Source organism: Streptopelia decaocto (genome assembly GCF_964273445.1).
Source record: "Streptopelia decaocto genome assembly, chromosome: 1".
Taxonomy (NCBI): Eukaryota; Metazoa; Chordata; class Aves; order Columbiformes; family Columbidae; genus Streptopelia; species Streptopelia decaocto.
This window is the reverse complement of record NC_138663.1, coordinates 143,768,733-144,010,940: the sequence shown is the minus strand read 5'-3', so window position 1 is coordinate 144,010,940 and position 242,208 is coordinate 143,768,733. Positions and strand designations below refer to the sequence as shown.

Sequence of the window (242,208 nt, the reverse complement as noted above, 5' to 3'; positions counted from 1 at the left end):
TAGTAAGCTCCTATGATGTGGTCCTCTACAAATACCACACAAGGCAAGCATGGTCTTCCCTCTCCAGCCTTTTCATTGCCAGAATGTTTTCTGTTTTATAATGAGACTATAAATCAGTAGCTAAGACCATGGCTTTCTTTTGCAGATCTCATGAATATGTGGTATCTGTACATATGTCCAGCTAAGCTTTTAGTGACGTCCCAGTTGGTGCTGCACTGCAATTTTTACCTATAAGCCCTTTATTTCTGAATAGTTCCTTTCACTGCCAGTAGGAACACCAGGTGTGAAGAGGAATGGGCGTTGATGAGCAGGGAAAAAATTACTAGAGAAATCTGATAGTTCTGCAATTTACTGACTCCAGGCCATATTCTGTGCTGCCACTCACACTTAGTATGTCAGGTCATCACCTGGGTTGTGCAGCCGGGACAGTCCCTCTTGGCACAATAAGTGGAGATGACCTTAAGCCACCTTCCCTACCAGAGTCTGTCATTCAGCCCTGCAGTATGGCTGTCAGTCCCAGCCAAGGGCTGGATTCACCCCCACTGACTGCTCTCGCTAGCTAAAGGCAGGTCACTTCAGCAATGCAAGTTCCTCCTGAATGCTGGTCGACCAGCCATCTTGTAAAGGTTACAGTGTGGAAGGGACATAGTAACACCTCACAGCCATTTGCAGGCCTCACTTGTTAAATATTTGCAGGTAAGGGTCTCCTCTGGTCAGCACAATTTAATTAGCAAAGGAGGTGAGTATTCATAAAAGGAGAGACTGCTTAGGGCTTCCTAATCTGCTTAGAGCCTCCTTATTTGAAGAATTTCAGTGGCCACTGTTAGTTACCACATCATGGTGCTTATTTGGTGGTTTCATGAAGAATGAGTTGTATAACCCAGCAGTATATCAACTCAGTAACAGCCTCACTTGGGTGGAGGTCATATCAGCAGAGGTTGTCCCTCTGCTGCTCTGTGTTCTCTCTCATAGCAATAAACCACTGCTGTTTGGACCTGATCAAACTTGCATTCCAGTTATTCTATGACAGAATTTGGTGCTGTGACTTGGATTCATACGCGCTGCTTCACCTGGGAGGATCACAGACTGATCCCTGCCAAAACCCCCTTAGTGCAGCTCAGAAAGGTGAGGGACCTTTTGAAATCCCTGCTGGAGCTTCAGCTGAGGGTTGTCTGTGTGGACAACAAGGACACTGGAAATCAGAATGACCTTAGCAACCCAATCTAAGTCTTTTAAGTCCAGCAGGACTCAGTCACCCTAACTTTCTACCCAACTCTTCCTTCATGCCACAGCCTCAGAAATGTGATTATGACAACCCAAAGGACATAAACATCGTTGCTACTTTACCTGCTTTGGGCCGGACTGGTCTTTATTTATCTTGCCTAATTATATACCTGCCTAATTGATACTGGTGTTTCTCAATCCACTTTATGTGCCTCTGATTTTCCTGCAGTTCCCTCATCTTCAGAAGTAGTAAACACTGTTGGTATTTCAGGACAACCCTTATGTTATCTGGTAACAAGCCCTTTGAAACCATCCGCCTCATTTCTGGATACCATGCTTTAAGTCCTACCACCCCATTTAACCACCTAGGAAAAGACGCCTATGTAAAGTGGGTTCTACTATTTATTGCGCCATGAATGGAATTTACCTTGATGTGCTCACACCTCGGACAGGGTGAATTTATGCCTTTTTTGCTAGATGAACCTCCCACTTCGTATTTAACTAACACTACTATTCAAGGGCAGTTTGGTGGAGAAAGAGTGTATAACATAAAGGTATATAAACTCTGTAACTACCTCATTTGGGCAGAGTTCACATCAGCCAAGTCTGTCACTGCTGCTCTGGGTTCTCTCCTACAGCTATAGCAATAAACTGCATCTGTTTCAACCTGATCAAAATTGCATTCTGCTTATTTGGCAACAACAGCACAATACATCTTGAGCCTTTCTTTCATGATGTTACTTTATACTGAGCTATTATTTTTATTTCACATGAAAACTGTCATTTTCAGTTCACTATTGCCTTTCAGTAGCAATTTTTTTCCTAGGTGGTAACATAAGGAACCCTTTGCTCCTCAATCTGTATTTGCAAGTTATTTTCTAATGTAGTATTCCCACTTTTAGGTTAGACAGCAGTAACTATGGCAGCAGGGACTCCCAGCTTTGTGCCAGGCAGTGCAGGTACAAAGAAGGCACATGCAGCTTCTGTCCCACTTAGCCTTTCTTGCCCTCATCACATAAACCCCCACACTGAACTTCCTAACCCTCCCTTGCTTTTGCATATGCATAGACAAAAGCCCTAAACCAGGCTGGAACTTGCTGCAGAATGCATTTAATCAAACTATCATTTTAATTGTATTTTATTATTTTAGCTGTATTATTTTGTTTGAATAACCTATTTTAGCATCAATAGCCAAACTTGTGAACTTATCTTAACTTTGTTGCTTGGTTATGGGGGCCTTGAAGACCAGTACCACAAGATAGAGAGGAAACTGTCAGCAGAGGCTGCAAAAAATTCAGATGAGAACAGTTAAAAAGTTGCCTGAAGGACAGAGAAAGAGAATCCAAAAAGAAACAAAGAAGCCGCAGACCCAGAATTACCATTGGAGCAAAAGGCATGCGGACAGTGTGTGAAGTACGCATGAAGACCAGGTGCATAGATTGTGAGGGTTTAAAAGCCCAAGCCTCTTTTGTCTCAGGGTCCCTCCCCTCAAGAGGCACTCAGTCTGGACAGTTTCTTTGCTGTACCTTTCAATTTATTTTTTATTTTACCATTTATTTTTTTTTTTCTTTTAACCACAGACATCTGAGAGTATGCTACTGGAAACCTAGGGTCAGCTGCTACACTGACGCACTACACAGCGGTGAGCTTAGCTTACTACCATGCTTGTAGGGAGGTAGAGGGTCACCAGCAGCACCCAAGAAAGGACTTTCTACCAGAAACCAGGGTCACATCCCTCTCCACACAGCTTAGGGGCTGAGACGTGGACTTTGAGCCACCGTTCGCAAAGAGCGGGAGGCAGGCTGGGGGATCCAGCACAGCAGCAGAGCAGCAGCTGTCCCTCTACCCCAGCCCATCTGTGTCAGCCTTTTGTACTTCCTCTGCCACAGCACCAGTTCTGGATGCCTCCACCAGTTTCCCTGATTTAAGCAGCAGTGTTGTCTGTCATCATGGAGCCATACAGGGCTGCAGGCTATTTAAGGGGCTTACATCCTGCAGTTTGGGAACCTCAGGTACAGGCAGTGTGAAAATTAATTGCTAGTACGTAATGTTAAGCAAAACAACAAGACTAAACAGCTCTAATGACTAATAAGAGAAAAGCTCAGCTTGTAGAAATTCATGTTTTAATTTTGTTTTCAATAAATTAAAAAGCAGCAGAAGTTTAACTTACACTTTCAAAATGCAAGTCACATTAACCTTGTCATATTCTCACACAGCAGATTCCACCTGCTGTGCATCTCATCATCTTGTGGACACACTCTTAGTAATGTTGTCGCTAGTGTAGTGATTTCATTTGGGCAAAACTTACTGCCAGTAAAGCTGTTCACCAGTTCACTGCACAGTGCTGGTGGCAGCCACTGCTCTGGCAGATCAATGTTACAGACTTCAATCCTTCCGTGCTTTACATCCAGATCTACTTTAACATCAATAACAGAATCTTTATAGACCATGTTCAAACAAGTGCTAACGCTGAACTTGGGTGTCTTTCCATACACCCATTCCCAGGCTTGTAGTTCTTTAGTTTTATTACTAATTCCAGGAAGCACAGTCTCATCAGCTGGATTTACTAAGGTGATATGATGATCTATTTGGTGTTGTGTGGCATATTCTTCAGCAATGGCATCCAGGAGCATCTCAGAAGTTAAACTAGAATCCTCTTCAAAGAGATTTTTCACTGAGGCAGGCACACTAGGAGTGGCATTGCTTTTTATCCCTTTATAAGGACTTTTTAGCACAGAAGATAAAACAAACTTATCTGCATTACAGAGTAAAGTACAGTGGTGATAAGCAGTCGTCCTTCCCAGCTTTGCAGCAGTACCCGAGATTTTGTATTGCCCGTCTAGCAAGATGTCATATCTGTCAGTGACATGTACGTCTAACTGGGGGCTCAAGGCTTTCAGTGCCTTCACAATTAGTTTCAGGTTTTCCATTCGTTCGTATTTTTTTCTCACTGTAAAGAAAGTCAAATTGATATTGCCTAAGTCATGGTAAACCGTTCCTCCTCCACTTCTCCTTCTGGCCAGTTTTATATTTTTTTGCCTCATTAGCCTGAGGTTGCATTCCTGCCAGGGATTCTGATGTCTCCCTATTACCACAGCAGGGGAATTTCTCCAAAGGAAAAGGACCTGTCGGTTCTCTAAATTCATGTGGTCATGGATCCAGTCTTCCACAGCTAGATTTTGGTAAATATCATTAGATGTAGACTGGATAATGAGGCCTCCACTCGTTGTGCTTCTGAAACCAGCTTTTGGAGTCTTGAGGAGGCAGGATAGCTGAAGGCAGCTCTTTAGTGATGACCGGAGTACCATGTTTTTAATAAATGGACAGCAGATGGAAGGAATACTTGGTCTGGTAAAGCTGAATGTGGCAAGTGCACAACCTGCTGTTGTGACAGAAATGAAATGCTAGCGGCTGTCATGATGCAGTCCCACTGTTCCCAAAGCAGCAACGCTCCCCAGCTGATGTGAGTTACAAGGCATATTTCTCCTCTTGAAGCTTGTGATGCTGTTCCAACCCCGACGTGTGTTTAACGTAAAAGCTGGGGTTGTCAGAGCACCCTGGTGCCTGAAAGAACAAAGGAAGAAATGGAATCAAACAGTGTGTTTTCCCCTCACTCAACACAGTCTTGCTAATACAATTTTACTTTGTGTATTTTACTAAAGTTACCTTTAGCAGTCCAGGTTTGGGTTGTTTTTTTTTTTTTTGGTTGGTTGGTTGGGGTTTATTGGGTTTTCTGTTTGGTTTTGTTTTTTTCTTTCATTGATCTGATCAGAAAAAACAGGTGCAACAAGTTCACGAGCTTGTGGGGTCAGTGCCGAGCCAGCCAGGCCAAGGCTTCATAGAATCACAGAATGTTAGGGATTGGAAGGGACCTCGAAAGATCATCTAGTCCAATTCCCCTGCCAGAGCAGGAACACCCAGATGAGGTTACACAGGAATGTGTCCAGGTGGGTTTTGAATGTCTCCAGAACAGGAGACTCCACAACCTCCCTGGGCAGCCTGTTCCAGTGCTCTGTTACCCTCACTGTGAAGTTTCTTCTCAAATTTAAGTGGAACCTCCTGTGTTCCAGTTTGTATCCATTGCCCCATGTCCTATCATTGGTTGTCACCGAGAAGAGCCTGGCTCCATCCTTGCGACACTCACCCTTTATATATTTATAAACATTAAAGAGGCAGTAGTAGTATATATACGGCTTCTTGCCCTGGAGCCAGCAGCGCCCAACTGAAAGTCGAGACGAGCCCCGCGGAGTTACCGGAGCCGCTACCACCCGCTGCCGTCCCGGACGCCGCTTTGCTCTTGGCGCGGGTGTCCCGCTACCCACGGCGGCTCCTCCCGAGAACCAAGGCCACCCCTGGGCGGCAGCGGGTCCCCCTGCGGGGCTGCACGGAGGCAACGCACCCCCTGCCCCCGCTCCGCTCCCTTCAACGGCCGGCCCTGCGCGGGGTCGCCGGGCGCTACTCACGGCGCGGGCAGACTCGTCGGCGGCCCCTCAGCGCGCTGCCTAACATCTTCCGCTTCCCGGGGTTAGAGGTGCCGGGGGCGGGCATCCGGCCCGGCGGTTCGTGATTCTGCCGCCCGGGTGAAGGCGGAGAGGGAGAGAGGAGCGAGGGACTCCGGCGTCCCGCTGTTGGTGCAGGGGCCGTCAGCTGCTCGGGGGGAACTGAAGGCAGCTGGTGGCACCGCGGCGAGCGGCGCCTGCGGGTGCCGCTTCTCCCAGCGCCTGCGGGTGCCGCTTCTCCCAGGGCAGCCGGGCCGGGGTACGGCTGGGGGACGTGAGAAGGGGTGAGAATGGTCAGCTGCTCTGCTACGTGCTGCTGACTTAAAGCTCTTCAGCCTGGTAAAAACAAAACAAAAAACACACCTCCTGTGGTAAGAAATTGTAAAATAGTAAGTGATATTAAAGAAAAACCTTTGCGACCTCTCCCAACACTGTAACTGCAGAGCATCGCAAAGAGACAGATGCACAATGGATAAAATGGATGACTCTTTGTGCAGGACCCAGGTGTGCAGTTCCTCTCTACAAGATGTTCTGGGTGCTGGAAGCTTTCATGAGTTCAAAGGGAGACTGAACAAGTTAACACAAATGCACAGAGGGTTGTCAAATACATAGAAACTCTCCGCAGCATTTGTGAACATACAGAAACTAAATGTTGATAGCATAATTCATTAACAAGCTGGAAATGGACAGACTAGATAATTAAAGATGCACTGCATACAGCAGATTGTCTTCAGATTTGCATTGATTTAAGCCATTCTTAAAGTCATCCAGACCTTAGCTGTAACTCTTCTTCAATAACTGTTGTCTGTATTTACATTGTGGGCTAACACATAGCACTACTAGTTGAAATTTTTATGCACAGTAGTATCTATATGGGCAAATATGTGCTATATACCTCTTGCTGGTGTGCATGCATTCATAAGTGATACATTGCATGCCTTTATTTCTCATTCCTCCTCAGTATTGGAGTCCAAAGATGTGAAAGAATTGCAGAGAGAAAGGGTAGGACAGTGCGTTGTGATAGTTCACATAGACTATTGCTCTTGATCAGGAACAGTTACAGGTGATTTTTCTTCCTTCCAGTTCTAGGTAGCTTAGGAAGAAATACCAAGTCAATATTCTTATTTGGATGAAACAGTGAAATTAGTTGAGGAGTGATTTGGCTTAGGGTATGAGGTGTTCATATGCTTGCTTTACCAATAAAGAACACTGTTTATGATGAGACCTGAATTGCCTTTACCTTCTGATTGAAGAAACGGTACTAGAACAGCTATATTCCTTGAAAGGTGAAGGAGAAAAGAAGGTGGATAAAGGGTAAAAGGCTCCAGAGATTAAAGATGTGAGCTTGGGGTTGTTTCCTACTGAAGAACTGGATTATTAAGAGCAGGACAGTTCCTTACCCAACTCTTAAAAGAAATGTGTGGGTGTAGTAACAAATATGTCACCATGCCCCTGCACTTGGCAGGTTGTATTATCACACTAAAAAAAAAAGAAAAAAAGTTGGTAATTACTTTAAGCAGTTTGAAATGGGCATAGCTTGTTGCTAAACTAGACTGGTGATAGCTTTTCACTGGGCTGAACTACTCTGTAATGCATAGGGTAAAAACCATATAGAATTTGTCCATAAAAATGTGTTGAGGTAGCGTTCCAAATATTGGAAGATCAGCTTTTGAGGCAGTTGGCAGAATGCAAAAGTGAACCTGGGCACTGTAGCACTGGTCAGCAAAAGTGAAATGCATCTTGTGGCCCTTCTGAAGTTAATAAAAAGCAAACAAAACACGGGACCATTTGTTTCTGTTTTGGCAGTCTTGGAGCTTTGTAGAATGTTGTTCCTCCATTTTTGCCACAGGGTGTCACTAAAACATACTGTGTGCTGTTACACTATTTTCCAAATTGAAAACTGTGGGCCTAACCAAGGCAATTCTGTTCTTTTAAATTAGAACTAGAATTTGCTAAAAATGTAAAGTGTACAGAATACTAGGTGGACAGGTAAAATTGTCATGGGTCTGTTTCTGTTGCACTGAAGGATAAAATAGACATGCAACAGCAAATACCTCTCTTGAAAAATGGCTATTGTTGAAGATAAACTCAGCAAGATAATTAGAAATATTCTGGCCGTAAGCAAGAAGCATGAATTTATAAAGAGGATTGTATTACATTATAAGCCAGCAGGAGATCCTGAGAGATACACATAAAATCTCAGAATATAGAGTTATCCCATGGTACAATTCAGCAAAATCTACATTAATGACACTGTCACTGTTTGATTGCAGGGCAACAATAAACCGTGGCAGATGCTCTCTGTCAACCCATTCACCTTTCCCTCCCCCCAGCCCCCCCTCCTCACTAAGGAAAGGCAACAGGGCAAAGAGGCAAAGAGAGAGAGGAATTGCAAGTTGGAACAAGTTAAAAATGTTTTACTAATGCTACTAATAAAATAGAGAAAATAATACAAAATATACAAAACCAAACTTGAATTTCCTGGCACAGCTCAGCACTGCTCCAGCAGCTGCAGGGCAGGCACCTGAAAGTCCTGGGTTGGACTCTGCGGCAAACCGGAACCGGATTCAGGGATGCAGGATCTGTCACTAGGCCTCAGATTGCAGGTACGGCAGGCAGGGTCCTCCCCAGATGCTGGCCATAGTTGAAGAGAGTGAGACCCTCGTGATCTCCTGCCTTTATATGATGTGTGACGTGGATGTGATGGAACACTTAGTTTTAGTCACCTGTTCAGTTCGCTCCTCCTTGCAAATGCACCCCTCTCACTTATGGGACGTGCATTCTTATTAGCGACCTTGCATACCATTGCTATGTCTGGAAAAACATGTATCCAACTTCAGAAAAGTGCAGTTACTTGAAGAACTTAGCTGAAAGGGAAATTCACTAAAAGAGAAACTGGTCTTGTTTTTAACAAAACCAGGACAGACACTTATTCTGGTATTTCAGGAATGCAACTCTGGGTTCAGTCTCTGTGTGCAGGAATTCCAAAGCCATTGGGCTGCTCTCCTGTGGTGGAAGTCTGAGGCAAACGTCCATCTGCATAGCTGATGTTAACTTTCACAGAGTCTCGGGCAGCAGCCTACAGAAGATTTATTACTTTCATCATTTGCTCCAGCAGAAGCTGAATTATGCATGAAAATGTGAGTGGGGCAAGAGGAGGGAAGAAGGCTTGTCTTAGCAGAAGAGAGGTTGACCAAGTCTTAACAAAGCTGCCATCATCTTCCTACCTTTCTAGACTTGACTTCAAATATCCAGCTTGCCAACTGGACTTCTGCAGTAAGAGGTACTCTGCCACCTTAGCTCTGCTGTTCTCATCATAAATCTCAAATTTTTAAACATTTTTTTAGAAACATAACATTCTCCCAACTAATTTTAGAGAGATTTTCCCCATTTTCTGTCAGTCCTTAAAACCACCTTAGAACACAGACCTCCCTGTAACCATTGGAGGACTTTGTTCTTCAGGGGCCAGTAAATAAGCTGGACTTATACTGTTGCTTTGGTTCAAGTCTCATGACCCAGCTACCCGATAAGCAATTCTGCATTCGTGTTCTACTGCATTCACATCACTGGCAATGCAAACTGCTTGAACGTCCCACCACCCATCTCAGTTACTACTCTAATAACAAGTTGTTTGGGGTTTTTGTTTGTTTGTTTGTTTTTCACTGCTGGAAACACAAGAAAGGGGCAAGCCTATCAAATTAACATCAACACAAGAAAACATCTCTACCGTGTTATATTGGCTAACAGGACTAGTGTCCTTCTGACTCCTTACACAGGCTGCGCATTCTGTTACAGAAACACATCCTTGACGCCCACCCTACCCCCAACAATCAAGGTAATTTGGAACAAACTATGATGTTTCAATATCTGGCCTAATTTGTCCCAGATTTCCGGATGTAGTATCTGATATGTTCCCAATGTGTACACACCATGATTTATTTATCTCTTCACTCAGTCTAGTGAGGACTGCATTATGTAGAAACCTGTGAGTTTTGGAGGGTGAGGTTAATGTAACAGAGGTAGTGCAAAGCTGTACTAAAGCCATCTTCTCTGTGGACCTAAATAAAAACCTTTCTGTACTGGACTTTTAAAATTTCTTACATCTTAACCACAACCCTATAAATCACACACCTGCAAAATACAGCAATTATTAGGTTTGCTTTTGAAAACAATTCTGTATATGAGTTTCATTCGTTCTTTGATCAACAAATTTTTGTTTGGTACACAAAAAGCAAAGCAACTGTTCTGCAAAACATTAACCAGCATTAACACATAAGAGAGAACTCACCATACATCACTTAGAGAAAACCACAGACATACCAGAACAATGCCAACTAAAAATATATACATTTACTCCTAAAATGAATATTCATGAAGAATAATTTTGATAAAGTTATGAAAACCTGAAATGTTATATTTTCAAATATCTTTTTGAGGCAAACATGATAATGCAGAATCTTCTGTGATTATTTCCACCATATCAAATGCAGGGTGAGGAGAGGAAAAGAAAATGACTGTTTCTCCTCCCCTTTTTCTGGGAGTTAAAAATCTTCCAGTTTCTTGTCTGTCTTTGGGTGGGAATCACATTTCAGTGGTATTATTCCTAATTTCCAAAAAGGTGACCACGATCCATGAATACTTAATAGTGGCAGCTTGCCAAAAAGCCCTTGTCATTTACTCAGCACTGTCTCCAGAATATAAAATCTGTGTTAATGCCTCACAGGGAAGAGAGTAAGTACATTTTCTCTGGTGTGTCAGCTTCACTTTGGGAGTACCTAAAGCAGCCTCTTTCAAGGACTGTTTATATCCATGCCAGACATGAGCAGGCAATAAGAGTCACAGGATTCATGCAGCTTCCTTACCCTTTTCACGTCGCTTTCTTCAAAGGCACAAGTCTTATCCCTGTCTGTGCTATTCCAAGAAGAGATGTGCAGCTAGAGGTGCTGTAAATAAGAACTCCTCTCTTAGGGTGTAAGAAAACATAACAAGTAATTTATTTCATATGATTTTGTTACTGGGATGAAGAAAAGCGTAATTATCCTTGTAATACCTTGACATTTTAACTTTACAATGTTTGTAAACAAGTTAATATCAGTCCTAGGCTTAAAAAGTGGGAATGAGTTCAGACTGGGGTTTATTATATGTGTGAAGCTAATGCTTGATACTGTCAAGAAACAAGTGTGATGTTAAAGGTAATATTTATTCTGGACAATACAACTGACACATATTTCTTACAAATACATATGTAAATTAGATGGGGTTTGGGTAGAAGGTAAGGTTTAATTAAAGGAAGGGAATTTTCACAAGATTAAGTCTTTCTTACCTAACACTTGTTTTGTTCTTGTCAAGCCAGTACAGGAATTGCTGGAGTTTTCATCTGTAGAAGTGTCTCCGTGGATATTAGTTTCTGAAAGAGATGAACCTCATTAAAGTAGAGGTGTTCAGCTGAGCTCCCTGATCTCACTGTCTGTCCTGGCTGACGAGCTGTGGCAATTTTAGAAAGTCTCTCTTCTCTCCTGGGGCTGGAGTGACAAGGTGTGGCTGCTTGGCTTTGTGAAATCTCACCTGGAAGCATTGCTTGTGTTGCCTTTCTCTGAGGCTTTCAGATTAATCAGGGGTGAGGCCTATGCTTCATGTGTGCAGATGGGCCCAGGGAGGTTTGAATTGAAGGTGTTTAAGGGTGCTTTAAAACCAAACTCCTCTCAAACCAACAATAGGAGGTATTATTGCATATGTCAGACTATGCCAATCTGTGATATTCACCCATATTCCTGTTTTCATCCCCAAGTAACTATGAAGAATTGTTATTTGAGGAAGTCATCTTTTTATCTGTCAATGTCTGGAGAGAACATTATGTCACTTGAGGAGAGGCTTGGCTTAGCTCCCCCCACCCAATAAAAAAGCCATTCAAAAAGATATAGCAGCAACCAGTCACGCAATATCCATTTGTATTTATAACCAAAAAGAAATATGAGCACCTTTTCTTGACTTTAGTAACATTTACTGAGGAGCTATGCTATAAGTCATAAACCTGATATCTGAAAGTTTAATTTTCATAGGTAAGAGTTACTCAAAAACCTCCCAAGATGAAACCAAGTAGAGAAATAATGAAAATTTCTATGAAGGCAGTGCTCATAAGTATTTATATCTAAATTAAGGGAAAAAGTGTTTTACTGATAATTTTGTACAAGATTTTACAGTTCATCCATTTTTAAATGATTTTTTTGGATTATTTCTAACATTTCATTTGGTTTTGCCTCTAGCATTTCAGTCATACACACCTGTAAGGACAACAGGTATTATGATCATCGTTGAAAGCAAGATTAAAGAGAATAAAAGCACAGAGACTGCATGCTCACTACACAGAGCTACTTAGCTAGGCTGTTGTGCTGGTACTGAGCCAGAAGCTGGTACATCCATCACAGCTGCTTGGCTTCTTTCCTGCAGGGCCCTCAGCCCAAGGAAGTGGAACAGCCTCATGGGGAAGGGTAGTATTGTGAGAATGTAGTGGTTATGGATAGCTTTTCCTTAGGGTACAGAGCTGGAGTCCAGGTTTCTCACAACTATCCAGATTAGCCAAGGCTTTCACTCAGCTACCTGGAAGAATCAGAGAATTTCAGGTTGGAAGAGACCACAGGGATCATCTGGTCAAACCTTTCTTCGCAAAAGCACAGTCTAGACAAGATGGCCCAGCACACTGTCCGGCTGAATCTTTAAAGCGTCCAACATTGAGGAATCCACCAGTTCCCTGGGGGAATTATTCCAGTGAATGATTGTTCTCATAGTGAAAAATTTCCCTCTTGTTTTCATCAGGGTACACTTGATTCCATCATCCGGATCACTTATGAAGATTTAAACAGGATTGGGCCCAATATTGAGTCCTGGGGGACTCTGCTCGTGACAGGTTGCCCCTCATTTCACTCTTTCCCATGACTTTAGGATTATTTCTCCTAGTACTAGATTAATAATCCATTTTATTTACTGGAAAATCCTCCAATAATCTCTCTGGATTAGGCTTTTTTTCCCCACTGTAACTCAGCATCTATGTCCAGAAACTTACTTTTCTTTTTCAATGTAGATTCAAGAATAATTAAGGTTCAAAACAGTTCTTTGGTTCAGCTTAACTCCTGACACGTAACTCTTCTATTTTGAAGACCTGCACTTCTAAATCATCCCCCATCTGTTGCTGTTCAGAATGTCTTCAGCCTCTTAAATAACTTTGGACCTGTTAACTAGAAAGAAACACAATAGTTGTATTCAAAGCACTCATCTGAAATGAGTGGCAACCCAGTTTGAAAATAAGCCGTTTGCCACCCCCCTCTGCATGCGGCCTGTCAGCCAGTTCCCCACCCACCGCAGAGACCGCTTGTCTAGCCCCTAATGCCTCAGTTTCCTCAGGAGCCCGTGGGACACCGCATCCAAAATTTCGGAGAAGGCGAACCGCCTCCCGCCTTTGGAAAGCTCGGCCCCACCGCGGGGCCGCTGCTGGCGCAGAGCCCGGCGGGCTGTTCCCAGAGCTGACGAGACGTGTGGGCGAATGCCCGCGCTAGGCTGCCCCTTCCCGCCGTCCCGGCCGGCTGACAGCGGCGGTTGGAGCGGGCCGTTGCCGGGGAGCGCGGAGGGAGGCAGCGGTTGGGGCGGGGAGCGGGCGCGGCGGAGGGTGAGTGCGCGGGGCAGCGGCGGGGGCCTCACTTGGCCCGGGCACCGGCCATGAGCGCCCGGCGCTCCCCAGGGCGCCGCGGGGGGAGAGCGGAGAGTCGCCCCAAGGTAGAGACCGGCGGGGATTTGCCTCGGCGCCCCGACCGGCTGCCCCGGGGGGCGCGGCGCGGAGGGGTGTGGGCCGAGCGGTGCGGAGGGCGGCGGTGCAGGTTTCAGGTGCGCTGTGGAGAGTAAGGAGGAAAGGAGCACCTGAAATGTTTGATCACTGAAGTACTTGGAACTCAAAAGCACTGTTGGGGACTTAATCAGTCTAAAAAGTTTCCTAACTCCAGGTTCTTTCAGTCGTGCAAGGGTCTTCAGTGCTGCGTGAAACTTAGAGTGGGCTTAGTGTGAAGTTTTGTCACAGTTGCAAAGGGGTTTGCATTATCGCAGTTTGGAGGATGATGGTGAAATGTGCCAACAGCTGTAGTTAAATCTCACCACTTCACGGCAAGCATAAATAATAGTTATTTTAGGAAATATTATCACATCTTTCAAAAAGTTCTCTTCCACAAATTGAGTAAAAGTAGTATTGGGAGTGAGCAAATATTGTGTATTCTGTCTGTAAATTTGAGTCCCCAATGCTCAGCGAGGTACTGAATATTAGGATGGGATTCACCTCATCTGTCAATGGTGATGATGACTGTAATAGACATTTAGGCTGTCATTATTGTCAGAGATACTCCCAGGGCATGATTAATTTAGGAAATGCCTAAAATTGATCGTGGGAATCACGTTCTAGAAATTCATCTTTATAGGTAGCCCAAATTAAGTCAGCTTACTCTAAACAAAACTATCACTTATGTTGGTGCTTAAAAACACCTGGAAACTGATGATCATACTAATACTTGGTGACCAGAGATTCGATTCAGATTAAGGTGAATGTGGTGGGGAATCATAGAACAGAATCATAGAATCATTTCGGTTGGAAGAGAACCTGAGGATCATTGAGTCAAACTATAACCTAACCTAACTCTAGCACTAAACCATGTCCCTAAGAACTTCGTCTAAATGCCTTTTAAACACCTCTAGGGATAGTGACTCCACCACTTCCCTGGGCAGCCTGTTCCAATGCCCAACAACCCTTTCTGTGAATAATTTTTTCCTAATACCCAATCTGAACTTGGCGTGACATGATGCCTATATATAGAGAGAGCAGAGTTCTGTGGTAGTGATGAAAAGCCTCCACCACCTTGGTTTTGTTCCATTGGGCAGTTAAGCAGATGATGAAAGGAGATACATACACAACTTTATGGTTGTGAATATATAACTCATTGAACCAGCTGCCCTAAATTTCCTTGAGACTCTTGAATCTGAGCATGGGGAGAAACTGTTGTGGTTATGCTGGTGGTAATAACTTCCTGCTGGTGGGTAACTGAATGTTCATATTCTGTTGTTAGACCTGTGGGCTACTTCCCATATGACAAGAGCAGACTCTGCACTGTGAGGCACTGGTCTACTTGACACTCGCCCTGCCTTACTGTGTCTCATTCATCTTTCACTGAGGGACTCATTCTGGCGACCCTCCTTTATCATAGTTATTCTGAAGAAAGCTGCCAGAGAGCACTCCATCTTTTCCTTCCTATCTTATATTTCAAAGTGTTTGTGGCTTTGTAAGGAAACATAAGCAGCAGTGCTGTGAGTTGATGATAACTAGCTCCATATCCTTATGTTCAGCTCAGCTGAACAGAATTTGAACATTTAAAATATTTCTGGTCTTGCTCTGAGAAGGTGCTAATTGATAGAGAAGATCCGTAAGTTATAATATGTCCATGTTTCTTATTATCATGTATTTCATTATATAGCTGAAATACAAAAAGATGGTTTTCTGCATCCTGTTGTGCCTAGGTAGTTAAATGGTAGCATTCTCCTCCCCTGTTAATATTGCTGGAACAAGCTGTCACGAGCTAGAGCAGAATGCAGTAACATGACAGGAGTGAAAGTTTGTTGTACTTCATGATTTTTTAAAGTATTTTTTGGTAGTGGGGTATTGGGTTTTGAGTCTACGAAGCCTTAAGTGATCAGTAATTTTGTCTGCTTACTGACCACTTTCATTGTATTGCATTGTTAGCACAATTGTAATTAGTTACGGTGCTCTAATTATATTTCCCGTTGGTATAAAGTGGCGTAAATTGCTAAAATGGTATCTTCTATGAAGAATGCTTAATTTTGTAATCTTAAGATGATATCTCTAAGTGCTTGCCAGAACTTTCTTGGTTATCCAAAAGAAGATGAGGTGGGAAAATCATAGACTCATAGAATCATTTAGCTTGGAAAAGACCCTTAAGATATGATACAGGTTGGCTGTGTGAAGCAAGAAAACCACTTTGGGCATAGTCAGTTACTTGAGGCATGAGGGTGTAGATGTGACTTGGACTCGACAATTTTGTCATTCTAAGTGTTTGTACATTCAGATACACAGTAGGATTTAGCCTCCCTGCCCTTCATTAGCACTCTTCTTCCTACCATGTAAAGCAGGCATCATTGTGAACTTCCTCCAGTAACAGCAGAGCTGTATTTTTCATGTATTTTATAGCTTGATGTACAGATGCTGTCTCTGCTTACCTTTGTGGATACTTTCTGTGGTGTGCTTTTGTTGTTGCCGTCATCGTTGTTGGAGGTTGGTTGATTGGTTGGTTGGTTTTGGGTGTGTTTTTTGGTTATTTTATTTTGTTTTAAATTTTCGCTCAACCAATCCACAATTATCATGTTTTCAGGTTTATAACTGTGCCTTGTTATTAACTCAGTAGCATTAGCTGTGCCAGGCTTGATCAAAACATAAAAATAAAAAAGCAATGAAAATAACTTCATTATTTTTTCACTGACTCTCCTAATATATTTGTATACCTATTGAACAGAAAAAAAGTGGCAAAATTCACTACTACAGAATGTCACAGGACAGAGGCCACCCAGAAAGCCCTATTTTACAAAGCATCTTTCAGGTCTTTCTAAATAATTCAAGATGCACTGCTAGGAGTGCCTGAAGAAAACTCTCTGACTATTAGAATGAAGTGAATCTCGTAGAATTCAGTATTCAGTGATACTGATTTCTCATGCATTACAGGATCAGCCTCTGCAAGCAATGGAGTTTCTGCATTGTACTGTATTCATACAGTGATTATGCTGGGATTTTAGAAATCTGAGGTCTCAGAAAATGGAAAAGCTGTAGGAGGCTGTAATGCTCTTATGGACTAAGACATTACAATATGTTGATAGTACCAAAATAGTTAGCAACTTCTGGTTTCTTACAAGAAGGCTGTATAATATTTTTTTGAAGTCAACATTGTTTCATGGAAATTACTAATATTTTATTAATTGATGAATTAGTATTAATAAATTATCCGTTACATTTCTGCTGGCCTCTGTGATGTGTGTGAATGATACAGGCCCAACTCAAAGAGGATGATTGAAGGGCATTCCTGAGGTCTAACAGAACCACAGTGAGTGAGTTAAGGGTGTTGGAAACTTGAGACTAGGCCTGGAGAGACATTTCCTCTCACAGTACTATTGGAGAATAACTGTAGCGGCAGCCCAGCTAGAGATAGTTTTTAGCACAAACAATAAGGATCGGATTCTGTTGTCCAGAACCCTTCAAAATTAATCTGTTCAAAATGGTGCTAGTAGTGTTCATATTCTTCGTTTGTGAATAACGTATACTGATTTTTGTTTTGTTAAGTATAAATTCCTTCTTCTTATTAAATACTTCCTGCAAATCCTTGAGGAGAACATAAAATACTTTCTTCTGTGTTGTCCTCACAGATTGAAGACCTGAAGAACATAAACTATGAGCTAAGGCAACATGTCATGCAACTGCTTGCTAAGAAGCAAGTGGTGGAAAGTCAAGTGGATAGGTTGACTTGTGAAAATGATCATCTGTGTAAAGAACTGGCTGTAATTGGCGAACTATCTGAGCAGCTGGAAAAAGAATTGCTCTTGAATACTGCTGATAAGGACCTTGAGGAAGCAAAGGTATCTACTTACTAGAATTAATATTTTAATGTTGATTGCTAATATTATGGGGACCTTTTGTTGTTGTTGTTTGTTTTTACATTTTGGGCTGAATTTGTAGTTTTCATCTCTATTTTGAAGAATATTTGGTGGGATGAAGGAGTAGGTTCAGGCCAGGGTGGTAATTTTAAAGTGTAGAATGATTCAAGGATTAAAATCATACTTGCAGTTGGAAATAATGTAATTCAGTGAAAACTGTTTTTCATTTCACAGGATAATGGAAAATTGCATTCTGTGCTATGCAATTACATTATTTAGTAGTAGTCAGATGGGAGAAAGCATATTCTTTGTTTGCCATTAGTGTAACTGCATATTTATCTCATAGTTATAGTCAAACTATCCCTGTTTTCAAAAGTTCCTTGGTAAGACAGTTCTGGGAAAAGGTATCCCATGCTTCCTTTTTAATTCACTCACCTGAGAGTAACTCAACTGTTACTGTTTTTTCTAATCCTGGACTGCATCTGAAATAAAACTTTTAACTGATTCTCTTCTAAATTAAGTTTATTGTTACTAAATAGTATGTTTTCAGCCAAGTCAAATTAGAAAACATACAATATTCTCCTTTGGACTAGAACAGTTGAGCTAAAATGCTGGATTTGCAGTCATTATTATACAAAATTAATGCATCTCTTGCTCTCATTTTTTTTTGTGGTAGATTCAAATTCGACACCAGCAGAAAGAGATAAAGAAGCTGGAACACACGGTGAAAACACTGAAGTCTGTGAGTTATACATGCATCCTTAATATATATGCAGTTATGAAAACAGACCATTTCCACATGAAATTAATACTTGTACAAGTGAATTTCGTATGCTTTATTTTCACTGATAACAGACAAGATATAGAATGGATAAACATATCTTTTTTCATTTGTAGTTCTTTGTCTCTAGATGGATGGGAATTTGTTTCTGTTTTGCAACTAACCTGTAATGATTTTGGTTTGAGAATCATCTTTTTTTTTTTTTTCCTACAAAATTGCATGCGACTGTTTTGAATACATTATAAGTCACTTGCAAACCAGAAAGAAGTAACAATGTTTCTTTAAAAATTATATCTTAATATTCTGTTTTCCTTAAGGTGTAATGATACTGTTGGAATATTTTGAAATGTATACAATGATGTAATTGTAGAAATACTTGCCAGTGGTAAATTTAACTTAAATTAACATTTGAATTTATTAAGTGGACTCATTCACCTGCTTCCAGTATAAATTGATAGGGAATTGTTAATGTGTTCAAGATAATAATTTCTTCCTGTAATTTAAAGATTTGCCTCTAATTTCAAGGGGGTGGGAGGGGTTGTATTTTTCTTTCCTGCATATTATAAAATGTTTGAACTTATGCCACAATCCTGCAAAGAACCCTCTCTGGTAAAAAAAACACTGACCATTTAGAGCTTATTGCTTAATTACCCTGGAAACACTTTGATCCTTCAGCCAGAAAGTCTGGGATTTGAGAGCTAGATTCACTTAGAAATTTAGGTGATTAATTTATAATTTTTCAGGAATCTAAAGACCTACTTCTGTGTGCATCCCAACAAAAATAATAAATTTACAGAGTTTAGTATTCCCTAGGTGCTTAAACTTTCAGGAGTCCAGATACTATCTATCCAGATAGATAGTAATGGAGAGGGATTTCATGTGCAGTTTTGAACTTTGGAATTGGCCCCTACGTAACTTCCTGGATTTCAGCTATATTTACTTGCACATTATTTCGATTTCAAAAATTCACCTTTCATGGATTTTAAGCAAACCTATTGGCCTGATTTCTTTCTTATTTAAAAATTAATTAGATATACCAATACAAACCTACTTTTTGAACAGATATATTTCAAGATAATTAACATTTAGCTTTTATGTCATTTTCTGTCCTGTTAGATGCATTTTAGAAAGATGTTCAAACATATTCTGCAATATAACAAAAAAGAGAAAATATAGACAATCAGAAGTTACTTTAAAGCATTACATGAATATGTATTTTGATTAGATATCTGCTTCATCTTCATTTTGAAGAGTATGTTTATCCATTTTCAACTGAAGTCTCTTTCATTACGAAAGTTCTATTTTAGTGAATGAATTATCTCATTTTTGCAAATGCAGGTTATTATACAAACAGAAGCTGAAATAAATGAAGGGAAGTCACCGTCGAGGCTTGATGCCTTTATTAAGACATTGGAAGAGGACAGAGACTACTATAAGTGTCACACTGAGAATTTGCTGAAGGTACTTAGAAAAACATTTTCAAATCCTGAGCAAACGTCTGCTTGTGGCAGCATGTCACAAAAACTTTCATCCATCCAGGTGAGCTTGTGAAACCATTTTGGAAGAGGAGAAATGCATTTTTTTAAATGTTGGTTTATATTATGCTGAACTACCAAAGCCATAATTACCAGGAAGAACAATAAATTTATTGTAAACAGAAGGATGCATGTGATGGGAATGGGTCAATAATGTGAACTTAACTGCCCCGTTACACTGTGTGTTTGTATATCACTGTAAATGGTTACTGACAAGTGCCTAAATTTTAAGTAATTATTAACGACTGTCAGTACCATTTGTAATAGACATTTGCTGCTCAAAGTAATGTATTTTAGCGTATTCAGTGTATTTTAGAAAATGGTATGTATATCTGGTCTCTACTACTAAGAAATATATATGTACAGTCTTGACTATCTAGAAGTTGCTAGGTCGAAGGCTTATTAAATCTTCTATAGAAATTTCCAAACCAGATATAATGAGAAAGCATATCAAGCTTTGTTTCTCTACTTTAACCTTATATCACCTTATTCTTTAAGAGAGTGTGTTCTGATGCAGAAGTTTTGAAAATATTGAGAGAACGTGAAGAGCTGAAGTCGACGCTGAAAAAATATGAGCGCCATGTGGCAGAAATTCAGGGTAACATCAAAGTTTTAACAGCTGAGAGAGACAAGATTGTCAATCTTTATGAACGGGTAATTTTATTTATGTTTGTATGGTTAATTAAAATAACTTAAGGTCTTGTGCAAGAAAGAAATCCTGGTTTTGCGTAAAACAGAAAAAATGCAAAGCATTGATTTAAAAAATAGAAAAAAGTCTTGGAAATTCAGGATTTGAATCTGTTAGTGAAATACAAACTTGTAAGTGCTGTCCTGAGTTAAGAATGTTTTCCTGAATCAAAGAGTATATGCACAAATCATTACTTCGTCTTTAATACTGCAGTTTTTGGGATGCTCTGCATTACCAGCTATATGACACAGTAATATATTACATAATCTATTCCATCTTTTTGTTATACTGCTGTTTTTAAAAACAGGCACAGGAAGAGATTTCCCGACTTCGTCAGGAAGTGATCAAATGCCCTAGGAGTCCTAAAAGCACCATGACAGCTCAAGCTATGTTAAGACATGTGGAGTTAGAAAGAGATATAGCACTGTCAGATTTCCAAAGGATGACTACAGAACGTGACAGCCTCAGGGAGCAGTTAAAGGTTTGATTTTTCCCTCCACCCTGCCAAGGTTATTTTAACATGAAAACTATTTAGTATTGTAATTAAAGTTGCTAAAGATTTCTACTCTAATCCTGAGAATTAATCGAATTGCACGTCTGTGGTGAGGCTGGACTTGTTCTATCTGTGGTTTTGTTGTTGTTATTCGATACAGATTTCTCAAGAGACTGCATTTAATGAAAAGGCTCATTTGGAACAGAGGATTGAAGAACTAGAAACTACTATTAAAAATGTAAGGGTAAATAAATATTTGTGGAACTGTAAATGTAATACAGGTGATGTTCATGGTTAATACTACAGGACCAACCTGTCTGCTTTCTATTGTGGAACAACAGGCTGAGAGCATTTACCAAGACTGTAGCAAGGTTTTTGGCACTGTTACCCACAGTGTTCTTGTATCCAGGTTCAGATGTTATGGTCCGGATGGGTGGGCAGCTGGATGGGGAACAATGTGATTGGATGGTCAGTCTTATCAGGTAGTAATTAATGGGTTGTATGTGGTCTGGAAAGTGTTAACATGGAGCACAAAAAGATTTGTTCTGAGGCCCGTCCTCTTTCACATCTTTATTAATTACCTGAAGGAGGAAACAGAATGTGTGCTCATAAAGTTTGCAGATTACACCAAATTAGAGAAAACTGTTGATATACTCAAGAGCAGGGCTGTCAGCCACAGTGACCAAGACAGGTAGGAAGAATGGACAATGGGAACCTTATGAAGTCCAACAAGGATGAATATCAAGGTCTGAATTTAGGATTGATTACGTCTGATTTTAGGCACCAATACAAGTTGGGGACCAATGGCTTTGGGAGCAGCTCTGCTGAAAAGGCCCTGGAGGTCCCTGCTGTACAGCAAGCTGTACATAAGCCGTGGTTGCAAAGAAGGCCAAGAGTGTAATAGGTTGTGTGAACAGGACACAGGCAGTAGCTCAAGGGAAGTGATTGTCTCCTTCACTGAGTGCTTCTTAGACCACATCTGGAATTCCACATCCAGTTTTGCCACCATGGTAGAAGAAAGACATTGCCAAACTGGAGCAAGTTTAATGGAGGGCTCCAAGGATACTTGGGGCTGGAACATTTTCTGTATGAGAGGAGGCTGGTGTAATTGGGCTTGTTTCACCTGGAGCAGAGGTGGCTTAAGGGGGACCTAAGTCCTACATGCCAGTAGTCGTCAAGAAGTCATAAACAGGCTTTTCACCACAGCGCATGGTGGAAGGATGAACAACAATGGACATCAGTTGAAATGAGAAGGGTTCAAGCTGAATATAAGGAAATACTTATGTCCCATGAGGACAGTCAAGCAGTCTTCAGCTTTGGAGATTTTCAAGACTGGACTGGACAAAGTCCTGAGGAAATTGACCTCAGAGCTGGCCCTGCTTTGAGCAGGAGTTTAGACTAGAGACTTGGAATCCTTTCCAATGTGAATTATCTTATGATTGCTTATTGTTAAAACCTGATGCTCCAAAACCAAATGTAATTGTCCTGTTTTGGCAGTTCTTATTTAATATGGTTTAAGTTACTTGTGTGTGCAGTTGTTTGTGAACATGTGACCCTAAAATAGAAAATGAAAACATTAATAAAATGAATATAAATTTTAAATATATTTACAGTCCTGGTAGAACTTGATTTTTAAATAGATTAACATTGATTTCTGTAGTGTATCTTTCTTCTAGATCTTGTGTTTATAAATTCTGGTTCATTTTCTTTCTCCTCCAGCCTTTTAAATCCTACCATGCTTAAAAGCATAGTTCCAAGTATTAGAATATTAAACTGACTGCGTCTGTGGTGAAGAATAACACTGTAGGCTCAAATAGCACAGAGCACTCTGAGCAGTAAATTAGCTTTTATCATGCACTTGACATGTGATGTGTAGTGAATACTGGGAACAGTCCTCATTTAGGTACATCATCTTATTTCTTCAGTTCATTTCATAGCCTTAGAGGGCTATACATCAATATTCAATTTATGGCACTGGTATTGAAAAAGCTAATGCATACCAAAGGCTTACTGACTTGCTCTTCAGCAGTCTGATCTTGATTATAGTAGCACATGAATTAGTACTGAAAGAGCTGGTAAAGGAGGAGAGGGATGAAGTGAGAATTTTTTACCTTAAAACAGCTGTTTCAAACAATATAGAAAGGACAGTTCTTTACATGTTAAGTGTAAAGATTTTAATAATGAAAGGCAGCTTTCTTTAACTGGATATTTCAAACTAACTGTGCAAGAGTTTCTGGACCTGTTGTTTGTTCTAGGTCCTGACCTAAAGGTCTCATTGTGGTAACTTTGTCATATAGTGCTTTATGCAAATGCTTTACAGTGAATTCTCTAGGCAGTTGTTGGCATAGCTATAAAACTTAGTAGAGGCCTAAATCCATCATTGGTAGTGTTGTATCCCGAACTGTGATTTCTCCCTTCCTAGACTCATAATAATGTTTTCAGTTATGTTACTGTGCAGTGAAAACTGTTAATGCTGATCAATGCTGAACATTTTTGCCCTTGGGCATAATTACCAGCCTAAAATTTACATTAATAAATTAAAATATTCTCAGAGATCTGAAACACAGGAAACTGATTGTCACAGAATCAAAGAATGTTAGGGATTGGAAGGGACCTCAAAAGATCATCTAGTCCAATCCCGCACCGGAACAGGAACACCTAGATGACGTTACACAGGAATGCATCCAGGATGACCTTCAACAGAAGTAAAAATCACATTTCAGCTCTTTGACAACTACCTTCAGTAGACTTGCAGTCAGGCCCCGTGCAAATGAAATACTTGGATATTTATCTTCAGTAAAATATTCATACTAAGCCCAGAGTAGAACTTGAATTAATAGGAGAAATTCTATGTGTAAATAAGGTGCTTTTTGGCATTTAATGTTTAATTATATTTATAGTTAGATAGTGAACAGTTGGAACAGATGTCCAAAGTCATGCTAATGAAAGACACCATTAATTCTCTGGAAGCTGAGATAAAAAGATTGGCAAGAAGAGCACTGGACTCTGAAACTGAGCTGAACCGACGGGAAGCTGAATATGTTTCACTTAGGTAAGTAAAGGTATATAATTGCATTAGTTTGACAAGTAACATCAGCCTATGTTCATTTATTTTCATAACTGTTATATAGCTCAAAGGGAAAGGAATTTATGATAGTTGTTCTTATGAACCACTCTTCTTTTTGGAATTATATTGTTTTCCTCATTGCTTATTTATATGTAAATGTTCTTGGCTGTTGATATTATGATATGCTGAAAACTATCTTTAGTGAAAAAGTAAAATTCACTCAGAGTTAGGGGCTTTCTATTAGAAACAGCAGGGATTTATGTTGTTAGGGTGAATTGTGTATGAATTAATTTTTTTTTTTCATTTTTTATTGTTGTTTTTATAGAGACAAGCAAATGCATAAACTGATGAGTGTCACATGTAGTTAGTTTCAAACATCCTTTTCTTACTCTTGGAGCCTTTTCATGAGAAGAAATAAAACCGAAGCCTTGCATAGGGTTTATGGCCTGCTGCTCAACTGGAGTTCCTAACTATATTCAGAAGCATGTAGTGGGACTAGACTCAATTGGAGCTTTTAGGGAAGAAAGCGTAGATCAATGAGTGCAAGATAAAAAAGGATAATTTACTGACTAGAGGGAATGATCAGGCATGCGTGAAGTTTGTGCAGAGAGATAAGACAGACTAGATCGCAGACTGAACTAGGCTACAGATTGAACAGACTACAAGAGAAGATACTATGGCTTTTTCCTCTTGTATTTCCTTAGGCAAATATTCTCCTAAACCTATTCTCCTAAACCTATGTGTCCTTACAAGTGACTGGTGTAGTCAATGCATGGGTTTTGTAGGTTTATTTGTTAGATTTTGACAGGTGGGAGTGCTAGGTGCTAGCGTGCAATATTGGGCTGGCCCACAATACCTTTCTAAGGACATTGTAGTTTCTAAAGTAACATAAACTCCTCTGCAAATCCAGTCCCAAATTATTGCTGCTCTATAATAAGTTGTCAGATTTATGAATGCTGTAAAAAATAAGTTGTTGAAGATTAGTTGCTGCTACTAAAATACCTTTTTCTTCCTGCCTCCTCTCAGCCAGGCTGATAGTTCTCTTCAGTTTCAGTTTGAGACTCATTAATATTGCTACATTATTTGAATGTATGACTTTGATATAATTTGAAACAGGTCAACCATTCCAATGTATGCCCTAAGTGGTTATTTTTATTTTAATAATTTTTGATAAGTTCTTACGTTCTTTACATTGTAAAGAATTCTTCTTACTTTTCTGTGATTCTTTGTAGGAGTATTCAGACTTTAAAATCTAGAGATTAAGATTAAGATTAATAAAATATCCCAAATAATCTAAAATATACAGAAGAATAATGCTTTTTTTGTAACTTCTGCAATTTTAGTGGCATTTCAAAAAGGAAAAAAAATACATGTAAACTTCTGAATTCTCTTGTTAATGCTTTTGCTTTTCCAGTTTATTGAATGAAAAGACAGAACAAAGTCTTTCAGAGACTCAGCGAAACCTTATTAAGACAGAATATGAAATGCAACTTACCCAAGAGAAAGTTATGCTTTTAGAAGAAAAAAATGGTGAGTGAACATACAGATTTGTAATAAAATTCAATAGATTAATTGTTATATTACCACTTTTTTCTTTTTTTTTTCCTTATGGATTGAAAGAAAAAAATGTTGAATGCAAATAAATACACTGTTGGCAGTTTTAACATTTCAAGTGCAAAACATCTGTTTTCTTTCGTTATTAGAAGGTTTTTGCATTTTAGAATTATGCAATAAAGCTCTTGAAATGAAGTTTTAGTGATATTGCATAGTGTCAACTGAACAATGTGTGTTGGTAGCAATGTAGAGTATCCGAGTATATCAGTTATATTTATGATCCACTAAGGCAGTGGTAGCACCTCTCTGCATCATAAGATGATGATGATGATGGAGTCAGGAAAACATCCTTTTTAATATATATGCTATATTGTAGGTTGCACCTTTTTAATATTATGGGAGTAAAGGAGGTGGATACAGGAATTATTATTCCTGTAGTGCCAAGGGATATGTTCTTACTTCCAAAATTACAACTGTATTGTGTTACAAGTCATATTTTCTGTAGATGCAGTTGATGTAATCTGTTCTCAAATGCAGTGCTGAATTTGTGAAGGGAAAATAAAGCTAAGCTATAGCTAATGGCATCTAATGCTAGAGCTGCCTTATGCTGCTGAAGTCCTTGTGTTTTGTTTTGAAAGTTCTATACCCCAGTACAGTAAAGCAAGGACTTAATGTTTGATAGGCATGTCAGTCTGTGTGTTGTTGCATGCTTTTGATGATTTCCAGGCAATGTGTCCAAATTAGGCATATTTAAGTCTCAAAAAAAAAAAAAAAAATTCATTACAGCTGAATAGACACTTCTCAGAATTTGGCATCTGAGGTCTCATATCATCTGACTGAAGCAAGTTCCAATCTAGATTCATTAGGATTTTTCATTACTGTAAGGCAAATCCAGTTAAATAATCTTGAAATTAATGAAGACTGTCTGTATTGTGCTACTATCTTGTCACCACAGGGATAACAGTGGAAAATGCCAAAGGAAAGGAACTACATTGCAGGTGTGGGGAGAAAATGTTCTGAGAGAACAAAGTTGAGAGGTTTTAACTGCAGCATCAATAAGGAAAGGATACTGAGATCACAGTTTGGATGAGGCACCATAATCCTAGTGAAATAGGTAGAAGTGAAGTTAATAAAGAGCCAGGAGAGAAGTGAATGGTAGGGATATTGGCTGGATGAGAATTTGCAATGAAGAGGATTGTTGTCAGAGGAGACTGTAAGTGTGAAACAGTGAGACTGGGAGTCAGTGAATGAAAAAACTGTGTGGATGTGGCAGCAGGGAAAGCTGGGGCAACACAAGAAATCAGAGACACAAAATTAATAAAGTTAGGGGAGGGAGTGAAGAAGGATCAGAGACATCCAGTGAGGATAGCTCATATAAAGTGGTTAAAAAGACTGGAAAGATTCTTAAAACTGGATAAAACTAGTTCAGAGATTGTGGGTAGGACTTGGAGCTATTGGGCATGCAGAATGTCTAGAACCTATGAGCAGCTACACACAGAATATTTAGGACTTGGACAATGAAGCTGAAAGCAGGAGAAAGATTGGAAGCAAAAGGAGATTGAGGTGGAAAATGTAGATTTAGGAATTTGGGAAACTGTAAGACTTGGGACTGACCAAGGTGAAGAGAAAGGAAGAGCAGCTAATGATATCTTTCTTCTTGGAGACGTAGAACTGCAGAAGATAGAAAGTGTGTGTGCCCACTAGAGAACCTTTTCACTTTTGGAGTCTGGAATGGAACTTGAGATTTCAAAGTCTTGAATTACCTTCTTTTGTCAGCAAAATAATGTAAACTTGGCAAAGTGTCTCTTTCCAGTGCTCGTCTGCAGAGAGAACAGCTGTTTAATGCCCCAATGGTTTGTCTTCTATGTCATGTGACACATGATGGGAATCTAAATTGTGCTTTTTGTTTTTCACAAAAGTAACTTATTTCAGAGACAGACACTAAGAAGCTGGGAATGCCAGTGTTAAGGTGTCTGTACTACTTAATGAATAAACCCCAGTGTTGGGGTTTTTTTAACTTATGGGATTGTTTTTAATTACACTATCATGTGGTGTTTTTCTGTAGGATCCTTGCTGCAACTTTTGCACAGTATTGTAGGGAGTAAATCACTGTTGTCTAGTGAAGCAACTTGTCTGTCACATCTTCTCCTTAGCCGAAAATACAGTGAATAAAGCAGGTAATTGCAGAAAGAGAAATAATGCACTATTTAAACTGTTGAATATTATTATGCAGTATTTTATACTGTTGCTGTCTGCACATTAGAACTTTGGGGTGGTGCACAACCAAACTTTTCAGAATTGCTCACTATTTTATCTGTTTACAGAGTGCCTGATTTGAGACTTTAGTTATTAATTTTCAGAAATGTTGAGCACTCACAGCTGTGGCAGCACTCCATCATTGTTTTTTTGTCATTTAATACTTTCTATCTGGAAAATTTGGGTCACAGTTTGTACATTCAATATAATCAGATAGCATTTTCAATTGATCTTTGTGCTTCCACTCCTCCTCTGCAAAATGGTAAAAACACACCCTTGCTTAGAATCGCAGAATAGTTGAGGTTGGAAGGCATCTCTGAAGGCCATCTTGTCCAACCTCCCTTCTGAAGCAGTGCCACCTGTAGCCGGTTGCCTGTGACAGTGTCTAGATGGCTTTTGAATATCTTCAACGAAGGAGACTCCACAACCTCCCTGGGCAACCTGTGCCAGTGCTGGGTCACCCTCACAGTAAAAAAAAAAGTGCTTCCTAAACTTCAAGGAAACCTTCTGTGCTTTAGTTTGTGCCCATTGTCTCTGGTCCTGTCACTGGGTACTACTGGAATGAGCCTGGCTCTGTGCTTTTTGCACCCTCCCTTCAGGTATTTATATACAATTACAAACCCCTCTGAGCCTTCTCACAGCTGAACAATCCCAGCTCTCAGCTTTTCCTGATAGGAGAGGTGCTCCAGTCCCTCAGTCATCTTCATGGACCTTTGCTGGACTCTCTCCAGTATGTCAGTGTCTCTTGTACTGAGGAGCCCAGAACTGGGCCCAGCACTCCAGGTGTGTCTCACCAGAGCTCAGTACAAGGGAAGGATCACCTCCCTTGACCAGCTGTTAATACTTTCCTTAATGCAGCCCAGTGTTCTACACAGCAAGGGCACATTAGTGGCTCATGTTCAATGTGATGTCCACCAGAACCTCAGCTTTCCTGTCAAGCTGCTTTCCAGCTTGTGTAATGGTGCCTGGAATTGTTTGTCCCCGGGTGCAGGACTTTGCGCTTCCCTTTGTTGAACTTTGTGAGGTTCCAGTCTGCCCCTTTCTCCAGCCTGTCAGGGTCCCTCTGGATGGCAGCACAGCCCTCTGGTGTATCAGCTACTCTTCGCAGGTTTGCATTATCAGGAAAATTCATGGCGGTACAGTCTGCCCCATCATCCAGATCATCAATGAAGCCATAAACCAGGACTGGACTTTGTATTAACCCCTGGGGCACACCACTAGTTACCAGCCTCCACCTAGACTTTGTTCCATTGATCACCACTTTCTGAGCCTGGCTGGTCAGCCATTTTTCAATCCACCTCGCTGCTCATCCAGCCCTTATGTCAACAGTTCATCTGTGAGTATCTTATGGGAGTGTCAAAGGCCTTATTGAACTCAAGATAGACAACATCCACTGCTCTTCCCTCATCTGCCAGGCCACTCATTTCATCATAGAAGTTTGTCACATTGGTCAAGCATGACTTCCCCTGGGTAAAGCCATGCTGACTGCTGCTGATTACTTTTTTGTCTTTAATGTCCCTGGCAATGGTTTAGAGGATTAGTTGCTCCATCAGAGTTTTCTTTAGAGCCAGGTTTGAACACTGCCTTAGCAGGTTCCATAATCATGCATGCAAAAATATGGAGTGGAAATTTAAGTGCCTTTCATCTTGTGATTTGAAATAGAGAGAAGTTCTGTGGAAAAAAAAGAATGTGAATGTATGCTATGATGTCCCTGAAAGACTGAGCTGCAGACTATTTTACTTTGGATGTTTTATCTCCTGGAAGTGGTTAATAAATATCATTCAATTATCCCAATTACACTGATATTTAAGGAGTAATTTGCAGCCTGCATGGTTTTTATGAGATCTAAGGTTCACTGTGACAAGGGTTTCTGTGTTTCTCCTCTCTGAATTCAATGTAGGCAGATCATAAAAGGATTAATTCTCTGACCATTTAAAGGTAAACGTAGTATATAACACTTTGCTAGCTAAATGAAGATAGGGAGAGACATATTTTAGAATTTCATTTTGTAGTGAGCAGATTTGTTTTTTTAATTATTACCTTTGTAATTTTTAAGTGGTGTTGAATTTTATAAACGCATTAGTCTTACTTTTGCATAAAGTTCATTTAAATAGATTTTAAAAGGATTTCAGAAAAACTGGCTAATACCAGGATATCCATCTTTTATTTCATCAGTCATTACCCACTGTAGTCTACATATTACTTCTGTGCATTGCACTTCTGCTTAAGCCTTTATTGTTGTAATACCTGAGAAAGTTATTTTTTAATGATCTAAACATTTGCTGTTTAAAGATAGATTTGGTTTGAGCCAAGTAATTTAATACCTCGATCTAAGGAAGAATGCAGTTCTATAAGTATTAGTTGGATTACTTATATGTCTTGAAAAGGTACATGCTTCAGTGTTGTCTTGAAGGGAAGCTTTTGTCGTGTTCTTTTATGCTTTAGAGGCGTATCAAAATAATTTTTATTTCAGATAGGTTGAATTAATAAAAATGAGACCTTTCTGCTTGTGTCCAGATAACTTTTCAAGACAAAATCTTCTACAAAAAGAGGAGATCTGTGCTTTGAAAGAAACAATTGCACAACTTGATAAAGAGAAGGCAACTTTGCAAGACTGTGTGGAAGAAGGAAGAGAGAAGATTGCTACTTTTGAGGAAAGCCTGGCAATTAAAGTATGTTTTAACATGTAAATAGTCACAAAAGATAAACAGGGAAAGGATCTCTTGGGTCATCACATTTATCGTATATGGTATCTGCAACAGTGCTCAGTGCTGACCTAGTTCTGCTTCAGTTTCAAGCAGACAATAAAACTCATGTTGACTTCAACAGCAGCAGGTTTGAGCAGTGTTGAGCATCTCATGTTTGATGTTTTGTATGGTTTATACTTATCAAGAGAGGAGACTTTAAGTACTTTATTGATGCAGAGAAAAGTAAATTAGCCAATAAAATATTTTGTTTATAGTAAAATTTTCCTAAATTCTTCCTTGGGGTCCCCTGATGTTAGACATGCAGGGTGCCAAAAATATTACCTTTGTTGTCATTGAAGAAGCATCTGAAATATATTCTTTTCACCGTAAGGTACTACTTTACTTATGAAAATGTCATCAGTTTATTGCACAGTATGATTTCAAACTACATAATGAAGCTGCTCAGTTCTTAGTTCTGAACCATTGTTTTTCACTTCAGCTTAAGTCATCTGGATATTGATTTAGGATAAACCGAAGAAGTTACTTTTAAAATGTTGTGATTGCTGTCCCAAGAAGTTGAACTCATTTTAACAAAATCTTAAAGAAAAGATGTTGCAGGACTGGCTATAATTAATCATCTTGCCATAAGCACTGACTTTGCATTTTAAAAACTGTAAACTGTAAAATGGTATCCAGTTTAGAGTCTCCAGTGGAACACATTCCCTTAGCCTATCTTTTCTTCATTTAATGTCTGGATCCAAAGACAAGGAAGTGAAGTAATATACTTTGCACTACCTTCTTTTTGAATTGTAGTGATGGAATTCTTGTTTTATCAATTACAAACTACCAGGCTCTGGCACTTCATTCATTGTAGAAAAGCTGTGATAACTTATCTAATAGATAGAAGATATCATTTAGTTTTGGGAATGTGAGCCAAATGCTACCTTTAGAACCACAAAGGATTACAAAGGTTAATTAAAGCTATTATATTCTGCAGAAGATATCAATATTTGTTCCTTTATTTGCCAAATTAGATTATCAGAATTTTCAGCTTTGAACAGTACATGATGAAACTTGGAAAATCACAATCCATTTTTCATTAAATATTTAAATTAAGCAGCTAGCTGAATAAAAGGATTTTTTTTTCCATTTGTACTGAGGAATGGTGAGAAGTTTCTTTTAATTTTCTGTTTTTTTCAAGGAGAAAATAATTTCAGATTTGAAGATTCTGATTACTGAGTTGGAGCATTCTACAAAGTAAGGATAAGATGTTAAGATAATTATTCAGGTTTGATTAATTTATAACATTAACTCAAAAATTGAATCATAGGATATGCTACTGTATAATTTTTTTAAAACCTCTATTAAATATTGAAATATTACAGATTTGTTTCATGACTTGCAAACTTAACCACTAGAAAAGCTATAATTTGTCTTAGGTTGAGCGGTATTTTCATACCTGAAGTATTTATTGTTTGCTGCGTAGAAAATCTGCTGAAGCACTCTGTATCTGTGAGAAAGATATCACCAGTTTGCATCAACAGCTACAAGAAACCAACAAAGAACTTGCACAGACTAACAAGAACAGAGAATCATTAGCTCAGGAGAATGACAGGTTACAAGAGCATCTTTGTAATATTAAGCAAGAAAATCAGGTATATTTGTACAGAGAACCTTTGAATAAAAAGGAAAATTGTGTATTTTTCAAGTAGTGCATAGAATTGTTTGGTCCTCATCTGAAGTAAATCTGCAAACTAGTTTTTAAGCTCATTTTTCAAACTCTGATTTCTTCCTTATTGCTGAGCTCGCATTTATAAAAAGGACCAGCTATTCATATGTAATGCTTTGTGTGTTTATCTTGAAGAAGAGCTAATTAATGTTTTCTCTTTTTTTTCTGATATTCATGTAAAAACACTGTAGCAGTTATAAGTATTGCTTATATAGAAAAGCGCTATAAAGGAGGCAGTGAGTATTTCTTACATTGTGCTGTGACTGGCCCAGAGCACTTAGAAGCTTATGAATTTGACTTGCTAATAATTTAACACAGTACACATTTTAATAAGGTTCAAAACTTTATTAATAGTATTGTATGTATTTACATTCCTTTAAAGTGTCTTTTGGATAAAAATGCTGGCAATATTTGGTTATAATACAGGATTACATAACCTACTGTGTTATTTCTGTGTGCAGTTTCTAATGAAAGTAGCTAAATACTTAAAACTTAAGTCTTGTCTTATGCATACATGATGTTCATGCATCAAAGTATTTTCTAAGCAGTTAGAAATTAAGCTTAATATCTGTAGTAGTTCACCACTGTGTAATGTTCTGATTTTCTTTTGTTTTGTTCAACTTCTTGCCACAGTTTAGAATTCTGATACTTGCTCTTTCTTCTCTGCACTTATTCTACTGCTTAGGATATCTTTGTCTTTGAAAATACTTGCTGCTCACCTCACTTTCTTTTTCTCTGAAAGTGCTACCCAGTTTTGAAGGAGATTAACTTCACCTGATTTTAGCTATATAAAAGTTTTAAGTTAGTAAAGCTCATTTTTAAGTGAAGAAAAGCCCTTCAGAACAAGATTCATCCCATCTCAGTTTTTAAAGTGATTCATCTTACATGTCTCTCTCTTCATTATAAAGTATAGCTAACTAGTTCAGATCAGATGCCTAATTCTGTGCTGCAAAAATTAGGTGAGACAACTCCCATGCTAAATTACTCTTCTCTTGAACACATTAATCTTTAGCACCTTCCTTGAGCATGCTAGAAAAGTTGAGGTCTTGGTAGCTTTAACCACCAAAGGTAGGCAGTGAGTGTCACTAGAAACATGGATTGCTCAAAGAGATTATTCCAGGTAATCTCTGCTCTTCATCTTCTCTCAGAATCACAGTTGATACAGATGTGGTCAGCTGGGGCAAGGCAGCCTCCTGTTGCTTCTGGCTACCTTGGAAAGCTTCATGGTTTCCTTTGCAAAGCCTGGATACTTGTAGAACCAGTTAGAAACAAAAGGTCTTAGCCTCACAGGATCAACTACTTTTTAATGGGCTTGCCTCTGTAATACATAATGTTTCCTCTAGGTTCTTCCATTAATTTAGGTGATATCCAAAGTATTTAAAGTAGCATTGCTTTTTATTCGGTTCAGCCTATTGAAAAAGTTCAGACTCTGCTTTTGCCAAGAAAGGTTGGACCACATGATCGAAGTGGTCCCTTCTAACCTGGTTTTCTGTAATTCTATGATTGAACCTTTCTCAGCACTTCACAGCCTTTTCGCCATATGAGTTCCTCCATAGCCTACTTCCCTCCCACCCCCCACTCACCACCCTGTTTCTTCCCCCCCGCCCCTCATGTACTGGTTCTTGCAGCTGAGTGTTCTCACAGTAATTTTGTAAGAAAGGAGGAGTTTCTGAAGAGGGCAGTTCAAGACAGCCATTCTGCAGGGTTTTTTCTTCACTCTGTTCTGTTTCTCAAGCAATACTTGTCAGAACTGTGTGCATTCTCCTAATACTTGTGGCTTTATTTCTTCTGATGAGGAGATAACCACTTAATTAGTTAATTCTATTTTTATCTGTCTTCTTTTTCAAATGTGAGCTTTTAAGAGACTGTGACATGCAAAAAAGAGGGAACTGACTCTCAGCTCTGCTTCTTAAATGGGGCAGGCTATTTTGTTATGGCCACCTAACTGCGATATAAAGTCTGCTAAAAGTCTTTTTCTTCTTAACTGCTATGTTCTTTTATTAACACTTTTCTTAGTTTTTAGAAGATTTAGCATTATTTGTAAATCAAAGAATGTAAATATTTTTGACATATGCAAAATTTCATTTATAGAAATATATATGGTTTAGACTTAAATAATTACTTAATAGAGCCATAGATGCTAGATACACACTAATTCTATTTTTTTGGTAAAGGTACAAACAGTATACTTTAACCTCATGGAACAAATATTTCTTCATAGGTACTATATAAAAAACTAGCAAAGTACCAGAATGAGCTTGATGATGTGAAGTTGAAAGCCCAGGATTCAAACACAGATGTTGTCAGGCTGAAGGGTATACTGAAGTCTAAAGTGAGTATATGGATTAAACGTGTTTTAAAAAAAGCTGTTGTTTTAATAAAAAATGAAATTTCAACTACGTTTCCATGGAAGAATTTGCCTTCTGGCTAAAACTTGTGTTCTACTAATATGTTTTTAATAGTTTGAACACATTTTCTTAACTGTTTTTGCAGTACACAGGTAAGGAAGTATATTACACTGTGTGTTTATTAAACTTAAGAATTCAGACAGTGAATAGTACAGAGACTTGGGACTCTTTTGACTTTATTACCATACAGGATTAATAGTAAAAAAAATATTTCTGCGATATATTGCTATACCTAATATCTGAAATGTTAAGTTAGCCATTTTTAACAGATGTCTCGTGAGCATTAAAATGTGCCCATCTTGAAGAAAACACTGGTTCCTGAGAAGTCTCTCAATAGTTTGGCTAAATGGCAGTTTTCAATGGAAAGAGAACATCCACTGCCATGTCATACGTGTAGATGTATAGATATCCCTATTTTGTGAAGCTTACTGTAAGTTATTAAACAAACAAGCTTTATGTCTTAGGAGAGAGAGAACTGCGAGCTTTTGGAGAACTATCATAAAGCCTGTGAACAAGGAGAAAGTTGGGAAGAAAAATGGCATAAAGCAGAAGCAGATTGTAGCTCTGTTAGAATGGCACTGATCAGTGCGGAGTCTGAGAAGCAATGGTTGAAAGAGAAAATAGAGACTCTTGAAACCGAGATGGAGCAAGTAAGTTGAAATCGTTCTTTCCATAGTTCACCCTTGAAATAGTCTGGTAGTATTATCATAGAATCATAGAATCAAGAGACCCTCAGGATCATTGAGTCCAGGCATAACCTAACTCTAGCACTAAACCATGTCCCTAAAAACCTCATATAAACGCCTTTTAAACACCTTCAGTGATGGTGACTCCACCACTTCCCTGGGCAGCCTGTTCCAATGCCTGACAACCCTTTCCGTGAATAATTTTTTCCTAATATCCAATCTAAGCCTCCCCTGGCGCAACTTGAGGCCATTTCCTCTTGTCTTATCACTTGCTACTTGGGAGAAGAAACCAAGCCTGCAGCTGATTAAAATTATGCTTAATGCCACTTCTGATATTTTAGAGGTACTTGCTACAATGAACGGTATGGAGTTTGAGTTTATTTAATAACATTACTAGAATTCCATTGGTCACACTTGGAAAAAATATTTTAAAATAATAGCATATTTCAAGGAAAAAAAGTTACAAAATGCTCTCATGTTTGGAATGACTGAAGTCATAATGTCACGTGCAACTCCACAGCATACCTGAAGCATACCTAGAGCTTTGTCACCTGTTATATTCCTGTCTCTGCTTTTCTTGCTTCCAGCTTTACAACCTTTTTTCCACTGCTTTAGGTGTCCCAAAGATCTTCCCACTTCAAAATCTGAGGAACTTGAAGTGAAATGCACAGCATGGCTTTGGAAATATGTTGTGAACATATAAATTATCTTCTGTTTTGGGGTTGTTATTATATTTGTTGTAGATCATCTCTGCTTCCCAAATATCACATAGGCTACTGAGGGCTACCTGTGCATGTTACATACTCAAAAGGAACTGGGCTGCTGCTGTTCAGAAAGTGGGGGAGAACTTAACAGTGGCAAAACAGCACAGGAAGATTGTGTGCTCCTTTAAGTAAACTAAGTGTAATCTCACACTGCTGGAGGTGCAGATATTGGTTTGTTATAGCAGGTGTCATTTCCTGCATGTAAATGATTAATCAGTAGTTTCTTGCCTCAACAAAATGTAGACCTTCCCTCCTTTAATGATTCTGTCTACAGTCTGTATCCATTGATCCGTGTATTTAAAAGAATCTTGTTGTTTTTATCAAGTACATTTATATGCTGATATATAGATTGGGTGAATTTATAAATCTGACACAAGATTTTGACTTAGGGCAAATATAACACTAATCATCCATTTTAGAGTGAGAGAGAATTTTGGTCATTAATCCCAGACCCTTTTTTAAAAAAGAGGTTGCCATAATAGATAGATAAAACTAAAATCTTTTTTTAGCTGCAGAGCAAGTGTGTGTCATCCCATTGTGAAATAGAGCTGCTGAGAAAACAAATGGGAAATGAAAGAGCAACTTTGAAACACCTGGAATCTTTGGTTGTGTCCAGTCATGATAAAGAATTTCAGGCACAAAGAGCAAAGCAAGAAAAAGACACTGAAATTCAGCTTCTCAAGGAACAGCTTTCTTTAGCAGAACATAAACTGTGAGTAAATGGCCAGGAAAATATTGCAGGTTTTTTCATTCTTCCCAAGTGTTTATACATACAGATGGTTTTATATCTAACTGCATTTTCAAATGGCTGAAGTACCTTGGTTGCTTTAACAGCAGAAGATACTAAAACTTGCTTCTGATTCCTCAGCTATACCCTAATAGACTTTTCTGTGTAGTGTTATATTTTACTCCAAAAAAAATGTTCTTAATCTCAATTGCATGGTATAGCTGCCCTTTTAATTTTGGATAATTGTATTTTGTAACATACTCAGAGGATTATAGTTTCTGTCTCACAGAATCACAGAATGTTAGGGATTGGAAGGGACCTTGAAAGATCATCTAGTCCAATCCCCCTGCCAGAGCAGGAACACCTAGATGAAGTTACACAGGAAGGTGTCCAGGCGTGTTTTGAATGTCTCCAGAGTAGGAGACTCCAAAACCTCCCTGGGCAGCCTGTTCCAGTGTTCTGTTACCCTCACTGAGAAGAAGCTTCTTCTCAAATTTAAGTGGAACCTTTTGTGTTCCAATTTGAACCCATTACCCCTTGTCCTATCATTGGTTGTCACTGAGAAGAGCCTGGCTCCATCCTAGTGACACTCACCCTTTATATATGAACATTTTATAAACATTAATGAGGTCACCCCTCAGTCTCCTCCAAGCTAAAGAGACCCAGCTGCATCAGCCTTTCCTCATAAGGGAGATGCTTCACTTCCTTAATTATCTAATTAAAGTGTATGGAACTTTACAGTGCTGTGCAGAGTCAAGAATTTACTCAGCTCAGAAATAGAGCAGCTCAGCTAGAGTCAGAACTGGCTATCACCAAAAGACAGCTGGAGACTGAGCGCTTTGAAAGGGAAGTACATGTTTTTGTATTGTGCTTCCTGCATCTAGTTGGTGTGAATGCAAAATAGTACCAAGACTTAGACTCATTAGTAGGATAAACAGCAAAGTTTTGGTTTGCGCCACTCTACATCTCCTGTGTGTTCAGGGGCTATTCATGTCACTGAATTCAGTCTGTGTAGCTGTTACACATGCTAAGTTAGCTGTCTAGATTCCCTTTATACCACTTGGAACAATACAGTGAGATAAACTGCTCTCTGGAGTTGCCTGTTCTAGGATGAGATGGATCACTTTCCTGAAGATGCTTGTCCGTCTTAGCTTATTTATAGGGATACCTGTTTTGATGTATAGTGAGAATCCAGGTGACTAGCTGGCTAGACAAGTGATCTATAGACTGCTAAGTTCTGTGATATGAAAGGCCACCTTTTGGTTACCCCAGTACTAGTGAACTAAAGCAGGTCAGAGCACTGACTTGAGGGGTGCACACACCTGTGTACTTGTCTGTACAGTTGTACACACTCTGGAATTATTTTAGCCCGTACCAACCTGTCTTCTCCCAGGTACTGCTTGAGGCACAGAAGGTGCTAGGGATGGCTCCCAAATGGCAGTGTGGCCAAAGTAATTTTTTTTTTCTGTGTGTGTGTGTGTGTGTGTGGGAAGAGAGTTAAACAATATGTACAAACTGTTTCATATGATTTGGCCACAGTACCAGAGAGCGGCTTCTGGCCTGTTTCCTGAGTTACTTTACATAGTCTCAGTGTTTTGAATGGCTTTCTTGTCTGTGAAACAATGGTACTTCTCTATTTCGTGGATGTACTAAGGATAAAACATTACTATGCTGGACATTATTTTGGGTATGTAAAAGAGATGGCGAGAAGAAGCAGAGCGATGCAACTATAGCACAGGTTTAAGAATCAGATGTCTTGTTTAATTGTACCAAATTACTTTGATACTCTGTGCTCTCATAAGTTTTGGAGGGGGCATCTTTATACCTGGTGTTAGGTGTTTTAAAGATGGATTTCTTGAATGTCTCAGTGTATGTTACATTTCAAATTGGATTATCCTTTACTCTTAAGTCATGGCAAAAACCGCTAAACTTTTGTGTTAGGTACACAAATTCATTTAAAAGGTGGCATCATTTGTGCTTCTTCGGCTGCATAGAAAGAGCCAGACTGCATGCTAATATGGGATTACCTTTATTTTAAAAGAAACTCTCTCTTCTTTAGACTGTTGTTTCTCTACTCCCACTATGAGAATGCATCCATTTCATGGTCTATGGGTGCTCCCTGGTAGGGACTGCAAGTGTTCTTGAAGTGTTCATTGGCAGAAGGTTGAATCAGCCTCCTTACTTAATCTCTTCTCCTAGTTAAGGATAATTTGTTACTCATGTGGTTGTTTATAATTGCAACAATATCAACACTTAGTTTACAGTTGGTTAGCAAAACACATATTAGAGTGAGCCTATGCTGAGGCAAAGATTGCCAGTTTTCATTCTTGAGGAGAATTTATCTTCTGCTTCAAGAGAATTACAAACATAATTATCTAAATTGTTTTGGAAAGCAGCATGCAGTCTGTAAGTCAGTTGCAAAAACAATATGCAGAAATATTAGATAGCAAAAACTGAAATGTTCTTATAAAAATCTGAGGCTGATATTAGATTTAGCTGTCTGAAAGGCTAGAGCTTTTTTCTTTTTTTTTTGGCTTTTTAATAAAGTCAAAACAGTGTCCCTTCAATGTCCAACAAAGGTTACAAGAATTTACTTTTCTGTTTTTACTCAGAAATTCCTGCTTTACAAGAGCAGACGTCTGTCTTCCTTGCAGGGAAAGGGATTCAAGCTCCAGGTTGGCTTCTTACAGCCAATCTATTTTTCTGGTGCTGGCAAGTGAAAACCAGAAAATCAGCCAGAGAAGAAAAATACTATAATTAAAGTCAGTATCGAGATAGTATATAATGGAAGTAGCAGATCTCAATACTGGCCGGTTTTTGTTGTTGTCGATTTAAACAAGTGGGTAGATGATATCCTTGTAACACTGACTTAGCTAGTCATATTGATTTACTGCCTTGGTGCAGAATGAAATAATGCCTGAAATTAGGAGGTGGAAGTGCTAACACTGTCAGGCCTTGAATAAGCACCAACACAGTGATATCAGGAGGCTTGATTCATCTGTCTGGGTTTTTCTTTACCAGTCAGGAAAAGCACCTCCCCATGGCTTCCATCCTCCTGACTGCAAAAGCAGTTTGGGCTCCTCTGGAACAACAGGTTTGATATACTGCCCTATTGTGGCTCCAGTGACCAAGCACAGGAACTGACTGTCAGATACCCCTGGACAACCCCAAGCCCATGACTTGCATATCTTTTTATTGCTTTTTGTTTCTTGACCCTCCTTTTTGCTGCCCTTGTACCTCTCCCTGCCCCAGTTTCCTCCCAAATAAAAAACTTGCCCACGGCTGCTTTTCCCCACTGGTCACAGTTTTGCTACATTTGTACCCAAACTCAGTATTATACAGCAGGATATTACCTGTGAGAGCTGCAAGCATCTGCGCTCTGACTTCCCACCATTGTCAGCACCATCTTGACCATTAAAGCCAGTATGGCATAGAATCATAGAACCACAGAGTAGTTTGGGTTGGAAGGGACCTTCAAAGGTCATCTAGTCCAAGCCCCTGCAATGAGCAGGGACATCTGCAACTAGATCAGGTTGCTCAGAGCCCTGTCCAGCCTGGCCTGGAATGTCTCCAGGGATGGGGCATCTCCCACCTCTCTGGGCAACCTGGGCCAGTGTTTCACCACCCTCATTGTAAAAAATTTATTCCTCATGTCTGACCTGAATCTCCCCTCCTTTAGTTTAAAACCATTACCCGTTGTCCTGTTGTAACAGGCCCTGCTCAAAAGTCTGTTCCCAGGATGTGCATAGTAAAGCCCTTAAAAACAATAATGCTAGTAAGACTGGCAGTCCATGTAGACAAGTCTGGTTCCATAGTCTTTACAGAGCATCTGATGCCTCCCCAGGCACAAGACTGTGAGATGTTGGTAGCTGGGTGGAAGACTCTTCCTGTCTCACAGGGCTCCTGCTGCTAGAGTGAGCCCTTTTCTTGCCTGTAGATTCAGCTCCATGAGCTGGTGCTGGATCTGATCCCTCTCCTGCAAGTTTGGGTGGTCTGCTCCAGGGGGCCGCTCCATAGGGAAGTCTGTGGTAACGGCAAAGCCACACTGGAGTCAGTTCCAGTTCAATACCATAGGGGCAGTCCTGGTTATACCTTTATTTGCAAGGTTTTGGACAACATGGAGTCCCTTCTTCCAGCCTGGGTCAATGCTATCCTCCCAATATACCCATTCATTTATAAAGAACCATTGTCCAGGTTTTACTGGGGTTCTACACTGAAACGCAGGGGTTGTTGTAGCCACTCTTCCTAGTAGTTTCCCAGTCCAATCCAGACTAGATTCTCCTTATGTAAATGATTAGCAGCCTGAAACCAGGATCCCACATGAGTACGTACCTCCAAAATATTCCAGTGTATTATCCAGTCTCATGTATTCCTCCCTGTACACCCAGATGCAGGGGTCACAGATTGATCTGGTATCCAGCCCCCACCTCCTGCAGTCAAAATGACTAAACTACCGTTTTTTTTACAACTTTCCTACTGGGGTGTCCTGCATCTCTTGAATATCCACCAGCTCCAGAGCACTTTAGGTAGACTCTAGCAGCACAAGAATACTGCAAGCAACACTGTTCTTACGTTAATATCATTGCTGATTTTAGTGACTGTCCTTATGTTGCAGACTTATGAATAACCTTAAAATTAGGCTCTTGCTGGAGTTTTCATAATTTTTAGAGCTTAACCAGCAGCAACCACGACTAGCTTCTGTCTTGTAGGGAAAAGAGAGACAATGAATATGTAGAACTAAACCTGAGTAAGGGAGTAATACAGAGAGAGTCACAAATCTCTTTCAGAGAGTATATGATGAACACATCTCATTTTAAAGTGAAATAAAATTTAAAACCTGACAATCTCAAATAGAAAAAAAGTTATGACTGTGAGATAATGTTGATGATTTTTGAAAAGTTATTTATCTCACTGTAAAATAATGTTTATTTAGGGAACGTGCCATACAGGAGCTTCGACGCCAGAATCATGCAGTGTCATATCAGTTAGGCTCTACATTAAGAACATCATCACCTGACCATTCCCATTATCGACCTCTGGATTGGTCTCTGGACTTGTCCCAGGAAGGGTAAGTGCTTCAACAACACTTAAGTTCCAAACACTGAAGAGGGGTAATAAAAAAATACTGAATTCTGATATTTCTTGTTGAAATATTTACTGAATTTTATGGAATTACATTGCTCCAAGAAAAGTTACAAGAAGATTCAGGACAACAATCTTTTGATGATACTCCTTTTATTTTTTTTTTTATTGAGCTGCAGCAAAACTATGTGGTTAAGAGCAACTACTTGCACCAGGATGCTATAGTCATAAATTCTTAAAACAGTAATAGAAATAATGCTACAGAAAATCTCTACTTGACTTGCCACCATTTTGTGCAGGTGTAGATGTAAATATTCTTTTCTACATAAAAGCTCTTAACTATTCAGCCTTTCTTCTTCTAGTAGTTTTCAGAATAGCTTTTACTCTCTCTATGTGCATTTTTTACAAGATACAAATGCATTCTACAAGTCTTCAAATACTTGTAACCCTGAGGAGGGACAAGCCCAGCTTTCCTTTTAACCATCAGTGAAATGGAGCCTCCATAATACGCAGCTGCTCCCCTGTCAGTTTGGTCTCAGATTAGGTTCGTGTTTCATGGCTGTATGCTTTTGCACCACATTTTTTTGGTAGATTGATGGCAACATGCATTTAAAAAACTTGCCAGTTGAGGAGGAAAAGTTTTAATTCATGACTTGCAGGAAATAATTTCTGCTTTTGAGATGGTTATGTTAATACTTCGTTAACTGAGATTATTACCTTTGGCAGTTGATTAATCTTTGTTATCCAAGGCTCCTATAAATACACAGGTCCCAAGAATACTGGACAAGTTTCCTTGTGTTAGTGAGCTGGTTCTGGTACCCTTAGTAGGAAAACACAGCTGTGCAAGACTGATTTTGTAGCTATTGCCTGTCCTTGATAGCAACTACAGAGAATCTTAATTCCTCTCACAGAACCACATCTACTCCTCCTTAGTCTGAGAACAGCATAGCTCTTAACATTTTTTCAAATAAGCATTGTATCATTTTGCATGGTATAATTTACTTTTAATTACCATAACACATTCTTCTATTTTTGATACCATATAAAAAGCGGTATCAATCCATGTAGTCGCTGCACTGATACTAATGATCATGGTGCTTTTTCTAGTTGTATTACTCCCTTTTCAAGGCTATAGAATTCCTTTCTAATTAGTAAACGTCTGACTAAATACCAAATCAAGACTAATCTTCTACAAACTAGATTATGAGTTCAACTCTGTTCTTGTTTGCCTTTTTTTGTTTGTTTTTGTTTTGTCCTGACTGGCCTGATGTGGCATAATCTGCTTTTGCACATTACTAGGGAACAATGAGTTCAAGGAACTAAAAATGAAATGTGTGAGCCAGGTATAAATGCTTCACTTAAAATCATCAGCTGGTTTAAACTAAATCTTTCTAAATTAAATCAATGTAGCTTTTGTGTGCAAATGAACTCAGGTTTTTTTCTGCTTAATTATTTTCTGGTTTTGACTGCTCAAGATACTAATATAATTCCTAACTTTTTTCCTCATCCAGCTCTTTGTTATACTTTTTTGGCTAAGTGGTAAAGAACTAGGGTTGCTTCAGACTTACTTACTGACTTATTTAAACTACACGATTTGGAATTGTTTTCATTAAAAAGCCTGTGCAATAAAAACTGAAACTTTGGCAGTCTGTGCTATGTTTTAAAAGCTTAGCTGGAAAGAATTTATCATCTTTGTGTAGTTTAGTGATACAGTGTTGAACACCGTAGCCTGTTTGATAAGGCTCTCCTGAGATAGAGCAGAGATCTGAATCTGGGTCTGTCTGCTTTGTGTGATTTGCGTTTGATTTACCTATGTCTGGGTAAGTGCTGCAAGGTCCAGAATACTAAAGTTCTTGATATATTTTATATCAAGAACTCTGAGTCTGTATCAAGAAAAAGACAGAATAGTAAAAATGTCTGAAATATTTATGAATGATTAAATCATTTCTCAACCCGCTAACTCTAGAAAGATTCAGAAAAATTCATTGAGACCAGAACAAAAGAAAAAACAATGTAAAATATGGCCTGAGAGTAAAAGCAAGAATATTAAGGCACATATTTGAGTGTAATCATCAGCAGAATCACAGAACTGAGGCTTTAAATATATATATATGGGGAATTGATGAAACATGATCTACTTGTATGTTCCTGATGGATTTCAAGCAGAATACCAGCAGAAATACTCCTCCAGGAGGTGACATTTCATTTTTCAATTGCTTGCAGACAGGTTACAAGGGACTGAAAAATATAGTGTAGAAGCAACAACTCATTGTTAGAGAGGCTTCTGGCACAGCTGATGTCCGACTCTGCAGTATGTGAAGCGTTAATGAGAGAACAGGGCTGGAACCACTATGAACAGCCTTCTTGCTCCCCAGTGTCTTGGTGCTATTTTAGCTGACAGACGGTGGTGGGAGATGAGGCAGACAGCCACCTTCTTATTTTATTGAGAACGTGATATCAGAAGGAAATTGGACAGCAACTTTTTCTTATTCTTCCATCTTTCTCTCCATCTTTATTGCACCAGACTCCTTGTTTCAGTGAAAAGCATGTGCCTTGTACTTTGTCTTGCAGACTTAGTGGGAAGGACCTTTTCTGTCTGATTTTCTTAACTGATAGGAGTCCAAAGCTTGCTTTTCATTTCGAGGAGCATTACAACACTTTCGAACAACAAAATCTAATGATACGATTGACTGGTGAAGAGACTAAGGAAGCCTGCTCAAAGTGCTTTCAGAATCAAAACCTAAAAGTCTTGCACATGGAAACATCAGAATGTACTTCTGTATTCACTGAACATGAAACCAATTAGATTTATTTTTCTTTCTAGGAATTTCAAGGACAATGGGCTGTGAAGACTCAGCACAACATCTGGAGAGTTAAAGTTTAATGCCTATTTAATTATCATTTTTCCCTGCTGAATGCTAGATTTCATTAAATCTATTTCACAAATGCTTGCACAGGTTTTTCCTCACTCTTAATGTTGTTCCGTGGGAAGAATTCAGTTTAGATCGCTTCCTCTCTCAGCCCTCTCCTAGCTCTTGTATTGTTGTGTGAGATGGCTCATCTCAGTAAACAGGAAAAAAACCCAAAAGAACCAAATGCAAGTTCCATCAACTTTACTGACAGTGTGCTTTTATTTTAAAAGTGTGCATAATTTAAGAAGTTTTTTTTATATAACTGAAAAAAGGGAAAGAAAAATGTGAAACTTTATTAGGGGGAAACGTATCTATATATTCAGGTGTTCTGATTTCGATGTATTTTTGCTGAACTATGTGAGTATTATACTTCAGAGAATGCTATGCCATCTCAAGACAGGAAGAGTTTGGGATTTTTTCATTCCCTTCAAACCTGAATGACTTATTAATTTGGATAAGTAAGATAGTAATGCCAGCAGATACCAGTGTTTTGACATCCATCTATGAAGATGTGTATTTTTATGTGTCTCCATACATACTGGAGATGACTCAGAAATTCTGCACCTTATGTCACAGAATCACAGAATGTTACGGATTGGAAGGGACGTCCAAAGATCATCTAGTCCAATCCCCCTGCTGAAGCAGGAACACCTGGATGGGGTTACACAGGAATGTGTCTGGGCAGGTTTTGAATGTCTCCAGAGTAGGAGACTCCACAACCTCCCTGGGCAGCCTGTTCCAGTGCTCTGTCAATCTCACTGTGAAGAGGTTTCTTCTCATATTTAAGTGGAACTTCCTGTGTGTTCCAGTTTGTACCATTGCCCTTGTCCTATCATTGGTTGTCACCTAGAAGAGCCTGGCTCCATCCTCCTGACACTCACCCTTTACATATTTATAAACATTAATAAGGTCACCCCTTAGTCTCCTCTTCTCCAAGCTAAAGAGATGCAGCTCCCTCAGCCTTTCCTCATAAGGAAGATGCTCCACTCCCTTAATCATCTTTGTTGCCCTGCGCTGGACTCTTTCCAGCAGTTCCCTGTGCTTCTTGAACTGAGGGGCCCAGAACTGGACACAATATTCCAGATGTGGTCTCACCAGGGCAGAGTAGAGGGGAAGGAGAACCTCTCTGGACCTACTAACCAGCCCCCTTCTAATACACCCCAGGATGCCATTGGCCTTCCTGGCCACAAGGGCACAGTGCTAGCTTGTGGTCATCCTGCTGTCCACCAGGACCCCCAGGTCCCTTTCCCCTACACTGCTCTCTAACAGGTCGTTCCCCAACTTATACTGGAACATGGGGTTGTTCCTGCCCAGATGCAGGACTCTACACTTGCCCTTGTTATATTTCATTAGGTTTTTCCCCATCCAACTCTCCAGCCTGTCCAGGTCTCGCTGGATGGCAGCACAGCCTTCTGGCGTGTCAGCCCCTCCTCCCAGCTTGGTGTCATCAGCAAACTTGCTGACAATGCACTCTGTTCCCTCATCCAAGTCATTGACGAATATATTGAATAGTACCGGTCCCAGTACCGGCTCTTGAGGCACTCCACTAGATACAGGCCTCCAACTAGACTCTGTTCCATTGACCATGACTCTCTGGCTTCTTTCCTTTATCCAGTTCACAGTCCACATCACTACCTGATCGTCCAGACCACACTCCCTCAGTTTAGCTGCAAGGATACTGTGGGAGACGGTGTCAAATGCTTTACTGAAATTAAGATAGACCACATCCACTGCTTTGCCATTATCTAGCCACCTGGTTATGTCCTCATAAAAGGCTGAGGTTGGTCAAGCACCACTTCCCCTTGGTGAAGCCATGTTGACTGCCCCTAATGACCCTCTTATCTTTGATATGCCTTGAGATGGCACCAAGGATAAGTTGTTCCATCACCTTTCCAGGGATGGACGTGAGGCTGACCGATTTATAGTTACCTGGGTCCTCCTTCTTGCCCTTTTTGAAGACTGGAGTGACGTTTGCTTTCCTCCAGTCCTCAGGCACCTCTCCGGTTTCCCAAGACTTTGCAAAGATGATGGAGAGTAGCCTAGCAATGACTTCAGGCAGCTCCCTCAGCACCCAAGGTTGAATCCCATCAGGACCCATGGATTTATGGATGTCCAGATTGCTTAACTGGTCGTTAACCCAGTCCTCATCAACCAAGGCAGACTCTTCCATTGTCCTGACTTCCTCTGGGGTCTCAGGGGTACGGGGCTCCTCAGGACAGCCTCTGACAGAGTAGACAAAGAAGGCATTCAGTAACTCTGCCTTCTCTGTATCTTCTGTCACTGGGGCACCCACCTCATTCATCAGGGGGCCTACATTGCCTCTGTGTTAGTTTCATCTGCCATGTATCTGAAGAAGCTCTTTCTGTTGTCCTTGACCCCTCTCACAAGGTAATTCTAAGGAGGCCTTAGCTTTCCTAGTTGCCTCCCTACACCCTCTGACAGCAGCCTTATATTCTCCCCAAGTGGCCAGTCCCTCCTTTCATGATCTGTAAACTCTCCTCTTCTGCTTGAGTTTGCCCAGCAGTTCCCTGTTTAACCGTGTAGGTCTCCTGCCTCTTTTCCTTGACTTCCTACCTGTTGGGATGTTCTGATCTTGGAAGAAGCAGTTCCTGAATGCTAACTAACTGTATTGGGCCCCTTTACCTTCAAGTACCCTTTTCCACGAGACTTCCCCTAGCAATTGCTTGAAAAGGCCAAAGTTGGCCCTACTGAAGTCCAGGGTTGCAATTCTGCTTGCTACTCTGTTCCTGTTACATGAGATCCTGAACTCCACCATTTCATAGTTGCTGCCGCCAAGGCAGCCCTCAACTTTTACCGCTTCAACCAGACCCTCCTTGTTAGTGAGGATGAGATCCAGCAGCATTCCTCTCTTAGTTGGCTCATCCACCATTTGCATCAGGAAGTTATCATCAATGCACTGGAGGAACCTCCTGGACTGAGATGGCTGGCTGAGTTCCAGCAAACATCAGGGTAGTTAAAATCCCCCATGACAACCAGGGCCTGTAATCCTTAATGTAAAACAAAGTCTCTTCAAACTAATCCTGGAATGCAAACTGATTGCTCTATTTTCAAAAAAGTTAATCTAGAGGGAAGGGCAGCCAGAGAGCCAAGAATCCATATTTTACATAGATTGATAAGGGGAAGGGTTTTGTTTGAATGAGATGAAAGAATCATGTAAACTGAGGCAGGTGTCAGGCAGTCTGTAAACCCTGCGGTACCCAAGCAATGGGGAACAGGGGAGGGAATCTGCGGCTAGAGTAATATAAGCAGGGGATTTTTGCCCTATTGCGTGTGCTGATCATTAGGTAGGACACCCAGTTTTGCAAAATCGTTAATAAAATATGCTTTACTGAAAGATCCTACCTGAGCCTGTTATATTAGCTAAGTAATTGTTTCCTACATGTATGTATTTTGGCGGGGGGGGCAGGTGGGGTTGTAGCGGGGGTGGAGGTGCTGTGCAGACGGGGAGGAAGGGAGGAATAAAGGGGACGAGAGGCTGTTGTTTGTGTGTGGGAGGAGCATTTGGGGCTGTGAGGCGGGCGGTGTCGGCGTGGCGTGCTGGTGGGAGGCAGCGAGTCGGTGGGTGCCCCCCAGAGGCGGGTGGGCGGGCGCGCAAAGCGGTGTGAGGCCCGTAGGGGGCGCCGTGCGTTCTCCGGCCGCGGGATCTCGCTGGGGGAGCGGCCAGGTCGCCGGACCCGAGGTGCGTAGGCTGCCCGGTTCGATCCCCGGTTTTCCCACCGCCCGCCCGCCGGCCCCGCGCACCTGCCTCGCTCTCTCGCTCTCGCCTCAGCCCGACCTGGCCCAGCACCGCACGCCCAAAGCCCTTTGCCTTTCCTCCTTGGGGCTCAGGAGCCCGCACTGGCTGCCGCCCGCTTGGCCATCTTGCCCTTTCCTCCCCGGCCCCCGGCAGACACGCAGCCAGGGACACCCAGGCAGCACAGCAGGAGGAGAGCCTGCCTGCTGCCCGCCCGCCCACCCCAAATCGTGCATGCGCTAGGAAATCTGACCTGGATCTGGAAGGCAGCAGCAAGGAAGAGCAGGGCTCTGGGCACATGCGGAATCCCACAGCATCTTCACCCCTGAAGTTGCCTGCCCGAGGTGGGGGCTGGAAGAAGGTCTCATTTCCGAACTGCATGTATTACCTCGCCCACGTGAGCCCTGAAGCCGCAGGCACCCACCGAAGTGGATGCACATCCTGAACTTTTTTTTTTTTTTACGTGTTAAAGCAGCAGCTCCTCCTGGTCCGCAGCCCAGACGCGCGATTCCGGTTGCCGAGCGACATCGGCCGGGGCTCCTCCCCCTGCAGCCACGCGGCGCCGCGGCCTCTCCCGTCAGCCCCACGGGCTCCGGCCGCTGCCTTTCAGTGGCTGCTCCCTTCAAAATGGCGGCGGCGGGAAATCCGAGCGTTGTTTGTGGCTGCCTGGTCTGAGAGCGGGGCCGAGGCGCCATGGATGCCTCGGGCTGTATGAAGTCCCTGCTCCTGGCAGCCACGCAGTACCGGACGGCCAAGACCCCGCCTAATGCGGCGCTGCTGCAGCGCGGCCTGGAGGTGAGAGCGGCGCCAGGTCGGGGCTCCCGCGCGGGAGTGGGCGGGGCGGCCGGGCCTGTTTGTGTGGCCGTGGTGTCCCTTCGGGCCTGTGGGCACGGGTGGCTTCTTTTCCGGCGTCCCCGCCCTGGGCGACCGCAGCGCGGGCTCTGGAGCCGCCGGGGTCCCGGCCCACTCTGCCCCTCCGCTGGCTGCAGGCGCCCGGGGCTGCGGGCCCGGCGTGGCCCGCGGGCTCCCCTGGAGCTCAGCGCCTGGAGATGGGGACACTCGCCCGCCGCCCGGCTGGCAGGGGAGCTGGTGGCCGTTTCAGTGTTCAGCCACATCTCCGGACTACGACTGTGTACTCCGTTATAGCGGTTTACGCTGTTTGTGTGTGCTCACGGAAACGTGCAACATGTTTACATGGACGCAGGTGAAGCACGTAGTGTGCCCTTTGGGGGACTTTTTTTCATATTCCTGGTAATTCTGAGCCTCATTATCGTTTACTTCCACAACTTTAAAAACGCAGTTTGATGGATGAGCTTGTCTTGTATCAGGTGTTTGCCAATTTCATGCAACACATAATGAAAGGGATTTGCTGCTGAGGGGCTCTGGGCTCCAGGTAGAGCCTTGTGTACAACCTTGGCCTGGGGACCATGGTGTGGTGAGAGATGGACACGTTGACTGAATTGCTTAATCTGCCAGGTACCTAGCTCAAATACAGATTTACTTGTTAATTGCTCAAATAAAAAAAGTTAGTGTTCAGTTGAACTTTCTCCTGTATCTATTGCAAAGAGATATACAGGGATATGCAAAACCGACATTATGTTCCTCTATTATTCAAGTGTAACTTGTGCCTGCCTGTACTGATGGGCAGATGCATCATTTTCAGCACCTTTTTATAGAGGCTTCCTTGAACTCAGGTTCTATTTTCATGTCTCAAGCACAGAGTACTCTGAAAGCTCCTGTTACAGCCTGTCCTTCATGCACCTTTGGGTTCCTGTCTGTGTCTGTGGAAAGCAGTCTGCTGGGCTGAGCTGAAGGCTGATTATTAAATGTTTGTGTTGAGAAATCTGTTTGGTGGTTCTTTCAAAATAAACCCTATCATTTATCTATGCTAAATGTAGGAAGAGTAACCTGATATTAATTCTGTTCAGTATGTGAAGAAATACAAACTGTTCCTCTGCTAGAGCTATGAGATTAAGAAGAATGCTGTTACTATGGATGCTGTCAGCATGCAAGCAAAGGCAGCTCCAATATGTTATAAATGATCACAATGTAAACTTGGTACTCTCCAAGAGAAAGAGAAATGCATCCATGGGAATGAAAACCAGATTTTTTTCAATTTTTTCCAGTGAATGTCCTTTTAGAGTGGTGTTTAACATCCTCAATTTGTCAAATAGGGCAAAACCTGTGCTTTGATGTTTTTTGTTAAATGCTTTGCTGCAGTTGAGTAATTAAGGTTATTTTTCTCCCTTCATCTCCAGGTTATCTCTGGACTGAAGCTTACACGACTATTTGCTTCAAACCAGATTCTACCAAGTGAATGTCTCAGTTGCCTGGTAGAACTCCTTGATGATGCCAATACAAATCCATCTCTCACCTTGTCTGTGGTTACTTTCCTATCACAGCTGGGTAAGGTTTGCATCTGAACTTTTTATCTTTGGTCTGGGAAGGGGAAGGTGAGACAGATGTTGATTCTGTGGCATGGGTGATGAACCTCTTGGAAAAAGCACAAGGTGAGACAGAGGCAGTGTTTGTAGTGGAGTGCTTGTTCTGAGCCAACTGGCACTATGTACAAGGCCAGATAAGATTTTGAGTCATTGTGAGAAGCAGATTTTAAGTCATATCTGTGAAATGGCGATGATCAAGCTTTTCAGAATTTGCTTCCTTGATTTTTGGAGCTTGAAGAGACTACCTTTTTTAATGAAATGGATAAACCTGCCTAGGGGATGCAAAGAGAGGGAGAAGCCATGTTACATCAACAACTGTCATCACCTCAGTTACCTCTCCCATTGGAGTGTTTGCTGGGCAGCAGTTTGGGCTCTCCAGTGGCCTGGTCCTGCGTGCATCAAATTTCCAAACTACAAAATATGTTCTATGGCTTCTAACTTGTTTCTTGAGGTGCATTATTTCTGCATTTCACAGGATTGCGACTTCATTGTCCAGGGAGCTCTGTGCTCACCATAACCTATGCATGTAGGCTACCTATACAAGGAAAAAACTTATCCCTTCCCTACTTAGTTTCTCATCACATAGGAGTAATTATTCAAGATTTGAGTCCTTCGTGATGATCTCTTGTTTATCTCTTCTGGTTCCTGGAGTTTTTAGCCTCTTTAACCTTCCTTGTAGGTTTTTGAAACAGTTACTGTAAAATTATATTGGTTGCTGGGGTTTGAAACTACCTTTTCCAACCTGTTGGGTCTGGAAAATGTTAAGAATTAGTCCCTCTCCAACTGATCTGTTGCTTTACCTGTCATCCTTGTTTGCTACATCTTTTCCAGGACTGCCTAAGCAGAACTGGCTTTTTAATTTAACTCTTGCTAAATAACCCTCTCAAGGTATCAGTTTTAGTCCACTTGCCCACCACAGTGTGAAGCAAGAAATGGAGAGAATTTATTTCAAGCTTTTAAAGCTTAAATATACATGAAAAACTGCTCAAAGACTTTGGCTTCTGCTTAGATTGGTCGCTATTAGACAGGGTTATTTTGTTAATAATTCTTAAATACCAGCTTTAGACAATGAGACTAGAGAAGCTCTTCAGGATACCTACAATCTGACCAGTGTGCTGGCAGGCGTGGTTCATCGAAGCTCTACGAATCCCAGTGACCCAGTTGTATTACAGGTAAGAGGAACTAACGCTTAATTAAATTTGTCTACTCTTATATAGTATCTATTATACCACATGCATATAATAATTCTTTTGAAGCTCGATCTGAAATAGGGTGTTGGTCTTAGCTGTGTATCTTGTTTGCTGTATGACGCTTGTATGACAGGACTTTAACCTGCATAGAGCTCTTTGTATTCTCTCTTTAATCTTGCTTGTGCTTCTTGCCTACTCTAATTGAAACAAAGCAAAAAACTGAACATAACAAAAGCAAACCAACAAAGCTAACCCAACATAAGAAAACCAATCAAACAAAACCCCCTCTTTTTGAAGTTATTTCAAGAAATCACTGCTTTAGAGCTTGGGAAGTTATTTTCCAGCTGCGGTATTTTGTTATTTCTCCTACTGTTCATAACAAAAGCTTGGAGATGCTTTTGTCTAATCAGTTCTTTGACAGGCAGTTGTGAAGGAGTGAAATGAGAGCCGTGGCTGCCAGTCCTCATGGAAGGTCTGTAGGGCCCATGTGCCTCCTGCTCTCTGTTCAGTGCTGTCTGCCAGTGAGTACAAGGGGCTGTGCCAGTGGAAGCTGACTTGTAGGAGCCCAGTGCAGGCATTATTTTTGTGCATTTAAATTATTTTTTGTGAACACTTAATATCTCACAGCCTGACTTTACCAATGTTAAGATGTCCTTTCTGTGCATTACACACAGAATCACAGAACGTTAGGGATTGGAAGGGACCTGAAAAGATCATCTAGTTCAATCCCCCTGCCAGAGCAGGAACACCTAGATGAGGTTACACAGGAAGGTGTCCACGCGGGTTTTGAATGTCTCCAGAGTAAGGTTGGGCAAAACTTTTTTTTTTTTTTTTTTTAATATGCACAGGTTTTCTCATATGAGGTTCTGAGCTTTCAGAAAGTACTTGCTGGCTATTCTCTCTTTTCTGAGAGGGAAAATGGAAAATTACTTGGCCAACAGTTCTGTTGCCCTTGATCTGTGGAAAATGAGTCAAGAATCCAGTAAAGGACACTTTTCTCACAGTTTGTCTGTTTGTCAAAGCACTTGGAGTAGGAGAAGATAAAGGGATCAAGGTGACTTGCCAGTCAGTGGGAGAGATTTTTGTAGTCACCAAGTAGATCCAGTGATAAGACCTGTAAGATATATGATGAGATTTTGTTTCAGCTGCTATCCTATGCTGTGATTTTTGTCATATTTGTGTACATCAACTTCATATTAATTCAGTTATGTTATGTACTGAAAGAATGCTGTATGAAGGACTTAACTACAATTAGATCTTCTGGCAGTCTTCACAGCAAACTTGTTTTCATCTAAGCCAGGGGTGCGAGGGCAAAAAATCGACTCCACAGAATCCAATGTGAATTTAAGTGAAGCTGTTTATTACTTGTTACAACTCTCCTTAAGTATCTTTTGACCTGTCCATGCATCAGAAGGCTGCTCGTAATTGGTCAATAGCTACTGTTCACGTGCCGCAAACTAACAGGTGATTGGATTATACATTTCTGCACAAGCTCTTATATTAAGCAAAATGCATCTATATTATAGCTGACTTGCTGACTCCTTTCTTCACTAGACAGTCTTTTTTTTGTTTTACTCAAGGTTATACAAAGTCACATAAGACATGTAGGCTGCTCGACTCTTGCTCTCTTGCTGGACACATAGTCCTCAGAGGCCTGTTCAGTTCCATACAATGTCCATTAACTTCAAGAAAATCCCTCAAATCTCTCACAATTCCCCCTTTTTGTTTTTGAACCAATCATAGACCTTTCATGGATTTTTCTACTGTACGTTGTACACGTTGTAAGATACAAGGAATAAGCATTACACACACACACACAGAATGTCAGGGACTGGAAAGGACCTCAAAAGATCATCTAGTCCAATCCCCTTAACATTACTAAAACAACCATCAATATAATTAGACCATTTTTCAATAAATCCTTATTCCATCCTGTAATACCCCAAACATTCAACCACTTGTCTAAAACCCAATCTTCATAGGTTAACTTCTTGGTCATGCCATCTAACCTTCTAATTGCTTTGTGAATTGATTCAGAATGATCAGACAAATTCACTCGGCACATTCCATCAAAACTTTCACGACCATGCCCTTGTGCTAACAACAAAAAATCTATGGCAGCACGATTTTGAGGCATAGCATGCCTAATTGAATCTGTATCTGCTGGAAGTCCAGACAATGCTAAATAAGTAGCGTTAGTCTGTTTTGCTAACCAGCATCCTAATTTGTTAAGCATAGTCAAAGCCTGTGCTGCTGCAACTCCAGGTGCAAAAATAGAAGATGCTATAGTTTCACCTTTTCCCCAAAATTGTATATTATCCTTACAATCTTTGTTATAGGCATGGATGCTTCTTTTTCTTCTCTTATGCATTAAAATGGTTGATGTATTTGGAGTCAATCTCCCTAAAGAACATGGTCTTCCTTTTATGTAGGAAGGAATTCCTTGCCAAGCTCTATCTCCACAAATTACAAAAATTCCTGGGGGTAATTTCAAAGGAGTGTTGGTAGCCCTAGATACATTTGGACTGGTATAATTACAACAAAAACTCTGATTGGGATATACAGATGATGAAGTGTTTACCACTTGCATGAGATAGAAGTTTTTTCCTGAATAATTGAAATATAGACAGAAATCCATTTTTACTGATCCTAGTAACTCAATTTCTTGAGGTTCTAAACCTCCTTGTGGTAGGTCTACAACCTAGCTGTCCCAATTATCTGTCACATTTTTACCACCAACCAATTGTTTCTTGTTTCCAGGTATAGGCCAGGTATCTAGTGGAACACCAACCAAACATGTTGAAATAGGATTGCTCGGAGATGCAGTAGCTAAACAGATTGAGTCTTGACCCGTCATGTTGGCTAAAGTTATCCAAATGTTAGTCTTTGGCTGAGAAGGAAGCCAAAAAGCATTGCTTATGTTTAGCACTATTAGAGTAATGCCTACTATGCATTGCAAAATCCATAACGTCATTGAACTCTGTATGAATAATCAAAGCAGTAATATTATCCCAATAGATTAGAACTAGTCAGTCTTGATTTTCCCCCTCTATGTTATTAACTGTATGTTAGGTATCTAATCAGTTTCACCACTAGATGACTCTGCTTCTGCTTCTCGCTTCTCGTTGCTGTTTCTAACTTCTGTGCTCGGAGCAGTGTTTTCTAGCCAGGGTTTGATCCACTTTGCTGGAATCCAGCTCAATCCTGATCCTGAAACAACACAGGCATATCTCCGTCCCCATGTTACCAAGTTCCATGGACCTTCCCATTGTCCTGTAACTCCATTTTTTACCCAAACTTTTGCTTGTCCCTTTTTGACTTGCTCTAAACCTCCTGTTAAACCTGCACCATGAGTTACCATGGGTTACCTTTTCTCCCCTGCGTAGCCTAAGATAGTTCATAACATATATTGTTTGTTGTAATCACTCTTGAGGTGCTAGGCCAGCCTCCCCCTTTTTTTGTTTTTGCAACAGCTGTTGTAAGGTGTGATGTGTACGTTCCACAATAGCTTGCCCCGTTGGTTGATGCAGTGTCCCTGTCGTATGAGTAACACCCCATAAGGATAAAAATTGATTAGCAGCCCGAGCAATATAGCCAGGACCATTATCTGTTTTAATTTATTTTGGGATAACAAGAGCTGCAAAAGCTGCCCTTAAGTGTTTTTGAACGTATTTGCTAGACTCTCCTGCCTGAGCAGTAGCCCAGATAACATGAGAGAAGGCATCAACTGAAACATGAACATACTTGAGACATCTGAATTCTGCAAAATGTGTGACATCCATTTACTGTACTTCTGAAGGCCCAAGGCCCCATGGGTTAACACCTCCTGAAAATCCACCAGAGCAATTTTGACAATCAGCACAGGACAAAACAATGTTTCCTGCATCAATCTCATTGATATGAAATTGTTTCTGTAAAATGCTAGCTGACTGATGGAAAAAATCATGTGAGGGACAAGTTTGAGCAAACCTGTCTATAGAAGGACCTGTCCAAACAGGTGCAACTAATTTATCTGTGTGCTGATTACTTTCAGCTAAGCTACGAGCAATTCCTGTATGACTTCTGATATGAGTGATAAAATAACAATATGTTTATAGTCTGTACTGTAGTAAAGTGTCAACATGCTTCAAAACTGCTCTTTCTAACTGCAATACAACCCCTACAACATACAGTGAATCACATACTACATTTACAGGTTGTTTGTCCCACATCTTAAAGACTTGAATTACTGCTTGTAGTTCTAAGAGTTGAACTGAACCCTCTAGATCAGTTAGCACAAGATCCTTCCATTCTCCCTTTTTCTGTCATGTTATTGCAGCTTTCTGTGAATGACCTCCTGCATCTGTAAAAACAATGATACCTCTTACTGGATTCATAGACAAAAGAGGCATCTGTTGTATTTGAAATGTCGGTAACCGCCCCATAAACTTATGTGGAGGGTAATGCACTCAAATTGGTCCGGAGTAATCTAACACTGCAGACTGTAGAGCTATAGAATTCTGTAATGCCCATTGGATATATTCAGCTGACAAAGGTATGACTACATAATCTGGTTCTTTTCTGCTTATTTCCACTATACAGGAGTGACCTTTTATTATCAATTGCACAAATGTTTCTATTCTGGTAACTACTGATCATTTGGGTTGAATTGAGAGAAACAGCCATTCCAAAATTCTGAGTGGGTCAGATTCTTTTGTCCACTGCATGATCAAAGCAAAAGGATGTGCAGAGTTATTAATAATCATTAATCCTATTTCTTGTTCTGGATCCCATCTGTATGTATAATGATTGGAAATGTTTTGCATAGTGTTCACTAATGCTTGCTGTACTTCAGCATTTGCTGAACGTGGAGCATTGACCCCACCTCCTCCCTGCAGTAATTTAGCAATTGGCAGTAAATCATCATTTGTAATACCATAACAGGTACGAATCCAATTCAAATCACACGTTGTTTTTTGAACATCATTTAGGGTCTGAATGTCAGTCCTGATAGTAAATTTTTGCGGATGAAACGTAGCCTTAGTGATTTCCCAACCTAAGTATTTTCAAGGCTATGTGTGTTGAATTTTTTCTGGTGCAATTTTTATACCTCTGGTCCCTAACTCTTTTTCTAGTTCTGCAACTATCAGTTCAATTTGTAGCGACTTTCCAGCAATCAAAATATCATCCATGTAATGATATATGATCAAGTCTCTGTATCTGTCACATAGAGGCACCAACGCCCAAGCAACATATGATTGGCACATAGTAGGTGAATTTTTCATGCCCTAGGGTAAAACAATTCAATGATATCTTTTCATAGGTTCTTGATTATTGACTGATTGAACTGAAAAAGCAAATTTTTCATAATCATCCTCATGTAACGAAATTGTAAAGAAACAGTCTTTCAGATCTATTACTAACACATCCCACTCCTGTGGAATCATGTTAGGGGATGGTAAGCCAGGCTGTAGTGTTTCCATGTTCTTTTACCGATTTCCTCACCTCCTTAACTATTTCCCAGGGAAAAGAAGCCCAGTAATTAGGTTTCTGTTTCCTGTCATTCCCTGTACCCCCCAGTATTACTGGATATGCAGACAGTAAAACTTCCCCCTCAAGCAATGCATTTTTTATAACACCTTGCCACCTCATGGTAGGATTGCCACCCACAGCAGCTCCCGCAGCTCCTGTACCTCCTATACCTCCCACTGCCCCACCAGAATGCTTATCAGAAATGTTCTGTTCCAATCTATGTATTATCATGTCCTCTCTGTTCATTTGATCTTCTAAATAAGCTTGTTGAATCTGTTGTTGTCTCTCCAAACCTTCCAGTTTCCGAATAAGCTCTTGGGCCCATTTAGGCTTATCAGGAAACCCGGGATGAACCGGAGGTTCAGGAGTAGGTGGTGTAGGCAGCGGCAAAGGAGGATAAAATAGTTTCTTCTTCATCAAGTCGGTCGGTGCATTTTGATCAATTTCCATGTCCTCGGTACACTGGCTCTGTTTTTTCGATGATTCTTCTTCCAGGGGAGGTGCAGACTGTTTCTCTATTGGCACTTCCTCTGGGAGTGAATACTTTGTTGGATCACGAACAAAAACTTGCAACTTAATTGGTATTTGAGCTGGAAATACCTGTTTTGAGTCACTAAGGCTCATAACAGTCTTTTCTTCTTTTGTAGGACTTAATGCCACGAATGTGCCTTGTGTAACAGTCTTTTTGGCTTTTAACTGCTTCAATGTAGTAATTATCAGTTGCCAGGCGGTTACAAGACCAAGAATATATTTTTCACTGCGACTGATTGCCTCCCACAATGCAGATCCCACTTTTTCCCAAGTCTCTATTTGAAAAGCTCCTGACGGATCGGCAGGAAATCCATTGTCCCTGCACCAAATGAATAGTCTTTTGAGGTTGCTCTCCTCATCTTTCAATCTTCTCCTAGAGAGGATATGCAAGAGGAGCCGCGGTATTGCTGCTTCTTCTTTAGATATATTCTGCCCCTTCTCCTCTTGCCCCCGGCTGCTCACCTCTTTGGGTGTCTGTTGCAACGATGTTGGATCCTCTATTCCTCCTCTGTCGCTTCTGCAGCAACCATTTGGGAGGCACGCAGCCCACAGACCATGTCCCAGTCACGGTCCAGCCATGCCAACTCCAGCCAGGGCTCGTTCCTAGCAGCAGTTGTCCCCTCGCTGTAAATTCTCTCACATTGGGGTCACCACTTGCGAAGGTGAAAAGTCATGGACTCCACACAATCCAATGTGAATTTAAGCAAAGCCCTTTATTGCTTGTTACAACTCTCCTTAAGTATCTTTTGACCTGTCCACGCGCTGTCCATGCATCAGAAGGCTGCTTGTAATTGGCCAATAGCTACTGTTCATGCACCGCAAACTAATAGGTGATTGGATTATATGTTTCTGCACAAGCTCTAATATTAAGCAAGATGTATCTATGTTATAGCTGACTTGCTGACTCCTTTCTTCACTAGACAGTCTTTCTTTTGTTTTACTCAAGGTTGTACAAAGTCACGTAAGACATGTAGGCTGCTCAACTCTTGTTCTCTTGCTGGACATGTAGGCCTCAGACGCCTGTTCAGTTCCATACAATGTCCATTAATTTCAAGAAAATCCCTCAAATTCTCCCACACCAGGGGTGTCAAACTCATTTTCACTGTCGACCACGTCAGCCTTATGGTTGTCTTCAAAGGACCAACTGTAATTTTAGGACTGTGTAAATGCAGGAGTAGTCAAACTTATCCAGTCCTAAAATTACATTTGGCCCTTTGAAGGCAACTCTGAGGCTGATGTGACCCCTGGTGAAAATGGGTTTGATACCCCTGCTCTAAGCATAATTTCTGCAAGAGGTTGCAAAGCGCTTTTTGCATTTTAGTGAAACTTGTAGATCTTTCAGTAGGACAAAGCCCCTTCCTCATTGACAGAATGGAGAAATTGCTGACGAGGCAAAGGGTAGAATTGGCTGGGCTAAAAAGGTAATGCCTCTGTCAAAATAAAACCTTATTCATCTGTTTGGGCTTTTAATAAGTACATCAGTGTGGCAGGACATCACTTAATGTGCTCACAGCAGCTTGTGTAATTGTTATGTTAACATCACAGGGTCTGAAAATTAATACAGTTGTGGTGTCTTGTTATTTGTCCTGTCAGTTCCAGCTTTTGTAATTTGTAACATTCTTCAGTGAGATGCTGTAGGAAAGACACATATAAACAACTTTTTATTTCCTCAGAGTATTCAGCTGCTGCAGAGGCTAACCTACAATGTTCCCGTCTTTTGTGCTGGTTCAAACATCGATGAATTAATTTCATTTCTAATGCATCATGTGTAAGTGTGTACTCAGTTGTCTTGTCTTATGGGAAATACCTGGCTAAGTTTCTAAACTTTCTGAAGGCCATTTGCATATTGCACTAACCTGGTCTCCAGAGTGAGCTGTGGCATTTTTGCTCTGAAGTAAACAGAGATTTTTCTTCTTTGCAAACCATGTTACAGCCTGTCAAATGCAGGGGTTGTGGAACTTTCAGTGACTGGATATTAATTGCCTCTTAGCCCATCCCCATACCCCAGGGAGCTGTCAAAGAGAAGAATCAGGGAAAAATTCATGTTTATCATTAGGAACAGACTTACATTAGATTTAAATGAGTTTTGTGCAAGTGTCCTTTTAAGAGATCTAGTGACTATTAAAAGCACTTGCAATAAAGGACCTTTGATAGTACTGGTTTCTGATACTCTTTTTTTTACAGATGTCCTCAGTTAAAAACTGCCCACACTATGGGGATTGCAATCTGAATTTTGCTTGGCTTGGCAGAATGGTGTCTAGTTAAAAAAACAAAACCGAACCCCCGCACACTGAAACAAAATAGAGAGCCCCCAAAACACCCCACCTCCAGCCCCCAAATACTTGTAACTAATTTCTGGATGCTTTAATAAAAAGTCTTTATTTGAATTTCTGGACTTTTCTTTTAAGTCAATCCACAGAAGATGAGATAACGATACCGTGTTTAGGACTCCTGGCAAATCTCTGTCGTCACAACTTACCTGTTCAAACTAAGATAAAATCTTTGGTAAGAGTTTTGTTTTTGTGGCATGATTCTCTAGCTTGAGGACAAAAGAGAGTTACTGTGCTCTAGGGAATCACATTTGTATTTCTTATGGTCTTTTTTGCGGGGCAAATAACTAAACAGATCCAAATAGATATCCTAGAGAACAGCTATAATTCAAATATATTTCTAATATTGTTATTCATGAGTTGTATGGCTTATTTATACATATGTAAAAACTGTAAGGTTTGTGTTTTTATAGAACAGAATAAAATTTGTAATGCTTATGTTTCTCCTTTTTGCTTTAGAATAATGTGAAGAGTTTCTATCGCACCTTAATAAGTTTCCTGGCCCATAGTAGTTTGACTATGGTCGTGTTTGCACTTTCAGTTTTATCAAGCCTTACTTTAAATGAAGAAGTAGGAGAAAAAGTAAGTGATATTTTGAAGTCTGTTCTATTCTTAAGTTGTAGATAAAACTGATAGTCACACTGGCAAAATAAAATTCTGATGCCAGGTAGTTTTAATAAGCAAGAGACCCAGCAAAGTAAGTATGTGCCTGTATGTAACTTTCTTCTTTCTTTCAGCTCTTTCATGCTCGAAATATCCATCAGACATTTCAGTTAATATTCAATATTGTTGTAAATGGAGATGGTACTTTAACAAGAAAATACTCTGTTGATCTACTCATGGATCTTCTGAAGAACCCCAAAGTTGCAGATTATCTTACCAGGTATGGCTTTACTTCCTAAAAGTGCAGGGTATTTTTCCTAGGCTCTCGTTAAGTTCCTTTGCTGTATGCTGTTTGCATTCTGAACCAAACATTGGAAAAAATTCCCTAGATGCTTTTTGAATGTAACTAGTTGATTACAACTGCTGTACCTAAAACTAAAGGATTCTTGCGTTACTAGTGTCACACAGAAGTGTGGATCAAAATCTGTTTTTTCATTGTCACTCAAGCAATATTGAATAGTTATGTTCAGTAATTCTTTGTCTGGACAAGTATCAGTGGTCAGAAAACGTGAGCAATAGCTATCATGCCTTTTACAGGCCTGTATGTTCTTCTAGTGGAATAGTATGGTTGAAGTTGTAGTAATTTCACTGGAGGCCATTACAGAGTAGTTCTGTGGAGGGCTTGACTAGTCATTCTGCAAATTCAGTGTGCAGAATTAAGTTGCAGAATTTGAATCTCAATCTGGCAGTAAAACCAGCTGGTAAATCTTGGCTTATGTTAAGGAATTTACTTTAATTCTTAGAACATTTTTTAAGTTTAGTCTGTGTTAAATAGAAATGACATCAAAGCTATCACTATACTTGAAGTGTTTGGGGGTAAGGAGGAGAATAGGACACTTGCATTCATCATTCCATATAAATATTTGAGTGTTGAAATTCCCTTTTTTCATGTTGTGTTTTTGGTTTGGTTTTTTTTTTTTTCCTCTTCTATGTATGCTACAGATATGAACACTTTACCTCATGCCTTGGCCAGGTGTTAGATCTTCTTCATGGAAGGGATCCTGATTCGTCATCAAAGGTATTTATACTTTTTCAGTTTAAGCATAAGAGCATAAAACTACTAATCTAGTTCTACTTCTGTAGGTTCCTTGTGTATGAGGGTTAATAATTAAATACATACTTCATGACTTTTAAATGACCTATGGTATTCACCAAGTTTTTATTTTCTAGTTCTTCAAATGGCTGATAGGTTGAATTTGTAATAGCTGGTGTGTTGTTTTGGTGGAGTTTTTTTGGGCCAGATTATGTGTATCTGCTTTCAGGCAACACGACATAAAGGCAAAAAGCCAACATAAACACTTTTTGTGCTTTAGCTAATAAGAAATTCGGGGATCTACTGAAATGCAGTGTATGCTCCACTTCACTGGCTAAAACTTGAATTAATACTCAGACTTTGAAATGATGATCAGGGAATGATGATGCTAATTTCAAAGATTTAGGAATAAGTTCTTTATATTAGTCGAACAACTAATGCCATGTTGAGTTAAGCAGTTAACTGTCACATTCAGCTTTGTCTCACTGCCACCTTAAATAAATGTTGCTAGAGGCTAAAATATGAAATGTGAAAATATTTGGGCTAAATACATATGTGAAAAGAATCTTAAGCTTTTTTTATGGATGCATTTCACATAATAGTAAATGATAAATGCTGACGTTTCAGTGTATGTGATTTTGTTGTTGTTGTTTATTGGTTTTAATTAGAAATACATATCGACGAGGAGCTTTCCAGGGTGCTTTCCTTTGTCTCAGAGTTTGCATATGTGCATCCATTGGTGTGTCAGAATATTTTCCCTTCTAAAGCTTTTTTCATTCTGAGTGCATGTGCATTTCTACTGCTTATTAGATCTGTAGCCAGCAGTCATGTGTGGGGTTTTTTTGTTGTTGTTGTTTTGGTTTTGTTCTTGGTTTTTTTGTTTTAAATGAAGGAGACCAATACACAGAATGCTGGCTGTCCCAAGCCTTCATCACTCTAATGAACTGTATTTCTGCTGCTGACTTGGCTTTATGGAGAGAAAACAATTCTTCAGAAACCTTTAAAGTGCTAAAAGGAGTTGCATAGAACTTACGTATCTTTTTAGACTTGTACTATGAGAGTTGAAATTTCTGTATGAGTACTTGATTTAAAAGCATTTGAACTCTCATTCACTTCACACAGATCTTAGAACTGCTGCTTGCCTTCTGTTCTGTGATAGAACTGCGTCATACCCTGCGGCAGGCAATACTGGAACCATCTGGCTTGCCGGTCTCTGGAAATACCAGATTTACGACTCGCTCAAAGACTTTTGAGCCATCTGTTGCATTGGTGCACTTGTCAAACCAACCATTGGAAGGCTCTGAAGACTGTTCAGTTCTAGCATTGCAATTATTCAAAGAGATTTTTGAGGTACCAAGACTGATAATTGAATTTAAAGAGCTTCTTAGCAGATAGATTTTTTTTTTTTGAATTGATTTTCAATTAACTGTTAGCATTTGCCTTGAAAAGTTAATGTAGAAATATACCAGAAATAAAATTCTCCCTGTTCTAGAATTCCATACTTTGTAAACGCACATTTCTTTTAAAGTCACGCTGCATTTTAGAAACAAGTCTGCCTTGAAAGTTAAGTGGAAGATATGGCAGTTCATGAAGTCATGAGGCAGATACAAAGCTATCAAATAATTGCTTTCTAGGACTTGTAGAAATGAGGAAGTTTCTGCTGTTTCTGTACTCTTTGTTAAACTTCCTCCTCCAGTATGATACTTACCAGCAGTCTTAAACCTGAAACAGCAAGAGGCTGGGAAAGCTAGAAGACAGGCTGGTGGAGGAAGGGGTAGAATAGGCTTGGCTTCTTGGTTCTTTAGTTTTAAATATTGACACAAATGAAAATGTGTTTATTACAGGATGTTATTAATACTGGGAACAGCACCTCAGCTGAACACTTTGTGGATCTTCTGCTGCCTGTTCTAATTGATCATCTTCAGATGCCGGAACAGATTGTGGATGAGCTTTTAGTGAAGAAAAAGTGTGAAAGAATGGTCAAGGCTATTAATGTCCTGACAAATATCCTTTTTGTTTGCCTATTGGCAATTTATTATTCCTCCAACATGATCTGCTGTAAGATGTTAAAAGAAATATCCATCTTGGGTCACTTTGGTAGTTTTAATGACAGTAGCTGCCGTTATTTTACTTAGGACTGTCATCTTCAAAGACTTTAAGTAGCTTTCTAATTGCTTTGAAATTATTGTGTAATACAGTGGTGCAGGATAAAATGTGGTGGCTATTCAACAGTATAGAAGCACTTTGCAGATCAAAGATGAAGATGAGTGTTTTCAGTTGTAATTGCAAGGGGAGTTTGGGTGGCCATCTTCTTGATCAGTATAATATTTTCATATAGTGAAGTCAGATGCAGCTCCCAGCCAAATATGTAAACTTACATCAGTGAAACATGGAAAAATAATGTGAAATGATACAGTTTTTCACTCCTTTTGGATTCTTGTTGTCCACAGTGTCATGTAGTAAGAAGGACATGACTGCAGGACATAGTCCTGCATCTAAGCTGATTTCTGTTGAAAAAGTCTCTTTACTAATTCACTTCTAGAGAACTAGTTCTTGTATAAGGAACTGATTGCTCATGGCCCTTTGTTCATCATCTTTCTTTATGCCACTCATTTTATTGTGGTTTCCCTTAGCTCTTGGTTTCTGCCTAAGTGTGAATTTTAATTGAAAAGTGAGGGTTACTTGGCTTGTGAGTTAAGCATGACTTCAGTAGTTGTGTTTTAATAGCACTTTTGGAGGCTCTTGTCCTTTGGTACAGTAACTTTTGTGTCTTTTAGTATTAGCAGATGTTGCCTTTTGGTGCCAGTACCTAAATATAGGTATATTAAGTTTATTCTTAACTCAGTCTACTGCTCTGTAGAGATGACATACTGAAAATGCGTGCCTCGAAGGTCCTGACTGCCAGTCAATGCGTGTCTCTAATAGAACACCAATTTACCTATAGTGGGATTGATACTGGTTTTGGGACAAAAGTAGTGGACTCTAAAATGTGGTAAGCACACAAATTTATCTAAAATCCAATTTTGTGAGACCTGTATGACCGTTGTGATATTGTTCCAATGGAAAGTAAATTGTAGTTGGAAGTACCATTTAAATCAAACTTAGTAAGTAAAACCTAGCTTAAACATTTGATACTGGTTTTGGTATAAGCTGGAAATCCACTTATGTGGAACAACGAACTTAAAGCTCATGCCGTAGCTCAAGTTTATCCAAGTTGAAGCTTCCCAGAACTTCTCACGGCACCTAATTTTTCATTTTGATTTTATGCAACCAGAGTTCAAAAATATCACATATTGGGAGGGGGAAGGAATTATTGCACTACAAATGGAGTACACATTCTTTCAGCTCACTGTCATTAACTTGAATGTTGATATAACTAAGGGTTATATGGCCAGAACCCAGTGAAATATAATTTGACCTGTGATTAAACCCTCCTCACTTTCAACTTGAAAGTGCCTCTTTTTTCAGTCTTCACTGTTTCCATCTTGGGCATGCTGGAGAAACTCATCAGCATGTCAAGCAAATTGGTGATCTCTCTGTGTTGGCACTGTTGCCTTGCTAGACATATTTAACTTCTTTGTGAAGGTATTTTTTAATTTTTTAAAATGGATTGAATTTATTTATCAGTGCTGATCTGACAAATCTTGTTCTGCCTTTTTTGTCTTCCACTTTGATTTTTTTATTTGTATGTTTAAAAGCAAACTTGCTGCTGATATTATTTTGAAAACACTTGATCTGATGAGCAGACTGAAGCAGGATGTACCTGGTATGGAGGTCAGCTTCTACAAAATTTTACAGGTATGATTTTTAAAAAATCTTATGAAGCATATCTGTGAGGAAGGTGTCATTGCACTACAGTAATTTTAGTTCTGAATGTTTTGTGTGCTTATTTCTGAAGTGGTAAAACTTCTATGACAATATAGTCCCCTGGGCACACTTCTTGGAGGTTACTTCATTGTTAATTCTAAAATAAAAGCAGGTTGCTTTTAGTCCATTTATTTCAGTAATGCATGTGAAATCGTATTTCAGCTGCCTGGTAAGAATTGTCCTTTTAAGACTCTATTAGGACTGCAGTCTAAATGTAGCAAAATAGAAAAAGTTGGCACAAGCATATAATTATTTGTGGAGTTGGTTACTATTAAATATATACATCTAATTTGTGACTTTGTGTAATTGGTCAGTTGGTACCTTAACAATTTACTTTGTAGGTGGAAAATTAATCCAGATAGTCAAACGCTTCATGGTCTTTTGAAAGGTTTTCTTTCAAGAATGGGAATTGTGTAATTTAGTGGGTAGCAATGAGAGTTTAGTGCTCCTCAGAAAATCATTGTAAGACTTAAGCTTCTGACTCTTGATAATGGAAATCAAGCAATTGAAAACTTGAAGGAATTAAAGTAGTTGTTTTTAGCTGTTGCATTTGGCTTTAATGGGAGAACACATTTCTAAATACTCTGAAGTGTAAACTATTTTTAACATCACTTCTCTTCCATTGACTTCAGGCTGAGAAACTTAGAAGGGTGAATTTAAGAAGGTAGCTTAAGTTTTGAATAAATCACTTCTGTGCTCATAGACTTTGATATTGTGATATCTGTGTGGGATTTTTATTGTTGACTGTTATATCTTTTTTTGACCAAAGTAGTTTCTCTTTTAGGATCAACGCTTGATCACACCTTTGGCATTTGCTTTAACATCAGACCATAGAGAGCAAGTCCAAGTGGGACTTGGAATACTGTTTGAGGCTGCACCCTTACCAGATTTTCCTGCCACAGTGTAAGTTTATTTTTGTGGTAGTCTGGTAGGATTTGACATTTTTATGGACTTAATGATATTGATGTTTCTTGACATATGCCTTTCAGTTCATCAGAGACAGAAGCTTCAGAAAAATTGTCGTCTTCTTCTTTATCTGCAGTTAACAGACAGTAGCGATTTGGTCACCAGAGGAAGTAGTTCAAATGCTGATGATATTCAATTAATATTGGATCCCAGAGAACATAGTGGTGATTGACTTATGTCCCTCAGCGTTCATTTGTCTGAAGTCTGTTCTTGAAACTTCCTACGTGGAGTATGTCTAATACTGTCAGATTTCTCTCTACTGAATTTTGTCACACATGTCACTCTTCAGTTCTTAAAGTCTTTCTTATGCTTTTGCAGTAACTTCCAAGAATAGGATAAGACACAAGCAGATGACAATTCAGGTAGTATATTTAAGGTGGTCTAAGTGCAGGAAAAATATTGAGATACTCTGTTTGATGGGGTCCTTATGCTGTAGATGTAATAGAACATGCAAGACAGTCTTAAGTTGTATTACAGTCTTTGCAACCTAGAAAACTGATCTGAAACTTCTTCCCATTTTGTTAGCAGAGCTTTTTAAAAACAAAAATGGAAATTGTTTAAAAGGACTTCCAGATTGGATGTCTTTTTGGCATTCGAGCTGCTTTTCTCAAGTGAAAGGTTTGTGACATAACTAGCTTATCTGGGAACAGTAACGGAATTACTAATTATATGGGAGGAAAAAGTAAAGGAAGATGACCTTAACCAAATCATGGTAATTTGCCTCATTGTGGTTCTTTGGTTGTTGAACATATTTGCACATATAAGAACTTTAAAAAACAAAAACCTCTCTACACCTTAGGGAATCATACTCCTTTCAATCATAACCCAAAACCAGGCCAGTGCTAAGAACACAGTCATAAGTCTTAAACTGTGTTCATCCTAGAAACATCAATGCTGGATTTAGGATTACCAAGTAGTACTATGTATCAACAATATCAGCATAACTAGTTAGCTGTAAACTTAAGGAAAGAAATATGGGGGCAGGGCAGGGGAGCATGTTGCTTAAGTAGAGGAATGTCTGTAAAACTACCAAAACAGGTACAAAATAAATCTTGCAAGTTGAAGCGCTAACCCAAATAGAGTTTCAGAAGAGGTATGCAGCTCCAGAAGTCTTGGGCTGCAGGGACTGTTTAGAAATTCTTATTAGGACTGGGGCAGTAGGAGATGGTCTTCTAGTCTGCAGGAGGTGTACAATTGCTGAGGATCTGTGGTGTCAAGTGAAGGAGCTGCAGGAGGTCAGCAGCTTGTGAGTGTTGGAGATGATGAGGAAGAGTTTAACTACATCCTTCTTCAAGACCTTGCAGTTTCAAGTGCCTGAGACCCCAGACATACCAAAGACAGGGCAGTAAGAGTTCATGCCTCTTGGGCTGGGAAACGGAGACTCATGATAGTGGTGGCTGGAAGTCATAGGGGTACAGGTGATGTTGCCTGTGATTCTGCCAGGAAGGGGGCAAGGCTTTGAGGAGGAGTGGACAGATTCTGTAGGCCAACAATTGGTTGTGCAACAAGTGTCAGAAACAGCTTTTGTTTGGTTTCTGTGACCATGAGACTGAGGATCAAGGACTGGCCAACCTGATGAGAAGATGTTTAAACTAAAGGCGACAAGGGAGGGGAAAAGATGACCAACAATCAAGTGAGAAGGTAGTAAACTGGGTTGGAAAACAAAGGGTTTGGGTTTATGTGAACAGGAGGAATGTTGCAATCATCACGGTAGGGCTAAAACTGGGTCACTCCAATGTGCACATAAATATGAGATTGCCTACAGGACAATATTATGGGGGAAAAGCCCTCATACTCTTCCTGGAAATCACTGAGGTGGTGTGCCCCTCTGAAATGCCTACAAAATAATACACACAGCATTGGGAAGAAGCAGGAGAAACTGGAAGTAAGTCTGCATGCTGTTATAGGGCTATTGAATCACAGACTTGTGGTAGGATGGCTCACGTGACTGGAGCACTATAATGGATGGATACGGGATCTTTAGGAAGGATGGGCCAGAAAGGCGAGTTGCCCTTTTTATGAGAGAGCAGAGGGAATGCATGGAACTCTGCCTTGGGATAGATAAGCCAGCTGAGAGTTTGAGTTAGGACTGGGGGCAGACCAAAACGGGTTATGTTGTAGTGGGTTTCTGCTGCAGATTGTGAGATCAGAAAGAAGTTGTAGATGAAGCCTTTTGGACAACTGAAAGAAGCCTCATGTTCACAGGCTCTGGTCTTTGTGGGAGACTTTAACAACCTTGATTGATATCTGCTGGAGAGGTAGCAGTAGGGCACAAGCAGTTCCTGAGGTTTCTGGAGCACACCATTGACCAGTTCCTAACATAGAGAATTGAGGAGCTGATGATAGGAGGCATTCTACTGGACCTGATTTCTCACAAACAAGGAAGGACTGTTTGGGGTTGTGAAGGTCACTGACATCCTTGGTTGCAGTGACCATGAGATGGTGATGCTGAAGTTACTGAGAGAAGGGAACAGGGGAAAAAAGTAGAATTAGAACCCTGTACTTCAGGATAGTAGATCTTGACCTCTTTTTCATGGTTGGCTTGGAAGAACCCTATGGTGTATGGCCCTGGGGAGAAAATGAGTCAAGGAGGGCTGTTTGGGTGGGGTTTTTTTTGTTTCCCCCTGCCCCTCCCTCCCACTTCTGCCCCATCCCTTTCACCCCTCCTTTCCAAAGGATCATTTTCTTCAAAGCCTTAATTGTCCATCCCATTCCAATGAGCAGAAAATCCATCAAATGTGGCAGGAGACCTGGAAGGAGCTCCTGATAAAATTCAGATATAAAAAGGAAGCATGCAAGAGGCAGAAGCAGAGACAGATTAGCTGGAAGAAATAGAGAGTGTCCAAGTGCACAGGCATGAGGTTAGAAAAGCCATAGCTCACTTGGAGTTGAACCTGGTGGCATGTGTGAAGGTCAAAAAGAAAGACTCCTACGAGTACATCAGCAGCAAAAAATAGACTATGAAAACTGTGTGCATCTCTGCTGAATGGGACAGAGGACCTGATGACAAAGGACATGGAAAAGCTTGGTGTACTCAATGCCTTTTTCACCTTGGCCTTCACTGGTATGATTTGCCATTTGGGAATCGTAGGTCCCTGAGAGCAATGGGGAAATCTAGAGGAAGGAAGGGTAGCAGAGGATCAGGGTATGGAACACTTAAACAAACTGAACACATACAAAAGTCCATGAGATCTGACAGATGCATCCATGAGTGTTTAGGGAGTTTGATGTCGTTGCAAGGCCACCCCAGATTATCTTTGACAATAATGCTGACTGGGATGGGTTCCTGTGGGCTAGAAGAAAGCAAATATAACTTTTATTCTCAAGAATGGTGAAGATGATAAATAGCACCCTGGAATGCATTAGGAAGAGTATTGCTGGCAGGTTGAAGGAGGTGACCATTCCCCTCTGCTCAGCCTTGGTGAGACCACATCTGGAGTGGTGTGTATAGGTTTGGGCTCCCCAACACAAGAGATGCAGACGTACTAGAGGGAGTCTAGTGAAGGGGCATTGAGATGTTTGAGGGACAAGCATGTGTCATACAAGGTAAGATTGAGAGAGCTGGGTTTGTGTAGTGTTGAGAAGACTTGAGAGGGATCTTATTAATCTGTATAAATGTGTGATGGAAAGTAACAAAGAAGATGGAGCCAGAATCTTCTCAGTGGTATCCATTGACAGGACAAGAGGTAGGCACAAACTTGAACTATAAGAAAAATACCTTTTAAACTTTTATATATATATATATATATACATAAATAAATAGAAACCTTTTACTGTAAGGGAAGTCAAATGCTGGAAAAGGCTGCCCAGGGAAGCTGTGGAATCTTCATTCTTTGAGACAGTCAAAACTACTGCATGTAGTGCTGGGCAACATGCTTAGAGCTGGAGAGTTGAATGAGATTATGTTTAGAGGCTTCTTTCAACCTCAACTATTCTATGATCACATCATTTTGTGGATATAGGAAATGCATTTATAATGGCCGGTAACAAATACTCTGGCTGGAAGAATAAAGGATCCGTACAATCTAGTATGTCTGGAATTGTGCAATGTAATAGCCAAATAACATGTCTATAAATGCAAGTTAAAAATACTCTGTTCACTTAGGAAGCAATTGAGACAGCACTTCAGTGAAATGATTGGGATAACTTAGTAATTAAGGAATTTATTGAGGGGAAATGATTTTTTGGCTGGCGCCTCAGAAATCAGCTCTTGCCCTCATTCTCTCTGATTTGGAACATGTCATTAGTAGCCGACTTGAAAATACCAGCCACAATTTACATACAGACACTGGAATATAGGTGCTGTACTTACTTATGTCTAAGCTTTTGTGTTCTCTATACAAATTTTAACCAATTGCACTTTTATCTACATACTTAGAATTCAGTTAAAACTTACCAAGTTAAATGTGCTGTACTCAATACAGTATTGTAAAACAGCCTCGTGGACAAGGAAAACAAAGGTCTGTTGGTAGCACTCTGCCTTTTCATGATTCAATCTTATTTTTATGCCTAATTATAATCCTTTTTAAATACCCTCTCTGTGTTCCTACTTATAAACAGTGGCCTAGTTAAACTGAATAACAACAAATGAAATAGCCTGTTTCTCCAGCTAACAAGAGACAGATGATGATGTGATCAGTTCTGCTCAAGAAGAGCTGAACACCATGCCCTTTCTGATGAGGTACAGCATTTGTTTCTCTAGGCTAGCCATGGCAGCCATCACAGCCTTTCATTTTTTTCTGCTTCCTGTATCTCTGGACAGTTTGTGCACATCTGATACTATGTCTTAACGTTATGTGATAATGCAAATGTGACCGTTCCCAGTAGTCTGTTTTCAACAAAAGAGAAATTAATGTTATGAAATTATTCTCATCCTCAGTCCTTGCAAGAATATTTGTAGCAGATGGTTTCCTTAACAGCCTTTATGTTTTATACAGGCTTGGTGAAAGCATTGCAGCAAATAATGCTTATAGACAACAAGAAACGGAGCATGCATCAAAAAGAATCCAAATGCAGTCAACTGTGACCAATGTTACTTCAGTGAGATGCTCTTCATCCTGTCCTTCAAGTGATGCATTCACAACCTCGAATATTCAGGAATTAATACAAAAACTTCACTCTGGACTAGAGGTTAGTAGAATTTATATACTGTTACTAAATATTTGACACTTTGTTACTGGGGGGCGTGGAAATTAAAATCCAAGTGTCAAGCTATAGCACATGTATCAGTTGAATTCAGTTTACATTCCTGCCTGTTTAGAATGTGCTCCTTTTACTAAGCTCCTAAGCAGAATTCAGTTAGAGTTACATCAGAAGCCGGGCTGTTCCTTATTGAGATCCCTTTCCCAGTGGGGTTGCTCACACTCTTCTAGCTGTCAGATGCGGAGGCAGGTGTCAGATGTAGTTGCAACTGCCTAGGTTTACTGGGACACATACAAGGAACCTCCTTCCCCGCTTCCTAAGAAATAGCCTGTGATAAAACAGAGGTCATAAGGTGCTTTATGAGAGCATGGTGCATCTCTTTTATGCCTAAACGGGCATACGAACATTTTCCTTTTCTTGACTCTTTAGCATTTGCAGTTCAGTCTTTGTGGCCTTCTTGGAAAGGTGCTATTATTACTTCAGAAGGAAGTTTTTACGGCAGCGTGCTTTGTGAATGAGACACCCAAACAGGCACCACATACAATGTGCTGCTTTGTGGGCCATACTGTTAGATACTGAATATATTTCCTTTTTCTCTGTTCAAAGCAAGTTAGATGCTTTGTAGCTGCTTTAGACTGAGTATCACAGTATGTTTGGGATTGGAAGGGACCTCAGAAGATCATCTAGTCCAATCCCCCTGCTGGAGCAGGAACACCTAGGTGAGGTCACACAGGAACATGGCCAGGCGGGTTTTGAATTTCTCCAGAGAAGGAGACTCCGCAACCCCCCTGGGCAGCCTGTTCCAGTGCTCTGTCACCCTCACTGAGAAGTTTTTTCTCAAATTTAAGTGGAACCTCTTGTGTTCCAGCTTGATCCCATTACCCCATGTCCTATCATTGTTTGCCACCGAGAAGAGCCTGGCTCCATCCTCGTTGCACTCACTCTTTATATATTTGTAAGCATTAATAAGGTCACCCCTCAGTCTTCTCTTCTCCAAACTAAAGAGACGCAGTTCCCTCAGCCTTTCCTCATAAGGGAGATGCTCCACTGCCTTAATCATCTTTGTTGCCCTATGCTGGACCTCCAGCAGTTCCCTGTCCTTCTTGAACTGAGGGGCCCAGAACTGGACACAATATTTCAGGTGTGGTCTCACCAGGGCGGAGGAGAGGGGAAGGAGGACCTCTCTCGATCTACTAACCATCTCCCTTCTAATACACCCCAGGATGCCATTGGCCTTCCTGGCCACAAGGGCACAGTGCTGGCTCATGGTCATCCTGTTGTCCGCCAGGACCCACAGGTCCCTTTCCCCTACACTGCTCTCTAATATGTAATTTCCCAACCTATACTGGAACCTGGGGTTGTTCCTGCCCAGATGCAGGACTCTACACTTGCCCTTGTTAAATTTCATTAGGTTATTCCCCGCCCAACTCTCCAGCCTGTCCAGGTCCCGCTGGATGGCAGCACAGCCCTCCGGCTTGTCAGCCACTCCTCCCAGCTTAGTGTCATCAGCAAACTTGCTGATAGTACACTCTATTCCCTCATCTAAATTGTTAATGAATATATTGAATAATATTGGCCCCAGTACTGACCCCTGAGGCACTCCACTAGATACTGGTCTCCAACTGGACTCTGCACCATTGACTACCACTCTCTGGCTTCTCTCCTTAAGCCAGTTTGCAACCCACCTCACTACTCTATTGTCTAGACCACACCTCCTCAACTTAGCTGTGAGGATGCTGTGGGAGACTGTGTCAAAGGCTTTACTGAAGTCAAGGTAGACCACATCCACCGCTCTGCCATTATCCATCCACCTTGTTACATTCTCATAAAAGGCTATGAGGTTGGTCAAGCATGACTTACTCTTGGTAAAGCCATGCTGACTGCCCCTAATAACCCTCTTGTCCTTGATATGCCTTGAGATGACACCAAGGATAAGCTGTTCCATTACTTTCCCAGGGACAGAGGTGAGGCTGACCGGTCTATAATTACCCAGGTCTTCCTTCTTGCCCTTTTTGAAGACTGGAGTGACATTTGCTTTCCTCCAATCCTCGGGCACCTCTCCTGTTTCCCAAGACTTGGCAAAGATGATGGAGAGCGGTCTAGCAATGTTTTCAGCCAGCTCCCTCAGCACCTGCGGATGCATCCCATCTGGACCCATGGATTTATGGATGTCCAGACTATTTAATTGCTCCCTAATCCAGTCCTCCATTGACCTGGCTTCATCCGGGGTTTCAGGGGTACAGGGCTCCCCAGGACAGCCTCCGGCAGAGTAGACAGAGACATTCAGAAGGCATTCAGTAATTCTGCCTTCTCTGTATCTTCTGCCACCAGGGCACCCACCCTGTTCATCAGTGGGCCTACGTTGCCTCTGGTATTGGTTTTATTTGCTATGTATTTGAAAAAGTTCTTTTTGCTGTCCTTGACCCCTCTTGCCAGCTGTAATTCTAAGGAGGCCTTGGCTATTCTAGCTGCCTTCCTACATCCTCTAACAGCAGCCTTATATTCCTCCCAAGTGGCCAGCCCCTGCTTCCATGACCTGTAAACTCTCCTCTTCTGCTTGAGCATACCCAACAGATCCCTATTCAACCACGCAGGCCTTCTGGCTCCCTTCCTTGACTTCCTGTGTGTGGGGATGCTCTGATCCTGAGCATGGAAGAAGCAATCTCTGAATGCAATCCAGCTATCTTGGGCCCCTTTTCGTTCAAGCAGTCTTGCCCATGGGATTTCCCCCAGCAATAGCTTGAAAAGGCCAAAGTTAGCCCTGCTAAAGTCCAGGGTTGCAATTCTACTTGCTATTCTGTTCCTGCCACACAAGATGCTGAACTCCAGCACTTGCTGAACACTGCAACCCAGGCAGCCCTCAACCTTTACTGCTTCGACCAGACCCTCCTTGTTAATGAGGATGAGATCCAGCAGTGCACCTCTCCTAGTCGGCTCCTCCACCATCTGCATGAGGAAGTTATCATCAATGTGATGGATTGTTGCTTCTATTTTCTTTTGGCTGGACAGTATGCAAATTGGGAAAATCAAGCCTGATAATGGCTTGATATCTGTGTGAGTGGCATTGCCTTCAATCTTATCTTTGCAACCCTCCTCTCTTGGTTGTAAATTATAAGACTGAGTCTTGGTAAGCTACCAGTTCCAGTCAGCTGCTAGAATAATACTGAAGAAAGGTCTTGTCTTACTTTGTGCTCTGCTACGGTATGCCCCCACTAATCATCTTTTTCAGGACTGAATGTGAGAGTCTGTGGGTACACTGCTGTGCATGTATTAATGTAGGCAGGTGCCTAACAGCACTGGTGCAGCACCTTCCAGTAATGTGACAGATTGTAAAGCTGCTTTGATTATTAAGGGGAGAAAGTTGTTGATAAATTGTTGACTGAATCTTTTCTTAGACCTTCTAATTAGTAGAACTTTCCATTAAAAATCAATATTCACATTCACTTAAAGTTCAGTACTTCATCTCTATGTGTGTTCCTTATGTTGTGTGAAGCTCAAATGTGTGTAAAAATGCAATTGAGAAAATGCTTCTAGCAGTATTACTGTGCAGAGAGTGTGAAGGAAAGTTGTAGAAGTTTTTCCTGTAGTACTAATATCTAAAAAGAATGTAGAGTTGAAGTGTTTGCAGACAATAAAATAAACTGGAGCTATGTGGAGGCTACTGTTAATATGCAAAAAAAAAACCCAGAACTTACATAATGGTTCAAAATGTTGCAGAGATGGTAGCTTTTCAGTAGGTGTTCATTGTATGAACAGCTGGGATAGCAATTACTTGGTTGCACATCAGTATATATGAACAGATGTTCAAAACAGGTGTTACAGTAACATTGCCTAAGAAAAAATATCCTGAAATCAACAAGTAGCTCTGTCACTTGACTAGGGCATACTTTTTAATCATAGAATCATACAATAGTTTGGGTTGGAAGAGATCTTTAAAGGTCATCTAGTCTGACCCCCCTGCAATGAGCAGGGACATCTGCAACTAGATCAGGTTGCTCAGAGCCCTGTCCAGCCTGGCCTGGAATGTCTCCAGGGATGGGGCATCTACCACCTCTCTGGGCAACCTGGGCCAGTGTTTCACCACCACTATAAGAAGTTTCTTCCTTACAGCTGGTCTGTATCTCCCCTCTTTTAGGTTAAAACTATTACGCCTTGTCCTATCATAACAGGCCCTGCTAAAATGTCTGTCTCCATCTTTCTTAGAAGCCTCCTTCACTTATTGAAAGGTTGCAATAAGGTCTCCCTGGAGCCTTCTCTTCTCCAGGCTGAACAACCCCAACTCTCTCAGCCTGTCCTCACAGCAGAGCTGTTCCAGCCCTCTGATCATTTTTGTGGCCTCCTCTGGCCCCTCTCCAACAGGTCCATGTCTTTCCTGTGCTGAGGGCTCCAGAGCTGGACACAGGACTCCAGGTGGGGTCTCACCAGAGCAGCGCAGCGGGGCAGAATCACCTCCCTCGACCTGCTGGCCACGTTCCTTTTGATGCAGCCCAGGATACAGTTGGTTTTCTGGGCTGCAAGCGCACATTGCTGGCTCATGACCAGCTTTTCATCCACCAGCACCCCCAAGTCCTTCTCTGCAGGGCTGCTCTCAATCCCTTCATCCCCCAGCCGTATTGATATTGGGGGTTGCCCTAGTCCAGATGCAGGACCTTGCACTTAGCTTTGAACCTCATGAGGTTTGCATGGGCCTGCTTCTTGAGCTTGTCCAGGCCCCTCTGGATGGCATCCTGTCCCTCAGGTGTGTCAGCTGCACCACTCAGCTTGGTGTCATCTGCAAATAAACACCTAGGACTTGTGCCATATATGGTAAATAAATTTCCTCTGCTAAGTCAATGGCTTAACATAACAAGTTCTGTTCTGGATAGTATCCTTTCAGAACAACTTTCCTGGGGCTTTTCTGATAATCTGTGTGTCCTGAGAAGGCCACAGAGTATGAAGAAGAATTTTTAGCTATGTGTGTTTCATGCTGTTAATATTAGGGCAAATTACTTTAGGTGTCCTATGAGGGGATTGCTAATTCTCCAGCAAAGATGAGACCAAAGGGAACCACTTTAGAGTGGTGATGTTATCTTTTCATAGTGCTGGACTGATAGTCTTGTGCAGTTGAATCCTATTCAGCCTAAATAGTTCAATTTTTCACAGATTTTCTGCAAGAGTCAGGTGGATGCCTTTGAGCAGATAATCTCAGATATAAAAATAAGAACTTGAAAAGCTAGTAGACAGGTGGAGCTCACAAAACTACTGAGCTCTTTAGGCACATGTTACCTGTCTAAGTAAATACCAATTTACAGTGCTGGTAATTGGAAAATATTTCCACAGATGAAGGAGCCAATCACTGATATGAGGATATCTGACATAATGGATGTCTATGAGCAGAAACTGTCAGCATTAGCAGTGAGTATGACCAATGTGAATGGGTACATTGCTGCCTATACATTCAGAAAATGTTAATGAAAAATGTTCTTATGTACAGTCTAAAGAAACCAGACTGCAAGACCTTTTGGAAGCAAAGGCGCTGGCTCTTGCCCAGGCTGACAGGCTGATGGCTCAGTACCGATGTCAGAGAGCCCAGGCTGAATCTGAGGTAAGTAGCAGAAGCTTCATTCTGGGACTCTGGGGTAGGGCTGAGTAAAAAATTGGCTGGGGAGATTCAGCTGTGATTGCATGTGTAGAAACTGCATACCGCTTAGCTGTATGCTATGCTTGCACTTTAGAGCAGTCTTGATTTTCACCGTAAACATCCTATTTTCCTTTGCATTCTAAGGTTATAATAAAGATTGGGCTACAGATTACTAAATCCGTAGCTAAAATGTATTATCTTTCACTTTTTTCTTCCTTTTACCCTCACACTGTCTATAAAGGCAGCTAAAGGAATTTAGAGTAAACAAATTAACTTGTAGTTAATATTAGGTGAGAGAAATCAATTTCTTAATGTAGCTGATGGCATTTTACTCTTAGATCTATGGCTTCAAATATGCATATTACAAAGTGACTTGCGAAACAGAATTGCCTGTAATTGTAAATTGTTTTTTTTGATGGGGCGTATCTTTCCACTCAAAGGCAAGAACTCTTGCTGCAATGTTGAAGGATGCAGAACGAAAAAATGAAGAACTTAATGATTTGCTGAAAGCTCAGCAGGTAGAATCTGAAAGAGCACAGACTGATATTGAACAGCTCTTTCAACACAACAGGAGACTGCAAACAGTTGCTGAAGAACATGAAATACTGAAAAAATCCTCTGTCGATCTTCTTCAGAGGTAAGATCTCTAAGCAAATACTTCATATTCAAAGCGTGATAAAGCTCTTTCCTGGGCTCAACACATTATAAGGGCAACATTACATTCTACTTCATGTTTTTAAGTTGGTTTTTTTTTTTTTTTTTCAGTATGCTTGTCAGTGAGATTAACTTAAGCCATTCTAGAAGTTAATATGTTAAATGGAGTGAGAACTATAAACTTGTAGATGTTGAAGGTCCAGTTCAGGAAATAGCATGAACTTTGTAGGAAAGGGAACATTGTTCTCTAAGAAATGGAAATAACAACACTTATTTTCTATTAGTATTATACCATACTCTTGGCTTTTTTTCTTTGATCTTATATGTTGTCTTGACAACATGCTATAAATAGTCTGGAGAAACAGTCAGTACAGTATGTCTGTATAAGGCAGGAGCTTGCATCTTTGGTAACTTCTGTAGGAGATTTGACTGCAACTAAGTAAAAGTAAGGTAAGAAGGAAGGAAGCACTGTGTGTATCCTGAATTATTTATAAGCATTCTTTCTTTGGCATCTCAAGCTGAAAAAGGACATGTGAGACCTAAAAAGTACATAAGGATTGGAACTATGAAAATATGCTTTGGAAGAATAAAGGCTTAAAAGGGCTTTGGCTTTTCCACTGCCATGGATTGGTCTCGTCACTAGGTGTCAGCAAGGCAAAGCAACTGGTAAAACTTTAGAGCAGGTTTCTTGCTTAATAATGGGAGCAGACATATTAGACAATTGTTAAGGCATACTGCTGCCAATAAGGGATTTATTGAGAGGAAAAACGTTTAAGACTTTTGTCCATTATCAGATTTCTTGAGTAAGTAGTTAGTATGGTCACTGTGGGAGTGCCTCCTTTTTTGCTTGAACTGTATGCAGCCATACGCTCTGAACATGTATTTGACTAATTTACGTGAAACAAATCAGCTTCAATCTAGTATATAACAGCTGTAAATTCTCCAAAGTAGGAATAAAATATCTGTCTGATTCTTTATAAAGCAAAAACTTGCTTTCTAAACAATGTGCACGTTTTAAATATGGGGTTTCTTAAAAAAAAAAAAAAAAATCATAAAATCGACAGCAGGGCAGAGAATTTTCCTTTTGGTAGGAAAACATTTGCTTAGAGCATGAGACCTACCTCATAAACTTGTATTAATTGCACATTGCATTGTCTTCAGTCTGTTCAGTTTTTAGTATCACCAGACAACTGGAGATCATAGACTGACTCAAAGGGTCCCTAAAAGATGACTGCAAATAGCTAATTTATAACAGTTTGTATATGTCAAATTTCTAAAGGCATCTGTATGTTTTAGCAGTTCCTAAGAAATTTCTAGTGGAGGAAGGTTGCTTCTGGTTGTTAATAAATAAGGATATGTAAGGGAGCCACCAAAGCTTGGTTTGATTTTGGTTTTGTATTGGTGTTCTCCCTCCACCCCAAGTATGTTCATTTAAAACAAAGTACCCAAACAAACTGCCACCAGAAGTCCTCGACCAGCTCCCTCTGTCTTCCCCTCCAAAGCACCTTTTAGCTTGAGTGGGATGATTGCACAGATAATGCCAAGTATGTTTACTTGACAAACTATTAAAGTAAAAGCTTTTCAAAAGCACTTATGTTTCATCCATAATCCCCCAATTCATTTGTAGGTATGAAACAACTGAAAGACAATATAAAGACCTACAGATTACATACAATTCACTAAATAAACAAATGGAAGCAATGAAGAAACTAAATGAATCACTCAAGCAGCAGAATGACAGGTAAGCTCAATTCAGTCTTTTTTAAAGCAAATTGAAGATGAACAGTAAGCCTAAATAGCACTTCAGTCTCAAATTTTCAATTGTGCTTTAAGTAACATCTAAGAAATGGAATTAGAGGAAGCGAAAGATGCTTCAGGTTGCTTTATATGTGTATGTTAGACTAAAATTTGTGGTAGTGACTTCAGTGGTTTGCTCCTGTATTGCTTGGTGGTGGTGGGGAATACCCACAGACTTCAATGACAGTAGGAATTAAAGTCATGAAGGTGACCCAATTCTTGGGTGCATGTGGGGGAGGAGGTAGGTGCGTCTTACATTGTTGAATTCTTAAATGCTGTTTTCACCCAAATATTTTCACATATTTCCTTTTAACCTGCAAGGTTTCTTTGTAAAGTTGTCAGATCAGAAAAAAATAAAAAGAAAAACAAAACAAACAAACAAAAACAAAAACAAAATAAAAAACCCAAAAACAACAACAAAAAACCACAACAAAAACAATGGCACTCTATTAATACATTTAAAAATTATATTAGAAATAGTGATAGTTGCTATTCAGTCTGTGGTATAAAATGTCATTCCTCAACCATAAAACTAGCATTACTTATGTCTTCTTGAGGACCAACTATATTTTTTTCCTTCTGGATGGATTAAAATAGAGGTCTGATGTACTTTTCACCAACGTAAGTAAGGGAATAGGGTTCCTATTTGAAAAATGTTATTTAATACCTAATTTTGCAGAAGAGATCTTTAAAATATGCTCATAACCAGCCCTTGTATTCAGTTTAGAAATAAAATGTTATTCTTGGTTTTACTTGCAAAGTTCACTTCATCCTTCCAGGCTCTTGCTTTGTCAGAGCAATCCAAGTCACTGCCTTGAGTTTTGATTCAACTGGAAAAAATTTTCTTACCAATACATTAGTTTGCTACTGAATAAATTCAGATACTTGCTTTCACTGGTGCAATATGCAGCTCAGTGTAATTGGGGAGGTATTCTGATGAAAGCTGCCCCTTTTTAAAGGCAGGTCAGGGGAGCAGTTATTATATAGGTATCCTTGAATTGCCACGAATAAAATGGAGACCATGCAAATATACTCCCCTCATCTCTTGCTAGAGGCTGCAGCTTAGAAACTGGTAGATAGTAAGTGGACAAATAAGTAAACAAGAGTGACAGTAGATGCCACTACTCAAGGCAAGTGGCAGAGAGAATATGCCTTAGAAATTAGGCTAACTAGTAGAAGAAAAAGTAAATAAGCTTCACAGAGTATGAAGTGCTCTGGTTACAGCTGTAATACTGGTAGATGACAGTACCTATATACTAAATGATGCTGGAAAGTAAATATTATCCTAATTAGGGAGGATTGCGGCAGACCTATTGTGAGCTATGGCAATATCTTATAAACTGTGGTGGTGGTTGGTTGGTTGATGGGTTTGTTTTGTTTTTTTCCTCTGAGTGTTGTGTGACAATCTGGAAGATGTTCAGAATGGTATTGGAAAACCTTTATGCATAGATGTGCTTACATGGATGATGACCTAAACAGATTTTCCTAATGGTATTGTCACTTCAGGAGTGTACTAAAAGCTAAAACCTCAGCCTCCCCAGTCACTAATGACAGTTAATTTTGACTTGGGTTGAATGACAATTTCAAGTTCTATCATGGTATTCTGAATGCTTTGTGGCTGTAATCAAAAGCAACACTTTCTGGTGTTTAATCTCCACGTATGAACCTTTTTACTGTATGTCTGTGATCAGAGAATGGACATTACTGATTCATGGTGGGGGGAAAATGAAAAAAAAAAAAAAAAAAATCTGTCTCTACTCAGAGCCCACAAATTCATAAGTTTGATATGAAGCTCCTGACAGCAATTGGAAATGATACAAAAATCATGCTAGTTTCTTAGGACAAAAAAACGGTGGCATATCTCACTTTGATCATTAAAATTTATTCCTCTGCAATTTTAGGACTGCTGCGCAGTTGATAGAAACTGAAGGTCACATAAAAGAATTACAGCAACAGCTACAGGAGAGAGATGACAAAATAGCAAGTAAGTCACTCACCTAAAGGTCACTGAACCTACAGAACTAACTGGATCAACTAGATGATGTTGTTATGTGCTCTGGATAAGCGGCTATATCTTACTAAGTAACTTGTAAATCTTAAAGTTAGCCAGGGATACGTAATAGCTGAACGAAGAAATATCGATTTTTATTTTCTTGAAAGGATACATAAACGTGATTTCCCAGACTATATGGATTTAACTTAATCTCTGCACAGCATCATGTGTCAGTCAGCATGTCCATTAGAACTATTTTCTGTAGGAACTGCAAATTAAAAGAACTTAACTCTTCTGCAAATTACTGTATGCAACCACTGAAACTTATCACTAGGTGGCACTACTCAGTAATTCAGTTATGAGCAGCCATGCAGAGTCTAAAAAAACTGCTTGTTTCTTAGGCAATGCAGTATCTCTTTTCTAAGTTTGGCAACCCATCTTTTGATGTATTTGTTTTCTTAAGCCTTGCAACAGAAAATAAAAGTTCTGGAAGAAAAACTGAAAACTCAGCAGAAAGAAAAAACAGATATGGAACAAACAATAGATATTCTGAGAAAGGAATTAAGTAAAACGGAACAAGGAAGGAAAGAACTGAGTATCAAGGTAAGAAATTATTTGCAGCTGCATTCTAGAGACCAGAATTGTAGATAGCTATAGAACTGCTCAAGCTGGTAAATCAAAATTTCAGTAATAAAGTGGCTAAAGAAACTAGAGCAGTCTATGCAGTAGACAAGAAAAAATTCTCTCAGCTTTAATTGTATACCTTTTGAGTAGCTGAGCTTACATTTTGGAGAAAAGAAGTCAGAGTCAGGCTCTGAGGCATAGTGTGTGAGTATGTAATGTTTGGGGGAAAAACAACAACAAGCCAGAACACAATTGTAGTGCAATATTAAATAAGAGACCCCTTTTCATTAGCTTTGACTGCTGTAAAATGTGGATTGGCTTGCTTTCTGCCCTTTCTTGCGTCCTCAATTAAGGTGTCAATGCTACATATGTACATACCAAAATGCACCTGATTTTCTTTTTGATCTTTGAAATTCTAATAAAATATCGATTTCTATCTCTAAGAAAAACAGCGTCTTTTTTCAAAACAGAGTTAACGAGGCAATGTCTTAAAAAAAAAAAAAAAAAAAAAAAAAAAGGAACCAAAACAAAATCCTCAAAACTTTAGTACAGCCTGTATGTCCTTGCTGGTAAAGTCCTAAGGCAGAGATTCGTTGTACATGCAAACTGATCAGCAGTCACAAAATGTGCAGACCGGCAAAGCACTTCCTGTATTTCCATTCCCTGGAAGCAAAGGCTAATCTCTCCAGGCAATATTATCTGCTGTATAGCAAATATTTCCCTTGTTCTTGGTAAATATTTACCGGTGTGGGGCTTGAAATGAAACGTGGATGGCTTAACTGTGAACACTTCTGTTTAAACAGGACAATGATAATGTGGGAGTTGGTGCTTTCCCATGGTATCTAATGTTTTGAAATGTGGCAGTAGCTTTAATCATTCATTTGCACCAAATGTATAGCTGAGAAAGATATTTCTGAAACAAGCTTTTAATTTTAAAACTGTGCTGTTTAATTACTTCCTTAAATTCACCAGCAGGCCACTTAGCTTTCACTGTATTGTGTATGTTTTTCAGTTGCTAATGAAATAAATGATAACATTTTGTTTGTTTCTGCAGGCATCTTCTCTGGAAGTTCAAAAATCCCAGTTGGAAGGACGCTTGGAAGAAAAAGAAGCGCTTGTAAAACTACAGAAGGAAGAACTGAACAGACACGCCAATATGATTGCAATGATTCACAGTCTAAGTGCTGGGAAGTTAAGTACAGAAACAGTGAACCTCTCTTTATAGGGTTCTGTTGTTGAGGTTTTAGTATTTTGTAGATGTGTATGAATATATTTAAAGATTTTTAAACTTGAAGCTAGCATACTATCTGGCTTAAAAAAAAAAAGAAAAAGTCGCTTAGCTATCAATTGAGAAGAAAAAGTAGTAATTGTGGAAGATCTGGTCTGAAAAAAAATGAGCTACTGTATAGCAAAGAGATCTTCTGTGGTCTTGGTAGAACTATTATAATCTGTATTGGGAGCTAAATGCAACTTTTTTTGGTGGCTAAACTTTCTAAGTGTACATATAGGGAAACATAAAGCAAAATAGCGCTGTCACCTTTTCTGTCTGTGTATTCTTCTATTGACTGTCAGGCAAACCGTGTGCTTAATAGGTAACTTTTATAGTTTAATCTTGTTAATTTTGACTCTTCTGCATACCCTTATTATTTGTGTAGTCTTACTTCCTGATGTCTAAGGTACAAACATCAAAATAAAATGTTTTAGATCAATTAGAACATGTTACATTGAAAGCCGTGTTTATCTGTGTGTTGGTGCAAGCACTTCATGTAGCAAATATGTGGAGGTATTTCTAATTATGAGAATATCTGAATCTGAGCAAGAAGAGCACCACAGCTGAATGACTTCTTAGGAAATAGCATCAATTAGGGAAAGCGTGCTAAAATTAAATACATGAATGTACAATTATTTCTTAAAAACTAGATAATACTTTCCTAATCCTACAACACTTCCTTTCATTCTTTGAAAAAGATCTGCACTTTTTTTGACGGTCCTGTCTGGTGCATGCTAGCTCTTGTCAGCATTGTCATTTTCTGCTGTACATGAACAGGATAACAAATACCATTCATAGTATAAATACTTTGGTATTTTTTTTAAATGTACTTTCATTTAAAGATTATTACTAGGATTTGATGCGTGTTTTTGAGTGGCAGAGCACTGTCCTTAGTTTACAGGGGACATAAATAACATGTCTTCTAGCATTTGGCAGAATTATTTCATTATTACCTGTATTTTGATAGGACTACTAGAGTTCTGGGTGATCTAATATATCTTTTTCTGTAGCGTTACTGCCTTCATTTGTATATAATTCATAATGGCTAGATTTTAAATACTGAGATTCTTTGGTTTTCAGTTGTGTAATAGATGCTTCTTACCAAATCTATTCAACTCATGTCTAAGTACAGCCTTGTACATTCTATTGCAATTATACAACATCAGATGAATTGTATCTATTTTAACCTGTTCCTGAAATATATTTTTTTATAAGTTAACCATAGGTAAGATTTATAGACATTGTTCTTGTCTCTGAAGATGCGGGCAATAAAAAAAACGCACAACATAGTAATTGCTCTGTTTCTGGTGGTTTATGTATTCTCTCAGGTGAGGTAAATTATAGGGATGACTGCCAACTTTGCACAAAATACATGTGGTTTGGTTGTCTTTTGGCATAAAATACAGTCACTGTTTAGGAGGGTAAAAAGTTTTATCGGAAGTGCCAAGGTGAGGGGATTTGTTAGTGTTTTGCAACTCAGTTGGGAAAGAAAGCTTCATTAACCATAGACTTTTTTTACTTCAGTCTAAGGGGTTAAGAAATTTTAGTGTCGAAGTAAATTTGCAGATGTGGGTTGATTTCTGTTCAAGTCTCCTGGTCATGAGGAAAGGGTAAGTAAATGTGATTTACTCCCTTTCTGCCAGAAACTGCTCATGTAAAGAAATCCAAGTAGGAAATGTCCTGCATGTTGCTAATTAAACTGTTAACTGCTGGTCTGACTTTGTTTCCAAATGGTGAAATGAGGGTAAAAACATCAAGTTGCTCACCAGAGTAAGGTTATACAGTAATAAGGTTCGTGTTCCCAGAAAACAGTAATCAAATATTTGGAGTTTATGTGAGAAAATCCACAGTAATGAGCATGGTGTATAAATATTGATTGTTTGTTTTGGTTTTTTTTCTCCTGGAAAAATGTGCTGCTTCAGTATGGTGTTCTAAGCCAAGAGCTGCTGAACTCTGCTGGGTTGCACAGCAAATGAATGCATGGACACATCAAGCTACTTCGACAGCATTTCTGCGTGCTTTCCTGGCAGTGCTTTTTCAATTGGTAATGAATGGCAGCTAATGGAACTAGCAAATAAATTGATGTCTGTTTAAATTTTGTTCAAAACATATAGCTCTTTTCACTGTGGAAACCCTGTGGACTTCTACACTTATTTCATGCAGAGAAATAACTGTATTCTGGGGTTTTGCTTTTAGGTGCCTTGATGTTATCAGTGTTGAAAATAGTTCTGTAAAAAGGTTCCCTGTGCAGTTTTAATATTCTTGCTGCACACTGTATCCAGTATGATATTGGACTTTTTCTTTCCCTACAGGCTCCCTCATTTAGTGCAGAGAGTAGCTGGCGCCAGCGCAACCAATTGTTCTTCAATAGAGTCAATTTTTAATTATCTGTGTATTAAGTCAGTTTGTTAATGGCCTGTTTTACAATTGCAGATCCTCTTGAGCTGTCAGTTCTAAGCAACCTTGTGTCTTGATATTGAGTATTCCAGTACTTCTTATCTGAAAGTAGCTGCATTTTATTCTGCATAATCTGGAGGAAGCTTTCCATTCAGTGTGTGGCTCTATATAGCTTTGTACGTTGTTTAAATCATGCTGTAAAAACAGTATTTCTCTTTCTGTAGTGTGTGTTTTCTGTGCTCTCCAGTTAATTTTTGTGTATTTTTGGGGCAATAATGAGATGGTAAACAGTTTGGAGTTAATACTCTTCAATTGATCGTCTGTTGTATATTGTCTTCATCTTACCACTCCCTGTCTCTTTGGTCTCCATTCTGTATTCTTTGATTATTATTTTTTTTTTTTACCACTTGCCTGCTAGTGGTTTATTTTAGGCTTTCATTTTCCCCTACTTCTGCATCTCTCCACCTCTCTCACTACTGATTCCAAGTGACAGTGCCTACTGCTTGTTCTTGCCTGGTGGAGTCTCTGTCAAAGTCAAATTAGGAAGCTTTTTTTGTGTGCTCTTTGGGTCTAGCAGTGGAGTCTTTCCCACCTCTGGGATAAAACAGTCTCTGGAACTGAACTCTAACTTTTGAATTATGTGCAATTTATCATCCTTGCCTGCACAGAAGATGGAAAATGAAGCTTTTCCTGAACCAATTCCCATGCTGTCATTGTCCTCCCGCTATGCTTATCCCTGTTATAAACAAGACACAACTACTTTCATTTTTTTTTACTGTTGTGGCTAAAATATCTACGCTGTGTTATTTGTGCTAGCACGTGCAATTTAATGTAGGCAAAAATCCCTTTCCTCCCAGGCTTGTGGAACTTTGGCTGGAATTTTCTTAACTTCAGGATGAATTTAACAATCTGCACAAGTGCTAGGACTTCCAAGCTTTGCAAGCTCAAAGTGTGGCCCTGCTGTAGAAAGTGATGCTAAATGTAAGTGCTGGTAAGTAAGCCTGTTTCAAACAGGCAATATAGTGAACAGCTGATACGATTGTTGATAGATTTTTCAGGAAGCATTTAGTACTGATTGTGCGAAATAGGATTTATTTAGAGATGGCATAAACAAAATATAAATTTGAGTAAATAAGTCTAAAAACCACTTATGCTACAGATTCTGTAGTGCCAAAAGTGTTAACTGCTTGCAAGGATTTATGTCCTATTTATGCTTACAAATTTCTTAATTCAGAGGTATCTAGTTCTTCAGGAATGCTCTAGCAGTGCAGTTTTCTGGAGTAAGGGCAGGTCAAAAATGGGACTAACTCCACTGAAACTGTGACACCCAACCTTGTAGGTTCAGTTTAAGTGTTCTTGTGAAGACGTGAGAAATTATCTGCTGCTTTTTTTTTAGTTTATTGTTAGCAGCCAGAGATCGAGTATTTTTAAGCAAGTACTTATTTCACAAAAAATGCTTTCAACCTTGCAAAGTTGGTTTATATATAAATAAACTCCTCCATGCATTCCCATCTGGTTACTTTTGAAATCTTCAGATTTGTTCACCATCTGAAACAGGCCTCCTTCCCAGCTCCTTCTCACCAATTTCCCTTCTGCAGCGTGATAGAATTGGGAACAGCCTGCTAGCATTATATCCCCAGTGACACACTCATATCTCTCTACCCCAGCCCAATCTAAATTGGCTGCTTTCCTAGGAGTACATAGAAATGAGAACTAGTTAAGGCTGAATTATACCACAATGAAAATCGTACAGCTGTTGATGTAAACATCCTGGGAGTCCCAGACTGCGCCTGACAACCAGGGCGAGGTGCTTCCCCACCTCTTGAATGGCAGTCTGGATTGTTCTTGTCACTGCTGGAAAAATTAGGTACCTCTGTCAAAGCACCACTTCAGAACAGAAATAACAAGGTAGTATGATCCTCGTTTTTATGTCCAGCTTCTGTTTGAATCTGCTATGCCTGAGGTTCTCATAGCTGCAACGTGTTAAACTCTTCCTCAGGAACAACCTTGTGTCCCTTCTGACGTGTTGCCCTTCAACCTGGTGTTAAGTGATGGTCTTGGCTGAAGAGCCACTGGTCAGCTGGAATATCTTGTCTTACGATGATGATTCTTGTAGAGGGGAAGCAGGAGGAGCAGCCAGCTGGAGCCATGCTTGTGTTACACACTCAGCATTAGTGTCATGTGCACAGGATTAGAAACTGTCCATGTCTCCTTCTATGCCTGTGTGGCTTTCCACCTGAACTGTCAATGCACATTTGAGTCTAGAAAGTGGGGTTTGGGTTGGGTTGGATTATATTTTTTGGTTGGGATTTTTTAGTGGTTTTTAGCTTTTGTCTGAAAATGGAAGATGGGAAATTATGGGAGCCCTTATATGATATGTTTACAGTCTGTCTTCCTAACCCAACGTAGCCCAACAATAATGAGTTTTGAGCAAACACTGTAGCCGTTTTGCTCATAACAAACGGAAATACACGACTCTACTGGAGTATCTCTATTAAATCTTCTGTGGTGTTTGCCCTGCTACCCCATCTTTCCAGGAGGAATGTGTAAGGGCATCACTGCATGCTGCATTTTCCTTCTGTGAGCATCTTCCCTTCTAAACAGAAGGCTTGGAAAAAAACACCAAAAAGGGAAAACAATGTCACAAAGCTGGTGGGGCAGCAACTTTCTCCTTTAGCCTTATGTATTCTTAATGTTGACTGGGCAAACAAACAAAGAAGATAGTGTTCGGGGGTAAGGCACCCGGCTGGGATGAATGAAATCTGAGTTCACCTGCCACAGAACTTCTATCTTGCAGTGCAGGCTCTGGCCCTGCTTGAAAGATGGACTGCATGGGCAAAATTTACCACAGGCTAGGCAAGGAGTTTTAATGGCAATAGGAAGCCTTCAACTTGGTTGTATCAAACATATATGGTGTTACATTTGTAAAACTGAATATGAAATTGTTACACTGATAGCTGAGCCTTTGCCCAACCTTGAGGAAAGCAGGTGATGGAAAACCTTTAGTATATTGGGCTCAGGAAGGAAGATGCACAAAAGACCTTGAAGCATATAAGAAGTCATGTCCTTCTAAAGCTCTGCATCAGAAATGCACTCTTCAGTGTCTGAAAAGTGTGATGAGGGTGACTTACACATTCCTTATTCCAACATGGGGAGCGGGAAGTTCCAAGCACTCCTTATGCTCTGGGATAAGGAAAGGAGAATGCGGGGAAAGGAGAGGATTGTGTCACCAGATCCTAAAGAAGTCGGTAGGAGTGGAAAAATCCCAGATTTCCTTGGCTAAGCTGCTGCAGTATAATAGCTAACTGTGGTATTCTTTTAATGTGACTGGCTTGAGATACAGAGTCTGTTCTAACTCCAGTCTGTGGGTTGTCACTTACTAGGCACTGATTAAATCCTGTAGGATCCTGTTCCTTTAGGTTAAAGTACATCTTTGAAAAGGTTATCTCTGCATGGAGAACAAGCGCCTCATTCTGCTGGGATCTCCCACACAGCAGAGACAGCTAGTCCTTGATTTACCCATACATAGCTAAGCCTATACATGAGAGAGCAAATACTCTAATAGTTAAGTAACTGAGCTATCAATGTGTTTTAGGGTTTTGCACTGTATTAAGTTATTAAAAATTAATTTTCTAAGCAAGCAGCTGTCGTTTTGGCTCAGTTTTACTCCAGAATAAACTATCTGGGTATATTATTTGCTTATATTGATACTCAAGTGTCGCATTTCAGTTTGTTTTTTCAGTACTGCCAGAAAGTCCTATAACCTTTGAAGAAAATATAAGGCTATTGTAATTTAAAAATCCAGAGGCTTATAATAAGCCTCAGGGGAAAAAAAAATCCAGTGCTGCTCAGTTACAATATATTTTGTTTAATCTTTGTTGGAGGGTGGGAGCCATGTTCAGGAGCCATTTCTGTTTGCTTATGTGTCATATCAAGTACCTTAATTGTTTCTCTTTTTATCTCTTAGGGTAAAGCTTATACAAATGTCTTTGGGTTATTTTTATCATGTATCTAGCAATTGCAAGTGAATCTAGGTTTTAAAAGAAGCCTTTAATTTTCTTTCTTATATTCAGGAAGAGGTGAATCAATACAACTTCTTTTGTTGTGGCTTTCTAAGGCAGAGGGAAATCTTGGAGAGCTATTGTGTTCATTTCAGTATCAGTTTTATGGTTTGCTTCAACACAGAAAATCTCTTTAGATTATGCTTCAAGGTATTGTGCTGTTGCCTTGCTTGTGTTCTGCAAAAAAACGAGTAAATACCTTTATTGCCTTCCACTGGCAAGAGCAGAAGTCATTTTTATTGGGGGCATGGGGGTGTTAATATGCTGGGCAACAGCACCATTGTGTCTGTGTGAGGCTGTTGTCACTCCTTTACCTATTTACTGTGCTGTGTATTTTCAGGCACGGTGCTGTTACAGAGCACAGTCTTTGGGCTGGCTGTGGCAGCCCCCCGCAAGGTGGCTGTTTTTTCCTCTGAGAGGGAACAGGCTACTCAGCTCTGTGGGTGCCAGGACACAGGTTGCTCCTGCTTCTCCCTGCCTGAGCAGAACATGGCTGCAGCTCATGACTGCTCAAACACATATTGCTGTTCCTCAGTGCTCGAACACTTCTGTACATGTGAGGCACCTTTGCCAATATGTAGGTATGAAACAGATGAAGGTAAAGTATCTAACATTTAGGCCCTTTCTCACCCATTCACTTCCGTGCTGTACTTATCGTTATGGTATCTACATACAATTACCATGCACATTCAAATTCTACAGTATTTATTATTCCAATAATAATAGATTTGATATTAGAAAAAACTTCATGGAAAGGGTTGTCAGGCATTGGAACAGGCTGCCCAGGGAACTGGTGGAATCACCATCCCTGGAGGTGTTTAAAAGATACAGATGAGGTTCTTAGGGACATGGTTTAGGGGTGGACTTGGCAATGTTACGTTAACGGTTGGACTCAATGATCTTAGAATCCTTTTGGTTAGAAAAGACCTTTATGTTACCAAAAGAGCATTTCTGTGCAAATCAGAGGATTTCAACCCAGTTGCACAGAAAACAAACAAACAAACAAAAAACTATAGTTGTTTCCAGTCTAAAGGTTGGTGTAAATGGCTTGGTTACCATTTACTTTGCGTACCAGGTACTTTGTGATGAAGCTTCCTGGCATACTAATGCAGCAAGCAATTACTCAAATCTTAAAATCATCTCTTTTTTTCCCAGTTCTGACTCACAGAAGGCAGTTTCTGCAACAGAGTGAAAAGGGACACGCAGATAGCAGTGTCTTCTTCACCACCTGACTTTGCCTTCCCCCCACGCAGGCCTATCTCATACGCAGAATGAGGCAGAGCCCCCAGGGATAAAATAGCATCTAATCACATCACTGGAAGCAGAGCACTTAGGCACACAGGTGCTGGAGCGAGGTTGCACAGCCTCCAATTTTACTTCTATTTCCGGAGCCTGTAGTACTCAAGTGACACTTTTTGCTTTCCCCTTTTCCTCCAGCTCCCCAGCCGTGTTTATTATCAATCTAACTACTCAAGGCCTGATGATAAACTGTCATGTTTATTCATGAGCTGGTGAGAAGAAAGGAGAGAAGCTAGACCTAAACTGCAGATACAATTTTATTAGCTTACCACATCTGCACACAAGGAGGATTGCAAACAACCACTGCTGGATGATGAAAAGCCTTTTGGCTGATGCCAAGCGTGTGCAAGTTCTGAGGTACGGAGGTTCTCCAGGAGATGAATTCACCGTTTGATAGGAGGGTGATACCTGTTAAGCCTCCTCTATCCTTTCTTTATATCCTGTTGAGATAAAACTGACGTTTTATGTCAATAAGTCTCAGGTTAGAAGGGAAAGGGTTTAAAATATAAGTGTTTAAATTCAGTAAGAATGTTACCATCATGTGTGATATGTGCAATTTAAAAAAACTATTACACTACAGGCAAGGATAGGCAGGACACAGTAGTGTCTTTTGCCCCACATGCTAGTAAGCGTGGGATGGCATGTGTTACAGAAACTGGAGTGTCCCCTCCAACATCACCTCCCCAAAATTCTTCAGTTTCTCAGAACTTAAGGTAGAAAGTGACTAGAGGAGAGACAGGAGGAGTGGTGATAATCTTTGAGAAGTATTTTCCATTCACTGCAGTGTCGAAGTGTGATAAAAATTTTAAATCAGGTAGCTGAGGTCTGGCATTAGTTTCTGTCTGTTGTCCAGTGATAACATTTTCCTGGATTTCTCCCAGACTCATTAAACATGGTCAGTCCCAGGCAAATCTAACAAGGAAGTGTGTTTGGATGACAACTTTGTTGGACTGAAATATTAAACCTTGTCCATTCATGCTACTGATAAAAACTGGTATTTTTTTTGTTATATAGTTACAATGATGCCTCACAATTTAGGCATAAGGTAAGGGATTCAGTGGGTTTACATGATGCCAGCTGGGCTCTGGTAACTTTTGCACTTGTGCATAGCCCAAGGTAAAGTTAAGCTCAGCAATTTAGGTCAAACCTGTTTTACTGCTGCCTAAAATAAGTTGCTTTCCACAGTTCATGCACATGGCTAGCTTCCCTTTCACTCAGTAAGGCACTGTGTACCAGTAGAAGAGAAAAATCACAGTAGCTTTGTGCTTTTTCTTAGTCTCTACATATTCTTCTATGCCAAGGTCTCTGTAATCTCCTTTCTGGGGAAGGAGATAGGATGGTTCCTTCTTCCAGGCACAGGTCTGTAGTCCAAGCTACCATCTGAATCATTCATTTTATATATAAACACCACTATTTACTATAAACAGCTCAACAACTAAAGTAGTACTTGCTGCATGTCCTTTTGGGGTCATCTTTGCTGCTTGGCTCACTTCTTCACAGTACACATGTACTTCCTTCTTTGCAATGTTTTTGTCTCCATAAAGGGTAAGAAAGATGTGTTTATTTTTACCCAGCTAGAAAGGGATAAAGCTTAAATCAGATCTAGGACTTGTGTTGAGCACTCAGGTAGCAGCACTTAAAAAGCCTGATCTAGGCAGTGAAATTGGATTTTGTTATCTTGTGTTAAAGGCTCTGACATGTTTGTATCTTTAGAACATCAAAAGCTGAATGTCCTCACATTCAAGCTCCTTTAGGCAGGCAAAATGCTAATGTGAATGCTAGCTACAAACCCGTTTTGCTGTGAAACTCCACAAACTCATTGAAAATGGTTTTCCAGCACCCTAAAACTATTAATACCTTGGCTGCTAAATTTATTTGGAGATATTACTGCATGCAATGTTGCATTTTTAATAACTCTGTTTAGCAAAGAGAATATTGGCTGATTTATATAGACTCAAGTGGGTCGATAAGTGGGTAACAGACACATGTGACATGCTGGAAAACCACTGACAGAACAATAACCAAGGTCACTCCATGTCATTTCTGCGGTGTGTCGCAGAACTGCGGAGCCAGGTCTCCCTCACTCTTCCAACCAGGAGAAATGTAAATGCCTCTTCCCAGATCCATGCATAAATAAATTTACTCCAGAAAAGAAGGAAGACTCAGTGGCAGAAGCTGGTTACTATGGCTATATGCATGACTCACTCTAAAGGGAAAAATCAAGCCAACGATCACTGTATACATTAACTGTATTTGTATATGAAGGAAGCTCATTGCCAGCAGCTGTGTGAAGGTGTTGTGCTGAAAATCCAACTTTGTTCATGCCAGTCAAAGACTTGGTGAGTTTCATATATTTAAAGCAGTGCACACTGAAAGCAGCAAAGCTTGTGCACTGTGGGATCGGGTCTTTCGTCCCGCTTAAGCCCTTGCTTTGTTTATGCAAAAGTGCCCTCAGTTTCTTCGCCTCTGTGCCTCTACTGATGGTAGAATGGCCCAGGTTGGAAGGGACCTTGAAAGATCACCCGGTCCAACATTTTGTGGGTGAGGGAGCCTAGATGAGACTATCTAGCATCCTGTCCAATCGCATTTTTAAAATGTGCACTGATGGGGGCTCCACCCTGTCCCTGGGGAGGTTGTTTCATTGCGGTGGAACCAGCACATCGTGATGCTGCCTCAGAAATTATGGAGGTGCTTGTTTGCCCTGGGTCTGGTGTACAGAATATGAGAAAAGCAACTTCTGCCCATGCTGGTGTCAGAGTCCAGCTTCTAGCCAGACACTGACTTGTAGGACCGTCACCAGAGTCACTTTCCCCCTACCAAAAGTCATTGGAATTGATGGGTGAGGATAGAAGTAGCTGTAGGTGGGGAGAGATCTATAGCAAAACCACAAGCCTTGTTTTCATTGCTCACAGTCTTAAAGTAAAATATTTTATTTTCCTTTTTTTAAAGTCATCTACCGAAGCTGGCATTTCTCTGGGGTACCCAGCAAATACAGTTTGCCTTACTTTGTTGCAGGGTGGCTGTCAGAGCTGGGTGTTGGTTTCCCCCCTTACACAGCGCTGATAAAACAGGTAAACATGTGGCAGGTGACAGGGATTGTGCCAAGGCTGTTCGTTACCACCAAAGGCTCCAGCTGAAGTTCTTGTTCCTGTCTTCAGGGCCTGGATTTTCATGCAAGTCAGAGCACTGGACTTGGGTGTTCTCAACAGACTGTTTGTAGCTTAGAGCCCAAACTGACAGAGAACTTCTTTTACCTGCTGTCAGCTGTAATTCTGCTGTTCAGGCTGAGGAGGTTTTTGCTCTTAAAATAGGACCAAATCTTTCTCCTGAATGGAAAATGGAGCATATTTGCTGCAGAAGTAAAGGCTTGCTTTTTGTGAAAATGGACTAGATTGTTGCAATCTGCAGATCTTTTAATTAGCCCGAGTTCAAAGTAATTAAAAGCTGTCATTTAAATAATTAAGCTTTTGTGGGTTTTACTGAGTTCTGAACGATCTTAATGGAATAAAACAGACCCTTGGAACTTTCCATATAATTAAAAATAATGGAAATCTTCTGTCTGCCTGCATACGAAGAAATCAGCTGATAATTAAGCCAAGTTGTTAGCAATGACTGTATTTAATTTTACACACAGAACACAGCCAGGCTAAAAATTCTTAAATAAGTCCACCATGATATCAGAGATAATGCAACTTATTACCAGCCTTCTGCTGTGGCTGAAATGCCAATCTTACGGAGGAGACAGGCCACACATAGACTTTCATTGGTGGATTAACTGTGTCACTTAGCTCTAGTCTTTAAAGTTTAAACGGCTTAGTGGTTGAGTGGATTGCATGTTTCTGCTTGAAGTGTCCGTCGTAACACTGAAACCTTGCCGGCTGGTGGGGCTGAGGCAGAACCACAGAGATCACCAGAAGTCTGGAGCTGGCAGGATTCAGAAAGTAAGATCTTCACACCATTCCTTTGGATGTTTAAAAATAAATAAAGCCCTAATACAGCTTTTCTACAGCAAATTAAAGGCAAACCTGTGAGTGGAACGGGCTGCTTTGTGAGGCTGCAGTCACGCAAAATAGGTGCAAGCCCCTGGAGGACTGGCAACTACTGCTTGTCTTGTGCTTCTCCGGTAGCTCTGCCCTTCAACTGGTGCTCTGCTGTTTAGCACCTTGCTCCTACAGAAGGCCAGAAATCTTGTGCAGGAGCCCCAGCTGGTGCTTCTCCCTCGGTCTCCATGTAGTAATTTGGAAATGAGAACTTCCTGAAGGCGAGAAAATTAAAAAAAAAAAAGCTTGTTAAAATGAATGGATGCTGGTGATGACTCATTCAATGACTTCAGAAAGGTGGAATCAGCTTTAAAAAAGCTTGTAGGAATACAAACACTCAGATGCCTTAGTCACAGTCTGTCCTCATTATACAGCAACATGAAGACCTTTTGAACTCCTTAACTGAATGTTTCGTATTTCAATTTAGTTGATTTTCTTTTTATATAATCTCTTACTCTCCTGGATCAGTGATATTTGGTTTGAGGCTAATGGCACCCTTATCATATTCCTAACTGTAATTCTGTCCTTAGTAAATATTTTTCTTCAAGTTGCACATGTAAATACAGGGCTGGATTTACTTAGACTGGCTGATGGGAAATGCCATTGGTGCAGCAGGATAGTATATCCTCTGTGTATTTACTTTTTTAATACTAATGATCTGTTCCTCTCATAAGTTCACGCAGAATTTTCACCTTTGCTTTTGTTTGAGGGCCCTAATCCTTTATGGCTAGAAAGATACTCTCTTAGCAAGTGCTAGATTCCATTTTTTGGCATTTCAGGTGTCTAAAGAAGTTCTGATAGATGTGACAAGTGCTGGATCTTGAGAATGATGAGTTGGGTGTCAGTGCTTAATATGTTTTGTCAGGTTGTTAAAATATCCAAGGTGATGTGTCCATCTTGTTGTTTCAAGGGGGGGTTTATTTCGGGGGAGGAAGGAGGTGTCTTTGAAGACAGCAATGAATAAAGGAGGAGTAAGACTGAAACAACATTGACTAATTATTCTTTCTTGCCCATACATGGTTGTGTTTTGTTTTGCAAATGCACAGCCACGTGTGACGAGCTTTCCTGGTGCTCTCCTTCTGCTGTGCGCTTCCCCCAAGTCCAAAAAAAGAATGGTGTGGTGCGAGATTACGGGCTGGCTCCTAGATCATCTTGTCCTTATTTGAGGGTGGGGACAGAAAGGAGGTGATGCTAAGGAAAACTACATGGTATCAATATGTTAAGGAATGGTTGAATGTCTGTTATTCGGCTTACTTTTTGACAGCAGACCCTTATGAGCAGCTTCTGTGTCCTCGCTAAGCCTGTGGCTGCTGAGCTGGACAGTAGAAGTCGGATGCGAACCCTGTCCAGTCAAAGAGCCATGTGCAAAAATATCTTTCCTTTGCTTGGTACCTTTTAGCTTCTGGTTCTGATAACGGTGGTGCAAGACACTTAATGGAGATAGCTGGATTATGGCAGGCATTGCTGACTCCCAGAGCCTGGCTGTGGTGAAGGGACTTGGACGGCCCTTTTTTCCATGTTATGGCTTTATCAGTGATTTAGTGCCAGAGGTCTGGAGCTCAGCAGAGCCCCGTGTGACATGTCACACGTTGTTACTGCTAATAAACAGGCTGTGGTACAGGGAATAGGAAAAGAATGGAAGATTTCATTTCAGTCCTTTTGCAACCTCCTTTCCATAAGCTGTACAAAAGTGCTCATTCATACTTGGTTTTTTTCAATGCTTGCTAAAACTGATCTTGAAGCCGTAGTCTTGAAAGTCTATGTCTTTTCTGGTTAAGAGGGAGTATTTGGGTTGGTTTGGTTAGTTGGTTGTTTTTTTCCTTTGACCTTTATGCATATACTGTGATCAAATCAGTAAGACCTGTCTGCATTGCATGGGTATGGGACAGAATTGGTGACCACTGTTGGATTCAGTCTTAAACAGTGTTTGGTTTATGATTTCTGGGGAATGGATCTGTATGTCTGGTTTCTGATTCTTTCATTGAGATAAATTCTACTGATTGGTCTCATACTCCAGTTAACATGCTCTTTTTTCATGCCAAAGCACAGGCATGCCGTGCGGCAACAGAAAACTGAAAGTAGTTCAGGTATATTCAGGATAGTTTTCTGATTGCTGCAAAGAGCTAAAATGTCCAATGAAGAGCAAGCCAAATTTCCCTGAGATGTAACTTGAAACATAATGCGCATTGCTATTATCTCTGAATGTATTTACCTGTTGTGTTTTGACCAATAGTACCTCTTTGTGCTATTGCTCCTTATACTTTCAGTATTTAAATCTGCCCCTCTTGTTCTTGATTCAGAAACTGGTCAGGCAAAAACAACTTGCCACTAGTTTTCACACAGGTAAGCTTCCTATTTTTTAAACCAAGTAAATGTGAAAGAGACGACTCATCTGGTGAGAAGCCCCTCTCCCCATGGAGAAAAACATCAGTGATGATTTTAAAAAATATTATATATATATCTTTCTGTAGCTGTGTAAATAAAAATGTTATTTTGTAGCCCTGCAGGAGTTATTGTTAGGATTCCATTCTCTCCCCTCGCAGTGGCAAGGCAGAGGCACCAGACCTGCAGAACAGCGTCTAGAGAGGTGAGACAAATAACCACCTGCATGCACAGGGCAGCACAGCAACAGCTCTTCAATCAAGACCATTCCAAAATGTTCTTTTGGTGAATAGGTTTGAATAAATTGAGCTGCGGGTGAGAAGTTTCACAGAATCACACAGAATGTGAGGGACTGGAAGGGACCTCAAAAGATCATCTAGTCCAATCCCCCTGCTGGAGCAGGAACATCCAGATGAGGTTACACAGGAATGTGTTCAGGGGGGGTTTGAATGTCTCCAGAGAAGGAGACTCCACAACCTCCCTGGGCAGCCTGTTCCAGTGCTCTGTTACCCTCACTGAGAAGCAGTTTCTTCTCAAATTTAGGTGGAACTTTTTGTGTTCCAGTTTGAACCCATTGCCCCATGTCCTATCATTGGTTGTCACTGAGAAGAGCCTGGCTCCCTCCTCCTGACACTCACCCTTTGTATATCTGTAAACATTAATAAGGTCACCCCTCAGTCTCCTCTTCTCCAAACTAAAGAGACCCAGCTCCCTCAGCCCTTTAGTTTCTATGGGCAAGGCTGGATAGATCAAAACCTGAGGTTTTCTGTTGAGTGAGTTTTGATGAAAATTTAACAAGTTACTCAACTGGGCCAGTGGTCCTGTCAAATGAATTATTTGTTGTTTCCATGCTGTTGAGCTACCAGTATTTAAAGTAAAGCTTCAGAGGCCCCCACTAAGGCAGGGTATACTTCCCATTCTTGTTCAGTGTTTCTGCAGCAACATAGCTTTGCAACATCATACCAGATATGTTATTTCATTTCCTTTTTCCATTTTCTTTTCTAGATTATTGTGTGAGACCAAAGTGCCTAAAACTGTGTATGTGGCAGATACTTTGGCTTTGTGCAATAAGCTTCAGGCATATAATCTTTTTTTTTCCCCCCCTGTAAAGACAATAGGTATTTCAATTACCAAAAAAAAAAATTAAAATAATTTTTTTTACAACAGCATTAGCTGCTGCTGAGGAGTTAGTGTGACTCTAAAGGGAGCTGTGCCTGTAACCTCACTGGAAATCTCAGCTGCTGCTGGCTGTTGGGCCAAAGGCGTCCTCCTCTGCAAAGGCAATGCCTGGCCAGTCTTGGTGATGTTCTCTCTGTGGGTTTTGGTTGAGACACATAGCACAGCCTTTCTTCAAAGTGTGAAGTTTCTTCTGTGAGTTTCTCCAGTTGGTCTACCATGGCTTTTACTCACCATGGTCCCCCCAGCCCTCTCTCCCATACCTCTCCCCAAACAGTGCTGAAGCAGAGAGACTCTGCAGCAGCCTGGCTTGCTGCAGCTCACCCCTTTCTAATATCACCCTGCCGTGCCTTGTCAGAAATTAATCTGGGGTTAGATGTGATGAGCTCATCCTGCAAAACTGAAACACCCTGTGCAGAAAATAAGCTGATCCTGAAGTGCTGCAGGGATGTTGCTGGTGGCAGGATTTCGGCTGCCAAAATGTGAGGCTGCCATCAGCCTCTGTGTCTCACTGCTGCTGAGCCTGGGGAGGAGGAGCTGGGTGTAGGGAAGGGGGGGAGTGCAGCAGTGGTGGTGGAGTCCACCACGGTTTGGCTGCAGTACAGAGCCTGTTCGCACAATCACTTCAACAGGTCTCCAAGGGAAAAAGTATATTTTACCTAGTATGAAGCTGTAAGCACAGAGGATCACAGCTGGGAGGGGAGAGGTTAGAAAATAAACTTGTTTTCACATATATAAATCTATATACTTGTATGTATCTATATCTGTATAGATGTACACTCAGACATGTAAATATGTATGTGTGTTTATATATATACATACATATATATATATATATACACTTAAATGCACACACCAGCCAGTTGCTCCAGAACACTTCTGCTAGAGAGAAGGATGTCATGTCCATTTTTGGAGACGTCTAAATTTGACTGGCCAGCGTCAAATCAGAACATGTGAGAAACAATAAGCTTTTTCAGGCTCACAGTAGAAAGTAATACCTCTGGAAACAGATTTTAAAAACAAGAGCAAACCGAAATCAAAACAAACAACCCAAACAAAACAAAAAGCCCCCTGGGATTATTTTTTCAAGGAGCTTTGCTGACTGAGTCTCCTGGCAGAGGTGACCAGATCATAGTAGCTGTGCTTGCAAAGAAAGTGTCTTGGTTTTGCCTACAGAACATAAATGCTGAAAAACTCACAGTTTGGCTCCTGCAGTGCCTTCTTGCTATTTAACATCATACCAATCACACTGGGTTTATTCTGTTGGTGCTTGCAATGTTAATATAGTATCCCCATGTGGAAATTATCTCACCAATTAAACTGTCACTGCATTTTTAGCATAGTTCGCATTTGGCATAAGGTAAACACAAGACAGCAAACAATCCTTGACAGAAAGTTGAGTTATGACTTAGAGAGTTACAGAAGCAAAAACTTGAAAAATTTATTGGTTTAAAAAGGCATCAATATTTTCCTTCCCCCTGCCCCATTTCTTCGGAAAAAGAAACCGCTACAGCAGTAAATCCAGGTGATCAGCGTGGGCTGTACCCAGCTCTGCCCACACCTGAAAGGTGGGCTCTGAATCCTCAAAGCTGAAATGCAAAAGATGCAAAGAAAGGCAAATTATCTTGCACTGGGAGCTAGAATATGTTGTGTCTGGAGGCCGAGGAGTATTTTAGGGCAATGCCGCCTATTGAAATGGAAATGTGGTTTTCAGGCTGCTTGAGCAGAGGGAGTGCATTACAGCCACAGACTGAAGTAGGGGTAATGAAGTACCCTGTCTTTGAAGCCAGATTGCGTAATAGGAACCCTAGAGAGATGTTTATGGCTTTTCCTTTTCTGCATTGATCAAGGCTAAAATACTTCTGATGATTAGCTTCAGAAGGGCATAATCGAATTGGTGAATGGGCTATGTAGTTCTGATGACGTGCCGTGCAAATAAATGCTTAGTTGATGAATAGTGAAAAGATTAACCTGAACTACTTACATGCATTATTGGGGCTTTTAACTCCCTGCCTTCGCCCAGTGCTTATGGATAATGCAGAGCAGCTTAGTGGCGGGGTGGGAGGGGAACCCAAAACTTGCAATGGCAATGAGGATGTGCAGTAATTTTGGAAACGGGCCATTACGTACCCTCTGACCTGACGGGCAGGGTGGGATGCTCAAGATTATTGGAGACTGAAAACTTTTCACAGAGGGGATGGGGGAATGTCAGTGTTTGGAGAGAAAAGAGAGACAAGAGTGAGAAGGCACATGACAAAAACCTTCTTTCCCTTCTCCGGTACATCTACAAAGCCAAAGAGCTGAGACCATTTATTTAATTAGGCTCTCACTTTTTACCGCTTTCACCGTCCTATTTTGCTGAGGGCTGTGAGTCAGTTTGCGATTGATTTATCAGTGCTGTTAATCTCCTCTCAAAGCGCTGTCAGTCTTCGCTCCCAGAAGCCGAGCCCTCCCATTAAAACCCCGACCTATTCGAGCGTTCTTAAGATACCGTAATGATCGAATGTCAGCAAGGGAGAGGCAGCAGTGACAGCTCTGAAATGTTCATTATCCCAGCCCGGGTGAGGAGGGGAGGGTGCTGGTGCCTCATCACACAGGACTCGTCTCCTCCTGCGGTTTCCTGCCTTAATTCTCCGCGGTCACTGGCGATTTCAAGCTGTTCGAAGTGGGAAGAGATGTTCTGTTTAGAGGGTCTGCATACTGGCGGCAATAGATCATGGATTTCGGTGGCTTAAAAGGCACTTGAAACATTTTTGGCGGCTTAGAAATTATTTCCCCTGGCATGTTTGCATGAAAGCAGATGCTTTCCATAGAGAAATTTAAATTTCCTCCATGTTATCACACCACGCAGTAGCTATCAGCGAAGACTTAAGTGGAAGAAACTGTTTTAAATTACGATTCTGAAAGGAGCACGAACAGAAGCTCCTGATACCTCCTCAGGTCGCAGACACTCATGTCCACCATGTGAACTGCAGCAAGAGGGGTGTGAAGGCTTGCAGAAACCTGAAAGTCCCTAGTTCTAATAATGCAAATCAGCTGTCATAAACACATTTTAAATGTACCATTCAGTGCAGATTTTCTTATCTTTTAGAGATGTAGCACAGTGCTACTATTTTTAAAGCTGAGCTTCTCTCCTCCTCCAATTTCTCTTTGGGGCATCAGCAACTTGAAGAATTAAACCTTAATTCCTCACAAGAGAAAATACATCCACTGGTAAAGAATGGTCCAGGATTTGCTGCTGGGTACAACATCCACATTTTTCTCCTCCTCAAACTATTTCCATGTGGGTGACCTTTTTATTTCAAAGACCATCCAACTAGATTATTTTGGCTCTTTCCCATTTGTCCTTTAAACGGAGACTGCAAGAGCAGCAGGGGCCAGTGACCAAAGAAACCCCGAGGTAAATAACTGGTTCTCAGTCTCTTTAGATAGTCACTTATATGCATCTGGCAGAAGGATAGTCCTTCTTCTTGCTTATGGAGCAGTTCAGAGGATCCCTACTCAGAAGATGCTTGCTACAAGCATCTATATCTTGAACTAGCGTCCTATCTCATTGATCTTACTTTTCAGGAGTGCCAGGTTATTACAGTGCACATTTTATTAAGTTTAAAGGCCAGCTTTCATCAAAACACAGATGCCTGACCTTTTTTCTAAGAAAATAGAGAGGGTTCATAACAGGGCTTTTACATATCCCAGATGCCAACTTTTCTATATAAGACTACAATATTGACACTATCTGTGTCTAGAACTGATAAATGTTATTGCATTCCTTTCCAAAGTGTAATGTTGTTAAAAATAGCTTAGTCACAAGGGCTTCTTATCAAAGTCCCTTGTTTCCCTAGAAACAGTGACCAGCATTAACCTTTCTAAAAGTAGCCCCTGCAAGAGACAAATGTCTTTGGTTGTCACTGTTACAAATTTAATCTGGGGGAAATGTGCTGCAAACCTAGTTCATATCAAGACTAAGCAAATAAACTCTAGAAAGGCAAGAATAACATGTGCAATGCCAATTCACATCAGGCTAGCAAGGAAAAAAAAAAATTATAATGTTTGAACCAGTGCTGGCCGTGTCCCTTTCTAAGGGACACAAGCAGTGAAATTGTATTGGTATCAGCTGTGGCAATGGTTGTTTACAGCCCCCCAAAAATAAAAGGGAGGTGTGGGAGTGAGATTGTGGTGTTCCTGCAGGACTGATGAAAGTTGAATATTTGCAGAGCAGAAGAAGAAATGTAAGTGAAAACAGAATATTTGTAAAAAGATGCTTTCTAAGCAAAGTAGGTGGTAATAGAAATATTGCGTTTAGAAGTAAAGCTACTGGCAATGTAGGCAAAGAGCAGGAGGGAGAGAGTGTCAGTGCATTATACCCTCATGGGATTAAATAATCACATTCCCAGTCTTCACAGCAGATTAACAAGCATCCATAAATCTGGGTGATGGATGTAATTCACCTTCTTTCAAATTATGTGATCAGCAGCATCAGCTTGAGCTTTACACACTCACTCACTGTTCACTCAAGCAGCTGGATCACTAGCTCTATTTTCTTTTTTGTCAGATGGAAAGTTAGATGAGACACCAACATACATCCATGCTGTGGGGCACTGAGCACCTCCAAAGCAGCAGGCTGGGGTGGGTGGGAAGCAATTCTGGTTTAAGGAAATGAGTGAGAAGAACAAGAGAGTCAGCTGAGCACTGGAGCATGACACACACCACTGGTGTTCAGCTGGAGATCCAGTTCCTTTCAGAGATGTATCCAGACCAGGACCGAAAACCTCACCCCTAGATTTAGCAGAGGGCCCTCTCCTCAACTTAAGGCTGTCTGAAGGTGGGCATATCTCTTAGCAAAGCAGCAGTGATTCTCTGTCTCTTGGTTGCATTCCCCAAAAGCTAAAAATACCAGGTCGCTAAAGCACTTGGATTGTCAGATCCGCCACATCAATCTCCCGTCTTTAAGCCTATCACTTCCATAAAGCCCCCTGTTTCTTAAAAACCTACTTTGTCTGTGCAACCTGTCACTGTCCAGTCATCAGCACAACAGCTTTAAAAATAGCAGATGCAGTATATATTTTTCTTTTTGCCTGGTCATAAACCAAACCACTTGCTCCTGCGGCTATCTAAGAATTTGATGAAGCTGTGGATAAGCTCCCTTCTGGCTCCCACTTGTTTCCTTGGAACTGAGTTCTCTAAAGCCCTAATATATTGTCTTCCCTTGTGGCCAACAGGCATTATCCACAATATTTATTTTCCTTTGTGCTTTTATATTCAGTTTGTGCTAAAACCAAAGGGAACTTATATATATCAACCCATGCTGGTAAAAGCAAATCAATCTGGATGTGTCAGTTTTTTTGCTATTTATGGGCTGAAATGAAATGAGACCTGAGTTACTTATGGAGCTTGTTTTATAGGAAAAATTAGTTTACAATAAGAAGGCCAGGCATTGCCTAAACTCGGTCTTATAAATGAGTTTCCTGAAGCAAAATACTCACTAGAATTGATGCCTACTTTGTTCGTTATCTGTGATTCACTTTTCAGACAGAGTCAATATATTCTTAAGTTTCTTTACTGTCTTGCCTTGCTTGTAAACCGGGGAACACCTGCGTATCCCAAACCTAAGCCTATAGCTTGGCTTTTATACTCTGTGTCCCAAGAAAGGGATTTAAGGTACTTGACTGGGATGTGAGAACTCTCATCCTTGCTTTGTTCCTTGAAGACTGTTTGGTTCACATAACCAAATTTCCTTTAAAATCACATGCACCTTGTGCAATAAATTTGATTTTTATTTTCTGGAGGTGTTACATCTCAATAGACTTAATTTTCACCACTCCCCTCGCCCCAACCCCCCCCCCCCCCCCCCCGCCCCTAAAGGCCATGGTAATTAAGTTCTGAGGCACTTGGAAAAGCAATACTTGCCCCTGTAAAAACACAGAGGCAGGAAAAGCTTCTTCCATTAAGTCATGGAGCAAGAATGGTGTGGTGAGGGGTGGCGGGAGAGGAGTGCACCGCTCCCCGCTGACATTCCTGCCCCCCCTTCGCTGGGGCGCAGCCATATGTGTCCCCTCCTTGGCCATTGTCTCCTCACCCCGGATCTGGCAGACAAATATAGGCATGGAGGAAAACTGCCCATGCCTTTGAACACTTATCACCAGTGACCTTGAGACAGGGACATATAAAGTGTGGACCAGACGGTGTCGTGACACTTTCTGTGTGCTCTCCAGGGTGAGTACCAACCTCTCTCACTTCTAACTGCGGGTAGCCAGCTGTGCTCTAACACCGTGCCGTGGTTTTTGGTGTGACTAAGGTTTTCATGTAGCTTAAGGTTTTAGTAGTAATGTCACTAAACATATAGCACTATGTTAGTCATCCTAGGATGCTGCTTGAATGCTCGGATGGCAAACACACATTTCTTCTTTAACACCAGCGCATTCCTTTAGCCAGCTAGAATAACTGCTTAGGAAAGTCTCAGATCACTTGTAATTATGCATCTGGGTGGACTGATTAGCCAGTACCTGCAAGTCATATTTTCTGTCTTCTCTAACATCTGAAAGAGGTTATGGTTTATGCAGCTTGCAATTTTAAGCAGCTTGTTGGTCCAAGGAGCTCTTAATCCAACCTGAGACACAACCCTTGGAGAATTACTGGGTTGGCTTTCAAAGACAGGTGATGCCGGCTCTCATTGCTATTGCAGATGAACCATTAGTACTACTGTAGCTCTTCCAACAGCCCCAGCTAAGAAAGACCAGGTCCCTCCTTCTCAAGTCTGAATGCACCACCAAATTGTTGGTGGCCCCAAGCATGCCACTTAAGTTTGTCTAACAGTATTGTCTTTCTACAGGGAGTAGGGGTTTTCAGGGATCTTCCAAAGTTCATATACAAGAACTGGCTCTTTTTGTTGTTAGCTAGCACAGACTGAAAGGAAAGCAAACTTCTTTAGCTCTGCCTTGCCTTTCCTGGCTATACTACCTTTTAAAAATAATCCTATGACCATAGACTAAACATAATTTCCAGCTTCTCATATCTGGCAATGGATTTGGGCTCACTGAGCTCACCCGCAAGGTGTGCACTGCCTGGGCTCTGGCCCCTGTCATAACTCCAAGCACATGAGACTGATGAAGAAAAGGGGATTATCTCCCAGCTGCTGTCATGCTGCTTTACACCATAACGTGCTTGCTATAGTGGTTCGCTCTGAATATATATGAAAAAAAAAACCAAACAACGAGATAAGGAGGTGATAGCTGAGTAGCTGTCCTTAAGAGGTCTGCAAATGGATCTAGGTTGAACAGAAGTGGTTTAGAGTACTTGAGTGTGTAGTAGGGCTTGTGAGAATCTTTTCTGAGTCCTAAAGTTTAACACTGGAGTGGCTTCTCTGGCATTCGCACGTTTAATGTGTAATGGCACTTACATGCTCTAATGCTGTTCTATTTAAATGCATGAACTGATGTAATTTCATTGCTCCGCCAGAGACAAAATGCACTTCCTGAGGGAGAGAGACTTTGGCTTGCTAGTTTTGAGCTGTGTCTCCAGCTGGGAATTTTGACCAGCTCGGATGATGTTAAAATAATTGACAATAGTTGAGCTTATGTAGGACCTTAATCTTTAAAAAGGAAAAAAGTAAGGGCTAGTTCTGAGGAGGAAAGTTTTTGCTCTACAACAACAGGACAGAAAGTCTCAAGCTTGTACAGCGGCAGCGGGCTGAGTGTAAAATGTTTGGCAGCTCTGCTGTCTTAGGGCTTCACATTCCTCAGGAGGAATGTGTTGAAAAAAACTGCCTGGGTTGATGAAGAGATTTATCCCTACCAGGATTTTGTTAGAAAGAAATTGAATTACATTTTGAAGGACTACAGCGTCTGTCTTGATAGGGCTCTTGAAAATTTGTCCAACTGCTCTGGATATTGCACAGTAAATAAAACAAGGGAAGAGGGTCACTTGTACAGATTCGAATAGTAATCAAATGGTGCCTAGACTTTAAAGCAAAAAAAAAATCTAGAATTCTTAAATCGTGTGCATATGTGCATCACCTTTTAGCAGTGGAACTTCTTTTAGACATTCTCTGAACAGCCCCCTGTGTGTTTTACCCATGCTTGTGTGTGTGAGTATTTATTTGTGGGTGGTTTTTTTTTTAAAAAAAACAAACACAAAAATAAAAAGAGCAAAAAACCCCCCATATCCATACAATCACTTTAGAGAGTACATAACTACAAAATTAATTGCTTGGCAGTACAAACCCAGCAGATTAGTCTCACACCCATACCCCCTGCCCTCTCTTTCATTATAAAAGGGTCTTAAACACCGTGGCCATGTCATTTGAGAAAACAAATGTAAGTATTAAGCTGGACTAATAAACTCTCATCAGTCTAAAAAGCTAGGAAGCCCTTGCACCAATACTGCAGATACACTTGCCCTCTGCCGTGCCTTGCTGCAGAGAGATACCCAAGCTGGAGAATTTTGAGGTACCAGCAACCTGGGAAACTGCGCTAGCACAGGACCTCCCTGAGCCGTGTTGGTCCTGGTTTTTCTAACGTGCTGATTTGTGCGATCAGAGGAGTGTGCTGCAGGCAGCAGAGCTGTTTCCAGCTTCAGTGCTGGCTTTCTCCAGCCTGAGCGTGGGCATTTGTCCCTGGAGCCCCACCAAAGTTGTAACGCACACCTGTGCAGCAGTTCTCGGTTTGCAGCACTGAAGATTTTCTCCCTGATTCACAGAAAACGCCTGTCTGAGATGATGCTTGGAGTGGCTAAGTGGCATGGCCCCATGGAGATGTGCTGGAGACCATACGCCTGCTCCACGCAAATTTGAAAGGGGCCAGAACAGGCCCTACTAAGTGTTTTTTTAAAATCACAGCTTCAAGTGGCTCATTTTATCATCTGCTCTTAAGCACCATTCATGCCACAAAGAACAGATTAAATTCTTCAGTGGAGATAACTGTGACCCATGTTGAGGTTTTGAATCACACAGGACCTGGCTGACTTTAATTAAGCTGAGCCAGGGAAGGTTGTAACTAAGGGTGCAGTATAGCCCCAAATCTGTGTCAGGTATTTGTGTTTCAAATTAATTATGACACTGATCAGCCACTTGCTGCATTGTGCTGAGTGTTTTGTATCACCTCAGATTGCCCAAGAAATAAATTCCCTCCCCCTCTTTCTTTAGTAGACCAGGTCCCTTTCTTTTTCCTCTGTGAGCTGTGCCACCTTGAACGCTTGCCAAGATGATGGACATGTCGGAATTCGGGGAGGCTGCTCCCTTCCTCCGAAAGAGCGAGAAGGAGCTGATGATGGCACAGACCGTCGCCTTCGATGGTGAGTTCTGGTAACTTTATGCTGCTGGTGGCTGGTTAAGCGCTTGAGGGTTACATCCAAGTGTAGTTGTGAGAACGCAGAGCAAAGCAGGATACAAAAGCTTATTCAACCAAGTTTTGGTTTCTTTTTTCTGTGAAATTATAGAGTCCCCAGGTAAGACTAAATAGAAATAATCTATCAATTTATGGTAGGTAGGTAATTAACTAGATATAGAAGCAAGGCATATTAGAACTGCTTTGCTAAAGGGGGGATCACTCCTTTGTCCATTTGAAAGAGAAACACCATGCATTGATGTTCCTGTAATGACAGAGATTCTGCGAACCGACAAGATGTCTCTTTATGTTGTACCTGTACGTTTGTTTGATTTGCAGGCTGTATGACAACCTGATGTTAGCTTTTAGTTTCCCATAATTTATTTTTTCAGGAAATGGATTTATATGACACCTGAGGTATAGTAGTATGGATAAATACCCCAATAACCACACCAATGTTCTATTCAGAATAGTTGCTGTAACTAGAGTGTAGGGTAGCTATGCCAAACTTCTAAAAACCCACAGAGGTAACTCAATGAGAGTCATTAATATTGCTCTTTTTCAAGACAGACGTCAGAAGAATGTGCAGGAATAAGGTTAGATCTGATAGCTGTCAGGCAGATGATGTGGGCTGAGTTCTTCACTCAGATGGCAATTTTCTCTGTGACTTTTTAGCAAACGCCTTAATTTGGGCTTGGATCTCAGTTCCTCCATCTGCACCCTGGTGATGATGATTATGGATTTCCCGTGGAGGCTGAGGCTTAGCCAGCATTTGTGAAATATTTTGACACCTTGTGCTGGAAGGATCTAGAGGAAGCCAAGTAGTAGTTTCAAAGAAGAGACATTTGGGAGCCCTATGGCTTCTGCTTTGGCAGGCGGCTCCCCAGCACTGCCCATCTGCTGCAGCCCCAGAGGTTTTGTGTCACTTGTACAGAAGAAGTAACCCAGCAATATCACTTAGCTAGGCATGGTGTTACTGTTTGGCACAAGGTTGTGAATCCTCAGTCTCTTTTAATTTCACAGGGAAGAAGAAGTGTTGGGTTCCAGATGATAAGAAAGCTTACGTTGAAGCTGAAATTACAGAAACCAGCGGTGGTAAAGTGACCGTGGAGACAACAGATGGAAGGGTATGAAAACGGTTTTTGGCTGACCTGTGACTAATGAGGCCGGAGCAGCAAGCTCCAGAAAGTGTCTGGCTTGGTTTAAACTCAATTGCTGGGTCCATGAAACGAGCTGTGAATGGGAAGCCCCAATAAAAGCCACCCAGGGAAAATGGGCAATGTGGTGGTGTGTAAGAGAGCATCAGACACTGCACAGCAGTCGGTTCTGGTTCGGAGCCCAGAGGTAAAACCCCACCCTGGACCTAAATCCCATGGCTTCTTTTGCGACCACACCACTCTACTCTTTACCTCTGTCATCTCAGCCTTCCCCCATTCTTCTGATATCTGTGAAAATAAACAGTATTACATACATAGGCTCGGTTGAAGCTGAAGGACTTCCCTCTACAGGGGAGACAAATATTTTAGAAAAGTTTTCCTATAAGGTGTGTGAAGCAATAGAAAATCCCGGTGTTTTCCAGTGGTGCTGTACTTATCTGTCTTTGCAGACCATGACTATAAAAGAAGATGATGTGCAGTCAATGAACCCTCCCAAATTTGACATGATTGAGGACATGGCTATGCTGACCCATCTGAACGAGGCGTCTGTGTTGTACAATCTGAGAAAGCGCTACAGCAACTGGATGATCTATGTAAGGGTCATTACTCTGTGTATTTAGAAATCTTGATTCCCAGTGCTGTGATGTCTGAGTATGTTGTGTTCTTTATGTTCTGTTTGAAACTTTGATGTGTCTCAAAACTGAAGGTCTTGCTCAGCTTTTCAGGAAAGAAGTTGCTTCTGTCTGAATACAGGCAGAAAAAAATGAATGAAGAAGATAGCATCTAGTTCTTTGGTTTTGCTTGCTTGCCTAAGAAAGGGGTGTCATGGGACATATTCTCAGCAGTCAAGGCTTTGGGGAGACCTAGTTTATTTTTCCTGTCCTAATATTAATCCCTGTCAACACTAAACATGAAGTTTTCCTTGTTAAGAAACAATGCCTCAAGCTTAAAGCACACATAAAACTTCTTTTCAGTATGAGCCTTTCTATCTTTAGTACAGTAATTTTATTCCCTTTGTTTTCAGTGCTGACATCTGTCTTGTTTCATTCTGGCCTTTTCCCTTGCTCTGTATTGGTTGTATGACATCATTAACATAATTTCTGTCAGCACTACAACAAGCTTCAGTAGCATCTAATTTCATAAGGCCAAAATTTTGTTCTCAGTTTGCTGCAATCAATTGTGTCAGAAATAGTCAGGGGAATCTATAGATTTTCCAGTCAATCCCTGTTCTGGTTTTTGGTATTCATCAGAGGAGTGAATCCAACTTTTTCCCATTTAAATTCTGATTGTTAAATATTTCCTGCATTTCTCTAATAACCACATGGACAGGGATGGCATAAAGCATAAGTTTGCTTACAGATCAGTATAGGTAGAAAATTAAATTTGTCATCTTAATTAATGTACTGGTTGGGTTGTTTTTTACTTTCATGTCAAGGCCACTCTGAACAGGTCCTAATGCTGTTTTTAGGGGAAGGCACCTGGATTTCACCTGAAACTTTTACAATGTAATTAAGCTCATTAACCTATGTGTGCATAGTGCTTGTGCCCATATAATAGCTGGGTTTATTTGGGCATTCCTGCTTCAACCCGGACCAAATACCTGAAAAATTATCAGCTAATACAGATTCTTCACGGTTACAATTGAAAACTCATTCTTCCTCCGAACCACCAGCCCCAGTCAACTGATGTACATCATAGAATCACAGAATGGTTTGGGTTGGAAAGTACCTTGAAGATGATCTAGTTCCAAGGTCCCTGCCATGGTCAGGGACACCTTCCACTAGACCAGGTTGCTCAGAAGCCACACCAAACCTGGCCTTGAACAGTTCCAGGGATGGGGCATCCACAAAGATAACCCAAAGAGCAACTACGAAGATGGAGTTTTACCAACTTTACCAATTTCTCCAAAAGCTGGAAAAAGCTCCGCAGCTTTGGGGAATAACACTATGAAGTTGGTTTTTTTTGAACACCCACCAGAAATTGCTCCAAGGTGCTCACATCAAATAAATAATATGAGATTGTTTCTCCCAGGTTTCTCTTCTTAGTAATGGGATTTGAACAAGCAAACTGTAATTTTTCTTTCCTTCGTAATGATTGTTTTCAAGAAGAAACAACTCTCATTGAGTAGCAAGGCAGATTGTATGTAGGTCTGTTGGCTGCTCCTTTGTTCTGCTGAAGGGCTTGTTTCTGTTTTGGTTGTCACCTAGAAAATACATTTTCCCCTTTGGAAAACTGTTTAATATCTGTAGTTTTGATATCAGTTGCCAATAAGAAGTTGCTTAGCAGATCAGTAGCTTTAGAAATTCAAATAAAAGGCTGAAATTCAGGAATTCAAACTCAAATCAGATGCTGGCAACACCAGTTCCTGCTTGGTTAACTTTTTTTTTTTTTTTAATTCTTTGAGCTGTTTTTTTCACTCTTGTTTTGTGTTCTGCTCTAGACCTATTCAGGCTTATTCTGTGTGACTATAAATCCCTACAAGTGGTTGCCTGTCTACAAGTCAGAGGTGGTTGCTGCATACAAAGGCAAGAGGCGCTCAGAGGCTCCTCCCCACATCTTCTCCATTGCTGACAATGCGTACCACGACATGCTGCGGAGTAAGTGGCACTGTTTACTTTCAAATTTGGTTTTGCTTTATTTAGTGGACATGATTGGTACCCGGCGGAAGTTTGTGAGAGCTTTTGCAGTGTGCAATAAATGTGCAAACAATCTACAAGCAATGGGGGCTTGACAATCTGTGTCAATTTTAAAATCTATTTTTAAAATATTTAACTTTTTAAAAATTCCCCTGACTGTCCCTGTGGTACTTCTGGTAAGAATAAGCTCTGTATATGGATTTTCTGTAAGGTGCACAAATTTAGCTGTCTGAACTGGGTGAATCCATCACTTTATAACAGAAATGAAGCCATGCCCCAAGGTCTGTAAGCATTTTCCCAACCTCAGAAATAAACTTGTTGTCAGTCTATGGTCGGTATTCTGACACTTACAAGATGTATGCATTCAAAGGGTAGTGAAGGCCAGCTGTCGAAGGTGCTGCATGCACATCACTCCCATGAACCTGCCGTGGGTCAGTGCTGCACTGATGGCCTTGAGTCTGGGCACCAGCCTTGCGGCAATGAACTCCAGTTATTCCTGTGAAATTTTCTCACCCTGATCCTTAAGTTACTGGAGAAAAAAAGAAGAGTTTATCAGCAGAGGGCAGCAGTGGTGTGCTCACACCGGGTCCTGATTGGTAAATCCCTAAGAGACACATATTGCTGTCACCTGGTTTTGATAAGATGGAAAATGCCACAGCTGTGAGGGGACAGAAAGCGCTGGGCAAAGGGGATGTGTGTATGGCTGCAAAGAATCGCTCTTTTATCAGATAACAGTGAAATCTGGCAAAGCTGCCTAATACATAACCTGTTCACGATGACTGAAATTAAAAAAGAGGAATTTAGGTTCAATGGCTTAGGAAGCCAATACGATTTAGCAATTGCTTAATTTGGTTAATAATATATTAAGGTTGCAAAGTATTCTATTAAATGCTTATTTCTGGTCAGGCCGTTAACAGCAGGGACACTATGAGACTTCATTCCAGCAGTATGGCCAACTGAAGAAACATATGTACACGTAACAAGGAATGGCTTGTGAACAAACAGCAAAATCACTTGGGTTGGTCTAGTATTGCAAGAGCAGAAAGGTCAAATGTGAGAAAAGATGTACTCAGGAGTAAGAAAAGAAGCATTCTGATGACAGGAAATTACTTTCTTTATTATAGTTTCCCAGACACAGGGGGAACACGCATGAATGGCAGATCTTTAATACCGACTTCAACAAAGCACAAGAGGAGGATTCAGGCCAGGGCTAGAAACGGCATTGCTGGAGGTCATACTAGATGATACTAGTTTTTATCTTTCCATCTCTGCTTCATGTGATTATCTCCTGTCCTTGCAGGACTGATTCTGGAATAGTTGGTACTCATTTGCAATTTTAATAAGTGATTTGTACAGCCTACTAAGTTTATCTATTTTCTTTTCCTCCACAGATCGTGAGAATCAGTCTATGCTGATCACGTAAGTGCTTTTTTTTTTTTTGACTGATATGAGACTTTGTTGCTGTGAAAAACTTAGAAGAAAAAAAATACTACTGAAATGCAAGTTGACCTTTGAAAGCTCTGCTAAATTGCCTGGAATGTGATTCAAACCAGCAATTTGGCCATCTGATGGTTGCCTTGAGCCCCATGAAAAAGGAGTAGCTAAGGGTTTGATGGAGGCTGGCCCATTTCTAATCTCCATCTGTTGTTCATTCCAAGTAGGCATGAAAACAACTCAGCAGGCAGTTAAAGAAGCTTCCTCCAGGGTTAGCTTTGCTGTGGCTGCTCTCTTTGGACATAGAAGACTCCTTCTTTTCAATGTGATTGCTCTTGCTGCAAATCACATTTAAGAGTGTTGTGTAGACACATCTAAAAGGAGAGAGATGACCCAGGCAGAAGAGGCACATCATTTACTAGCAAGCATGAAAGATGGAGAGCTGAATATCTCTCTGCACAGTTCTTGTGTGCTTCTGGATAATGCTGGTAAATTACTGCAGATTTTCTGTATGTTTTCTAACTCCTTAGCTGTGTATAGGTATACCTCAGATCCTCAGTCTGGATGTTTGTAATAAAAATTCATTCACTTAAAGGAAGCTCAGTGTAGCATGGGTTTGTACTAGATTTCTGAGCCCAGTCACAGAAAAAACTAGGTGCTGCTATTGTAGGCATTCACCTCTTTATTCAATCAATTTAATGTGATTTCCACTGGAACGGCCAAACAACAGGGTGCAGAAATCAGAGTCGGTGATTCTGCAAACAGCCTGTGTGCAGGGAGGAGCTGGCAGGGCAGGAAGGTGAAAGGATGAGTTACAGCCATTTGAGCAACACCCATTGTTATCTTCCTCCTTCCCATGTTATCTTCTTCCTTCCTTTAGCGGAGAATCCGGTGCTGGCAAGACTGTCAACACGAAACGTGTCATCCAGTACTTTGCCACGGTGGCAGCCCTGGGTGAACCTGGTAAAAAGAACGTAAGTCTGCTGGCGGCTGTTTCATTTCGCACTCCTGAGGCTTTTCTGTTGTGTACATCCAGCCTCACAGGCCTGCATCTTGAACGCAGAACCATGTGCTAGACCTCCACAGGCAGGGTTAAGAAAATAAAATGTTGGGAAAAGATACCGATGCTTCTACACAGCCCTACTGAGAACATGCTGTTCTGATGGGAGAAAGGCAAATCTCACCTGAACTTGCCATGCTTCAGACAGGGCAGCAAAACCACTCCTGGTTCTGAACAGATGCTTAGTGCTGCTGTTTTTTTCTAAGAGTTTTAGTTTTCCTATGTGTTAAATATGTTTCTGATTGTGTTACAGCTGGTCAAAAGATGGGGAGACTGTGAAGATTAAGAAATTTGATTTTTTTTTACATGAAAAATAGTCTTAAAAAGGACTAGGATTCAATTTCTCGTGAAAACGTCCATTTTGTTGAAAGATTTTTTTGTCCATAAAAAAGGAATGTTTTGACAAAAGATTTTTTCAATCAGCTTTTCTGTATTTCTCTCTGGATAAGTGCTGTTCTGCTTATAAGTGCTCTCTAAGACTATAGTTAATGCTATATTCATGCTGCTTTTTACCTTGTGTGGCTATAAGCTTGTTCACTATGAGTTTCATTGCACTTGAAGGCTCAACTCTCATTCGTGGTGATTTAACTAATTCCTATGAACTGTATTTACAAGGCCAAAATTTCAGCCAGGCTTGGATTCTGTACACATAACTCACATTGCCAAAATCTAATATACATTCATCTCGGGCCTGCAAGGCTCTCTTAATGAATGATTGACTGGTGCAGAGCCAGCTTGCTCTGTGCAGTGGGGTTGGTGCTCATAATGGTGTCTGAAACCTGGTGTGCTCGTGGAACAGTTGCGCAAATAACAAATATTGCTGCTGGAAGATATTCTGTGTAATTTATCAGCCCAGGTGGCATTTTTCTTTCACTATCATCACTGCTTTTTTTTTTTTTTCCAAATAATCCAAGAGTTCAAGGGCAGCTTGACTTAATCATCTAAAACTTGTCTGTTTGCTTTTACCTCCTTTTATTCATACCACCAACCTCTTTTCTCTGTCCAGTTAATTAGCTTTTTGGTTCATTGTGGTACATCTCCAGAGCAAAACCGGGTAGATGTTTGGAGCAGGGGTTAAAGTAACAAGCTGGGCAGAAGCACAGTTGGCTATTTTGTGATGTATGGTGAATGCAAAGCAATAGTTGCACATGCTTTTTGAAGGACAGCTTCAAAAAGTCCTGATGGTGTGTTTGTGCCCACTAGACATCTAACCTTGCTAATCTTTATGTTTTGTGATGTCCTTCATGTTAGTCCTCACATTTCTCTCTTTCTTTTTTTTCCCCCCTCCATTGTGTTTCTCTTTTGACAGCAACCAGCTACCAAAACTGGGGTAAGTCATCAGCTTTGCTGTTTTATCTCTTCCACGTGAAAATGGTACTGGGCTCTGTCAGTCTGTGTCATGAACCTCAGCATTTCACTTTGTGTGGTTTCCCCAGTGAAGGATCCCTGAAGCCCAGGCAGTTAAAGTAGATTGCTTCAGCAAACTGAAGTTTGTGCAAGTGACAGTTAATGCTGTTCTCATCTTGAAAATCCTGAATATTAGAAGCTCTGAGTGCTTTCAGATCTAATGCATTCCAGTGCTTGTCACTGTCTTCAATAGCCCATCTCCTACACTCAATCACTTGGATGTCCCCACACGCTTCACAGTGCATGGGAGGATATGGTTATTTCTTTCGTATACAGACGGCATAAAATATAGAAACTACAAAGCAAAGCAGTAGAGAGCAGCAGAATGTTTGAGACCTTTTAAGGACTCAGAATTGACTGATGATCTTGCTGTTATGCCATTCACACTGTGCCACCCCCAGGGTGGGTCTAAATCACTTTGCTATGGAGACTTCTCTCTAAATGTGAATGCATGACCGAGTTATAGTTGACAGCTGAGTTTGTGGCCTGTAGGTTTCTCAATAATATTCAACCTTTTTTCCTAGGGAACCTTGGAGGATCAAATAATTCAAGCAAACCCAGCCCTAGAAGCTTTTGGAAATGCCAAAACCCTTAGAAATGACAACTCCTCACGTTTTGTAAGTCTGTAATGTAATGTAACGTAACGATGTCCTCTTCAACAATGGCCAGTTCATAAGATCTCTGTGATAATTCCTTCATAAATTGCTTCTCATTTTGTCCACTGAAATGGTTGTATTTCCACACAGTGGAAGAATAACTAAGTAGGATCTAACCAGGAAAAACTACTGAAAATATTAAAGATAAAAATAAACTAAGAAGATCCACACTGAATAGTTGTTTAAACTGCACATGATCATGAGACAAGCAAAGCTTAGCTTTATAAAGCCCTTTGAACAGCAATGGCAGATTTTTCCCAGGACGACGTCTGCTGCATAGCCTTGTTTTCCTACCATGTTTTCTGCTAGCCTAAGTCATTCCCTCTCCCTATAATGGCTCTGTTTTGTCACTAAGCCAGCAATACACCACAGTCCCTGCTCCCTCCCACATCTTCCCCCTCTGCAGACCCACACACGCAGCAGGACTCCTTCCTTTGGTCCACACCATCTACCTTTTTGGCTGAGTAAGCTGCCCCTGCTTGTCCCTCAGTGCTACCATGACCTTGGGCCTCTCCTCGTTTCCATCAGGCTTGCAGGAGAGGAATTGCCTCAGGAGCTCTGCCTCTGCCACATCTGGTTAGTGTTGGCTCAGAAGTCCAAAAGGAGTGGCATGAAGATGGCAGCCTGAGTTTGTAGCCCATGCTTCCCTAACATATCCAGATAAAATCGACATTGGAAGGGGTGGAGAGGGTGAGGGGTTGTAAGCATCTGTGAAAAGCTACACCATTGTTTAAGGAGTTTGTCAGCTGGGACGGAAATGAATTGCTTAAAAAGGCTGATGTGTTTGAATCTGACAAATGAAATGAAAACTACTCATTTTTTTATGAAATTCAGGGGATGAATATGCAAGTTTAATGGGTAAAGCAGTGTAAAATCACAGCACCCTTCTGATGTAAGTAGTTGCATGTAAGTCAGGACTGCAGATGAGGAGGAGTCAAAAAAGCAGCCTGTCTGTCTCATGCCCAGGCTGATTGCTCTGAGTCCTGCATTACAGTAAACCCGCATCATGAAGCTGGAAGCTACGTGTGTTGCTGTATCTTAGCCTGGCAGATAAGTACATGGTTATCCTTTTCCCACAAGCTGATTACACAGCTGTATGTATGGATTTAGGCTTGGAAAAGTGTAATATCATTGTTCGATATTTCTCATTGAAAATCTGCCCATGCAAATTCAAGGAGTTAACATAAACTGATTCTTTGGCTCAAATGATTGCCTTCAAGCAGCATCCTTTGTTTCCTTCTGTGTATACTAAATGCACTAATTAGAATATTCTTCTGTGTGAATTAGGGTAAATTTATCCGAATCCATTTTGGAACCACAGGCAAGCTGTCATCTGCTGATATTGAGATTTGTAAGCAGCAAACTCTCTCCTTTTTTAAAAAAACATACAATTGCTCATCTGAAAGCTTGGAGAGCCTTTCTCACTGAATTTTTCTTTGTGCAACTAGATTTATTGGAGAAATCCCGAGTGATTTTCCAGCAACCAGGTGAAAGAGACTATCACATCTTCTACCAAATCCTGTCAGGAAAGAAACCAGAGTTACTGGGTAAGCATTATGTGGATGCACAGCTTTTAAGAACCAACCTTCAACTGAATAGACAGTGGCTGAGGATGGGGCAAGGGGCAACCCTGTGTTCAGAAAGGCCCTAACACTTCCACTGGAGAACACTGAACTTCCACTGTCAAATACACTATTTGAAAGATGCTATTCCAATATTAGCAACAGCGACCCTTTTTTTTCCTGTGCTGTGCTGATGAAGGTACCCTATAAAATGAAGTTGTATTTCAGATTAGACTAAAGGAATGAGACTCAGTCAGGGCTTTTGAAACGTAGCGTTATAAAGGCAAGAAACGTCACTCTGAATTTGTGTAATCCAAGGTCTCAAAACATCTGGAAAACGCTACGCCTCCAAAAGCGTTTCTGGTGATAAAAATTTAATGGTCCAGATTTTCACATATGAGGAGATTTGCTTATAGGTCCATGTAAAAAAGCTACTTCCCTTTTTCCACCCCAAGTGCCAAACCTGGCAGCCTAGTACGTTCTGTAGCAAAATGCAGAGCTGCCTGCTGCTGATCGTGTGGCCACTACCCCTTTCAAGTTTTCTCTGGCTCAATGCGGTCCTGTAGACCAGCTAGAGAAGTGCAGAGAACGGATGAAGTCACTCTGCTCCCATCTCCGAATGCTTTGAATAAAACTTCCACTGGTTATTTAAATTATGAGGTTTGCTGAATTTAATTTGTGCTCTGAAGAAACATATTTTAGAAAACACATTGAAGAGTCACTTCATTGCTGCATTAAACTGCTACTAAGCCATAGCAAGCATAATCTGTTTTGAAGACTTATTATCCTGACAGTGCGTGGTCAAATCCCTAACCCTCTTAGCTTTTACGTGGCCTAATTAATGACAATTACGGGAAAGATTTCAAGGAAGGATTGCACTGAGATTCCTGTGTGAATTCCTTTGCCGGGAAAACATGCTCTTTCTCATAGACTATCTGCACGCTCTCCAACAGCACACACCTTTTTGGCCAGCAAGAGCATGTCTGCAGGCTCTTGAAGAGGCTGAAACCAATGGGGACTTCTGTTTTATAGACAAGAAGTTTATGTCTTTGTATATAAAGACATACATATCTAAATATAGATGAGTATAAATATAGAAAAACAGAAGTGCAGATAAGCGAATGCATAACATAGTGACTTCGTAGCAAATTAAAACAAATAGAGAATATGGTTTTTATATACACATATATTGATAGATACATGCATAATTACATACATGCACATTATAGACATGTAGATATGTGTATATGTATATAAAGGTTGAAATCTAGACCAAACCTTGGTCTGCTGAATGTGGAAGGAAGGACTCTTCCTGTAGTTTTGGAGCCTGCTAGCTTTCTAGAAAACAACTCTGTATCTTGGGGTTTTGATGTGAAGGAAAAGGAAAGAGGAGAGAAAAAGAGAGCCATATTCAGACTTTTTTTCATCAAGAAACAAGTGTCTTCTGCAAAGAGTCCTGGAAGTTGCGGTTTTGTGAGACTGTTATAAAAGAGGGGAACCATGCCCACTGTCCCTGTCTTGGATCATACTTTTTCTCCTCTGTATTTAGATGGGATTTTTACCCCTACAGGCACACAAGGCAGAAAGTAGGGCTATACAGGAAAAGATGAACTCTGTATACTGCAAAACACGCTTAATAGATGCATATGCAGTATTCCCATATTCTTTTTATTCACACTTTCTCTAAATGTTTGTTTTCAGACTGAACTAGTAGAACAAGAGAGTTGGTTGCTGCCCTGCATTTGTAAAACAAAACAAAAGAAAACCCCCAAACAAACAAAAAACTTTATAAACTGTTGTGCAGAGACATATGTATGTCAGAGTTGATCTTTTGACCTCCATTTTTTCGGGATATCTGGAATGGATGGCCATCTTGACGTTGACAGTTCTTTTACAGATATGCTGCTGGTATCTACCAACCCGTATGACTACCACTTTTGCTCACAAGGAGTAGTTACAGTGGACAATTTGGATGATGGAGAAGAATTGCTGGCAACAGATGTAAGCCTGTATTGATTTGACTTTGTGCTTCATAGATTAGGTGCATGTGTGGAGGAAAAGTGATGGCAGGAGCCAAACTTCCATCACTTAAGCTATTGGACTAAAGCAAAAGCAGAAATGGGTCTTCATTGCTTTCATGCTATGAAGCAGGAGGCCTGATAAACTATTACACTTTTGAATCTGGCCTTGCTTCACGTAATGCCCATGGGCACAATGTTCTTATAATTTTGGTACAAAAAATGCTAGATAAAGCTCTCCTCCTGCTCCACAGCCACTGCTGGGTCTTCAGGGTGGTCCAGTGGCTGCTTTGTGAGATAACACCCCTTGGCAGTTTAGTAATATCTGCCATGAAAAGGTGGATTGCAGGGTGGCAAAATGTTATGAATAGGGAAGTGACAAAATACCTGTTTCCTCTTCACAGCAAGCCATGGACATCTTGGGATTTGTGCCAGATGAGAAGTCTGGTTCCTACAAGCTCACAGGTGCCATCATGCACTTTGGGAACATGAAATTCAAACAAAGACCCAGAGAAGAGCAGGCAGAGGCTGATGGCACTGAAAGTAAGAATAACACCTAAAAGTACTCCTTACCTTCAAAAGTCTGGCAGGTCTTGTGCACTGTGTTGGGGAAGAAGCAGCCTGTTTGCTTTCATCTCGCACAATGTAGCCAAGAGTGCTGTGCTTTATTTGTATTGCAAGTGGCAATGAGCAGGCTTGTTCAGTGGTGGGTAACCTCACCTAGTAGAAGGTGAATAGACACCACGAACTATGAACAATGAAACAATCCAATGAAATTCCACTTTCGTGATCGTTTGAAGAAAATGGCTGTAAAAAGTTGGTGCCTTAGCTTTCTCTTTCACGTCTCCAGGTCTTGCTCCTTTACTTCCTCTTGCACCCAGAACTGTCTACGAGTGTAGAGATACATTCTTTTCCCTGCATATGAAGAGTTTCTCAAGTGTGATTCTTGTAGCTATTGGGATCTAAGGTAGCTAGATGACCTTCTCTACCACAAGGGAGGGTACAGACACACTTAACACAAAACAACTCATTACAAGAGCAAGGATTTTATCCAGTTTTTCTTTGGAAGTGGACATACTTTAAATTTCTTTCTTGGCTAGGTATGTTTCCATGTAGAAGCTCAAAGCCAGTTTAAACCTTGTTTCTCTTGATCAGGTGCTGACAAAGCTGCCTACCTGATGGGAATCAACTCCTCCGATTTGATTAAGGGTTTATTGCACCCTAGAGTGAAAGTTGGGAATGAGTATGTGACCAAAGGTCAAAGCGTTGAGCAGGTAAGGAGAACCTTTCAGGGTATTTGGGAACCTGTCCCACAAGCCTTGAGGATTCATCTGTAACATCTCAGAGAGATAGACAGCTGCTAGAAATATTAACATGTACCTTTAGTACCTGTTCTTATTTTGTGTTCCCATGCTTGGGGGAACAGACTGAAAGTGCGTGAAACTGGTAAAGAGACTGACAAAGGAATAGTGGCTGGCACTCCCTTTGACAGGATTGTTTTTCTGATCTCTTAGTAGCAGCCACTCAAGGAAATTAGGTGCAGTAAAACCACATGGGAGTTGATATTTAATTCTGGATGAGAATAGTCACCTAGAAGAGTTGAGCTGTGGATTATTTATTCACTCATCACTCATTCATTATTAATGTAATTTTAAGCTCTGTGTGACCTCAATCAGCTAAAGGCAATATCCACTTAAAGGTATCTCTTAAGTTAGGAAACAGAAGTCCTTGGGTTAGCACTGCTGCAGCTGTAGCAGTATTGTAGAAGATGCTGCAGCATTTTGGCTACAGTGAAAAGTGTTGTTTGAAGACAGGCTGTGATAAAGGCTCAGAAACTGGAAAACTGCTGTAGACAGGTCTGTCCTATTGGTGTAGTCACATATAGGCTAAAGAAGAGACTTTTGACAGACTTTTCCTATCACTTGCTTATGCTGTAATGTCCCTCAAAAATTAGAAGTAAATGGTAATGAGCAAGTTGAACACAAACCTTCCTCATTCTGGCAGTAGCTCTGGGCATCATGGCTGGCATCTGGCCCCTAATCTTTCTGGTACCTGACTTCCACAGCAATGTATGAGAGTAAAACATTTGCAGCTTGCTATCCACCTGTTTCCCAGGAAGTACCTTACTAACATTTAATGTACATGTTAGTATACATACATACAAATTTATAACATTATACATACACATGTACATGTACATGTGCATATACATACACATATACATTACGGTTGGACTCAATGATCCTGAGGGTCTCTTCCAGCAGAAATGATTCTATGATTCTATGACAACAATTTGAAGAAAAGTCAGCATAGATAATGGGAGAAGCTGTGTGTTGTATTAAGTATGCCTTGGTGATTATAAGAACCATCATGAAATTTCATTTAAATTCTAAGCAAGGATTGAAATGGGCTACTGCACTGGAATCCTTGTGTTCCACAGTGAGTTCTGTTTCACACAGTGGTATTTTTAAACATGTATTTTAGGTTTTGTATGCTGTTGGAGCCTTATCTAAGGCAGTGTACGATCGGATGTTCAAATGGCTGGTGGTTCGTATCAACAAGACCTTGGACACTAAGCTGCCAAGACAGTTCTTCATTGGAGTCCTGGATATCGCTGGGTTTGAAATCTTTGATGTGAGTATTAATGTGTGAGGACTTGGCGGAAGGACATAAAAGATACTAAGTGATAGCTCTCAGATGGGTATTTCTTTTTCTAAATGAACAGAAGGAAAAGTGCTGAGAAAGCTGTAAAACAAATAGTGTATATGATTTTACAAGGCTTTTCCATTACTAGATGTAGAAACACTCAGCATTTAGCACAGGTGGACATGCTGATGTTTCCTGGGGAGAAAGAGTGGCAACCTTTAGCAAAGACAACACATCGCATGTTTTGGGCTGTGTTTCAGGAAAATGTATTGCTTCCACTCTTTCTCTTTGAGACAAAGCATCTTCTACAGGGTATGATAGTTCTTCCTTTTTCTATATCGATATCAGATATATATTTTTATCTCAATACAAGAAAGAATTTTTTTACGGTAAGAACGATCATTCACTGGAACAACCTTCCCAGGGATTTGGTAGAGTCCCCATCACTGGAGATTTTCAAGATGGGATTGGACAGGGTGCTAGACAATCTCATCTAGGCTCCCTCTCCCATGCAAGGCTGGACCACAAGTTCTTTCCAAACTGGGCTGTTTTTTGATTTTATCATCATTGTAAACAAGCGTATGTGAGAAAAGCACATCACAACTTTTGTGTCTCAAAACCCATTCCTGCAGATAAGTGCTTAATGCTGTTGCTACTACATGCTGCTCTCCATATGCAGCAGAGCAAAGAGTGCATTGGCTCTGCTTGACAGGACTAGTGTGGCATGCTGCTGATGGAAAGGCACATGTATCCTGAAAGACCTGGACAAATCCAGGCAGCCTCATGCTCTGGAGGGCAGTACATGAGGCAGCCAGTCACCTGCTACTGAGCTAGCTCCTCCTTCGCCTTCGGTGTTGTGCTCAGTAGTTTCTCAACCAGTTACTGCTTAGAAGGCTTTAGATGTAAAGAGTTTCCTTCTTGCTGTTCCACCAAGCCCTTACCATAGTTAACTGCAGTCCAAATTCTTCTTTTTTGTCTCCTGCAGTTTAACAGCTTTGAGCAACTCTGCATCAATTACACTAATGAGAAACTGCAACAGTTTTTCAATCATCACATGTTTGTCCTGGAGCAAGAAGAGTATAAGAAGGAAGGCATTGATTGGGTATTCATTGATTTTGGCATGGACCTGCAGGCCTGCATTGATCTAATTGAGAAGGTACGTACAGGAGTGCAAAGGTGTATTTCCTGAATTGGTTTTGTTCATGATGCTCTCTTGGAGATGTCCTCAAGTCCCAGTGCAGAGAGTAGGAAAAACAGCAGGACAAGTTTCTCACCTTTCTACATGCAATGCAGAATCAAAGGAAAACCGGCATTTGCGGCTACTTGGCTTGACCTCTGTAAGTTTCCTTACAGAGCCAACAGTAACCACAAACTGTAACTGTTAATTTGTGTGGCTGTAAAATCCTCCTTGGTTTTTACTTTTGTCTTTCTCTGTCCCTACTGTTCTTCCATTTACTTTGTTCTGCATATGCTTAACATCAAAATTACTTGTTAGCTTTTCAGGGCAAATGCTATATTTCAGTCACATGCCCTGTACTTCTCCCTGTGAGGTTCCTATTTCTTACATTACATGTTGATGTGTAAAGTTCTTCATGCTCTTCCTAGCCTGAAACTATTGCTTCCCCCTCATCGCTTCCCTAGCATAGGATATGCCTTTCTTTTCTCTTCTTTGTGAGTATAATGTGGTTCTGGTGGGGACAGCTGTCCTTTGGTGTATCTCTCTCTCTGCCATCTCTTATGGCATGGCATCTAACCCTGCTGATCTGGGAGGAAAAATGAAAGTTTGAATCTTGTATTAGCAGAATGTTTGGAACAGCTGGAGTAGAAAGGCTGATTATTAAGTGCTCTTCTACTTGATGGCTTTCTTCTCCAGGGGTACGATATCTGCATATGATCCTAGTGCCTCAAACAATCTGTCCAGTGCTAGGAGGTTAGTTCTTCTTTTCCTGAGATGTGAATAATAAAATGCTAGCTGGCTCAAATGCCTTGAAAGGTAAATCAAACCCTTTTTGGAAGTCATCATAAAGCCTCCTAAGGCAGAACTGACACGCTGAATAGTCAAAGGTGTGGTTACTATTTTAACAGAGTTGTCAGAGGCTTCCTCCTCGGGATAAGAGGAAATTTTGCAGGCTTAAAATTCCATCAGATCAAACCTAAAGGCTGCACTGCTACTGAAAGCAGGCAGCCTAAGCATTTTCCAACAAAGATGTTCTTAAATCCACAGCCACTGGGAATCCTGTCTATCCTCGAAGAGGAATGTATGTTCCCAAAAGCTACAGATATGACATTCAAAGCCAAACTCTATGACAATCATCTTGGCAAGTCGCCTAATCTACAGAAGCCCAGGCCTGATAAGAAAAGGAAATACGAAGCTCACTTTGAACTTCTTCATTATGCTGGTGCAGTAAGTTTCTCAGCTGGCAGGTAGACTTTGTATTAGAGGTCTTCCAGGTGGGGTTTGGGGTTTGGCCCACAGTGTACAACAGGGGAGGTAGGAAGGATGAGAGTGGGATAAAGGAACACTGAGGAGTAAAAGCAGATGTCTATTCTCTCTGTGTAAGTATTGAAACACAGTAAGGTGCCACCAGCCTCCAGGATGTCCTTGGATACACAAATATAACAAACTGAGGAAGGTTAATAGTGCTTTTGCTGAAAATATGCCTTGCCTTTATCACTTTTCCTATAATCAGATTCAGACCAGTGACTGAACAGCTATAGCATCTAACTTGTCATCTTGGTTCCCTGTACAAATGAACTGAGTAACTTCTGCTTAACTTCAGGGATGTTTGGTTTTTTTTTTTAATTATATATATTTGACATAACCTTTTACTCATGTTAGGAGCAGTGTATCAAAGCAGCCAACAGAAATGTGGTTAATTCTGCTGTGAAGGTTTAGTTAACAGGTTCGCTGATGATGGGACAAAAGGGAGTATAATCTAGTACTGCGATCCTTGAGCCAAAACTTGCCCAGTTTCAAAGCTGTGTTTTCACACCAGATGGGCAGAAATAATTTGAGAGAAAATTTTTTGTTGTAAAAGAGTTGATATGAAATCTCAGCACAGCAGAGCTGGAACCTACCTTATGCTGTTAATTTTAAATGATAATTGAACATTTAACAAATTTTGTATTTATTAAGACAAATAATGTTCATCTTGCTCTTTATCTGTAATTGTTAATGTATTCAGCAAAGAAAATTAAAACTTCTATCCTCTTATGGTACTAATAATAGAACATATTTTCCGACTAAACAGAGCTGTGGCAAAGTCCAGGAGTTAGATTATCAATTTCTGTCAGAAAATCTTGATTATTCTGGTGCAGCATGCTGTTGTGAAATGAAATTATTACTTGTGCATTTTATAGTTCAGCACCTATTAGTAGGGTTCCTGGAACACTGATGATGCGGTACCTCTACAGCCAGCTCCATGGAGTCCATGAGAAGATGTAGGGACCAGATAGTTTGGAAGGGGTGTACAGGATTCAGACAGTAATTATTAGGAAGAGAGGTTTGGGAATTAGGAAGCAGAGAATTGGAGGGGAACTGATGAAAAAGTGGGTGGCTGGTACTGCTCTGAGGGCAGCACTTCACAAAAGGTCATTGGCTTCAAGCCAAACCAGAAAGAACTCCTGGTTGCTCTGAAGGGGAATATTTGCAACCTCTGATTTGTTTTCGATGCCTTGCTGTAGGTTCCCTATAACATCATCGGGTGGCTTGAGAAGAACAAAGACCCGCTTAATGAAACCGTAGTAGGTATTTTCCAAAAATCATCCAACAAACTCCTGGCAAGCTTGTTTGAAAGCTACGTTGGCGCTGACAGCGGTAAGCAGAATCAGCTCACATGGGTTTTCTTTCATTTCGGAAATGTGCACTTGGGAATGAATTTCAGAAAAAAACCAATTCTCTCAACTGCAATTGACTTAATGTTAAATGAGGCAGTGACTAATTATTTAGATGCACACAGCATCTGTAGGCGTTTGCCAGTTATACCAAGGAGGCCATTAACCCAGCTGGTCTGAATGTGTAATACCTCTGAGCAATTTTGGCAAGGAGATCTGTATGTTATGAACACTCCAGTGGGATTTTGAACATTCAAGTGTTCAGATATGCAGGCAAGAGTTGCACAAAAATAATTGTACATAAATGCCCATGAACAAGAACAGCTCTTGTTTCTCATTCTGTAGTCCTCCTTGCTAGCCACTATGAATTAAATAGGAAATGCAAAGTTTAAGAGAGTGTTTTGGACACTGAAGGTACCTCAACACCATTCCACAATGGCCAAAGTAGAAGATTTTGCCAATACATCCTCCTTTTTGGTTGCTGGGGGTTTTTTTTGTTTTTGGTTGGTTGGTTGGTTTTTTGTCTGTTTGTTTTGATTGGTTGGTTGTTTTTGTTTGTGTTTTGTTTGGTTTTTTTGTTTGTTTGTTTGACAAGACTAATGTATGTCCGAGAACGTATTTAAGCTGTATGCATTACACAGAACTGTTTTATTTGTGAGAAGACAAGTAGCAAGCATCCAGAAAATTGATCTTAAGTAAATAAGACTGACATTCATTACAAAGATGTAGCTCTTATGTCCTGAAGTTGCAATCACTTACAGCCTATTTATTAGTAACCTCATTTCTATAGATATTGTTGTCATGAATCATAAAACACTTTCTGAGGAAGCAAGCAGGCTGAAGACTTCATAATGTGAATAAGAGATGGAGCTGAATGTAAATAACAAAAATCCTGCCACTAGCAAATTCTTGCAAGTTACTAACTGCCTGTTTGCCTGTGGATGTTCCTGTCTGTCTGAACACTACCTTGCTTTTCCTCAGTGTCAGGAGAAAAGAACAGCCTGTCCAGATTAGCCTCTTCCAGTCTTAGCTGTGTCACTTTCAAAAGGGGGAAAGGTCTTGGGTAATTGCATCAAACACATTGCACTCCTCACTTCTCCTTTTATGCTGACTGTTGTTGACAGGTGTCAGAATGCCAGACCTCCTGGGAATGATCTAATGGTCCAGTGTTTAGAAAGCTGCAGCTGCAGCTGCAGCAATTGCTGTACATTTTTGGGTCATGTTTGTCTCTTGTGAGACTTCGTAAAGGTCATGTTGGACACTAGTGTTCCTTTGGAGGATCTGAGTGATTTTGACTCGGAAGCTTTAAGCAAAATTCAGGGGATGCAAAGTTACTATATCTAAAATTACAAAAATAAATTTTCATTTCCCTCTATTCTGAACAAATGTTACTTGTACAAGTTCAGTCTCTGCATAGCAGACACGTGAGAATCGGTGTCTATAGAGCACAATGTGAAGTATAAATTTTCCCTAAGCATTACTTTTCTGTATCATCTTACCCTATGGGTTTTTTAACAAACCACAACTGACTCTATTTTGTGAAAAGTTATTTTTGTGCCTTAGCCATATTTATGGACTTTCTGCAAAACAAGTGATGCTGTGTGATGCTGAAATGCAAGTGCAGTCCAGAAAGCTTACAGTGGTCTTTGACAAAAGCCTAAGTATGGCCAGAGAGCTGCAAACTTCTGATATATCACACTTGATGTTCAGAACATTTTGTATAGTATTTGAGCAGTCAGAGCCTTCCAGTCATTAGCTATGTCTTTCATTCACAGGGAGTTGCACTATTAGAATGGTTTGTCTGTCTCCCATGCCCTGCCTGCACCACTTACTGATATACGGATTGTGATTTTTATTTATTTCATTTTTCTCTTAGCTGACCAGGGCGGAGAAAAGAAACGCAAGAAAGGTGCTTCTTTTCAAACCGTGTCCTCATTGCACAAGGTTTGTTTACGGCTCTGCACTTGATGTTTTGAGTTAAAACAATACACTGAAGTGGAACGTTAAGGATTGTAATGGACAAAAAAATTGAAATCCAACATTGGAATCTGTTTCAGGGCCTGAGTTATTGACCTTGGCTAAGTGAATACACTTATTAAAACTACATGTGAGAGGGGCTGCTCCATTTTATCTTGTTTGAGAATTCTGGAGATTAAGTGGTTTTTTATTCTATTTGAGAAAGTATCACAAAATGTTGTGAACAACCTTTGTAATTCATTTTGTGGCTTATAGCTTCATGCTTGTCTTTGGAAGAGGAACTGTTTACAAGTACTTTGTAATCAGATAGGTTGCAATTGGATATTGGGTTGGATATTAGTAAAAGGTTCTTCCCCCAGAGGGTGGTGGAGCACTGGAACAGGCTCCCCAGGGAGGTGTCACGGCCCCAAGCCTGACAGTGTTCAAGCAGAGACTGGACAACGCCCTTAATGGTTGGCTTCTTCCAAGCTAGATTTCTGCCTGTGTGGGAGATGTTTGATTATGAACAACAAAGGGAAAATGTTTGGCTAGGAGGACAAAAGCCTGAGATTTTTATGAGGAACAGATTGCAAAGGTGACCTACGCTCACCAAGTGGGGAAGTAGCCAGGCAAAAACGCAGCTGGCTTTATAGAAATGCTCTGCAAGATGATACTGCATCTTGCTTGCTGCTCATCTTATTTCTGACATTTCTGGGTTTGTAAGTAAAACACGTGTCTTCTTACGACTTTGCTAAAACTGATGTGGATTCCTATAATAAAGTTAATTCATACTTTGGTTAATTTGAACACATTTCTCTGTAATAATTTTGGTAAGCTTGTAATTCTGTTGGAAACTGTTTAGAGAGATGACCTTAATAAACTTAACAACCAGCAAACCAAAGAAATAAGTGATTGGAATTCCACTAAACCGCTAAAGCTAATTGTGTTTTTAATATGTCTGTTTTAGGAAAATTTAAACAAGCTGATGACTAACCTAAAATCTACAGCGCCTCACTTTGTACGGTGCATCATCCCCAATGAATCAAAAACTCCAGGTATGGAAAAAACAACAGCCTTAAAATGTCAGTGTATTTGAACTATGTCATTCCAATACTTACTTCCAGGTCACCAGACTGTACTTAAATACTGTGTTTTTTACCATATCCAATGCTGTCACTCTTTCAGGAGATGACACCTTACATTTTCCAGTCCCCTTGGTGAAATGAAGATCAAGCCCTATGGAGAAGCTCCATTTAATTTAGCCTTGTTTTTCCCCTGTAGGTGAAATGGATGCTTTCCTTGTCTTGCATCAGCTCCGCTGCAATGGTGTCCTGGAAGGCATCCGCATTTGCCGTAAGGGTTTCCCAAACAGGGTGCTTTATGCTGACTTTAAACAAAGGTAATGTAGAACTGTATTGTCTCCGGTCAAAATAAGCAAAGCACGTCTTCTCACTTTTACTTGAGGTATTTTATTCAATTTAAATTTATTTTCCATTGTTTGCCTGAACACAGCAGGCAGAATTCTGCTCTACTGCTCTTGCTTATGTCTCTGTAGATGCAAAGTAGGAAATTACCTTAGGTGATTTTTGGTTTTTTTTAAGTTTCGGGAGAAGAGGAGGGGGGAAAAAAAAAGAAAAAGCAGAATCTAGGCCAATTTTACTCATTGCTCATCTGTTATTAAAAGGTACCGCATTCTGAATCCAGGCGCAATCCCAGAGGATAAGTTTGTGGACAGCAGAAAAGCTTCTGAAAAACTGCTGGCATCTTTAGATGTTGACCATAACCAATATCGTTTTGGACACACTAAGGTAACCAGAAAAAAGCATCAGTGCTTATGTAAAGTGATGGATTGAATATCTAATTTGCAGAATAGGACATTATGCAATTTCTGGTGGTGGAGATTAATGAAGAGTGAGTAACAGAAGGAACCAGCAATATAGCATTTATGTGATACTAATTTTTATGTTGTGCTAGAGGAATTTTATTTCTGTGGCTCAAGTTCCCACAAAGCTTTTATTACAGCAACACTACAAGTGGACACAGCAAGCAGCTGATGCTCCATGCCCCCCAGTAAAACAATAGCTTATTTAATATAATATAGGTACTCTTAAACATATATGGACCACAAGATCAGCTGCAGCTTTTGAAATGAGGCCAATGTGCAATTATGCTGTGATCCCATTAGCAGAGATCTGGGAGTTGGGAGCTGTGGTTCAGCTGACCTGCTTTGAACCCTGCCACAGCTGAAAAGTACTTTTGTGATAAAAATGTGGCAATAAAATTGTTTGGTCTGTTCAAAACGGAGGAGATGAGGCCTGGTTTTAAAACAACTTTGGAACTGTACAGTCCAGTCCCTGATTCAAGTAGTATTTGGCCCTCTATACTCTTTTACTTTATATACTTTATATACTTTATATACTTTATATACTTTATATACTTTATATACCTTATATACTTTATATACTTTATATACTCTTCTACTTTATAATTTGTCAATAAAAATAACATTCTTCTGAACTATTTCAATAAGATCTGTGTAGCTCTGGAATAAAATAATTTGTTATGGGGAAATGACATCTGTGCCTGTACCAGGTGTTCTTCAAGGCTGGTCTCTTGGGCCATCTAGAAGAAATGAGGGATGAGAGACTTGCAAAAATCTTAACGATGATCCAGGCAAGAGCACGTGGCAGGCTGATGCGGATTGAGTTTCAGAAGATAGTGGAGCGCAGGTATGAAGGCACCCTCTTAAATCTCAGCAGATAACAGTAATTAGCATTTAATTATATGTTGAATAGAGACATTATTACAGTCCCTAAGGCTATAGCTAACCCTAAATTAAAGGTTTAAAGTGGAGGTAAGATAAAAATAATAACAACTGTATGCTAGCTGCCTGCAGCTCTGGTGAAAATCAGATTTGCAAATTTTTTATGTCCCAGAAAATCAAGAGATATGGGGAAAGTTCCTTGTATATCTTGGAACCTCATACAAGTTCCTAATATTACTGAGAACAAAGCTATAAAACTGACTGAGAATGAAAAAAAAAAAATCCAACTTTCTCAGTTCAGGCTAAGCTTTAGGGAATTTTATTTGTTTTCTTCTTAAACTAGGGATGCGCTTCTTGTAATTCAGTGGAATATCCGTGCTTTTATGGCTGTGAAGAACTGGCCTTGGATGAAGCTTTTCTTTAAGATCAAACCCCTTCTGAAGTCTGCAGAAACTGAAAAGGAGATGGCCAATATGAAGGAGGAGTTCTTGAAACTGAAGGAGGCCCTGGAAAAATCTGAAGCCAGGAGAAAGGAACTTGAAGAAAAGCAAGTCTCTTTAGTTCAGGAAAAAAATGATTTGCTTCTCCAGCTGCAAGCTGTGAGTAGATACATGTATTCATGTATTTATTAGATGTTCTTTGAAACTCAGAGGCTTACAGACCAGAGTGTTAGTGCAATTCAATTAGAATAAGCTGTTAGTCTTGTCAGTCTTGCAAAAAATTAGAGCAGATAGAAATGTTCATGTTCTAGCATATAACCAAATGGGCTGGCAACGCAAATCTTAACAGGTTCTGTCCAAGGCAATGTCTGTGGCAACAAGATATGAAAGTAGTCTTATACATGACTAGTCATGCTCATCACTGTCTCAGCTTGCTCTGTTAATTAATTGTCAGTCTTGCCTTCTGAAATCAGGAGTAGGAAATGCTCTGTAGCATAAGATCAGGCTCTCTGACCATTTAGAGGAGAGGGGACAAATGAGGAAGAAAAAAGGCCAAGCAGTCACTGCTGTCCTCTTCCTTGTGCCACACCAGGAGCAAGACACTCTGGCAGATGCCGAGGAACGATGCGACTTGTTGATTAAATCCAAGATTCAGCTGGAGGCCAAAGTCAAAGAACTGACAGAGCGGGTTGAGGATGAGGAAGAGATGAATTCTGAGCTGACATCTAAGAAGAGAAAATTGGAAGATGAGTGCTCTGAGCTCAAGAAGGATATTGATGATCTTGAAATAACACTTGCAAAAGTAGAGAAAGAGAAGCATGCTACTGAAAACAAGGTACCTCTAGAACTTTAGAGCTGGGCACAGATAGGTTGGACATGGATTACCTTTATGACAAAAGCTACTGGTCTTTGATGGTTTTACACTGTCTATTAAACAGGCCACACTGAAGGATCAATATATACAGAGTTATTTGACCTTATGAAGGAAAAAGTGTTAACTCTGAGCCTAAGTTTCCCTTTTTCTGAAGTCAGTTTTGCTGACAATCATATAATTATGTCTAGTTTGGGCATTTTTAAGTAAATAATTTTCTGCTGTAACCATGAGTTTTCCCAGCTCTTCTTAGAGCCTGTAAATGTAGAGGTCATCTCCTACTTCTCCCAGAGAGAATCAGAAGCTGATGTCCACCAAAATGGGAATGACACTGAAAATAATTTAGCACATTTGATAGACTGTACTAAACCCACAACAAGAACTAGCACGCATTGGCTCCCTTGATGGCAATTCCCCTCAAAAAGCTGAAAGGGACTGGGAGGGGAGAGGTGCTTTCTTTCAATTGTCTTCCTGCATAAAAGTTCAATATAGAGTCATTTGAGCCAGGTTATGACAATCCCTTGCTTCAAAGTCTTACAAATACGTCCTCCTTTCTCACACAGGTCAAAAATCTGACAGAAGAAATGGCGACTCTTGATGAGAACATCAGCAAGCTTACTAAGGAGAAAAAGTCCTTGCAGGAAGCTCATCAGCAAGCTCTGGATGACCTGCAAGCAGAGGAGGACAAGGTCAACACACTGAGCAAAGCTAAAGTGAAACTGGAACAGCAAGTGGATGATGTAAGCTGGCTCTGCCTTCATGTTTCCCCAGGCTTGTTTGTCCACCACTGAACAATTTTCATGAGTCTGATATGTTGCAAAGCTTTGAAGTGTATTCCTGTCCTTTCAGAAATGATCAAGGATTTAGAAATGCAGTCCTTGTACTGTCTGTAAAAGGTATAATTACAAGAATGCTACAAAAACTTGTCTATCTGGTTCAGCATTTGAAAGGAGTGTGATAACAAAGGAAAATCCATTCAGTTTGCATTGGCAGTGTAACTGGCATGAAGTCAAACAGAACTTTGTTACTAAGAGAACTGTAATGCACAAATGTAAAGCGTGGACTAACACTTATGTTATATTTTTTTTAGTCCATATGCCCACTGGCTGCTAGAAAACAAAAAATGTAAAATAGGATGCTTGTACTTAAGTTGTTCTGCTTCACAGCTTGCTAGAGCTCAGCACAAAACTGGGCTCAGCAAATGTCTGACTGTTGTAAACCATCTGTGTTCAAGATATTTAACGAGTGACTTTGTTCCTAAAGCTTGAGGGTTCACTTGAACAAGAGAAGAAAGTGAGGATGGACCTAGAAAGGGCAAAACGCAAACTGGAAGGGGATTTGAAGCTGACCCAAGAGAGTGTCATGGACTTGGAGAATGATAAGCTGCAGATGGAAGAAAAGCTAAAAAAGTAAGAGGCTGATTCTGTTGTACAAAATAAGGCAGCACAGTTACCAATGTCGTTTCAGAGCCTTCAGATGTGTTATCCTGTTCTGATGGTGGCTAAAAGGAAATTCCATGAGGAGAGAGTGTGCAGCTAAGAAGGGAGGGGAAAATCACTCTTACTTGTGCACAATACACCTGAAACATTGGAAGTCATTACACTTCCCAGCATTAAAAAAAAAAAAAAAAAAAGTTAAAAGTTATTGAAGTTTTTCATTGCTTGGAGAATAAAGATGAAGGAAGTCTCTAGAAAGTTGTCCATCCTCACTAGCTATGACAGTATTATTGAAAGACCTGACTCTGTTAAATATATTTTTCCATTGAGTCTGAAAATAATGCTACTTTTTTATGACACAAAGAACCACAAATATAATTGCACAAATGCATGCAGAGTCTTGCCTTGGACTTGCCTTGCCACTGCTCAGGAGAAGATGTGTTTTCATGCAAATAGCAATACATGAGGATTACAGCAACAATATATGAGGGATTGCTTTTACTTTTAGATACATTGGAAGTTTTATTGAACAACTCTTTGAAAATTGCAAAATACTAACTTGAAACTACAGGGAAAATTGTCACAATAGGACTTTCCTTTCTGTGGCAGGAAAGAATTTGAAATGAGCCAGCTGAATTCTAAGATAGAAGATGAACAAGCCATAGTGATGCAGCTGCAGAAGAAGATCAAGGAGCTTCAGGTCAGCTCGTGTCTTTCTTATGTATCTTAGGATGAGTTTCTCTCTGTGCCTCACTGAAGGGTTCTGCAGAAACTTTTTATGGCTCACTGCAGCTCAGCTTTGAGGCCCAAAGTGGTGCAATTCCATAGCTTCCCAGACTGATCCTTCTTTCTCTCAGGATGCTCACTCCGTAGTGGATCATTTCCAGTAGCAGGACACATGACCACAGAATGCTAGTGGTTTCAGGCAAGGCAGAAAGGCTCTGTCATTTTAAGCAAGTAATATTGTTCCAAACCATGGAGCATGAGCTCCATCCCAGTAGATGCTGAGAAGGAGTTCAGCAGTGATAAGCATGGATTTGAACTTTAGGGGAAGTGTTCAAATGCACAGGGAATTTTAAACTGAAATAAAAAGGCCAAACAAAATCAACAGTCAGCACAGTCCAAACAAAATGTCTTACCCCAAAATATCAGCTCTGCTTTTTTGTAAAAAAAGAACATTTGCATAAGTTGGACATGAAGTATAAATTGGTCAAAATAACTCTTTCGTAAAAAAAAGACTGGTCCCAATGAATATTCATTATTCATGCAATTCTTCACACTGCTGAATTTGAAATCCTGTCTTAACATTCCTAGACAGAAGTCACTTCAGTCACAGAGCTCTTAAAATGCAAAGAGTCCCTCCCCTTCAATGACAATTTGTTGCTGTTACTTTCACTGTCAAGTGACTTCTCTCATGTACTTCAACTGAATGTTGAGTACATGAGTGTAAGGTCAATGCACTTGGCCTAAATGCCTTGAACCAGAGCTTGGAGACCAACCTACTGTGAGAAAGATGTGACTCATCATTATCATTCTAGCTCAAGATCTGATCTATTGGCACAAATGGGCAAGTCCTTTAATCACTGTGCTTACACCTGTATTGTAGAGTGTGGGCTGGCAGAGGGTTTAACAATTTGTAAGGTGATTCAAGGTATTCCAATGGGAATCATCATGAAGGTGACCCAAAGGTGCTCTTGTCTCTTTGGTAGGCTCGTATTGAAGAACTAGAAGAGGAGCTGGAAGCAGAAAGAGCTGCTCGAGCCAAGGTGGAAAAGCAGAGATCGGATTTGGCCCGAGAGCTGGAGGAATTAAGTGAGCGACTTGAGGAGGCTGGGGGAGCCACAGCTGCCCAGCTGGAGATGAACAAGAAACGCGAGGCAGAGTTCCTGAAGCTGCGGCGGGACCTGGAGGAGGCCACGCTGCACTATGAAGCCACAGCTGCCACCCTGAGGAAGAAGCATGCAGACAGTGTGGCTGAGATGGGGGAGCAACTGGACAACCTGCAGCGGGTCAAGCAGAAACTGGAAAAGGAGAAGAGCGAGCTGAAGATGGAAGTGGATGATCTGTCATCCAACATGGAGCAGATGGTCAAGGGAAAAGTAAGGGTCCTGCGACTTCCTAAACCCCTAAAGGCCATGTGTAGTTAAGGCTGGTCTGAAGGTTTCCCAGAACACTTGGGCTGAAGTGTTTAAGAAGGTGGTATCTTGCAATCTGGGGGTGCTTATGTGCACAATGTCCCCCTTTCCCCAGCTGGTGGTACAACCCTTCTTACCTGGAGATGGGACCACAATTAAGATGGCCTGTCTAAAACACAGTGCATCCCCAGTCGCAGGCATATAGTTTATCCATATATCTCAAAGCACTTAAATTGTGCTCCCAGAGGCTGGTGATGACAGGGGTGATGCCATCCAAGGCTGGATATCTCCCATCCTAAACAGAGTCCTCTCAGATCCTGCCCTTGGCTCACAGTTTTCACCCATGTTACCAAGGAGTGCAAAGCAAAGGCTTGCATGACAACCATGTGTATTTTTACTTCCTATGGCTGAATTGTGGATTTTGTTTCCTGAGTAGATAATCATCTTGATATCTTTCAGAGCACTCTAAAGAGCTCTTTCAGTGCAAGTGAAGAAAATAAATTTCAGTATTTTGAGAGTTAGAAAGCTGTCATCAAACTCAATTTATGATAAATGGCAATTAAAGCAGAATCAGTGAAGCAATTTTCATTGGAGGTGATTTTCCCATCTAGAAATTACGAGGAGGTTTATGCCTCAACTACATAGGCATGTGATTGCTTTTGAAGTCATTGTGGAGACTTTTTACACTGGTGCTTCAGTTCAGAATGCAGTTCAGGGAAAACAAATGGGGAAGGTGGTCTGATGGGGAGACCCCTGGCCTAGGACTGCCATCACAGCCTCTACTGCTGTGGTATCTGTGTCTTTGCTATCTGCCATTTCTCTGAAAGGCAAACAAAAAAAGCATATGTTTGGAAGGCTACTGCTTCCGAGTGGCTGCCTGGAGGCTACAGCTTTGATTGTCTTTTCTCCTGATGCCTGTTAGGCAAACGCAGAGAAACTTTGTCGCACTTACGAAGACCATCTGAATGAGACAAAAACGAAACTAGAGGAGATGACTCGCCTCATGAATGACCTCACTACTCAGAAGGCAAAACTCCAGAGTGAGAATGGTATGTGCATGTTCAGCCCAGATAGACTATTTCCCAGTCACTCAACAGGTGTCTCAGCACTGCATCGGTGAGATGTATTGTGCAACGGCACCTCTGAAGGTGGCTGGATTAGTATTGCTGAATGGAGCGGTAGCTTTGTGTCTTTTGACATTTCTATGCTCAGTATTTTTATAACCTTGGTGGGGAGACCTCGCCTCAGACTGGCTTTTGAAACAAACCTATAACCATATTTACCAGCATATTGTGATACCATCTCAAGAGCTGAAGTGGATGTGCTGGCTGGGTACCCTGTTTCGGAAAAAAAGGACATGTACATCCATCTTGCAGTGCTAGAGGATGAAGGAGTTGGCATATCGCTGCTGTCTGTGTGAATACCATCTTCCTCACAGTGACCTTGGGCATTGCGCTCTAGAAGTTGCTCACATCTGATAAAAAATACTATATCCTCTAAGTGCTTGCTACCTTCTTAGGCAGAGTAGCGCTATTTAATCCTGGTATCTGATAAGGGTGACCTGTTTTTCATTTCCCGAGTTTTTTTCTTGTTAGTTCCATGTACTCATATCAGGCTGCAGTTTCCATCCTGCTGTGATGCCCTTCTTGTGACAAAAGAAATTTTTCTTGTGTATCCCTCTGTTCTGTACACTGGTCATTCTGAGGTTCTCAGGGTGCTTTGCAGCCCTCTGAGAAGTCATCTGTGGAAAAGTAATGTAAAGTAGTGACGAGAAGTATGAACAAAACCAGATACAACCACAAGTCAAAGTAAGCATTAGTCTAGTCTAATCCATGAGCCAAATGAAAACTAACAAATCAAGGTATTGGCAGTTCAAAAACAAAAGCCCAAAATTAAACAAGAAAAAAGCAAACAAACAAAAACAAAAATAACAACCCTAAAGAAAACTATCCTGGTGAAGTGTCTGAAGGTTAAAACTTGAAAGAAGCTTCACAAAAGATCAGCCACAATCACTGTCAGTTCCTTTCCTCAGTAGAACTGGATAAGTGGGACTTTGATTTTGGCTGGGACTTTGTCATTTCATCATCTTACCTTTTTTTGGTTAAATGTTGTGGCAGGTGAATTTATAAGACAACTTGAAGAGAAGGAGTCACTGATAAGTCAGCTGTCCCGGGGGAAAACATCATTTACACAACAGATTGAAGAACTCAGGAGACAGCTAGAAGAGGAAACCAAGGTAATGCTTTGATTGTGTCACGTTAATTGACATGGAATGGAGAAAACTGGTCATGTTCATTTGTAGTCTGGATGAAAGCTGAAATGAGACACAGGAGTGAGAATCCTTCCTGGTAATTGTACTGATATAAGTTCCTGCTGCTGACTGAGGGAAGACACAGGAGAAGAGTTTGGGAAAATAATCAGCATCCTTAATTGTTAAATAAAACCCAGTAGGATAGCCAAAATCTCAGATCGTACACCTTAAAATTTTGGATGCTTCTCCAAAGGTGTCAGGTTATCTTTGGTCTTGATAGTTACTCAGAATGGCAACAGTTAGAGATGACTTCAGACACTTCTTACCTCACTTAACCTGGACTGTCAAGGCCAGAGGCAAAAAGAAAAAAAGGCTCAAGCCTCCATTTGAATTTTTATGGGGTGTTTGTTTGAGTTTTGCTGTAGGTGACCCTGCAATGCTGTGACCTTTCTGTCCCTGCAGTCCAAAAATGCCCTGGCTCATGCTCTGCAAGCGGCCAGGCATGACTGTGATCTCTTGCGGGAGCAATATGAGGAGGAGCAAGAAGCCAAGGCAGAGCTGCAGCGGGCTCTCTCCAAGGGAAATGCAGAAGTGGCACAGTGGAGAACAAAGTATGAGACTGATGCCATTCAGAGAACTGAGGAGCTGGAAGATGCCAAGTAAGTGGGTTACGTGGACTTCATCATACTCTTGTCTGGGAGGACTGTGCTCCTTGGGACTTGTTATAGTGCTAAGGAAACAGGGCAGTCTGGTTGGAAAAATCCCGCTGGCTTATTGCCGTAATTTGTGGCTGTCCTTCTTCTGTTTCTTTCATTGCTTGAGCTGGTCAGTGTGTCTGTTGAGTCCTTGTCCACGGGGCAGTGGATGAGGGTGCTGGGGTTTATTTAAGAACTAACAAGATCAGATTACCCTCCTTGGTTATCTCACACACTCACTTGCTTTGCCCCAGCGCAGTGCTACGTTACCTCGGTCTTGATTTCCCTTCCCAGCAGGGAGATGATGGCTGCTCTGGGAAGAGCAGAAAGTTGTGCTGGGTCATGCGGTGCAGTTGCTCACAGTGACCAGTCTCAGATGTTACTGAGCAAGGACTATGAGCATCTTCAGCATCTGCTTCCACACATCTCTGATTTGCAGGAACTTCCCTCACTTCCAGTGTATCTACTCCATCTAGCATTGTCACACTCTTCTTTTGGGATCCTCCTTTCTTGCTGGGACTCCCAGCCACTTGTTTTCCCAATCTAAATAGTCTATGGACAAAAGCCCAAGGCATGACCAGCCTCTTAATTAGTGGTTCTGTCTCATATCTCCTAATTGGAGGAATGTGACACTTTCATTTAGACCAGGCCTTTTCAAAATCTACAATCAGCCCATACTGGTTACAGCTAGCAAGTAGCAAGCTGCTGCTTGAGAGTTCAAAAGTTCAATTTCAACCATTCATATGCACACATGCACAAAATTATCTGCCACATGTCACCACTCATAATTTAAGATTTTTTTTTTTCCTATCATAGTCCCTTGTCTCTATAGGCTTGATTTTCCCCTCCGTTCTCCTTGTCCCTGCAATTTTCTCTTTCAAAACTGATTTATTGAGATATACTGCTCAGGTGTAAATTTTTCTGAATAACATGGCAGTGGTGGCACTCGATCATCTAACTGCGTCTTCCCACCTGGTAGGAAGAAGCTTGCTGCTCGCTTGCAAGAAGCTGAGGAAGCAATTGAGGCAGCCAATGCCAAGTGCTCTTCTCTGGAAAAGACAAAGCACAGGCTGCAGAATGAGCTGGAAGACATGATGATTGACTTGGAGAAGGCCAACTCAGCAGCTGCCTCCCTGGACAAGAAGCAGCGTGGGTTTGACAAGATCATTAATGACTGGAAGCAGAAGTACGAAGAGTCACAGGCTGAGCTGGAGGCTTCCCAGAAGGAGGCCCGTGGCCTCAGCACCGAGCTCTTCAAGCTGAAGAATGCCTACGAGGAGACGCTGGACCATCTGGAGACATTGAAAAGGGAAAACAAAAACCTTCAAGGTAGGCTTCATTCAGGCCTCATGTCCAGTGTGAGAGCCACACCAGTGGACAGCTGGAGGGATGCAGGTGCCCCACAACAACTGTAGGGGAAGGTGTTTATCTCATCCTTGAGGCTAGCTTTCTGATGGAGACACCCACGGATGTGGGCAATGAGGGTTTTAAACATAGAAATCGGTATGGCCTGAGGAGGGCAGGCTTCCCTTTGCTCACCTGCCAATGGAGCTCACTGGCAGAGGTGCCAGTTTCAGGGAAGGAACAAGAAAGATGACAGAGGTGCAGCGGATGAAGCTTTGACGGCTCCAAAAGCAGAGCACAGGGTTGCTAGCCTGCAGATGACAGATAAAAACGAAACCACTATAACCACTTCAAACAGTGTTTACAAGAAAGTCTGTGCCTTCTAGTTCGTCAGGCAAAAAAAGCTGTTGTAATTGAAAGTAAGGCAGTGCTTGCGTACAGACGAACCCTGGAGATAGTTGTTTGAGGCATGGGTCCTGTATTCATGCTCTGTGAATTGCGGTACATTTGGGACACTCTGATTGCTAATCCCTTTTTGTTTCAGAGGAGATTTCTGATTTGACCAATCAGATTAGTGAAGGAAACAAGAACCTCCACGAAATAGAGAAAATCAAGAAACAGGTTGAACAAGAGAAGTCAGAAGTTCAGCTGGCTCTGGAAGAAGCAGAGGTAAGGAAAGAAACCTCAAAGAAAGAGGAAAGTGTGTCTTTATCACAATTTTCTTCCCTTTTTCAACCCCTCAGCCAATGTGTCAATTGTTAGCAAGCATAACCTCTCTGCACCCAGCTCCTCTGGCCTTGCTAGCCGGTGTTTTTGAGAGTGACTAGTGACTTTTGGACATGTCAGCTCTAAGATCATCCATTGAAGCCCTTTCAAAGGAGGTGCCTTGTAGGGTTGTTTGTTTGGTTTTGTGGTTTTGTTTGTTTTGTTGTTTTTTTTTTTTTTTTGTTATTGTAGGATTTTTCCTGCCTTTCAAGAAGCTCAGAAATCTTCTGAGCACCTCCTGAAAATCCAGTTCTCACTCACTTTGGCATAGACTACTTCAGTCTTTCAGAAAACAGGAACTACTGAGAATTGTGGTCTATTTTATCAGTTATCCGTTATTTCTAGTGTCTAGTTTCGAACAGCAAATTCACCATTTCCTGTTTTTGAGAATAAGAAAACAAACCTCCTGATAACTTTACATTTTATAAGGTCTCAGCTATTGTGTTGGATACTGCAGCCTGCTTAAAAAAGGTAGCAGTTTCAGAAACCAAATGAAAACATGCCATTTAGAAAATCATTGACTCCCAGTAGGAATTTGGTAAAGATGTTTAGCATCACTGCATTAATTTGTACAGTGACAAGTATGTACATATCCAAGAGAGATGCCTCATCCCAGTTTCCAGAAGGAGACCAACAATAGGGAACAAGACAACTAGAAACCCTGGTTATTCACTGAAAGTGCTCAGTTGTCAGGTTTTTTGAAAGTTTGGTGCATTGCAAAGCTAAGAAGTGATAAAGGTGTTGCTGCCAATAAGCAATACAGCATGTAGCAAAGGATTTTTAATGAAGGCTGTATTTCTTTTGAATTGTACTCTAAATAATATCTACTAAAACAAACTTCACCCAGTGACAGGTATCCATTTATACCTTAAATGCTGTGCAACTCTTTTGTCTATTACAGGATGCTTTATACATTGCAGGGATTTCACAGCCAAACCAACAGGTGTCATGATGAGAGCTGAGGAAAGAGCATGCCTTTCTTTCACAGCTCTGAGATGTGGAGAGTGATTATAGGCTCTGCCAGTAAACTTTTCTTGCTAGAAAGAATACATCAGTTTGTGAGGGATCTAAGAGGCACACTTTACTTTCCTGAACTGTGTGGAATGGCTTACTAAAGACCAGTGATATTAGAAACTAGCAGAAGTAAAGGGGTGATGTATCTTACTTTAATTGTGAAAGAAGTGGTTTAACACAGATTTTCTCCCTTCCTTGTGGATTTGGGTCTCTGGCAGTCACCACTGGTGACACAGTCCTTCTGCATGCTGCTCCCACTAATACGCTGTGGCTCCTTGGCACGAAGTGTGCATTCGACTGACCTGTAGCTGCTGCATGGTGGCTGGAGATTAGCAAGGATTTTGTACAGCTTTGTCTTCAGAACCTCCATTCTGCTTCCATTATCTCTCAAGGAACACATAGCTAAGCCTGTGCAATTCTACCCTTCAGAGAGCACTTCCAAAATATATGATGTCCAGTTCTGTGCTTTCCTTCCCTGTTTGATATGAGCGGCAAGGAGGAAGAAGGCCACTTGAACCTGGTTTATGTAAGACCTGGAAGACAAAGGCCCTGTTATTTCACTATGGGGTGTTGTCATCTTAGTTCTTGACTTTGACATGTGAGAGAAGTGTGAGAATAAAGACATAGGAGCAAACTTCCCTTCTTTCATAGACTTCATGTTAAGTGTGAAGAATAGACAGAATAGTTTTGCATTTTGTCATATAAAGCTGATGTCTGTTATTTCTTTCCTTGAGGTCATACAGCCAAAAAAGATTGTGTAATTGCAAGGCTTTCAACACTTCATGATTTGGAGAGATCTTTGTGAGCGGTGGTCTGTGTGAACCCCTTCACCCTCCCAACAACGATCTTGTTTTAGCTTTTGCCTATCCCTTACAAGCCTGTGAATTTCTGGAGAGTGTCTGTACAGGAATGTGGAGTGGGGAATGCCTATTGATATCAAAACCATGCAGGCAAAGCCTAAGGTATTTGTATTTTGCGGCTGTTTGACAATTTGTCCTCTGAGGAGCTTGCTGCTCAGTCTTCCAACTGACAAGTTGCACTAGAAGGCAAATAAACACATTATGCTGTGTAAACACATTTTGCTGTGTAAGCCACTCACATCCTTGCCTAGAAAGGGAGGCAAGGAGGAAACAGTGCTATTGGAAACAGGAAGAAAAGTGTAAAGAGGCTGTCTTTGTGCTGAAGTTTGTGATTTGAAATTAGAAAAGCAACTCCTGGCCTGCAAGCTCTTGGTGTTTTCTATTTCAGGGAGCTTTGGAGCATGAAGAAAGTAAGACTCTTCGTTTTCAGCTTGAACTTTCTCAGCTTAAAGCAGACTTTGAAAGGAAACTGGCAGAAAAGGATGAAGAAATGGAAAATATAAGGTACTGTGCAAGAAGCAGCAGGTTTTTTAAGGGGAAAGTCTCAAAAGACTGGAAACATTCTCAAGACCTAAGCTAGTCAAATGCACCACAGGTAGTTACGCCAGCACAAGCAGATGCTGTCTGTACCAGAAACCAAAACAGCTCTATTTGCCAAAGGGTAGTCCTGCCACATTACTGTTTCTTAATTCAAATATTCCTGTCAGTTCAGTCTCTGCCAGAGCACACGTAAGACCATCATATCTATCACATAGCAGCTATAACACAACTGACTGGCACAACCAGAGTAACAGCAGACCAAGGACCACTAAGTCTATATGTTTACAGTATGGAGACAAGTAGGCCTAGAGACCTGCCTTCTCCTAATCCTCTGGGATGGCTGCCTCCCAAAGGGAACCACAGGCAAATCAGCCATACTACCCCAGTGGTGCTCAAACCTGTTATTTGAAGGCATTTAGTTAATTTATGCAGTTATAGCTACACTGATTGTGGGAGAATGTGAGGAGCTTGCCATTATGTGTACACCATGTGGGTAAGCAGTGAGAATTGCAAACGTACAGGAAGCATGAATATAAAAGAAGAGCTTGTAGGTGAAAGGGGTAATCAGGGAAAATGGAAAGCAACTAGATGAGAGAAGGATGATGTCTTTTGTCTCTCCTATCCAGCACAAATGCTAGACTGAAGAATTACACTCTTAAAATGATGCCATGCTGGGCCAGGTTTTCAGCAATGGGTGTGTGCAGGCCTTCAGGAAACTCTGGCTTTGAATTAGTCCATGTTACAATGCTGTTAATCCAAGAATCGTGTCATTGTTGGTAGGCTAAAGGATAGGGAAGGAGAAGTCCAAGGCACACCTTGGCCAGCAGAGATACAAGGATTGATATGTTAATTGTTTCAAAACCAAGAATGTTCTGGCCCTTTCAGATACCACCTTCTGATGTCCTGCAGATGTCTGGATGACAGAGTTTTCAGGACAAGCTATCCTAATCAGTTCTTTCTGCCTCAGCTTCATTATGAGTGTTTTGCTGCTAAGTTGTTCAGCAGACAAGCTGTGTTGTTCCCTGGGAGTCTAGGGCAGAGTTCAGTATCTTGCTGAAGCAATAAGGCCCTCAAGGCTTCCTTTGTTGACTTGGTGATTTCCCAGAAATCACGCTCCTACGCTTTCAGCAAAACTTGGCCAGCAGTGAGATAAATGTTTCCCTATGTGAGTCATAATTCATGCTATGAGTTATCTTCTGGTTGTAAGAGAACAAAACTTTAATCATAGTACTTGACTGTTAGAGAGTCAAGAAAATTAAGCACCTGTCTGTATCTGTTTTGCTATCTTTACATTGAAACTAAGCTGCTTTTCACAGGGGGACCAGGCTTCTAATTGGGTGGGCTTAATCTTTTCTAACTTTAGATGTTCATAACACCGATTTCTATTCCTGAATTATTCCTCTTATAATTAGCACAAGAAATGTTTTTGAACATCTACCTTAAGACAATAAATTGTAGCTTACACATGCTATTTACTATAACGAGCACCTAGAGTAATTATATTAGAATGTAGCTGCCTACCTTCAGTTTGATTAACCTCCTCCACTAATGCCTTCATAAAAAGACTTAGATGCAAAACATCACAGTAAATGATTCAGTAAATATCTTGGTGACTGCTAGACTTGAAGTGCTTCTTGTTAGGTTCAAACCTGTACTTGCTTGAATTTACAAGAGATCTGAGAGAAATGCTTGCTCCAGTATTGCCATGAGAATCACAAGAGAAGGATGCTACAAGTGCTTATGGATCAAGAGTCAGCTGAGAGTGTGAAACACACCAGTCAGTTAGACAGCAGTGAGGCACTAGAGACCTGTGCTATGTATGTCATTCAGAAATATACTATTCCTGGAAATGAGACACTTTCAGAAAGTGAAGTACTGTTGCATGTAGTTCTGCATTCCTGTGCAGAAAGGAAGATCACTCCATTCATTCTTCATGTCCTTTTCAGGAGAAATCAGCAACGTGCCATAGATTCACTCCAGTCCACCCTTGATTCTGAAGCCCGGAGCAGAAATGAGGCCATCCGGCTCAAGAAGAAGATGGAAGGGGACCTCAATGAGATGGAAATCCAGCTCAGCCATGCCAATAGGCATGCTGCAGAAGCAACAAAGTCAGCACGTGTCCTGCAGACACAAATAAAGGTACCCTGAGAACTGCCAGTCCCAAGCACCCAGTAGTAGGTGTGGGCTGGGTTTCATTAGCACAAAGCAGAACAGCAATGGTGATGGTAATTAAGAGAGAAGGTACCCCCAAGGATGTGCAGGGAAAGTCCTCAGTGATCATGTCTGGCATAAGAGAATACTGAAATATGGATTTCTTTCAAGACTTGTGTACAAGCTGGATGAGATCCAGTCATAAAACCCTCACTGGCTACAGCCTCCTGCAGGGGCAGAAAGCTACTGCATGAGGAACTGAAAATCTGTGATTTCCTTTTGAGATTGCAAGTCCTTTAAATGTGAAGAGCAAGTCAGGCTGGAGTACAGTAGTGTGTGTATATTCAGCTTTGTTGTTTGTTTCAATAGTTGTAATATGTTAAAAAAAAAGTGCTTTACTAAGACAAATCACCTCTTCCATGCCTAAGCAGCTAGTTCTGCCTCAGGCAGAACTGCAAGCTCTGACAGATTTGAACACGCAGGCTTTTTTCCCCCTTACACAACATAACGCAAAACCTATTCAGATGACGGTGTGGAGGAAGCCCTTCTACAATAACAAAGCACTGAAATTCTTCAGGTGGACCCCATGCAACCTCTGGGGTCCTCTTACATAAGCATATCAGCTTGAAATGGAGTTGCACTGGTAAAAAAACCCAAACATCTGTTTTGTTAAAGGAGCTTCAGGTGCAGCTGGATGACTCTGGACATGTGAATGAAGATCTGAAGGAGCAGCTGGCGGTGTCTGACAGGAGGAACAATCTTCTCCAGTCGGAGCTGGACGAGCTGAGGGCTTTGCTGGACCAGACTGAACGGGCGAGGAAACTGGCAGAGCATGAACTGCTGGAAGCCACCGAACGTGTGAACCTGCTTCACACTCAGGTTGGCTTTTTCTCTGCTCTCTCTCTCACTGGGTCAAGCTGAGCCTGGTCTTTTAAGCACTGACACTGTTTGCCCATGGCCATCATAAGCCAGACATGCCTCCCTCTCCTTCAAGGGAGAAAACAAGGACAGGAATTTAGTCACTCTGTAGATAAGCCACCTCCCTCCCTTTGAGTTAGCTGGAACTGATGAATCAGCCAACTGCTTCAAACAGTTTGCAGAGAAAGCAATGATCAAGATAACAAGAGTAAACCTGATTTCTTTCCTTCTTCCACGCTGTAAAGCCAGTTTCCCGCTTTTGTTGAGCCATGGCTGGGGAGGCGAGGCATTCCTTTGGAGAAGTGACGCAGGTGCTGTTCTTGTGCAGGAAGCTGGTGTTACACAGCAGTGGAAACTGCAGGGGCCAGGTTCTAACACGAGGTGTATTGTGCAGGGCACAAAACTACTCTGCAACAAAGTACTCTCATTAAGACAGGCCTTTGGACTTTGTCCCTCTATAACGAAGTACACTGCAGTTTTTACAGGGTCATGCAGGGGCATGCCCTGATGCGCCAGCATTTTTGCACAAAACTAAAGCTTCCCTTCACCAAATAATGGTCAGAGAGAGAGGAAAATGTGCTACAGGCTGGTGGTGTTTTGCAACATTTACTCCAGCCCATTGGTGACTCGGGGGTTCTGTTTTAATCACCTCATTGACTAACGGATCAGTAGTTTTCCGGGATGAAGTGCCTTATTCATTCTTCTATTTCAGCCTCTGGCTTATTATTTTATCTGAATCAAAACCTAAATGTTTACAGCTTTGAGAGTATTTTCAATATTTCCTCAGTCTGAAGCTAAGTTACATAGTAACCCACATATCTGGCTCCCTTCCCAAATGCTGCTGTAACCCAAAGCACGCAAAAATCAGTAAGTCCTGGTGTGCTGTGGTATTCAGAGAAGTTATATTTCTAATCATCACTTTTCTTCCTTTTCCACTGTTCCTTTGTGGAATTCTTAATAAAAGAACACAAGCCTGATCAATCAAAAGAAGAAGCTGGAGGGTGACATTTCCCAGATGCAGAATGAAGTGGAGGAATCAATCCAGGAGTGCCGGAATGCAGAGGAAAAAGCCAAGAAAGCAATCACAGATGTAAGTGGGCTGGTTGCCTCCTCACTTCAGTACTGCAATGTCGTAGTACAACTAAGAAAGTATTTTCCAAGTCACCATTTCTGTGCTTGTTACAAAGCTCATACCTACAAATAACCCCACAGTTATCTGGAGGTAACTGATGAAACTTCGGAATTAAAAAGGCTAGAGGTAAAAAGAGAGGAAGGACTTCTTCCTGATGTTTGGGCTTTGGTTGCTTTTTTGGGGTTTTATTGCCCTAAGAATGCAGTATCCACCGATCCTCAAAGTTTCCGGTCATGTCACCTTTGGATCAGGTAAATCATACATGTGGGTAGGCTAGACCATTTCAGGCTGAACTAGCGCTAACTGCTCTCCTGGTATAGATAGAATCTGATGAGACAAACAAATTACTGAATACCAAACGAGGTACCCTAGACTTAGGTGTCTACTGGAAAAACATGAGGCCTAAGATCCCAGGAGGAGAAATGGAGTGCATTCTTCCTCTAGAGAAGACATAATTTGGGCAGGTATAGTTTCATTTCCCACAGACCTGGAGAAATCCACATCTTCAGAGTTCAGCTGATGTATCACATGATACCAACAGATAACAGGAAAGCTAGAACTGGAGGTTTCTGTGAGTTACATGTCTGGAGTGCCTGGACAAAGCTATTCCTGTACCATGTTCTTTACTACTTCTCAGCTGACAGCACTATTGCTGCCTGCCAGAGAGAAGACACTGATTGTCCTTGATTCAGCTCCAGGCTGGATTGCAATGACTGCTGCCTTCTGATGACTACTCAGTGTGGGTAAAAAAATCTGTAAATGGTTCTTGGTGGCAGGCACAAATGTCAAAGCAGGAATGAGCTAATTGGCACCCTTGTTACCTGTCTTACAGAATGGATAGGGACTATGTAAGATGTTAAAAATGAGCTTCCTATTGCAGCACAGACAGTAGAAACTGCTCTGCTGTTACACTTGCTCAGGCAGCTCTCATCTGTGGCTGCGCAGCGAAATTTGTCTGCAATTTGCTTTAATCTACTACCTTTCAAGAGCTCCAAACACCAAGATTAAATTTTGAATAAGTTCTAGATAAAACTCCTGTAGTGAGTGCCATAGGCTTACTTGTAAGCATTATAAACAAGGATATTATTTAGCACAGATACTAAAAGAAAAAAAAAATGTGGGGAGCAACTCTTAAATCACAACATTAGAATGTGGAGGGAAAAAAAGGCCTCCAAGGCTATACTTCCTTTGCATTTTCTCTGTCCAGGGAAGATATGCACACACAAGATATCCTCTGGAGCTTTGGGTACAGGGAATGATCCAAGCAGTGGATAATCCAAGATCAATCTTCCGTCATTTTTTCTGAGATAGAATTCAATAGCATAAGAGAGCTGCTGTAAAATGTGGTTGTTTTCAGGCAGCAATGATGGCTGAGGAGCTTAAAAAGGAGCAGGATACTAGTGCCCACTTGGAAAGAATGAAGAAGAACATGGAGCAAACCATCAAAGACCTCCAGAAGCGGCTGGATGAAGCAGAACAAATAGCCCTGAAAGGTGGCAAGAAGCAGATCCAGAAACTGGAATCCAGGGTAAGTTTGTGATCCCACTTTTGACCACTGTCTCCCGGTGGACCAGGCAGGTGTGTTAAGGGTTGCCTTTTAAGTTCATAGTGGTCAATAAGGGATACTACGAATGCTTCCTTCTATTTCACAAAATGCAGATGAGCAGTGTTGGAGGTATGCTTCCCTTTCATCATCCAGCTAGAATGAGCTGTTGTGGCACAGCAGATGATCAAGCCCTTGATTAAAAAAAAATTATTTAAAACCTTCACATTTAAAACCAGGAAAAGCCCTTGCAATGCTTACTTCAATTAAACTTTTCTGGCCTTTGCATGTGTCTGCACTGTTGCTGGTGCAGTTTAAATACTTTTATGAAAAAGCAGAATGGAAAGGTGACATCTTGATCTGTTCCTGAAATTTGTCTCTGTGGAGATGCTGAGAAAATGAGCATTTCTTGACCTGGGAACTAAATTATCTGCTGCTTTATATATGTAGCATAATGACAAGGGTTTTTCCTTTTTTGCAGGTTCGTGAGCTGGAGAATGAGCTCGAGACTGAACTCCGTCGCAATTCAGATGCCCAAAAAGGAGCCCGCAAATTTGAGAGGCGCATAAAAGAGCTGACTTACCAGGTATGCTGAGGACAGTAGTAACCACTAGGTCCCTGGAACTAAATGTGTTCTTCCAGTGTCACAAGTTGCCTCAGTGCTTCAGAGAAAGATGAAGGACGAAGAACTGCATTACCCAGAGCTTTATGAGTGTAGGAAGCTTTAGGGATAGGAGGACCACCTCTCTAGGGCTACCATCATCTTGCTTGACTCATTGTGACTCATGTTAGAAAGCCTCTATTGCTGGGATTTGGACAGTTTTAGCACAGCATTAATATGGAGCAGGCTTAGATGACTATTCACACTGCAAGAGAAGAAAGAGCCCAGCTGTCTCTCAGCTGTGCCAATGCTAAGAAAAAGAGCCAGAAGGATTCAGTTGACTCTAATGCATCCCTCAGTGTAGGGTTGCCCAGTCCCAGGGCTCTGTCACCTATTGCTGAGCAGCAATGTCTCGTTGTGAGCCTCCCACAGGTTTGCTCACAGCTGCTGTTGTTTCTTGCCTTTTGAAAAGGGTCTTCAGCACAGAGCACTTATCCTTTTGATTTCAAGAACACTCTTAAGCATATAATTCCATCCATCTGCTTCAGGAGATTATTTAGCCTCCTAGCTGTTGTTTTACTCTGACTTTTATATACAGAGGCTGAAGGTGGTTTTCTTAAAATACAGTGCTCTGGCACAGGCAGAATTATCTGGTCCTTCTGCTTACGGACTGTGACAGCTTAAACCTGGCTCCTTTTACCAGAAATGCCTCCAAAACAGATTTTAAAATATGAAAATGACATATATTTGAGGCACACTCATAGGTCTGTTTCACTAAATAATGACACACTCTATAATGACAAGAGCGCTTCTCATCCCTGAGCAAGGAACTCTCTGTGTGTTTATGAGTATACTTCTGAAAGTGTGTGCACATATATATGTATGTGTATACATATTTACGTATAGATATATATAAATGGGGATGGTACTCTCTTAGTCTTCAGCCTCTAGGCTTACATACATCTTTAATCAACCTATACACAGGGTGATCAAAATATGGCTTGTTTGTATTTTGAACTATAAGTTTCTAAAATCACATATATGGCAGCCATACTTATTTCATTGTGGGGGACGCTTTAGGCCTTTTTCCACTGTCAACCTAATTAATGGTGTTTTGATGCAGTCAGAGGAAGATAAGAAGAATCTGGCCAGGATGCAGGATCTGATTGACAAGCTACAATTGAAAGTGAAGAGTTACAAGCACCAAGCAGAGGAAGCTGTGAGTAATTATCTAGGCTTTTTTACCTTTGAGAAATGTATTGTCCTAAATCCACAATCTTTAATTCATAGAAGCTTTTAGTAGAAATGCACATTTTGTGTATTACTATTTGTATTTATATTCATATAAACCCTGTATGTATAAATATACTTATAATATATATTAAGCAAAATATGTAGCATTTGTGTTGATTATATTTAAGAAAAGGTATTCAATTTTATCTTAAGATTGCAGTATCATTTGCAAGGGAAGGGGGAAAGGAAGGAACAGGGAAGACTTTTCCTCCTAGTCCCTCAGGAGGCATGTTAAGAACCTCCCAGTTCACTTAACATGGAGAGCGCCACTGGAAACATCAACTCTGTAAAACAACAGTCTCAGTTCTCCAAGAGGCGACTGGTTCCCCTGCAGCTGTTACCCGGGCCTGCTGAGCTCTTTACGTCCTGCTTGAACTGGAAAGCTTAGTTTCATAGGGACCGGAGGAAATCAGCTGCACTGTTTTCTCTCACCAGGAAGCCCAAGCCAATCTGTACCTTTCGAAGTACAGAAAACAGCAACATGACCTGGATGATGCTGAAGAACGGGCTGAAATAGCTGAATCTCAAGTCAATAAGCTGAGGAGCAAGTCAAGAGATATTGGCATGAAAAAGGTATGCTTATACCATATGGAGTAAATGCAACTGTTTAATACGCAGTAGTGGATGCTATAAAGGCAGGAAGATCTGTTACATCTTTAAGTAGCGTGGACTAGAAAAAATTCTTGTTTACTACATTTTTTAAATGTCAGTCTACCATTTATTTTAATATTAAGGTTAGCCTTTAGGACAGCAATCTGATGCTTAGGCAAAATGAATGTTCCGTCCTCTTCATGTTGTCATTTAACCTCTGTGCTCAGCACTCGGAAGTTTCCAAAACTGGTACTTTTTTTTCTTTAATGGGATATTAAAAAGCTCCATCTTTTTCTCCTTCTGATGATGTAGATTTCTATGTATGTAATACAGCCTGGGAATCATTGCACTAGCAGATTGACAGATATTTTAACATTGTTCTTTCAACGAACTTGTATTGATTTGAAGAGCTAGATGAAAAGAAAGTATTAGTGATTAGTCACTTGGGTGCTGGGAAGTCATTAGTAATTAGAAATATATTTGTGGTGATTTGCACTTGCGCAGAATGGAACAGAATAATATTGATGATACTAAAAGGTGCCTGAGAACCTGGTCTAGAACTGAAAGCAAACATTTGCTTCTCTATGCCTTGTGACAACAAGGGCAAGGACGAATGAGAGATAGAGGAGCTGGGTCGTTGCTTTATCTGTTTCATTTGCCAGTGAAACAAAAACTGCCGTGGTTAGTGTCATACAAGTTTTGTGGGGGTGACAGCTCTTGAGTCAAGAAAGAGGAAAAAAAAAACAACAAAAAAATCATATAATTTTGGTATTTTTATCACACTTGATCCCCACACCTTCCTTCTCTCTTCCACATCCACCATTCTGTGGGAAGAAACACTCCAATTTCTGCTTTTATATTGGAGTAAAAAACCACCTTCGACTGAAATAAATGACTGTAGCTCCACCATCTAGAGCAGAGCTGCATTAAAACTGCAGGAAAATCTGGTCTCTTACACATTTACATATTATGGAAGCAGCACTGTGTAACTGAAGCTCAAATGAGTTTTGCAGCTTTTAAGAGTAAAAAATTTCCACATATTTTCCTTTAAATTATTCCAGCCCTAGAAAAAAAATGAAAACTCATACAAGTTCACAAAGCCATGGAATCTCACACACACTGAAATAGTTGAACAAACCATGAGAGTAATTAATTTTTTTTAATACTGTTAAGAATTATGTGTATTTCCTGTATCTTACTAGTACCCTCTTTCTGCCTCAAATATGCAAAAATAATAGAAAAGTGGATGCCTTTTTTTATTAGTTAGATGCTGGTTTGCCAACACCAATTCCAGCTCTGGCTTATAGCGGAGTATTGCGCTGTCAAAAGATGAGCCAGGAACCATGTTCAGGCAGCGAGTGCTGTCCCAAAAGTCATGACACATCTCCTTTGGGGAGAGAAAGGCACTGGAGAGACTACTTCCATTGTGTAGCATTAGAAATATGTTGTCTACTTCGACTAGTACCCATGTTCCTGGCCACTCTGAGAAGTGTGTGTGATTCAGAATGAATACCACCACCTATTGAAACAGGGCTGTATAAAAGCCATCTGCTGTCAAAGGGAGATGAAGTCTAGCATGAGGACAATAAACCTGTATTGTTAGCTGAAATAAGACAGCAAAGGTTGGCTAGATAGGTGCTGGTCTCTTTCAGATAAAAACTGGTAATACCAGGGAGCAGAAGCATTAGTGAAGATAAGCTTTTGTCATTTACTTGTGAACTTACTGTAAAAACCCCTCAACGCTTCAATTTTTAACACTTGCAAACTATCTCAATTGCATTTCAGGTTCATGAAGAGGAATAAGTACAGTTCAAGCTGACAAATATGAGAAGATGCTTGATATAATCAGGCACAACTGAAAGCAGATGTAGAAAAAAATAAGCACTTACAGAAATAAACATCAAGCTTATCAAATTCAGAAAGACTGTACAGTGTATTCCATTCATTTATTTGTGTTTCTATTTTGCCAAGCTCCAGGGATCAATAAAAGCTTACATCTTGCCAATAGCCCACTTCATTATGTTGGAACAAATCCTAATTGGCAGATCTCTGAGAGAATCAAAACCAAGGGCAAATCCAGTTACACTACACAGCCACATGCATTTCATGTGCAGACTGCTAAAGCAGCACAGATTGAACCCGTGCAGGGGGACAGCCCTTAAAGCTGGGCTAACCCTGGTTCCATCTGTCCTGCCAGTTGGAGGCTATACAAGTTTTGTAGGAGAGCAGGACATCAAGTTTTCCATATGAACAGTCAGTTTAGAAGCTTCCACTACCACCAGCCATAGGACTTTTGTTCACCAGCTGCAGTAGAGACATAGAAGACGCTGTAGAGGGACATGTCCCATCAGGTGTGTTCTCTTAGATGTTTTCCACTTTTAAACAGGGAGGTCGTCTTTGCTTGAAATTAAAATACTAAATGAAGTGCAAAACAGTAAGCCCTCTCTTTCTTCCATACTGAAAAAAAAAAAAAAAATCCCTCAAAACTGAAATTTCCTCTGTAGAAACTTTTTCATTGTCCCTTTAAGATCTTCAAGTTCCAATTTTTCATGCCAGCTCTTTACACACAAGTGTCAATTGACTTACTTTTTTTTTTTCCCCCATCATTTCAGTTGTTTGTTACTGTTGCTTAACCACATTTCCATGTGGCTTTAAATGTAACTCAATAAGGAAGGTGAAGGAACTCTTTGTTCTTTTAAGCAGCAATCTTAGTAGTATCTGTGTGTGTGTAGTGATTTTCCTCCGTTATGTCAAGGTGCTTATATGATTCCTCCTCTTCTGTGTTTCTAGTCAAAACAAAAATGTTTGTCAGAACTACTGATGTGTAAAATTAATCCTCTAGTGGGAACAGAACAAGACACACTCACTATAAATATAAACCAGTACTTTACAATTTAACATTAGCCAAGTAAAATAAATATCCACATAGCAGTGCAGAAAAAATCCTGTTTCTTCTATCCAGTCCTCCATCAATGTAGCCAGACCTGAGTTAAGATGTAAACTGTTCCGGTTCCTCTGATTATATGTTAAAGGTCTCAGCAGATCCCAAGATAAATCAGTCTTGCCTAAATTATTTAAATTAAGCAGCTGCATCTCAATAGTATGTTATTATCTCTAATGCATGTTAACATTAAAACTGACTAATAAGAAAAATGCAAGTGAATCTCTAAGTGAGAGAAAAGAGAAAAAAGACTGAGACTCAGTCATTTTAAAGTTGTCCTTCTGGTATGTTCTTGTTGAACCTCTCAGTAACCATTGTAAAATGTCTCCTGAACCTTATCAAATTCAGACTGTGACAAAATCCAAGGCCTAGCAAGTTTGAGGGTATAGGTCTCCCTGAAGGACTAAGAGCTAACGTTCGTTTTTAAAGGATAATCACCTCAAAAGCAGAGGAAGGAGACAGAATACTATAAGAAGGAGCCAGCCTACTTCAAAAGCACAAGAATAAAATGCATCCACTTGAAGATGCTGTACACTAGTAAATAGGAGAGATATGCTGAGAGATGAGATCAGGGATTGTATGGTTATAACAGTCTCCTAAGCAAAACAAGTATTATAAATTTTCACACCGAAGTTTTGGTGAGGTTAGACGTTGGCTATAGTTGAAATAGTAATTTGAGCCCTAATGAAGACTAAGTATGTGTATTGTTTGAGATTTTTCATGTTTTGGTTTGGGGTTTTTTTGTGTTTTAAACACAAGATAAAATTAACTAGTTTGATTAATTTTAAAGCAAGTTATCTGAAAGTATCCATGAAGGGCAACCAACTTTTTCACCTTTTTTATAAAACACAGGAGAGCATGTGGTCAAGGGAAGATCATGTTAATATTGTTACAACCAAAATACTATTGCATAGAAGTACCAATGAGGGCTTTTTGGACTTAGAAAATAGTAAGAATAAAGACAATTTATTTATGCTGAGACTTATCATCCTACATTTTCAGTCTTTTGTATGCCTTAACTCATGAAAATAAAATTTATGTTTTAACATGAAAGTTATGTTTTAACATAAAAGTAACAATCAAGGTCTGGATTTAAGCTTAATAGTACCTTTAAAAATAACTCCCCTAATGATTGCACATACCTTGAACCAGATCGAGACTACTGATACCAGTACCACTGCTGCGATCGCTCCAGTCACTCCTAGCACAATGTTCTTGGTGTTACCTGAATATTCTTTAAAAATACAAATTCCAAAAAGTTTAACAGAAGTGCTAATTAATGTTCACTATTGTTCAATAAGTATACCAAAGCCAAGGATTTTTTCGTATTTATAGTCTAAAAGCTATGGTTTAGGGAGAATGTCTCAGTTTCTTTTAATGTTACTAATGTTCAAGTTACTTGACCCACAGTACAAGACTTTTAATGACACTGTAATGACTTAAGTGTGAATAGCTGAAAGCATATTATTTTACTTAATTGTGCTGATACAAAATTCCATGTGTGCTCATGTAATACAATTTGATGACTTCTTAATACAAGTCCCATTTAAAAACAATCAACTGCCCAGTATGCCAAACAACTGCTTCCAAGGCTCAGTGCCATTAACGGTACTGCTGATTTCCAGTGGAACAACTCGGTAAGCGTTATCCAGCCTGGACCACAGATTTCATGATTTCTGTTATGAAATCTTTGCAACTTTCATCCAAAATGTTTCCCAACTTCATGATGCAACCATGCCATCCAGGTGGGTGCAAGAAGCAACAGATGGGTGGTAACGATGGATTCCACAGGAAATAAGAGCCCATCTAGCAGAGGTTGGTCCAGCACAGCACCAAGTGTCTCATTACACCAGCAAACTTCAACAATGTGAGAACACTTGGAAACAGAGGACTCATTCCTTTAAGTGTGGTTCTTCTACTTCAGCCTTCCTTTCTGCTGATGCATCTCATTCAAAGAATCTGAAAAATTCTGTACTCCTCTGGAAACTCCCTATGGATGTCTAGCAAACAATTCGAAAATGAGAACCGCCAAAACAGTGCATTTAATCTGGCCATTGCCTTCAGATTGGCTCTGTCCCCCCATGCAGACCTGTATTTACAACTTGTCCATTCCTTTGGTAGAGCAGCTTGAAGCTGTGACCTTTCTTTACACAGGAGAAGGCCTCCAAAATGATTGTAAGTTCATCTCACTTTTCCCCTTAGAAGTCGCCTTTCCAGTGGCACTTGGAAATCTTTCTCATGGTTGAGCAGCTGCTGTGGTATGACCACTACCCAACACACTGATCTAGGTCATTTCCTCCTGCCTTACTGTCTCTATCTCCTTTTCTGCTTTCAATCTGTGCTGCCAGAGAGATGCTAACCTCTCTGGGAAGTGTCTTCTCTGTTCTCTATAACGTATCTCTGGTCCACAGTAGGAAAATTCTGTGAGAGGCACAGTAATTTAGCCACTAAAAAGAGGATTTGTGTCACCTGTGGCTACTATGAGATCCATCCGCAGAGAGCAGGTAGAGAAAGGCATTTGTATAGGAAGATCCAGATCATATTTGGACTGGACAGGTGCATGTGTCTGTCTCCAGTAAATGCACAGGGAGACTGATAGACTCAAGCACGTAATTTAGGAGCATCAGTTAAGTGTGTAATTCCTTGGAGGTTTTCAATGCCATCTACTTCAGAGGCACAATATTAGGTTTACAGGATAAGGAAGATCATGCTGGAATTTGAGCTTCAAGGAAGTGTGTTTGTCCAACTTAAAAACTTTCTTTAATCTAACTCCCCTCCTTCAGATTGCATATAGCCGCTGCCATTTAAAACACACCCTATGTCATGTTTTCAGACTGAAAGCAAGCTATCATGGGAGAGGGGGCAGAAGGGAAAACCAAAAAAAATGCAGTTATTATCAGTTATTCTAGCTCCTTTTCTGCTACATTGCCTCTATTTTTCATATCCTACTGGCTTGTTTCAAGTTCTCACTTAAAACAAACAAACAGACAACAAATGAGGTACCTAAGATTAATTCTCAGACTTTTAAGTGATTGTATTTAACTGTGTAAAACACTTATGTGCTACTGTTTGAATGCTAGCGTTTTTTCCCCCCTTTGGACTGAGATTTAAGGAGGCTGCATCCCAAACAGCATAGTATTTTTGAACACATATATAATTTGTTTGCACTATAATTTTAGAAAGCTGGAGTAAATTTTTTAACCTTCAGTAAGAGTTTTCAATAGTCACAAAAGTTAATCAGTAAGTCTTCTTGAAACTGGAGACTGTGATAACTCTAACTAGGACTTCACAGCTGGAAGTTTACTACAGTTCATAAAAACTCAGGCATGCATATAAACATATATTTCCCCAGATCTAAAAAAGGCCTGCTGTGTAGAATTAAAGCTTTGAAAACAACAACTGTGCACTCTCCTCAACACAGTTTCTTCTGCAGCCACATTTATACTGTGTCTTTGGGCTTCCTTCCGTCTCCTTGTTACCCTTTAGAAATCACAGTGCAGTAGGTTATGAGAACAAGTGCTGCTTTAGAAGCTGTATTTTCTATTAGCGGAGCAGTTAGGACATGAGTGTAAGAGTTCCTCTGTGCCCTCAGCTCTGAGGGGAGCTGGTGGCAACTGCAGGCAGCCACCAATTTTGAGACCTTTGCTGCAACGAGCTGGTAATTGCAAAAAAAGAAACTTTAAGTCTTTAAATAAATCTATTTCAGGGAACTTTTTTTCCCCCCTGGGACAACAATAATAAAGTATCTCTTCTACACACTTGTACTTATTACACAAGATGATTTTTCTCAATGTTTTGCAGACTTCTGATTGACCCTTTCACTCTGCATTCCCCTCACTGGTCCCCATCGTCTGAAATAAAAGAGCAGCAACTTACCGACTTGCAAAGTTCTCACAGTAAGTTTTGTGTAATGGGGTGTTGAAATGTTACACAGGTATTCTCCACTGTCATCTGCAGTAAGATCATGCAACATCAGTGAAAAGTCATTTTGGTTAATCTGGACTCCAGGTTGGTAAGAGTGAGATGAACCATTGAAGGAGGCCAGGACTGAGATCACTGCATTTCTGTTTAATGTCCAGACAACACTGAAACCTTCAGTGTTTGTAGAGTTATCGCTGTATTCACAAGGAATCACAATGCTACTTCCTTCCATGTTAGACAGTTCGTCTGAAACAGATAATTGAAGAACCCTCAACCTGGGCACTTAAGAATGCACTTGAAAAGAAGTACAATGAAAGCATCAAACAATACTAAAAAAACTCTCACAAAAGGTGGGGAATGGACTGAGTAAGGAGCATATGCATCTAGAGCAGCAGGCAAACCTTCCTCTCCCTCATATAGCCCACAGGTTCACTAAGGTTTCAATGTATTTTGTCTGAATTCATTCTTTTCTTGATAGAGTATAAAATTTGATTATTATGCATTTATTGAAACATGAAACAAAAACGTTCAGAGTAAAACTAACTTACAGAAGTGAGAGCTCCCTCCTCTTACCCTTACTTCTTGGGCATATGCTGCCTTGTAATTCTAACAGACGAGTTTCAAAGAGGAAGGCACATTGTTTTGCACCATCCCATATACGTGTTGTCCCACTGCAGAAATACTGTATTTAATAATCTGAAACCAGCTGTGACATTCAGTAACGATGCAGGAAGAGACTTTATTCCTACCTTGCATTTTCCATTCAGCAGCCCACTCTTCATAAGGTAGATGAATATGACACTGATAAGGATCAGCTGTGTTTACAATGTTCTGGTCACTTCTAAGAGAATACAGAACTCCATCCCTGGTTTCTTGCCGATCTGTTTCTTGGATGGATGTATTGCCTTGTACCCAAGATATATGTGGTGCTGGATAAGTGAGAAAGGCATAGCACTTCAGTATTCTTCCTGTGTCTGTCTTTTGGTATTCCAGTGCATAAGAAGAGGGAACTGTAGATTAAATAAATAAATAAATAAGTAAAACTCCTACTACTTTCAATACCCTCTTTACCTTGAAGCAATCAGTCTTCTGAAAAAAACATTGGGGAGAATAAATGTTGAGGACAAAATTTAAACTGTGTTTGATTTCAGAAGAAAGCATAGCATTATTTGGTTTCAATGCCAGGGTCTGTACTGTTCTGAGGAGCCACATGATGTTTAAAAACTCAAGCATACTACCTAGTTACCCTTTAGAAATCACAGTGCAGTAGGTTATGAGAACAGGTGCTGCACTTAAAATTTTCAGCTCATATTACAACATTTCACCAGAGAAAATGAACTGTCTGATAATACTATCACGCCCAAAAGGCGCTCTGTTTGGTTGAGGGATTTTGATTCCATGTGATAAATAACACGAGAAAATCTGTTGGTGTAATCTCATTTCCACTGGTACAATTCAAGCACTTTTGATGTCTTACTGACCTCTTACATGCAGCATGACTTCCACTTCCGTTCTACCTTGTTGTGTTCCCACATAGCAGTTATAAGAGCCCTCATCAGTCACAGTCAAGCTACTGAGTTTCAAGGAAGCATTCCCACTAGGAATGTTCTGGTGGAAAAGCTGTGTTCTATGTCTGTAATCCGGGTGTTGTCTTTCCAGCTGATCTCTCTGGTAGTAGTAGCTGTGCACATTTCTGTCCCCTTTCCTCCAGTAAATTACTTCATCATCACCAGGTGGGAAAGAACAAGGGAGGATGCAATCCTTGGAAAACAGCCCTGTTACTGTGCTCTGTTCTGCAAAACCTAAATCCCATAAACACAAATGAATAAGATAAATTAAATCCAGTCTACAAGTATATTCCTGCCCCTCCTTATCCCTGGCAAAAAAAATGCTCTGGCAGGCAGCACATTCTTACCAAGCATGTCTCTGGGACAGGAAGGATCTTCAATTGGTTTAATCAATATTGTAATACAGAGCTCTGGTCTTTCAATTTACAATAATTTAAAGTAGATATCCTGAGTGAGCACATACATAATCATATTGGCACACCACCACCCCAGTTCAATTGCGTTTCCAAAAGCACCACCTTCAACCTCAAAATGTTTTGAGTTGCAGCTTGCTACTCACTCAAACGTTCATAGTGCCATGTTGCAATGACCTGAGTTAATGACAACCTTGCATAGTGTCAAGCAGTTGTACAGTCACAGGAAAAAAAAAGGATGTGATGGTGGAACCAACAGAAAGCCCAGAACTTCTTGAAACAGCTTTTCCACCACAAATAGTGTCAGGGAGCTCTATCCCAGCTCCTGGAGGTAATTAAAGGAGGTAAATAAAACTTTGATTCCTCAAAGTTAATTCACACAAGTAGTATCATCTGATCGCTGTTAACATTTAATTTAGGCCTTGCTGGCATAAAAGAACAATTTTAAACCAATCTTTTAAAAAACAGGTTGCATCGTCATATGGACCTTCTTGGCCAAGGTCAGACAACCTGTCAGGCTGCTGGCGAGTGTCCCGCTGCAGCTGTCTTCTCAGAAATTCTGATGCCCTCTCCAGCTCAGCTGGCAGGGCACTACACATGACTTTTCCTCGGCCATTCCAGTGCAGATTCAACCAATACACTTCAAAGCATTTTCAGTACAAACTGACAACTACTGCCTGCTGAGCAGTCACACAATGCACTCCAACAGCCAGGCCATGGGGCAGAAATGTGAGCAGGTAACAGTTTGGGCGCTCGACGCTGTTGATGGCCATGGCCATCTGTGAAGCCATCTTCCAAACAGTTGTCTTTTGCTTTGGGAGTGTCTCACATTACCCCAAATCAATTATTTACTATTAATAAACAGCGTTTGAATTAATTAATTACTCCTATTAAGAATGATAAATAATTGTCTTATTATTTTTCATTAACAACAGAGCAAAAACCTACCCCAAAGCGTAGCAGCTATTTGAAATAAATAGATGAGAAGAGATGGAATTTTCTGTCCTTTCATGTCTTCTCTGGTTCATAGTAGACTCAGGTCAAATCAACAACATAAAAGGAGGGGAGAAAACCTGTTTAAGTGCAGGTAAAATACATACCCAAATTATAACATTATAACATTATAACTTAAATGCTAATTACATACTTCTGTTGTCAAGAAACACCCCCCAAGGAAGAAGGATCCCACATTCTAAACATTCAAAATTGGACATAGGAAGTAAACCCAAACTAACTAGGTTTTACCTGAATATAAACATATAGTCTCCGCCTCCACCATTTTGTACACCTAAACCACCATAGAGCTGTTAGAAGAATGTTAGGGGTTTTTTTTACCTCTTCTGATGTCACAAGTAGCCAAAAAATTCAGGGACTTGTTGTTTCAGGTGTTTCACGCAGGCAGAGTTTATACGTATATATAAAAATAAATAAAACCCACAAACGTACAGCTCTCCCAAAGCCGCAGCAGTTCACGTCTCCCCTGCTCCTTTCACAGCCACACCTACACATACCAGAGCTCAAGTAGTTAACACACAAGTTCATTGCTGCCCCACAAATGAAAGCAGTTTGTTTTTTTTTTTTTCTGTAGGCTGAATCAGCTTCTATATGTGTGAATCTTTCGCAGTTTTTGCATTTGTTTCTCCCTCTTCAGGCTTAAAAAGCTTCTTCTCGTAAGTGCTTATTTTGCCTGGCTTTATTGAATGCATTTCTAACAATAACTCCTGCAAACTGTAACTGAGTAACAGAAGACACCAGGTACTGTCAGCAATGTGATTTCTACAGCAGTCATGCTGCTTTGGGATTCTTCTTGGGCATTAGAAGAGCATGAGCACCATGGCCACAGCAGAGACCAGCAATCCTCTCACTAAGGCAGAGCATAGGAATCTGATGCAGGGAGAGAGGCATGTTCTTTATGGGCACAGGACAAAGAGAATGTAAAATACAAATCATCATGACACTCTTCTCAGAAAGCTGCTAATCTGAAACAAGGACAGTAGAAGCCTTGGGCTGTCTGCAGGGTTAGGTAGTCTATTTTCACTTTAATGGTATTTCACTAGGGCTTTGTTTTCTCTGAACAACTCAAGCTTCCTGTGTGCTACCCAGTGGGAGAAACTGACAGAATGACTCAAGCATTTTGGGGAAGAGGGCTTCCAAAAAACACCCCAAGCAAAATGCAGGAAGAAGTGAAAGGAAGCGGTGTCTGACCTAGAAGATCCCAGGTAGTGTCAGCTGTACACACACGACCTGTGTCTCCTGCTTTTGGAGGAGAACCAGCTTTCCCACCCACTGTCTTCCCCACCATCCTGCAGCAGCTCCAGCTGATCTCCAGTTACAACTCCTCGCAGGTCTTACTTTTTCATATATCCAGCTGTAAACTACCGCACCTCAGGCCAGGAGCTGTGCTATCAGCTATCCATAGGTACAGCTGCCGCCACCTCTCAGCCTGTCGACATGTTCATAGCTTAGTCTTAAACTGGGTAAATGTTTAACACAAATGCCCCATGCAAAGCTTTTAGAAACATACCCCTGCATGTTGAAGAGCAATTGTGGGCTGGGCCCCGCACAGTGAGGCTTTATCTGCTGTGAACAGTGTGTGGAAGGAGTCAACCAGATACCACACAAGTCACAACAGCTGATACCTTATTGGGTGAAAACATTCTTCACCGTAATCATCATGTCTGTGGCATTAAGAGTTTTGTTTTCACATCAGGCTAAAACCCAACCTTTTGATTTTTATTTTTTTTCTACCCAAGGACTTCACAGTAACAGCCTTAACACAAAAGAAATGGATACTCCTTGTCCCTACTGCTGCTCTGTTGTTTTTGTTTGTTTGTTTTTCCTGAGATATTGTTAGACAATGTGAAAGTCTAAAAAAAGATACATAAACCAATAGAAAGGTATAAGCCAACAGAAAGGTATGAGGTACTTATACCTACCAAAAAGAGGACACGAAAGTAATTTAAAAGTAGAATATCTATCCTTGTTTCTTGAATGAAATTCATGCCTTTGGGATAATAGAATAAGGTGGGTTTGAATAATTACACACGTGCACACACACATTTTAAAATACATTTAAAATACAGCTGATATATAACTATATGTATGGGTCACCATCCCTGGAGGTATTTAAAAAACACACAGATGTGGTGCTTAGGGACATGGTTTAGAGGTGGGCTTGGCAGTGTTAACAGTTGGACTCGATGATCTTCAAAAACTTTTCTAACTTAAATGATTCTATGACCCCGCCCATCTCCACTCGGCACTTAGACCAAAACAAAGGCACCATCTACCACCCCCACCCCCCGCCTTCTTCATGGTTACTGAACGGAAGTGACGAAGCCCGCTGCTTTATAATCCCGCCCCCTCGCTGGCGGCGTCTGGTACGGAGAGCCGCGGTGAGGCGGTCGCCCTGGGCGTCCGGCTGCTGTGGAGCGGCGACTGGGTGTTGACCCTGTTGTCAAGAAACACCCCCAAAGGAAGAAGGATCCCACATTCTAAACACACAAAATTGGACACAGGAAGTAAACCAAAACTACTAGGTTTTACCTGAATATACACATATAGTCTCCGCCTCCACCATTTTGTACACCTAAACCACCACAGAACTGTTAGAAGAATGATAGGGTTTTGGTTTTTTTTTACCTCTTCTGACTTCACAAGTAGCCAAAAAAATTCAAGGACATTTTGTTTCAGGTGGCCTGGTCGCTGTTATGGTTCGCGTCAGACAGGCGCGCCTTCACGGCGCCGCGGGCGCCTGTGATTACGTCAGGAGGCGGGCTTCGAGGCCGAGGCTGGCGGGGATTGGTAGGACTGGTTGCCTCGGTTACGGGCGGCGGCGGCGGCGGCATCCGAAGATGGCGGAGGAGGCCGTGGGCGGCGGCGGGAGCCGGCGCGGGGCGGGGGAGCGGGAGCGGGATCGGGACGAGGAGGGGGCGGTGGCGGAGCGGGGCCCGGGCGCGGCCTATCACATGTTCGTGCTGATGGAGGAGCTGCTGGACAAGCTGAAGCTGCTGAGCTACGAGGAGGAGGCGCTGCGGCGACACAACATGCGGCCGCTCTCCAGGTGCCCCTCGCCCGCCCCGCTGAGCAGCTGGCGGTGGCGCCTGGGGGCGCGGAAAGGCCCCGGGGAGGGCAACAGCGGCCTCGCCCGGGAGGCGTTCCGTGTCGGTGTGCGGGGGGCCGGCCGGGGCAGGGGGGTCGCGCCGTGTGGAACGGGGCTCCACGCGTGAGCGGCCGCAGCCGCCACGGCTGCAGCCAGAGGCGTCAGGCCATGTACCGTGGGTGTGCGCCCACGGGTGCAAACCCCGAGTGTTGGGAGGAGGAAACCCCCTGTGGTCAGGGACGAGGGAAGGAAGGCAGGCTTCCAGGCGACAGGATGCCTGGGTCAAGTGAAAAAACAGTCAACTTCACCAGTACCCATGTGGTTTTGAAGCTTTCAAAACGAGAAGTCCCTCTAAAGGCTGAGATGTGAGAAATAAATAGGCATTTCACCGTCAGTGCCCCCACTACATAACTTGAGCTTAATTATTGGCATGCCAGTTTATCTGCTAAAAATATTTCTGCCTTAAATTAATTTTTTGTATACAGGGTAACTATTTGTGGGGTGTGTGTGCATAAGGGGGCTTGGACCCATTGTTTTAAGTCTGTTTTTTCTTATCTAATACGTATTTGTCTTATATGTAATGATAATGAGGATAAACTTCTTCACAGTGAGGGTGCCAGAGCACTGGAACAGGCTGCCCAGAGAGGTTGTGGAGTCTCCTCTGGAAACATTCAAAATCCACCTGGACACATTCCTGTGCGATCTGCCCTAGGTGAACCTGCCTTAGCAAGTGGGTTGGACTAGATGATCTCCAGAGGTCACTTCCAATCCTAGCCATTCTGTCATTTATTTTATTTTGTAATTACTGTGGAAGACAGGAAACCTGGGAAATGGGACCAGTGTGCTCTCAGCATCCATCCGCCCAATTAACTTTCAAATTCATCAGTTTCAACCAGGTTGCACAGCAGCATGTCACACAGTTAAGCTTTCTATAAACAAGTTTCATAGGGGAAGAAAAAACATAGTCCAAATCATCCCCTTGTTGGGAAGGAGGCTCAGGTATGAGCTCAGTGGCTGTATGCTGTTTTTCGCCAGCTGTCTGAACATCAGTATATTTGGAACAAGAAAGAAAACCTTTGTCCACCTTAGCGAGTAGCTTTGGTAAGAGGTAAAAGTTTGATTCCAAGTATCCAGTCTGCACATTATTTATATTTTATATTAACTGTGGTCTGATTTTTATGGACTGAATTCTTGTTAGGACCACATTGTTCAATTTAGTGTGATCCAAAATAGATCCAGTTTGTGTACCTTGCTCTTTAAAGTGACCCAAGGCACAGCAGGTGCGGATGGGTGGAAGAACCGCTTCAAAAACAAGTGCCTGATCTGAGCTTATGCGCTGATTTAGGTACGCCAACCTCTTGCCCCTCTTGAGGAATATGGGAAGGCAAAGAGGTTTGGGGAACTTTGAAGGAAAAGGAACTGGATGTATTGCTGTTGTCAGGAAGAGGATGTTAAGAGAGGAACAGGAGGTGAGGTTACTGTGGTGTAATGGCATGGATGAGGACAATATACAGAAAGAAGGCACATCTCTAGGCAATGAGGCTTTTGTAAGTTTGTTCTCCCCTCCTCAAGGAAGTGCCATTAAAGTTTTCATGCAGTCACTTGATGCAAAAATTATTTATTTTTGAAGAGGCATAATAATATATCCATATACAGATACCTTTCTTTGTGCTGTTTGCCTAAACTCCCTTTAATGGAAAGCAATTTTCAAAGTGTTGTAAAGTAGATAAAAGATGAGACAAATCCACCCTGGCTTCCAACGTCATGGGTAAAGGTAGAAAGCTTTAGCAATGGATCATTTTTATTTTCTTTTTGAAGTAAGCTGTTTGCTGTGTGATGTTGACAGTAGTTATCAGCCACTTCTGCTAATCTATTCAGAGGATGTTTTTCAAATTTAAATTTGGTCTTGCACTGTAATTCACTTGTCCTGTGAAAAATGCCTGAGATTTGGCAAAATCTTAGCTCATTCCTGGTCTACAAGTTATTGGCAATTGCACATGTTTGACTTCTGATTCTTATAAGCCTGTAAGTTTGCATTGTTATGCAAGGGACATCTGAATGGATCCATTGCATAGACTCTTAATTAGTCAGTGGTGGTATTTTATGAAGTGGTGGGCTGGATTCTGCATCCCTACAATTAACTGGGAGCAGGATTGAGCTCATAATGATTTGAGACTGCTCAAGTAAATAAGAGGAATAACTTGGGTTTATGTGGAAATGTTAATTTGGTGGTGCTTAACTGAAGCTGTATAATCCTGCTGTCAGGAGGGAGGAATACCCAGTTTCCATTTGATTCCTTGGAAGTCTAATGTTGATTAATAGCTTAATGAAAGCAGGAAACATGAGCAACATGTAAAAAACAGTCTACTGTGGTTATGTGTGAAATGAGACATCTGTAATTTAGTTCAGCTGGATCACTCATTGAAAGAATCAGTTAAAGAATCTGCTTTCTAGCCTGTGCTGGCCTATAATGCTTTAAGAGCTTCAGGAGCTCAAAATATTTACCATTTTTTCCCTTTCTTAAACAGGCACTACTTTGCACTACCCACTAATCCTGGTGAGCAATTCTTTATGTTTTGCACACTTGCTGCCTGGCTGATCACTAAAGCGGGACATCCCTTCGAACAGCCACAAGAATACGATGACCCCAATGCAACAATATCCAATATACTCTCAGAATTGCGATCATTTGTAAGTGTTTAACATTCTGCTTTCCAAAGTGTATTTCAAGCATGTGCATCATCTTCAGAAATAACAGTAATGACACACTGTCTTTGCTGTCTGGTTATGTTCCCAAGGAGTGGACAGACTTTTCCTATCTATGAGTTTGTATTATGTTAATTAGGTAATTGGAAGTTTATACTTTGTGTAGCTACTTCTTAACTTTTTGGCACTACGAAATGGTCTTACAATATTATATATGATTCCAATTAGTTTTGTTCCACAATCTGTAAACAGTAAATCTCTTTTTATTTTAGGGAAGGTCTGTGGATTTCCCTCCCTCAAAATTAAAGGCAGGTTACGGAGAGCAAGCATGCTACGTTCTTGATTGTTTAGCTGAAGAAGCCTTGAAATACTCTGGCTTTAGCTGGAAAAGGTATAGTACACTTTTATGTATCCTCCCTTATGCATGGTTTTCCAGCAAACAAATGTAAGTTGTACATGTAAAGACAAAACATAATAATTACCAAAAATGTTTTACTCGGTGTTTCATGAGATGCAAAATTCGACTAGGCTTGAAGCAGTGGGACAAGTTAATTCCTAATGTAATTTCACACAATTTAGTCTGTTACCAGCAAGGATGAGTTTGGGCCATTAATAGATGGAGCTAATGAACAAATATTTGACTGATGACCTTTTTCTGGCCATTTTCCTATGCATAACTCCTTGTTAGTCTGACAACTGAGTTGAAACATCAATATTATTGTAGGTCCTATCTGTCAATCTTGACCTCTTCAGTTGGAGGTGTGCACAGTATGTGATCATGTTACAAGTTGGCTACAGTAACTTTGAGTATTTAATCCACAGGAAACCTTAGGAGGAATTGGATGACAGATAATTTCAAGTATATGGAAATTTGTTTAAAAAAATTGTTTAAAACTGGTCTTTATTTCATTCCTTCCCTCTGATGGGTTTTGAAATGGATATAGCAAAGTAATTTCTGCCTATCGTACTGTTACCTCTATTTTGTACATAAATTCCGCTGTAAATTGAAAATGAGTCTACGGTGACTTGCACTTAAATTTTAAGAGGTTAAACCAAAAGAGAAAACTATTCAAAATTTACTCCCCGTATGTCTTTGCAGTATGAATGTACTGTACTGCTTGGTGTAATAACTAAGCCTCACATTTAAGACAATCTGAGATAAACAAAGACTTTTAAGACTGAGTTTTAATTTTATTTGTTTAAGCGTGTGAGACACTATCTAGTCATATTCCACATAATCTGTACTTCTCATGAAATGTTTTATTTGCTTAGGAGCAATTTACAAAGGTATTTCCAATTCAGTGTATTTAAAAGCTTTGCTGTTCTTTGAACAAATTTCAGGCCAGCATATCCAACAGAAGAGCTAGAAGAAGAAGAAATAACAGAAGATGATGCAGAATTAATGTTTAATAAACTGGAAGAGAGTGCTGTGGTAGGTTTACCTAATGGTTTTGATTATATCAGTATTGGTCAGCTCTGAGGTTCATTTTATTTGGCTTTGTTTAAGATGTCGTTTGTACTAGCTGTTGCCCTTTTCCCTGCATCTCTTTCCTGCATCGTCAGCTTCTCTGTAGAGATTTTTGTTTCCTTTCGGATAAGGTTGTTAGCTTTTTGGGACAGAGCTTATGTGCATTTATAGACAATTTAAAATGGATTGGAATCTAACTATATGTTAAACTTGCATAGATTCAGAATTGCTTATTTTCTGCTGAGACAGGCTGTTGATGTTCAATGAAATTTCAATCCCCATTTAGAGAACTGGCTAATATTTGGTCAAAATTCGCCCAGTGCTTAATTAACAGAGTGCTCACTATTGTAACTCAGATTTCACTGCAAATAGGAAACAGTAACTTGGGTACTTAGTTGATCTTAAGATTTGTGAACAAAGTAGATGGAAAAGAACAACTGGAAACTGAGCATTTGTTCTACACCACAAGCAAAGACCTAAATAAAGGCTGCAGAATTGTTTCTGTAGAGAAAGGTCATGGCAGCTCATCGCTATATATTCCACAAATGAAATGGTAACATCCAATCAACCATTATGGCTACAGAATAACTCTTTCTGCTCTGAAATACCTTTTACCAACAAGATGGCAATGTTTGAGGGTAACCTGTTTTATTTCTTCCTCCTTTTAAATATAATGATTACAGTGAAGTTGAAACAACCTATGAAATACATCTGTAAGTTCAAATATGCCTTTAGGACTTACTGATGGATGGATGTTGAAGAGAAGTTGTTTCTTGCTGATTGACTTTCTCAGAAGATTATTTTTATGAGAGTTGGAGTCTCACTGTTCTCTGGTAGCATAATGCTATCACAAGACGTTGTCATTTTCACAGGTCTCCTCGAAGCCTCTTTTTACTGCTGACTTAAACAAGATTCTTCTGGAGAGGGAAGTTAGCTGAAGACAAAGTGAAAATAACAAAAATAAGTTAGTTTCATAACTGATTTTTTTCCAAAAGCTGATGATTCTCTGCAAAATGCCTGTAGATTAAAACCAAAATATCGAGAGCTGTGAGCCTGGAAGTGTTCACTTGCTAGGTCAGTAAATTATTTGAGGAAAAAACAGTTTTCTGGAGTGTTAAGGTCCAGCAATACTCGAGAGAAAATGCCACAACTGTGCCAATTTTGTGTTCACATTTTTCAAGTGCTTGGGAAAAATGAAATATAAAAGTTAGAAAGAGAGTGCCAGTAATGTTATCATATGGTTCTGATCATAGTGCCAACTTATATACCACCATAATCTACAAGAATGTAGAAGTGGAAGAGTTTCCTTCTCTTCTTTCTCTTCTCACAATTTTCTTGAGTGTTGCGTTAGTTTTATCATTTTTATTAGCCAAGAAAAATTCCAATTTTTTATTCTTAAGTTTCATACAATATGCAAATATTGTGACGTGGGTTGCATTTTTACCAGCTTTGAAATCTCCACAGAAAAAGTCTTGAATAATTCTGAGAACAATAAAAGACATTCTGTATTGCATGTTTGACTAGCCTCAGAAATGTAGGGTGCTGGCTAGAAGCTTTAAATATGAAAACAATCAGCTGTCTGCTCTTTTCTGTGTCTTGTTAAGGTCTAAGATGTTAAATTGGGAAGTGGGGAGGAAACATTTAACTAAAGCACAGTTGAAACCCTTCAAAGAACCTCTGGATTTGCTGTCAGGTGGTGTCAGAGGCCATGATTTTCAAAACTAACATGGGGTTTTTTTAGCTCCTCTGAGTTTGTGTGTTAATAAAGCCATTTAGCTAGGTTTGTACCAAGTGGAAAACCCCTTTTTTAGAGTCCCTAATTGTTTTACAGGGATTAATTATGTGCTGATGCAATTGATGGTGTTTTGTTTTGTTTTTTTCCTCAGTCCATTGTTACTGCCAATATATTGATATGTCCTGGTTGTATTAGCTGTATCCATAATTTAATTTAGCAGTATTTCCAGTAGTTAAATGCTAATGATGAGGTTCACTGATTGTTCTTCTGGTTTTGATTCTTCTGAATAGGATTGATGAAGCTGACAGAGACAAGCCTATTTCTGTAAATCTTGAGGAATTAGGTGAACAGTAGGCAGTGAGGCTGGTTGTGCAAGGAAATCTGCACAGTTTGGTTCCTCAGCTCTGGTAGCTAGTCTTGTTGTCATGGTAGTGTTGTGATATGTTGTTCTAAGTGCTGAACACATATATATTGTCCATTTATCAAAAGAGCATCATTCTGCAGCTCCACATCTGTAGTACAGACAACATCTTGAAAATGGTTCAGGTCTGGCTGTGGTTTGTTTTTTGTGATGGTTTGTTTTGGTTTTATTTTTAATGCAAAGCTTTAGGAAACACATGAGAAATAACAGTTACCATACAACTATTGATAATGGCCCATTTGATGTGAGAGGGCTTAGGTTTCCAGTTTTTTGTTGGTTGGTTGGTTGGTTTAGTTTTTAAATACTGTAGCACCCTGAGGGAAATGCTGGGTAGCTTTCATCTTTCAGCTTGTCCCAGATATTGTGTTTCCTCATAAGATTTTAAGTAAATACAAGCTCCATTATCATAAACTATCTGTGTCAGAAATTTGGAATTTAATACTCCTTGTCCTGTGCTCCTGCAAAATAATGGAGAAAAATTGTGCAATACTTACTGAAGCCTTACCTTGCAACTTTGCTTCAGGAAGAAGAGTCGGACAACGAAGAAAATGTTATTGACCTGAATGTTCTAAAGGCACAAACATACAGATCGGTAAGTTGTTACTCATCAGTCCTCTCTTAAGAGATTTTCACATCTGTAGCAGCAATTTATTTCTGTTGTGTGAAAGTCCTTATAAAGTCTAAACTTGAAAAAAACATTCCAAATGAAATGAAACGGCTTATTTAAAAAAAAAATGTACATCCAGTTTCTACACCATCATCACTGCAAGGTTGCTAGAAACATTTGCAAGAAATTTTTGCAGAGACTCTTAGGGAAACATGGGTTTAATTTCTTGAATTTATTTTAATTTTTCCCTCTTTGCTATTTTTGGAATGTATTATAATTTTGTGTTATATGCATTTTATTCTTTTCAATTCCAAATATCCTGAGAAGATATATTTATTGTAATTCTTAGTCTTTATGAATTCGAAGAAAGCCAGTAAAGAAATCTTTTATATCTGTAGTCTAGATCATTCTGGATGTAATTTTTTTTCTGACTATGAACACTGTAAGCCATTATAACATGATTTCTAACAGTTCTCACTGTTAGATGATGATATTTTGTATATAAACGTTCTGATTTTTACACAGGACATGAATGATTCTGCAAAGCATGAAGAGATTTTACAGTCCACGACAGATGCAGCAGAGTGGAATCTGGAAGTGGAACGTGTGCTTCCACAGCTGAAAGTTACAGTCAGGACTGACAATAAGGTCTGTGGGAATGGATTTGCATGTGTACACATGGTAATTAAAGTGTGGTTTTAGTCGGTGTTGTTCACTTTCCATCTACACCTTTTATCATGCCAAGAATTGTGAATAATGGGATCTCCAATGCTATCTTGTCTGAATCTGTCACTTTGACAAAAGCAACAATTTTCAGTAGTTTTTTTTTCCCCAATATTATATAAGAATATTTCTCTGCTACTTACAGGGCACCTTATTTCCATACACTTATTTCCATATATTTATTCAGTGAAAACTTCTTAAATCATTAAACATCTCCAATGTATTTGTACTTCTGAAAAATTATACCCCCAGTTTAGCAGCTATTAAAACATCTTCCTGGAAGAGAACTGAGGAACTTCTTATCCTTCAGCTGTTTGTCAACCCCATGAAAGGTTGACTGCATGGAATTAATCTTGCTGAACTTTAAATGGCAATAAAGTAGGTCTGTACCTCTGATCTAGTCATCACAGGCTCTGTTTACATTTAGCAAAAAGATGCGAGTACTTTTTAGACTGATTTTACTTACCTATCCAGATAACTACCTCAAGATGAAATTAATAATTTTGTAGAAATTAGTATTTCTCTCCATAATCTACTCCAAGGAGTCTAGAATGAGCAACTTAGAAGTAGACATCTATCTTGGCAAGTCAAAGTCCGAACCTAGGACCTATCCCTGGCATTGCCATAAACATTCTTTCTAGGATCTTGTATAGCACATGCAGATCAATACAGTATTGAAATTGCTAGTTTGTTTTGATGCAGCTGGTTGGGGTGTTGGAACAATCTGTAGCAGTGATATAGAATTCAATGAGAGATAATTATCTTGCCAAAAATAAGCTAAGCTCTCGAATATCTGTTAAATTGCTTACCTGCCTTATACTATACTGCATTTTTCTAGGTGAAGGAATTGCCTGGGGTGAGCCACCTTTCTCTGATCCTTGGCAACCCCCTCTGTTACAGGGAACATCATGCTTGATTCTCACACTAAGAAATTAAAGCTTAATAAAGACATACATGAAACTTTACAGCCACTGTAAGAACTAAGGTTTGCTAGTTTTCAGTTTAATGCACCATCTATTGACTTTAAGGAATATGTCAAAATGAACATGGAAGAGGATTCTTCTTTTTCTAGCTTCTGTGCTATACGCCTTTCAGAAATAGCTGGAGAGAAGTGTTTGGCATTTTTTCATTCTAGAAGAAAAGCAGCATATTTTGTTTCCTACATGGTGAGGGCTACCAGAAGAGGGCTAATGGTTTAATCAAAGGCATTAGAAAGTAGAACTTTTTCTGAAGTCCTGGGCAGGGGTGTGTGGGGTGTTTGTTAGTTTTATTTAAACTCCAGAGTTTGATAAATTGTGAGCAACTGTCACCAGACCAACAAAGGTTCTTGATTCTGCTTCATCTTAAAACTCAACATACAACATAAGCACTTTTTATTTACTAGCCTTTATTTCATTCTGGAATAGGGGGCAGCAGCTCAACTGTAGACAGCCAGTGAACCTTGTGGGCTGAGCAGCTGTTGGAGATGCTGGGCTGTGCTCTGCTGAGGTGGTGAGATAGGAGCACCAGTTCTTTAGTAGCTGTGTGCATGTGCTGTGCAGTGGGGTGGCCTCACTTCAAACCTGTGGAATTGCCTGCGAGTGAAGGATGGCACATGTTTGAGTGTGCAGCTGTTTTAAGCTAGGATTTGTTTTGTACCTGCTATGAGATGTTATAAGTGGAGTGTCCTCCAGGAGCCCCTGGGTTGGGAATTCTTGCTCAGGTGCTGCAGCCAAGCCCTGTGTGCCTGGGTGCTTGTGGGTCACTATCCCACACTGTTGGATGCAGCTGCTGCTTCTTTCTTGTTTGCAGCTTCAGAAGCATGTATCACACAGAGGACCCTGACATGGCCAGCTACACAAACTGCCATAAGCAAGGCCCTGTCTTCAACAGCACTTGTAAGACTCCCATAAATTATAAGTATAGGGCCCCTTCCTCCTCTTCAGCTAATTCAGATTGAAGTTTAGTAGTGAAAGCACACACTGCCTTCTCTCTAGGTTCACAAACACAACACATTCATGGATCCCTCAACTATGAGCATGGTCTGTCTGTCTGTCTGATCCTCCTGCCTGGATCCTGGACCCTCTTAACTGTTTCACTGCTCTTCTACTTGCTGGCTAGTCCAGCTTGACATTTGCCAGCAAACAGATGCACACACTCGTGCTTGTCTTAAGGGCACTCTACATTTGTGGGTCCCCCTGAACACCAGCATGTACCTTCTGTCTGCCTCATACCCAGGTCTGGATTCAAGGTCTGCTCCTTGATGACTGGTTCGGTTTTCATTCTGCTATTGAATTTTATGTGTGCATAGCAGGTTTGGAGAAGATGCAAACATTTGCATGTTCCCACCCCAGCAGCTGGCACCAGCAGCACAGGCTTGTGACCCACAGTCTTGCTCCAGCTGCTGGCAATGAGCCCATCACTTGCTTTACTCAACACTGGTCCTCCCAGTAGCTGGATTTTGGGATACATGCCAGTCCTGTCTTGGTGGCTGAGACCCTCACCTACTCTTGTGGCTGGCACTAAGACCCCTACCCTCTCCAGCTGCAGACAGCACAGGCCTAGGACACCTGCAGTCCTGGTCTGATCCCAGTTGCTGGCCTCATATCCCCTGTCACCAGCAGCTGACACTTAGTCCTTGCAGCACTCATATGTGTATGGGCATAGAGCATGAGATTGCACAGAAAGCTAATTTAAAATCTTTTAATAAGAAGATAGGACAAACTGCAGTGATCAGGCACAGGACTCAGGTGGACAAGTGGACTGCCTGGCAACAGTTTACACATGACCAGCCCCTCTTATGCCCCTCACTGTTTCCCACTTTCTTTTTCACCAGTCTCCTTCCCCTGCACATTGCTTCATCTGTTTACACAGTTGCACCAAACCTCATCCTGAATATCCAGAACCCCCAGGTTTGCATTCTTATCAGTTGCAAGGACCAGGTTCACCATCTTTGAAGTGATACTTGCAGTTTCTTGATAGCCCATCAGTTAGTGTGACTGATGAGCTTTGTTTCTTGTCCTTGTCTCCCTTAGTGTTTATCAGACAGGTCTGCATCTCTGTAGGTTTTTACTTTTTCCCTCCTCATTTTCCTTATCATCCAATTTTGACAAGGTCCTTGATCACATAATCTCACAGAAGCAAACACTGTCACAGTACCTACTTTACAAAAAAGTCTCCTAAGGTTTGATTTCAAATGATAAAGATTTATTAACATCACTTAAAAAACCAAAAGCAACAAAACAAAAAAAAAACAAACCCAAAACATGTAGACCAGTACAGTGCCAAAAGCTTAAAAATCTCTAACATTTTTTAGCATGTTCAGGAACAAAATACTGAAATAATAATTCTGCAGTGCTGCTATTCTGCTTCATTTTGAACTCACAGTCTGTCTGCAGCTGTGCTTTGGGTCTAGGGGATGTAAAAAATTTGCACTGATAAAAAAAAAATTGTGATAAAGCTTGGGAACTAGAACTGGTAGGTGTTGGGCATTTGAAGCACTCATTTTGTCTACAAATAAACTGAGCTAGTGCAGCTATAATCAATAGTTTCAGTAATTGTGCCCAGAGTGATTTCTAATGAGGAGGGTATTGGTCTCTTCTCCCAAGTAGCAAGCAACAGGAAACGAGGAAATGGCCTCAAGTTGCACCAGGGGAGGTTTAGATTGGATATTAGGGAAAAAATCTTCGTGTAAAGGGTTGTCAGGCATTGGAACAGGCTGCCCAGAGAAGTGGTAGAGTCACCATCCCTGGAGGTGTTAAAAAACGTGTGGATTAGGTTCTTGGGGACATGGTTTAGGGGTGGACTTGGCAGTGCCAGGTTAATGGTTGGACTCAATGATCATACCAAAATGATTCTATGATAAGATCAAACAGACTCTGAAAAGCATAGCTACTATGGTATCAGTGAGGATGTCAGTGTTTGTTTATGCATCTGAGCGTCACATGTGAGATTTAGGAGATTTATAAATTGTGTCACATTAAGCAAGTGCCTCTGAATACAAACATGGCAGTGGCAGAATGATGCATGGTAATAGTATAAAAGAGAACTGACCCTGCCTTGCATGCCAGCCTTTGTTTAGTAACTGGGGAAATACGAAAGTTTTACTTACCTATGTTTTACTTTGTGGAATCTTTTTTAGGACTGGAGGATTCATCTAGATCAAATGCATCAGCATAAGGATGGAATTGAATCTTCTTTGAAAGAAACTAGGGTACGTTTTGCATGTGCAGAATACTTCACTGATCTGTCAGCATTTTTATTTTCTCTTTTATCTGATATACGTTAAGGACTATTTTTCTTAATTTTATTTGTGCTATTGCTGTAAAACTAAAAAGGGAAACATAGAATAATGATGATTAGGGAGAGTGGAACTGGCAAAATATCTTGTGAAACAGAGTTGTATATGTGAGGATTAACAGGGATATTAAGAGTTCTCTAAGATATGCATTACCATAAGTACATCCTGACTACAGAGGGCAAAATAAAGAAATACAATAATACTGTCTGAAAACAAGTGCTGATGAAAAAGCCCAAAATACTGTCAATACTGTTGTTAGAGGAACTTACCGACATTGATATTTGTAATTAATCAAGGGAGGAGAGTCATGGAAACAGTAAAACCTGAAATATGTGTTTTGGAGATGGGCAAACCAGAACACGTTAGGAATAATTTTTTGTTGGCTAAACACAGTGTTTCTGTACTATTTTTCTCTCTCACTGTAGGTTTCCATATCTTTTCTTAATTACAGCACCATTTTAATACTCTTTGCGTACCATCCATATACTGTCTACCCTCGGAATATTATTTTCTAGGGTTACCTTGACAAACTCCATAATGAAATCAGCAGAACACTGGAAAAGATCAATAGCAGGGAAAAGTACATCAACAATCAGTTGGAGCACTTGGTTCAAGAGTACTGTTCAGCACAAGCCTTGCTGAGTGAGGTAATGCACTGATCTTTTGTTGTTGCCCTCTCTGGTATTAACTTGCTATTAAGTGAGGGTGAAGGCAAAGAAGACTCAGAGGAGAAACTTCTCCTCAGTGAGGGTGACAGAACACTGGAACAGGCTGCCCAGGGCGGTTGTGGAGTCTCCTTCTCTGGAGACATTCAAACCCCGCCTGGACACATTCCTGTGTAGCGTCATCTGGGTGTTCCTGCTCTGGCAGGGGGATTGGACTAGATCATCTTTTCAGGTCCCTTCCAATTCCTAACATTCTGTGATTCTGTGAATTCTGCTGTTGGATAGAAGGAGGGGGGAATGTTGATTTGCTCTCAAATTATATAGTTTTTAAGTTAAACTAGTAATTTTTATTCAGCTGTTCTACAGGGGAAAGTAAATGTTTTTTTGTCCAAATTTTATGTAAATATGTTGCCAGTCTTGAGCAGCTAGTAAATTACTAGTTTAGCTTTCCCTGTGAAGTTCACACATCTGTGATGAGTGGAAAAATTGCAGTTTCAGTCCAGCGCTCTTCTCTTATATTGATTACTAGTGCTAACGTGCACAAAGCAGTCTGGTTAATTCTTTGCTTCATTTAGTTTCTATGCCAATAGAGTGCTGTTTGAGAAGCTTTTTGATCCCCTAGTTGGGAGGACTGTATAAGCTGCCATTTGGCTAGCCCTCCCATGTGTGGGCGTGATGTTAAAACGAGACAAACAGGATTTGAGCTCTGTGTTCACTGTTTACCTTACTGTTAAACTTTAAGAAACTTCAAGATAGTAATTTACTGTTGACGAAGAAGTATTTTGAGTTTCAGGATTAAATTCTGTCTGTGTTCTGGCAAATTGTTTATTTTATCATGTAAATGATTAGAAAACATACTTCTTATTGTATATGTATTAAGGCTATTACTATTTTTAAAGATGCTTTAAATTTTTGAATTATAGTTACTCTAGTTGCTAATGTTTCAATCCTGTCTTCATATGTGTAGTGCTGTAAATCTCGTGGGGACTTTGTGGGAGGGTTTCTGGAATTGGGATGTGTGAGAGCAAGTTTTGGTGTTCTCTCTGAGCTATCTGCAATGCGCTCTTCAGCTTTGCCATTAGAGCAAAACATGTTTCTTTCCAGGCTAAAGAGAAGTACCAGGAGGGAAGTGGAGGAGTAACTCAAAGGATTAGAGTGCTTTCTGAGGTAAAACACATCTTCACATGATTTCTTTTGTTTATTTTGAAACAATCTTCAGAGAGTTGGCACTTCGTGTTTGCAGTTTTATGAACCCAGTTCTTCGTGGTTTGTTCTCATGTTTGTTCAGTGGAGGTCACCTAGTCCAGTCCCTAAATTTTAAACCCAGGCTACCATTGATTTTTAACTTGTGAATTTGGGCAAACTATTGTGAGCTTTTAATTTCTCCAGTTTGTAAAAGAGAGTAAATGTTCTGTATTTTATAACCTATGTCTTGAAGTCATGACCGTAAATCCCTTGGAAGAAGAAAAGCTTAACTCTTATTTTGAGTTAAAATTAACAATTTGAAATTTTCATTTGCAAAGCACTTAAAAGCAGTATTTGACTAAATAGTAGCTTTTCCATACCGGTCAAACTGTCTTAATACCTACAACTGGTTTGTTTTAGTTTTTTCTTTAAATCAGTGCTCTGATAAATTTAAAGGAAAAGCCCCAGACTCCTGACTGCTTCAACATGTTGAGTGTTTTGTTGCATTTCGTTTAGAATTACTGCCTGATTTCCAAATATTTCCACCCTTTGTCCAATTCAGAAATTATTTTTTTCAATGGCTCTGTTGTTTGGGTTTGAAAACCCCACTTTATTAGATGATAGAGTGTCTGGAATAGTTACATAAAACAGATCACACTGTAAGAATGTGCTGGAAAATGTAAAACAAGTTTGAGATGTTTTTGCGTAGATTAGTTCAGTTGGAAGGGACGTACAATGATCATCTAGTCCATCTGCAGCAGAGCAGTTAATGAGAGTTTTCTAGCAAAGATTTCTGAGTGTATGGATTCTGCAGAATTAGAGCTTCTTTCTATTTCATTGTCAAGTAAGTTTGAAAAAGAGAGTACGATAGCTTCAGATTTATACTGTGTTTGTGCATTGGAAGTTAATGACTGATTAGTAATGATGAATATGTTACTAGTTGGCAGCCTTCAAACTATGTAGATGCAGTGGTGCATATCTGAGATAAAAGACACATTGGATATTACTACTAATCTGCTTTCAAGCATGCAATCACATCTCAGCCCACTTGGTGATACCAGTACTGCTGTAGGTATGCAATAACAATACAGCCGTGGTTTTTTTTGGTTACTGAAAAGGCTTATTGAAGCCTTAATGAATTATTACCTAGACTTCATATTTGCTTCTTTTTCATTGTCTACAAACGTAAAGTGGTTGACAGATAATGGTGAAATGCACTTTTACTCTTGATACATGCATTATACATACCAGTACCAGCAGGCTTGACTACTGCACCTTCTTCTGCTGCAGTGCCTTTTCTCTTTCTCCACTGTCACCTGCTGAAGTCCTGACACCTCCAGAAGGGTGATGGGCACGGGCATTGGGTAAATCTTGGTCTGCTGGGATATTGGTTCCTGTCTTCCATCCAGCATCACACTGCAATACTTACACCGTTGTTTTTATTGGTTTGAGATGTGCAGATTCTCAGTAACACCATGCTGTTTGGCCAACATGTTACTCTTTTTGCTGTAATTTTTACAACATTAATTTAGGTAAAGTTAAATTAAAATTTTAATAATGTTTGAAAAAAATGTTCCTGTGTATACATCAACTAAGATTAGTTCATTTTTTTAACTAATGCAGTCATTCAGCAGAGAGTTTTTTTGTTTTCTTTTTTTACCTTGACATTCATCTGGTTTAATTGAGAAAAAAAATATCTATTTTAAGATTACAGAAGTATTAGAGAGAGTAAAGCAGGAAACAGAAGAGAAAGGAAGCAGTATGACTGATGGTGGTAAGTATGGTTTTTCCCTAAACCGAACACCCATTTTCTTAGTGACAGATACATAGTTTGTCCTTTATTAAAGGAAAACTAGGAGGAGTGACTAGTCCAGAATATCAGTATTAAAATTTATAAAGATGTCTAAGAAAATTAGGAGTCTAAAACTCTTTGAAAGGTTATTTAGGTCTGCAGGAAGTAGAGATTCCAGGATTTACTCTTTTGGTAAATTATTTGTAAAAATAAAATTTAAAAAAAGGTTTTGTCTCTGCTTTGAATAGTTACAGACACACTGGAATAACTTCACACATTACAGGTTCAAGTCCTTTTACTCTGAAATAGTGGCAGTAGCTGTTAGATTCCCTGACTAAGGCAGGCTGGAGTCAGTGAGAAAATGTATTTTGTGTTTTGATGTTTGGACTTTTTTAATATTTAAAACTACATACCTATTTGAACTAGTTTGTCTCAGACTTGGGATTTGTTTGTTTGAGATATTTGCTGGTAAAGGTATTCAGTTGCAGATGTATATAGAGTATGAATGCAGAAATAAATTGATGCATGTTCAAGTAGGGCTACATTTGCAAGCTGTATCCATATTTGACTGTAACCATTTCAGCTAATTTACTTAAGCAGTTGTACGTGCCATTGTTTAAGGAAATCTTGTGCACGCTTGCTTCACTGTGAAGGAGCCACTCACCTGCCTCACAACACCTTTTCTGTATTATGGCATGGCCCAGGGTCGGGATAAAATCTAGAGCCCAGAATTCTAAGAAGCAATACAATGCAGGAGCAGCAGCATTCCCAGGGTGATATTAGTGGCAAGTGAGGGATTAGAAATAAACTGTGGAGCACAAAACATTTTAATAGCTTTTCACATGTAAAATGACCTCCTGCTGAAGGTGTCTTCAGTTCTCTGCCAAACACCAAATCAGATATCAGGATGAGGCTTTCAGCTGAGCTAAATACATAATTGACAAAACTTTCTTAATGTTGATGCACATCTTTATGCAGACCTTAGATGTCAAGAAGACAGCAAAATTTTCATCACCTATTTCTATCTTTAAGTGTCTTGCATATTAAAAATGATGTGGCAGTACAATCATGTCTTTAGAGTACAACACCCTTTTGTTCATTCAACTCTTCAATTTCAAGCAGTGAATTATAGAAAATAATGCTTTTGTGTTAAGTAGCTGACAGAGGTGCACTGCTTTGTCTCTTTTTTAACAGCTCCTCTAGTGAAGATTAAACAGGCCTTAACAAAACTGAAGCAAGAAACCATTCAGATGGACATACAAATTGGTGTAATGGAAAACACATTACTCCAGTCAAAGCTGAAAGAAAAAATCCAATATGACTAGAGATATGCAGACAACAGTGATCACAGTAGGTGCCTATTAAAATTGTTTGGAGCTGACTTGGTTTGCACAAAACACAGTTTTCTACCGTTTGCTTCTTTATTAATTTAGAGGTTTCCTTCCTGTTGGGAGAGGGGGATGTTCTTTTTTCTTGTTTTTTTTTAACAAGATGCTTGTTGTGCACTCTTAGGAAGTAACATGCACACTTTGGACTCAACATGGAGCCATGTTTAGTTTTGTGCCGTAAATATTTACTGCAGATCCTTTCAAAATATACTAATAAATTCTTGTTAATGAACATGTCTCTGCTTCATTGGAGAATGTTATGTAGTGTGAAAGTCTAAAGAATTATACTGACAGCCTGTAATCTTGGTACTCTGCAGTGTTGGAAGAAAATCACATGCAAAGGACTTGAAAGGAATTTATAATGTCTATTATTGCCATTTACATACATTTAGTAAAAAGTACTTAATTGATGATATTGAAATAATACAGCGTTACCCTTCCTAAAAGGCTGAGTCAAAATGGACATCATGCTGCAAGTTAAAGTAACTTGTTGCTTTGAATTGAATTGTTATGAATTAAGCAACAAACTAATGTTTCAATAATACTGGCACACTCCCAGAACAACGCTATACAAATCTGTGAATGGACAACCACCCTATTGCTCACTTTTTTTTTTTTTTATGGTCTTCTAGACAGACCAGTATGCATGATATTTGTAATTACTTTTATTTTTACATTTCCTCTAGCAGAAGCAATGATAACAAAATCTATATAAGACCAAAGAATGTGGAAAGTACTGCTTGGAAATTACTGTTGGCTTCCTAATTTTTCTCCACACGTCATCACCGTTTCAGAGTCACTTCAATATTAGCATTGGGTCAAATGCTGCTTTCATTTATAGCATGTAGTAGGGCTACATGGACATCATTTGGATTATTAATGTATTCTGTTCTTGTGTAAGAACGCCTAATTTGGATCTCTGTTAAGGAAAAATGTTGCCCAATCCAGTTGTGTAATATGGAATGAGAAGAAAAATGTAGGAGGAAGGCGTTGGAAGTGTAATGGCAACAGGGAGCTCCCTTCATCTTTGTAAATGTGTAGGTAGGGAGTGACTCTAGAGTCTAGACCTTATTGGTAATGAAGGAGTGTGAAACAAAGAAATAACCTTATTAAAGCAGTTGTGCATCCTTTTGTTTACCATTGTTCATAAGGCATGGACAATGTTGGTACAATTTCAGTAATATTAAATTCCCCCCTAACTTCTGTAGGCAATTCCATTCATCTTACATTAATTTCTCTCATTTAAGGATGAGCAGTATTTTGCAGAATCAGTGGATCAGTTCTGTGTCTGAAAGTCAAGACACTTGACACAGTCAGTACTGTGAGCCAGTTTCTTAACTTTGTTGTGCTTCAGTATTTCATTTGCCAAAAAGAAAAAGTCCTAAGCCCATCAGATTTTAATAAGTGAAAAGCTATATGTAAATGTCAACTATTATAATTTACCTGTACAAGCAGCTACTGAAAATCTCTATGAATCACACTGGAAATCGGTTTCCAACTTCTCTTCCTGCCTACCTCTATCCTCCCACATTCAGCTTAAATTAGAAATGTTATTATTCATGTTTCCTTTGTTAGGTGGTGTTGCTACTGCATATTTACTTTAACAGTGGGTTTACTTCAACTTAAGATAAAGCAATCCCCTTCTGCATTGCCTGCAAAGCAGCTCACTGATGCTTTTGGATTGCAAATGTTGTGCTGTATAAATGCTGTTTATGTAAATACTTTCCCTAAAAAACTCCTCCCTCATGTTAACATAACAAACACAATTAATCAAAAACCTTCCCTTATGAATTGAGCCTCTTATTTTATTAGAAGTGAATCTGTTGCGACAAGCATGGCCAAAATCCCTCTAATGTGGTAGAAAAATCTTCAGAAGAAAAGCCAGCCTCTTTTATTGCCAAAGTAATTCTAAAATAGTGTATTAATAATGGGTGATTAATCTACATTATTTTTCATGGTACTGTCAGAAACTGCATTAATCTAAGCAGGACAGTTCTGTTGTTGCTTTAAGAGTGATGTGTGGCCCTCAACTGTCCTCTGGCCAAGAATGGCATTTCCCCATTTAGACAGTAAAACCTCTTGACCCTGCTTTGAAAACAGTCTTACTGATCCAGCAAGTGGCCACACCACCTTCCTTACAGGCATGAGGAGAGCAATGAGGTCTGTCACAAGCAGCCTGAAAGGCTGTTCTAGAAAGGCAGTTATCTGTGTAATTATTCCACTGCTGGATCAATGCAGGAAGCAGAAGCCACATTAAAATTAAATCACTTGATTAGTATTATTTCATATATTGCTTATTATCTAATGCAGTGTCAGAACTGACGATCAACAAAACGAAAGTGTCCGTAAGTAGTGGGATGCATGTGGAGCTGTGCTGTGCTACAAAACTGTCATCTTCTGAAGAATATTTGGGGCAAAAGTACTATACATAAGAGTTAACTTTTGTATACAGCTCTCCCAAAGTCTCTTAGTATTTTCAGTCTGCTGAAATACATCAGCATAGAGTCACAGTGTCACTGTTACATATAATTCAAAAGCCAAAGAGAAGCTCACTATAGACAGATCCAGAAGTAGCACAGAGGGGCAAGCAAGGAGTTTCATTTGCTGCATCTGGTCAGAGAAGCCATGGGGTTTGCAAGAGTTCAGTCTCATCTGTGGCCCCAGGGAGAGCTGAGACTTGGCTCCTGGAAATGTGTGGCTGAGGAAGCTCATCAGTAGCCAGCTCACTCTCCTGCATGTACTCTCCAAAGGTCCAGAAAAGGAACAATAGCAACATTTTACCTCTTAAGGTTTCTGCAGCTCTGAAATCCCTCTGAAACTTGTAGTATGACTCAATGTCTTACTTCCCTGAGCTATTTTATCTCTAGGCTAGAATGTAATGGATGCAAGTGCCCTGCTAGGAACTGGAAGTAGCCTTAGTTCTTGGTACTCTATTAGAGGTGCTGTTTACAGGCCATTTAGGATATTTGAGAGTGATGTTACCTGCATTACTGTCTTACTTTAATAAATATTATATTTCAATCCCCATTCTCTTCTATGTCAGCAGACAGCATGATTTGCTGAATGTTAGGTGCTGTGCTAGTAAGAAGTGCGAAAGGGCTGCATTTTCACCTCTTAATCCAATTCTTGTATAGAGAGCCTTCTGTGGAGTTAGTGACTTAATACTGAAATTGCAAGAGTTTGGTAGTAGCTTTCAGTCATATGCCAATAATTCAGTATCTTGGTAATGATACAAGGTAATCATCTGAACTTGCATTGGTGAGTATTGTGCAGGAAGGTGAACCAGAACTTCACACGAATTTGAGAAACCACCCACTGTTACAAACAACTCCCAGATCAGGTCAAAATATTCTCACTCTTTTCTGCTGGTGACATTAAAGGCCTTCCCCTCTTCCCCCACCTGAAACAGGAACTTCAGGGAATTTTTTTTCTTGAAAAGAAAAACAAATGCCCACTTACTGTTAAGCATTGCCACTTTTTTTGGAGTAAGGCTCTGCTGTGCACTGTGACATACAAAAAAAAATCACTGTATTGCTAATTGTAAGTTAGAGTAAGAGCAAGTAAGCCATCTCTGCATGACCTCTAAAAAAGACTAGGCATAAATGAAGAGTCTGTCTGTGAACATTTCCAGCTTCTGAGCTCTTTGAATTTTGCATCCAAATTTTGCAGCCTGGGCTTCTCTCCAAGTTTGACAAATGTTAATTAAAAAAAAAAAAGGAAGAAGAAGAAAAAGAACAGAAGAGAAAAAGGAAAAGAAATTAGTGTGATGCTGTTTCTTTTCAGGCTGGCGCTCGGCCTGCTGCCGGAATGTCAATGCTGCAGTGTGCCTCCACAAGGCAGCTGCACGTGTTTGGGCACATGGGGTGTCCGGGCTCCTGCCTGGCGCTTGGCCCAAACTAGCAGCAGACTTCGGCAGCATAACAACGTGAATACCGTGTCCCAGTTCCTGCAGCCTCACTGCTTTCCACTTCCTCATTGATGTATTAATGTTTCAGGAAATGGCTGGGTGTTTTCTGACAAAGGCTGGGAGTAAAACTTGGGAAAAGCCTGGCCTATAACATCAGTGACTGTGAGCTTAAGTAAACAGAGAATGAGAGCACCAGCTTTTCTGCATGAATACTGTTCATAGGTGGGGAGTTTCCATGGGAGGCTCTGAGATTGCGAAAGTTATTTTTGTCTGCCATTTCCTCCTCTCAATGTATTTCTCCCTTCAGCAAACACCATTACCGGGGTTTTCTCAGGTATTAGCTAATACTTAGCTCTTGCTCCAGGCTTGGTGTTGCTGGAAATGTCTGTCTTTCAGCTTCCTGTAATAGCCCTACCATTTTGTAAAACATCATTCCCAGGCCACACTGGTATGAGCAGGGTTGAAAGCTTTTTCCTGAGAGTAAATAATTTTAATAATGCTAGTCTTTCACTTACTGACTAGTTTTACTCTGTTCCTTTTTGTTCTTGTCTGAAGTAATTAAGAGCAGCTGTATCTCAGTACTCCATCCCAGGGAGTGGTTGAGACACACTAGTCACTCACATGTCTTAGCTACCTGTTGTAAAATATCAACAAAGATGAAAATTTTAAGGTCAGAAGTACAGAATAATTATTTCTAATAATAATATTCCTCTTGATGACTCACTAATTGCAATTGTTGATTCAAAATATTTTCCTGTTTCTTTTGCTTTCAAAAGATGGCAGTACTTGAAATGATATCTTAGCGTTATTCGGTAGTAACATGAAGAATTAAACTGTGGATTGTAGGCTTCCCCTGGACCAAAAGTTTTCCATCCCTCCTCTAATTTTAGGGCTGAAGTTTCTCACTGTGTCCTGGGAGAGGGGCTCTTGTAAGGTTTTAGAGAATTCTCCCTATCCTTCTCTCAGTATTGCTGGTCTGTGAGCATTTTACCTCCTTTCAAAGAATCCATTTGGAAAAGAATACAAACCCATTGTCAGACCAAGGGAGACAGGCTGTTTGTGAAATGTTGCCGGAAACTAGTGCCAAAAAATGGTGCAGAAGGTTTCAAGAGGTTTGACAGCATCCGTTGATCGTTGTTTCCTTTGTTACAGGAAGTGCGCAAGTTCCTATTATGACAGCAGGAGGGATTTCTGCTGAGTTTTGCAAATGCCATCAAACAACAGTAACAGCAATGAAAACTCTGTGAACTTAAGAGTGTCATTCATTAATTTTGTACTGATCTGTCTAATGGTCGTTTCATTACAGCTTCTGCAGAGTCCCCACATTATAAGCTCAAGTAAAACATATTTGAAGACTTTAATAATCTTCAGCTGTATCATACTGGCAATAAAAAATAAAGAGTATTGTTCTGAGAAGATTGTTGCTGGGGCAGAAAGGTATACTCTGGGTGTTTAAGGTTGGGAGAGGTTTTTTGCTATAACTATTTCAGTACTCTGACATTTCTGTTTGAATAAGAATGTACTTAATACTATGTTTGGGTTTGTGAGACCTCTATTGAAAAACAGAATTGCAGGTAACTGTGTTAGAGAAGATTAACGTTGAAAGTCAATTACATTTTCTCTCAGTTGTGAACAGGATTGATATGCAGGTAACAAATTCAAACAGAATGAAAAAGTTTCCTGTAAAAAGCTCTTCCATATCATCTTTACTTAAATACAGAAAGCATGCCTTCATTGCTTCTAGTTAGTCCTCATCCCTCTCAGGTACACAGTTTACTCTTTTGTGATCATGTTTCCCTCCAAATAACTGAAGGGCTGACAACATGACCTGAATGTGATCAGTCTGTCTGAGCTTCTGCTAACCTGGGTGGAAACTGTCTGGTGTGTCTCTGCAGGGTGCCAGGAAACCTGCTGACATCGAGTCAGCATGGGTGTCAAGGGGTCAGGAGCAGGCAGCCATCCCCACCTCTCCTGTCACATAACCCTTAGCTTCTCTGCAGAGTGTGTAAGAAAACCCTGCAGGAGACACTAGAAGTCTGAGAAGACTGAATTTGCTATTACAGCTACAAACAGAAGAAATGTGGACACCATGCTGCGTGTCACCTTTCTGCTAAAAGCAACTAATCAAAACTCAGTGTCTCACTGATTGCTCTAATGGTGGGGGGGGTGTGGAGAAAGTGGTGACGAAGCCAGGTGGTAACTTCTGTGCTCAGAATGAATCAAACAAAAAGCAGGAAATAAAACACACAAGCTGCTCACAAATTAAAGCCTGTTCCTGGCAGACCTTATCTCTTGGCTTGCTCTTGGGGACAAGCTAAATGTGCTTCTGAGTCAGGATTAGCTTTCCTACCCCACCTGTTCTGTTTTGTTTTTTCAGATCTTTACCACCTCTCTTGACACACTGTAACTTTTATGCCTAAAGCCTCAGGACTCAGGATGGATTTGCTTATCCCTTTGTCTGGAGGAGAGACACCTTTGTGTTGCAGCTTTCAAAACCCCTTGTATTTCAACCACCTTCTTCTGCAGAGAAATTTCCTTCTTATTTGCATCTTGAAGAGCTGTGTTCATACCTAGAGTTTCAAAGCAGCTTAACGTGGCCTTTATCAAGCATAAGGTTTGCCTAGGAGGAGGGTACCTTTCATTTGTGAGAAAAGATGTCCTGTCCAGGGGTGGAAGAAAAGGGAGAAACATGAGAAGATACGGCTGCAAGATGTAGCCTTTAGAAAGCGATAATATTCCTTGTAGGACTCAGATTTTTGTCCTGTGGCCACATATTGTGGGGTGTCTCTGAAAACCTGAAGTTGCCATTCCTGATTTTAGCAAAGTGACCCCAACACTTCACAAATATAGCAATGAACAGGACCCATAGCATACAGAAGGATCTGTCACTGCACAACAGTAAACTAAGTCTGCATCTGAGAAGAAACATGGCATTTATTTTTTAGTTACTCAGAACAAAAAATACCAGTTTATCAGAGTGAGGGACCTTCTGACAAGCAGGAGATAAAGCTTTGCTGTGATGCAGAAAATGCAACAACAGTAAAGGCCTATATGAAGTCTTTTTATGACACTCCATTTTATATTTCATGCCAGAGAGTGCTGAGACCTCCTTTTCACTGTCCTGAGTGTGCTAGCTCCATTATACAGCTCCCGATCTTTAAACCGTGCTTTGGAAAATGTATCCTTTATCACACTTCTGTGATAAACTATGCTTTACTCAGTGCCATAATTGTTTACAACACGCCACAGTCTTCCACTGGATGAAAACACATTTATTACAGACAATGGTGCCAGTGCTGATCTGTTCTTATTGGCCTTTTGGAAAAAAAAAAAAAGACAAAAAGGCATCTGTTTTCAGCGGCTGGTCAGGTTAGTATTGGAAGTCACTTCTTGGTGCTTTTCACCCTGTGTTGGAATCCAGCTGCCAGCGTTCCAGGTCCCCGTTCATTCAGGACCGCCTCCCTAGAGGTGGTGTCGTGGGGGACTCAGTTTGACGCTAATTCTAGCACTGACCTCGCCTTTCACAAGCTGTGCAAACAAGTTTTCACACTGAGTCATTAGAGCCCTAGAAATGTTTTATACAGTTAAAAAAGCCAAGAGTGTCAAAATGAGTCATATTTTTCAAGTGACGATTGCTATTTTGAGTAGCTGTTTTGCATTACGCTTACCAGGACACCCGGGAACCAACAGTAAGCTTTGCTGCTGATCTCCCTTCCCACAACATGACCCACTAGGGCAGTTTTATCACTCATATCACTGAGCTGCACCTTGTGTTTCCCCAGAAATCATTCTTGGGCATAAACATGACCCTGTCATGGGGCAATTGCTGCATGTTTCTACGAAAAATTTCTTCAGGCAAAGAAGATCATTGCTCTTAGCAGCCAGCCCGAATCACAGACTGCAGACCCAGCGTCTCTGCCTTGGAGAAAGTTGAAAATGGAACTGAGACCCCATGGGCATCTGCAGTGATATCAGCGTGCAGAGTGAAGAAAGGCAAGGTTAAGGACATGGTAGTTGTGATCACTCCCATGGAGGATGGACTTGGAGGACAAAAGGTACTGAACATGAGGAAACAATTGGACATGTCCATGCAGAGAAACAATCTCAGAATCAGGAACAAGAGGCTGGAGAGCAGCCCTGTGGAGATCTGGGGGTTCTGGTTGACAGCAAGTTGAACACGAGTCAACAGTGTGTCCTGGCAGCCAAGAGGGCCACCCATGTCCTGGGTGCCTCAAGCCAGGCGAGGGAGGTGATTGTCCTGCTCTGCTCTGCACTGGTGCGGCCTCACCTGGAGCCCTGTGTGCAGTTCTGGGTGCCACAGGAGAAAAAGGACATAAAGCTACTGGAGTGTCCAGAAGAGGGACGCGAAGTTGGTGAAGGGTTTGGAGAGGAAGCCGCATGAGGAACAGCTGAAGTCACTTGGTTTGTTCAGCCTGGAGGAGACTGAGAGGAGACCTCATGGTGGCTACAGCTTCCTCACAAGGTGGGGGTTGAGGGGCAAATGCTGATCTCTTCTCTTTAGTGACCGAAGACAGAACCCAAGGGAATTGCAGGAAGATGTGCCAGGGGAGGTTTAGGTTGGACATTAGGAAAAGGTTCTTCCCCCAGAGGGTGGTGGAGCACTGGAACAGGCTCCCCAGGGAGGTGTCACGGCCCCAAGCCTGACAGTGTTCAAGCAGAGACTGGACAACGCCCTCAGACACATGGTGTGAACTGTGGGGTTGTCCTGGGAGACAGTTAAAAGGTTAGGTGAGGACGGATGCTAAGCCACTTCAAGAAACAGATACACAAGCAAAGGAAACTGTAAACGGAAGGAGGGGGGAGGAGGAGGAAGGCCGAGCCCAGTATGCTGAATATGCTGGCATAATGCTGGTTTTTGCACAGACCTTCTTTGTTAGAAGCTCTTCCAGTTTTGAACTCTGAATAGCTGGAGCTGTTCCAGCTGTTACGCGGGAAGATATTACATTATCTGCTGCAGCCACAAAGAAACGGTTAAGCACAGTGTCAACTGCTGCAGGAGTACAAGGAGACCCTACTGGTAACAGCCACAAGTCAATAAAATTGTCATTGTTTGGCTACTACCTTGAGGGCAAAGGGTAAAAAAATGCTTACAGTAACCCTTTCCAGGGCATTACAGTTTCCCTTTTGCTTTTTTTTTTTTTTTCCTGTCCCTCTTTGGAGATGAACTGCATTTATCTGCTGTTATTCGGTAGATAAACAGGGTTTCATTCTTGAATGTTGTATGTCCAATGTAATTTTTGCAAGCAATAGGGACATTTCAAACAAAACTAAAGCTGTTTTACAGGTTTTTTTTTGTTTACCAGTGGATTTCCAGTGGATTTACCAGAGGATTTTTGTTTACCAGTGGATTTTTGTTTACCAGTGGATGACCAGTGGATTTTCCCATGGATTTCCTGTTGAACACTTCCTTTTTTTTTCCTGTTTGCAAGTTCAAATTTGGTGTCAAAGGGCAGAACCCACAAATATCACTTCGGGCAGGTTTAAAGGCAGTTATATTTAAGTAAAATTTAGTCAGAAAAACATGAGTTGAAGGCCTGTTCCTTGAGAAAGGCCATAAGCTAAATTTAAAGTTGCCTCATATAATTCAGAAAATTACTTATTCCTTATTCCTTCTTTGTCTCTACTCCAAACTGGAGACTTGTGGTGACAAGCTGCTCGAAAAAAACTCCTGTGAAACCAAATTCAGGTGGAAAAATGGCCACAGGATGAGGCCAAAATGCTTTACTTGAAACAAGGCAGTTGCAGAGCTGAAGCTAGGGTTCAGCTGGAGTGCTGCCTGCATCCCTGGCATCCTGCCCCAGAGCCACACACCAACCATATGTCTCCATGCCCTGGGCCCAGGCCAGGCTGCCTGAGAAGACTCCTGGCTCCATGGAGATCCACCAAGCTGGAGATGTGTGATGGGTGCGCTCAGCTCCCTTGACGAGGCTGGTGGTGGTTTGTTACAGGCTCCACAGGAGGGAAAGGCCTGGGCCGTGGCCAGGACATGAACTCCTCTAGCTCACCCACGAAGGAGCAGGGTGGTACAGTGAGCACCGACCCGTGTAAGCTCGGAACACTGATCATGCAAGAGACGTATGAATAGCAGGTGGCTTTGCCAAGACTCATTTATCAAGGAACAAAGAAAGTTGTGGGTACAAGGAGCCTCATGCACACCTTTCCCACCACCTGTGATTTGACTGTGAGCCAACCACTTTATTCTATAAATATGACAGCCCAGGTGAGCCTTCTTGAGCTCTCTCTGCTAGGCAAAGTAGCTGTATGGTGGGGCTCTCCCCTTGAGCTGGGACACCTCTCAAGGGTGCTTCTCAAGGCAGAGAGACCTTTTACCAATGGCAGACCTTTAGTAAGTGACCAATGCCACATATAACCTTGTAGTATAGTAACTTTGAGTTTGCTTGGTAACTTTGATTGCATGCTGAATTGACACTAAGGAAATATTACCAATCCTTGTGGCCATTGAATAGCAATCATTGTAGCTTCTGTATTCCTTACCCTTATTCCTTGTATATCTCTGCCCTTAGACATAAACTGTTGACCAAGTCTGAGACTAAGTCTGGATCCAGCCACATCTAAACTCCTCTCTGAGAAGGAGTTTAGAAAGCAAGGGAGTTTATTCCAAACCCTGCAACTCAACAGGAAGGTCTTCCTAACTCTGTGTATTTCTTCTCTACCCTTAGACATGAACCATTGACCAAGTCTGGGACTAAGATTGGACCTAGCTGCACCTATGCTCCATAAGGAGTTTAGAAAGCAAGGAGGTCCATTCTGAACCTTATGATTCTACGGGAGGCTTTTCCTCACCCTTTTGCATCTCCACTCTCTGTATGAAATATTCTAATGCAAGGCTAACACATTTTTCCCCTGTATATTTCCTCTATGCAGTAATTAATAAGGTAAGCCTTGCCATCAAACTTGTTGAACCCTATCAACCCACTGTTAACTTTGTTAAATTCCATCAAATTCATTGAGCTCTGTCAAGTTATTATTTTACCTCGATAAAACATAGTGCTGCTTCTCTCTTTTGGGTGGGCTGCATTCCACTCATCCGCGGCAAGACGCCAGTGCCCTGTGGACTGCCTACACTGGCTCTGAAAGCCTGGCAGGCCCTAGCTTTACCAGCCACTCAGCTGTACAGGCAGGTGTTGGGATGAAGCCTGTCTGGAGACGCAGCAGTCTGCTGGCAGTCACGGTAAGAAAAAACAAACACACAGCCCTGGGACTCCAGCTTTACTGCTGGCTTAAGCCGATCTAATGAGAAGCTGCTGTGGGTAGGTTCAGTTGCCCATTTTCTTTCCTCATCGGCACCTTTCTGTCACTTCCCCTGCATGAGTTGCCAGTGTACAGCGGTGTGATGCGCTGGAGCAGCTCACAGATTGGGCTGAAAACTAACCCTGTAGGAGCCCCCTCTGCCCACCCACCCTAGCAGCCCCCTGGGATGACACAGAATGGGAAACAGAGGACAGGCAGGCATGGGGGAGTTTTTTCTTAGCAATCTACAGTTAAACCAGCTTCACTTGGCGGTCTAGCTGCAGCCTGCAAGGCCTGAGTCTGTGGTTCCCCATTAGCCATTAATGGGTCCTATCAGTACTGAAGAGTTTCACCAAGCAGGCAGGCCAAGAGTGCATGATAACTAAAACCAAAATACTCTGCTAATTATTCCAGTACTTAGTGTTTCTTACATTTGAATTTCATCTTGAGAAGTCCTGTCAGAGAAACAATTAAATGATCCCACCTCTACCTCACAAAAGCTTTTAATTTCAAGACAGAAGAAATTCTTTGCCCCCCTCTGGACTCTCTTGAATATAATTTTGAAAAAGACCATGGCTAAATTAAACATTAGACGAGAGAATGGCAGAATGCCAGAACGCCAGCCACTTTGTCTCATAATATTATTATAATAAAGATCTAATATAATATTACTACCCTTTTGTACTCATTGTGGCCTTTTCCCTGTTGTCTCGGAACATCTTCTTTGTCATTCATTGATTTTATTCTTAATAATAGCGTTACGCTGAAACACGGGCTAGACTGAGGCTCATGCACATAACTGTACAAGAAGACAGGGCAACCACAGTCACCCATGGTGCTTTTCAGTGTGATATCTGTTGTCTTCAATGAAAGTTGCACCTCCTCTCTCTTTCCATTGTGGGTTCTAATATACCCAGAAACCGGGAGCTCAGGGAGCCTGAGCTAAAAAAGCCTGGAGGCTGAGGAAGGAAGAAAGTAAGAACTACCATAGATGTTTGCCCTCTTCCCCAAGCATCCGTGTCTGGGTGCTGTTGTTACAGGACATGGGGCTAAATTGCTCTTTGGGCAGAGCCAGCACCGCCAGCTTCATACATTGTGCAGCACCTGAATTTGGCCCTGGAAGGTGATAAGAATTAAAACCTGCATTGCATGGAATTTTTGCCATTGACTGAAGCTTTGTGATTAGCAAGCTCACACCATCACAAATCATATTGAGTGTTCACTGGGGAAACATTCCTCAATCAGTTCCGTTTCCCTGTTCAAGCAGCTTTATGTGCTATTCATAATGCTGTATAGAAATGGTATACATGACATTACATGCACATAAAAATTCTCTAAAAAAATGAAATGCTTGCTAATCTTCTGGGGACATTGTGCTAAAAGTGGTGTTTCCATCAAAAGAAAACTAAATTCCATTTCATGCAAGCTCATCAAGGAAACATACACAATATGCAACCATTTCACAGCTGCCAAAACAGATCAGTCTAATTTCTTTTTTTAGCTAGAAGGAGAAATCTAACCAGGCAAAGCTGTTGGGAGCCAAGAAGAATATATATATATATATATGTATATATATATATATATATATATATATATATATATATATATATATATAAGTAGAAACCATCCACAATTACATCCAAAGACAGAAGAGCTTGTCAGTGAAATGCCTGCGCTGGGCTAAGTGAAATAGTGGTGACATTAATGTAGCTGCATGTGAGGCACGTCAATTAGTGAATTTTTTGGAGGGTTGTTTGTAATCCTGAGAACTAGAACTACAGAAAACATTTTGTGTAGTTCTGTTTCTGGTATTCCTCTGTCTTTAACTCTCCCATCCTCCTCCCTCTCCATCCCCTTCTCAGCCCTCCCCCATACAACAACTGGTTGCATGCTAACAATATTTCTCTTTGTGCCTATGCAAATACTGTTAGATCCAAGCATATCCCATGGAATTTAAGGTTATCATCTGTTCTCATGTACTGTGTAGTCAACAACTTCCACAGGACAACCATTCTCCTCACCCAGCTTTCATTTCCTTAAGAATATCTCAGGAATGGTATGAATTGTTTATATGTTTTTAATTAGTACCAAGAGGAGCCCTCCCACTCACCTCCTCAACCGCCCCCAAGCCACAGGCCACTAGAAACCCATTCAGCCCAAAGAGAGGTCAGATGTTAAAATCATTTGGAAAAAATTAGTATTTGGACTGTGGGCAGGGTGGCTGAAGTGTTCCTCCCCACTGGAGAACCAGAGATGTTGGTTGCCTTTACGTAGCAGCTAAACCAAGATGGAGGGAGGACAAGGGCTGCACAGGCCTTGCCTGGGCTCTGCTAGGACTCGGAGGGGAGGGGCACAGGGTCCCCCAGGGGGTGGCATGAGAGCTGTCACATTGAAAGGTGGCTCCAGGAGACCTTGTGCCTCAGAGATACGCCTCAGAATCAAAATGTTTCTGCTCTCCAGGAGGGGCCAATTAATTACTTACTCCAGGAATAAGTGATCCATGTCCAGCTTTGGATCCCAATACAAGTGGCCCTTATAGATACATAGGGATATGCTTACAGTTTTCTGTGCCAGTGGTGTAGTCACTCTTCAGGCCCATATGGCTTCCAGCCACTTAATTAACTTCTTAGGATCTCGGTCACCACCTCTGAACAGGGTGATATGTCCCTAGCTAGGTGTTCTTCAGATGAAAAAAGTGATATAATTACTACAGTACCATTCTGCTGCAAATGGACTGCTTGTGCTTGGTTACCCATCACAGATTTAATGCGTGAGCATAACAGTCTTTTCTCTGTGTTTTCACAGCCTGGCTCTTCAGAGGAAGGCTCTTTGTTCTCAACTAGGATGATAAATGGCTTTTAGCTTTATTTTCTCAGAGGGAAGCTTATGTGATTGTGCTGTCTGTCATCTGTCTAGGCCGATAAGTTTTTAACTGCCACAGCCAATTATAATTATTTCCAAAGTAAAAAATCGCTAGAGGCAGACATCTCCATGATAATTATATTTCTATGGATTTTTGTAAAGACAGCAGCAGGCTGGGTTGGGGCTGGGGAGAAGGAGGGAGAGGACAGAGCGCAAGACCACACAGAGAGTGTGCCATGCCAAGGAAATCTGGGGCGCCTCAGCCGAGCCTCAGCCCACCCTGGCCAAAGAGCCAGACAGTCAGCCTGCAGGCACCAGAGAGTCAATCGGCACCGGTATCTCTCCAAATGACATCTCCAAGAGATGTCCCGCCTCTTGCCTGTGGGTATTATTTCACAGGGGACATCACTGTGGCCACATCTGCCGCGGTGCAGAGCAGGAGCAGGCACAGACCTTCTTTCTGCCACTGCAATGGCGGGAAACAATTTTGTTGGTTTGATGCAGGCAGTGGCACCGTTTTGCCCTGCGCCTGTGCTTGCAGGTTGCAAAATTGGGACGGCAGCTGGGCTGGGGTGGTAGGTGCCTCCAGGGAGAACAGATTGTCTAAGTGGAAGACACGGCTAGAATACACTCCATGCTGTAACTAACTGAACATAATAGGTGAATTGCGTACAAACACTTGTAACATGGGGGACAATGTGTTCTCTGTGCTCAGAGACCTGCCAATACACTAATGAAAGCTGCTAAGGCCAGGTTTGTAAATGCATTGAGGTGACAGAGCCAAGATAGTTGAGAGCCTAATTCTCTCTGACATCAAAAGGGATTCTGACTTAAACGGCATGGGAAGTCATGTCTTTAAACATCTTTAAAGCTATGAGTCTTTCTTCTTAAATATTTTAGAAATGACCCTCTCACTGAGTGAATCTCGACTGAAATTCGAGGTTTCTGGAACTACCCTTAAGAACTGTGTAGAAAACAACAGTTTTTGCCTAACTGAACCATTCCCTAGAACAGTACATATTGTTTCATCATTACAGAACATCCTTCGAAGGGGCAAAATGCTGAGTGTGAAGGCAGATCACTATCTTCACCACCTAAATACCATAACACATAATTTCCTCAACCTTGTTGATAATCTAATTCAGTTCTCCAGGAGCCTCATTTATGTGGAGGGCAGCAGCAGTTAACACTCAACAGAGTTGCTCTACCTAGCGGGCTCAGGTGGTGTCCCATAGTGCGTGTTTGGTGACCATAACTTCCCATCTTCTCACCAAGTTCAGGAGCCCTCATGGCAGGAGAATGTTTCACACGCTGGCTTTGCAGTGGCCACTAAGTCACTAAAGGGTTAAGTTGTGTGATGAATCCCAGTAGCTACGGCAGCTACAGCAGCAGGTGAACAGAGAACACAAAATAAAAATGGAAATGCCAAAAAATGCTTTCATATATACAACAGGAGTAGAAAGAAACTGAGGAAGGGTGGAGGGAGCATGAAAGCAGCACTATTTCCCAAAAATAGTTTTGAAACGGAGGAAAAATTACTGCATTTTAGCCCTCTCAAACAGCTGTGAGAGGTTAGCAATTTTTCACAGCATTGCTTTATTTTTGACTAGGTCTTCAGCAACTATTACTCAAAGTTAATTCAGGCTTTAGTCTTTGGGAACTTTTTTAATGTGCTAGTGATTACAAGTCTGTTAATATTTATAAATGTCATTTGAATCCCATTTTTTACCCTCTTGTCCAGGCAGGGTCTCTCATAAGAAGAAAATATTGTTGCTCTTTTTTTTTTTTTCTTTTTCTTTTATTTTTATTTTTATTACTATAGTAAGTTCAGGGTTGAGCCTGTTCTAAAAATGTCATATTCCATAAAGCTGTGATGTATAGTTTTGGAGGCCTGCCTATGCCCTGAGACAGGTCAGAGAGTTAGATATTAGGCCTGGAGAAATGGATATGTAGTCTATTCTCAGCTCTGCCACTGGCTAATCATGCAACCTCAGTCAGTTCATTTAACCTTAGCATGCCTAGGTTTCCAGATCAAAAAAGAAAGGGACAACAGGGTCCTTTGCAAATGTTTTCCAGTGCTTAATGGAGAATAAAGTATTACCCATCATGTTGCTGCTGCACTGGGACTTCTGTGAGTGTTATGATATGTACATCAAGTGAGTCCACAGACACGGATGGAGGTCTGGCCACTGCTTTTCTCCCTGAGGGAGACAGCTCTCACAGTCAGTTTGACAAAGCACTGCTACAGACACCCTTTGCTTTAAGCGTGCAGGCTCTTATGTCACTCCTCAGCATTTTCCTGCCAGCCATGGCAGTTGCTGCCTCCTGTACGTTGGATTGTATACGTGATTCTCGTCTGCTGCAGCTTCACTTTTGCTGACCACAGATGATGGTCAACAGCACTCCAAAGAGCAGTAAACCAGGATTATATGGCATATCAGTGCCCATATCTGTTGCCTAATTTAAAGACCCAAAAGTGTGTCTCGGAAGTCATCAATGAGAGACTCATGAACAGTTTTCAAAGTATAAGACCTATTGAGACTTGACCTATAAGACTTGAACCCCAACACGCAAGTCAGAGATGAGTCTGTCCTTTTCACAGTTTCTGAAATGTGCTTCTGTGCAAGCTTCTAGAGCGTGCACACGCTGGGTGAAGAGAGACATGCAATACCACAGGGCAAAAAGAGGGAAATGGTCACAGTGGTGGTAGAAAAAATGGTTAAAAGCATGCAGATCTGTTACAGCAGGGTTTGCTTTGCATACCTGGCTCAGAAAGGAAAGCAGCACCTTTCTCTCAGTAGGCATCAGAAGCATCAGAACCACCTTGTTCTGTCATGCTCCTGCCCCATGACACCACCAGCAAGCAGAGGCGTTGCAGACCTTTCTCAGCAGCAGAAGGCAGAGCATTGCAAGACAAAGTATTGCAGATGCACACCTAGCTAGATGGCATGGCTACCTCCAAAAAAAACCCAAAGGAAAACTGCATGCAGAGAGAGTTATCTTTCGAGGATTTGTACAGCCTGCTTCAGTAGTACAGGAGACAGCACCTGACATGGAACAACACTCTCTCACACAAGACTCCTGGCTGTATGAATTTTCCCATGTGCGCTGCTTTGCTTTTAGGCTCGCGTGGGTGTGCTATGTGCTCCCTTAGCAACAGCAACAAATGCGTGCTGCAGCTGTAGCCTTCTCCTCTTATGCAGCAGGAGGAGAGCATCCCCAGTTTTCTTGCAGATAACACACTCCCCACAGAGCTGACCCTGTCCCCCAAAATGTCTGCCTGCCACTCTCAAGGCTCTGAGCACTGATACAGGAGCTACACCAGAAGCAGACATGTCGTCCCTACCACCCTCTGCTCCAGCCCATACCTCCTGGCCTCCAGAGAACATCATCTGAATCAGTCTGGCAGGAGGAGGATCAGTTGCTTCATGTCAGCCCCCCTCCATCTATTCTGGAGTCAGATAGCTCCCACTGCTCAAGGCTTTTTACTAAAATTGAATGCTGGAGGGTGTCTGAGTGCTTTATGAATATCTGGAGGAACGAACGCAGCAGTCAAGGCACTGGCATCCATTAATCACTTAAGGAGGGCTGGGGAAGAATTTTAAGAATAGAGTCTCAGGAAGCAGGGGTGAGTCAGGGAAGAACCACTCAAGCCAATATTAATGTTGCAGCTAAAAATTTAAAAATGTAGTAAAACCATGTGAGACACACAAAAAAATATTTCTTGCAGTATTTTGATATTTGCCCTGGATTTCACCCTCTGTTGAACTCTGGTACTTGATAAAACATTATATATATATATATATATATATATACACACACGTTGGCACATTCCTCAAATATATTTAACAATCCTGGTTTTAATGCTTCATCAACACATTTACCTGAGAACCAAATATGCATTTAGGGTGCAAGTATTTATAGATCCAAAATTTTGAGACAATTCTACCATTAAAAAAAAAAGATGTCTTAGAGAGGGCTACTTCTGGAGAAAAAACAAAACAAAACCAAAACAAAAAAACCCAAACCAAACCAAACCCCCAAAATATTAGTGGAAACATTGCTGAAATAGTTCCATGTGTATTACTCCAGCCATAGGAAGGAGGGAGTGTTTATCTTCGCTTTTAATGGAAGGGCAACAAGAGCTCACACAAATTCTCCCGTGTTTTGTGCTGTCTTTAAAAACTTCATAATTCGGTTGTGTGTAGAGCGTGTCAGTCTGGTAATTTCCCGCCGCACCGAGCGCTGTGGAGCTGGCGGTTGGCGGGGGGGTAGAGTGGGGCTCAGGGCCCCACGGCCGCGGGGGCAGAGGCACCGGCGTCGCCGCCCTCCCAGCGCCGGTTTTACCTTCTGCCAGAGGCGAACCGGCTGCAGGCCGACGCAGCCCTCCCATAGGGCTTTTAGCAAGGAGCTAAAGCCTCTTCCCCTCCCCGGGGTTATATGCAAGTGCGAAATCATGTGATTTACCAGAAAGCGGGACGGAAACCGAAAGCGCCCGCCCTCCCCGCCGCGGATTCGCGGCTCTGCCCGTTCCCGTCTCAGGCGGCCGCCGCAGGAAGGGGGCGGAGGGCGCGAGGGGGCGCTGCTGGCCGGAGGGGCCGCCGCCCCGCAGCGGGGTTTGATCGCGGGCGAAATCAATAAAGCGATCGGGGTGTCGCCTCGGGAAGGGGAGCTGCCCTTTGAACGCTTCCCCTTTTAACGCGCTCGGCACCTTCCCCCTCGCCGCCCCGGCCACGTTAGCCATTTCACTCAGCCCAAAACACGACCTTCGCCTCCCTGCGTGCAGAGGAAGACAAAAACATCATGACTCCAGAGCTCGAGTGGTCAAGGAAAATACGTCCTGATAATTTAAACACCGAGCTTTGCTGCAGCTGTTCCCGAGGGCTGTTTCGGTTGCCCGGGAGGGGGAAGTAGCGGCTCCAGCCCCTCCCCAGCCCCGAGCTGCCGCCGCTGCACCCCGCGCTGCGGGGAACGAGGGGGCGGGGCCCGAGAGCCTCCGTCAACGCGCGGCGGGGGCGGGGAGTAGGCGCGCACGTCGCCCACCCTCCGCGCGACGGCAGCCGCAGCCAATCAGCGGCGGGAGGACGCCCCCTCCTCCCCCGAGCGCCTCTCCCCGCCCCGCCCCCTGCGCGGCAGCGCCCGCCCGCCCGCTCGCTGCGGCGACCAGCTCCTGAGGCCGCCGGGCTGCCTGGCCGCTCCGCCATGTGGCTGTTGGCTGCTTGGGTGTTGCTCAGCGCCGTGGGCGCCGGTGAGTTCTCGCCGCCTTCTTTCTCCCTCCCTCGTCGTCCCCTCCCCTGCGGCTGGGGTCGCGGTAGCCGGGCCCGAGACACGTCCCGTCCGCCCCCGCCTCCAACGGAGCTCCGGTGCGGGCGCCCCGCCAGCCGCGGAAGTATCCGCGGCGAGGCGCCGGGGAGCGAGGGAGGGTGTGCGGCTGTGAGGGAAGGAGGGCAGAGCCGCCTTCCCTGGCCCGCGCAGCGGTGGGGGGGCGGGAAAGGGAGGAGCGGGTGTCGCCTTGGCAGCGGGGGACACGTTGACGTGAGGCGGCCGGTCCCGCGGGGCGAGCGAAGCGGAGCGGCCCCCGCCCGCCCTGCGGCCGCGGTTGCGGGGGGAGTGCCGCTCCCTCCGCGCGGCGCGGAGGCTCGCAGTGCCCCTGGCCGGAGCTCCCGGCTCTGTCACCGGCGGCCGCCGAGCAGCGGGCGTGTGTGGGACTGCGATCTGCGTAGCTGCCGCTCGCCATCCGCTGCGGGGGGCGTTCCTCCGGTCCGGCGCCTGTCTGGGTCCCGCACCCTGCCCGGGCATGGGCTGATTTTTGCAAAAGTTGCGGGGGAGAGGAGGGACGCCGTGACCAGCCGCCAAAGCTCTTTGTCTTCCCGCGTCTGGTAGCGTTTGGGCAACGTAGCTTCATGTGCTTTCTTGAAGAAATGATGATCAAACTGGTCGTCTGCTGTACTGGGTCTAGGGTTGGCGACATTTCCTGATCTCAAAAATGTTTGGGTGTCATTGTGTGTAAGTGAGATCTCGCAATCTAACTTGTTACTCTTTTGCGCGCCAAGAAAAAACCCGGTGGGAGAGTTTAAAAAATTACCTTTTCACTGTGGTGCAAATGCTAGGTAGTTCTGCTGTCCATAAGCAGCACATCCAAACCTGCATGTTTAAAGCTAGTATTTAAATTCCTGTCTGAGTTCCTGCAGCTTAAATGCTGAGTGCCCTGGCATGTTTTGTAGCCAGTGAGAAATGCAGGTGTCTGTCAGATGCAAATGCCGAGCTTAGCCAGTTTTGACCTAGTGTGCAGTATTTCTGAATTTGCACTGCATATATAATTTGAAACAACCTTTCTGTGGCAGCTTCACAACTGCATATTCTTCAGAAGCACACCCCCGCCAGCTGCTTATTTTAAGGTTCTAAAATTGTCACCTTTATGGGATACCTTTAAGATCGTAGTCCCTTTAGTGAGACAGAAGCCACGGAACCTCTTCTACTAAAGTGGTCAGATTTGCAGAGGGCAAGACCTGTAAATATTTGTTTGCGTGCTTCTGTTGGTGCATATCTGCAGCCTGCTCCTATTTCTCCAGCACTCTGCTGGTGGAGCAGTTCACATGAGTACTTCTTAATTGGCCTCAGGCAAAATATGCCAGCTCTCATATTCTAAACAACAGCAAACCAGTGCAGTCAGGAATTTGCAGCTCCCTGCCATTCTCTGCTTATACTCATGAGGAAGTCGTGATCCATTTGTTTTAATTTCTTTGCTTTGGTAAATACTTGGAAGTGTAGTTGCTTCCTTTATTTGCAGATAACCTTTCTCAGTGATGGAGTCAGCAGAGGATAAATTCTTCCTAAGAAGTGTATGTGTGCTAGCTCTAAAGGAGAAAAATAAAAACCCCAAAGCCCAACACCCCAAACTCAGAAACCTTTTCGAGGTAGTGTTAAAGTAAAACAGAAGGGAAACTTATTTCAGGAAGAAAAACTGAAGCACTACAGCTTCTAATTGTGGGCATTTATTTTTCATTAGTGTATAGTTTGGGATTTGGGTACAGTTTCCCTTTGTTCTGCTTTTGTTACTTTTATTTTTTGAGGTACAGCTTAAAAATGCAACACAATGAGTAAAATGGGGAATAATTCTTCCTTCATTGTTGAGTGCTGTCATGCGTAATGCATATTTAGCTTTTGATATTCAATAGTAATACAGTGACTTGTGTGAGAATATTAAAGCAATGTTTCAAGGATCAGTGCTTTTTAAGTTTGACCTGAGACTGTTACTTGGAAAAAATTGAGCTACTGCAAATTGTGGCACAACGCTTAACTGATTTTTCTTTTTTCTTCTTCTTTTTTTTTTTTTTTTTTGTCTCTTCCCTTTCCCCTCATTGACTTGAATCATATTGCAATTCTGAGCTGGTTTAAACATGTGAATGCCAGTAGTTCCTCTGCAGTCACTGGAGCTACTGCGATTTGCACGTCTGTGTGCTTACGGTATTAGGGGTTGTGGTCTTGTTTTACAGTACTTATCTTTTCCAATATTTGGTTTTATCAGGTGGATATAGTCAAACATTTTGAACAAGTAATGTTACTGGGACTTAATGAGCAATGACCATTAGGACAGCTATTAAACTAAGTTACAATTTCACACAAACAAGGAAAAATATAGAAAATGTGGGATTCAAAGCTGTCGTATTTTGCAGTCAAGTTAGTTTAATCTCTTTCTTCTGGTTCCTGATGTAATTTAAATACTGATTTTTGGTATTCTCGGGAACTGGTGGACGGGTCTTCATTTCAGATGAAATCTCGACATAGGATTTAGGTCTTTCTTGAAACAAGGTTCAGTCAGTACTGCTATTTTAGAACTGTGGTGCGCTATGGGAGAGAAATGGTAAAAACCAGCAGTGGTAACATAATTCTGTGTGGTGGTGATTTTTTGTTCCCTGCATTGAATTCTGTTGTTAGTAGCATTAATCACAAGGGCTTATAATACAGGGCATTTGTTGTTACTAATTCTCCATTTTCGATTCTATTGTGTGTACACTCAAATGCTAAGTAAGTAATAATCATATTTAATGTATGCTATTTTGTGTGCACCTCCTTCATCGAAAAAGGAAAAGAGAGGATTTGCAAGAAACTATCTTAACCTATGGGCATTTGGCTCCACCTTCAGTGATGAGAAGGAACAAATGACAAAGTTATGCTGGCTAAGCTGCCCTGCCTGCCTTCTTTCAGAAGTGTAAAAGTAGTTTTTATTCTTTCCATGTCCTTTACAAACTGTAAAGGATACTTGTTTGGAGATGATACCTGGACCTCCTTTTATAGGTGCCTGTGTGATCAGCAGCAAAATTTTGAACATCAGTGGGAAAACATGTGATTATATTATATGTATGCTTTGTAGAAACCAGGCCTTAATGCGGTATATCTCTGTATGGCATTTTAGGAGAAGTGTCCATGTAAGTGGCAGCTCAAAGTTTTATTACTTAAAAAAAAAATTATGATAGTTTGTGGTATCTATACATTAAATGGATGTGAGAGTGGCTAAGTCTGTGTATAGGGTTTGTGGTAGAATTATAATAATGCCTTTTTTTCTTCTTTTGTTACTCCCTTAAAGCATGGTTGTCTTTTTGTGGTTTTCCAGGAGAGTTTGTTTTGTTTTTCCAAGTCAGCTGTTGTAGTGTGTTTTGCTTTCTTGACTTGTATATTAAGAAATAATTCTGAATGTGTCAGTTTTCTTTTTCCTTTATAGGTTCTGCCCAGTTGACGTTTAGCGGACCAGATGTTGTTGAAAGAACTGACTGTAATAGAACTGTCACTTTACCTTGCTACGTGAATAATCTAAAGGAGAACAATATAAAAGTCATGTTTGTTACGTGGAAAAAACAAGGAAAAATAATTTTTTCTTTTGATGGAGCAAAACAGGCGTTTTTGAGAGATGAAACGGTCCCATCAGCTAACCTAACGTCTCAGGAGGATTTACCCAAGGGTATTGCCTCTCTAACGCTTATCAGTGCAGAGGCAAGTGTTGGCAATTACAGTTGTGAAGTAACAGAATCAAACAGAGAAGGAGAAACAAGAGTCGAACTTAGACACAGCTCAGGTGAGTTGCCTGCCATTGTTTTAGAACCTGTTGGGAGAGAAAAAAAGCAAAATCTTACAGGAAAGAGAAAAATAGTGAATATGACAATGTATTACTTGAAATTGAAAACACAAAAAATGCAGCATCCGGGCTTTCTAACTTAAATGCCAATATGAGTTATTTTGGATTAAGTTATAGGTGAATGCTTCTGTGGGAAAGATCTGAACACATTTTTTCAGTCTGTAATAGTGTCTGAAGATCACTTGTGTAATATGGTAAAATCCATGCTTTCCCACATCTTTTAGATTGTATAGTCAGTGATATTTTCAGCACCTTCATGTTCTTGCATTGCATACTGAAACATATTCCTAATGTCCTTGTAATACTGAGATGTGTATATCCATCACAGTGGCTGCAGAGATGTCTTCTTTGAAAAATTGCATCTTGCAATTTTTAGTTGTGCTGGAAAAATTAGAGATAGAACAAACAAATTATTTACAAGAGCTCTAAGACTTGATCTGAAGGTGGGCAGTTTTCTGGTGACGTTGAAAATGCTTCTACTAGGTGGTAACTTGTTATGGTTGTCTAGCATTAAGTGTCATCTTCAGAAGACTATGTTGAACTAAAATAATGGTGACTAAGTGATTCATGTCTCATTTAGTGAGCCATTTTACTGTATCTTGTCAGATGCAGCCCATGTGCTTTGGCACCTCACCTGTTGAATAATGGGATCTGCTGTACATGTGCAGTCTGTCTAGTATTTTCACTGAACCTATGTGTGTACTGTTTATTGGTTCTGCACAGGAGACTTGCTGCTCACTTCTGGAAGGTTTCTCAGAAGCACTGAATAAATGCATAGCCTTTGGAGTCTTATGTGTGGACTGTAAATTTTCCCTAGGATGGTTTTGCTCTTAGTTTTTGCATTTGTCGCTGAAGTATTTGTGAAGCTCAGATAGATGTTATTTGTGTCCTGCTGCAACATCTGTGTAATTCACAGTTCTATTTAATTATCGAGTTACCCCTATATACTGCAAAACAAATGTGATCCTGAAATGGATTGGGAGGGGCACAGCCACTGAAAGAGTGAGGGTGCTACAGAATCGTTTGGTTCTTAGAACACTGCAAAACCAGCGGAAGAAGTATAGGCAGCTTTCTTCCTTTTCTTGTAACATCTTCCTCACTTAACATTTTTAGACTGGTTTTGCTATTCAGTGTTAAGCTTTAGAAGAGCAAACAAAGCTTAAGGATATAGTAGAATCAAGTCCCATTTACAAGTTTTATTGCTTTGTTTTTACTTTCTGTATTTAGAATTTTTAAAGTGATGAAAAGACTACAAAGCAGGAAACTGGTGTAATTTTTCTAATTTCATTTTCTAGTTGTCAGTTGCGACGAGGAAGATACTCCAACACCGAAGGATATATGTGGTTGGTGAAGAATTTATAGTTGCGAGGTCACATTAGGTTTGACAGTATATGCTAGAAAATGTCAAACTTAGTCTTTTGTTTGAGGGTTTAGCTTGAAGGTAAAACAGTTGCTCATTCTTTCTTTAAATTCTTCTGCATACTTTCTTGTTGTTTGTTCCTCAGTATTCTAAAGGTATAAGGTAATAGAAGAAAGGGTAGCAAGTGAGTTTTGAAAAGAGTTAGTGAATAATGGAAATCCTGTACTAGACTTCTCTCTGTCATTTCTGAGCGATGAATTCATGCTGTCACTACTAATATGTTCCAACTGATGCTTTTACAAAGATAGTCTTATTAGAGCCAACTGTTCTCCATCTCGCTTTACATCATTCCTGGATTCACATGGGAAGTGGGTAGCAGAGTGAGCAAGACTTTTATGTTAGTCCCCTTGTCTTTGGGCACACTCTTTCCTGATCACTTATTTTCACAGAGAATGACTGTGAAGTCCCCTTCCCTCTTTTCTCCCTTTTTCCCTTTCCTCTCTCCGCTCTTCTCCTCACCCTCTCCCACCCCCAATGTCCAGAAGTCTCTCTTGTTAGTTTGGAACTGACTTCCTTATATTGGTTCTCAAAAGAATACTTTTTGTCAGGAATTTATTGCTATGAAGCACCAGAGTAAGGGAAATGTATTACCAGGAAAATGTGTTCACCTGTTTCTCTTACTTGCATGTTGCATGTTCCAGCAGTATTGCAAGCATTTCCATACAGTAACTGCTTTAGACTCTAAGACTGGACCATATGTGGTTCCATGTTGCATGCTGAAGTCCTGGCAGATACTAGGCTTCATGGCTGCTTTTTTTGAGTTTGTAGCACCTGCTGGTGTCATCTGGAAACATGGCAGAGGATGTGAAACTGCTTTAGAGTCTCTGCTTGCAGATACTTTCAGTTCATTGATAATTCGCAGTTGCATCGAACAGCATCGCTGGGATTTGCCTGTAGGATTTGGCTTATGTAGAGAATGGCAACTGTGGATTGAAATTACTATGCAATTTTAGTTGCTTTTTTGAAAATGCAAATGAAGCAAAAAGCCTTCCTTTAAACAATTTGTTAAATTTGGATTCTTTTGGTGATGAGGAAGTTGGGAGATATTCCTCCATTTCTCTATCTTTAATATATTTTGTGATTGTCTTATGTTTATATGTAACCACAATGTCTTCTTCTGTGAACCCTTCTGGGAGGAGAGGAAGGGGAAGGGGGGAATTTGTGATTTTAAAACTCAAGGTATTCACTTGGCTCTGAAAGTTATGAGGTGTTGGTACTTAATTGCATGTTTCCGGAGCTGCAGATACAACTTTTAAATATGGAGGGTAAGTGCAAGGAATATGCATCTAAACTGAAGGTTGGAAATGTCTTTGGAAGCAACGGTGCAGGCAGAGGAATGGCGGCAAGTATAATGTAAGAAATGGAGACTTTGGATTCCACTGAGTGAGTCTAAATGAAGTTATGAGCTGAAATGCAAGAATCAACTACATTTTCTAGTTCAGTGGAGATGTTTTCAGAATTTCATGTTGGAAGGTGGCTTACACAGTCTTACAGCACGAGTGACTGAACTGCCTAAGGCATCCAAGATGCAGGGGAAAAAAGGCTAAATGGAGGAGGGTGGAAAGACCTAAAGGAAAAAAATGTGTGATTTCTAAAGTTAACAAAGCAGTGCTTCCATCTCACTTAGGTTACCTGCTGTATTCCTTATTACACCTCTGGATTTCTTCAGGAATTACAGCAGTTGAAGGCAGAATAGAATAGCTGGAGGAGCATCAAATTGGACTTTTCATATCTTCCCTGCTTAGCTTAAATGCACTGATTTTCTGATCTGCCATGCTGTTTGTAGTGCCACAAGCTAACCAGCTTGTACTGCCAGACAATAGCATAAACATATCCTCTGCTGCAGTGGAAGCTGAGACCTCCAGTTTGGAAAATTTTAGGGTAACTAGAAATACTAAAAAAAAGACTGTGGCACACAAGATCAGAGTGAAAATCACATAGGTAGAAGTCATAGCTTTCGTAGCCTGTTATCACTCTTAATGCTAACTATTACATACAGGGTTGAGCAATCTAGAGCATAGCCTAAAAGGAGCAGTAAATGTAAAGCTAATAACCTGAGGTTTTGTTTTCTTCCTACCATTTTTCTTTTTTTATTCTCTAGGACCATGGTTTCTTCTAGTGGAAAGTGCTATCATCATAGTGTTGCTGTTATTAGTTATTATTTTCTGTTCGACTCAGTTCAGTTTTATTGGTAAGTATTGACTCTAATTCTTTGCGATTGTTGATTTGTTCTAAAATCACTTGCGTGTGTAAAGGCATCTGTGTAAGATGGAAGGTGGTGCTCACATAGAATTGATCCAGATAATCCACGGAGAGGTGGTACGTCTGCTTGTCAAATAACGTGGCATTTGGTTTGCTCTGGAATCCTCTTCTGATCCTCCATGCTATGTCACTTACGCTCGTTTCTGGAGTTGCTTTTGGTATGAATCAGCTGACGACACCACAAGAGAGTCAACTCATATACAGTTCTCAAGGTAGTTCCTAGTAAGCACTGTTACTTACAGGTTTGGTCAATAAGAGCGCACTAAGCTACACCCTTTTGCACTGTATGATCTTCCATTTCCTTTTCAGTGATCCTTTCAGGACATTTAACATACGTTTTTGGCATCAAGCTACAAAAACGCTAGTCTGCCAGAGCGTTCGCAGAGTTTGGGGTCTTTGGACTGAAAATGTGACCGCATCAAAAAGAAGCATGTTTTGGGGCTTCAAGGTGCCACGTGGTGCCACAGTTACGCTGTGTGGACACCGGCACTCTGTTGTAGGTGCCTGAGCCCTAAGCAGTGGGATGTGGGCCGGTCCGCTTTGTTTGCTTGAGGGCGAGAAGTTGCTTTCTGGGCTTAAGATTTTTAGCAGCTGTATGTCCTCTTAGGTCTGACACACAGCCTAAAGTGTCTGTGTTTAGAGCTAGTCTGCCATGTGGTGATGTTTCTACTGCCAGTACTGTTGCAAACTATGAGCTCTTTTGCATGTGTGTAATTTTTGTAGGGGATATTTGATAATGTCTGCTGTCATTGGTTAGAACAAGGAAGCTCTTTACCGTCAGTTTACCATGACATTATTGAATCATTAGGAACCAAAACATGTTTCATTTTATGGTCAAAAAAATCTATATTATAGAAGGACGGTGCTCTTTTCTTGATGGAAAACTGTTCATTAGTCTTTTAGCACTGGCCAAGTTATAATTTAACACCAACATCAATAATTTTGTTGAATGTTTTTAGAGGCAATACATTCACCAGTGTCAGACATCCTTAGATGTTCTTTATACACTGGTGTCCACCATCTATGCAAGTAGAGCGTGCTTTATGTCCTCATCTTTCAGATGGTTCCTTGCAGTGCCATTTGTTACATCAGTCTTGCAGTTTTTTTCAGCCTTTTTCAATTTGTAGACTTCTAAAAAATAAAAATTTTGTACTTAGGGTTGAGTCCATAAGTAATGGAAAGAAATCACACTCAGTGATTTATAGTAATCATATACAGCCATCTAGATACAATTTTCTTTATTACCATTTTATGAACCTCTGAAAGTGGTATGTGACTCTTCAAAGGTCTATCCATGGTCAGAGGCTGAAAACTAATATATATATATTTTAATTATTTTATTTCCATAGTCTTAGATTCTTGATTTTCATTATTGTTTATAATGGTTTAGGAGTCTCTGCTATGTTAAGGAATTGTCATTGCTTCCCATTCGTAGCAGAACTTTAACATTTTTAATGTTTTGATAAGAAAGTAATAATTGTCCTGAAATAAGATGGATACATCCATGGAGAAACACTGTCATTTCACAGGAGTAGGTTAAGCCTGCTTGGATTTTTTTGCATCTCTACACTTTATTGTGAGATCTGTGACCTCTGTAGGGAAAAGTAATCATGCTACCTCTGACTTAATAAATGTGGGTGTACTTCCTGTTTCTTTTTGTTGTGTGTTGTTGTTGTGTGTTTTTGTTTGTTGTTTGGTTTTTTTCTTCCTTTAATTTGCACTGGTTTAGTTAACCTGTGAATCCAACAATGCTATAGTGTACTTTTAAATAGTTTGTTAAACTGGGCTTGGATTTTTCTGTGTAACACTTGAGAATATATGTTTTCTTGGTTTTGTGTTTTGTGGGGGGCTTTGTTGTTGCATGATGGGCTTGTTGTTGTTTTTTTTGTTTGGTTGGCTGTTTTTTTTCAGTCGATTTGAGGTAGAGTATTGGGGTTTTTTTAGCTTATAGGATTGGCTTTTAGGATTCAAGTATAGTCTATCCACTACTTATTTTTGCCTTTGTGTCTTGCTTTCCATATTTAGCATATTTATAATATGAAAAATTTCCAGTACAAGTATGCAGGAAGTTTTACTATGACTCCTATTCCAAATAAGTTTTTGGTTTAAATGATGGTAGTACTTGAAAGTATGACTGGGATCCTGTTGTATTAGGCAATGTGAATATAATGAAAGATAACATTTTAATTACAAGAGAGAGTATTCTGTAATCCTTCCATAGATAAGATACTATTAAAAATGTTGTCATACATACCCTCTAGAATATTTACTGTATTCTTGTGGTATGTTTTTTGTGCTAACACAATGCATGTAAACAGGATGTTAATTCTGTATGCGCTCCTTGTTTTTCTTTTTGAAATTACGGTATTTGTTTGTTCCCTGTTTGTGGTTACCAATTTCAACATATATCAAGATTGTTTGTCCATTAGTTTTCAAGCTTGGAGCATGAACTGCCTTTTTTGTGTCTTAGTTTTAGCAGTGTATAAAACAAAACCAAGCATGGCTTATTGTGGTGTTTTATTTGTACTGTTCTTTCTTTTTCAAAGACTACTAAAGTGCTGCTGCTTTGAAACCTTCCACTGGAATCAACCATTCATGAGATGGCAGCTATTTAGCAGTGCAATTTTACTGAAAATTAGTCTTGTCTGTGGCATCTGAACGTGTAGGTTATCCCATATCTACTCATCCTCAAAGCATTTTGGTGAGATGGAAACATCACCCTGTTGCCTTGGGGATGGAGGTGATACATCTGAGCTCACACAATGTCGTGGGGAGGAGAATTAAACCTGGAATTTCCAAATCTCTTATTTAAATGTCAGTAGTACGTCTACTGGAATTAACCTGTACCATGTCCCAGAGTTATTTTGATAACATAGCACCTGAATTAGAAAGTGGAATTAAGAATTTGACTAGAACACCAATGCCAGGTTTCATTTATTTGAGTAAGCCATATTAACAATGGAAACAAATAAAGCCTTGGTAATATGTAGAGTTTTTGTTGTTTGTTTGTTTGGGTTTTTTTAGCAGTTCGTTTCTTTAGGACATCAGTCCTAGTCATAAAATCTATGTATTTTAGTGAGAGAATCTGTATGTCTGATTATTCTCCTCTCTGTCTCTTTGTTTTATCTTTAAGCATTAAAATACGAAATTGAATCTCAGAAGAAAACGGGAATTATTGTAGCAGGTGTCATCTTCATAGTTGCTGCTGTTGTAGGCACTGTTCTTTTTGCCCAAGGTAAGTGTATTAAAATTGCCTGCCTAGTTTAAGGGAAAAGCACAAATGAATCTCTTGCCTGCAGTAGTGTGGAAGTTTGTACCACCTATTAATTGCCGTCTCCTAATTTTAAAAGAAAAAAAGAAAAAAAAGTTAAGAAATACAACAGAAACAGCATTGCAGTTATCAGGCCCTGAAATGATCATGAGGAGGTACAGACTCCACGTGTTTTTCTGTTTTCTGTCCTGCTGCCTTGGGTGAATATAAAGGGCTAGGGAGTGACTTCTGGTGAGCTTCCTTTGTCCTTCAATAATTCACTGGTTTCTTCTGATCTAGGGGAGACAAGTCTTTAGTCACTGAAAGCTGTGTATTACTCCAGAAAGCTGCTTTGCTTGTTGTGTTTATTGCCGTTTTAACAAGTACTTGTCATGTATGCGAAATCCTTGTGAGTAGGGGATGGAGTGCAGGCAAGATCCCTAGGAAATGTCAGAATAAGTAGATATGTGGATAATAGTAACCTGAACCTCTCTTGCAGATATGTAGGAAATAGATAGCTTGATTTATAAGTTTGTAATACTTTTAAAAGCCACTAAAACATCAAGCCGCTGGAAGAAGGGATGGAAAAAGTCTATATCATGTTGCATGGGCTGGGCCCAGTCATTGTAAACTGTATGGGATTGTAATATAGGTAAATGCGTGATGTGGGATTTTTTTTCTGGACCCTAAAAAATTGGTAGTACTAATGATTTACTTTTGTTGCCTTGTGCTTTATTCCAATAAAGGATTTCTGTTTTACTAATTTCCATACGAACGTTTGCAGATGGCTATACTGCACAGAATCAAGCTGGTCTTGGCCTAATTGTAGTCCCTGCTATGATTGCGGTACCGCTTCAATACTTTTTGTTTAAAATTGGTGAGTATTTATTTATTCACTGCCTCAAGAACGTACTGATAGAAGAACTGAGCTTCTTTCCCCCATATAAGCTACATACTGTTTTCATTTTTGTAAGTAGATGCTACAGAAGAGTCCTAGATTCCTGACCTTCCGAGTGTCTCAAAACAAAATGTTTAACCTGTGTATGTTTGGATAAGTTGCTTCAGGGAAGAAGTATAAGTTATCTGCTTGAAAAAATGAGATTTAGGGTAGGATATCCAAGTGGTTCCTGCTCTTCCTTCCTGTATCTTCTGACTGTGACGAATAGCTAACTGTCAGAATGTGTGTGTTTCATTTTTTCTACTTAGGGTTTATTTATAATTTTATTTATATATGCATATATTTTTATATGTATGTGTGTATACATAGAAGAGCTCTGAGTGACTTGTGAGTTTTGTTATCACACTGGTTGGCTGAGCTTGGAATTTGGGACAATCTGATTGCTAGCTTTATGTGAATGACCTACCTTTTGTATCTCTTTAGCTAAACTCTAAAACTTACAATTCTGTTTTTCTGTCTTTCTTTCCCAGTTTTGGATAGCCTACCCCCAACAGCATTTGTTCTGATATTTTTTCAAATTGTTGGTTACATAACTGCTGTGGTTGGTTTTGCATTGTGTGTCTCAGGTAAGCAATTTGTGAAAATGTCTTTTTACTTTTGTCTCTACCTGATATTTGTTTATTTTAACACTAAAATGCTGTGGAAGTGGCTTCACTACATTGAGTATTAGCAAGTAACGACTGTGAATGTACTTGAGGACTACTGTGTTAATGCTCTTTTATCTGGTGAAAGAAAAATAGCCCAAAGGCAGCATTACATGTATCAGTTTCATTAGCATGGCTGTATCCAGCATGACTGCATTCTATGAGCAGTTGCTTTAAAAAAAAAAAAAAAAAAAAGAGTAAAGTTAATTGTTTTAATTTTGCAACAGTTAGTGCCCTGAAGAGTCGCCTAAAATCAATGTTGACCTTTATTTCTGTTATACTTAGTGAGGCCTAGGGTATTTAGAAGCTGAACTAGAGTCATAACAATTCTCTCATGTTTAATGAACAAATCAGAAATTCCTTGTTAATCTCCACTTGTATGCAACTGAAAACTGAGTTGCTGGGAAATAAATACCATTGAAACAGCTTAAGAAGGCAAACGCAGTAATCTTGGAAGCATTCTTGGACTGCTTTAAATCTGGTCGTGGCCAGCGTTCTATTCCGGGACTGGAAAACACTCACTGTTGTAAAGTAACACTAACTAAACACACTACACAGTGGTACCTGCCTCTAACCCTCCCTTTTTTCCCTGCCTGCCATCCCCTCTCCCTGCCCCACTAAAGAACCCCACAGCAGAGAAAAGGGTGAATTCAGGACTAGGCATCCTTGTCAGTATATTGTGTAGTAGGATACATACTCGTGTTCGTTTGAAGCACTTTACACCCCTGACTTACTGTTTCCTGGAGACCTTCTTCATTTCAATTGTTCATTTGGTTGGGGATTGAAGAAAAACTATTTCTCTTGGAAGTGGTTTCTAGAGGTTTGTCTGATCTGGGTGAAATGATAGACCTTTCAGTGGAGTTGTGATTTGAGTTTTTTTCTTATTGTTTTGTATTTATGGGAAATATTTATAAGGGATGCCTTAAGTGTTGTCAAATGTAAATGTAAAATAAACTGATGGGAGATTTCCAGTAAAGCATTAATCCTCTAGAATAATCCAAAATGGAAGATGTTTTTATTTTGCTCTCAAATGGAAAATCTCCCTAGTTTTTCAGGGTGACCTTTTCACAGGTCATAGAATCACAGAATCATTTCAGTTGAAAGAGACCCTCAGGATCATTGAGTCCAACCATAACCTAACCTAACTAGCACTAAACCATGTCCCTCAGAACCTTTTCTAAATGCCATTTAAACACCTCCAGGGTTGGTGACTCCACCATTTCCCTGGGCAGCCTGTTACAATGCCTGACAACCCTTGCGGGGAAGAATTTTTTCCTAATATCCAATCTAAACCTTTCCTGGCGCAACTGGAGGCCATTTCCTCTTGTCCTATCACTTGTTACTTGGGAGAAGAGACAAACCCCCTCCATGCTACAACCTCCTTTCAGGTAGTTATAGACAACGATAAGGTCTCCCCTCAGCCTCCTTTTCTCCAGGCTAAACAGCCCCAGTTCCCTCAGCTGCTCCTCATCAGACTTGTGCTCCAGACCCCTCACCAGCTTCATTGCCCTTCTCTGCACTCTCTCCAGCACCTCAGTGTCTTTCTTGTAGTGAAGGGCCCAAAACTGAACACAAGATTCAAGGTGCAGCCTCACCAGTGCTGAGTACAGGAGCACAATCACTTCTCTAGTCCTGCTGGCCACGCTATTCCTGTTACAAGCCAGGATGCTGTTGGCCTTTTTGGCCACCTGGGCACACTGCTGGCTCACATTCAGCCACTGTCAATCAACACCCCCAGATCCCTCTCTGCCAGGCAGCTTCCCAACCACTCTTCCCTGAGCCTGTAGTGCTGCTTGGGGTTGTTGTGACCCAAGTGCAGGACCTGGCACTTGGCCTTGTTAAACCTCATACAGTTGGCCTCAGGCCAGTGATCCAGCTGGTCCAGATCCCTCTGTGTGGAGCAGATCAACACTCCCACCCAGCTTGGTGTCATCTGCAAACTTACTCAGGGTGCACTCAATCCCCTCATCCAGATCATTGATAAAGAGATTAAACAGAACTGTCCCCCGTACTGAGCCCTGGGGAACACCACTCGTGACCAGCCACCAGCTGGGTTTGGCTCCATTCACCACAACAACTCTTTGGGCCTGGCCATCCATGTTACCTGTATCTCTGGAAAGTTAGCTCAGTGACCCTTAAGTGGCAGTAGAAATAGCTCATCATAGGTTGAGCTCACAGGTAGGTGTGATGGTTTCCGGTCCCTGGAAACAAGGATCAGAGAACAAGAAATTAGTGTGGTGAACTATGGCTAGCTTCCCTTCCTTCTCCATGCCAGATCCCTACATATATTAATGGAGGAAAAAAGAGTTCTAAAAGGAAAACTGGGGTGGTGGGAGGAAATGAATGCATTAGATCTTCTCCAAATTGGCTCCTCACTTGCTCTAATTATTCTTCTTAATCATTTGCATCCAGTTGCTTTTCTACATCAGAAAATAAAAAAGTTAATCATCCTCTACGGTTGATTGGTTAGACCATACTGAAGACACTGGTGTTAACTATCTTAACCCAGTGGCTTCTCTCTGGGTGAATTTCAAAAGTGAATTACTGTAAACCAAATAAAGCTAGATCCTGCTCTGTGATATCTCTGTAAACACAGAGAATTTCGTTTAGGTGTGATGAATTTGACCCAGAGCTACCTGCATGATCTTCTCCCTTTTTACCTTTTTTTTTTACCCTGTTTTATCAGTATTCTGTAATTTAATGCAATTGCTCTTCAAACAATTGGGATTGAAAATGTAAGTTTAGGTTTAAAAAACAATTAATGGAAGAATGTTCTTAGTTGCAGTGAATGACAGTAGAGTAGCTAAACTACAGTAGAATAGTACAGCTAAGCAGGATAAATCAGTAAATGCCTCTGTCGTTAAAGAATATACACAGAAAAAGATGCAGAAGTAGTTCTGGGGTAGCTTTGAAAGAGAAATAAGCCTGATAAAAACAAACATGATTAATTTCTTTTAGTATACAGCTATATCTCAAAAGTTTTTGGTTTTACTTGTATCAGGTGTTACAGCTCCTTTTATTGTGTTTTAACAGCTTGTCCTCCGCTACATGGGTCTGTTGTGATTGCTGGCTTAGCTATTATGGCTAGTGCAAATTTGTTTAGTCTGGCTTACGTGTTTATTACAGGTAAGTAGCACCTAATGTTCCACGTTATATATTTTTTTAATACTTAAGTATGCAGAAGAGCAGTTTATTGTACTTTTCAAAGGTAGACATGGCTTATTTGAACATAAGGTGTGATTTCACAATTACATAGCTTTAAAAAATACTGAAAAGTTGTCTATATATTGGCTTTGTTTCATAGAGCCTGTGGGAAATCTTGAGTACAGAAATTTACAGCTTATCATCATAAACTGTCTTGAGATAACACGGACAGGCTTCTTAAGAATGTTTCAGCTGTGGATGGATGTTGCTGTTGAAGCTCTGCATTTACACAGTTGTCTAGCTGAAATTTAGAACAAAGAGCGCAAAAGGATTTCGGGGATTCTCTAGAGTGGGTTATAGGATGGTGCAGACAAAAGCTTATCAAAATACGAATTTAAAGAATCAAAATCTGCCTAGTCATCTCTATTGGTTAGAGGCAGGTTAAAATAAGAGTGATTTGAATGCACACCTTTAATTTTAGTGAATCTTATTTTATCTTATGCTTAGTTTTAAACTTTGTTTCAGAAACTGGTTTGTTCAGATCTCAAAAAAATGAGAGATTTAAAGGTATAAAAGCCAGTCAGGCCTGCTAATTAAGAAAAAGAACCATAGCAATGCCATGTGATTGCAATGCTGGCACGCCACAGCATAATGTTATGTGGACTTTACAGCTTGGGTGTGAAAGCAGAGTGACTTTATTTGTTTCAAGCTGTGTGTGAAGGTCCTTTAAACAGCTTGTTGGTTTGGATGCAGAACCATGTGATTGAGGGTATGTTGCTTCCAGACTTGAGCTGACGTGTGTCCCACCAGTCTGCACTGAACTAGGAAGTCTTGAGGTTTAGTACCTGCACACCACGTGTGGGCATGGTCAGAAATAATAGACCCCGAGACAGGGACAATTTCCATTCAAGATGAAATTAAGGCAGAAGGCTTTTAATATTTGATATCTGAGATAGATGAAGATGAGTAAAAAATGTGACAGAGGTGAAGCAAGCCTTTTAATGATAAAAGTAATTTTACTGACTTTGGGCCCTTGTATGTATGGTTTCGATGCTGTGTGCTAATGGTCTGTATAAATATTGAGTTTGTAGTTTGATTATGCTGTCTGAAGAAGTCAAATGTGATTGTTGGGGTAGATTCTAGCACACCAAAACAAGCACAAAGAATAGTGCATAGCACAATTCATTTTTTGAGCTGAATGCATGAGTGAAACAATTCACAGACTGTACGTAACAGGATTATTCAGTTCTGAAACAGGGGAGCGCTTAGAGGCTTTAAGACTTTACAGATCATCATATTAATATTCAGTAGTTTTGGACAGGGGAAGCTTAAATTTTGTGTTTTGCTACTCTGTTCCAAATTTTATCAGTAGATATTTTTATTCAGTTGGTCATGACATCTGTTCATCTGCCTGGTCACTTTTTTTTTTTTTTTTAATTATTTTAGGTTCCAGAATGAAAGATCATCCTCGTCCAGGGGTAAGCTTAAAATTAATAAATTTGGGGTGACTAGATGGCTCAGGGGATTGTAGTGAGATACTGAACCTTTCTTCACTAGTTCGAATTCAGACCAGGTTGGTAGCAAGCATAAGTTCTGGCTGTGTAACAGATGTCTAATGTTGAGTGAGTTGGTGGTCTTCATTGTCCCTATTGAGTGTGTCTCTAGTACTGTAATTGCCACCCTTACCCAAGCACTACTCTGACTGTTGTGCCCAGATGGAGTTTCAAGGGCTGTCACACAAAGGTGGTGGATGGGAAGGGAAGTTTATTCTTTTACAAAGCGCTTTTTCACATGGATTATAAAGACCTTTTGTCCACCTTAATTAAAATTCTTTTTCATTGAGTGCAAAATACCTTTTCTTTTTTTCTTTGTTACCTAGGTGGCTTATAACAAAGACTTAGGTGCTTTTTTTTCCCTATGGTCTTTTACACCAGAACCTTTTGATATTCCCTTGAATTCACAGCTACATGGATGCTATAGCTTTGATCTTTTTTTTCTTTTCCTGTTTTCCTATAATGCTCCTTAATTTGATGAGATGATCTGAAAGCAGGGTGTCTGTCTTTAGGTCACACAGAACAAATGGAAAAGCACTTTGTTTTTTGTTTTTTTTTAAAGAACACTTTTCAGTCATTTTTTTTTAAATTCTAGAGTAATCATTCCTAAAACAGTGATTTTCATAGGCTTATGTAGTGCTTTCTTGTGATCCATGAATGCAAACTGCCTGATTCCTGGAGATTTGCAGAAACAAGTGAAGAGGCACAACTGTAAAATACAAGTAACATTTCCTTACAGGAGGGGAGCATGGGAAATACTAAGTCATCCCATTTCTTGACCGGCAGCTGTTGTGTGAGACACAGTTTCCAGGTCTCCTCTTCAGTCTACAGCCTGAGACCCAGTTGTTGAAGAAGGGTGGTTTCTAACAGTGGGGCAGGAGAGCTGACCACAGTTAGGGCAAGAGATTTTCTTCTTTTTTCCTTTGCTTTTTCTCATCCATTTTCATTTTAAGGAATAGTATTTCAGAGAATTGGCCTCTTAGTTATGGAAGGAATTTAAGTGCCCAGAGTTTAAAAAAAAAAAAAGAAAAAGAGGTTCACAAAGTTCATTATATTCTGAAAATGAGCTGAAAAGTGTATTGCATATATACTTCTTTGAAAATGCAGTCTTCATCTAACATGCTCATGTTTACTTCCAGAATGGAAGCAAACGGGGGAAGAGGAGATTTTTTTTGTCACGTAGCTTTTGGTTGAAAATAAGCTTTGAAATGGAAACCAGGATGCTAAATAACATCCTTTGTGGAACTCTGTTCTCTTTATGACCTGTTCTCTTCACAAGGTGGTTTTACACTCCAGCAATGATTTGACAAATACAGAAATAGCCACACAGTTCTGTAGTAGTGAACACCATATTACTCTCTGAATTGGCAACAGGAGTGAAATAAAAAGAAATTAAAAAAATTTAGATGTCATTGGAAATCTCATCCACTAAATATACATTTTTTTTCAGCTGCAGTTAGTGGAGGGTCAGATACAGAGGAATGCAGGTGCCCATGAACTTATGGAAGTGCTGGGAAGACCTAGTGGAAAATCAAGCATGTTAACATGTTGCTTGTTTCTATCAAGGGCTGTTCAGCATATATTGAGGCTGTAAATAGGCATGAAGTAATTTTGAAAATACACTTTGATTCTGTGTAATCTAAAGACTATGAAAAACTTAATCTTGGCGAAGTACTTAATTTTGACACTGGGGCACGCTTACAAAACAAGGCTTGATATTTTCTTTAGTCTGAGGGAGAAAAGGTACCATCTTAACCAGTTACTGATTTATTTTTTTATGTTTCTGTAGATTGTGTGTGTGTTGTTTCTGATTATTGTCTACCAGACTAAATGCCCAACTGCGGTGTATTCCCTTTTGAGGAGATTACACTTAATTGCTTGGCTACTATGTTTTTTTTTTCAGTCATGCTGCTTTATTACTAACCGTTGGTCAAATCACAGAAATAATCAGTTAGCTTTCAGAGCTTAAAAGTAGTATCTGCATGCCTTTTGCTGCCACCTAGAGGTATTTCATCCAAGGAAAAATTTGCAGTGGGGAAAAAATAGTCTGGAGAATGCAGTTATTGATTGATTTATTTTTTTTAAGAACTCTAGTCATTAATTTTATTAATGTTCAGCTTTCTTCATTTTTGTAGAATCACTACTTACTGTATATGTCAATTAGAGTAATTTAACTGTGGCGAGCCAAAAGTAAACATGAAGGCTTTTTATACATACGTATATTTTTTAAATGTTTTGCAGAAAGCTGTAGAAGAACCACTAAATGGTAGGTGATATTCAAGGCTTATCTTCTAATTAAGAGAATAATTATGGCAAAAGGTTACGAAATAATTGTAGTTCTCAATACAACAGCACTGAGATGGCAGATTGGTATGTCAACTTGAGTGACTCTTGAGTCAGTAAGAGTTTGATCTCTGGATGAAATTATGCCTGCAGCTCCAGACCCCCTGTTCTATGCTACTGTTCTTGCTAGCCTGTGGCATTGATTTACTGCTTTAGGACAAACTAATATCTCTGGATATTATATCTACCCTCTTCGCTTTGCAAAAAGTCCAACTTTTAAGAGGAAAAGAGACACAGGTCTTGAAAGTTTATGTTAATTCCTCTTCATGAGGATTTATCTTGGTGGAATACTCATGATTATAGCAAAAATCTATCCTTGTCACTCTGTTCTTTTGATATTTCTTTGGGTTGGGGCAATCCTACCATGCTGTTGGGAAGCTCCGGTAGCATTTAAGATGGGGAAATGTATGGTGAGAAAGGGATGGCTCTGGATTTTTTTGTTTTGCTATTCTGCTTACTAATTGGCATGCTGAGTAGTAGCAAGCTCTAACCCAGATTTTAGAATTAATCTGAATATTAGTTATTAAGCATTTCTTGCTGACTGGCACATTACTAATCCATTTGCCTTACTTTTAAAGATGCAAAAGGAGTGATGTTAGAATGATGGTAAGTCCAAATGTATCTCCATATATTTATTTTAGTTAACAATGTGTATTTGGGGATTTGGATGTTTAGAGTTATCCAGTGCTAATAGGATGAAAGTTGGAGGACAGGTTTCAGTGCAGGAACTTTTCTTTTTCCAATTATATTTCATTGAAAAGAAATAATACATATTTTCTGTATAATACATTGTATTCCTAAACAGTGAAGAGGATGAGTCAGTGAGACAGAGAATTATTAAATAGTATGTTTCTGATCAAATGTGGAAAGTCAAATAGTTTGTATGCTTTCTTTATGCTTATGTAGTATTTTAACTGTTTCCTTGGTGGTGGGTTGTTGTATTTGCCTTTTTTGTTTGTTTCCTTTGGGTTTTTTTGTTAATATAACTAAGCCTTCTTTCTGTATTTAATTGGTGATCTCCCATGGACATCCACAGAGTAGTAGTTTAAAAGTAGACTTTCTCTACCCCTTCATTTAAATTCCCTGGATTTTGTTAATTGTTTATATTTCAGTCAGATTTCACTCAATGCTTTTTAGTGTCAGCAGTGTTTACAAACAAACAGAACTGAAACACATATTAATAAAATTTAAGAACTGTTTAAATAACTTCAACTTATTTTTTACAAACCTGAATTTTGACCCTTAAGATCTAAAGGTGTACTGTGGCTTCTGCCCCTTGGTTACACTTGATGTTTAAAGATCTACCAAATACTGTAGACAAAGATGTATGTTACAGTGTCCTGGCCTAACTTAAGATTTCTTCTGGTTTGAAGTGTCCTCCATGCTGGGATCACAGAATCACAGAATGTTAGGGATTGGAAGGGACCTCCAAAGATCATCTAGTCCAATCCCCCTGCCGGAGCAGGAACACCCAGATGAGGCTACACAGGAATGTGTCCAGGTGGGGTTTGAATGTCTCCAGAGAAGGAGACTCCACAACCCCCTGGGCAGCCTGTTCCAGTGCTCTGTCACCCTCACTGAGAAGAAGTTTCTTCTCAAATTTAAGTGGAACCTCTTGTGTTCCAGTTTGAACCCATTACCCTTGTCCTACCATTGGTTGTCACCGAGAAGAGCCTGGCTCCATCCTTGTGACACTCACCCTTTATATATTTGTAAACATTAATAAGGTCACCCCTCAGTCTCCTCTTCTCCAAGCTAAAGAGACCCAGCTCCCTCAGCCTTTCCTCATAAGGGAGATGCTCCACTCCCTTGTTGCCCTGTGCTGGATGGCGCCAGCAGTTCCCTGTCCTTCTTGAACTGAGGGGCTGAGAACTGGACACAATATTCCAGATGTGGTCTCACCAGGGCAGAGCAGAAGGGAAGGAAAACCTCTCTGGACCTACTAACCACCCCCCTTGTAATACACCCCAGGATGCCATTGGCCTTCCTGGCCACAAGGGCACAGTGCTGGCTCATGGTCATCCTGCTGTCCACCAGGACCCACAGGTCCCTTTCCCCTACACTGCTCTCTAATAGGTCATTCCCCAACTTATACTGGAACCTGGGGTTGTTCCTACCCAGATGCAAGACTCTACACTTGCCCTTGTTATATTTCATTAAATTTTTCGCCGCCCAACTCTCCAGCCTGTCCAGGTCTCACTGGATGGCAGCACAGCCTTCTGGCGTGTCAGCCACTCCTCCCAGCTTGGTGTCATCAGCAAACTTGCTGATAGTACACTCTGTTCCCTCATCCAAATAATTGATGAATATATTGAATAGTACTGGTCCCAGTACTGACCCTCGAGGCACTCCACTAGATACAGGCCTCCAACTAGACTCTGTCCCATTGACCACGACTCTCTGGCTTCTTCTCTTCAGCCAGTTCACAGTCCACCTCACTAACTGATCATCCAGGCCACACTCCCTCAGCTTAGCTGTAAGGATGCTGTGGGAGACTGTGTCAAAGGCTTTACTGAAGTCAAGGTAGACCACATCCACCACCCTGCCATCATCTGTCCATCTTGTTATGTCCTCATAAAAGGCTATGAGGTTGGTTAAGCATGACTTCCCCTTGGTGAAGCCATGTTGACTGCCCCTAATGACCCTCTTATCCTTGATATGCCTTGAGATGGCACCAAGGATAAGTTGTTCCATCACTTTCCCAGGGATGGAGGTGAGGCTGACCGGTCTATAATTACCCGGGGTCCTCCTTCTTGCCCTTTTTGAAGACTGGAGTGACATTTGCTTTCCTCCAGTCCTCAGGCACCTCTCCCATTTCCCAAGACTTAGCAAAGATGATGGAGAGTGGTTCAGCAATGACCTCAGCCAGCTCCCTCAGCACCCATGGGTGCATCCCATCCGGACCCTTGGATTTATGGGTGTCCAGATTGCCTAATTGGTCCTTAACCCAGTCCTCATCAACCGAGGCAAACTCCTCCATTGTCCTGACTTCCTCTGGGGCCTCAGCAGTATGGAGCTCCTCAGGACAGCCTTTGACAGAGTAGACAGAGACAAAGAAGGCATTCAGTAACTCTGCCTTCTCTGTATCTTCTGTCACCAGGGCACCCACCTCATTCATCAGTGGGCCTACATTGCCTCTAGTGTTAATCTGTCATGTATTTGAAGCAGCTCTTTCTGTTGTCCTTGACCCCTCTCGCAAGGTTTAATTCTAAGAAGGCCTTTGCTTTCCTAGTTGCCTCCCTGCATCCTCTGACAACAGCCTTATATTCTCCCCAAGTGGCCGGCCCCTACTTCCATGATCTGTAAACTCTACTCTTCCACTTCAGCTTACCCAGCAGTTCCCTGTTCAACCACGCAGGTCTCCTGGCTCCCTTCCTTGACTTCCTGTGTGTTGGGATGCTCTGATCTTGAGCTTGGAAGAAGCAGTCCCTGAACACTAACCAACTGTGTTGGGCCCCTTTACCTTCAAGCAGCCTTGCCCATGGGATTTCCCCTAGCAATTGCCTGAAAAGGCCAAAGTTTGCCTTGCTGAAGTCCAGGGTTGCGATTCTGCTTGCTATTCTGTTCTTGCCACGTGAGATCCTGAACTCCACCATTTCATGGTCATGGCAGCCAAGGCAGCCCTCAACCTTTACCGCTTCAACCAGACCCTCCTTGTTAGTGAGGATGAGATCCAGCAGCGTTCCTCTCTTAGTTGGCTCATCCACCATTTGCATCAGAAAGTTATTGTCAAGGCACTAGAGGAACCTCCTGGACTGTGTCTGGGTGGCTGAGTTCCAGCAAACATCAGGGAAGTTAAAATCCCCCACGACAACCAGGGCCTGTGATTGTGAGGCTGCTCTCAGCTGCCTGTAGAAGGCCTTGTCAACTTCCTCACCCTGATCTGGTGGCCTGTAATAGACACCCACAACAGTATCACCCCTGCCAGCCTGCCCCTTAGTTCTTACCCATAGACTCTCAACTTGCTCCTCATCCATGCTTGGACAATATTCAATACATTGTAGTTGCTTTTTTTTTTGATTTTGTAAGACCGCAACACTGACTATATGTCCTAGTTTATATTAAGCCATGAAATGGGAGGGACTGTATTAATTGGCCTGAAATTCTCAGACTGGTACCTGAAGTGGGTGGCCAAGTCTGTGAAGATTCTTGGTTCCTGCAGCTCGTGTCCATCAGGAGAGTAACAGTGTTTGCCAGGCCAGATTGCTTCCAATGAAGAGCTTATATTTTAGATTAGATGCTCAGGTTTGAAAATGAGAACAGTCTTTTACTGATTCTTTTTGATTCAAAGGCCGTACTTGCTTTTTGTGGGAGTAGGATAAAAGAGCACTTGTTGATGCTCCATTTCTTCTTGGGAGACTGGGCAAACTTGTTGTGAGGTGTCACTACACCCTTTGCATAGTACTCCTGCATCAAATTACAACATTTTGTTAGTCAGGATAAAGAGTAAGGTCACTCTAAATCTTTTAATTTACTTGAAATATTTTAATATCATGCCACTTCTAGAAGGCATGAAGTGACAATGTGACAATAAGTGAGGTACTAGTTAGCCCTAATTGGAAAAAGGTATTATCAGTTGATTTTTGAAACAGGCTTCTTTACAAATACCATGTACTGCTAGGTTTATGTTACTTCTGACTACTACATGATTCATCCAAATATGCCATAGGAGTATTTTCTAAACCGATAGGAATCCAAGCACTTTTGCAGTACAGAGGACAACTGCATTGATGCAATGGATACCAGTTAGTATGATCAGAAGTAGGAGGAGTGGGAGGTAGGTCCTGCTTCAGAAGTGGCTATGGCTTCTTCAAGGCAGTGGTTTGAGATCTGGAAAAATATCAGTATTTGCCAGTCTCTTGCACTCAACACTGACCAGAAGGGAGGTAAAGATGGGATCAATACAGTTACCACATATTCCTGAAGAACAAGGTAGAGTTTTGCTTGGAGATCCAGTTTTAAGTAAGTTGACTGTTTCTTCTTGGGTCTCACTTGGGCTTTTAAAACCCTGCCTCCTCTTCTAATGCTGAGGTAGAGCTTCCAAAAGCACAGAAATCACTAATTATTCACTTTATTTTGACTTTTGGGGTAGGATCAGAAGTCTGTCTGCTTTTTCTACCCTGAAAAATGGATCCTAAAAATAACAATGTTTTACAGATCAAAGGCAAAAGCTCTGACTTGCGAGCTGGAGGCGGGAACCTTTTGAGCTCTGCCTGCTTTCTACCTTAACCTTCCCTTGAAAGTTCATACACAGAATGAAGGGAGAGTTAGTCAGATGCTGAAGCACACTAGTTACACAATGACATGTGAAAATAGACCAGGACTGTGGGTAAAGACAGGACGGGTGAGACACTCAAGTCTGGGAGCTGCTGCGGCTTATTCCTGTTCATTAGTTAGAGCTCCAAGACAGTGTTCACTTTTCTGTTGGGGAGAGGCTGAAACATCACTTGCTGTTAGTATCACTCTTTTCCATGATTTGAGGGCTAAGCATGCTTTCAAAGATTGAAATTAAAAAAAAAAAAATATATATATATATAAATTTTTTTTTAAGCTGTAACTTGGGTAGTCAGTACAAAACGTTGCTGCTCTTCCCAAACAATATTTTTCTTTTCTGTTTCTTTCTTATTCCCAGAAGTGAAGAGTTATGTGACATGTGAAAAGTATACCGCTGTTGATACACCGTGGCCTTGAAGATGCACTACTCAAAGAGAAGAAATTCAGGAAACTAGTTGTTTTGCATGTGTGGCAAAAGTGCTTTTGATATAAATGATGTAATTTTATATATCGTCACAGCAGCTGTAGCGAGGAACATGTGTGTTTGCCCACATGTGATCTTTATTTTCATTTGTAATGGTATATATTGTATGGTTGAGGGTGAGAATATAAAAAGCACTGTTTGCCCACTACAAGGTCTCCCTGCAGTAATCCTTAGTGGTATTATTTTCAAAAACTATCATTAGTCACTGCTTTGATAATGGGCCTGCTCAGCCCAAAGATTGCAATACCATTTAGACTATTGTTTTCTTTATTTGTGTGCATGGGTAAGGTATGGTCATGTGTCTAGGATACAAGCAGGAAGTAGAGATTGTACAAATACATCTTTTCTGACATTCAGTAAAATTTTTATTAAAAAAAAAATAAATAGAATGCTTATACACAAAGTTGCATAAGTACAGAATTTACTCCCCAGCTCTCTTTAAGTTACTAAATGAGTTCTCCTGATTCCACAAAACAGTAGGATTCCTCTTTCTGCACAGTAGTCTTGTGCACTCTGGTGGCTGATATTTTAGTCCAGTGAGGGAGCTCTCGGTGCCTCTTCCATCTTCTTTGATGAGAAAACTGCTCAGCTGTTGGAGCCTAATGCAGCACTGGAATTATGGAACCCAGCAGCTGGTAATTTTTGTGCTGAATGTGGTTCTTGTGCGTGTTCATGTTGTGCAGTGTGTGGTACTGGAAGCAACTTCAGGCTTTCTTAACTCGGTGAATTTGTAAAAGTCACAGATGCTTCATAAAAATAGGAGTTGCCCTATTTAAGTGTGTTTTTGACAGAGTTTTAAAATCTGTTTTCCCAAATGGGGAAAAAAAGGAGCCATTTCATTTCTCTCCCAACTTTGTGATGCTTCATTGCGTCACAAATACATAAAATAGAAAGTAAGTAGGGGGAGCTGATGAGAAGTGAGGAGGCTCAGTTTCTGTATATATGTAAGTGGTACAGTTAAAAATCAGTTTTCTAGGACTTGCACTTTCCATGAGATTTTACCACATTTTACAACTGTTTTGAGAGTTGTTCCAATATAGTTGACTTCTCTCGGACTTTATGTATACTTTGTAGAAATCTTGTCACTGTCTCCTGTTTTTACTAAGGTAATCTATTTCAACGTCACACGAGGTTTTCTCCTTCTAACAAAGCAAAACTTTGTTTGGAAAGCTATTGCTAAACAGTAATGTAATAAATTCCATGTTTTTAAAGATTCTGAGTAATTTGCAAGTCTCAGAGTTGGATGTTATAAACTAATGTTCATATCCATGTTGTGGGTGCATGTTGCAGAGATTCAAGTCTGCATGTTGAGCTCCAAGTCTTGATGCAGACACCTTGCATCAAGAATTCAACAAAATGAAATTGAGGTATCTGAGTTTACAATATTTACTTTAATTAACTGTCCTCTTGCTAGGGCTGCAGGATTGAACCACTTGAAGCAACCCATGGTCCAGCCCTCCCTAAAGTCAGTGGAACTGGCCACAGTGAAGAGGGTTATTCATGTGAAAAAAACATTCAAGCAGCACATGTGGTTTACACTTACTCTCATTCCTTCAAGTTTATCAGTGGGAGTGTTCATAGAAGATTTGAGCTCGTAATATTAATCTTTTGATACAGGTTTTTCCATAATCACAGCAATCTCTACCAAAAGATGGGAGATTAATCTCCACTAACAATTCAGTGTTAGAATTTACCTGATTATGTACCATGCAGGGCTCCCTCTTTATAGCTAGTGATTGCCTCAGGCAAGTTGAGAATTGAGCAGCTGAGGAATAAAAAGCAAACCAACTGGAATTCTGTTGACCTATTCTGCCTTATAGAAGCCATTATGTATAATAGCTTTAAGTTAACTGCAGCAGAACCCGTTTGTGTCACTATGGGATGAGGCTGAGCTGATACAAGGTGTTGCCAAAACCTGAGGAGCTCGGTGTCCATGTACAGGCTGCAGAATCAGTTGCCCCCAGGCCTGGAAGAAACCCACCGTCCCGTTGCTGCGTGAAGGGCTCTGCTCCAGATTTCTTGTAGGTACAGGTTTAAAAGCGGGAGTTTAAAAAGTCATTGGTACACCCAGCCCGTTCCCACTAGTAATTTGAAACCAAAGTTGTTCATAACTGTATGCTTCCATTTGTTGTGTGTATGTGTGTGTGTGTATATATAAATATATAGACATTTTAAATATCTATAAATCTATCATCTTTACCCAAGAAAATGTTTTTATTTATGAAACATGAAACAATTTTGTAAATAGTGTGCTAATATACTTAAAAAATAAAGTCATTTTAAGTTGTTTTTGTGAGAGATTTTCTTGTTGCTATTGCGTTGAGCTTCTGTAACTGCTTCTACAAATTCATAGTCACAGCTGCTCTTCTGCCTGCCTTTCCACCCTCTCTCCCCCCAGATTACTCACTGGGTGTACAAGAATGTTCTCAGTGTTACTTAGGCTGGCATAGATGGTTTTGGTTGGGAGATCTTGGCGTTTCTCCTTAAAAAGGTCATCCAGTTGGGGGAGAAAGTATGTAGATTGCCCTCTAACAACCTGAATTGTGCTGACGAGCTTCAGCCATCAAATGTCACCAGAATGTGCTGTGGGAGGAAATAAGAGCTGAATAATGAGCTCCTGGTGTAGGTCTAAAAACAAGGCGGAGTAGTGTGTACTCATCAGTCTTCACAATGCTGAAATGACCTTTCTGTGAGAAGATATTTTCTTGTGTTACTGCTAAAGCACTGATGCGCAAGTCCCAGATTTTCTCAAGTTGTGTTTGACATTTGCTTGAGAGTGGAGAAATAGAGACGGCTGTAAGTCCTGTCTGGAAGTGCTTCTGCTCACTCATCCCCTTCAGTGGAGCCGAGCTGATGGGAGCAGTTAAAATTATTAGCAATTCCCTGCTTGTTCAGGGTGATGTGAACCGTGGCTGTTACTTCAAGATCTCTTCTGAAATCTTTTGTGATTTCCCCAGACACACACTTTCTAAAGGAGCAGTGAACCACAGTTTGAGCTATCAAATTTAGAAGTTTTTAGAGTGTTGCTGTGCAGGGACCTAACTGCAGGGTAAACTAAGCTCAGAGTGACCCTGGTGCAAAAACTCAGTAAAACTGCATGCTTGAACCTTGGGGTGAGAAAAATGGTGCTAACTTAAATATAAAGTGATTGGGGAATATCTTGATGCTATCACATCTAATACCTGTAATTCAGACTGTTCCAGACAGTCAAGGCAGGAAAACCAACCCAAACCTCAACTGGCCAGTGCAGAAGCCTTCTGAAAGAGCTTTGGTGCTTCAGCAGAGATCTGTGAGTGGACATCTACTACTGTAGCCACCTGCCTAATAGTTGAAGTGGATCCTCTAGTTCCTTCCACTTAACAGAAGAATTTTTTTTCTTCCTCCAGTAAATAATTCTTTTGTGCTTAGTGTTCTTTTGTCATAGATACAGCTAATATGATCTTGGATTTAAATACACCTTGCTTCAAAAATTCCATGATGAAAAAGTGCATGAGCTGGCGCCTCTTCTTGTTGGTTGCCTGTTGCGTGTGCTCCTGCAATCCGGCGGTGCCTGTGCCCGTCTGTCAGCACCGAGAACTGGCTTTTGCAGGTCACCGTCACTGCCACGGCCCGGCTGTGGTATAAGGGGAAGGAGTAGTCGTGAAGTATGAGAAGAGGGTAGAACCAGGCTGTATTTCAGTTGATGGATGAATTGGCAAGAAACTTTTAATATGCAAATGTGAACAGCATGGAGACAAGGATTCATCTGCTTTGGGGGAGGAGAACTGCGGTGTTGAAACAAATTATGGTTTCCTTTTGTTTTTTTGCTTGCTTGTTTTTAAGGACTATAGAAAAGAGACTTGATATTACTGCGCTGAAGAGTGGGTGCAATGCAGGGAAGAGAGGCTCTGTCATGAATATACATTTGGTGGAAGAAGTATTTTAAACAGCTTAGGAACTGCAGATTTGCCGGAAGACTGAACGATTTCTCCAGCTTGACTCTAATAGAGGTGCTTTTGGACCCTTCTGGAGTTGTAAGACTATTTGTATAGCATTAGCTTCTGTGCATGACCAGCCAGCTGACCAAGGGAGGTGTTTTGTGAATGTATAGTAATGGACAACCACGGAATAAAAAAAATCACCGAATCATTCTGAACCATGAGGCTGCTTTGGATATTTGCAATGGCAGTACACACAAGCACCAAAGCATAAACAGCTTTAAATGACATACTGCACATGAAATGAAGCTGGTTACAGCATCAGCAAAGAACTATGATTGATGTATGATAGGGTATGTCATGACCGTGCCAGTCACAGTGAGGGTGATGGAGGAGAAGGTGGCTCCTGTCCTGTCCCAGGGCTGGGTAAATGCACCACAAATACTCCCTTGGAGACAATGTGAGCTCTTGACAGGCTCCAAGAGGTACAGGACACTACTTGTTTACTTACCAACAGTGTGAAAATAACCATGTTCACTTGGTGAGGGACCGATCCATGCCTGAGCCTGCTCTTGATCAGTTTGAAGCCTCAGGCTGGGAAACCTGGACAGAAGAACTTGCTGGTACATCTGCCAGGCCAAAATCTGCCGTCAGCTGAGCAGCAAAGAGAAAGCGCTGGGAGCTCGCAAAGGCTTAAAGAAAAGAGCAGACACTGGCAGCTGCACTGATTGACTTCTCCATTTTGCAAAGCCATGCTACAGCCCTGTTGCTTTATCTCTGCCTGTAGGAGATCAGAGAGATCTGTAAAAAACAGATTGTGAGGATGGGTGTTGCTATTCTGAGGGCTAGACCTGCAGGCAAAACTGCCTGTCAAGATGAGACAGACATGACCACAGCTCAAGGTAGAGCGTGTGAGAAAGGACACAGTGCAGGGTCTGAAACTAAGTTTCACAGAAGGGAAAACAAACAAACAAACAAAGCCAAAAAACAAGCCCCAAACCACAACAACAATAGAAACAAGAAACAAACCTTGGGATAGGCAAGATGTGCATTTGACTGGAAGAAGACTGGGGACTTGATGACTCATGTGTGAGGCCAACTAGGGTTCTGGCTCATGAGAGATCATGAGGACACTGGAAGCCATGAAAATCATTTCCATGAGGTGTATCTGCACCTAATTATTGCTTTAGTTTGTAGCAGCTCTCATTTTTTGGGGGAACAGCCTGCAAGGCTCACAAAAAGAGATGCAAATCACTATTTTTCCCAGGGAATACCTCTGAAAATGTGTACGTCCTGTGCCAGAAAGGCACACAGCCGTCCTCCTGTGAGGAGAAAGATGGCCAGCGTTAGATTTTATACACTGGTCCATGTGCTTTGGAGAGCGGGGCCCATCTCGCTTCCAGAAGCTGTTTGAGGATAATGCTCTTCAAACTGGTGGGGGTTCTCTTACGGATGGGATTATATCTGCTAAAGCAAAGCTAAAAGAGAGCAATTGGGGAAATATGTCATGATTATTCATAAAGGCCAATTAAAAAATGTTTTCAGTGGCTTAATTCTCTTTTAGTGAGTGTGGTTGTTGGATCCATGCTTTGTTTTGGTTCAGATGGTATCTACAGCAGTGTGAATCACTTGAACTCAAGCTCTGAGCTTTTGGAATACCACGTTTTCTTTAGGGAAAAAGAAAAATAGAGCTGGAATTTAAATTCAGCTGATTTAAATAAGCAGTTTAAAAATGCCTGCTTAAAAACTCTGGTGTATTTTAACTTCCCAACTTCTTAAAGTGAAGAAAAAACAGCTTTTGGACAGGCTGTTTCAACAAATATGCAGGTCCTTAAACTGCTTTGAAACCTTATGATGTAGCCAAATGTAGACTTTGGAGTTGGCAGAGTGGGATAGGAAGGTTAGCAGAAGGAAATGTGTGCTGTTCTTGAAGTGTATTTTTGGGGGTTTTACAGATGAAAAAGAGTATTTTGAAGGCTTATAGGTACTGCTTTGGCCCAATGAAATACAAACCTGGTACGACTGAGCACCACAACAGTCTTTGGCATCACACCCAGCTTTCTCAAACCTGCAAGGGGCCATGGTCTAGGAAAACCCTAATCTTCCTTCTCTGGGGGCAAGGGATGCTGGCGGCATTTTGCCTGCTGGTGTGCTACTGACAAAAAATAATATTACTAAAAGACTGTTTTTCCCACATCCAGCAGTGTAACACACTGAAATAATAGAATAATAGAATAGTTTAGGTTGAAGGGACCTTCAAAGGCCATCTAGTCCAAACTCCTGCAGTGAGCAGGGCATCACCAACTAGATCAGGTTGCTCAGAGCCCCGTCCAGCCTGGCCTGGAATGTCTCCAGGGATGGGGCATCTACCACCTCTCTGGGCAACCTGGGCCAGTGTTTCACCACCCTCACTGTAAAAAATTTATTCCTCATGTCTGACCTGAATCTCCCCTCCTTTAGTTTAAAACCATCACCCCTTGTCCTGTCATAACAGGCCCTTCTCCAAAGTCTGTCCCCATCTTTCTTACAGGCCCCTTTTAAGCACTGAAAGGCCACAATAAGGTCTCCTTGGAGCCTCCTCCAGGCTGAACAACCCCAGCTCTCTCAGCCTGTCCTCACAGCAGAGCTGTTCCAGCCCTCTGGTCATTTTTGTGGCCTCCTCTGGCCCCTCTCCAACAGGTCCATGTCTTTCCTGTGCTGAGGGCTCCAGAGCTGGACACAGGACTCCAGGTGGGGTCTCACCAGAGCAGAGCAGAGGGGCAGAATCACCTCCCTCGACCTGCTGGACACGCTCCTTTTGATGCAGCCCAGGATACAGTTGGTTTTCTGGGCTCCAAGTGCAAATTGCTGGCTCATGTCTGGCTTTTCATCCACGAGTATCCAAAAGTCCTTCTCGACAGGGCTGCTCTCAATCCCTTCATCCCTCAGCCTGTATTGATACTGGGGGTTGCAGGACCTTGCACTTGGTGTTGTTGAACCTCATGAGGTTCACATGGGCCCACTTTTTGAGCTTGTCCAGGCCCCTCTGGATGGCATCCCTTCCCTTAGGTGTGTCAGCTGCACCACTCAGCTTGGTGTCATCCACAAATAAGCCCCGTTCACTCACCTGAGAGCTGAATTGCAGGAAACACAGTGACATCTCTTAGTCAGCACTATTATTAGGGTACAACAGGCAGAAAGCTGGCCTTGGGATACTTCTTGAGGCTGCTTCGAGCCCTCTCCCTGTGCTGTGATTTTCACTTGTTCGTGACATGCAGAGCAGTGAAACATGGGCTGGCATTGCTGGTGGGCAATGGAGCCGAGGGCACACATGGCTGCCCTCTCCCATCCCAGCTGCACAGGGCTCGAGCTGGAGTATTCGAAGCTGCTTTTCTCTTTTATCTTTCTTTATCAATGCATGGGCAGTGGTGTGGCCCCGATTGCAGCTGTAGTTCTGCAGACACAAGGAGCCCAGTATACATTTCTGATCTTCTGTATGGTAACCAGTAGTTACCCCAGTGTAAGGAAATAAGGGACTTTTACCACTGTACTGTGGTATATGAGGTAAGTTATTAGATATATGCACATACATACGCATATAAATACATATATGTATATGGTACGTACATTATAACATACCGTGAGTGTACCATATCCCATTAATATAGGCAATGGTGGCTTTATTTTGCAACCAGTGATGGTACAGCAGCTTGGAAAACAGGGAAAGAGAAGAGCAGATCTTTTCCCTGTACATTGGCTTCGTTCCAATAGCTTGCCGTCTTTATTAATAGATTTTATTAAAAGCCTAATCCTTTTGTCCACTCAGCTAAAGGCTGAGAAGCCCTTAATGCATCATCCCAAAGGGAAACCTTCAGCAGAAACCGATAAAGCAAACTCAACAGTCCAACTGGATATTTTAAGAGTCAAAACCATGTTTTCCCTCCCAGGAGAGCTTCTGTAACACCTACAACAAGGCACACACAGAGCTATCCTTGGCCATCACGGGCAGGTGGAAAGACCTCCTGCAGCAGCGGCCAGGCTCCTCGCTGGCAGGGCGAGGGGCTTGCGGGTGGAGGCATGACCTGGCATCACCCCACCAGTGGCAGACGTGGTTTTGGGCTCCCCAACCTCAGGCGTGAGCCCGAGGAGCGATGCCCACGCGGGACGTGCGCAGCAGCCGTGCTGTCCTGCAAAGGCTTGGGCAAGGGAAAAGCAGCTGCGCCGCCACCCCAGCTGTAGCTGCTCCTCATTAGCCTTAAAAATTACACTATAAGGAACAAGTAGTTAGTCAAAGACGATAAATTAAAAGTGTATCGTCTTCAGATGTACGTTGTATTTTTTTCCAGTCCGAATATTGCAACAGCTATGTCGTGTTTGGTAAGGCGCAAGGAAGGTACGCAGATGTTTTGATGGTGCCCAGCAAATTGTGAATGCTGTAGAATAACACCAGCTTTTCTAAGAAGAGTGAAAGCATCAAGTCTCAGAAGGAGAGCACAGAGCAAGCAGGTATTTGTAAAGGTAGGCAGCGGAAAGGAAGAAGCACAGGCTTGGGGCTGGCCAGCAGCCAAGAACTACAAAAGGAAATAATTCAGTAAATTTGCAAGGGTCGAAGGGGGGAATTAAGGCATAAAAACTATGGCCATATCCTGTAATTTCTCCCAAATGAAGGACAAATCAGTGATGCCACAGAAGCAACCGAAATCAAGCTGAAGGTATTTATGGAAAACCCTGTGCCCTGGAAGTTTGTAAGTGATATAATTCCATCCTGAAAAATTACAGGTAACAAATCAGTTCCCAATGGCTCCCACACCCCATCCTTGCACATGTGCACCACCAAGCTGGTGCTCGACCAGAGAAGTGGTCCAGATAAACCTTTTTGATCTTTTGAATGGAACCTATGAGTGCTCTTCTTTTCCTCCATTTTTCCTAGATAGGCGCATCACCACGGTGTGTCATTTTTTCCTAAATGGCAAACTATGGTTGCTTTTCAGCTAGCTTGTAGAAGGGGGAGTATTTTATCTGAGTCACCAGAGCCATCTGTTTTACACAAATATTTTAGTGAATGATCTCTCTTACAGTTGGGCAATTTCTTTATTCTCCTGTTTAAGGATCAATTACATGAAGAAAAAGGTGGGGTGGCCTCTCACTGGCTTGCTCAGCCTCCCTCTTGCTGGAATTAAACTGGGAGCCTCACCCAGCTTCAGCACCACCAAATATTAAAATGGTCTGTGGAGAGATTATCAAGATGGCTTAGAACTAAGGATTAAAGTTTAAAAATAAACACTTTGGGCTTCCTGGGCAGTTACAAACAACTTCTCTTCAGTTCCCTGCAGATTGCTCAGGATATAGGAACACCATGTGGAGGTGGGGGTTCCTCAAAACATTGACCTGTGCCTGACATGTGGCTCTTGGACATCGTTGAAGGTTCATAACCAACTTTTCCTTGGTACAGCAAGTTCTTCCCCTCCTTGCAAGGGGTTTGGACAGCTTCAGCCTTAACTCCTTCCCTTGGTTCCTGCTATCGATGGCGTTCACTTCACCTTCTCCTTTCTGATCCTCCATCAAACCCCCAGTGAATATGCAGCATCTCCCCAGGCTTGCAGTGATTTAAACTGATTTTGATGAAAGTCTGTTCAGCCAGGTGGGAAGGACACTTCCCCTACCAGTGCTCTGGGTGGTTTACCTTCAGTGGCTGGTTATAAAAAAGTAAAAAAAACTAAAGGAAAAGCTGGGCAAAGAGAAGCCATTGTAGTCACTCTCAGAGCTGAACATTTTGGGGAGCAGGAGTCAACTGCAGGGACAGAGCCAGGGCCCTAGGGTGAACCTCTGCAATAAGATACACCTGCACATGGGACAGCAGCTCGGTGCCACAAGGCCTGGCACCTTGGAGAAACTTGCTTTGGGTAGTCTTGAACTTATTTCAGCTCGTGTTTTGCTCTAAGAGCAGATTGCCTGCCGGGTGCCTAATGTGCTTTTAGCTTTAGCTTTGCTTTGTGCAAGGAAATGATAGCAAGGGTTTGTCAGACCTTTACCACCCAAGTGATCATCATGTAACTAAACCCGCAGAAAATTTTTAAAAAAACAAAAAAAAAAAAGGAGACTGCTCAACAAGACTGTTTAAAATGTGCAAATAATAGCCTCAAATGGGCTCTGGACCAAGGAGGAAAAAATCCAGCTCTTTATGTCCTTCTCCTGGCAGTGAAACAGGGATACAGAGCCCATGCCATATCTACACATGAAAAGGGTAAAATAATACTGGAGAAAGGGGAGAAAGATATTACAAAGTCTGTGCACATGATGTGCCAGAAATTAGCATTAATTAGACAATTAGGATTATGAATTTCAGTAACATGGCAACTGAATTAATAGAACCTGTTGGGTTTTATTTAGATTAGACTGGCAAGGCTTTGTTAGCCAATGAATATATTCATTGCCCCATGTAGCAGATGTGGTTCCTCAGCCCGTGTAAATCTCATTAAAGTTGTGTAGTGTAGCAAAGCAGCAGCAGAGCTTTCCATCAAAGTATTCACAGAATGTTTTTATGACCAGGCCTAGGAGACAAATCATGGGGCCAAGTGCATTGGCCAGTGAGCAGGGAAAAGCAAGCAGCAGTGTCTTTCGTATCCTTCTGTTGAGTTGATCAGATCAGTCCTGATCTACATGATGATGAACCTTGCCAGCACCAACACCCAGAAAATGGGAACACGTGGTGGGGCTGGGGGCTGGCAGGAGCGGTGGTGGTCTATCGTGGAGCTGGGCATTCACGCCCATTGCAACTCATCAGTCCCAGCCTCTGAGGGCATAAACCTTCCGGCAGGGTCACTCAACTCCCACAGAGGATTTTCCCCTTTTCCTTTTTTTTGCCCCCAAGCAGACATCCCAGCTGTGCTGCAGGGGGATCTCCCCCTCCCTTCAACTTTAATCTTCAAATCATCTTCACGACTGGTGCTTTTCCAGAGTTGCTGAACCCAGCCCCGATGATTTTGGCAGGAGAAGAAAGCACATTGGAAATGGGTGGCAGAAGTGGCTGTGTGCCCTGGGGGGAGCAGCAACAGTGGGGCATCTGCTGACTGCAAGCCTTTGTGTGCCTGTGCTCTGCATGCTTATTTAAGGAAAATATTAAAGTTGGGACTCTTTTCAAACACGTTAGAGGGATAAGCATGCCTCATTCCCATTAAAATCAACAGGAACTAGACATCCAGCCAGTTGGGGGAAAAAGAAAAGAAAAAAGACATTAAGCACCTGGGTCAAGCTCTAGTGATGAATCAAGCATATTCCAGCCCCCAAAGGATGAATCAAGTATACCGATAATCCAGACAACTAAAATTTGCCTTAAAGTTCATGTGTTATGAACACACCACTTTCTTCGGTAACAGGCAAAACAAAGGAATAATTATATTACACATAAATACATCTGAATATTTTCCATTAGCCTTTAAAGGATTTAGTTTTAAAAAGATTTTTGCTAGCTGTCACTCAATTATACAAATAATCCAGAGATTTAGAAACCAGAACAGGGGAGCCAGGCCAGGCCAATTTCTCATGTAGCAAAACTCCACTGACTGCAAGTGCATTTAGGGCATGGCAGCAAAAGCATCCCTCCCAGGAACATAAAGGAATGAGAAAACACCAGGGAAAACTAAATCCCCTCCAACAGATGCCTGGTGTGCTGCTTTCCTGATGGGTGGCTGCAGCTTTGACATCAAACCCGCTCCACTGTTATCACAGAATCACAGAATGTTAGGGATTGGAAGGGACCTCCAAAGATCATCTAGTCCAATCCCCCTGCCGGAGCAGGAACACCCAGATGAGGTTACACAGGAATGTGTCCAGGTGGGTTTTGAATGTCTCCAGAGAAGGAGACTCCACAACCTCCCTGGGCAGCCTGTTCCAGTGTTCTGTCACCCTCACTGAGAATAAGTTTCTTCTCAAATTTAAGTGGAACCTCCTGTGTTCCAGTTTGAACCCTTGTCCTACCACTGGCTGTCACCGAGAAGAGCCTGGCTCCATCCTCGTGACACTCACCCTTTACATATTTATAAACATTAATAAGGTCACCCCTCAGTCTCCTCTTCTCCAAGCTAAAGAGACCCAGCTCCCTCAGCCTTTCCTCATAAGGGAGATGCTCCCTTAAGATGCTCCACTCCCTTATCAGTGCCTATTGAAAAGACCAATGGTTAATGAAGTGACCAGCAACATGCTGATGGACAACGAAACGTGTGGGCAATAAACACGGGGCTATTGGCAGAGGTCTGGGGTTCTGTAGCTCTGCTTTCACAGGGAGAGCTCCAGAATCCCTGGCAAAGTGATTTAGGGGCTCCGGATGGAAGGCAGCACCGCCCTGCATGCTCTGTGCAAATCGCAGATCAAAGGCAACCATCTCTGGGGTAGACGATGGCAAACATGGTGTGGTGCAAAACTGGCTTGTGAGCAACACAGAAGCCAGAAAAGGTGACCGGAGAGATGAGCAGTGCTCTTGCTGCTGTGCTGTGATGTAGTTTTAACCAGGGCTGCTGAGATGCCGGTGTACAGTGCAGCAGTTCCTCATCTTGAATTCAGATGAGAAGTGATGGGAGGCTGCTTGTTTGCTAAAATGCCCAAACTCCAGGTTAGGAGGGACAAACAGAGAAGCTACCAAGGTTTGGTGGCCTGACAAATCAAACAACCCATGGGAAGGAGCTGAAAAGAGACAACATTTCTATGAAACAATGCATCTGGTAAAAATGCTCCATAGAGATGCTAAAGATAACTTGATCCATGCACTGGAGCTGGCTAGAGGGTATGCCACGATCCACCCAGAGATGGTCCCATCTGCCCTTCTCCAACCCCTTCTTGGCGTGGCCCTCACAGGAGGGGATGCTTTCAGCTCTGCAGTCATTGCTCCAACGTGTCGGGTACACCACCTGCCTGGAGGCACAGCCTCAGCCAACCCCCAAACCTCCATACATGCTACTATGGTGCATGCCAGCTGTCCACAACCACAGGCTGGGAATGTGCTTTAAATGATAACATCCATATCACAGGCACCGGGGTTCGGCATCCCTTTGGCCAGGCTAACCTGTGGTCCCGCTGGCCATGGCCAGGCAGCCGTGCCCAAAGCTCCCTCAGCAGCTGCAGACTTTCTCCATTCGGGCATTAGACCATGCACTACCAACTGCAACACTGCACAGTGTACCACCACCAACAGAGAGACGCACACCGTGAGGACAGGTGATAGGGCTTTTCAGTTCGCTTTGAATCCTGTGTCTTGCAGGCTGTGCTCGCCTTGCGGCTCTCCCGAAACCAGCCCCTGAAAGAAATGGCACTGTAATGGAGTTACCTTCACCTCTTCATTTTAGCACTACAAATGATTAATGCCAAGTAGGCGAACTGTAGGAAGAAATAGGGCTTGTGTCCTCTGAAGGAAGAGCCCATGCTGGACATTTCCACCCATTGACCTGTTGCCTGCCGGGAAGGGCACTGGGTGCTCCGAGATCCCATCTGGAGCAGCAGCAGCCTCGACAAAAACCCAGCCTGCCCGGCTCCAGGGGAAAAGCCTGCCAGCTGTTTGTGGGTTTTTTTGAGAGAGGTGGAGGCGGGAAGCCCTGAGATGAAGCTCCTTAGATGGAGACCCACCAACGCTGAGGGAAGGCATGAAATCTCTTGTGGCTCTGGATGAGGAGGCTGGGAAAGGAGGGAGCACGTCCACAAGCGGTAGATGGGATCGCTGCTGGGAGCTGGGGCAGCAATACCAGGCTCTGTGTGTGTGTGTACACGTGTGTGTATGTGCACAGTTTATGGAGAGGGTTGGCTTGTAGCTGCCTGCCACGAAAAATGCAAACACTAAAGACCAAGCCTCTGCACTCGCCATTCTCTGGAGAAGAGCAGTTACTGAGACCAGGGGTAATTCGGACTCTGCTCTGAGCAGCTGAACTTCCTTTGACTACATCCTAAAAAAATAACCAACCCTGTGTCAACCAAGGTCTGCCACTGACAGCTGAAGCTTTATTACCAATTTTGAAAACGGCTTCGGCGGGTTACTGTGGGCCTCTCTTTGCTTTGCTTCCCAGCCCACAGCTCTTTTGAAAAGCTCATTTTGGGAGAATCCATTTCTGACACCTCCCTTTGCCTCCAGCCCTGGTGACACCCCTTTTTCTGAGCTCTTTGCTGCCTCTTGGTGCTGCACAGCCCTACAATGATGCACCTGTGCCACAGGGAAAACCGGCCTTTAAGGTGTCTAGCGGCAACTCTTCCTAACCATTGCTTTGCAGAGAAGGAATTAAGTGTTTGTCATCATGAGCTACTCAGAAACAGATTATTTTTCACACAGTTTCCAGCCCAAGCAACTCAGCTTACATAGATCTACTTCTTTCCTTATTCCCTCTGCAATATGGGGAAAATAAAGTATATGATCAGAGGCCCAAGTGCCATGTTTGCTTCCTGGTGCTCCACACCTTGTGTTTGCCTTATGTTCCTCTTCATCACATGTTCTAGGAGGCTGGCACAGTTGAATCTCACCTAACAGCTAAAAGAAGCAAGTTTGCAGAGCCCCCCACCCCTCTTGCTGCTCATAACTGCTGGAGACTTGGAGAAAACTCCTCTTTCCAGGCTGGTACAATTAGAGATTTCCCTTCCAAATGGCTGGCTGGCACTGAGAATATCTGTGTTTGGTTTCCTCTTCCCTGATTCTATTTGATTAAAAAAGAATTTCTGAAAGTTTCCTGGCAAATTTCCGTTCCCAAGTGTCCAAGGTATTTTAAATCTTATGGTGTGCCATCAGGAGAGAAGCAGACTAGATATCAACCATTTATAGCACAGAAAATTCAAGAAAGTTTAAGGAGTGAGATATACCACTGAAAAAAATCCATTTTTATTTAGCTAGGGAGAAATTAAAACCAGGCAAGGTGGAGCACTTTGATTAAGATTTTATTGTGCTGCTACTTAGGATTCCTCTCCATGCCTTTAACATCAGGCTTTTAATTAAAGACCTAGATCCTTAAGACAAGCAATTAAGTGCCAGCCCAAGTGTGCCCTCAAATCTATCTAAATGAACAATAGGAAGCTGATGAGATGCAGTAAGGGGGAGGAGGAGGTGGATGATTTCTGCCCCAAACGGCTTGCAGTGCCTAGCTTTACATTGTTTTTTAATTTAATTTTTAAATTGGTGGTTATCAGCACTGCTCAGCGACCCACAGCCAAAGCTTCCCTTTGGTTATCAGACGGTGAAGAAGTCATTTGCTTCTCACAGGACAAGTCCAACACATGGTATCACTATCAACCCAGGTGCATGGGCTGCCCTGTCCTGATCTTGCAGTCAGCCTGCCCAAAAAGTCCCAGGGGTGCCAGGGCGGCATAGGGAGGC

At 41.1% G+C, this 242,208-nt stretch overlaps 7 protein-coding genes across 24 annotated transcripts; 5 read left to right on the top strand and 2 right to left on the bottom strand.

Moving 5' to 3' along the window:
- Positions 1-3,330: 3,330 nt before the first annotated feature.
- On the bottom strand, positions 3,331-5,362 carry LIPT1 (lipoyltransferase 1). Its single transcript, XM_082047170.1, is given in 3 exon segments — positions 3,331-4,588; positions 4,591-4,788; positions 4,891-5,362. Coding segments are annotated over 2 exon segments (1,230 nt in total). The 5' UTR covers positions 4,643-4,788; positions 4,891-5,362; the 3' UTR covers positions 3,331-3,410.
- Positions 5,363-8,841: 3,479 nt separating this feature from the next.
- On the top strand, positions 8,842-45,831 carry TSGA10 (testis specific 10). 3 transcript variants are annotated; one of them, XM_082047145.1, is made up of 18 exons: positions 8,842-9,006; positions 17,181-17,390; positions 18,085-18,150; positions 19,528-19,728; positions 20,223-20,378; positions 20,720-20,893; positions 21,066-21,143; positions 23,806-23,957; positions 25,387-25,502; positions 30,300-30,454; positions 31,671-31,726; positions 31,956-32,124; positions 34,420-34,530; positions 35,071-35,256; positions 36,566-36,768; positions 37,525-37,633; positions 41,721-41,851; positions 44,690-45,831. In XM_082047145.1, exons 2-18 carry the CDS (start codon positions 17,226-17,228, stop codon positions 44,712-44,714), a joined length of 2,253 nt encoding a protein of 750 aa, XP_081903271.1. In that variant the 5' UTR covers positions 8,842-9,006; positions 17,181-17,225; the 3' UTR covers positions 44,715-45,831. The 3 variants fall into 3 exon arrangements, with proteins under 3 accessions (XP_081903271.1, XP_081903269.1, XP_081903270.1); XM_082047143.1 differs by lacking the exon at positions 8,842-9,006 and adding an exon at positions 13,134-13,383; XM_082047144.1 differs by lacking the exon at positions 8,842-9,006 and adding an exon at positions 13,377-13,490.
- A 3,284-nt stretch (positions 45,832-49,115) lies between these two features.
- Positions 49,116-85,459, top strand: CIP2A (cellular inhibitor of PP2A). The gene is made up of 21 exons (XM_082047132.1): positions 49,116-49,326; positions 50,790-50,937; positions 52,035-52,147; positions 59,881-59,975; positions 60,616-60,712; positions 60,997-61,119; positions 61,275-61,420; positions 62,143-62,218; positions 63,356-63,583; positions 64,078-64,237; positions 65,084-65,225; positions 65,932-66,031; positions 66,885-67,003; positions 72,004-72,196; positions 77,528-77,602; positions 77,682-77,792; positions 78,269-78,465; positions 80,110-80,223; positions 82,181-82,263; positions 82,736-82,875; positions 83,951-85,459. The coding sequence occupies exons 1-21, from the start codon at positions 49,225-49,227 to the stop codon at positions 84,119-84,121; spliced, it is 2,733 nt and encodes a 910-aa protein (XP_081903258.1). The 5' UTR covers positions 49,116-49,224; the 3' UTR covers positions 84,122-85,459.
- Positions 85,460-108,718: 23,259 nt separating this feature from the next.
- On the top strand, positions 108,719-154,459 carry MYH15 (myosin heavy chain 15; the record flags this gene model as incomplete). Its single annotated transcript, XM_082043113.1, has 41 exons — positions 108,719-108,809; positions 109,865-109,968; positions 110,448-110,591; positions 112,439-112,595; positions 114,026-114,053; positions 114,949-115,042; positions 117,060-117,152; positions 118,479-118,542; positions 118,640-118,738; positions 120,651-120,754; positions 121,176-121,314; positions 121,927-122,045; positions 123,256-123,405; positions 124,403-124,573; positions 125,642-125,821; positions 127,102-127,234; positions 129,128-129,195; positions 130,175-130,262; positions 130,489-130,606; positions 130,892-131,015; positions 131,800-131,936; positions 132,315-132,570; positions 133,004-133,246; positions 133,846-134,022; positions 134,546-134,691; positions 135,328-135,418; positions 136,428-136,817; positions 137,776-137,902; positions 138,971-139,089; positions 139,567-139,763; positions 140,779-141,128; positions 141,688-141,812; positions 144,171-144,286; positions 146,269-146,461; positions 147,149-147,352; positions 148,356-148,481; positions 149,881-150,051; positions 150,548-150,652; positions 151,791-151,886; positions 152,396-152,533; positions 154,337-154,459. 41 exons carry the CDS (start codon positions 108,719-108,721, stop codon positions 154,352-154,354), a joined length of 5,793 nt encoding a protein of 1,930 aa, XP_081899239.1. The 3' UTR covers positions 154,355-154,459.
- HHLA2 (HHLA2 member of B7 family) lies at positions 152,557-165,139 on the bottom strand. Of its 7 annotated transcripts, none has more exons than XR_014183117.1 (8): positions 162,730-163,729; positions 162,343-162,467; positions 160,895-161,215; positions 160,163-160,423; positions 159,369-159,659; positions 156,635-156,726; positions 155,138-155,337; positions 152,557-152,961 (listed from the first exon to the last, which is right to left on the bottom strand). XR_014183117.1 is itself a non-coding variant. In XM_082043111.1 (8 exons), the coding sequence occupies exons 3-8, from the start codon at positions 162,404-162,406 to the stop codon at positions 155,311-155,313; spliced, it is 1,056 nt and encodes a 351-aa protein (XP_081899237.1). In that variant the 5' UTR covers positions 162,407-162,467; positions 164,331-164,398; positions 165,037-165,094; the 3' UTR covers positions 154,479-155,310. The 7 variants fall into 7 exon arrangements, 5 of the variants coding, with proteins under 5 accessions (XP_081899237.1, XP_081899235.1, XP_081899238.1 ...); XR_014183118.1 differs by lacking the exon at positions 152,557-152,961 and adding an exon at positions 154,479-155,008; XM_082043111.1 differs by lacking the exons at positions 152,557-152,961; positions 162,730-163,729 and adding exons at positions 164,331-164,398; positions 165,037-165,094 and having other exon boundaries at positions 154,479-155,337.
- A 189-nt stretch (positions 165,140-165,328) lies between these two features.
- On the top strand, positions 165,329-194,304 carry IFT57 (intraflagellar transport 57). Of its 5 annotated transcripts, none has more exons than XR_014183115.1 (13): positions 165,329-165,457; positions 168,025-168,187; positions 168,475-168,593; positions 169,544-169,634; positions 172,350-172,418; positions 172,959-173,081; positions 177,277-177,348; positions 177,951-178,082; positions 179,205-179,267; positions 180,993-181,059; positions 182,272-182,427; positions 188,750-190,855; positions 193,074-194,304. XR_014183115.1 is itself a non-coding variant. In XM_082043105.1 (12 exons), the coding sequence occupies exons 1-11, from the start codon at positions 165,363-165,365 to the stop codon at positions 182,400-182,402; spliced, it is 1,125 nt and encodes a 374-aa protein (XP_081899231.1). In that variant the 5' UTR covers positions 165,329-165,362; the 3' UTR covers positions 182,403-182,427; positions 188,750-191,985. The 5 variants fall into 5 exon arrangements, 3 of the variants coding, with proteins under 3 accessions (XP_081899231.1, XP_081899233.1, XP_081899232.1); XR_014183116.1 differs by lacking the exon at positions 193,074-194,304 and adding an exon at positions 191,720-191,985 and having other exon boundaries at positions 188,750-191,677; XM_082043105.1 differs by lacking the exon at positions 193,074-194,304 and having other exon boundaries at positions 188,750-191,985.
- Positions 194,305-201,602: 7,298 nt separating this feature from the next.
- CD47 (CD47 molecule) lies at positions 201,603-229,269 on the top strand. Of its 6 annotated transcripts, XM_082043406.1 has the most exons (12): positions 201,603-201,754; positions 205,229-205,579; positions 206,935-206,982; positions 209,161-209,250; positions 212,455-212,556; positions 213,356-213,448; positions 214,000-214,095; positions 217,207-217,299; positions 218,764-218,795; positions 221,112-221,136; positions 221,792-221,819; positions 226,846-229,269. In XM_082043406.1, the coding sequence occupies exons 1-11, from the start codon at positions 201,709-201,711 to the stop codon at positions 221,815-221,817; spliced, it is 1,002 nt and encodes a 333-aa protein (XP_081899532.1). In that variant the 5' UTR covers positions 201,603-201,708; the 3' UTR covers positions 221,818-221,819; positions 226,846-229,269. The 6 variants fall into 6 exon arrangements, with proteins under 6 accessions (XP_081899532.1, XP_081899535.1, XP_081899531.1 ...); XM_082043409.1 differs by lacking the exon at positions 221,112-221,136; XM_082043405.1 differs by lacking the exon at positions 221,792-221,819.
- Positions 229,270-242,208: the final 12,939 nt, after the last annotated feature.

Bases quoted from the DNA above. Each gene is read 5' to 3' on its own strand.
- CD47 (XM_082043405.1), top strand. From the start codon at position 201,709: ATGTGGCTGTTGGCTGCTTGGGTGTTGCTCAGCGCCGTGGGCGCCG. The intron at 205,580-206,934 runs GTGAGTTGCCTG...TTCATTTTCTAG, and splicing joins CGAACTTAGACACAGCTCAG to TTGTCAGTTGCGACGAGGAA. The intron at 221,137-226,845 runs GTAGGTGATATT...TCTTATTCCCAG, and splicing joins TGTAGAAGAACCACTAAATG to AAGTGAAGAGTTATGTGACA.
- CIP2A (XM_082047132.1), top strand. From the start codon at position 49,225: ATGGATGCCTCGGGCTGTATGAAGTCCCTGCTCCTGGCAGCCACGCAG. The intron at 62,219-63,355 runs GTATTTATACTT...CACTTCACACAG, and splicing joins ATCCTGATTCGTCATCAAAG to ATCTTAGAACTGCTGCTTGC. The intron at 80,224-82,180 runs GTAAGCTCAATT...CTGCAATTTTAG, and splicing joins CTCAAGCAGCAGAATGACAG to GACTGCTGCGCAGTTGATAG.
- IFT57 (XM_082043105.1), top strand. From the start codon at position 165,363: ATGTTCGTGCTGATGGAGGAGCTGCTGGACAAGCTGAAGCTGCTGAGC. The intron at 165,458-168,024 runs GTGCCCCTCGCC...TTTCTTAAACAG, and splicing joins AACATGCGGCCGCTCTCCAG to GCACTACTTTGCACTACCCA. The intron at 168,594-169,543 runs GTATAGTACACT...AACAAATTTCAG, and splicing joins TCTGGCTTTAGCTGGAAAAG to GCCAGCATATCCAACAGAAG.
- TSGA10 (XM_082047143.1), top strand. From the start codon at position 13,261: ATGCCCGCGCTAGGCTGCCCCTTCCCGCCGTCCCGGCCGGCTGACAGC. The intron at 31,727-31,955 runs GTAAGGATAAGA...TTTGCTGCGTAG, and splicing joins GAGTTGGAGCATTCTACAAA to AAAATCTGCTGAAGCACTCT. The intron at 37,634-41,720 runs GTACATGTTTTT...TTATTTAGGGAA, and splicing joins CTGAGCGCTTTGAAAGGGAA to CGTGCCATACAGGAGCTTCG.
- HHLA2 (XM_082043109.1), bottom strand. From the start codon at position 162,406: ATGAAAGGACAGAAAATTCCATCTCTTCTCATCTATTTATTTCAAATA. The intron at 160,424-160,894 runs GTCAGTAAGACA...TTTAATCTACAG, and splicing joins AGTCATGCTGCATGTAAGAG to TTCCCTCTTCTTATGCACTG. The intron at 156,727-159,368 runs GTAAGTTGCTGC...GTATTTTTAAAG, and splicing joins TGTGAGAACTTTGCAAGTCG to AATATTCAGGTAACACCAAG.